The 288,358-nt window shown below is 42.9% G+C and overlaps 3 protein-coding genes and 1 pseudogene across 3 annotated transcripts; all 4 read left to right on the forward strand.

The window, feature by feature from the left end:
• Window positions 1-47,117: 47,117 nt before the first annotated feature.
• LOC138361044 (uncharacterized) lies at window positions 47,118-47,804 on the forward strand. Its single transcript, XM_069320520.1, has one exon. It carries the CDS (start codon window positions 47,118-47,120, stop codon window positions 47,802-47,804), a length of 687 nt encoding a protein of 228 aa, XP_069176621.1.
• A 29,251-nt stretch (window positions 47,805-77,055) lies between these two features.
• Window positions 77,056-220,763, forward strand: LOC138361047 (uncharacterized). The gene is made up of 6 exons (XM_069320523.1): window positions 77,056-77,277; window positions 128,724-128,790; window positions 191,608-192,309; window positions 205,180-205,326; window positions 218,370-218,549; window positions 218,666-220,763. The coding sequence occupies exons 2-6, from the start codon at window positions 128,785-128,787 to the stop codon at window positions 219,176-219,178; spliced, it is 1,548 nt and encodes a 515-aa protein (XP_069176624.1). The 5' UTR covers window positions 77,056-77,277; window positions 128,724-128,784; the 3' UTR covers window positions 219,179-220,763.
• LOC138361045 (uncharacterized) lies at window positions 220,381-229,915 on the forward strand. The gene is made up of 4 exons (XM_069320521.1): window positions 220,381-220,397; window positions 226,245-226,773; window positions 226,897-227,418; window positions 229,703-229,915. Exons 1-4 carry the CDS (start codon window positions 220,381-220,383, stop codon window positions 229,913-229,915), a joined length of 1,281 nt encoding a protein of 426 aa, XP_069176622.1.
• A 29,006-nt stretch (window positions 229,916-258,921) lies between these two features.
• On the forward strand, window positions 258,922-259,037 carry LOC138361051 (5S ribosomal RNA; annotated as a pseudogene).
• Window positions 259,038-288,358: the final 29,321 nt, after the last annotated feature.

The raw sequence follows: 288,358 nt of genomic DNA on the forward strand, positions 1-288,358 counted from the left end.
AAGGATGATCAAGTACTATAGGTTGTGTCCTTGTCTATGTCCGATATGAGGATGAGAAAAAGTATTGGAGCAAGCACAGTACCCTTGGGGACTGAGCTCTTTACGGTTGATGGTCCAGATTTTATTTTGTTGACTACTACACATTGGGTTCTATTAGTCAGGAAGTTGTATATCCATCTGCCTATTTTTCCGGTTATTCCTTTTGAACGCATTTTATGTGCAATAACACAATGGTCACATTTGTCAAAGGCTTTTTTTGTCAAAGCGTTTTGTTTGTCTTCCATGGCATCTAGTGCCATGTCAGAGTGGTCCAGCAACTGTGATAGGCAAGAGCGCCCTGTTCTGAAACCATGTTGTCTGGGGTTATGGAGATGCTGTGATTCCATGTATTTTGTGATCTTACTTCTTAGCATTCTCTCAAAGATTTTTATGATGTGCGATGTTAGTGCTATCGGTCTGTAGTTTTTTGCCTCTGCCTTATTTCCTCCTTTATGGGGCGGTGCTATCTCTGCTGTTTTTAGTATGTCAGGGATAATGCCAGTATCTTGGCTTTGTCTCCAAAGAATGTGAAGGGCCTGCGATAACGTTTTTTACAGTTCTTGATGAATATAGAGTTCCAAGAGTCAGGGCCTGGTGCAGAGTGCATAGGCATACTGTCTATGGCTTCTTCAAAATCCAGTGGGGATAGGATCACATCTGATTTATGATTTGATGTTGGTATCATATCCATGAAAAATTCATTTGGGTTATCAATCAGATGGATGGAGAGCTACACTCGTGGTGTCCCATTTTCCCAGCACTCTTTGTCATATAATGCTTTGAAACTTTTGACGGTTTTGGCCTCCACCACCTTCTCACCTAACTTGTTCCAACCGTTTACCATTCTGTTTGCAAAAGTGAATTGTCTTACATTTCTTCGGCATCTTTGTTTAGTTCGTTTAAATCTATAACCTCTTGTTCTTGAAATTCCAGGTCTCGGGAAATCTTCCCTATCAAGTTTATCAATTCCTGTTACTGTTTTGTACGTAGTGATCATATCTCCTCTTTTCCTTCTGTCTTCTAGTTTTGGAATATTTAATGCCTCTAATGTCTCCTCATAAATCCTGTCCTTCAGTTTTGGTATGAATGTTTGTGTGCCTTCATCGTATATTTTGCAAAATATGGAATACATCTCATTTACTTTACTTTAAGAATATGGTTCGATCAATTAAAAACCCTCTTGTTCAAATTGCAAAGAGATTGAAAGGGATGCAGCATGCTCAATGGATTATATATTAGTGATTATTATTAGGATTATATATTAGTGAATCATATTAGTGATTCAATTATTATGGTCATAAAACAATAAACAAATAGTTTTGGTGTTATTACACTCTATTCACAGGTTATATATAAGTATTTGCATGTTTTGTTCACCATTACAAACCACTAAGTTGGTTTGATTTTTGTTGAGATTGTTATTTATGATAAGATTCCTTACGTTATCTGAGAATGAAGCTATGTTGGTATTGGGAAATCTATAGATGGCACTTATAGTCAAGGAGGATTTAAGGGATTTACTGGAGAACTTGGCAAAGGTATATTCACAATAGTCGTCTCTATTACTAATGAGACTATTGCAGATGAAGGTATCTTTGTAAGATATTGCTATGCCACCTCCTTTTTTTATTAGGCCTGCAGTTGTGAATGGCTTTATTATCAGCCAAGTTGTAGCATACAACATAATAAATAAATAAATATATATATATATATATATATATATATATATATATATATATATATATATATATATATATATATATATATATATATATATATATATATATATGCATATGCATATGCATATGCAGGCGATGAGTCACAATAACGTGGCTGAAGTATGTTGACCAGACCACACACTAGAAATTGAAGGGACGACGACGTTTCGGTCTGTCCTGGACCGAAATATATATATATATATATATATATATATATATATATATATATATATATATATATATATATATATATATATTCAAAATTCGTCAGTGTACTACATTTTTGTTGTTGCTTTTAGGTGATGCTTTTAACCAGTGTACGTGGGTCTGATTGTGCAACCATGGTTCGAAGAATAATGAAGATATGAACAAACGACCTGTGGTCACTATAAAGTCTGGAAGGGCAAAAGAAGAAATTGGCATTTCTACAAAAACAAGAACTATATAATGTTATTTTAAGTAAGTAACCAAAAAATTAAATAATTTTTTTAAAGTTTAAAATTCACTTAAAAATTAAAATTTTAACCAAAAAACTTAATATTTTTCATATTTGGAACCATTCCATAATATTTTCCCAAGCATAAATGATTATATTTCTATCACTTGCTCTTAAGATTGTTTCATTTAATAGAGGTTGGGCATAATTGTTCTCTGCTGCTAATAGAACTGACTGGACTTAGCTATAGGAAAATGTAAACTTAATTGGTTTATCCATTACAGTATTTTGCAGTTTATTTCATGATCCTGTGCTTAATACTTGCATAAATAGTAGATTACAAAATGCATTTTTATATCATTAGTATTGAATAATAATAATGCAAATAATTGACTTATAAATGATGTACAATTAATTGGTAGGTGATATTATATTATTAATATTTTTTCATTCTTGCAAAGCCTTAACAAAGCCATTAACATGTTAATATAAACTTGATCACCTTCCACTTATTTTCTCATGTGCTACCTACATGTACAAAACCTTATTCCTAAATGCATATTTTGTTCTGAAGCTTGTCCTTTATATGTTGTGTATCACCATCTCTGGAGAGTTTTATCTGATTGATGTATAAATTACTTTTAATTTTACAGAATATTATTGTTATACTAATATTATACTATACTAATATTAATATTATAATGTACGAAAGATTGAGAAAATTCGTGTTAGAATTATTAATCTTACTTTTTCGGTCATATTTAATAAAATATGTCTACAGGAAAGACTGCTACCAAAATATACTAATATATATATATATATATATTTATATATATATATATATATATATATATATTTATATATATATATATATATATATAATATATATATATATTATATATATATATATATATATATATATATATATATATATATATATATATATATATATATATATATATATATATATATATATATATATATATATATATATATAGTGTGTGTGTGTAAATACCTAAGTGTAGTTACAGGATGAGACCGTCTTCCCAGCACTCTTTGTCATATAACGCTTTGAAACTACTGACAGCCTTGGCCTCCACCACCTTCTCACCTAACTTGTTCCAACCGTCTACCACGCTATTTGCGAAAGTGAATTTTCTTATATTTCTTTAGCATCTGTGTTAAGCTAGTTTCAATCTATGACCTCCTGTTCTTGAAGTTCCAGGTCTCAGAAAATCTTCGCTGTCGATTTTATCAATTCCTGATACTATTTTGTATGTAGTGATCATATCACCTCTTTCTTCTGTCTTTTAGTTTTGGCATATTTAATGCCTCTAACCTCTCCTCGTAGCTCTTGCCCTTCAGTTCTGGGAGCCACTTAGTAGCATGTCTTTGCACCTTTTCCAGTTTGTTGATGTGCTTCTTAAGATATGGGCCAACTTCTGTTGTTGGGCACCACACAACAGCTGCATATTCTAGCTATGGCGTAACAAAAGTCATGAACAATTTCTTTAGTATATCACCATCCATGTATTTAAACGCAAATCTAAAGTTAGAAAGCGTAGCATAGGCTCCTCGCACAATATTCTTTATGTGGTTCTCAGGTGATAGTTTTCCATCTAGAACCACCCCTAGATCTCTTTCTTTATCAGAATTCTTTAAAGATTTCTCACATAATGTATAGGTTGTGTGGGGTCTATGTTCTCCTGTTCCACATTCCATAACATGGCATTTATTAACATTAAATTCCATTTGCCAAGTGGTGCTCCATATACTTATTTTATCCAGGTTTTCTTGAAGGGCATGACAATCATCTAAATTTCTTATCCTTCCTATTATCTTAGCATCATCAGCAAACATGTTCATGTAATTCTGTATACCAACTGGTAGATCATTTATGTAGACAATAAACATCACTGGTGCAAGAACTGAACCCTGTGGTACTCCACTTGTGACATTTCTCCAGTCCGATACATTGCCTCTGATTACTGCCCTCATTTTTCTATCAGTCAGAAAATTTTTCATCCATGTTAGAAGCTTACCTGTCACCCCTCCAATATTTTCCAGTTTCCGGAACAACCTCTTATGTGGAACTCTGTCGAAAGCCTTTTTTAGGTCCAGATAGATGCAGTCAACCCAACCATCTCTTTCCTGTAATATCTTTGTGGCTCGATCATAGAAACTGAGTAAATTCGATACACAGGATCTTCCAAATCGAAAACCATACTGTCTGTCTGAAATTATATCATTTCTCTCCAGGTGTTCTACCCATTTAGTTTTAATTATTTTTTCCAATATTCCAATTCCAATTTTTTCCAATAATGTGTGTGTGTGTATGTATATTTGTGTTGTTGAATATGACCGAAAGTCATAGTCTCTCTGCCCCTCTCCTTACTGCTATTGTTGTTTCTCGCATCTTTGTATTGCTTGTATGTTTGGGCAATTTTTCCCTTTTTCCTAGTTCTGCATCTCTGCTTTAGTATAAATTTTGTTGTGCCATTATCATATATTTCACAAAACTTGACATACATCTCATTTACTTCATGTCCTAACAGCAAGTGTTTGTCAAATTCCTTAAGGAAATATCTGAGTTCCCCATAATGACCTCTCCACAAGTCAGGTTTTTCAACTGCTTCAAGCTCATTTTCTTCCAGATTATAATGCATTGCATACTTTATTCCCAAAAAGACATGGTCACTTTTACCCAAGTGACAATGTCACTTGGGTAAAAGGAGGGAGGTACTGAAAGGAGGAAAAGGGAGGTACCAAAGGAGGGAGGTACTGAATGATAAATATATCTTTCTCTTTCCTGGTAAATATAATATCCAGCATGGAGGGAACATCCCCTTTTCTCATCCTCGTAGCTTGTTTAACATGTAGAAACATGAATGTTTACAGGGTGAGGTTTACGAAATTATATATATATATATAATATATATATATATATATATATATATATATATATATATATATATATATATATATATATATATATATATATATATATATATATATATAATATTTAAAGTTTGTGTGTGTGTAATTTATATAAATAAATAATTAAATATTAATTTTGTTAATATCTTTTCAGGGAAAGCTTGCAAGTACAATTCGTATACAAGAGGGGCAACAAGAGCCAGAGGATGTCTACTAAGAAAATATATAAGTCTTTATCCTCACACTCTTGATATATGGTCTTCTCTGGTCTCTTTATTTTCTCTCCTCACAAATGTCCCTTTTTTTTATTTCTTTTACGTTTCTCTCCTGTTTTTCTTAACTTTTAATCTCTCCTTTCCTCCTCTCTTCTAACACCTCTCGTTTCCTGTCTCTTCTAGCTTCTCTCTTCCTTTACTTTTTATATTTGTGGTATTCATTTATGTCATTTTTATTTTGTATATTTTTCTTGTATCTTTTTCTTATCTTGTGTTTCTCTTCCCCTTCTCTTCAATGATTTCTCATTTCTCTCCTCTCTCTGTTGTTTCTGTTCTGTCTTCTCTCTCCTTGCCTTAATTTTGTTCTGTCTCCTCTTTTGTTGTGCGTGTGTCTTTCTGTCTCTGTCTGTCTGTCTGTCTGTCTCTCTCTCTCTCGCTCTCTCGCTCTCGCTCTCTCGCTCTCTCGCTCTCTCTCTCTGGCTCTCTTGCTCTCTCTCTCTTTCTCTCTCTCTCTCTCTCTCTCTCTCTCTCTCTCTCTCTCTCTCTCTTTCTTTCTCTTTCTTGCTCTCTCTCTGGCTCTCTTGCTCTCTCTCTCTGGCTCTCTCTCTCTCTCTCGCTCTCTCTCGCTCTCTCTGGCTCTCTTGCTCTGGCTCTCTTGCTCTCTCTCTCTCTGGCTCTCTCTCTCTCTCTCTCTTGCTCTCTTGCTCTCTCTGGCTCTCTTGCTCTCTCTCTCTCTCTCTGGCTCTCTTGCTCTCTCTCTGGCTCTCTTGCTCTCTCTCTGGCTCTCTTGCTCTCTCTCTGGCTCTCTTGCTCTCTCTCTCTGGCTCTCTTGCTCTCTCTCTCTCTCTTTCTCTCTGGCTCTCTCTCTCTCTGGCTCTGGCTCTCTCTCTCTGGCTCTGGCCCTCTCTCTCTCTCTCTCCCCCTCTCTTTCTCTCTTTCTCTGGCTCTCTCGCTCTCTCTGGCTCTCGCTCTCTCTGGCTCTCGCTCTCTGGCTCTCTCTCTCTGGCTCTCTCTCTGGCTCTCTCTGGCTCTCTCTCTCTGGCTCTGACTCTCTCTCTAGCTCTGACTCACTCTCTCTCTGGCTCTGGCTCACGCTCTCTCTCTCTGGCTCTCTCTCTGGCTCTCTCTCTCTCTCTGTCTCTCTCTCTCTCTCTGGCTCTCTCTCTGCCTCTGGCTCTCTCTCTCTCTCTGGCTCTCTCTCTCTCTCTGGCTCTGGCTCTCTCTTTCTCTCTGGCTCTCTCTCTCTCTCTCTGGCTCTCTCTCTCTCTCTGGCTCTGGCTCTCTCTCTCTGGCTCTGGCCCTCTCTCTCTCTCTCTCCCCCTCTCTTTCTCTCTTTCTCTGGCTCTCTCGCTCTCTCTGGCTCTCGCTCTCTCTGGCTCTCGCTCTCTGGCTCTCTCTCTCTCTGGCTCTCTCTCTCTGGCTCTCTCTCTCTGGCTCTCTCTGGCTCTGGCTCTCTCTCTCTGGCTCTGACTCTCTCTCTCTAGCTCTGACTCACTCTCTCTCTCTCTCTGGCTCTCTCTCTCTCTGGCTCTGGCTCTCTCTCTCTCTCTCTGGCTCTCTCTTTCTCTCTGGCTCTCTCTTTCTCTCTGGCTCTCTCTCTCTGGCTCTCTCTCTCTGGCTCTCTCTCTCTCTCTGGCTCTGACTCTCTCTCTCTCTGGCTCTGGCTCACGCTCTCTCTCTGGCTCTCGCTCTCTCTCTGGCTCTCATATTTCATTTGATTTAAAAATGTCTGAGATTTTTACTTAATCTAAGTTATATTGCATGGTGCTAATATGAATATTATACATGACTTTTTTCTTTTCTTTCTCTCTCTTTCTCCCTTTCTTTCTTTCTCTTTCTTTCCTTCTCTCTCTCTTTTTCTTTCTCTTTCTACATGAATATTATACTTGACTGTTTACATTCACTTGTAGATTTTTATTTTTAGTTAATTAGTCCTAAACTTTTGATTAATAGATTTTTATTATTAGTCATAGAAAAACTATAGTGTTATATGTATACTCGGAAAATTTTACTTGTTTTAGTTTTAAGTAACAATAACTGCTTGTAACGTCAGACTGATCTCAGCATTACATGAATCACAAGCTGCTTGATCACAAAATCTATTGTGTTCACATATTGCATATATAGATTTTTATAGATTTTTAAATTTTTACTTTTATATTCTGTTATAGATATAGTCTATATATTTCGAGCTATTACATATATTTTGTTGTATTACTCATTCTTAATTAAATAAATATAATATTTTAATTCTCTTTTTGTACCCTATTTATTTGTAATTTACACATACATATATAGGATGTCCATTTCTTTCTCAGATATGTCTTCTTTCTTTCTCTCCCTTTCTATTTCAGATATGAATTAAAAAATTATTATACCCTAATTTACCCTAAACGTTTTAATGTAGGTAATTAAAAGATTATAAAAAAGTTTTTAGAAATGTTAATTATTTACGTTCTAAGGTTGTATATAAAAGTTCTCAAAAAACCTTTTCTAAACGTAATTATAAACGTGCTGAAAACAATGAAATGTCGTTTTTAGGACGTTTTAAAAACATGAAAATGTTTGCTGGGGTCCATCTTTTTTTTTTTTTTTTTTTTTTTTTTTTTTGAGATATATACAAGAGTTGTTACATTCTTGTACAGCCACTAGTACGCGTAGCGTTTCGGGCAAGTCCTTAATCCTATGGTCCCTGGAATACGATCCCCTGCCGCGAAGAATCGTTTTTTCATCCAAGTACACATTTTACTGTTGCGTTAAACAGCGGCTACAGTTAAGGAATTGCGCCCAGTAAATCCTCCCCGGCCAGGATACGAACCCATGACATAACGCTCGCGGAACGCCAGGCGAGTGTCTTACCACTATACCACGGAGACTGCAACCTTTGGCTAACTGCCAACAAACTCACCCTTAACATTGACAAAACTTTCTATATTCTGTTTGGCAATAAATCCTCTAGTCTTATAAATCTCAAAATAAACAATACCCAAATTTGTAACAAATTAGATGGCAAATTCCTTGGCATTCTCATTGACCAGAAGCTGAATTTCCAGGGACACATTCTAAATATATCAAAAAAAGTTTCAAAAACTGTGGGCATTCTTTCTAAGATCAGATATTATGTACCACGCCCTGCCCTGGTGACTCTCTATTACTCCCTTATCTATCCTTATCTCAACTATGGTATTTGTGCTTGGGGCTCTACTACCCAAAATCACTTACGTCCTCTAATTACCCAACACAAAGCCGCTATTAGAACAATATCCAACTCTGGCCCCAGACATCACTCGGTACCCCTACTCAAATCTCTGAATATGTTAGATATTAAGTCACTGCACATTCTCTCATGTGTTTTATACATATATAAAACGCTAAACTATAATGCCAATCCTGATCTTAAAAGCTTCATAGAAGGTTGTAACAGAACCCATGAGCACCACACCAGAAATAAATACAGTTTTGATATTCCTAGAGTACGTCTTAATCAAACTAGAAATGCTCTGCAAATCAAGGGGCCCAGAATGTGGAATGACCTTCCCAACCATGTTAAAGACTGTACCTCTCTCAACCAGTTTAAGATAAAAACTAAACACTACCTAATAAATTCCCTGTAATCTACCTCACTCCTCTATTGTCAACCCATGTCTGTTATTTTCTTTTTTTTTTTTTTAATCAACACTGTTTGTCAACCTATTGTATTTGTGCTGCTTTTTCAGTCATGTTCCCCCTTTTTTTTATCTTTATTTGTATTTGTTCTCAACACTTTTTATTCTTTATGCTCAATTAGTATTAAGTTCTAGATATTAATGTTTTTCTTGCCCGAAACGCATTGCGTAATAGTGGCTTTAGGCATTGTATGTACTAGCTCTATCTATATATCAATCCATTAATGTAACATCACTTGTATGTATATACCTTACCTGAATAAACATCTGAATCTGAATCTGAATCTGAAATGGGTAGCTTTATCATTTCAAAAGAAAAAAATTAGAGAAAATATATTATTTCAGGAAAACTTGGCTTATTAGGCAAATCGGGCCTTGCATAGTAGACTGAGAAGTGTGTTCTGGCTACTAGGTAAGACATATATATATATATATATATATATATATATATATATATATATATATATATATATATATATATATATATATATATATATATGTCGTACCTAGTAGCCAGAACGCACTTCTCAGCCTACTATGCAAGGCCCGATTTGCCTAATAAGTCAAGTTTTCATGAATTAATTGTTTTTCGACTACCTAACCTAACCTAACCTAACTTTTTCGGCTACCTAACTAAACCTAACCTATAAAGATAGGTTAGGTTAGGTTAGGTAGGGTTGGTTAGGTTCGGCCATATATCTACGTTAATTTTAACTCCAATAAAAAAAAATTGACCTCATACATAATGAAATGGGTAGCTTTAACATTTCATAAGAAAAAAATTAGAGAAAATATATTAATTCAGGAAAACTTGGCTTATTAGGCAAATCGGGCCTTGCATAGTAGGCCGAGAAGTGCATTCTGGCTACTAGGTACGACATATATATATATATATATATATATATATATATATATATATATATATATATATATATATGTCGTACCTAGTAGCCAGAACTCACTTCTCAGCCTACTATTCAAGGCCCGATTTGCCTAATAAGCCAAGTTTTCCTGAATTAATATATTTACTATAATTTTTTTCTTATGAAATGATAAAGCTACCCTTTTCACTATGTATGAGGTCATTTTTTTTTATTGGAGTTAAAATTAACGTAGATATATGACTGAACCTAACCAACCCTACCTAACCTAACCTAACCTATATATATAGGTAAGGTTAGGTTAGGTAGCCAAAAAAAGCTTGGTTAGGTTAGGTTAGGTAGACGAAAAAACATTAATTCATGAAAACTTGGCTTATTAGGCAAATCGGGCCTTGCATAGTAGGCTGAGAAGTGAGTTCTGGCTACTAGGTACGACATATATATATATATATATATATATATATATATATATATATATATATGTCGTACCTAATAGCCAGAACGCACTTCTCAGCCTACTATTCAAGGCCCGATTTGCCTAATAAGCCAAGTTTTCATGAATTAATGTTTTTTCGTCTACCTAACCTACCTAACCTAACCTAACCTAGCTTTTTTTGGCTACCTAACCTAACCTTACCTATAAATATAGGTTAGGTTAGGTTAGGTAGGGTTGGTTAGGTTCGGTCATATATCTACGTTAATTTTAACTTCAATAAAAAAAAATTGACCTCATACATAGAGAAAAGGGTTGCTTTATCATTTCATAAGAAAAAAATTATAGTAAATATATTAATTCAGGAAAACTTGGCTTATTAGGCAAATCGGGCCTTGAATAGTAGGCTGAGAAGTGAGTTCTGGCTACTAGGTACGACATATATATATATATATATATATATATATATATATATATATATATATGTCGTACCTAATAGTCAGAACGAACTTCTCAGCCTACTATGCAAGGCCCGATTTGCCTAATAAGCCAAGTTTTCATGAATTAATTGTTTTTCGACTACCTAACCTACCTAACCTAACCTAACTTTTTCGACTACCTAACCTAACCTAACCTATAAAGAAAGGTTAGGTTAGGTTAGGTAGGGTTGGTTAGGTTCGGTCATATATCTACGTTAATTTTAACTCCAATAACAAACAATTGACCACATACATAATGAAATGGGTAGCTTTATCATTTCATAAGAAAAAAATTAGAGAAAATATATTAATTCAGGAAAACTTAGCTTATTAGGCAAATCGGGCCTTGCATAGTAAGCTGAGAAGTGCGTTCTGGCTACTAGGTACGACATAAATAAATAAAAGTGAATATGAAACTCCTGGTGGTCAACTCTGCGCATGTAGTGCATCCACTGTGGGAGAGCTATTCCCTTCAAAAAGTATAATCGTGTGGCTTTATGTTTAAAGAAACAATTTCAATTACATTCTTTGATTGAAAATCATGAATATAAATACAAGTGTTAATTGTAAATGACCAGTTATAAACAAAAATAAGAAGTAGGAAAAATGATATGTGGAACCAGACAAAAACATTGGAACGCTTAGGTGATGAGAGGGTAAACAACCGCCGCCATTTTAGCGAGTCCCACCCGCCGGTGATGTCCAGCACGAGCATTAAGGGAAAACCTTGACACAAACTGCACCTATCATAAAGAAGAAGCACCACCACTGACCGCCAAGTGCTCACATCAAGTCTAACTCTAAGAAACAACACTCAAGCCTTGACGCTTCTCCCAACATCCGAGGGAGAAAACCTTCACACAAACTGCACCTGTCATAAAGAAGATGGAGACTCACCAGTGTCCACAGTGTCCGAAGGTATTCACCTGTCCTTCACTTGTGAAGACTCACATGTTAGTGCATTCAGGTGATAAACCTCACGAGTGTCCAGAGTGTGGGAAGAGATTCAGTCGTCTTGAAAATATGAAGACTCACATGTTAGTGCATTCAGGTGACAAACCTCATGAGTGTCCAGAGTGTGGGAAGAAATTCAGTCATCGTGGAAGTATGAAGCGTCACATGATGGTGCATGCAGATGAGAGACCTTTTCAATGTGCCGAGTGTGGCAAAAAATTTAGAGAACGTGGAAATATAATAAGGCACATGTTAGTGCATTCAGGTGACAAACTTCATGAATGTCCAGAGTGTGGGAAGAGATTCAGTCGGCGTGGACATATGAAGCGTCACATGATGGTGCATGCGGATGAGAGACCTTTTCAATGTGCCGAGTGTGGCAAAAAATTTAGAGTACGTGGAAATATAATAAGGCACATGTTAGTGCATTTAGGTGACAAACTTCATGAGTGTCCAGAGTGTGGGAAGAGATTCAGTCAGCATAGACATATGAAGACTCACATGTTAGTGCATTCAGGTGACAAGCCTCACGAGCGTCCAGAGTGTGGGAAGAGATTCAGTGAGCGTGGACATATGAAGAATCACAGGATGGTGCATGCGGATGAGAGACCTTTTCAATGTGCCGAGTGTGGCAAAAAATTTAGAGAACGTGGAAATATAATAAGCCACATGTTAGTGCATTCAGGTGACAAACTTCATGAATGTCCAGAGTGTGGGAAGAGATTCAGTCGTCGTGGACATATGAAGCGTCACATGATGGTGCATGCGGATGAGAGACCTTTTCAATGTGCCGAGTGTGGCAAAAAATTTAGAGTACGTGGAAATATAATAAGGCACATGTTAGTGCATTCAGGTGACAAACTTCATGAGTGTCCAGAGTGTGGGAAGAGATTCAGTCAGCATGGACATATGAAGACTCACATGTTAGTGCATTCAGGTGATAAACTTCATGAGTGTCCAGAGTGTGGGAAGAGATTCAGTCAGCATGGACATATGAAGACTCACATGTTAGTGCATTCAGGTGACAAGCCTCACGAGTGTCCAGAGTGTGGGAAGAGATTCAGTAAGCGTGGGCATATGAAGAATCACAGGATGGTGCATGCGGATCAGAGACCTTTTCAATGTGCCGAGTGTGGCAAAAAATTTAGAGTACGTGGAAATATAATAAGGCACATGTTAGTGCATTCAGGTGACAAACCTCATGAATGTCCAGAGTGTGGGAAGAGATTCAGTTGTCTTGGAAGTATGAAGACTCACATGTTAGTGCATTCAGGTGATAAACTTCATGAGTGTCCAGAGTGTGGGAAGAGATTCCGTCAGCTTGGACATATGAAGAGGCACAAGATGATACATGCAGATAATAGGCTAAACACTTTGAGTGTGGAAGATAATTAAGAAAATATTGAAGGATAATAAGGCACATAATGGTATATTAACTTACCTTTAATCACAATATCAGTTGGATGTTCTTCAGAGGTAATTATATTTCGTTTGTGAAAAACACTTCACCATGAAAGGTAAAAATCTGAAGATATTTTAATATATTGTTCTTTTATGAAAGTTAGATGACCAAGCAAGAACTACAGAAGCTGTCACTGTAGGAAAACTCGAAATTGCTTATAAGTATATAAATATCTATTTAGTTTAGCAAAGATAAAACAAAGCTTTAAATGTTTTTCTTCATATATATGTAAATAATAATGTGCTATGTTTTTGCTCTCTGTGCAAATTGATATAAAATTCAATATACTCTGTTGCTAAATCATGGACATTTTTGTTGTAATATTATTTAGCATTGGAGTTGGTGAAGAAGACAGTCTGAGATGTTTAGTATTCAACTATAGTGTACTTATAATAGTATAGTAAGCAAGCTTTTCATTTTATAGATTTCATAATTGATATTTTACTTTTTTGGTCATCTATTGTTATCAATTATTGTAGTTAATTTTTTACATTCCTAGTTCCCATTAAGTTTTTTTTTCTTTTTGCTTAAAATTACCATTAAGTTTATATTACTTTAGAATTTTTATTCTACTTTTTTCTTTGTTTTCTATTTTGTAATTTGCCATTCTTGCCTTGTTTTCCTGCAAACAGCCTTTTTATGCAGACAAGTATAGACCCAGAACTAAACCTCTTATCCACTATCTATGACAATCATCACTTCAATGATCAAAATTGCAGATATTTTACAGCACATGATGTAAACAATGTATTAACAGATAATCACAATATCTCTGTAATCAACTTGAACGTTAGATCCCTAGGTAAACACTTCGATGATGTTAGTGCCTTGATTGAAACTATTGACAACAAATTCTCTTTTATTATACTTACTGAAACGTGGTTGAAAGAGGATACTACTCAACTCTTTAACATGCCTAACTACTCGGCAATTCACAACTGTCATCAAATGCAGAGAGGTGGTAGTACTGCTCTTTACTACCACCAAGAACAAACATGCTTAAAAATAATTAGAACTAGAGACTGCTGTGGGGAGTACATCTTCGCCAGTTTCAGAGTCAAGGGTGCCGAGTCTGTCCTGTCTGTGGGTGCAGTCTATAGAATTCCTAACACTGATGTGTCTGAATTCAATTCAAACCTTAGAAATCTAATACTAGATAACAGACTGAACAAAAATCATCTTATTATTGCAGGGTACTTTAATATTGACCTCTGCGAGCCTGAACACCCTACTGCTGTTAGCTTCCTCAACTGTATGAATTCCTGCTTCCTCATACCCTTAATCACTAGACCAACTAGAATCACTGATAGTACTGCTACGACTCTAGATCACATCTGGACCAACATAACCTCTCCGCTTACTTCAGGTATAATCACCGATAGCACTACAGACCATTACCCCACATTTCTCTTAACTAACATTATCAAACCACCCCTTGAGTCAAGTGAGTTAAGCTTTAGGCTGCACAATGAAACTGCTTTAAACAATTTTATAACTGCTGCTGATAATGTCAACTGGGAGTCCGAGTTAGGTAACATAGGGGACATCAACCTAGCAGTGCAATCTTTTCTACAAACAACTCTTAGACTTTATAACACCCACTGTCCTATGCTTACAAAACAAGTCACACACAAAAGGCTTAACAATCCCTGGCTTACAAAGGGAATACTTAAATCCATTAACAAAAAACACGACCTTGAGAAGAAGTATAGGTTAGGAACCGTCTCCAAAGAATTCTCAAAGAATTACTCGTCATTGCTATCTAAAATAATTAGACGAGCCAAAACTAAATACTATGAAGATAAATTTACCCAAATAAAGAGCAACATTAAAAAAACTTGGAGCACAATTTCACAAATATTGGGATCAAAGAAGATTTTAAATAACAAACCAACACTCCTGTCCAATAACGTTGGTCAGCTTTCAGCCTCTGATTCTGCATTGAGTTCAATAGGTTCTTCTCTTCCATTGGGTCATCCCTTGCAAATGATATTCCATCTTCCAGTACTGATGTTAAGGACTATCTTACAGGTAACTATCCACAGTCTCTGTACCTAAAGCCTACTAATTCCACTGATGTCAATGTGATAATCCTTTCCCTTAAAACCAAGTCTAGTGCCCTCGAGGAGATACCAACTTTAATTTACAAAAAAGCCTCCAGATCTTTAGCCCCTGCTATTGCATTGCTCTTCAACAAGTCACTTGAACTCCAAACCTTTCCAGACATTCTAAAAAAAAGCAAGAGTAACCCTGTCTACAAATGTGGTGATCACACAGATGTTAACAACTACAGACCTATATCAATCCTGCCTAACTTGTCAAAAATATTCGAAAAACTAATCTACAAGCAGCTTTACTCTTTTCTAGCCAAACACAATATACTTAGCTCTTGTCAATATTGCTTCAGACCCAAAAAAAAGCACTAACGATGCACTTATTAGTATGATTAACTTGATTCACGCAGCTCTTGATAAAAAGGAGTTCCCGGTTGGGTTATATGTGGACCTGCGTAAGGCTTTTGACACTGTCAACCGCCAAAACTTTCTTCTTAAATTACATCATTATGGAGTCAGAGGACACTCCCAGCAATACCTCAAATCTTATCTTACTGACAGGCTCCAGTATGTTTCTGTGAATAATACAATTTCTCCCACCCTACCCATCAACATTGGTGTTCCTCAGGGCAGCATACTTGGCCCTCTCCTCTTTCTCATCTACATTAATGACCTTCCAAATGCCTCCCAACACCTCAAACCAATTCTATTTGCTGATGACACAACCTTCATTTACTCCAGTCCTGACCCCCTGGCTCTAAATGCCACAGTAAATACTGAGCTAGAGAAAGTACATCTTTGGCTAACTGCCAACAAACTCACCCTTAACATTGACAAAACGTTTTACATTCTGTTTGGCAATAAATCCTCTAATCATATAAATCTCAAAATAAACAATACCCAAATTTGTAACAAATTAGATGGCAAATTCCTTGGCGTTCTCATCGACCACAAGCTGAATTTCCAGGGACACATTCTAAATATATCAAAAAAAGTTTCAAAAACTGTTGGCATTCTTTCTAAGATCAGATATTATGTACCACGCCTTGCCCTGGTGACTCTCTATTACTCCCTCATCTATCCATATCTCAACTATGGTATTTGTGCTTGGGGTTCTACTACCCAAAATCATTTACGTCCTCTAATTACTCAACACAAAGCTGCTATTAGGACAATATCCAACTCTAGCCCCAGACATCACTCGGTACCCCTACTCAAATCTCTGAATATGTTAGATATGAAGTCATTGCACATTCTCTCGTGTGTATTATACATATATAAAACGCTGAACTGTAATGCCAATCCTGACCTCAAAAGATTCATTGAAGGTTGTAACAGAACCCATGAGCACCACACCAGAAATAAATAGTTTTGACATTCCTAGAGTAAGACTTAATCATACTAGAAATGCTCTTCAAATCAAGGGACCCAGAATGTGGAATGATCTTCCCAACCATGTTAAAGACAGTACCTCTCTCAACCAGTTTAAGATAAAAACGAAACACTACCTAATAAATTCCCTGTAACCTCTCTGTTGTCAACCCATGTATGTTTTTTGTTTTTTTTCAAAACAACGCTGTTGGAATGTAATTTTCTGTAATAATTTGTAATTGTATTTGTGCTGCTTTTTCAACCATGTTCCCCCCTCTTTTACCTCTATTTTTATTTGTTCTCAACACATTTTATTCTTTTTACCCATTAGTTTTAAGCTCTAGTCATTAATGTTTTTCCTGCCCGAAACGCTTTGCGTAATAGTGGCTTTAGGCATTGTATGTACAAGCTCTATCTATTAACCCAACAAACTTTGTAAAATCTCTTTATGTATGTACCTTACCTAAATAAACATTTTATTTTTTTTTTTTTTTTATGTACTTAAGATGAGATCATTTGATTGGTAGGGAAATGTATATTAATGAAGGAATTTTCTCATCAGATTCAAATGCAAATTGATGTCCATTCTTTATTTTTTGTTTAGGGCTATTTATGAGTTCTACTCCTGATTATAAATATTTCACCAAAAAGTTTATTGACGGCAGACTGGTATTTATAACTGTCAGTGAAGTGACTATGAAATTTAAATTTATATTACTCTAGAAATTTATATCACACTAAATTTACCAGAAATTTATATTACTCTAGCCTAACTTTATCAGATATGCTGTAATTGTCTAGGAATATTAATTTACCTGATTTACCCGAGGGCCACAAACCCTAGTGGCCTTGATGAGAATAGGAAGTCAGCGGCTTGTTGAATTTCCCCCTTCCCGGTTCCTCCATTTACTTTCAAATTCAGCACAGTTTTGGCAGCTATGTTTTTGGCGGTTGGGCAGTTCCATGGATCAATAACCCTGTGGGGTGAAAAAAGCCTGATTCGAAGTTATATTAGCCTGATTACCAATTATATTAGCCTGACTGGCATAATCCTATCTGACAATTATATTATCCAAACTGGCAATTATATTAGGATGATTGTGAATTACATAAGCCTGACTGGCAATTATATTAGGATGACTGTCAATTTATATCAAAGGGATATTTATTTATGTTGTGGTGCTCGTGGGTTCCATTACATCTGTCAATAAAGAAGTTTCAGATTAGGATTAGCATTTAGGAACAAGGTTCTGTACATGTAAATATCACAAGAGAATGTGCAAAGTGTCTGTATATTTAACATGTTGAAGGATTTAAAGAGAGATTCTGTGTGTTGTTTCAAGACAGTTTTATAGTTCTCATAGCAGATTTTTGTTGGTTGATGATGGGCTTGAGGTAATGTGCAGTGCATGAATGAACGCCATGCATAGATACTATATGTTGAGATACCAACCCTAATTTACAAAAAAAGCATCTAGATCTTTAGCTCCAGCCATTGCATTGCTCCTAAACAAATCACTTGAACTCCAAATCTTTCCTGATATTCTAAAAAAACAGACATACTAAACTTAGTCCATAAAAGTGGCAATCTCACTTTAGTCAACAAGTTTAGACGTATATCAATTCTGCCAGTGATGTCTAAAATATTTTAAAGACTTAATCTACAAACAGCCTTACTCCTATTTAGCAAAACAAAATATACTTATTTCTTGCCATAATTGCTACAGGCCCCAAAAAAGACCAATCATGCACCGATTAGTATGATTAACTTGACATATGCAGCTCTGGGCAAAAATGGGTACCCTGTTCATTTATTTGTTGAACTACATAAGACTTTTTGACACTGTTAACACATTAACCTTCTTAAATTACAACATTATGGAGTAAGAGGTCACTCACTCCAATACCTACAATCTTGTCTCATTGACAGGCTCCGCTATGTCTCTTTGAATGATTGCAATTCTCCCACTCTAGCCATTAACACCGGAGTTCCACCGGGCAGTATTCTTCGCCCTCTCGTCTTTCTCATCTCCCCCTCCCTTTCCAGCCCATTGCCATTGTGATGGGCCTTGGTTGGCAGATGCTACCTTACTTTGAGGTTACCTTGAGGTGTTTTCGGGACTTAGCGACCCCACGGTCCGGTCGTCGACCAGGCCTCCTCGTTGCTGGACTGGTCAACCAGGCTGTTGGATGCGGCTGCTCGCAGACTGAAGTATGAGTCACAGCCTGGTTGATCAGGTATTCTTTGGAGGTGCTTATCCAGTAATCTCTTGAGCACTGTGAGGGGCCGGCCAGTTATGCCCCTCATGTGTAGTGGAAGCGTGTTGAACAGTCTCGGGCCTCTGATGTTGATAGAGTACCTGTTACCTAATACCTGGTACCTTATTAACTCCATGTAACCTTCCCTACCCCTAAATGTCAACCCATGTCTTATTTTTTTAAACAATGCTGTTTGTTGACCAACTTATATATTGGCTATTTTCTACCATGTTCCCCCTTTTTTTTTATCTTTTATTTTTTCTTTCAACACAATTTTTACTTTAAGCTCAATTACTATTAAGTTTTAGTCTAAGTGTTTTTTCCCAACCTCACCTTGCCCAAAACTCTCTGCATACTAGTGGCTTTAGGTATTGTATGTACTAGCTCTATCTATAAATCCAACATTATGTTTGTAACTAATCTTCTATGTATGTACTTTTACCTGAATAAAAATTTGATTATATTTGATTTGTTGCACCTCTGCTTTTCATTGGGGGAATTCTCTACATCCTGCCATGCCTTCTGGTCTCATGTGATGTTATTTCTGTGTGCAGGTTTGGAACCAGCCCCTCTACTATTTTCCATGTGTAAATTATAATGTATCTCTATTACATTTTACATTAGTAAAAGTGCTACCTTGGGTAAAATGACAATGTAATACTGTAACATTCTATGCGGTTAACATTTAATTGCCGGGAAGGGGGGGGTGCCAGACGCCCCCCCCCCCCCTGTTAGATTAAGGACTTGCCCAAAACTATGTGGCTTTGCAATAATTGTAAGAACACCACTGTTATGTACTCTGACAAATCCAATGTACCTTCTTGTATATAACACAAACAAATATGTAAATAAATAAATATTGAACTGATAAATTCAATGAACTTTGGATGAGAAGGGATAGATAGTAATTTCTTTGGAAGAACAATATTGGATGAGAAGGAAGGATAGTAATTTACAGGATCCCCGGGATCCTCATGAAATGAATTGTTTGTGTATTTCAGATTCAGATTCAGATTCAGATTCAGATTCAGATGTTTATTCAGGTAAGGTATATACATACAAGTGATGTTACATTAATGGATTGGTATATAGATAGAGCTAGTACATACAATGCCTAAAGCCACTATTACGCAATGCGTTTCGGGCAAGAAAACATTAATATCTAGAACTTAATACTAATTGAGCATAAAGAATAAAAGATGTTGAGAACAAATACAAATAAAGATAAAAAAAAGGGGGAAACATGACTGAAAAAGCAGCACAAATACAATAGGTAGACAGTGTTGATTAAAAAAAAAAAAAAAAAAAGAAAATAACAGACATGGGTTGACAATAGAGGAGTGAGGTAGATTACAGGGAATTTATTAGGTAGTGTTTAGTTTTTATCTTAAACTGGTTGAGAGAGGTACAGTCTTTAACATGGTTGGGAAGGTCATTCCACATTCTGGGCCCCTTGATTTGCAGAGCATTTCTAGTTTTTGCTATTTGCTATTTGTACCCATAGGCTAAAGCTATTAGCTCTTGGATTCCGCCATTCTAACCATCTGCTGTCTAATATACTGACTCCCGACCTAATTTTCTCTCTTGTCTAGTATTACACACACACATTCCCAGGATAAAGATTCAGAGAATCTGATTCCTTTCACATCACTAATCTGATATCTTTCTGCTCACTTAGAAAGTCCTGTCATATATGGTGCAATAAACCCATCTGGCCTTGTTGCTTTCTATTGATAATAACTTTAGTCTCCACAAACATGTGTGCTTGGGTAACATTTAAGTGACATTCTTAATGGTTCAACTATAGACGAATGTGATAGAAATGCTACTGAATTTTTGTGGTCTCAATTCTTACCTGATCTGAAATGTTAATTAATATGGTTACTGGTACAGTAGTAGTTCTGCTTAGAGCTAGCTATACGCTACTAATTCCATTTGAATACTATAATTCTAAAACATATTTGCATGCACTCAAAAGATCTTGAATTTATCAAGCGAGGATTGAATGTAAATAATCTTCAAGGAATGAGTATGGGGTGTAAAATAAATTACTAATCACAGATTATGACACTATGATATTCGTGCTCTACTTTGGGGTAAATAAAATACATGATTATTTTCAGAACATATACTTTAATGACAAATATTTGAAAAGATATTTAAAGTTGAAATATTTATCTTTAAAAAAGATAAAACCTCCTTGCATTACACAAGTATTGATGAAATATGACATATTTACCAACTATAATGATGGCATTGAATGTAGTGTTTATGTGTCCGGATACCGGCGATAATGTAGAATTATTTATTTAAAAATATAATGCCTCACGTAAATTATATATATTACTTGAAATGTAGCTACAGTAATGTTTACATCTCTGCCTTTCTTCTGACATATAAATCTTGAAGGTTAATTAGCATATATATGCATGTTAATTAGACAATTTATTTGCTCGTGTGTAGCTCTCCACACACCCAGAGCGGGTCCATGTATTTTCCCAAAGCTATATCCATAGTTACCTAGTGCTACTCCGGCCTTCTAGCATTACACAAGTAATGAAGATATATGACATATTTACCCCCTATAATGATGTTATTGAATGTATTATTAATATGAATGCATGTTAATTACACAATTTATTGGCTAATGTGTACGGTTCTACATACACACCCAGAGCGAGTCCATGTATTTACCCAAAAGCCACCCATAGCTACCTAATCATACCCCAAAATTTCCTTGCATTATATAAGTAATGAAGAAATACGTCATATTTATCTATTATAATGATGGTATGTAATGTAGAATTTGGAAAAACATGGTTTTACTCTGAACTAATCTCTGGATACGTAAGTGCATAGTAGTTCAAGTAGCGAACGCATACCAGCGAATCATCATTAGCATCTATATAACAAAACTATTGTCCCAAGGAGTTAATTTCACTTCCAGATACCTATTTTTCAATACAATTTCAATATTTTCTGGCTATTTATGCTAAATATTATTGTAACTATGCATTATTAGAGTTTATACCATTATTTCAATTTGTGACAATTTGAGCAGAGAAGTGCGACGTGTGTACAAGAGGCTGATATGCCAGCAAACACTCTCCAGACAACAATCTGTCTTGGATAAGTCGCTCCACAACATTGACGCTTGGATCGTCGACTTGATTTGGCGTCACCAGCTTTTTATTTTCGTCTAATTTCTTTATAAAAAGATACTTTTTCAGATTAAAATTATGTTTTTTCGTGTTGTACGTTCAGCACCAACATTATAATGAGTAAATTCAACATTAAACAAACTTGGAGAACAATTTCTCATATATTGGCATCAAAGAAGTCTTTAAATAACAAACCGACTCTCCTGTCTAATAACGATGGTCAGCTTTCAGCCTCTGATTCTGCTACTGAGTTCAATAGGTTCTTCTCTTCCATTGGTTCATCCCTTGCAAATGATATTCCATCTTCCAGTACAGACATTAATGACTATCTTTCAGGTAACTATCCACAGTCTCTGTACCTAAAGCCTTTTAATTCCACTGACGTCAATGAGATAATCCTTTCCCTTAAAACCAAGTCTGGTGCCCTTGAGGAGATACCAACTTTAATTTACAAAAAAGCCTCCAGATCTTTAGCCCCTGCTATTGTTTTGCTCTTCAACAAGTCACTTGAACTCCAAACCTTCCCAGATATTCTAAAAAAAGCGAGAGTAACGCCTGTCCACAAATGTGGTAATCTCACAGATGTTAACAACTACAGACCTATATCTATCCTGCCAAACTTGTCAAAAATTTTTGAAAAACTAATCTATAAGCAGCTTTACTCATATCTAGCCAAACTCAATATACTTAGCCCTTGCCAATATGGGTTCAGACCCAAAAAAAGCACTAACGATGCACTTATTAGTATGCTTAACTCGATTCATACAGCTCTTGATAAAAATGAGTTCTCTGTTGGGTTGTTTGTGGACCTGCGTAAAGCTTTTGACACTGTCAACCACCAAAACCTTCTTCTTAAATTACATCATTATGGAGTCAGAGGACACTCCCTACAATACCTCAAATCCTACCTTACTGACAGGCTCCAATATGTTTCTGTGAATAACACAATTTCTCCCACCCTACCCATCAACATTGGTGTTCCCCAGGGCAGCATACTTGGCCCTCTCCTCTTTCTCATCTACATTAATGACCTTCCAAATGCCTCCCAACACCTCAAACCAATTCTATTTGCTGACGACACAACCTTCATTTACTCAAGTCCTGATCCCCTTGCTCTAAATGCCACAGTAAATACTGAGCTAAATAAAGTCCATCTGTCACTAACTGCCAATAAACTCACCCTTAACATTGACAAAACCTTTTATATTCTGTTTGGCAATAAATCCTCTAATCAAATAAATCTCAAAATAAACAATACCCAAATTTGTAACAAATTAGATGGCAAATTCCTTGGCATTCTCATTGACCACAAGCTTAATTTCCAGGGACACATTCTAAACATATCAAAAAAAGTTTCAAAAACTGTGGGCATTCTTTCTAAGATCAGATATTATGTACCACGCCCTGCCCTGGTGACTCTCTATTACTCCCTTATCTATCCATATCTCAACTATGGTATTTGTGCTTGGGGCTCTACTACCCAAAATCACTTACGTCCTCTAATTACTCAACACAAAGCTGCTATTAGGACAATATCCAATTCTGGCCCCAGACATCACTCGGTACCCCTACTTAAATCTCTGAATATGTTAGACATTAAGTCACTGCACATTCTCTCATGTGTATTATACATATATAAAACGCTAAACTATAATGCCAATCCTGATCTCAAAAGCTTCATAGAAGGTTGTATCAGAACCCATGAGCATCACACCAGAAATAAATACAGTTTTGATATTCCTAGAGTACGACTTAATCAAACTAGAAATGCTCTACAAATCAAGGGGCCCAGAATGTGGAATGACCTTCCCAACCATGTTAAAGACTGTACCTCTCTCAACCAGTTTAAGTTAAAAGCGAAGCTATACCTAATAAATTCCCTGTAACCTACCTTACCCTTCTATTGTCAACCAATGTCTGTTTTTTTCTTTAAAGAGCGCTGTTTGTCGACATAATTGTATTTGTGCTGCTTTTTCATCTATGTTTTCATTTCTTGTTTTCATTCTACTCATTATGTTCAATTAGTATTAAGCTTGTCATTTAAGTTTATCATGCCCGAAACGCTTTGCGTAATAGTGGCTTTAGGCATTGTATGTACTAGCTATACCTATAAGTTAAACAATCCTTGTAAATATTTATTGTATGTATGTACCTTACCTAAATAAAATTGTATTGTATTGTATTGTAAATATATCATATTTATTCATTACTAACGTATTGCCAGGAAGCTTTCTGATGCTTGTATAGCTTGTGTTAGCTTGTGGTAATTAGACGGACCGAGCTGAACAGGATACGGTTTAAAATGGCGGCGACTACCACAACATGCAACGAGCCTAAAGAATGTCCAGCTCTAGCATTATCTAAGCGCTATTATATATTATCAAGCAATACGAAAATCTAAAATAAAAAAAATGTTACAAATAATTGTATTAAATATTTATTTGCAATTACAATACCTCGGGAATATATTTTTGCGTTAGCAAAATTTATTAAGTTCGTATTTAGTTTAACTCATTTAAATTCTTTACAAATAATAACCTGATTTTACCTGATGGCCACTAACATTAATGTTTCATGTTGATACATTTCATACCCCTATTATTTCAATTTCTTTCTTTATTATGCACCCGATACCCATCCCGTGGGCGGTGGTGTAAAGGATTACAGAGGCACATAATGGGTTCAGGAACTGAACTCTCTAGTTTGTTTAGCTAAGCAAATAACAATTTTTGACGCTAGTTACAAAATTATTAATGTTATATATACATGTACACACTCTTATACATACATGTACATATATATATATATATATATATATATATATATATATATATATATATATATATATATATATATATATATACATATATATATATATATATATATATATATATATATATATATATATATATATATATATATATATATATATATATATATACGTATACATATATACATACACATACATATTTGTAATCACTCACACAAATACACACATCAATAATCTCTATGTCACTTATTTTATACATATGTTCTTGTAGAACATTCTATTGCGAACACATTGGGCGCTGCCCAATAAACTCGCCCCTCGAGGCAAAATAAAAAAAAAAAATTCAATCTTGGTGGAACATAAAATGGCCGCCTGTGTTTATGCTGTCGTCAGATGGCGCTGTGACGTCACAGATGAGGGAAGCACGTACTGCGCATTAATGCCTCGATCCTCGTTATTTATTTATTTTATTTATTTATATATATACAAGAACGTACATTGGGGGTTAAGAGACAACATAGAGCTTAAGTTGGAAATACAATCTTGTAAAACCACTAGCTTGCATATAGCGTTTCGGGCAAGTCCTTAAACTAATCTTTGATCAAATTCTTAAACAAACAAAGTTTTAGAGAAATAATTAGGTGTAAAATTGATAAAAAGTGTTTAACAGGTACATTACAGCTTTACTTTACAAGTACAGATGATTTTAAGTAGGATAATTACAGTAAAATTGTCAAAAAATTGTTTACAGGTACGATGCAAGAATTTTCGACACAAAAGCAGATCAGAACAATACACAATAATGAACAAGGAATCCTAAGTACAATTAGGAAAACATCTCAGGGTAACTCATGAAGAAGTAACTCATAACACATTGGATTACTGAAGCACAATATGAGGATCATTACAAATAGTAATGCAGTAGAATATGCACTCATATTCTATTATTAAGTTAATATTAAGTTCCTTCCTCATGTTAAGTATCTTTGTGGTACTAGGGGCATCCAAGGATTATCTTCAAGGCTTCGTTCTGCAAGTTTTCAAGCCCTTTAAGCTTTCTTTCAGTCATCAAGGCAAGCAGAGGTGCAGCATAATCCACTAAAGATCTGATGTATGCAAGGTACATCATTTTGACAATTGTGACATTGGCACCATAGCCTGAGTGATAACCTGCAACATCTCCAAGAGGGCTTATGGAGCCTCTCATTATACTGACGACAGAGTCTGAATACAACAGGACAATACAAGGCCAAGGTATTTGAATCTGTTAACATAGTCAAGCTGGGAGCCATCATACAGTTACATCTTGGGAACAGCTCCTCCCTGCCTGGGTGGACACCCGTTTAGTATCTTTGTTTCCTCTGCTGAGATATGACTAAACCTAAGTCCTGACATAAGACTAATACAGAGTTAAGAGTGTTCTGCATGTTAGCATAACAAGTAGTGTGTATCATTATATCATCAGCATATACCCAGTAGTGTGTATCATTATATCATCATGTATGATGATTCATGATACAAGGGGGTCTAAATTCATCTATCGAACGATCTAAATTGGGTACTGAAATATGGTCAAAAGATTGGCAGAGCCGTTTAATTCTGACAAATGTAAGGTTTAGAGGATAGGTAATGACAATAGAGTTAGAAGCAAAAGGCAACATGAAAAGCAAATGGAATACCATGACATATCTATTATCCTAGGAAATAAACAACACTCCCACAACCAGATAACACTCTCTAAGGATGGCTTTACACCGTCAACTGACTTAGAAATGGCAAATGAATTTAATAGCTTCTTTTCATCGGTTGGTGCTAACCTTGCCAGTAAAATCCCAAAGACTCAGACATATATCAACACATATATCTCTCAGGCAGCTATCCAAACTCTCTTCTCCTTTCACCAGTCAGTCCGACAGATGTTGTGTCCATCATACACACACTACAAACCAAAGCTGGGAACATCAGTGAAATCCCATCCATTGTATACAAGAGCGCCTCCCATGCCCTTGCGCCACCTATAGCTCTGCTGTTCAACAAATCCCTTGAGTGTCATACCTTCCCTGATATCCTTAAAAACGCAAGAGTAACGTCAGTTCATAAAGGAGGTAATCCGTCAGACATAAACAACTACAGACCAATATCGAACCTACCCATACTATCAAAAATATTTGAAAAAATTATCTACAAACAGCTCTACTCCTATCTCGTAAAATTCGACATTCTTAGCCCCTGTCAGCTTGGCTTCCGCTCCCAAAAGAGTACCAACGATGCAATTATTAGTCTCCTTGATATAATTTACTCAGCCCTTGACAAAAATTAGTTTCCGATTGGACTTTTCATTGACCTGAGAAAGGCCTTTGATACTGTTAATCACAACTACCTCTTACGTAAACTTCATCATTATGGAATCCGAGGCCATGCACTGGACTATATCCATTAATCCTATCATAGTGATAGACACCAATGTGTAACCATCAATAATATATATCCTCTCCCACTCTACCAATAACCGTTGGAGTGCCACAGGGCAGCATCTTGGGACCTCTCCTATTTCTTATATACATCAATGATCTGCCTAATGTCTCTAACATTCTGAAACCTGTTTTGTTTACTGATGATACTACCCTCATCTACTCTAACCCCAACCCACATACACTAAATGATGTTGTTAATAATGAACTAAAAAAAGTCCACTTATGGATGTCAACCAACAAACTAACACTTAACATAGAAAAGACCTACTATACATCTTATTTGGAAGCAAATCTACAAATGCAATTCAGCTTCAGATAGATAATGTAAACATTAGCAATAAAAATGATGGAAAGTTTCTTGGCCTATTCCTAGACAAGAGACTCAATTTTAGTACCAACATACAACACATAACTAAGAAAGTCTCTACAACAGTTGGTATACTCTCCAAAATCAGATATTATGTACCTAACTCTACTCTCATCTCTCTATATTATGCACTAATCTATCCCTATCTCAACTATGGTATCTGTGCATGGGGTTCAACCACTGCAAACCACCTCAAGTCCATCATCACCCAGCAAAAATCTGCTATCAGAATAATATCAAATTCTGCTTTCAGACAACACACAGCCCCCTTGTTTAACTCCCTAAACATGCTAAACATAATCTCACTCCATAAATTCTCTTGTGTCAACTACATTTACAAAACCCTGTTCTTAAATGCAAATCCTTGTCTGAAACTCTTCCTGGACAGATGTAATAGGACCCATTATCACCGCACCAGAAATAAATATCTCTGATATCCCCAGAGTTAAACTTAATCTGTGTAAACACTCTATGCAAATAAAGGGACCCAGTTTATGGAACTCACTCCCTACTGAATTGAAAAGCTGTCCAACTTTTACATCATTCAAAATCAATACTAAAAAGTACCTAATTTCATCCTCATAGTTTTCACTTTTTGCCTTAAAATTGCACTGTATCTATTGCTACCCAATCTCCCAACCTTTATGTTCCCAATTTGAACATCTTTACCATTGTGATCATTGCTGTCTTCTTATATGTGCTGCCAATCTGCTGAATGGTGTTTATAAATCTTGTTTATCTGTATCTTTTGCTACCCTGCAGTCTCCCAATCTTTATGTACTCAATCTGAACATCTTCACCATTGTGATCATTGCTGTCTTATATGTGCTGTCAATCTGCTGTATGGTGTCTATTAATCTTGTTTAAATTACTAATCAAGCTGTCAATGTAATCAATCAGAGCTTTAATATAACAATGTGCTTTAATATACTTACTAAGCTCTCTCATCTAATTTTTCTCTTGCAATGTATCTTTATCATTTATCAGTTCTGATAGAAATTACCTACTTAAAATTATCTGCTAGATTAAGGACCTGCCCGAAACGCTGTGCGTACTAGTGGCTTTACAAGAATGTAAATACTGTACTATCCAATGTATTCTCACAAACCCAATGTACCTTCTTGTATATATGTAAATAAATAAATAAATAAAAGTGAATATGAAAAACTTGTTGGTCAACTCTGCGCATGTAGTGCATCCACTGTGGGAGAGCTATTTCCTTCAAAAAGTATAATCGTGTGGCTTTATGTTTAAAGATACAATTTCAAGTACATTCTTTGATTGAAAAACAAAAATAAAAATACAAGTGTTAATTGTAAATGATCACTTATAAACAAAAATAAGAAGTAGGAAAAATGTTATGTGGAACCAGACAAAAACATTGGAACGCTTAGGTGATGAGAGGGTAAACAACCGCCGCCATTTTAGCAGCACCCGCATGTGAGGTCCAGCACGAGCATTAAGGGAAAACCTTGACACAAACTGCACCTATCATAAAGAAGAAGCACCACCATTGACCGCCTTGTGCTCACATCAAGTCTAACTCTAAGAAACAACACTCAAGCCTTGACGCTTCTCCCAACATCCGGGGGAGAAAACCTTCACACAAACTGCACCTGTCATAAAGAAGATGAAGACTCACCAGTGTCCGAAGGGGGGGACGTTACACAAGCCGTCATGACGTCACCGTTAACAGTGACGTTACACAAGCCGTCATGACGTCATCGTTAACAGTGACGTTACACATGACGTTACCGTTAACAGTGACGTTACACAAGCGGCCATGACGTCACCGTTAACAGTGCCGTTACACAAGCCGTCATCGTTAACAGTGACGCTACACAAGCGGCCATGACGTCACCGTTAACAGTGACGTTACACAAGCCGCCATGACGTCACTGTTAACAGTGACGCTACACAAGCCGTCATGACGTCACCGTTAACAGTGACGTTACACAAGCGGCCATGACATCACCGTTAACAGTGACGCTACACAAGCGGCCATGACGTCACCGTTAACAGTGACGCTACACAAGCGGCCATGACGTCACCGTTAACAGTGACGCTACACAAGCCGCCATGACGTCACCGTTAACAGTGACGTTACACAAGCCGCCATGACGTCACCGTTAACAGTGACGTTACACAAGCCGCCATGACGTCACTGTTAACAGTGACGTTACACAAGCCGCCATGACGTCACCGTTAACAGTGACTTTACACGAGCCGTCACCGTTAACAGTGACGTTACACATAATTATGAGAAGGATTAAGACAGAAGAGGACAGCTTGAGGCTTCAAGAAGACCCGGACAAGCTGCAGGAATGGTCGAACAAATGGCTGTTAGATTTTAACCCAAGCAAATAAATAAATAATAAATAAATAAATAAATGTTTTTTTAGGTAAGGTACATACATACAAGAGATTTTACAAAATTTGTTGGATTAATAGATAGAGCTAGTACATACAATGCCTAAAGCCACTATTACGCAAAGCGTTTCGGGCAGGAAAAACATTAATGACTACAGCTTAATACTAATGGGTATAAAGAATAAAATGTGTCGAGAACAAATAAAAATTGAGGTAAAAGAGGGGGGGAACATGGCTGAAAAAGCAGCACAAATACAATTACAAATTATTACAGACAATTACATTCAAACAGCGTTGTTTTGAAAAAAAAAACATGGGTCGACAACAGAGGGGTAAGGTAGGTTACAGGGAATTTATTAGGAAGTGCTTCGTTTTTATCTTAAACTGGTTGAGAGAGGTACAGTCTTTAACATGGTTGGGAAGGTCATTCCACATTCTGGGTCCCTTGATTTGAAGAGCATTTCTAGTTTGATTAAGTCGTACTCTAGGAATATCAAAACTGTATTTATTTCTGGTGTGGTGTTCATGGGTTCTGTTACAACCTTCAATGAAGCTTTTGAGGTCAGGATTGGCATTACAGTTCAGCGTTTTATATATGTATAATACACATGAGAGAATGTGCAGTGACTTAATATCTAACATATTCAGAGATTTGAGTAGGGGTACCGAGTGATGTCTGGGGCTAGAGTTGGATATTGTCCTAATAGCAGCTTTGTGTTGAGTAATTAGAGGACGTAAACGATTTTGGGTAGTAGAACCCCAAGCACATATACCATAGTTGAGATATGGATAGATGAGGGAGTAATAGAGAGTCACCAGGGCAGGGCGGGGTACATAATATCTGATCTTAAAAAGAATGCCAACAGTTTTTGAAACTTTTTTTGATATATTTAGAATGTGTCCCTGGAAATTCAGCTTGTGGTCAATGAGAACGCCAAAGAATTTTCCATCTAATTTATTACAAATTTGGGTATTGTTTATTTTGAGATTTATTTGATTAGAGGATTTATTGCCAAACAGAATATAGAACGTTTTGTCAATGTTAAGGGTGAGTTTGTTGGCAGTTAGCCAAAGATGGACTTTCTTTAGCTCAGTATTTACTGTGGCATTTAAAGCAAGGGGGTCAGGGCTGGAGTAAATGAAGGTTGTGTCGTCAGCAAATAGAATTGGTTTGAGGTGTTGGGAGGCATTTGGAAGGTCATTAATGTAGATGAGAAAGAGGAGAGGGCCAAGTATGCTGCCCTGAGGAACACCAATGTTGATGGGTAGGGTGGGAGAAATTGAATTATTCACAGAATAATACTGTGAATAATACAATTATTATTCACAGAATAAAAATTATTCACAGAATAATAATACATACTGGAGCCTGTCAGTAAGATAAGATTTGAGGTATTGCAGGGAGTGTCCTCTGACTCCATAATGATGTAATTTAAGAAGAAGGTTTTGGTGGTTGACAGTGTCAAAAGCCTTACGCGGATCCACAAATAACCCAACAGGGAACTCCTTTTTATCAAGAGCTGCGTGAATCAAGTTAATCATACTAATAAGTGCATCGTTAGTGCTTTTTTGGGTCTGAAGCCATACTGACAAGAGCTAAGTACATTGTGTTTTGCTAGAAAAGAGTAAAGCTGCTTGTAGATTAGTTTTTCAAATATTTTTGACAAGTTAGGCAGGATTGATATAGGTCTGTAGTTGTTAACATCTGTGAGATCACCACATTTGTGGACAGGGGTTACTCTTGCTTTTTTTAGAATGTCTGGAAAGGTTTGGAGTTCAAGTGACTTGTTGAAGAGCAATGCAATAGCAGGGGCTAAAGATCTGGAGGCTTTTTTGTGAACTAAAGTTGGTATCTCCTTGAGGGCACTAGACTTGGTTTTAAGGGAAAGGATTATCTCATTGACATCAGTGGAATTAGTAGGCTTTTGGTACAGAGACTGGATAGTTACCTGTAAGATAGTCCTTAACATCAGTACTGGAAGATGGAATATCATTTACAAGGGATGACCCAATGGAAGAGAAGAACCTATTGAACTCAATAGCAGAATCAGAGGCTGAAAGCTGACCAATGTTATTGGACAGGAGTGTTGGTTTGTTATTTAAAATCTTCTTTGATCCCAATATTTGTGAAATTGTGCTCCAAGTTATTTTAATGTTGCTCTTTATTTGGGTAAATTTATCTTCATAGTATTTAGTTTGGGCTCGTCTAATTATTTTAGATAGCAATAACGAGTAATTCTTTGAGAATTCTTTGGAGACGGTTCCTAACCTATACTTTTTCTCAAGATCGTGTTTTTTGTTAATGGATTTAAGTATTCCCTTTGCAAGCCAAGGATTGTTAAGCCTTTTGTTTGTGACTTGTTTTGTAAGCATAGGACAGTGGGTGTTATAAAGGCTAAGAGTTGTTTGAAGAAAAGATGTTACATTACATTATTTATTTATTTATTTATTTATTTATTTATTTATTTATTTATTTATTTATTTATTTATTTATTTATTTATTTATTTATATATATACAAGAAGGTACATTGGGTTTGTGAGAATACATTGGATAGTACAGTATTTACATTCTTGTAAAGCCACTAGTACGCACAGCGTTTCGGGCAGGTCCTTAATCTAGCAGATAATTTTAAGTAGGTAATTTCTATCAGAATTGATAAATGATAAAGATACATTACAAGAGAAAATGAGATGAGAGAGATAAGTAGGTATATTAAAGCACATTGTAATATTAAAGCTCTGATTGATTACATTGACAGCTTGATTAGCAATTTAAACAAGATTAATAGACACCATACAGCAGATTGACAGCACATATATGACAGCAATGATCACAATGGTAAAGATGTTCAGATTGGGTACGTAAAGATTGGGAGACTGGGTAGCAAAAGATACAGATAAACAAAACTTATAAACACCATACACATATAAGCACATATAAGAAAAATTGGCAGCACATATAAGAAAACAGCAATGATCACAATGGTAAAGATGTTCAAATTGGGAACATAAAGGTTGGGAGATTGGGTAGCAATTGATACAGTGCAATTTTAAGGCAAAAAGTTAAAGACTATGAAGATGAAATTAGGTACTTTTTAGTATTGATTTTGAATGATGTAAAAGTTGAACAGCTTTTCAAATCAGTAGGGAGAGAGTTCCATAAACTGGGTCCCTTTATTTGCATAGAATGTTTACACAGATTAAGTTTAACTCTGGGGATATCAAAGAGATATTTATTTCTGGTGTGGTGATAATGGGTCCTATTACATCTGTCCAAGAAGAGTTTCAGACAAGGATTTGCATTTAAGAACAGAGTTTTGTAAATGTAGTTGACACAAGAGAATTTGTGGAGTGAGATTATGTTTAGCATGTTTAGGGAGTTAAACAAGGGGGCTGTGTGTTGTCTGAAAGCAGAATTTGATATTATTCTGATAGCAGATTTTTGCTGGGTGATGATGGACTTGGGGTGGTTTGCAGTGGTTGAACCCCATGCACAGATACCATAGTTGAGATAGGGATAGATTAGTGCATAATATAGAGAGATGAGAGCAGAGTTAGGAACATAATATCTGATTTTGGAGAGTATACCAACTGTTTTAGAGACTTTCTTTGTTATGTGTTGCATGTGGGTACTGAAGTTGAGTCTCTTGTCTAGGAATATGCCAAGAAACTTTCCATCATTTTTATTGCTAATGTTTACATTGTCAATCTGAAGCTGAATTGCATTTGTAGATTTGCTTCCGAATAGGATGTAGTAGGTCTTTTCTATGTTAAGTGTTAGTTTGTTGGTTGACATCCATAAGTGGATTTTTTTTAGTTCATTATTAACAACACCATTTAGTGTATGTGGGTTGGGGTTGAAGTAGATGAGGGTAGTATCATCAGCAAACAAAATAGGTTTCAGAATGTTAGAGACATTAGGCAGATCATTAATGCATATAAGAAAAAGAAGAGGTCCCAAGATGCTGCCGTGTGGCACTCCAACAGTTATTGGTAGAATGGGAGAGATTATATTATTGATGGCTACACATTGGTGTCTATCACTAAGATAGGATTGGATATAGTCCAGTGCATGGCCTCGGATTCCATAATGATGGAGTTTACTTAAGAGGTAATCGTGATTAACAGTATCAAAGGCCTTTCTCAGGTCAATGAAGAGTCCAATTGGAAACTCATTTTTGTCAAGAGCTAAGTAAATTATATCAAAGAGACTAATAATTGCATCGTTGGTACTCTTTTGAGAGCGGAATCCAAACTGACAGGGGCTAAGAATGTCGAATTTTACGAGATAGGAGTAGAGCTGTTTGTAGATAATTTTTTCAAATATTTTTGATAGTATGGGTAGGTTCGATATTGGTCTATAGTTGTTTATGTCTGACGGATTACCTCCTTTATGAACTGGCGTTACTCTTGCTTTTTTAAGGATATCAGGGAAGGTATGACACTCAAGGGATTTGTTGAACAGCAGAGCTATAGGTGGCGCAAGGGCATGGGAGGCGCTCTTGTATACAATGGATGGGATTTCACTGATGTTCCCAGCTTTGGTTTTTAGTGAGTGTATGATGGACACAACATCTGACGGGCTGACTGGTGAGAGGAGAAGAGAGTTTGGATAGCTGCCTGAGAGATATGTGTTGATATGTGTCTGAGTCTGTGGGATTTTACTTGCAAGGTTAGCACCAATCGATGAAAAGAAGCTTTTAAATTCATTCGCCATTTCTAAGTCAGATGACAGTGTAAGGCCATCCTTAGAGAGTGTTATCTGGTTGTCAGATTCAGATTCAGATTCAGATGTTTATTCAGGTAAGGTATATACATACAAGTGATGTTACATTAATGGATTGATATATAGATAGAGCTAGTACATACAATGCCTAAAGCCACTATTACGCAATGCGTTTCGGGCAAGAAAACATTAATATCTAGAACTTAATACTAATTGAGCATAAAGAATAAAAGATGTTGAGAACAAATACAAAAAAAGATAAAAAAAAAAAGGGGGAACATGACTGAAAAAGCAGCACAAATACAATAGGTTGACAAACAGTGTTGATTACAAAAAAGAAAAAAAAAAAGAAAATAAAAAGAAAATAACAGACATGGGTTGACAATAGAGGAGTGAGGTAGATTACAGGGAATTTATTAGGTAGTGTTTAGTTTTTATCTTAAACTGGTTGAGAGAGGTACAGTCTTTAACATGGTTGGGAAGGTCATTCCACATTCTGGGCCCCTTGATTTGCAGAGCATTTCTAGTTTGATTAAGACGTACTCTAGGAATATCAAAACTGTACTTATTTCTGGTGTGGTGCTCATGGGTTCTGTTACAACCTTCTATGAAGCTTTTAAGATCAGGATTGGCATTATAGTTTAGCGTTTTATATATGTATAATACACATGAGAGAATGTGCAGTGACTTAATATCTAACATATTAAGAGATTTGAGTAGGGGTACCGAGTGATGTCTGGGGCCAGAGTTGGATATTGTTCTAATAGCGGCTTTGTGTTGGGTAATTAGAGGACGTAAGTGATTTTGGGTAGTAGAACCCCAAGCACAAATACCATAGTTGAGATAAGGATAGATAAGGGAGTAATAGAGAGTCACCAGAGCAGGGCGTGGTACATAATATCTGATCTTAGAAAGAATGCCCACAGTTTTTGAAACTTTTTTTGTTATATTTAGAATGTGTCCCTGGAAATTCAGCTTGTGGTCAATGAGAATGCCAAGGAATTTGCCATCTAATTTGTTACAAATTTGGGTATTGTTTATTTTGAGATTTATAAGACTAGAGGATTTATTGCCAAACAGAATATAGAAGGTTTTGTCAATGTTAAGGGTGAGTTTGTTGGCAGTTAGCCAAAGATGGACTTTATTTAGCTCAGTATTTAATGTGGCATTTAGAGCAAGAGGGTCAGGACTGGAGTAAATGAAGGTTGTGTCGTCAGCAAATAGAATTGGTTTGAGGTGTTGGGAGGCATTTGGAAGGTCATTAATGTAGATGAGAAAGAGGAGAGGGCCAAGTATGCTGCCCTGAGGAACACCAATGTTGATGGGTAGGGTGGGAGAAATTGTATTATTCACAGAAACATATTGGAGCCTGTCAGTAAGGTAGGATTTGAGGTATTGTAGGGAGTGTCCTCTGACACCATAATGATGTAATTTAAGAAGAAGGTTTTGGTGGTTGACAGTATCAAAAGCTTTACGCAGGTCCACAAATAACCCAACAGGGAACTCATTTTTATCAAGGGCTGTATGAATCGAGTTAAGCATACTAATAAGTGCATCGTTAGTGCTTTTTTTGGGTCTGAAGCCATATTGGCAAGGGCTAAGTATATTGAGTTTGGCTAGATATGAGTAAAGCTGCTTGTATATAAGTTTTTCAAAAATTTTTGACAAGTTTGGCAGGATTGATATAGGTCTGTAGTTGTTAACATCTGTGGGGTCACCACATTTGTGGACAGGCGTTACTCTCGCTTTTTTTAGAATATCTGGAAAGGTTTGGAGTTCAAGTGACTTGTTGAAGAGCAAAGCAATAGCAGGGGCTAAAGATCTGGAGGCTTTTTTGTAAATTAAAGTTGGTATCTCCTCAAGGGAAAGGATTATCTCATTGACGTCAGTGGAGTTAATAGGCTTTAGGTACAGAGACTGTGGATAGTTACCTGTAAGATAGTCCTTAATGTCAGTACTGGAAGATGGAATATCATTTGCAAGGGATAAACCAATGGAAGAGAAGAACCTATTGAACTCAATAGCAGAATCAGAGGGGAGAATTGTGGGAGTGTTGTTTAGTTCCCAGGATGTTAGAGATGGTATTCCATGTGCTTTTCATGTTGCCTTTTGTTTCTTTGAATCTAGTCTCATAATATGGAAGTTTTGCTTCTCTTATGATACTGGTAAGCACTGACGAGTACCTTTTAACTACTTCCATTGAAACTAGGCCACTCCTAAATTTCTTTTCGTATTCATGTTTTTTGTTGATTGATTTAATTATGCCACTTGTGAGCCACGGGTTATTTTTTCTTTTATCAGTTACTTGTTTGGTAAGGAGGGGACAGTGAGTGTTGTAGAGGCTTAGAGTTTTGGAGAGAAAGAGGTTAGTTGATGAGTTTATATCCTGTGAATTATTAAATTCAGATTCCCAGTTAATATTGTGGAGTGCATTAGAGAGATTGCCTAAAGCTTATTCACTATGTAGCCTGAATGAAAGTGTTTTGGTTTCTGGTGGTGATGTGTCAATGTTTGCTATGAGGAAAGTAGGATAGTGGTCAGTTGTTCTGTCATAAATTACCCCAGATGTAAGGGGAGCTGTTATATTAGTCCATAGGTGATCCAGGGTAGTGGCAGATGTTTGAGTGACTCGGGTGGGCTTGGTGATTGTGGGGATTAGCATACAGGAGTGCATGCTGTTACGGAAATAGTCAACTTGAGGGTTGTTTTGAAGACCCAGGTCAATATTGAAATCACCTCCCAGAATGATGTGATTTTTGTTGAGATTTTTGTTGATTAGTTTTTGTTGATTATTAGTTGATTTGTTTTTGTTGATTACAAATGTAATGTAATGAAGATAGGGGTAGGAAGCAGGACACCAGATACAAGGTATCATTTGGGAGATGAAATACTTCAAGAGTCAGAGAGAGAGAAAGACCTGGGGGTTAATATCACGCCAGACCTGTCCCCTGAAGCTCATATCAAGAGGATAACAACAGCAGCATATGCCAGGTTGGCTAACATAAGAACGGCCTTTAGAAACTTGTGTAAGGAATCTTTTAGAACATTATATACCACATATGTCAGACCAATTCTGGAGTATGCGGTTCCAGCTTGGAGTCGATATCTAGTCAAGCATAAGACTAAACTGGAAAAGGTTCAAAGGTTTGCCACCAGACTAGTACCCGAGCTGAGAGGTATGAGCTACGAGGAGAGACTACGGGAATTAAACCTTACTTCGTTGGAAGACAGAAGAGTTAGGGGGGACATGATCACCACATTCAAGATTCTCAAGGGAATCGACAGGGTTGATAAAGACAGGCTATTTAACACTTGGGGCACACGCACTAGGGGACACAGGTGGAAACTGAGTGCCCAAATGAGCCACAGAGATATTAGAAAGAATTTTTTTAGTGTCAGAGTGGTTGAAAAATGGAATGCATTAGGAAGTATTGTGGTGGAGGCTGACTCCATACACAGTTTCAGGTGTAAATATGATAAGAGCCCAATAGGCTCAGGAACCTGTACACCTGTTGATTGACGGTTGAGAGGCGGGACCAAAGAGCCAGAGCTCAACCCCCGCAAGCACAACTAGGTGAGTACAAGCCGTCACCGTTAACAGTGACGTTACACGAGCCGTCATGACGTCACCGTTAACAGTGACGTTACAGAATTAAGCGGCCAGTCTGGTGTTGACAAATATATATATATATATATATATATATATATATATATATATATATATATATATATATATATATATATATATATATATATATATATATATTCTGTAACGTCACTGTTAACGGTGACGTCATGGCCGCTTCTGTAACGTCACTGTTAACGGTGACGTCATGGCCGCTTGTGTAGTGTCCCTGTTAACGGTGATATATATATATATATATATATATATATATATATATATATATATATATATATATATATATATATATATATATATACATATATATATATGCATATATATATATGCATATATATATATATATATATATATATATATATATATATATATATATATATATATATATATACATATATATATATGCATATATATATATGCATATATATATATATATATATATATATATATATATATATATATATATATATATATATACATATATATATATATATATATTTATATATATATATATATACATATATATATATATATATATATATATATATATATATATATATATATATACATATATATATATATATATATATATATATATATATATATATATATATATATATATATATATATATATGCATTCTCATCAAAAGAATAAGGTGATTTGATAAAATGCTATGCCCAAGATTACCATCCGAGTGCCAGCGGGGAAGTGGTTCATATAGCTTCGGCTATCACTTCCTTATGTCCGGTCGTGATGGTCAAGCAGATTAAGGCGTCCTGTAGTTACCAGTTGTGTTGCCTCTGGGAGTATGGGTTCGAGTCACTTCTGGGGTGTGAGACCCTTCTTGAGCCCGGATGGGCACATGTATAAGCCAGTAAGTAAGTAATTATCAAAAGAAGGCACCAAACCGGGAAGGCTATGTAGCACCATCAAATACGCAAAATAATCAGAGGGCGCTAAATATCACCAAGGATGCCAATACGAGAACAAAAACGCATAAGGCGAACGATATCAAAAGTATCCGAGTCACCAAGAATTCTATCGAGGGACAGGTGACCGTGAGGGGCGGTCGGAAAGCAAGACACACGCTCGTCCTGGAAGTCAGGACATTCAAGAAGGACATGCACGACCGTAAGAGGGACAATGCAACTAGGACAATAAGGAGCAGGGTGGCGCTCCATCAAGTGACCATGGGTTAAGCGAGTATGGCCAATACGCAACCTCGCCAGAGCTGTTTCCCACCGCCGGTTACGGTGGAAGGAGGACGGCCACGAGGAAACACAACATTTAAGAGTACGTAGCTTGTTACCAGTAACAGACAACCAAGAAGCCTGCCAACGGGTAAGGACTGAGGAATGGATAACCGGGTAAAAGTCGGAATACGGAATGCCTTTACGAGAGATGGGACAAGAGCGGACAGCTTCCTTAGCGGCAGCATCCGCACGCTCATTTAAAGACACACCAATATGGCTGGGAACCCAACAAAACTCAACCGACTTAAATTTACTGTGAACGAGAAACAGCCAATGCTGGATCTCGACAACTACTGGATGAACCGGATTAAAGGACCCGAGAGCCATGAGGGCACTACGAGAGTCAACAACAACCACAAAGGAAGACTGACAACGAGAAAGCAGGAGACGAAGAGCATAGAGAATAGCATAAAGTTCCGCTGTAAAGATGCTAGTCTCCGGAGGCAAGCGACACATATAAGTGCGATCAGGAAAAACAACAGAGTAGCCAATACCGTCCGCTGACTTAGACCCATCGGTAAAGACAGAAACGGAGCGGGAGTGAGAAGAAAAGTGCTTGAGGAAAAGGCGTTTTAGAACCGTAGGAGGGGTAAAAGCTTTAGTGACACGGGTCAAGGAAGTACAAAACCGCGGAAGAGGGACCCTCCACGGGGGCAAAGAAGGAACAACACGAGGAGAAACATCAGAAATACGAACGGAGAGAGAATCCTGTAGGCGAGATAACCGGACAGAAAGAGGGAGGTGGTGAAGAGGAACAGGAACCGCAGGAGGGGTAAAAGTTAAAGCACGACAGAGGCGAGAGGAAGGATGTTGCAAGGACCGCGCAAGATAGCGAAGACAGTAGCGATCACGGCGGTCCTGGAGAGACAGGAAGCCAGTGTCAACATACAAGCTAAGGATGGGAGTCGAACGAAAGGCACCAGAACTGAGGCGCAACCCAGTATGGTGCAAAGCATCAAGACGGCGAAGAGTAGAAGGAGAAGCAGACGAGTAAGCAGGGCAACCATAATCGAGCTTAGACAGGACGAGAGAGGAATGTAAAGCAAGGAGAGTGCGCCTATCTGCCCCCCAAGAAGTATGGGACAAGACCCGAAGGAGGGTAAGGGCCTTAGAGCACTCAACACGGAGGTAAGAGATATGGGGAGACCAAGACAAACGAGTGTCAAGGAATAACCCCAAAAGCATCGCGGAATCTTTGTATTCAAGGGGATGACCATAAAGTGACAAAGAGGGACGAAGAACAACCCGTTTCCACGTAAAAGTCACGGCACAAGTCTTAGAAGTAGAGAACTTGAAGCCATGACCTGTGGCCCAAGACGACACGGCATCAATCGCAAGTTGAAGCCGGCGTTGAAGGAGAGGCGAATCATCACCCTGACAACAAAGGGTAAGATCATCGACATAGAGAGCGGAGAAGACACCAGAAGGAAGAGAGGAAAGAAGACCATTGAGGGCAACCAGAAAAAGAGTAGTGCTCAGAACACTACCCTGGGGCACACCTTCGTATTGCTGAAAAGAGGGAGAGAGAGCGGTACCAAGGCGCACCCGAAAGGAACGACGAGAGAGGAAGCTGCGGAGAAAGAGAGGGAGATGACCACGAAGGCCAAAAGAATGAAGTTGAGATAGGATATGATAACGCCAAGTGGTGTCGTAAGCCTTTTCTAGGTCAAAAAAGACGGCAACAACGGAGGTCTTCGCAGCAAAAGTAGTACGAATATAGACCTCCAAGTTCACCAGGACATCTGTCGTGCTGCGGCACTTGCGGAAACCAAATTGAGAAGGGGAGAGGAGGTGATGGTGTTCCAGGAACCACATCAGACGAACGTTAACCATACGTTCAAAGAGTTTGCAGACACAACTTGTGAGAGTAATAGGGCGAAAGTCCTTAGGGGAAGTACCCAGAGACCCCGGTTTGCGAACAGGGAGGACAACGGCTTCGAGCCAGTCCTCAGGGACTGACGACGACTCCCAGATCCGATTATACAGACTCAGTAAATACTGAGACGTGCTCGGAGGGAGATGGCGAAGCATCTCATAATGAATACCATCGGAGCCCGCCGCCGTAGAACCGCAGAGGGCCAGGGCAGAACGAAGTTCAGAGAGAGAGAAGGGATCATTATAGGGAAGCTGAAGATGAGTGCAGAAATCTAAAGGACGAGACTCAAGGACAGGTTTACGAAGAAGGAAAGATTGGGGAAGATGAAGACCAGAGCTAACAGAAGAAAAGTGGGAACCCAGTTCGGAAGCGACCTGCAACGGGTCCGCCACAAGAGTATCATGGAGGTGAAGGACCGGTGAAACATCGGGAACGAACTTACCCGCTATCTTGCGGATACGCTTCCAGGTCTGGGCCAGAGGGGTCTCGGACGTAATTGTTGAGACATAAGATGCCCAACATTCACGTTTAGCCGTACGGATGGTCCTTCGGGCCACCGCACTCGCTTTCCGAAAGAAAAGAAAAGAATCGGTCGTCTGCCTACGGCGGTGCCTCTTCCAGGCTGCACGCTTACAGCGGACAGCCCGAGCACAGTCCGCATTCCACCAGGGAACGCACTTCCGTGGACCCCGAGAGGAAGAGCGAGGAATAGAGCGGAGGGCAGCGTTGAAGACAGTGTCATGAAAAAGGAGGAGAGCGCGAGAGAGAGGCAGAAGGGAGAGGTCAGAGAGAGCAGCACTGAGGGTAAATAGGGTCCAGTCTGCCTTAGCAAACTGCCACCTAGGGAAAGAGAGGGAAGGGCGAAAAGAGAAAAAGGAAACAAGGATGGGGAAGTGATCACTTCCATGGAGGTCATCAAGAACCTGCCACGTGAAATCTAAGTAAAGAGAAGAAGAGCAGAGAGAAAGATCAAGACAAGAAAGGGTGCGAGTCCGAGAGTCCAAATGAGTGGGCTCACCAGAATTCAGAAGAGACAGGGAAGAAGAGAGGAGAAACGGCTCAAGGAGGCGACCCCGGGTATTCGTCAGAACCGTCACCCCAAACAGAATGACGACAATTGAAGTCACCCAGCAGGAGCACAGGCTCCGGCAAGGAGTCTAGGAGGTGTTTCAAATCAGGAAGAGAGAGCGGGACACTCGGGGGGAGATAAATGGAACAAACTGTGTACCATTTCCCCACAAAGATACGAGCAGCAGAACAATGGAGAGGCGAAGGAAAAAGTAAAGGAACAAAGGGAACATCAGCCCGAATCAAGAGAGCAGAAGAATTAGAAGCCCCAGCAATGGCTGGGGGGGGGGGAGAGAAAGGAATAGCCACGAAAACGACCAGGACGAGCACCAAGCATTGGCTCCTGGAGACAGACACAAAGGGGCGAAAACCGCGAAATCAGAAGTTGGAGTTCGAGGAAATTGGCGTAATAACCTCGAACGTTCCATTGAAGAATGGACAACGACGAGAAGAGAAAGGACAAAAACAGAGAACAAGGAAGAAACAAAGGCGAAAGAGCAACAGAGCACGTTAAAGAATATCAGGGTCGGGATCAGGGTCAGCAAAGTCAGGGTTAGGGGGCATGGGTAAACTGAGCAAAGACGGAGGGAAGGAAACGGGAGAACAGATCAGAGGTGGGCGGGCAGGGTCCGGAGGAGGAGGAGGAGGAGGAAGAGGAGACAACGGAGAGGAGCAGGCAAGGACAGCAGCAGGAGGAGGGGGAGTAGAAAGAGGGGAGCGCACCCCAGCAAGAGCAGCAACCGAAAGGGAAGCAGGGGCCAAAGAAACCTCCATAGCAGGAACAGGGGGTGCAAGCACTGAAACGGGAGGGGAAGAAGAAACAGAGCCAGAAGGAGGAGCTGAGGAAGAAAGCGAAGCCTTCTTACCCGCCGGGGAAGAGGAAGGAGAGGAGCCAGGCTTACGCTTCTGACTTAAAGAGACCGGTGTCCCAGCAACTACGTACCGGGCAACGGATTCCAGTGTCTCCACAGGAGAAGCCGAACGAGAGCACACACGACGGCCGTTAGGAGAGCGATGGACATCCGCCCACACCGACAGGCGGCGGGGAGAGCCGATAGATGGAGGAAGAGGATGGGAAGGAGGATCGGAGGGGGACGAGGAAGAAGACATAGAAGACACGACAGACCGGGTAGAAGGAAGGGGAACCCCAGACAGAGGACCAGGAGGAGGATCCTTCGGGAGAGAACCCAAAGGAACAGAGGAGGGGGCAGTGGGCGCATCAGGGTCCAAGGCCCGGAAACGGTTGTGAGTCTGAGGAAGGCGGGAAGGACGAGGAGAGGAAGAGCGCAACACGCGAGCATAAGAGATAGTAGCATAAGGCGGGAGCTGGCGAACCTGGCGCCTCGCCTCAGGAAAAGATAAACGCTCCCGGTGCTTCAGGTTGAGGACGGCTGCCTCAAGCTTGTAATGGACACACGCACGGGAGAAGGTAGGATGGGCCTCACCGCAGTTGAGGCAACGAGCCTGGGGAGAAGTGCACTCCGACTTAGAGTGACCTTCGCCACCACACAAAGGACAGAGAGAGACAGTCCCGGAGCAGCGGAGGGCACCATGCCCAAACCTCCAGCACTTGTTGCAGAGCCGAGGAGAAGGAATGTACTCCTGGACAGCGCACCTGGCACCAGCAAGAATGACAGAGGGTGGAAGGGTCCTACCATCAAAGGTAATCTTCACAACCCGGAGGGGTTGACGGCGACTACCACGAGGGGGACGAGTAAACGTGTCCACCTGGAGAATAGAATGGCCCTGGGCAGCGAGGATATGTCGAATATCGTCGTGGCAGTCGCGCAGGTCCCGAACACCGGTCGCAACATGGGGCGGGAGCAAAATAGTGCCAACACTGGCATTCAACTGAGCGTTCTTCGAGACCCGAACGGGGGTCTCGCCAAGGCAGGATAAGGCAGCCAAGCGGGAAGCAGCATCCTGAGAAGGAGCAGCAACGACACGTGTACCGAGACGAGTGGGGTTGAAAGTAATGGAGGCATCCACGGAATCAATGAGATGTCGATGGAGGGAGAAATCGTCAGGAGGCGCCGAATCAAGAGGGAGGAGATAAAAATATTTGGCCCACGAAGCGGGACCAAACAAGGCTTGATAGGTAGCAGAACTGGAAGGAATCGAGCGAGGGCGGCCGTGACGAGGACGGCGGTGAGAACCCCCAGAGAAAGAGGGGTTAAAAGGCGCAGTAGTTACAACTAGAGAAGGAGCCGCGCCAGGGGACGAGGTAGTCACCACTGGGGGCTTGGGGCTCGACCCAACCACAGAGGAGGGAGGGGAGCCAGGGGAAGGAGTCAGAGAGGCCAAAGGAGGAGCAAGGTCGGGGCCCAATGCAGTGGAGGCTACAGAGCCCGGTCTTCCAATATGGACCGACTCGGGGGCTTGGTCGCCCACCCCACGAGCCTGAAAAGGTAAGCCAGAAGCAGCCGAAACAGGGGTTATCATCTTGACGAAAAGAAGAATTCATTCACGAATGTGCCCCCACACCCACCATGGAGCCACAATTAGAGGCAGGACACCCAACAAGATGCAATCGCCGATCTTGTCGGGGCCTCCTAGGGGTGCGTCGTGAGTATACGCCCCACAAACGCCACCTTAAGAAACCGACAGTCCGTCGAGATCGGGTTCAGTGACGAAGTTGGGATTGACAATAAAAGGTTCCCCTCGCTCTCGACGTCGGGTACTGCAGTTCTACGGGTGCATGAGTATGCCTCCTCAAGCACCCGGGCGTCAAAATAGAAGAAGTCCAAGGGAAGAACCAGAGCGAGCAAAAGGTCGGCAGGAAACGGCAAGCAGATAGGAGAAGAGGGGGGAGAAAAACGAAACAGAAGGAAAAGGAAAAGGTGCCCAGCAGAATTGGAGAGGACGGCAGCAGGAGCACAAGGCTAGAAAAGGACAGAGGACTGCCCCAAGGAGCATCACACTCCGGCAGCCGCCCACGAAGCCCCCACACGGCGACAACGAGCTGAGCGGGGAGGGGGCATGTATAAGCAAGTAGATGGGGTCGCCATGGGTTCTCCCCTAGGTGTCCTGTTTGCGAACTTCTACATGGGTACCATCGAACAAATGGTCTTAGTCGACGTGAACTTGAAACCGGCCATATACTGCAGGTATGTTGACGACATTTTTACACAGGTACCGGATGTCAGACATCTGCAGGAGCTGAAGGAGGCATTTGAGCAGAATAATGTGTTGCGTCACAAAAGTGAGAGAGAGAGAGAGAGAGAGAGAGAGAGAGAGAGAGAGAGAGAGAGAGAGAGAGAGAGAGAGAGAGAGAGAGAGAGAGAGAGAGAGAGAAGAGAGAGCAAGGGAGAGAAATAGAAAAGAGAGAGAGAGAGAGAGAGAGAGAGAGAGAGAGAGAGAGAGAGAGAGAGAGAGAGAGAGAGAGAGAGAGAGAGAGAGAGAGAGAGAGAGAGAGAGAGAGAGAGAGAGAGAAGAGAGAGCAAGGGAGAGAAATAGAAAAGAGAGAGAGAGAGAGAGAGAGAGAGAGAGAGAGAGAGAGAGAGAGAGAGAGAGAGAGAAGAGAGAGCAAGGGAGAGAAATAGAGAAAAGAGAGAGAGAGAGAGAGAGAGAGAGAGAGAGAGAGAGAGAGAGAGAGAGAGAGAGAGAGAGAGAGAGAAGAGAGAGCAAGGGAGAGAAATAGAGAAGAGAGAGAGAGAGAGAGAGAGAGAGAGAGAGAGAGAGAGAGAGAGAGAGAGAGAGAGAGAGAGAGAGAGAGAGGGGGGGGGGGGAGAGGTAGGTAAAAGTGAATGGATACAAGACACTCCGTACATTGACAACATCGCACACTAATATTTTTACCACTTCGGACACCAGCTTTCGACGTTTCGCATATGTGTACGTGTTCCATATTAAAACGACAATATAATGCTATTAACAATTAAAATCTTCTGGAAGGAGAGGAAAGGAAGAGAGGAAAGAGAGGAAAGAGGGGGGAGAGGAAAGTCCCTCAGGGACGCGCTCAGCGCTATCCTCTCCCCCCGGTACGGATGGGGGGGTCGGCCTATATAAAGGCTTCGGATGAGGACAACACATTCAGTTGCCTTTCTGTCGGCATACGGGTAAGACCGAGTGAAATGTTTTACGAGTTATTGGATGAAAATGTAGTACAGTGGAGAACAGACGTATATACTCTAGAACAATTGATCAGAAAATCTCAACATTTAGCTGAAGAGGAAAAAAGTGACGAAGTTGAAGATATAGCAAAGACAATATTTTGGATATATCCAGATTATAGGCCTCCATATAGAATCCCGAGAGAAAATTACTAGGATGAACGTGCACAAATTCTCAGTAGTGAGACACCACCCATACACCTCGACCCAAGAAACTACATTTACTACTGGTTCAGATACTGGAGAGAAGTAAGTATATTGGTCGGTACTAGTATAAGTTAAACTTGAAACATTGGTCGGATGAATACATCCGAATATCCGAAACTTCCACACACTAAAAACCATACTAAACATCCAATCCTATTTCATTCTAGAACAACATCAAGCCAGAAAAAATGGATCGAGAGGCCCAAAAGAAGCTCTGTGGGAGACATGAGAGTGGACTACAGGGAACCGTGGGGGGAGAGTCGGGAAATGATACTGGAACCAGAAGCGAGAGCCCCGACAGAACTATCGATGCAACATCACCACCACCAGAATTATTACGACACGGAATACACAAATCAAACAGAGGCGAGACAAGCGAGAGAAGATCTGATGGAAGATCTACAGAGTCTGAGAAACCGCAAAGTATTACTGAACAAAAGACTAAGATGGTTGGAAGATACAGTAAACAACGAATATATAGAAGACAGAGGAGCGAAGATGGGACAATTATCGCAAGATATACTACAGATCCAAACAAATATAGAAGATTTACAAAAAGTAAAACAACGTCTGACAGAGCTGATTCAGACTCTTCCGAAATTGAAGAAACAAAAGACAAATCTGATAGGAAAAGTAGCAGCGACAGGAGCCGGAATAGCATCAGCGATGATAACACGCAACAGAGGAAGAATATTAGCTCAGGGGGGTCAGCAGCATCAGACAGGAGGCGCGGCGGGAGCCGGACCAAATCAACCGCAGCCAGGACCAAGTTCGACAAACGAAAACACTCCAGTAGCTCAGAGACAACAGCTAGCACCACGTCAATCAATAGAGTCTCGATCCATTTTTTCTGGCTTGATGTTGTTCTAGAATGAAATAGGATTGGATGTTTAGTATGGTTTTTAGTGTGTGGAAGTTTCGGATATTCGGATGTATTCATCCGACCAATGTTTCAAGTTTAACTTATACTAGTACCGACCAATATACTTATTTCTCTCCAGTATCTGAACCAGTAGTAAATGTAGTTTCTTGGGTCGAGGTGTATGGGTGGTGTCTCACTACTGAGAATTTGTGCACGTTCATCCCAGTAATTTTCTCTCGGGATTCTATATGGAGGCCTATAATCTGGATATATCCAAAATATTGTCTTTGCTATATCTTCAACTTCGTCACTTTTTTCCTCTTCAGCTAAATGTTGAGATTTTCTGATCAATTGTTCTAGAGTATATACGTCTGTTCTCCACTGTACTACATTTTCATCCAATAACTCGTAAAACATTTCACTCGGTCTTACCCGTATGCCGACAGAAAGGCAACTGAATGTGTTGTCCTCATCCGAAGCCTTTATATAGGCCGACCCCCCCATCCGTACCGGGGGGAGAGGATAGCGCTGAGCGCGTCCCTGAGGGACTTTCCTCTCCCCCCGGTACGGATGGGGGGTCGGCCTATTTAAAAAATACTGGAAATATTGAAAGATGTTAATCCAGATATTAATCCCCTTGTGCAACGCACACAAGAGGCAACAGCTTCTAGCTCTACAAGCGGCAATATAAAATAGAGAATAGGCGATTGTTTTCACTCATAGTGTAATAAACCCACGGACCCGCCCACCCGCTGAAGCCGTAAATGCCAAGACATTACTTCCGTTTAAAATTAAGCTGGAATAATCCTCAGGTATGTGGAGGATGGGGGAGGCCTTTGATCAACCGCCGACTTCCTGCCCCGTCGACGGGGCCATCAGCCCTCAGTGTGCCCTCAGCCAAATTCATGTGAAATATGTATGTGTGTGTATTAAATATTTTAATTTATATTTCCAAGATTTAGCTGTTAGCTCTTGGACCCCGCCTTTCTAAGCGTCGGTTGTCTAATGTACCGACTCTCGGCCTCTTTTCCTCCATCATATCTAAACAACATATATTTTTATCTAACACACACACACATTCCCAAGATGCAGCCTTTAGCAGCTTCCTGACTTTCAGGTTCCTATTTACTGCAAGGTGAATAGAGGCATTAGTGTGTGTATGTTTGTGTCTGTGTGTGTGTGTGTATGTGTGTACGTGTACGTGTGTGTGTTTGTGTGTATACTCACCTAGTTGTGGTTGCGGGGGTTGAGCTCTGGCTCTTTGGTCCCACCTCTCAACTGGCAATCAACTGATGTACAGATTCCTGAGCCTACTGGGCTCTATCATATCTGCATTTGAAACTGTGTATGGAGTCAGCCTCCACCACATCATTGCCTAATGCATTCCATCTATTAACTACTCTGACACTGAAAAAGTTCTTTCTAACATCCCAGTGGCTCATTTGGGTACTAAGTTTCCACCTGTGTCCCCTTGTTCGCCTACCACCCGTGTTAAACAGTTTATCTTTATGTACCCTATCAATTGCTCTGAGAATTTTGTAGGTAGTGATCATGTCTCCCCTTACTCTTCTGTCTTCCAGTGTCATGAGGTGCATTTCTCGCAGTCTGTCCTTGTAACTCATGCCTCTTAGTCCTGGGACTAGCCTATTGGCATACCACTAAACTTTTTCAAGCTTCGTCTTGTGTTTGACAAGGTGTGTGTGTGTGTGTGTACGTGTGTAACACACACGTACTTATGTGGTACGTATATGCACTACATAATTGTAAGGCGTTTGCTGAATTAGAAAAGTCGGCTAGCAGTCCACCCTTAACGACACAATTAACTCATTACATAAAAAAATACGTGGCTGTGCAACAGTGTGTGGGAATTGGGGAACTGGTGTGCATTCAGGCGACTGGTGAGGACCAACAATGACGTAGAAGGATGGCACCAGCGTCTGAATCAAAGGGCAGTGATTGATTGATGAAGATTAAGCCACCCAAGAGGTGGCACGGGCATGAATAGCCCGTAAGTGGTGGCCCTTTTGAGCCATTACCAGTATCAAAAGATGATACTGGAGATCTGTGGAGGCGCAACTGCACCCTGCGTGACGGGAGATGTCTCCCGGACCAAATGGTGACCAAATGGACGAAAGGGCAGTGAGGGACAACTTGGCTTTATATATTTTAATCCCCTTATTGTACCGTGAGGTGTCCCTGGTAACTTTGCAATACCAACTGGTTTCTGATCAAAAGCTAAAGTCCAGTCGCCGCAAGGGGCAATAAAGAGAAACAGGAACATTTGTGGAAGCTTAGGGACCGTTACGAGGAAAAACAGATAAGCACCTCACAGTTCCTCAAGGAATGTTCGCGTTTTATCCCAGGAAGTGCCTGAACTAGAATTAGAAAACTGCAGTCTGTTTACTGGTTGTTATTTAACTTAAGTTAGTTGTAAATGATAATGTAAAAATAGCCACTGAGAACTGATGAGTTGCCCAAGACTTTTGCTCGTAAAGAGGGAATTGATTACAAACTTGGACTGCCTTTGAGCAGTCTGAGGGCAGCAATATCCCAGGAACATCAACTAAATTTCGGAGATTTGAGGCAAAGTGAAATTCACACCAGTTACTCCATCTATCATCATTCTATTATGCAGGAAGAACCGCACGTCTATGGGTCATCCAATAATGTTAGCAGACTTCTAGATGTTACCACTGCTAGGCTTAGGCTCGGCTACAAGTACCTCTGGGAGTTTGTAACATCTGCTGATGTAGATTTGACTAAATGTAAACTCTGTCAGCAGAACTATTCGCATACTTTGCATCATTATATAATGGAATGTGAAAAAATCGCGGAATTTAAGCATATTATCTGCATGTATCATCTTGTGCTTCTTCATTTGTCCAAGACGACTGAATCTCTTCCTACACTCTGGACACTCATGTGCTTTGTCCCTTGAATGCACTAACATATGAGTCTTCATAGTTCCACGCTCTCTGAATCTCTTCCCACACTCTGGACACTCGTGAGGTTTATCACCTAAATGCACTAACATGTGCTTTATTATAGTTCCACGTTCTCTAAATTTTTTGCCACACTCGTCACATCGAAAAGGTCTCTCATCTGCATGCACCATCCTGTGAGTATTCATATGTCCACGCTGAGTGAATCTCTTCCCACATTCTGGACACTCATGAGGTTTATCACCTGAATGTACTAACATGTGAGTTTTCATACCTCCATGCTGACTGAATCTCTTCCCACACTCTGGACACTCGTGACGTTTGTCACCTGTATGCACTAACATGTGAGCCTTCATACTTCCATGCTGACTGAATCTCTTCCCACACTCTAGACATTCATGCGGTTTGTCACCTGAATGCAAAAACATGTGCTTTATTATAGTTCCACGTTCTCTAAATTTTTTGCCACACTCTGCACATTGAAAAGGTCTCTCATCCGCATGCACCATCCTGTGAGTCTTCAAATGTACAAGCTGATTGAATCTCTTTCCACACTCTGGACATTCATGAGGTTTGTCACCTGAATGCACTAACATGTGATGCTTCACATGTCCAGGACTGGTGAATACCTTCGGACACTGTGGACACTGGTGAGTCTTCATCTTCTTTATGACAGGTGCAGTTTAAATAAATAAATAAATAAATAAATTTTTATTTAGGTAAGGTACATACATACAAAAGATTTTACAAAGAATGATGGGTTTATAGATAGGGCTAGTACATACAATGCCTAAAGCTACTATTACGCAAAGCGTTTCGGGCATAAAAAACTTAAATGACTAAAGCTTAATACTAATTGAGCATAAAGAATAATAAGTGTTGAGAACAAATAAAAAAAGTTGATAAAAAAGGTGGGGAGGAACATAGCTGAAAAAGCAGCACAAATACAATTAGGTCGACAAACAGCATTGTTATAAAAAAAAGCAGACATGGGTGTACAATAGAGGAGTAAGGTAGGTTACCGGGAATTTATTAGGTAGTGCTTCGTTTTTATCCTAAACTGGTTGAGAGAGGTACAGTCTTTAACATGGTTGGGAAGGTCATTCCACATTCTGGGTCCCTTGATTTGTAGAGCATTTCTAGATTGATTCAATCGTACTCTTGGAATATCAAAACTGTATTTATTTCTGGTGTGGTGCTCATGGGTTCTGCTACAACCTTCTATGAAGCTTTTGAGGTCAGGATTGGCATTACAGTTCAGCGTTTTATATATGTATAATACACACGAGAGAATGTGCAGTGACTTCATATCTAACATATTCAGAGATTTGAGTAGGGGTACCGAGTGATGTCTGGGGCCAGAGTTGGATATTGTCCTAATAGCAGCTTTGTGTTGAGTAATTGGAGGACGTAAATGATTTTGGGTAGTAGAACCCCAAGCACAAATACCATAGTTGAGATATGGATAGATGAGGGAGTAATAGAGAGTCACCAGAGCAGGGCGGGGTACATAATATCTGATCTTAGAAAGAATGCCAACAGTTTTTGAAACTATTTTGATATATTTAGAATGTGTCCCTGGAAATTCAGCTTGTGGTCAATGAGAACGCCAAGGAATATTCCATCTAATTTGTTACAAATTTGGGTATTGTTTATTTTGAGATTTATTTGATTAGAGGATTTATTGCCAAACAGAATATAGAAGGTTTTGTCAATGTTAAGGGTGAGTTTGTTGGCAGTTAGCCAAAGATGCTCTACAAATCAAGGGGCCCAGGATGTGGAATGACCTTCCCAACCATGTTAAAGACAGTACCTCTCTCAACCAGTTTAAGTTAAAAACGAAGCTATACCTAATAAATTCCATGTAACCTACCTTACCCTTCTATTGTCAACCCATGTATGTTTTTTGTTTTTTTTTTGTTTTACAAATCAACGCTGTTTTAATGTAATTTTCTGTAATAATTTATAATTGTATTTGTGCTGTTTTTTCAACAATGTTCCCCCCCTCTTTTACCTCTATTTTTATTTGTACTCAACGCATTTTTTTCTTTTTACCCATTAGTTTTAAGCTTTAGTCAGTAGTGTTTTTTCCTGCCCGAAACGCTTTGCGTAATAGTGGCTTTAGGCATTGTATGTACTAGCTCTATCTATAAAGCCAACAAACTTTGTAAAATCTCTTTATGTATGTACCTTTGCCTAAATAAAAATTATTATTATTATTATTATTAAGATGGACTTTATTTAGCTCAGTATTTACTGTGGCATTTAGAGCATGGGGGTCAGGACTGGAGTAAATGAAGGTTGTATCGTCAGCAAATAGAATTGGTTTGAAGTGTTGGGAGGCATTTGGAAAGTCATTAATGTAGATGAGAAAGAGGAGGGGGCCAAATATGCTGCCCAGAGGAACACCAATGTTGACGAGTAGGGTGGGAGAAATTGAATTCTTCACAGAAACATACTGGAGCCTGTCAGTAAGGTAAGATTTGAGGTATTGCAGGGAGTGTCCTCTGACTCCATAATGATGCAATTTAAGAAGAAGGTTTTGGTGGTTGACAGTGTCAAAAGCCTTACACAGGTCCACAAATAACCCAACAGGGAACTCATTTTTATCAAGAGCTGCATGAATCAAGTTAATCATACTAATAAGTGTATCGTTAGTGCTTTTTTGGGTCTGAAGCCACATTGGCAAGAGCTAAGTATATTGTGTTTGGCTAGATAAGAGTAAAGCTGCTTGTAGATTAGTTTTTCAAAAAATTTTGACAAGTTAGGCAGGATTGATATAGGTCTGTAGTTGTTAACATCTGAGAGATCACCACATTCGTGTACAGGGGTTACTCTCGTTTTTTTTAGAATATCTGGAAAGGTTTGGAGTTCAAGTGACTTGTTGAAGAGCAATGCAATAGCAGGGGCTAAAGATCTGGAGGCTTTTTTGTAAATTAAAGTTGGTATCTCCTCAAGGGCACTAGACTTGATTTTAAGGGAAAGGATTATCTCATTAACGTCAGTGGAATTAATAGGCTTTAGGTACAGAGACTGTGGATAGTTACCTGTAAAACAGTCCTTAACATCAGTACTGGAAGATGGAATATCATTTGCAAGGGATGACCCAATGGAAGGGAAGAACCTATTGAACTCAATAGCAGAATAAGAGGCTGAAAGCTGACCATCGTTATTGGACAGGAGTGTTAGTTTGTTATTTAAAATCTTCTTTGATCCCAATATTGAGAAATTGTGCTCCAAGTTTTTTTAATGTTGCTCTTTATTTGGGTAAATTTATCTTCGTAGTATTTAGTTTTGGCTTGTCTAATTATCTTGGAAAGCAATAACGAGTAATTCTTTGAGAATTCTTTGGAGACAATTCCTAACCTATACTTCTTCTCAAGGTCATGTTTTTTATTAATGGATTTAAGTATTCCCTTTGTAAGCCAGGGATTGTTAAGTCTTTTGCTTGTGACTTGTTTTGTAAGCATAGGACAGTGGGTGTTATACAGGCTAAGAGTTTTTTGAAGAAAAGATTGCACTGCTAGGTTGATGTCCCCTATGTTACCTAACTCGGACTCCCAGTTGACATTGTCAGCAGCAGTTATAAAATTGTCTATAGCAGTTTCATTGTGCAGCCTAAAACTTAACTCCCTTGACTTTAGAGGAGGTTTGCTAATATTAGTTAAGAGAAATGTGGGATAATGGTCTGTTGTGCTATCGGTGATTATACCTGAAGTAAGCGGAGAGGTTATGTTGGTCCAGATGTGATCTAGAGTCGTGGCAGTACTGTCAGTGATTCTAGTAGGTCTAGTGATTAAGGGTATGAGGAAGCAGGAATTCATACAGTTGAGGAAGCTGACAGCAGTAGGGTGTTCAGGCTCGCAGAGGTCAATATTAAAGTCACCTGCGATAATTAGATGGTTTTTGTTCAGTCTGTATTAGATTTCTAAGGTTTGAGTTGAATTCGGACACATCAGTGTTGGGAATTCTATAGACTGTACCCACAGACAGGACAGACTCGGCATCCTTGACTCTGAAGCTGGCGAAGATATACTCCCCACAGCAGTCTCTAGTTCTAATTATTTTTAGGCATGTTAGTTCTTGGTGGTAGTAAAGAGCAGTACCACCACCTCTCTGAATTTGACGACAGTTGTGAATTGCCGAGTAGTTAGGCATGTTAAAGAGTTGAGTAGTATCCTCTTTCAACCACGTTTCAGTAAGTATAATAAAAGTGAATTTGTTAATAGTTTCAATCAAGGCACTAACATCATCGAAGTGTTTACCTAGGGATCTAACGTTCAAGTTGATTACAGAGATATTGTGATTATGTGTTAATACATTGTTTACATCATGTGCTGTAAAATATCTGCAATTTAGATCATTAAAGTGATGATTGTCATAGATAGTGGATAAGAGGTTTAGTTCTGGGTCTATACTTGTCTGCATAAAAAGGCTGTTTGCAGGAAAACAAGGCAAGAATGGCAAATTACAAAATAGAAAACAAAGAAAAAAGTAGAATAAAAATTCTAAAGTAATATAAACTTAATGGTAATTTAAATAAAAAAAACTTAATGGGAACTAAGAATGTAAAAAATGAACTAGAGTAATTAGTAACAATAGATGACCAAAAAAGTCAAAAAGCAATTATAACTATAAAATGAAAAGCTTGCTTACTAAACTAAGTACACTATAGTTGAATACTAAAGTTACACTAAAAACAAACTGAGGTAGTTTAAATAGTGATACACTCAGGAACACTGGATAATGAAGTTACTGTAATACTAGAGGACACAGGCAAAGCCAGTGTACTATGGAACATGGGAGTAAAATGAAAAAAGAAAATAATAAAGATGACTTTTTTTTTTTTTTTAACTAAAGTTAAAACCTTTTGAAAGGAAAGGCAGAGCTAAAGTACACAAAGGTAGTTAAATGTGATTATAATTTGAATTCAGGCTATACAGCAGCTATCCCACAGTCACTGAGGAAAGAATTAAGGTGAGCTTCAGTGGTTATTGAATAGGTTTTTCCAGTGTCAGTCCTCCTAGCTATAATTTTACCATCTCGCACAAAACAGTGTTTAATTGCAGGGGAATTTTTGCAGAAACCATGCAGTTTAAAAAAGAGATTTTGCCTGAACCTGGTCAGACATTCATTCACATAAACAGTGGATTTACTAGTGACTGCAGATGAGATAAGATCAGACTTGCGGAAGGTTATCTTGTTATCTTGAGTTAATTTCGGGGCATTTTTTTGTGTCCCTGCGGCCCGGTCCTCGACCAGGCCTCCACCCCCAGGAAGCAGCCTGTGACAGCTGACTAACACCCAGGTACCTATTTACTGCTAGGTAACAGGGGCATAGGGTGAAAGAAACTCTGCCCATTGTTTCTCGCCGGCGCCCGGGATCGAACCCGAGACCACAGGATCACAAGTCCAGTGTGCTGTCCGCTCGGCCGACCGGCAACTATCTATTAATTAGTAAAATGTACAGTTTGTGAAACTTACAGAACTTGGAGAAAATTTAGACAAAACCTCTGGAATGTTCATCAAATAATTAAAATAACATAGGGATAGTATCTTGATGTATGCATTATCATAAATTTTTGAATGGTGTCACGTTTTTCTTACTTTTTCAATATCTACCTCCCTTTCATTTGCATTAAAGGCTGTGGAATACATTGGAAATCTGCTGTAATTATACTACATTAACTACTCTAATTACCTAATAAAAATATACTGTACTTACCTCCTGAAATTTATACTGTACTTGCCTCCTGAAATTATACTGTGTTGGTGCATATACAAATAGGTTTTTGTGATTATACTGTGTTGGTGCATATACAAATAGTCTCCATGGTGTAGTGGTAAGACACTCGCCTGGCGTTCCGCGAGCGCTATGTCATGGGTTCGTATCCTGGCCGGGGAGAATTTACTGGGCGCAATTCCTTAACTGTAGCCTCTGTTTAACGCAACAGTAAAATGTGTACTTGGATGAAAAAACGATTCTTCGCGGCAGGGGATCGTATTCCAGGGACCATAGGATTAAGGACTTGCCCGAAACGCTACGCGTACTAGTGGCTGTACAAGAATGTAACAACTCTTGTATATATCTCAAAAAAAAAAAAAAAAAAAAAAAAATGATCACTGATGCTAATGGAGCACAAGTGAATTTTTTGTAAATATATGCTCATTAAGTCCCTCTTTCCCACTATGCTATCCTCACACAAATTGGCAGGGAAAATTGTCCAGGATATGGAATGGACATAGGGTAGTCGGAGTTGGCTTAAGTTAAATGATTTAAAAACTATTAGCAATTAGCGACATCCCCCCAGGCAATTTCTCTGGAGTCAGGTGTGAAATATATGGTGTGATTCCATGGAGCCCTAAGTGACAGTACTAATACTCTTATCTAAGAGATCTACACAGTTGTTTCGGTGCTTCTTAATAATAAATTTTCCGAGAAAAGGGAAAAGCCAAGGGTGGGGGTGACGATGAGGGTAGGTAGGAAGAAGAGGGAAAGAGGGTGGGGAAGGGTTAGAGACTCGAGTGCAGTCAGGTACCCTTCAATATAAAGGGAAATATCTATCTGTTTGAGGTTGGGTGAGATGGGGAGAACAAGGAAAATGAGGAGCAGGAAACAAGGAAAATGGAGCAGCTATCTAGTTTTATACGTATCCTGTTATTAGTACCAGATGATTTGGTACCCACTCTATAAGCTGATTTGATGTCATTTTTTTGGATTGAATACCTTAACTTATCCTGCAATACCTTGATCACGATGGCAGCACAGTCTTCACCATCAGTTTCTTGGGGAAAATCACGTGAAGAGATAATTACGGACTCAAGTAGTTTATGTTGGTCTGTCTCGTCTTGGGTAACAGTGTGTTGCTGTTGTGGGTTGTTCAGATGGTTCTCAAACTGTTGCAATATTTCTTCCTGTTTTTTAGTGGTTTCATCTGGATTAAAGTTAGTAACCGAGTTCTTGAGAAGGTTTAATTCTTGTTCGAGGTGGACGACTTTGGTAGATAGATCTTGATTGTTCTTGAGTAAGGCTCCAGCTTTATTCTGCAAAGATAATAATGAGCCTTGCAGGTTCATTATTAAGGCCGACTGCTCTTTGAATACTTTCATTTGATCTTCATGTACTTGAGTTAATAACTTGAGCCAAGGGTTATCAGCAAGACGCTTGAAGTCAGAACAAGGGGCAGCAGCTCGTTTAAGTTGGTCCATATGGCTACATAATACTTGCATGGCCCGAGTCGGAGACGGCGCTGCGCCCAGCTGGGATTGTTTGTTATCCTTGACGGGGACTGGTCAAGTCGTATACTGCAATTTCGGATACCGGGCTAGAAACAACTTCGTTCACTGAGAAGTTTGTACATACAAACCATTCCGTTCGTATATGCGCTGGTTTGTGTTCGCTGTTGTTCTCATCTGAATAAATACATGACACTTGTTCATATAATTAGCGCTTCTATTATTAGAATTATTTATCCATTATTAGAATAACAAGGTGCAAACCATACCCCCTTACAGTTGAAATCTATTTATTTATATACAAGAAGGTACATTGGGTTGCGAGAGTACATAACATATATTAAGAGGTACATTGTAGCAAGATTTGAGATTAGAGGATTTAAGACTAACACGTTTAGAAACAAGGCGCACACGAAGGAGGCTATTATTTGTTATGCACCCCATACTCAACCAGTAAGTAGTGGAGCAAAACATAGATTACATGGTCATAAAGTCTTAATCAGACCAATTCAATTTCTTTCTTTATTATGCACCCCATACCCATCCCGTGGGCGGTGGTGTAAAGGATTACAGAGGCACATAATCGGTTCAGGAACTGAACCCTCTAGTTCGTTTAGCTAAGCAAATAACAATTTTTGACGCTAGTTACAAAATTATTAATATTATATATACATGTACACACTCTCATACATACATGTACATATATATATACGTATACACATATACATACACATGCATATCTAATCACCTACACAAATACACACATCAATAATCTTTGTGTCACAAGTGATCAACAAGAGGCTCACAAGTCACTATACAAGGCACTTTACATCCATGGTGAGTCACACAGTTACTAGTCTTGCTGCACACCCACCCAACTGGGCGGCAGCTTTACAGTCATGTGCTCCACACCCACCCAACTGGGCTGCAGCTTTACAGTCATGTGTTCCACACCCACCCAACTGGGCGGCAGGTTTACAGTCATGTGCTGCACACCCACCCAACTGGGCGGCAGCTTTACAGTCATGTGCTTGCATTACCTACAGTAAGCAAATTTTGGATACTTTGCTAAGATTTCGGGCAGCACATCATTATGAATTAAATACTTACACATTTCTTGGACACTATTGATGGTGTTATCTCTAAATTCCGCGATTTTTTCACATTCCATTATATAATGATGCAAAGTATGCGAATAGTTCTGCTGACAGAGTTTACATTTAGTCAAATCTACATCAGCAGATGTTACAAACTCCCAGAGGTACTTGTAGCCGAGCCTAAGCCTAGCAGTGGTAACATCTAGAAGTCTGCTAACATTATTGGATGACCCATAGACGTGCGGTTCTTCCTGCATAATAGAATGATGATAGATGGAGTAACTGGTGTGAATTTCACTTTGCCTCAAATCTCCGAAATTTAGTTGATGTTCCTGGGATATTGCTGCCCTCAGACTGCTCAAAGGCAGTCCAAGTTTGTAATCAATTCCCTCTTTACGAGCAAAAGTCTTGGGCAACTCATCAGTTCTCAGTGGCTATTTTTACATTATCATTTACAACTAACTTAAGTTAAATAACAACCAGTAAACAGACTGCAGTTTTCTAATTCTAGTTCAGGCACTTCCTGGGATAAAACGCGAACATTCCTTGAGGAACTGTGAGGTGCTTATCTGTTTTTCCTCGTAACGGTCCCTAAGCTTCCACAAATGTTCCTGTTTCTCTTTATTGCCCCTTGCGGCGACTGGACTTTAGCTTTTGATCAGAAACCAGTTGGTATTGCAAAGTTACCAGGGACACCTCACGGTACAATAAGGGGATTAAAATATATAAAGCCAAGTTGTCCCTCACTGCCCTTTCGTCCATTTGGTCACCATTTGGTCCGGGAGACATCTCCCGTCACGCAGGGTGCAGTTGCGCCTCCACAGATCTCCAGTATCATCTTTTGATACTGGTAATGGCTCAAAAGGGCCACCACTTACGGGCTATTCATGCCCGTGCCACCTCTTGGGTGGCTTAATCTTCATCAATCAATCACTGCCCTTTGATTCAGACGCTGGTGCCATCCTTCTACGTCATTGTTGGTCCTCACCAGTCGCCTGAATGCACACCAGTTCCCCAATTCCCACACACTGTTGCACAGCCACGTATTTTTTTATGTAATGAGTTAATTGTGTCGTTAAGGGTGGACTGCTAGCCGACTTTTCTAATTCAGCAAACGCCTTACAATTATGTAGTGCATATACGTACCACATAAGTACGTGTGTGTTACACACGTACACACACACACACACACCTTGTCAAACACAAGACGAAGCTTGAAAAAGTTTAGTGGTATGCCAATAGGCTAGTCCCAGGACTAAGAGGCATGAGTTACAAGGACAGACTGCGAGAAATGCACCTCATGACACTGGAAGACAGAAGAGTAAGGGGAGACATGATCACTACCTACAAAATTCTCAGAGCAATTGATAGGGTACATAAAGATAAACTGTTTAACACGGGTGGTAGGCGAACAAGGGGACACAGGTGGAAACTTAGTACCCAAATGAGCCACTGGGATGTTAGAAAGAACTTTTTCAGTGTCAGAGTAGTTAATAGATGGAATGCATTAGGCAATGATGTGGTGGAGGCTGACTCCATACACAGTTTCAAATGCAGATATGATAGAGCCCAGTAGGCTCAGGAATCTGTACATCAGTTGATTGCCAGTTCAGAGGTGGGACCAAAGAGCCAGAGCTCAACCCCCGCAACCACAACTAGGTGAGTATACACACGCGCACACACACGTACACACACACACACAGACACAAACATACACATACTAATGCCTCTATTCACCTTGCAGTAAATAGGAACCTGAAAGTCAGGAAGCTGCTATAGGCTGCATCTTGGGGATGTGTGTGTGTGTTAGATAAAAATATATGTTGTTTAGATATGTAACGGTTCTATTGTTACGTAAAGTATGGTGACAAATAAACACAGACACTAAGATACTATATATATATTTGGTCGAATATACAGAAGTACACAGGTGATACGTTGGTGTGAGTTGAGCGCACTGAGCGTTGGTACAGTATCTCGCAAGTGTCTGCTCTAGACCACACTTGAAAGTAGACTAGTTAATGTTTGCTATTCTTGCTGCTTATATTGCTCGGGCAACACCTCACCGTGTTGCCCGGGCAACGCCTCACCTCATTCATCTCCAAAGGTTGACAGGAATATTAACACTATATTTGGAGCGAGTATATTATTGGGATAATCTACTCGCTACAGATATGATGGAGGAAAAGAGGCCGAGAGTCGGTACATTAGACAACCGACGCTTAGAAAGGCGGGGTCCAAGAGCTAACAGCTAAATCTTGGAAATAATAAATTAAAATATTTAATACACACACATACGTGTTTCACAAGAATTTGGCTGAGGGCTGGTGGCCCCGTCGACGGGGCAGGAAGTCGGCGGTTGATCAAAGGCCTCCCTCATCCTCCACATACCTGAGGATTATTCCGGCTTAATTTTAAACGGAAGTAATGTCTTGGTATTTACGGCTTCAGCGGGTGGGTGGGTCCGTGGGTTTATTACACTATGAGTGAAAACAATCGCCTATTCTCTATTTTATATTGCCGCTTGTAGAGCTAGAAGCTGTTGCCTCTTGTGTGCAACAGCTATTGGACACCAAAAGTTCCTTTTGCTAAGCAAGCTACAGTCTTGATAACGTCAGATATATTGTTTGTTAACACATTTCTCAACAATGAACAGTCAGTTTTATCAAGCTAACATATCCTAACAGAACGAGTGAGAGTATTAACTGGTCTAATTATTTTATTGGACCAGTATATATTATTAGATTATACTGGTATAATTATATATATATAAATATATATATATATATATATATATATTGTTACGGTGCCCTCTCCTATTTCTTTCGTTTGCCGGCTTAAAGAGTCATATCAGCTCTCCCTACTGATTCTCTGAGGTTCAGGGAGTCTAATGATATATGTGGCGACCAGACTGGCTGCCATTTTATGGAAGGAGGTTATATTATAAGTTGTAAATAAAGGAAAATTGGCGCCCTGTTATAAAATGAAACAGTATCCCCTACGGCAGATATGACCTTGTGGAAGGGACACTATGCCGATCGCGGATTGGCCGACGTAGGTCGCGGGCGACAAATCAGGGCCCGCCATGACGTCACCGAGTGCCCCGGGCGGCGCCAACGTCAGAGTTGTACTGACCGTGGAAGCGACAGGACGCGCCTCGGTCTGCTCTCAAGAATTGGAGGCTCTGCAAGCCTTGTCCAGTGGATTGAGCTGACCATCGCCGCCAACATAGTTATTGGAGACCCTGCGCTTCTGGGAAGCCAAAGAGGAACCAAGTTCAGTGAGCAGAGAAGTGCCCAAACTTGGAAAATAGTCGGCGACGACGCTGGGCGGCGCCGCTGGCTGGACGTTGAGGTCTGGAAGGTGGGCGAGCAAGCTAGCTGTGACTGGGGTCACATCCACTGAGAATCTTGGAAGGACGACACAGTGCCTAGGACAAGGAGCGACGCCCTGTGGGAGAGGCGAGTGTGGGGAAAAATAGTGATTAGCTCAGCGCCCATCGATGAACCAGGATTGGGGCAGCTGAACCTCAGGGATTGGAACGGCGACGACGCGAAGGCTTCACGACACCTGAGGACCTGTGGAACGCCCTGGATCGTCGAGGATCGACCCAAGGAAGCGTGGGACCATCACACCATCGAGGGACAGGCGTCGTGAGCCAGGAGTGTAAGGTAGATCATTTTTCCCTCCCATTACCCCTTGTATGAGTAGGCTAGTTAGGCCACAATATTTACTTGTGTATGTGGCAGCAAGACTTTATTGCTTTAATGGTAGAATAGGCTGCAATGCAGCTTGTGTCCAGGACTGTCAGAGAGGACAGTGTGTATGGATGGCAGGACAGTGAAGAAGAGGTGCCGACGTGGTGAAGAGGCCCTCCTGTGAGAGTGTGAGACTCCTGTCTTCCTGCCCATTTGAAGGAGTGTTGGAGGTCGTGGAAGAAGAGGCTGACGATCTCCAGACTCATCATCCATATTCCATATCCATGTATTACTTGTGATTGTGTGTGTGTGTTCATGTAATTTGCGTCAGTAAATCCACACATTTTATTACTGTGTTTGAGTGTGCCTCCATTTGTGATATTTCTCTATGAGCATACATTTCTGGCTACAAACGATATATGATACACCCACTGAACTGCATTGCTGGGGTGCAGATATAATAACCCAGCTGGCGACCTTGCTAAGAGGAAGATAGAGAAGACAGGCGGGAAAGGAGTTCCTGCAACCTTTTTTTTGTCTGGCGGGCAAGACTCAGGGAGGTTATGGTTATAGGTAAGCCTGAGTCTTCCTTCACTCCCCCACGGGTCTAGGCCGGAACTGTTAACAGCAGTTTCCCCGTGGTTGACTGAAGGGCTTCCAGGGTGAATCAGTGGCACCCCTTTGTGGTGGAAGCAAAGACCTGCGGAGGTGGGCATTGTTGGTCCTATCTTGTGTGACCAAGGAGACTCCGGTGAATCCAGGGAGTCGGAGGGGCTGAGTATTTGGGCCTTTTGAGCCCCTAGCAGCCGAGTGTTAGCAGAGCCCCGGACCGCCCACCCCCACGTGACAAGAGAACTGGCGACCTCGCCAGGATTCGAACCCCAGTAGCCAAGAACTGGGAACTTCGCCAGGAAGCGCGGATCAAGCTACAGTGTGGACCAAATTTCAAGACAAGTGTTGCCAGGGTACTAATACAGTGTGGCCAGTGAATTTGGTGGTACTGTTACTCAACCAGCTAAGGGACTGAAACGGTGAAATTAGTGCCTACTAACTTGTCTGTGCTGTCGTGTATGCTTGTTGATATAGAGATGGAGGAAGACAAAGTAAAGAAATTTATTGACACAAGGGACGAGAGAATTTTGGAGGAGTGTACCAAGGCCCAGCTCCAACAAGTGGCAAACCACTTTGGGATCAGGTTGAGGACGACTAAGGTAGCGGAGCGAAGGATAGAGATCATGGCACAGCTCACAGCTCGAGAGGAAGCGACGGGAGAGGAGCCATCTCAAGAGGAGCCGTCCCGAGGAGAGCCGTCGCAAGGTGAACCGTCCCGACTAGGGCCCCCCCAAGCGCCTACCAGTGTGGAGAGAATTCACAGTGAACATGGGATCAGTGGAAGGTCCAGCTGTAGTAAGAGGAGCCTGCAACTGGAAATAATGAAGATGCAACTGGAAGCCCAGCTGCAGCGAGAGGAGCGAGAAGCACGGCTGCAGCTGCAGCGAGAGGAGCGAGAAGCTCGGCTGCAGCGAGAAGAAGGAGAGAGACGACTGCGACTGGAGGAGATAAAGGCAAAGAAAGAAGTCGAATTGCGTCGCGTTGAACGTGGTCTGCCCTCACTACCTGCACGGCGGGATGACCCCAAGGTAAGGGAACGTGACTTACCTACGTTCGAACCACAAGAAGCTGAGGCGTTCTTCGAACACTTTGAACGGATAGCGACTCTGAAGGAGTGGCCGGAAGATGATTGGGCTGCTCTGGTCCAGGGCAGGTTGACTGGAGAGGCCCGGGAAGCCTATAACATGCTGGACCTAGAGGAGTGTACTAGTTATGACGCGATTAAGAATGCGGTTCTCCACTCATTCCGGCTGACTCCGGAGATGTACCGGAAGCGGTTCAGAGAGTGTACAAGAGCGTCGGGAAAGACTTACGCCGAGACCGCCAGGGAGATGGAACGGAAATTCCTACGATGGTTGAAGGCGGAGGAAGCGGAGTCGGTGGATGATGTTAAACGACTGATAGTGATGGAGAAGTTCATGTCGGTGCTCCATCCTGAGTTGCGAGTAAGGGTGAGAGAAGCAGGTATTAAGGACCTGAAGGCTGCAGCGGATCGAGCCGACATGCTGGAGGAGGCACTACATATCAGGAGGGAGGGGCCGCCCAGACACTCGCCTTACCCCAGGTCGGGAGGGAACCTTAGGAGTTCAGGAGGAGCGAGGATGGATGGGGACTCTCCCAAAAGTAGTGTACCCAATGAGGTAACCCAGTCCAAGTGCTCAAGGGACGCGGGGAGGAAGCCCCAACCTGTGAGCAGTGGACGTAGCTCGGGAGCGAGTGCTGCTGCCCGGGAACCGACGACAGAGAGTCCTAGGTGGACTCAGGGAACCTCTACCATTGGCGCTACCAGGAGGACTGGTAGAGGATCGCCTAGGAGAGGCGGTCGGTGTTACAACTGTGGGGGACGAGGACACCTTGCAAGGGAGTGCGGTCGCCCCAGGCACGGTGGAAACGTGGCTTTCGCTAGGATGGAAAGCGGAGAAGCCAACGATTATTCAGGTGATATGCCGGTGATGAGGGAGAAGAGGATCCACCCCTTTGTGTGTGAGGGGACGGTGAAGATAAGGGGAGCTGATCCTGTGCCAGCGAGGATGCTGAGGGACACTGGGTCCGACTTCACCCTTGTTAGTGAATCCCTCTTCCCCGAGGACTATAGAAGTTCCAGTACAGGGGAGGCCCTGATAAGGACGTTGGGGGGACAAGTGCGGATGCCCCTCCATAGGGTGACTCTTAATTCAGACTATGGTTGTCAGACTCTCTTGGCAGGGGTCTGTGCTTTGCTGCCGAGGATGGACGCTCAGGTGATCCTAGGAAATGATTCCTGTGGGGGATGTGTTCTCCCGAATTTGATTAAGGGTGAGGAGTGTGTAGAGTCCTATCGACAGTGCAGCAAGACGGGCGCCAGTAGTGGCGAAATGGAAATTGCGAGAGTGGCATTTCCGGTATGCGCAGTGACGTCAGGACGAGACGTCAATGAAGGTGATGTGAGCGGATCCAGTCACGCCGAAGAGAACATGCCGGGGTACCTGGGGCTCGATCATTTGTTCCGAGAAGAGGCCAGAGGACAAGCGACAGGTGAGGAAGCGCCGGATACGAGTGTCCAGGTTACTCTCACCAGTCCTCTAGGAATTGACCGCACCCGTCTAGGTGAGCTGCAAAAGGAAGAGTTTCCTGAGTTGGTACGGGATGCGGAAGGAGGTCTCGCTGGACCCAAGTCACCGACTCATTTCTTCGTGGAGAAGGGAGTGCTAATGAGGCATTGGAGGCCGGTTAGGGCCAAAGCGGGCGATGATATGCTGAGAGTGAGGCATCAGGTGGTGGTGCCAGCTCAGTACAGATGCGCGGTGCTAAAGCTTGCACACACAGTGGATCCCGCGGGTCACTTGGGAGTTACCAAGACTTTAGGCAGGCTTCGGGAACATTTTTATTGGCCGGGCATGGACGCGGATGTAAGAAGAATTTGCAAGACGTGTTTCCCGTGCCAGAGAGCGGGGAAGAACGTCCCTGCCATCCCGAAAGCACCTTTAGTTCCAGTTCCAGCATTTGGCCAGGCGTTTGAGCGCCTAATAATCGACGTCGTGGGACCACTACCTAAGACAAGAAAAGGGAACAATTACTTATTGACTATCATGTGTGCTTCGACGAGATTTCCGGAGGCGATCCCAGTGCGGAAGGTGACATCGAAATGCGTCATGGGACACCTTCAGCGGTTCTTTGCTTGGGTAGGTGTGCCCAAGGAGATCCAGTCCGACTGTGGAAGTGTTTTCCAATCGAGGTGGTTTAGGCAGGCTATTGCGAGCTGGGGAATAGCCCAACTACGATCGTCTCCTTATAGACCTCAATCACAGGGAGCGATTGAGAGGTTCCATTCAACTCTGAAGACCATCTTAAGAGTGTATTGTGCTGAACAGGGAGCGGAATGGGATGAGGCTGTCTGTCCAGCCCTGTTCGCGATCCGAGATGCTATAGTTGAGTCTCTGGGATTCTCTCCATTCCAGCTAGTGTTTGGGCACGAAGTAAGGAGCCCGTTGTTGATGCTGAAGGAGCGGATGACGGCGGAGAAGACATTAGTGACAGTGGAAGAGTATGTGCGAAGATTCCATGAACGATTGAAAACGGCGAAGGAGCTGGCTGCTGATCACTTGAAGACAGCGCAAGAGAAGATGTCGATCTGGTACGACAAGAAGGCTGTCCCAAGGGAGTTCGAGGCAGGAGCCAGAGTGATGATGTTGCTACCTGGGAGGGGTAGAGTGACGGAATCACGCTTTGGTGGTCCATACTCGGTTATTCGGCGTGTGGGTCCTGTAAGTTATGAGATCAGCAAGCCGAATCGCCCTAACAAGACACAGGTGTGTCATATCAATCGTTTAAAGCCATACTTCCCAGAGGAACAAGAGAGTGCAGGAGTGAATGGAGCAACACAGTCGCGAGAAGGGAAATTGGTTCTGTGTATGGAGATGGACCAGGTGTTGCCAGCGGAGGAGAGAAAGTGGGCCCGTGCCGATGGTACGCGCCTGTCGAATACAGAGAGTTTGACACACCTAGAAGACAGGCTGCGTCATCTGGATAAAGAGAAAAGGAAAGAACTAGTGACCCTGATAAGAAGGAACAAGTCGCTTTTCACGGATGTGCCCCGACGGCACAAGAGTGTGGTGCACGAGGTGGACGTGTGCGGAGGAAAGCCAATCAAGCAGAGTGCTTATCGGGTGAGTCCCGAGAAGAGGAAGATCATGCGACAGGAGGTGGAATATCTGCTAGCGAATGATCTCGCTGAGCCCAGCAACGGTGAGTGGAGCTCGCCCTGTGTGCTGGTCAAGAAGAGTGACGGATCATATCGTTTTTGCACTGACTATCGTAAAGTGAATGCCATAACCGTGTCAGATTCTCACCCGATGCCCCGAGTAAGTGATTGCGTCGACCAAGTAGGAAATGCAAGGTTCGTCACCAAGGTCGACCTGCTGAAAGGGTATTATCAAATCCCTTTGTCGCCGAGTGCGAGAAAGATCTCAGCGTTTGCTACTCCAGACGGATTGTACCAGTACAAAGTGCTTCCCTTTGGTATGAAGAACAGCGGAAGTTGTTTTCAGAGGATGATGAACGAAGTGCTAAGAGGGATGGAAGGCTGCGCCGTGTATATAGATGATATAGTGGTGTACGCCGATAGCTGGAAACGACACATGAATCGACTGACGGAGTTATTCCAACGGTTGGAAGAAGCGAACCTGACCGTTAATCTGGCCAAAAGCGAATTCGGGAAGGCCCGATTAGAATACTTAGGTTTCGTCGTGGGTCAAGGGGAAGTGACTCCAGTAGACAAGAAAGTGATGGCAATCAAAGAATATCCGAATCCCAGAACGAGAAAGGAATTGTTACGATATTTAGGGATGGTTGGATACTATAGAGGATTTTGCAATAACTTCTCGACAGTGGCACACCCTCTGACTGAATTGCTATCTAAGAACGTTAGATGGAAGTGGGGGGAAGCATGCCAGGAGTCCTTCGAGAAGACTAAGAAGTTGTTGACTGAAGCGCCAGTGCTGATTTCGCCCGACTTTGAGTCAGACTTTATCTTATACGTTGACGCTAGCGACGTGGGAATTGGAGCCATGTTAGCTCAAGAGAAGGACGGAGTCCACCGTCCAGTGGCATTCTACTCGAAGAAATTCGAAAAGTACCAGAGGGCTTATAGTACAGTGGAAAAGGAAGCCTTGGCCCTGATCCTGGCGCTGAAACATTTTGACATCTATGTGGGTGGAGGTACTAGACCGGTGCAAGTGTTCACCGATCATAACCCCTTGACGTTCGTGCATAGGATGAAGAACACGAACCAAAGGCTGACAAGATGGGCCCTACTGTTCCAAGAGTACTGGCTAGAAATCAGGCACATTAAAGGAAGGGAGAATGTGGTGGCAGATGCCCTCTCCCGGATTTACTAACCGATATGACTCTTATTTTAAGGGGAGGGGTATGTTACGGTGCCCTCTCCTATTTCTTTCGTTTGCCGGCTTAAAGAGTCATATCAGCTCTCCCTACTGATTCTCTGAGGTTCAGGGAGTCTAATGATATATGTGGCGACCAGACTGGCTGCCATTTTATGGAAGGAGGTTATATTATAAGTTGTAAATAAAGGAAAATTGGCGCCCTGTTATAAAATGAAACAGTATCCCCTACGGCAGATATGACCTTGTGGAAGGGACACTATGCCGATCGCGGATTGGCCGACGTAGGTCGCGGGCGACAAATCAGGGCCCGCCATGACGTCACCGAGTGCCCCGGGCGGCGCCAACGTCAGAGTTGTACTGACCGTGGAAGCGACAGGACGCGCCTCGGTCTGCTCTCAAGAATTGGAGGCTCTGCAAGCCTTGTCCAGTGGATTGAGCTGACCATCGCCGCCAACATAGTTATTGGAGACCCTGCGCTTCTGGGAAGCCAAAGAGGAACCAAGTTCAGTGAGCAGAGAAGTGCCCAAACTTGGAAAATAGTCGGCGACGACGCTGGGCGGCGCCGCTGGCTGGACGTTGAGGTCTGGAAGGTGGGCGAGCAAGCTAGCTGTGACTGGGGTCACATCCACTGAGAATCTTGGAAGGACGACACAGTGCCTAGGACAAGGAGCGACGCCCTGTGGGAGAGGCGAGTGTGGGGAAAAATAGTGATTAGCTCAGCGCCCATCGATGAACCAGGATTGGGGCAGCTGAACCTCAGGGATTGGAACGGCGACGACGCGAAGGCTTCACGACACCTGAGGACCTGTGGAACGCCCTGGATCGTCGAGGATCGACCCAAGGAAGCGTGGGACCATCACACCATCGAGGGACAGGCGTCGTGAGCCAGGAGTGTAAGGTAGATCATTTTTCCCTCCCATTACCCCTTGTATGAGTAGGCTAGTTAGGCCACAATATTTACTTGTGTATGTGGCAGCAAGACTTTATTGCTTTAATGGTAGAATAGGCTGCAATGCAGCTTGTGTCCAGGACTGTCAGAGAGGACAGTGTGTATGGATGGCAGGACAGTGAAGAAGAGGTGCCGACGTGGTGAAGAGGCCCTCCTGTGAGAGTGTGAGACTCCTGTCTTCCTGCCCATTTGAAGGAGTGTTGGAGGTCGTGGAAGAAGAGGCTGACGATCTCCAGACTCATCATCCATATTCCATATCCATGTATTACTTGTGATTGTGTGTGTGTGTTCATGTAATTTGCGTCAGTAAATCCACACATTTTATTACTGTGTTTGAGTGTGCCTCCATTTGTGATATTTCTCTATGAGCATACATTTCTGGCTACAAACGATATATGATACACCCACTGAACTGCATTGCTGGGGTGCAGATATAATAACCCAGCTGGCGACCTTGCTAAGAGGAAGATAGAGAAGACAGGCGGGAAAGGAGTTCCTGCAACCTTTTTTTTGTCTGGCGGGCAAGACTCAGGGAGGTTATGGTTATAGGTAAGCCTGAGTCTTCCTTCACTCCCCCACGGGTCTAGGCCGGAACTGTTAACAGCAGTTTCCTCGTGGTTGACTGAAGGGCTTCCAGGGTGAATCAGTGGCACCCCTTTGTGGTGGAAGCAAAGACCTGCGGAGGTGGGCATTGTTGGTCCTATCTTGTGTGACCAAGGAGACTCCGGTGAATCCAGGGAGTCGGAGGGGCTGAGTATTTGGGCCTTTTGAGCCCCTAGCAGCCGAGTGTTAGCAGAGCCCCGGACCGCCCACCCCCACGTGACAATATATATATATATATATATATATATATATATATATATATATATATATATATATATATATATTACAACTATTTAACACTGGGAAGGGATCAGGATAAGGATTTGGGATGGGATGGGGAGGAATGGTGCCAAACCACTTGGACGGCGATCGGGGATTGAACGCCTAGGACTGCTACTGTGCATTTAAATTACTAACTTACCTGAGAGTCTCTATCCCTACATGTCAATGTTTGTGTATACTGGTAATGTGAGGAACATACAGAAGATAAGGGTAGCTGAACACTACAAAAGGCTGAAGGACAACTTTATTAAAGTTTCATAATGAAATGTGTAAGTACTTCATTCATAATGATATGCTGCCCGAAATCTTAGCGAAGAATCCAAAATTTGCTTACTGTAGGTAATGCATGCACATGACTGTAAAACTGCCGCCCAGTTGGGTGGGTGTGGGTGGGTGTGGAGCACATGACTGTAAAGCTGCCGCCCAGTTGGGTGGGTTTGCAGCAAGACTAGTAACTGTGTGACTCACTATAGATGCAAAGTGCCTTTTATAGTGACTGTTGTGAGCCTCTTGTTGATCACCTGTGACACAAAAATTATTGATGTGTGTATTTGTGTAGGTGATTAAATATGTATGTGTATGTATATATGTATACGTATATATATATATATATATATATATATATATATATATATATATATATGTATGAGTGTGTGTACATGTGTATACAACATTAATAATTTTGTAACTAGCGTCAAACATTGTTATTTGCTTAGCTAAACGAACTAGAGGGTTCAGTTCCTGAACTGATTATGTGCCTCTGTAATCCTTTACACCACCGCCCACGGGATGGGTATGGGGTGCATAATAAAGAAAGAAATAGAAGAAATTGAAATTGCATAATACGGTTATTGACATTCAATAATAGTAAGATAAAGCAATGAGGACCAAATGGGAGACCATTGATCAGATGAATATTACAGACTCAAGGGTAGCCTTCTCTTCTTGTATATAAATGAAAAAATAAATGTTTGTTTAATTCTAATGCTTGTAGGCGAGAACAGTTGTGAACGCCAGCTAGCGCACAAGTACATGAGCGCCCAAAATACTTTTACACAAAAGACATGTACAGACAGGCGTGTGGCTTCTGACTTCTTTTTTATTGATTAATATTAAATATTAGGCGCTTACCTATAATAGTTATCATTTTATACAAGTATAACTCTCACATAATAAATATAAAAGGAGTTTATCCAAAAACTGACAGAAGTGTTGTGTTTTGTGCGTTGTATCGTGTTTGTGGGCATTCGGGTGTGTTGTGTTTACGCTGGCGGGCGGCGTCCTTACCAACTCCGGATTATGTCTATTACATCACTAAACTTCATTTAATAACTATATGCCTGTTAAATAGAAGATTTTAATTGTTAATAGCATTATATTGTCGTTTTAATATGGAACACGTACACATATGCGAAACGTCTAAAGCTGGTGTCCGAAGTGGTAAAAATATTAGTGTGCGATGTTGTCAATGTACGGAGTGTCTTGTATCCGCTGTGTTTACCAACATCGGCGAGGGTTGCGGCGTTGCCAGTGTTTCATTCAGATCTCTAGGAGTAATGGAACCAGAGCGAGAGGCACCCCTACCTTGCTTGTTGTTATGTTTGGGCATGTTTTCGACGAATAGATTCTTGGTAGCGTTTCTAGAGGTAGATACTTGGTGAATTATAGTAGGGATTATAGTATAGGGAACACTTGGCAGAAGGGTCGTAGAAAGGCAGGCGAAAATTGGTTAATTTTGGTTGATTACTGTTGAGGTTCACTGTGAGTTATGGCATATTAAGTCTCCATGCACTTAACTCGTGCTAGGCAGCAGTTAGGCCATGCAACGTTGAGTGGAGACGAAATTAACACGAATTTTCAGCAGCAGTGTCGGAGCCGGTACCACCGCCAGCGTTTCCCGCCAGCCATATAAGCCAGCTTTACACAAATTAAGTTTAACTCTGGGGATATCGAAGAGATATTTATTTCTGGTGTGGTGATAATGGGTCCTATTACATCTGTCCAGGAAGAGTTTCAGACAAGGATTTGCATTTAAGAACAGGGTTTTGTAAATGTAGTTGACACAAGAGAATTTGTGGAGTGAGATTATGTTTAGCATGTTTAGGGAGTTAAACAAGGGGGCTGTGTGTTGTCTGAAAGCAGAATTTTATATTATTCTGATAGCAGATTTTTGCTGGGTGATGATGGACTTGAGGTGGTTTGCAATGGTTGAACCCCATGCACAGATACCATAGTTGAGATAGGGATAGATTAGTGCATAATATAGAGAGATGAGAGCAGAGTTAGGAACATAATATCTGATTTTGGAGAGTATACCAACTGTTTTAGAGACTTTCTTAGTTATGTGTTGTATGTGGGTACTGAAGTTGAGTCTCTTGTCTAGGAATATGCCAAGAAACTTTCCATCATTTTTATTGCTAATGTTTACATTGTCAATCTGAAGCTGAATTGCATTTGTAGATTTGCTTCCAAATAGGATGTAGTAGGTCTTTTCTATGTTAAGTGTTAGTTTGTTGGTTGACATCCATAAGTGGACTTTTTTTAGTTCATTATTAACATCATTTAGTGTATGTGGGTTGGGGTTGGAGTAAATGAGGGTAGTATCATCAGCAAACAAAATAGGTTTCAGAATGTTAGAGACATTAGGCAGATCATTAATGTATATAAGAAATAGTAGTGGTCCCAAGATGCTGCCCTGAGGCACTCCAACGGTTATTGGTAGAATGGGAGAGATTATATTATTGATGGCTACACATTGGTGTCTATCACTAAGATAGGATTGGATATAGTCCAGTGCATGGCCACGGATTCCATAATGATGGAGTTTACATAAGAGGTAATCGTGATTAACAGTATCAAAGGCCTTTCTCAGGTCAATGAAGAGTCCAATTGGAAACTCATTTTTGTCAAGGGCAGAGTAAATTATATCAAGGAGACTAATAACTGCATCGTTGGTACTCTTTTGAGAGTGGAAGCCAAACTGACAGGGGCTAAGAATGTCGAATTTTACGAGATAGGAGTAGAGCTGTTTGTAGATAATTTTTTCAAATATTTTTGATAGTATGGGTAGGTTCGATATTGGTCTGTAGTTGTTTATGTCTGACGGATTACCTCCTTTATGAACTGGCGTTACTCTTGCGTTTTTAAGGATATCAGGGAAGGTATGACACTCAAGGGATTTGTTGAACAGCAGAGCTATAGGTGGTGCAAGGGCATGGGAGGCGCTCTTGTATACAATGGATGGGATTTTACTGATGTTTCCAGCTTTGGTTTTTAGTGAGTGTATGATGGACACAACATCTGACGGGCTGACTGGTGAGAGGAGAAGAGAGTTTGGATAGCTGCCTGAGAGATATGTGTTGATATGTGTCTGAGTCTGTGGGATTTTACTTGCAAGGTTAGCACCAATCGATGAAAAGAAGCTATTAAATTCATTCGCCATTTCTAAGTCAGATGACAGTGTAAGGCCATCCTTAGAGAGTGTTATCTGGTTGTGGGAGTGTTGTTTAGTTCCCAGGATGTTAGAGATGGTATTCCATGTGCTTTTCATGTTGCCTTTTGCTTCTTTGAATCTAGTCTCATAATATGAAAGTTTTGCTTTTCTTATGATACTGGTAAGCACTGATGAGTACCTTTTAACTACTTCCATTGAAATTAGGCCACTCCTAAATTTCTTTTCGTATTCATGTTTTTTGTTGATTGATTTAATTATGCCACTTGTGAGCCACGGGTTATTTTTTCTTTTATCAGTTACTTGTTTGGTAAGGAGGGGACAGTGAGTGTTGTAGAGGCTTAGAGTTTTGGAGAGAAAGAGGTTAGTTGATGAGTTTATATCCTGTGAATGATTAAATTCAGATTCCCAGTTAATATTGTGAAGTGCATTAGAGAGATTGCCTAACGCTGATTCACTATGTAGCCTGAATGAAAGTTTTTTGGTTTCTGGTTGTGATGTGTCAATGTTTGCTATGAGGAAAGTAGGATAGTGGTCAGTTGTTCTGTCATAAATTACCCAAGATGTAAGGGGAGCTGTTATATTAGTCCACAGGTGATCCAGGGTAGTGGCAGATGTTTGAGTGACTCGGGTGGGCTTGGTGATTGTGGGGATTAGCAAACATGAGTGCATGCTGTTACGGAAATAGTCAACTTGAGGGTTGTTTTGAAGACCCAGGTCAATATTGAAATCACCTCCCAGAATAATGTGATTTTTGTTGAGATTGTTATTTATGATAAGATTCCTTACATTGTCAGAGAATAAAGCTATATGTTGGTATTAGGAAATCTATAGATGGCACCGATTATCAGGGAGGATTTAAGGGATTTACTGGTGAACTTGGCAAAGGTATATTCACAATAGTCGTCTCTATCACCAATGACACTATTGCAAATGAAGGTATCTTTGTAATATATTGCTGTACCGCCACCTTTTTTGTTAGGCCTGCAGTTATGAATGGCTTTATAACCAGCTAAATTGTAGAGTTGGGTATAGTCATTACTCAGCCAAGTTTCTGTTAAAATGATGAAAGATAATTTAGTACCTAGTGCTGTAAGAAGTGCATTTATATCATCAAAATGTTTACCAAGTGACCTAACATTTTGGTTGTAAACTGATAAGCAGGTGCTATTTAGGAGTTTGTTTTTTGCAAGATTTGCTGTGTAATACCTGCAATAATGATGATCAATGTGCTGATTTGTGTGGATATGGGACAGAAGATTTCGATCTGGATCAATATCAGTAAGCATATAGACAAGATAATGTCACGATACAATAAGATAAGCAATTTCAGGAACAGATGAAAACTAAATCTGCTGTAAAATAGGAAGTAATTATAGCAAAACACAATATAATAATATAACAATACAATAAGAGCTTACAAAGTATTGAGTCTGCTAAATTAGAGAATAATTATGGCAAAACACAACAATAAATGCAAGTAAACAAAAGAATTGAAACAATTAGAGGTAGAATTAAGGTCACTAGATAGCCATGGAGGATACGCAAGTTTGGTGGAGAGAACAAAAAAATCAGTAGAGACTGTCAAGATGAATATATAAAAAAAAATTTGACAAATGATAATTGTAAAGTAAAATAATCTTAAAGATAATAAATTTTATTTAGCTTAGTTTTAACCTATAATTAGAATGAACTTAATTAAAAGAACAAAATGAGATCAATAATTGATTTCAATAAATGACAGATCAATACAATTAAATTTACAATTTAAATGGAATAGGGTAAGATTAGATTTAAGAGTAAAATTTTACAATGAAACTGAGGTAGATGCTTGCATAAGTGCATGGAGACTTGATGGATTATTTAGGAAATTATATGAATGAGAGAACATTAGGTAAATGGTAAGGCAGAGACAGCACCTTAGACAAAGTTAGATTAAGTTAGGTTAGGCTCAGGCACTGAAAGAGTTATTTTAAGTACTGGCATTGGTCGGGTTCAGGTTTTCAGATATACCACAGTCACTAAAGAAGGCCAGTAGTTGTTGGTCACATTTTATTTCATATCTTTTTCCTGTACTTTCCTTCTTCGCAAAAATCGTTCCATTCCTAGTGTAGCACTGCTTGATAAGACCAGGATTTTGTTTGCGAATTTGACGCAGCCTGAAGAGGAGGGATCCACGCTGCTTTGTAAGACACTCATTTATATAGAGGTTGGTTTTATGCTTAGCAGCTGATTGTATGAGGTCAAACTTAACAGAGGGATTTGCAAGTTTGATGAGCATTCTCCTACTGCTACGGGGACTGTTTTTATCTATCCTGATAGCTGATTTGATTTCAACATTGACTCTGATCTTTGAATTAATTAGGGTGTGGGCTATGTTACAACAATTCTCACCTTGTTGTTCTAGCTCTATTGTACTAGCTCTGTTGTATTAGCTCTATCTATAAATCGATCCATTAATGTAACATCCCTTGTATGTATGTACCTTACCTGAATAAACATATTTATATTTATTTAACATATTTATATTTATATTTATTTATTTATATAACACTGCAAACCAGTATTACAGGGTGGAGCTTATCGAAACGTTTCAAATACTAAACAATTTGGACGATGTCGATCTGGACACTTTCTTCAAAAGGTCAGATTCTCGGGTTCGAGCTCAACAAGCCACAATGTAGGACAGAAAACAAGAGATACTTCTTTACCTGTATGTTGTAAACCTATGGAACCGTCTACTCGCCGAAGAGTAGGTAAGGTAACCGGCAAAACTCTATTGGGTTTTAAAATACAGATAGAAAAGATTATCTGGGAAAATGGATGGAACCTTTGACAAGCCGTCAGCTTCCTGTCCTCGTCGAGGTCACTAGTATTAGTGGCTCTCGGGTAATATGAAGTACACTTAACGTCGGCAAAGATCAGTAACCAAAGAAAATGGGAAGAGCAACGTGGCGGGTAAGCGAGCGAGCGAGTGACGTCATCACAACACAGGTTGCTATGCGACGTGTCCATGACTCGTGAAGTTCGCCTGTCTTAAAGACCTGTGTCCACAATACCCGCCAAATTGTCCCTCCCACAGTACTCTCAGGACACTTATGGCAGTGTAAGTGTGTGGTGAGGCCACACCACTGAAGACATTGAGGATATACCACGAGGGAGAGACAAAACTGTTGAAGGAAGGAGTCACTGGCTCCACCTGACCACCTTGTTCCTCGCACTCTCATCATCCTCCGTAAGTACTGGAGTACTTTCTGCTCCACCATTGTCTTACACCTCAACATGCAATTGTTGGGGTGTGGAAATAGGCCTAGGGAATTGTTGGGGGTGTAGACGTAGTTTAGTTCATTTATTATGCACCCCATACCCATCTTGTGGGCGGTAGTGGAAAGGGTTACAGAGGCACATAATGGGCTCAGGGACTGAACCCCACAATTCATTTAGCTAAGCAAGTTACAATCTTGATGAGCTAGTTACAAAATTCAATATAAGTCGTCACATCAACAATGGGTTCGAGATCGACCTCAAGTACAGGTTCTAAATTAAGCAACTGACATATGTGGAGAGCTAGTGTCAAAATTTATATGTTTGTCCTGCACACCGCCCTCCGTAGGCCAATGACATTGTTGGGGTGTGGTTATTGGCCTATCGAATGATTATTTTTATAATAATAATAATAATAATAATAATAATGAGAAAATCCACTGGGACTGTGTGGTGTTGCAAACCCATGACCAAGGCATTGCCAGCCACATACTCTACCACTGACTTCCTTAAAGTCTTGCAATCAGATTTCTACTGATATCACAGGAAGTCTGTGATATCCTTATATCACAGGAAGTCTTGAAGCCAGTCCAAGTTTTACGTAAGACCCCCCTAGCATTCAGTTGAAGGAGTAAAGTATTGTAGTTGAACACCTTATGCCCAACTTCAGATACACTGAAAATCATACGAAGGTGATATACATCAATGAACAATCCACTGAGGCTGTGAGGTGATGCAAACATTGCAGGTTCGCATCGCCTCACAACCCGAGTGAATTTTCTCATTGATGTATATCACGTTAGTGTGATGTTCTGTGTAAATAATAATAATAATAATAATAATAATAATAATAATAATAATAATAATAATAATAATAACAATAATAATAATAATATTATTATTATTTATTCAAAAGATTGTATATACAAAGAACATAAGAATATTGTTCAATTGAAGGGACAGAAGTTACACATACTAATGAAGCCACTATTACGCAAAGCGTTTCGGGCAAAATTAATAATAATATAGAAATTTTGTAATTAATGTTGTGACGGGATAAAAAACTTAATACTATTAGAGAAGTAAGCTAACAAAATGAGAATGTTCAAGGAAAATAAAAAATGAATACAAAGAAGGTGATACTTAAGGGTGACAAGCACAGACTATTACATTATGGAGTCAGTAGTTCTAGCAACAGTACAGTAGTTTATTTACATTAATTACTGAATAGAAATACAAGGTGTAATTTAGAAAAGCAAGTGAACTGCTCCTCATAACATTTTCTTGGAACATATCAGAACATAGAGTAACATACTATAATTTAAGGTTAATGGGGCCAACACTTACAAATAACCAAGATCATAAAGGACACGAGTAAACACTTTATCAAAGAAATGCATGAAATTAGGTGACATTAAATGTAGACAGTAAATGTAGAAATTTAAAGTGTGTCCTCGCTTGAACGAACTATATGGGATGTAGCCAATTTCTTCCAGTGTGGAATTCGTTCCATCCGTCCGGCCCCAGCAACCCCCTTCTCCCCCCCCCCCCCCAAAATACACTCACATTAATACATATGCCCGTACACATTTGCCTTATGAAAAATTTAAATAACAAAGAATTTGTATTGCAATGAGTGCTGGTAAGGTGCATCCTTACCAGTTGAGTTGTGTAGTGCAAACTTTGTTAGTCTCAATATCCTGAGAGTGCCACACATATGATACGAATATAAAATTGTTTAAAGAACAGTAACTTTCCTAACAAATGTACATTATACACTACAGTCTGTACATAAAGTACAGACCACAAGAATCACACTACTGCAGTACACGTATATCACTTAGACTACACTTTGTGCATTTAATGTCATTAGAACTGTGCTGTTCAGCTCAATTGGCACTCCCAGGTAAGTTATGGCTAGTGCTGGGTGCTGGTCTAGTGGCCTGGGCATCCTCAGAAGGTGAGTCCTTGCTAGTGCTGGGTGCTGGTCTAGTGGCCTGGGCATCCTCAGAAGGTGAATCCTTGCTAGTGCTGGGTGCTGGTCCTGTAGGCCTACTGTGAAACCGTACCAAAAACTTTTGAATCTTAGTTTGTTTCTTTGTTATGAGCTTCATTATAATATCTTTCATGTCCTTTAGGTGCAGGTAATAATCTGTCAGCTCTTCATTATCAGTTACAGCAACCAAATCAAGCAGATCATTAACCTTTTACAATGATGCAGCATATGGAATAGATAACACACTATCATCTTCCTCTTCTACATCCTCATCATTATTACCAGTAACACACTGGATAATCTCATTATCAGTTAATTCACTATATCCTGGATCATCAGTATCATTATCTAACCACTCATTCTCATCAGAAAGTTGTAAATCTTCCTCACTTGCTTCTATGAATGCCTCAAAAATTGCATTATCAAAGCCCTCAAAAGCACAGTCATCTTAATTCTAACTAGGTACCTGACTCAGAATATTATTCCATGCATTCTTTAACCCCTATGCTGCTCTTGGCTATTTGGCTTACAACACCCACAGGCGCAACAAAAAAAAAATAACAAAATTATTTTGTCTTAAAAAAGTGTTCATTTGTGTTACCTGAGCACAGGAAAAATAATAAAAAAAATTGTAAGTGGCATATTTTTGCCGCAATAGGGCGGGGGGAAAGTCTGGCAAAAAAGGTGTTGACAGAGCAAGTGTCGGAGGAGGTCTGCTTCGCCCCAGCTGTCAGGTGGGAGTTGCCACAAAGATATTATTACCTAATTATTTCAATGTCTCTGATTTTTTCTTAGTTTTTTTGCAGTAATATTATTCAATAGTGTGTAGTGTGATATATTTATATAATAAAATGTGTGAATCATTGCTGCATTCAAAATTATGGTGTGCATATTATTGATTCAATTATTATGTTCATAAAACAATGAACAAATACTTTTGCAGTTATTACACTATATACACACAGGTTATATGTAAGTATCTGCATGTTTTGTTCACCGTAATGAACCACAAAGTTGATATGGTGAGTCAAAAAGCAACGAGAAGTGGCCACCACACACCAGCCACTCGTCACTCACTCTCAAAAACTCCTCACGTGTTCATCTAAGCTGGCATAGTGCACAAAGAGCATAGTGGCCACCCTTACACAGCATGACAAGTCAGGAAGATGATGCCACCTCCCTCACCAAAATGGCTTCTCCCAACACTCCTTTTGCTGTTATTACACAATATATATATGTTATATATAAGTATCTACATTTGTAATTACCTAAGTATAATTGCCTTAGTGTAGTTAAAGGATAAGAGCTATGCTCGTGGTGTCCCCTCTTCCCAGCACTCTTTGTCATATAACGCTTTGAAACTACTGACGGTCTTGGCCTCCACCACCTTCTCGCCTAACTTGTTCCAACCATCTACCACTAAGTTTGCAAAAGTGAATTTTCTTATATTTCTTCGGCATCTGTGTTCAGTTAGTTTAAATCTATGACCTCTTGTTATTGAGGTTCCAGGTCTTGGGAAATCTTCCCTATCAATTTTATCAATTCCTGTTATTATTTTGTATGTAGTGATCATATCACCTCTTCTCCTTCTGTCCTCTAGTTTTGGCATATTTAATGCCTCTAACCTCTCCTCGTAGCTCTTGTCCTTCAGTTTTGGGAGCCACTTAGTGCCATGTCTTTGCACGTTTTCCAGTTTGTTGATGTGCTTCTTAAGATATGGGCACCATACAATCGCTGTATATTCCAGCTTTGGTCTAACAAGTTGTGAACAATTTCTTTAATATTTCACCATCTATGTATAAAAGCAATTCTGAAGTTAGAAAGTGTAGCATAGGCCCCTCGCACAATATTCTTAATGTGATTATCAGGTGATTTCTTTTCTTTATCAGACTTCTTTAAAGATTTCTCACATTATTTATAGGTTGTGTGTGGGGGGGGGGGGTCTATGTTCTCCTATTCCACATTCCATAACATGTCATTTATTTACATTAAATTCCATTTGCCAAGCGGTGCTCCATATACTTATTCTGTCCAGGTCTTCATGAAGGATATGACACTCGTCTAAGTTACTTATCTTCCCTATTATCTTAGCATCATCAGCAAACATGTTCATATAATTCTGTATTCCATCTAGTAGAGCGTTAATGTAGACAATGGACATTACCGGTGCAAGAACTGAACCCTGTGGTACTCCGCTTGTGACATTTCTCCAGTCCGATGCACTTCCTCTTATTACTGCCCTCATTTTTCTATCAAAATTTTTTTCATCCATGTTAGCAGCTTACCTGTCACCCCTCCAATGTGTTCCAGTTTCCAGAACAACTTCTTATGTGGAACTCTGCCGAAAGCCTTTTTTTAGGTCCAGATAGATGCAGTCAACCCAACCATCTCTTTCCTGTAAAATCTCTGTGGCTCGATCATAGAAACTGAGTAAATTTGTTACACAGGATCTTCCAGACTGAAAACCATACTGACGGTCTGATTTTATATCGTTTGTCTCCAGGTGTTTTGACTATTACACTTGTCAACGATACGGGTCTATAATTGAGGGGATGTTCCCTGCTGCCACTTCTGTAGATTGGAACTATGTTGGGCTTTTTCCACGCATCTGCTACAACTCCTGTACACAGGGATGCCTGAAAAATCAGGTGAAGTGGAATGTTGAGCTCAGATGCACATTCTCTCAGAACCCATGGTGAAACTCCATCTGGGCCAACTGCCTTGTTCTTACTTAGCTCCTTGAGCATATTTTCCACTTGGTCTCTAGACAACTCTATATGCTCTATGTTGTTCTCTGGAAGTCTTATTATGTCTGGTTCTCTGAAGATTTCATTTTGTATAAACACACTTTGGAACTTTTCGTTTAATGTTTCACACATTTCCTTATCATTTTCCGTGAATCTGTTTCCCATTTTCAACCTCTGGATATTATCCTTTACCTGCAATTTGTTGTTTATGAATTTGTAGAATAGGCCTAATTCTGTTTTTCATTTGTCCGCTATCCCTTTTTCAAAATTTCTTTCTGCTTCTCTCCTTGTAGTTGCTGTGTAATTGTTTCTCGTATCTTTGTGTCACTGGTATATTTGAAGGTTAGGCCTCTTCCTATATTGATTCCATTTTTGTGCCTTTTGGTCTTTGGCCCTCTCACAATTTCTGTTGAACCAATCCTGTTTTCTGGCCCCTGCATCTGTGTTTAGGTATGAATGTTTGTGTGCCTTCGTCCTATATTTTGCAAAATTTGGCATACATATCATTTACTTAACCTGGCTAGCAACAAGTCTGTCCAATTACACTCATTAACATTTTTTTGAAGTTCTCCATAGTGTCCTCTCTTGAAATCAAGTTTATCGACTGTTTCAATGTCCCCATTTTCTTCTAGGTGATATCTTAAGGCATATTTAATGTCTAACATGACATGATCACTCTTTCCCAAGGGTGTTACCATAGCGAGCCACTAAGCTTGTTTGGTGATGGCAGACAGTAACAAGTGGCGCCACACAACTGATGTTCCTCTCCCTCTCTCAGTGGTTCAAGGCCAGACACACTAACATTTCTCCTTCAAGTACAGTATACTGTTTGTGGTGTTTTTACACTATATACACATACCTATATAAATAAAAATGGAAATGTTCGTTTGATCAAAATCGCTAATCTCCAAGAGTTCTTCACCGATTGCCTTGAAATTATCACACAACGTTCCCTTCGCATCCGAACGAGTTTTTATATACATACTATATAGATGTCACATCTGTGACAGGAAAAAAACATGCTTTTCTGGGGGGAGCCCCGTCGGCTCCCCGGAGCTATCCCAGGCTGATATGCTAATGTCAGACTTTGGCATCAGTCATGTGTATGGAGTTCTTAGGCCTACCGGGGACCACGGCCAGAACCGGGCCCCCTCAGAGAGGCAAGGGGAGCAATGGCCTATAGAAGCCCCCGTGTAGTTGGAAGCATTCTATGTCTGCCATCGACCGGAACAGGCACCCAGAAAGGTAAGCGCCCCAAAACAAACCCCTATTCTGGTTAAAATTGCTACCTAAAACCGAACTAGTGGATAGAACTCCCCAACCGAAAACAAGCAAACTAGTGTGACGTCACACACTGCCGCGCCGCTGTCTGCGCAGCTCCCCCCTCCCCGGGAGGGGGAAGGGGGAGCCCCAGACCCCCCGCGCCGGCTACCCACACCTCAGTTCTTGAGGCTGATGCTATAGGCGATGGTCGTGTGCTCTGGCTCCGGTGTCGCTACTGCACTGTGCTTTGCGTGTGGTGTTAGTTTTGTGGGTGCGAGAGCCAGGAGTTATCTTCAGTACTCGGGCTGCATGCGCCTAGGGCTGCCTTCCCTAGGTGCCCTGTAAGTACTGCCCTTGGGGCTTGGGGCCACCTTCCACAGGCTCCTCGGGGTCTGCCTCTGCTGGTCCGTTTTACCTTTCGGTTTTTCGGCCGCCTGTTGGGCTCTTGGGTGTTCTGTTCTCCCTTGTTACCGGCAGGTAAGAGGCAGTTTGCACTGGTAGGGGCGCAGGGTGCTGCTCAGCTTGTATTTCCCGACATCGCGGCCGGCTCTGTTCCTTGGGGTTCGCTGTCCTCTTGCGGGGTTTTGTTTTTCTTTTTGTTTTTGCCTGGTGGGGGGTTCTGTCATTTTATTCAGTTTGTTTTTGCCCTTCCACTGTTCTCCTCGGTGGTACCCCCTGCTAGGTCCCCGTGAGTGTACACGTCCCTGGGGTTCAGCTTTAGAAGTTTGCTTGGTAGTTTTGGGCGCCGGTTTGCAGCACCCTGCCTGGGACTACCTGAGCGCGAGTCCTCTTAAAGTAAACGCTCAGGACCCTGGGAATCCCCTAGGGGGCGCGTGGGTCCGATGGATGTGACCCCGGAGTCCCCACTCGCTGTGTGCGAGTTTGAGGGTTGCTCGGTCCCCTTGTCTCAGGGTGACCCTCATTGTTTTTGCCTCTGCCACGCTGCCTGTTGGGTCGGTGATACTTTCGACCCTGAGTCCTGTGAGTGTTGCTGCTTGCTTGTGACTCAATTTACCCAATCCTCTGATGATTCTATTCGGGTACGGGCGGCACGTGCGTTGCAGTCTAGGTTTCGTCTGTTGCAACGCGCTCGGTTGGTTGCTTCCCCGGATGCCCCGGGGCTGCCCCGCTTTGCTTTTCGAGACCCGGACTTGGGGGTGGGGGTCGCTTCGATCCTGGTTCAGTCCGCACCTCCTCGTCCTTCCCCTTCTGTTCGTTCTGGTCCCCCGCCCCTGCTTCCGGCCCCGAAGCGTCTGAGGGTTTCGGGGTCGGAGCAGGGGTTACTTGATCTCGAGACTCGGGCAGCTTCGGGGGTTGCCCCTTCCGGGGGGGCGGCAGAGGCATTCGAGTCTTGTCTCCCGGCCGAAGCTTCAGGGTCTGACCAGTGGGCCCACCTTCCTCCAGCTTTTCCGGCTGCTCCGTCCTTGTCTTGTGGGGTCGGGGCTTGGGGAGAGGACTCGGCCTCGGGTCCTGTGGTGACGAACCTCGAGGCTGGGGAGGGGCTGACTTGGGGGCCTTGGGCCCCGCTGGACCCCGCCGGGGTTTTTCTTCCCACTGAGCGGGGCTTATTGTTACAAGGAGTGGGGTTTTCTTTTCCCCCCTCTGCGTTAGAGTTGGATTTGGTGTCGGCCCCCTCCCCGGGTTCGGTTCCGTGTTCCCCCGGGTACGTCGGTTCCGTCCTTCCGGAGGTTTTCGGCTTATCGCATCCAACCTGGTGTGGTGCGAGCGGCCTTTGCAGCTTACCTCCTGCGTGACCCGGATTATGCCTCGGAAATGGATCCGTCCACGTTCAGGTTTGGGACTTCGTTCCCTTTCTGGCTTCGTTACGAGGTTCCGGAGTCGTCCTGGCTAGCAGACTGCCCCTTGTTTGGTCTGGATTCCTGGCATTCCTTCTGTCGTTCCCGCACGCTGGTGTGGCGGGAAGCTTAATGTGGGCGTTATTCAGCTCCATGTGCAGGTTCCCTCCCTTTCGGCGGCGCTCGTGGCGGAGGACTTGCGCGCCCGGGGCCTTTTGTGTTCGGCCTTGCGGTTCTTTTCCCTCCTGGAGCTGTCTTCGGATTGGCTCGTGGAGGATGTGGGGACGCTTGGGTCCGTCCCGGGGTCCGGCACCTTGTCCTCGGCTGCGCGTTCGTCGGCTGCCTTGTTGAAGCTGTTCACGCCGATTTTGCGGGATGCGGTTTCCCTGTTCTATGCTTCCCGTCTCGCGTGTCGGCAGGCGGTGCTGGGTTCCTCCGTGGAATCTGCTTGGGCTCTGGCTCTTAGGCGTTCTTCACCTTTTTGTCCTCTCCTGTTTGGGGAGTCGGCCGTGGCGCAGTTTATTCAGGCTGCGTCGGCGGCTTGTCGTCCGATGTCGGACTTGTTGGTTTTCCGGGGGTCCCGGGGTGGGTCTTCCCGGAAAGGTCGTGCCAGGGCTCGGGGTTCCTCTCGTCGTGGTAGGCCTCTGGTGTCAGGTTTGGGGTTGGCTCCTCCTGCGGACCCTCCCTCGTCTGGTCGGCGCGGTGTTCGCGCTGTGCGGGGTTCTGGGTCTCGTAAGGGTCGCCGGCCCTTTCGCGGTTTGCCCCCTTGACGGGGCGATGGGGGGGCGGCTTGCGCCGTTCGCCCGCGCCTGGTCCCACGATTCGTGGGCCTTTCGGGTCGTGTCTCGCGGCCTGCGGTGGCGTTGGGTGGCCCCTCCCCCCTTTGGGGGGTCGGGGCTGGCAGGGCAGGCTTCTTCCCCTGCGCTCTGTCGAGTCGTCTTGGAGTGGGTACGCTTGGGCGTCGTCGAAACGACGTCGTCCCTCAGATGGGTTTCCCGTCTGTTTCCGGTTCCGAAACGGGACTGCGCGGACCTGCGGTTCATTCTGGACTTGTCCCGTCTGAACCCCTGGGTTCATTGCCCCTCCTTTCGGATGACTACGCTGTCTCAGGTTCGGCTCCTCTTGGAGCCGGGAGCTTGGATGGTGTCCCTGGACCTCCGGGACCCTTATTGGCATGTCCCGATTCATCCGCGGTTCAGGGACTGGCTCGGTTTTGTTGTGGGGCGTCTGAGTTACCGCTTTCGTTGTCTCCCGTTCGGGTTGAACCTGGCACCTCGCGTGTTCACACGCCTTACACGGGTTGTGGTGGCTCGTTTGCGTCTCTTAGGTGTTCGGGTGTTGGCCTACCTCGACGACTGGCTGGTTTGGGCTCCCAGCCAGTCAGCTTGCTTGCTAGCCAGGGATTTGGTTCTTTCCCAGCTCGCCGGGTTCGGGTTCTTGGTGAACTGGAGGAAGTCCCATCTGGTTCCCTCTCAGGTTCGGACTTGGCTGGGTCTCGTGTGGGACTCTCGAACCGCCTCCTTGTCTCTCCCTCCGGAGTCTCTCCTGCGGCTGCGGTCCCGCCTTCGTCTGTTTCTGGAGGGCCCTCGGGTCACCCGGCGGTTGCTCGAGGGGCTGTGCGGGAGCCTGAACTTCGCAATGGTGGTCTACCCGCCGGGTCGGGTTTGGCTTGGACGGCTGTTCTGGTTCCTTCGGGGTTCCCCCTTTCGCCTCTCTCGCGATCGCAGAGTACGACCCCCGGGGGACTTGCGTCGGTTGCTGCGTCACCGGTTTCCTCTTCAGGTTTTTCGGGGTTCAGTGCCTTGGCGCCTACCCGAGCCCTCGCTCGATGTGTACACGGATGCGTCGTCTCTCGGCTGGGGTTTTGTGACTAGTGCTCACCAGGCCGGCCAGGGGCGTTGGGATCCGTCCTTCCGTCAAGCTCACAGTACGGTGCGGGAGTTCGCGGCGGTGTGGTTTGCTCTGGGGAGGATTCGGGTGGCCCGCGGATCGACGATTCGGCTCCATTCGGACTGCTCTCCGGTGGTTCATTGCCTGAACCGCGGGGGTTCGATGCGGTCCTTGTCTCTTTGGGGTTGGTCGCTTCGGTCGATCCGGTTTCCCTTCTTCCCTGTTCGCGGGTTCGGGTCTCTCAGGTCGTCCGCAGGGTTATTAGGTCCAGCCAGCCTGCGGTCTATCCCCGTGCCCATGACGTTCGTAAGTTCGCGGCTCTTGCTGCCGTCTTTGGGAATATGTCTTGGTCTGATATTCGGGCGCGGGGATTTTGCCGGTCGAACAGGGTCCTGGCTGCTCGTTACCTTGTGAATGTCCCTGGGCCTCGTCGGGCCTGTGTTGCTTTGGGTCGGCGGTTCCAGCCAGTTGTCTCGGCTTCGAGTTGAGGGGTGAGCGACGACCGCCTCCCGGGTAAGTCCCTCTTTTTCTGTCTGTGGGTAGTTAGCTCCGGGGAGCCGACGGGGCTCCCCCCAGAAAACCAGCTTTGAATGTAATGAAACGCCATTTTCTGGGTGAGTCCCGGAGGCTCCCCGGCATCCCTCCCTCCCTCCGGTCGGCGGTTTTTCGCGTTTTTGACATCCAGCCTCAAGAACTGAGGTGTGGGTAGCCGGCGCGGGGGGTCTGGGGCTCCCCCTTCCCCCTCCCGGGGAGGGGGGAGCTGCGCAGACAGCGGCGCGGCAGTGTGTGACGTCACACTAGTTTGCTTGTTTTCGGTTGGGGAGTTCTATCCACTAGTTCGGTTTTAGGTAGCAATTTTAACCAGAATAGGGGTTTGTTTTGGGGCGCTTACCTTTCTGGGTGCCTGTTCCGGTCGATGGCAGACATAGAATGCTTCCAACTACACGGGGGCTTCTATAGGCCATTGCTCCCCTTGCCTCTCTGAGGGGGCCCGGTTCTGGCCGTGGTCCCCGGTAGGCCTAAGAACTCCATACACATGACTGATGCCAAAGTCTGACATTAGCATATCAGCCTGGGATAGCTCCGGGGAGCCTCCGGGACTCACCCAGAAAATGGCGTTTCATTACATTCAACGCTGGTTTTTTTGAAAAGCAGTGTTTTTTGGGTGTTTTTCATTTGAGGGAAATCTTCGAACCTCTTTACTGATTGCTTTGAAATTTTGACACAACATTGCATTCGAATAGGCGATTGTTTTTACATACCTTCTATATACATGCCTCACCTGTGACAGGGAAAAAACATGCTTTTTTTTTAAAAAAACAGCGCCATCTATAGGACGTAAGAGCAACACAAGCTGTAATCTCTGGAAGTTCTTCACTAATTGCTTTGAAATTTTAACACAACGTTCCATTCGAATACATGCGTGTTTTTATGTACCTACTGTTTAGGTGCCACACCTGTGACAGGTAAAAACATGCGTTTTTTGAAAAGCAGCGCCATCAGTTGCACGCAAGAGCAACACACGATATACAAAATATGTTACGATGACATTTCAATGTTTCCGATTGCATTGATAAATTGAATTTTCATAGATTTTTATTTATTTTCATTTTGATTTAATTATTTTGTGTGACTTTGCATTGTAATTGAGCTGTGTTGTTTACCATACCATTCATTTCATGGGTATACTGTAGCTTATTTGTTTCTTTTTTCATGTCATATTTTTAACTGTTCTTATTTTTCAGTGCAATTGGTGAAATTGAGCTGTGTCGATTGATCTGTGTTTGAATTGAAGTATTTCGTTAGTTTTTTTTGTTTTTGTTTTGAAAACAAGAAAATGGACAACACATTTATTTCAAAGCTGCAAATGTACAACAAATAGCTATGAATCCATCGGCTACAAAGTTAACTGCTTTCTTCACGTTATATCAAAATGACGAGTTTGCGAAAACATTGCTGTATTCAGAAGTGCATACGTATTACACATGGAATGCCAGTAGAAAATCATTTGAACGACGCAAACGAGGAGACCGAGTTGACGGACAACCTGGCATATTCAAATAAACTACAATAGGCAGACTATACACCATGCATCCCAATCAAGATGAAGGCTTCTTTCTTCACATGCTGTTGGTAAATGTGCCCGGTCCAACGTCTTTTCAGCCACTGAGATTTGTCAACGGCATAACACAAGCCACATTCCGTAGTGCATGTCAAGCTGGAAGTTTATTGGAGAACGACCGACACTGGGATGTATGCATTAATGACGCGTCCAACACGTCACATCCAAATAAAATTTATGCAGTTTGCAATCATATTGACCGCCTGCTCTCCTTCATCTCCAACAGAGTTATGGGAGAAATATAAATCGCACATGGTTGAAGATATTATCTGTTGAATATGAAGGAAAATTCAAACATGAACTTGGATTTCACATTAGAAATCTACAACAAAGCATTGATAATGATTGAAGATTTGTGCTTAGAATTCGCGAACAAAGTTCTAAATCAATTGGAAATGCCATCACCGAATTGATCTGCTGCTGCTTCGTTCGATGTAGAATTGCGTCGTGAACAAAATTACAACATGAGTGATCTGTTGTCGTATGTGCAATCAAATATTCCTAAGCTAAACGCTTGAGCGAAAAGGCATTTACAATCGAATACTGTAACCCTGCAATTATCCGGGATTCGAACATCCAGAAAATGCCCTTATACGGCCAAAATCGTGACCGGATAAAGTTCTCAATATCCGGCCAAAATGGCTACAGGAACCGGATAAAAGTTGGTTTGGCCGGATGAAAATTCGGTCGTACCGTATTAATCCCGTCTGCCTGTGGCTCTAGACGCATGGTGGAGGAGGGGGTGGGGTGGGTGGGTGGTGTTGGGAGGGTGAGAAGGGAGCGTCGGGAGGGACCACCTGGATACAGGAATTACCATTAATTTTAGAACAATTAATCATAGCCAAAAACAAATGAAATAAGTACTTGTAATTATGTAATAACAAAATAAATAAATTTCCTAAAAGCAATGTGCACAGGCTGAAGTTTCCTTCAAAAATATTGTGAGTTTTTTTCCTTCTGGCGGCCTACGTAACGTACTATAACTGCCCCAAGTGGACCCATCCAACACTGGTCAACCCATGTGGTCCTGTCCATCGTGTTACACCACAGTGCTGCGCCATTAGTGAAATATTTTTTTAAATAACGTTTCTATTTTCATAGTAACTTTAAACATTTTTGGCCAAGACTATGTCTGGTAGCAGCATCAATCGTTCTGGAGGTGTTAAGAGGAAGAAAGTTGTCCTGACAATTAAAGACAAGTTACTGTTATACACCTCAACCAGTGCGGCGTCACAGTGCTGCGCCATTAGTGAAACATTTTTTTAAATAACTTTTCTATTTTCATAGTAACTTTAAACATTTTTGGGTAAGACTATGTCTGGTAGCAGCATCAATCGTTCTGGAGGTGTTAAGAGGAAGGTTGTCCTAGCAATTAAAGACAAGTTACTGTTATACACCTCAACCAGTGCGGCGTCACAGTGCTGCGCCATTAGTGAAACATTTTTTTAAATAACTTTTCTATTTTCATAGTAACTTTAAACATTTTTGGGTAAGACTATGTCTGGTAGCAGCATCAATCGTTCTGGAGGTGTTAAGAGGAAGAAGGTTGTCCTAGCAATTAAAGACAAGTTACAGGTTCAACCAGTGAGGCATCACAGGCAGCCAAATGCCTTCAACAAGTGAGGCACCACAGGCAAGCCAAGCGCCTTCAACACGTGAGGCGCCACAGGCGAGCCAAGCGCCTTCAACAAGAGAGGCGCCACAGGCAAGCCAAGCGCCTTCAACAAGTGAGGCGCCACAGGCAAGCCAAATGTCTTCAACAAGTGAGGCTTCACAGGCAAGCCAAGCGCCTTCAACAAGAGAGGCGCATGCAAGCGCCTTCAACAAGTGAGGGCATGCAAGCGCCTTCAACAAGTGAGGCCTCACAGGCAACCCAAATGCCTTCAACCAGTGAGGCTTCAGCAGCTGGCAGTCAAAACTAACTTTGCTTAATGAACTGTACAGTAATTTTAAGTGTTAATTTTAGTGTTGTGTTAGTATAGGTTACGTAAATTGTTAGGAATTCTTAACTTCAAGATGTGTGGCATCAATCAAGAAGACGAACACCAACAAGGTAAGTTGAGGTTTCTAGTTGAATATTTAATAATTATATGTGGCAAGGCAATTCAAATTATGTTGTTTGTAGTATAAAAATAGTTGGAAATGGTCACTTTTGGACTCGTAGGTGAAAAAGTACCATTATCTGAAAAATGAAAAATGTGATACTCCAGCTGGGGGTCCTTCCCATATAGTTCGGATGATCGAGTAGAGACAGTAATTCAAACTGTCAATAACGGGTTTGGAGAAATCTTCTTAGATGTGCCAGGAGTAACTGTAAATCCTTCTTAATTAGATTGTTTCTGGCAGCATTTCGATCCCAAAATGGCATAACCTTAGCTCTTGCATCGTCCGGAATAGCTGCAACATTGTTACCAGGTGGAAGAACTGCTACTTCGGCTTTGAAATTGCCACTGAACATGCAATTCATTGAAACTCCCACGTGCAACATTTCCAAAGCAACCTGCATGGGAAAAGTATTGCAGAAATGTAAACTTATTGTTTGGGTTGAATGCACAATGGCCCACAAAAAATCGCTCAAGGCTCTTGATCGATCATTGCAAGATTTGCGTGGAAACATCAGACCATTTGGGAACGCATTAATATTGCTTGCAGGAGATTTCAGGTGAACATTACCTGTAATTCCTCGATACAAGTCCGTCGACACTGTTGAGAAAGCAGATGAAGCGGTTAGTTATCCAACAGAATTTTTTAATTCTCTTGCTCTGCCAGGGATACCATCACACGTACGGCAATTGAAAATCTGCGTGCCAAGTATCATGTTGCGAAATATCAATCAGCTAAAGCTTTGCAACGCCATGCGCCTTGCAGTTAAAAAATTAATCAGCAACGTCGTAGAAGCAACAATCTTGACAGGACCTTTCAGTGGTGAAGATGTCCTCATTCCTCGCATTCTTATGATTCCAACAGATATGCCATTTCAATTTAAGATTTTGTAATTTCCAATTTGATTGGCGTTTGCAATCACCATTAACCCTCAAACCGTGCATATCATATATAAATGATATCAGTGACAAAACCGAAACCGCGCACATCATTTATATATGATTTCGTGTCTAGCACTATAATTTAAACGCCCCGCCTGGGATAGGGGCAGCTATAGTACAGCCACGACCGATAGTTGCCAGATGCCACCTAGAAAAAAAATCCAGGCCAACATTCTTGGGTGTGAGAGCGTCAGTATTGAGCAAGCCACCAAGGCTGGCGCACGCAGCACGAGCTCACAGCACCGCTGTTCAGCTTGTGACCACAGCATCGCCTACAAATACCATAATATAAATGATATTGCTATTATTTAGCAGTGATAGTATTACTGAAGCCCCCTGACTGTGATAAAACTGACCAGGATTCTGATAATAGCAGGATTGTGGTGATATTTAGCGCTGTGCTCCATGGAGGGAGGAGTAATGCTGTGGGAGGGAGGGTTGTGGCGTCGTTTTCTGACTGTGTGTGGCCACCATTTATTGACTGCACTCACCATGCCAGCTTAGTGGTTCGATATGGTGAACACAAATGTAGATACTTATATATAACGTGTGTATAGTGTGAGATAACAGCGAGAGGAGTAGGTTGGGAGCCGCCATTTTGGTGAGGGAGGAGCGTCGTCTGCACGACTTGGCATGTTGTTTACTGATGGCTACTATGATCTTTGGGCACCATACCAGCTTATTTGTTCAGGTATGGTGAATAAAACAGGTAGATACTTATATATAATGTGTGTATATAGCGTAATAACACCACAAGCAATATTGTTGGATGACAAATATTAGTGCGTCTGGCCTTGAGGGCGGCCACCGATCAGCTGACTGTGTGAGTAGCTACATCTTATGGCCTTTACTCACCATACAAGCTTAGATGTACAGTTATGGTGAACAAAACATGTAAATACGTATATATAACGTCTGTGTATAGTGAATAAATACAGAAAGAGTATTGTGGGAGGTAAATGAGGGTGAGTGAGGTGGTGTTGAGGGAGGGAGTGGCAGTGAGTGGCTCGCTGGTGTTTGGCGGTCACTCCTCGTTGCTTTTTGACTCACAAGACCAACTTAGTAGTTCGTTATGGTGTACAAAACATGCAAATACTTATATATAACCTGTGTATATAGTGTAACAACAGCAAAACTATTTGTTTATTGTTTTATGAACATAATAATTGAATCACTAATATGCACACCATAATTTTGAGTACAGCAATGGTTCACACATTTTATAATATAAATATACCACAATTCACTGTATGGAATAATATTACTGCAAAAAAACTAAGAAAAAATCAATCGGAGACATTGAAATAATTGGGTAATAATATATTTGTGGCAACTGCCGTCTGACAGCTCGGGCGGAGTAGACCTCGTCTGGCGAAGGCTCTGCCAACGCCCCTTTTTTGCCACACTTCCCTACCCTATTGCGGCTAAAATATGCCACCTACGATTTTTTTGTTATTTTTTCCATGATCAGGGAACAAAAATGAACACTTCTATAAGACGAAAGAATTTTTTTTATTTTTTTTTTTGTTGCGCCTGTGGGTGTGAATTCCATTTGGGCCCCTAGCGGTTTGAGGGTTAACAAAGCTCAGGGCCAATCTTTAGAATTGTGCAGTTTATATCTAGACACGGAATACTTATCATAGGGACAATTATATGCTGCGTATTCTAGAGTCGGCAAACCAGACAATCTCTATATCTCCACAGACAATAGAACAACAAAACATATTGTATACCCACAAGCATTGTGAAATTAAACGTATTTGAAACGTGCTCTTTCTCTTTTCTTTCTTTTCCATTTAACCAGACTGAGCCACAGCAATGCATGGCGGTTACAGCTAGTTATATATCTGTATCTACATGTTTTATTCACCATAACTGTTCAACTAAGCTGGTATAGTGCTCAAAGAGCATAGTGGCCACCCTTACAGAGCATGACAAGTCATGCAGATGTTGCCACGTCCCTCACCAAAATCTCTTCTCCTAACACTCCTTTTGCTGTTATTACACTTTATACACACGTTATATATAAATATCTACATTTGTCTTCACCATAACGAACCACTAAGTTGGTATGCTAAGTCAAAAAGGAGCAAGGAGTGGCCAGCACACCAGCCAGCCCGTCACTTGCCGCCACTCCCTCCCTCACCTCACACGCCAACATTCTCCTCCCACCATACTGTTTTTGCTTTTATTCACGATAAACAAACGTTATATATAAGTACAGTAACATCTCAGCCTATGAATGCCCCTCTTTACGAACTTTTCAGGTTACGAGCCCAGTTTCTTTGGAAAATTTGAATCGGATTACAAACTTTGTCTCGGGGAATCGAGTTGATACGCGTATGGGCCAACCTAGCGCGTGGTGGCATGGCGATCCTGCCTCAGTTACCAGTGCCTCCTGCCTAGTGACTATCGCGCCTGAATTCTTTGCAAAGATTTACAGTTTTTTTTATTTTTGGCTATTTGAATATAAAATTTGTTATTACCTGAGTATATCTCGCCATGGGTCCCAAGAAAGCCAGTGGTAAGGTTCAAGCCAAGAAAACACATGTGAGAATGACCATAGAGGAAATACAAGAGATCATTTTTGTTAACATGAAAATGGTACGTGTGTTTGTTCAACTAGCTAGGCAGTACAACAAATCTATTTCAACAATATGCACTGTAATTGCTAAGAAAAAGGACATTTTGAGTGCTAAATTGACAAAAGGCGTATTAACAATTATGAAACAAAGAACACAAACACTTGAGGATGTTGAAAAGTTGTTATTAATTTGGATACACAACAAGGAGTTAGCAGGTGATAGCATTTCAGAGGCCTTCATTTGTGAGAAAGCAAGGGCTTTGCATGAAGACCTTGTAAAGAAAACCCTTGGAATGAGTGATACGAAAGAGTTTTAGGCAAGCAGGGAATGGTTTGAGAAATTTAGAAAAAGAAGTGGTATTCATAGTGTTGTGAGGCATGGGAAGGCTGCCAGCTCAGACAAACCAGCAGCTGAAAGATATATTGATGAATTTATAGATTTTGTAGAGAGTGAGGGATACCTTCCACAACAAGTGTTTAATTGTGATGAGACAGGACTATTCTGGAAAAAAGATTGCCTAAGAGGACATGCATTACCCAGGAGGAGAAGTCATTGCCTGGACACAAGCCTGTGAAAGATAGGTTTACTCTTGTGCTGTGTGGTAATGCAAGTGAAGATTTGAAAATTAAACCCTTGCTTGTGTATCATTCTGAAAATCCAAGGGTTTTCAAAAATTATAATTGCAGAAAAAACAAATGTATATGATGTGGAGGGCTTATAGTAAGGCATGGGGTGACTAGGCTATTTATTATGGAGTGGGTAAATGAGGTGGTTTGCCCTTCCATACAAAAATATCTGCAGAAGAAAAGTTTGCTACTCAAGGCACTGCTTCTCCTCGACAATGCTCCTCCAGGTTTGGAAGATGCATTGTTAGACAAATTTAATTTTGCTACAATAAAGTTTCTTCCTCCTAACACCTCTTCTAATTCAGCCTATGGACCAGAAAATCATTGTCTATTTTTAGAAACTCTATGAAATGGCACTTTTACGGAAATGTTTCGAAGTGACTGATGTCACAAACCTCACCCTCAAAGAATTCTGGAAAAACCATTTTAACAGTTGTAGTGCTGTAAAACTCGTTGACAAAGCCTGGCAAGAAATGACTCAAAGAACCCTGACATCTAACCCGAGAAAATTGTGGCCTGAAAGTGTTTCAGAACTAGACTCTGAGAGGTTTGAGCCTGGAACTGAGGTGCCTATTGTTGAGGAAATTGTTATTCTGGGCTGGAAAATGGGCTTGGAGTTGAATGATGCGCATGTGTAGGATTTGGTGGAGGAACACGGCGAAGAACTGACCACTGAAGAACTCCTAGCCCTTCAAAAGGAGCAACAACAAGAGGCAGTTGAGGAAATGTCTTCAGGGGAGGAGGAGGCAGTAAAGAATGTCCTGTCCTCAACAATTAGGAAGTGGTGTAGGCTGTGGGAAGAAATGCAAACTTTTGTGGAAACAACTCACCCAGAGAAGGCTGTAGTAGGCCCTTGCATTAACCTTTTCAATGACAATGCAATGTCTCACTACAGACAAGTGTTACAAAGAAGAGAAAAACAATCTTCAATGGAACGATTTCTAGTGAGAAAATCAATCAGTGAGCCGCAAGCAGGTCGCAAGTGGTATGCAGGTAAAATGCCCAAGAGAAGTCATCACTGTCTGATGTTATAATGGAAGGGGGACTCCCCATCCAAAGAGTAACACCTCTCCTCCTCCCCCCCCCCTCTGCCTCACTATTTTCCATACTCCTACAGGAGTCATCAGTAAAGGTAAGTAATAACTTGTACATTCTTTTGAACTTATGATTTGGGTGAATTAGGTATAATATTTACTTTCAAGTTAATTTTTTGGGGAGTCGTGTTACTGCTCATTCACACAGCTCATAGAGTTAAGGTACAGTGATAAGCATTGTCTAGGGTTATTCACTGTCTCTAAGTATGCTTTACCAGAGTGCCTCGTGAGGAGTCAGTACAAAACAAAAGAAATGCAATACTAGGATATAGAAACATGCACATAAAATATATGTAATATAATATAAACTCAAGAATATTCTTAAATGTATCACAATATAATCAGATGGCAAATCAACACAATAATATCTATCAGTTGTCTCCAGATAAAGTAATCTACTACAACGAAACTAGATTAATCCCTTAACTGCGTTGCCTCCAAATATGACACCCCCCACAGTGCGCAGGAAATAAATTCTCTAGAAAAAATTATTTTGATTTTTTAACTCGTGAATTGCGCATCGCATCATATGATGCTTTGACCGACTTGCAGTAAATTGCGCATCGCATCATATGATGCTTTGGAGTACTACGCAAGGTTTAAACGGCCCACGGATACACGGGGTTCACCACACCTTCATCAGGGCTCTTATAAACAGACGCCATTTAAAAAAAAAAATCGTGGGCCAAATTCCTGGGTGTTAGGGGCTTCAGTATTGAGTGAGCTACCAAGCCTGATGCACGCAGCATGAGCTCACAGCACTGCTGTTCAGCTTGTGACCACAGCATCGCCTGAAAATGCCATAATATACTTGTTCATGCTATGTAGCGATGCTACTATGTAGTGATGATATTATTACAGAAGACCCCTGACTGATAAAACTGACCAGGGTTCTGATAATAGCAGGATTGTGGTGATATTTAGCGCTGTGCTCCATGGAGGGAGGAGTAATGCTGTGGGAGGGAGGGTGGTGGCGTTGTCTTCTGACTGTGTGTGGCCACCTTTTATTGACTGCACTCACCATACCAGCTTAGTGGTTCGCTATGGTGAACACAAATGTAGATACTTACATATAACATGTGTATAGATGGTATAAACAGCAAGAGGAGTAGGTTGGGAGCCGCCATTTTGGTGAGGGCAGTGGCGTCGTCTGCACGATTTATCTTGTTGTTTACTGGTGATCACTATGGTCTTTGGGTACCATACCAGTTTACTCGTACAAGTATGGTGAATAAAACAGGTAGATATTTATATATAATGTGTGTATATAGCATAATAACACCACAAACAGTATTGTTGGAGGAGAAATATTAGTGCGTCTGGCCTTGAGGGAGGCAGCCAGCTGACTGTGTGAGGTCCTACATCTTTGTGCCTTTACTCACCATACAAGCTTAGATGTACAGTTATGGTGAACAAAACATGTAAATACTTATATCTGTATATAAAAGCAAAAACAGTATGGTGGGTGGAGAATGGTGGCGAGTCAGGTGAGGTGAGGGAGGGAGGGAGTGGCAGCTAGTGGTGGGCTGCCACTGGCTGCAACTGCCACTCAGCATATCAACTTAGTGGTTCGTTATGGTGAACACAAATGTAGATACTTATATATAGCATCCGTATATAGTGAATAAAAGCAAAAACAGTATGGTGGGAGGAGAATTTGGGCGAGTGAGGTGTTGAGGGAGGGAGTGAGTCGCTGGCTGGTGTGTGGCGGTCACTCCGCATTACTTTTTGACTCATAGTAGCAACTTAGTGGTTCGTTATGGTGAACAAAACATGCAGATACTTATATATAACCTGTGTATTTAGTGTAATAACCGACAAAGTATTTGTTCACTGTTTGATGAACATAACTCAATGAACAATATGCACACCATATTTTTGAGTACAGCGATAGTTCACTCATTTTATTGTTAGTATATTTTGGTAGCAGTCTTTCCTGTAGACATATATTATTAAATATGACCGAAAAAGTAAGATTAATAATTCTAACACGAATTTTCTCAATCTTTCGTACATTACGCTTCACTGTTGGAGGTAAATCAAAAATCACTTCTCCAAAATTCATTTTTATTTCTAGTCTGACGCGACATGGGCGCGTTTCGTAAAACTTATTACATTTTCAAAGACTTCACAAATACACCACTGATTAGAACTTACGTCTCTCTGATATTATATCTACATTTGAGTGAGGTGGGAAGGGTGATGTGGCATTAACACAAGACAGAACAGGAGGGGATATTAATAGGGTATTAAAAGTATCAACACAAGACAGAACAGAAACAATGGGTATTGAATAGAAGTGTTTGTAGAAAGCCTATTGGTCCATATTTCTTGATGCTTCTATATTGGAGCGGAGTCTTGAGGTGGGTAGAATATAGTTGTGCAATAATTGGCTGTTGATTGCTGGTGTTGACTTCTTGATGTGTAGTGCCTCGCAAACGTCAAGCCGCCTGCTATCGCTGTATCTATCGATTTCTGTGTTGTTTACTAGGATTTCTCTGGCGATGGTTTGGTTATGGGAAGAGATTATATGTTCCTTAATGGAGCCCTGTTGCTTATGCATCGTTAAACGCCTAGAAAGAGATGTTGTTGTCTTGCCTATATACTGGGTTTTTTGGAGCTTACAGTCCCCAAGTGGGCATTTGAAGGCATAGACGACGTTAGTCTCTTTTAAAGCGTTCTGTTTTGTGCCTGGAGAGTTTCTCATGAGTAGGCTGGCCGTTTTTCTGGTTTTATAGTAAATCGTCAGTTGTATCCTCTGATTTTTGTCTGTAGGGATAACGTTTCTATTAACAATATCTTTCAGGACCCTTTCCTCCGTTTTATGAGCTGTGGAAAAGAAGTTCCTGTAAAATAGTCTAATAGGGGGTATAGGTGTTGTGTTAGTTGTCTCTTCAGAGGTTGCATGGCTTTTCACTTTCCTTCTTATGATGTCTTCGATGAAACCATTGGAGAAGCCGTTATTGACTAGGACCTGCCTTACCCTACAGAGTTCTTCACTCTGAAGAACTCTGTAGGGTAAGGCAGGTCCTAGTCAATAACGGCTTCTCCAATGGTTTCATCGAAGACATCATAAGAAGGAAAGTGAAAAGCCATGCAACCTCTGAAGAGACAACTAACACAACACCTATACCCCCTATTAGACTATTTTACAGGAACTTCTTTTCCACAGCTCATAAAACGGAGGAAAGGGTCCTGAAAGATATTGTTAATAGAAACGTTATCCCTACAGACAAAAATCAGAGGATACAACTGACGATTTACTATAAAACCAGAAAAACGGCCAGCCTACTCATGAGAAACTCTCCAGACACAAAACAGAACGCTTTAAAAGAGACTAACGTCGTCTATGCCTTCAAATGCCCACTTGGGGACTGTAAGCTCCAAAAAACCCAGTATATAGGCAAGACAACAACATCTCTTTCTAGGCGTTTAACGATGCATAAGCAACAGGGCTCCATTAAGGAACATATAATCTCTTCCCATAACCAAACCATCGCCAGAGAAATCCTAGTAAACAACACAGAAATCATCGATAGATACAGCGATAGCAGGCGGCTTGACGTTTGCGAGGCACTACACATCAAGAAGTCAACACCAGCAATCAACAGCCAATTATTGCACAACTATATTCTACCCACCTCAAGACTCCGCTCCAATATAGAAGCATCAAGAAATATGGACCAATAGGCTTTCTACAAACACTTCTATTCAATACCCATTGTTTCTGTTCTGTCTTGTGTTGATACTTTTAATACCCTATTAATATCCCCTCCTGTTCTGTCTTGTGTTAATGCCACATCACCCTTCCCACCTCACTCAAATGTAGATATAATATCAGAGAGACGTAAGTTCTAATCAGTGGTGTATTTGTGAAGTCTTTGAAAATGTAATAAGTTTTACGAAACGCGCCCGTGTCGCGTCAGACTAGAAATAAAAATGAATTTTGGAGAAGTGATTTTTTATTTACCTCCAACAGTGAAGCGTAATGTACGAAAGATTGAGAAAATTCGTGTTAGAATTATTAATCTTACTTTTTCGGTCATATTTAATAATATATGTCATTTTATTGTATAAATAAATCACACTACACACTATTGAATAATATTACAGCAAAAAAACTACGAAAAATCAATCAGTGACATTGAAATAATTAGGTAATTATCTCTTTGTGGCAACTCCGGCCTGACAGCTGGCAAGCAACAGACCGCCTGGCACACACGCTGAGTCAGCGCCTGTTTTTTGCCAGATTTCCCCGCCCTATAGCGGGCAATGTATGCCACTTACGATTTTTTTATTATTTTTCCCATGATCAGTGAACACAAATTAACAGGTTAGGAAGAAAAAATGTTTTTTTGTATGCGCCTGTAGGTGTCAAATGGTATACAGCCATGCACCATTTAAGGGTTAAAATGTCAAAAACCCTTCCCTCAGTATGGGTATGTAAAAAACAAAATTGAAATTGTACTTACTTTGGCTGCTATGGGGTCTATAAGTTGGCGCGTGATGTCATCATTTCCCATTCGCCCGTGACGTACGCTCCCAGGGTCAGTAGGGTGCCTGGGGCAGGGTGTGCGAGTTGCCACAAATATATTTTTGCTAATTTTTTGCGCACAGTTCCAAATACATTTTATTTGTTTTTACGAGCTAATCCTATGTATAATGAACACGTACACTATATTATGGAAGTAAAACATCCGTACTGTCCGAAGACACTGTGTTACGTGCATGACACTTGTGTACACATATGCTGCACATATTTACTATGTATCATGCTAATTTATGTATATATATACAATCTATGTACACACTATACACTGTCACACACTATATACATTCACCATCAACACACTCAGAACACTTCGAGTGAGAGCAGCCATACCCAGCCAGTCTCCCTCACTCCAACATCTTACTCGCCAAAATTGCTCTTCCCACCATTCTGTTATTGTTCTTATTACACATGTTATATATACCTATCTACATGTTTTATTTACCAAAACTATGCAAGTAAGCCGGTATTGTGTCCAAACAGTACAGTTGCCATCATACACTGCATGAAAAATCACACAGCAGACAGCAGACGACGCTACGATTACTACTTAACCTCCCTCACCAAAATAGCTCGTCTCAACATTCTCCTGTTGCTGTTATTACACTATATACACACTGTATATATACACATGTACATATGTGTTGCCCATAGCGAACCACTAAGCTAGTATGGTGAGCAAAACAAGAGTGGCTGCCACACACACACAGAGGCTACCTCAATTCTCTCCCTCCCTCCCTCCCCAAAATTCCTCCGTCCACAATACTACGCACAACGCTAATTATAACCACAATCCTGGTCACTAATTCCTGTAAATGAATAATTGACCACATGTTTATTTTGAAAAGGAACCTAAGAAATCATTTGAAGATTCCTAGATGGACGAAATAATGCTGTGGTGCTGTGGCTACCGCTGTGGACATCGTGAACAGCATTGATTCACTGATATTTGAACATTGTACCCAGTCATTATCACACTCAGGCTCTTCTATAACACTATCATGGCTAAATAATACAAGTTATATATATATTTTGACATTATTAGGCGATGCTGTGGTCACACGCTGAACAGCAGTGCTGTGCGCTCATGCTGCGAGCGCCAGCCTTGGTTGCTCACACACTACTGAGGCCCCCACACCCGGGAATGTGGACCACGATTTTTTTTAAAGATAGCGTCTGTTTACAAGAGCCCTGTGGAAGCTGACGTGAACCCCAAGTAGCCGCAAGAGTTTTGAATGGAACGTGAAAAATATAAATACCCGGAGGCACGTTGTGCAAACCAGACGTGAGCCTGCAGGCGCATTGCGCAGGTTAAGGGTTAAGCGTTAACAGACTTATCAGACATGATGTTTCCCGACTGAGTAACTCCAGCAAACTGAGGTCTTCCCCGACTCTCTACCCACAATTCCCTGCTTCCGCCTCCATCCAGGATAAGGGATGATAAACAAGTAATTTTATTTTAAATCAAATGAAAAAAGCAATCGTTCTCACCTGGATATGAATACAAACTAAAATGTAACTGCAATATGTAAATAATATAAGTTACAATGCCACATGCTTAATAAAAGGAAAATAATAATAATATGAATATTAAATGTGACATCTAGTAACTGCCACAAATGTATATGTACAATTATTTGGTCCAAACTGACTAGATTAATACAGGTATAATACCTGTGGACATATAGCAAGCCTGCACCATGCTCCACTATGCTGCCAAGCTATACTACACATTTAAAAAATATACACGTATACATATAAAAAAATAATTTCAAATAATTTTAGTTCATATTAAATAATGTGAGTATCCATAAATAGGGATACATAACATCTGGAATGGATTAATTAAATGTTAATATTTCAGATGGGGAAATTCGCTTCAGTTTATGAATTTTCGGGTAACGAGCCATCTCTGGGAACGGATTAAATTCGTAAGCTGAGGTACCCCGGTATCTGCATGTTTTGTTCACCATAGCGAACCACTAAGTTGGTATAATAAGTGCAGACGCCAACAGGTGGCCACACAGATTCAGGAGACGATGCTACATCCCTCCCACCCTCAACATTACTCCTCCCACAGCACAGTGCAAATTATCACAACAATCCTTCTATTATCAGAATCCTGGTCATTTATATCACAATCAGGGGTCTTCTGTAATACTGTACTTTCATCACTAAATAATACCAGTTACATATATTTTTGACATTTTGAGGCGATGCTGTGGTCACAAGCTGAACAGCAGTGCTGTGAGCTCATGCTGCATACGCAAAGTCCACTACAGGTTTACCATAGCCCATGCTATTTGGAACTTTTTATTCCAGGTAGCGAATCTTAAACAACAACAACAACAGCTGCATGCGCCAGCTTTGATGGCTCACTCAGTACTGAGGCCTTCACATCCGGGAATGTTGCCCACGATTCTTTTTTTTAAATGGCATCTATTTACAAGAGCCCTGAGGAAGGTGATGTGAATCCTCTGTATCTGCGGCCCATTTAAATCTTGCGTAGTTCTCCAAAACTTCATATGCAGTGATGTGCACTTTTGCGTCAGTTACTCAAAACTTCATATGCAGTGTTGCGTAGTTTAAGGGTTAACCACTAGCGCAAAACTTCATATGAAGTGTGACATTGAGTTCAGTTTTTGAAATTTTCAGAAACTTTCAAATGTTTTGTGCATATTCTACTAGGCAAATCTTCTAACTTTGTCTAAATGATACCAATGTAACATGAAAAATAAAATAAAAAATAATTATAAAATTGAAGATTAAAAACTTCAGATTTTGAAATCGGCTGCAAAAATATAAAATATCACCAATTGCTCATTTGGTGGTGTTATGCTCTCAGGTGAGAGCATATGATCTTCATTTTCATATATTTAGAATATAGGTTTTTAGTATAGTTTACTGTAAAAAAAATGTCAATATGGCATTTGAAATATGCGCAAATTTAGACAACAAAAATTAATAACGCCCAACATTTAGAGTTTATGTAAAATCAATTCTATAGGGATTGTAGAACAGACAGCTGTGCATACCATATGTAAAAATGGTGAGAATCGGTCAGAAACTAGATTTTTGGACACTGAAGTAAATTGAAATTCTATTTATAGATATACTGTAATTGAAGTTGAAGTTATCGACAATGAATAAGGCAGTTCTAAATCATGAATTTACTTGTATGTTTTAATAAACATTGTTTGGCATTTGTACTCGAATATGTGAAAGTTGTAGGTCAATATGTGTTGAAATGAAGTCAAGAAAAAAAATATAAGGATAATTATAATGATTTAGGGGATATATTTAGGGTATACTTTATATAAGTAAAAAAAAAACTAATCTTATTTATTTTATTTTATTTTATTTATATATATACAAGAAGGTACATTGGGATGATGATAGCATAGTAATTACATTCTTGTAAAGCCACTAGTACGCGCAGCGTTTCGGGCAGGTCCTTAATCTAAGAAACTTATAAGTAGGTAAATACTTGCAAAATTTATAAAAATGATAAGTTACATAGCATGAAAAAAATAAAAGATGAGAGAAAAATTGTAGGTATATTAAAGCACATAGGTAGCTCAGAATGATTGCAATGACAGCTTGAATGGTAGTTTAACAAAACTTAGCAGGCACAATACAGCATATGGCTAGCACATAAAAGAAGACAGCAATGAACACAATGATAAAGTTGTTTGGATTAAGTACATAAAGATTGGGAGATTGGGTAACACTAAATACAGAGCAAGTTTAAAGCTCTGTGTAGGAAACTACGAAGATGAAATTAGGTACTTTTTGTTTTTGTTTTTAAATGAGGCAAAAGTTTGACAGCTTTTCAATTCACTAGGGAGTGAGTTCCATAGACTAGGTCCCATAATTTGTATAGTGTGTTTACACAGATTAAGTTTGACCCTGGGGATATCAAAGAGATATTTATTTCTGGTGTCATGATAATGGGTACTATTACATCTGTCCAGGGAGAGTTTCAGAGCATGGTTTGCATTTAACCCTTAAACTGCGCATGGCGTATATATACGCCCTGAGTAACATGTCCCATGGTGCGCATGGCGTATATATACGCCATAGGGTGCCAGGCCTGATTCAAATGGCCCGCGGCTACACGGGGTTCACAGTAGCTTCCTCAGGGCTCTTGTAAACAGATGCCATTTTAAAAAAAAATCGTGGGCAATATTCTCAGGTGTGAGAGGCACAGTACTGTTGGAGCAACCAAGGCCGGCGCACGCAGCATGAGCGAACAGCATTGATATTCAGCTTGTGACCACAGCATCGCCGAAAAATGTCAAAATAAATATATAATTGTTATTATTTAGCGATGACAATATTACAGATGACCAATGACTGTGATATAAATAACCAGGGTTGTGATAATAGCAGGATTGTTGTAATAATTAGCGCTGTGGGAGGAGTGATGCTGAGAGATGGAGGGAGACAGCATCGTTTACTGACTGTGTGGCTAGCTGTTATTGTTTGCATTCACCATACCAGGTCAGTGGTTCTCTATGGTGAACACAAATGTAGATACTTATATATAATGTGTGTATTAGTGTAATAACAGCAAAAGGATTATGCTGGGAGGAGCCATATGGGTGACGGAGGTGACGTCGTCTGCACGATTTGTCTAGCTGTTTAGAGGGTGGCCACTATGCTCTTTGGGCGCACTACAAGCTTAGGTTTACAGTTACGGTGCATAAAACATGTAGATATTTATATATAATATGTGTATATAGGGTAATAACACTGCAAAAGGTATTGTTGGGGGAGAAAGTTTAGTGCGTGTGACCTTGAAAGAGTGAGGGAGCCGCCAGCCGCCATCTGTGTATAGCGACGACTCTTAGTGCCTGAACTAACTATATCAGCTTAGCTGTACAGTTGTGGTGAACAAAATATATACATACTTATATATAACGTCTGTATATAGTGTAATAACACCACAAATGGTATTGTTGGGGGAGAAAGTTTAGTGCGTGTGTTGAGGGAGTGGCTGGCTGGTGTGTGGCGGTAACTCCTCGTTGCTTTTCGACTCTCAATACCAACTTAGTGGTTCGTTATGGTGACCAAAACATGCCAATACTTATATATAACCTGTGTATAGAGTGTAATAGCAGCAAAACTATTTGTTTATTCTTTTATAAACATAATAATTGAATCACTAATATGCACATCATACTTTTGAGTATAGCGATTATTAACCACTTTTATTATATAAATATATTACAATACACACTATTGAATAATATTACTGCAAAAAAACTAAGAAAAAATCAATCGGAGACATTTAAACAATTAGGTAATAATATCTTTGTGGCAACTCCCATCTGTCAACGCGGGTGACGCTGACCGGGTCTGACGACCGCTCTGTTAACGCCCACTTTTTGCCAGACTTCCTCGGTCAATTGCGCCCAAAATATGTCACCTACGATTTTTTTTTATTTTTTCCGTGCTCAGGGGACACAAATTAACATGTTTAGAAGACAAAAAAAATTTTTTGAATTTTTTTTTTTCTTGCGCACAGGGGTGTAAATGTCCCAAGGACCCCTGAGCAGTGTAAGGGTTAAGAACAGGGTTTTGTAAATGTAGTTGACACATGAGAATGTGTGGAGGGAGTTAATATTTAGCAAGTTAAGGGAGCCGAGTGTTTGAAAGCAGAGTTTGTTATTATTCTGATAGTAGATTTTTGCTGGGTGATGATGGGCTTAAGGTGGTTTGCAGTGGTAGACCCCCATGCACAGATACCATAATTAAGATAGGGATAGATTAGTGTATAATATAGTGAGAGGAGAGCAGAGATAGGAACATAATATTTTATTTTGGAGAGTATTCCAACTGTTTTAGAGACTTTCTTAGTTATGTGTTGAATGTGGGTGCTGAAGTTGAGTCTCTTGTCTAGGAATAGGCCAAAAAACTTTGCATCATTTTTATTACTGATGTTAATGTTGTCTATCTGTAGCTGAATTGCATTCCATGATTTGCTTCCAAATAAGATAGTAGGTCTTTTCTATGTTTAGTGTTAGTTTGTTAGTTGACATATTAGTGGACTTTTTTTAATTCATTATTCACAACATTATTTAGTGTATGTAGGTTGGGGTCTGAATAGATGAGGGTAGTATCATCAGCAAACAATATAGTTTTCAGAATATTAGAGACATTAGGCAGATCATTGGTATATATAAGAAATAGAAGAGGTCCTAAGATGCTGCCCTGTGGCTCTCCAATGGTTATTGGTAGAGTGGAAGAGTTGTATCATTGATGGTTACACATTGGTGTCTGTCACTAAGATAGGATCGGATATAGTCCAGGGCAAGGCCTCGGGTTCCATAATGCTGGAGTTTAAGTAAAAGGTAGTTGTGATTAACAGTATCAAAGGCTTTTCTTAGGTCAATGAAGAGTCCAATCGTAAACTCATTTTTGTCAAGGGCTGAGTAGATTACGTCAAGGAGACTAATGATTGCATCATTGGTGCTCTTTTGGGACCGGAAGCCAAACTGGCAGGGGCTGAGTATGTCGAATTTTACGAGGTAGGAATAGAGCTGTTTGTAGATAATTTTTTCAAATATTTTTGATAGAATGGGTAGATTTGATATTGGTCTATAATTGTTTATGTCTGCCGGATTGCCTCCTTTATGGACTGGCGTAACTCTTGCTTTTTTAAGGATATCAGGGAAGGTGTGACACTATAGATTTGTTGAACAGTAGATCTATGGGTGGCGCAAGGGCATGGGAGGCGCTCTTGTATACAATGGACGGAATTTCACTGGTGTTCCCTGGCTTGGTTTTTAGAGAGTGTATGATGGACACAACATCTGCCGAGCTGACTGGTGAAAGGAGAAGAGAGTTTGGATAGCTGCCTGAGAGATATGTGTTAATATGTGTCTGAGTCTGTGGGATTTTTCTGGCAAGATTAGTACCAACTGATGAAAAGAAGCTACAGTATTAAATTCATTTGCCATTTCTAAATCAGTTGACGGTGTATACCCATCCTTGTAGAGTTTTATTTGGTTATGTGAGTGCTGTTTAGTTCCTAGAATACTAGAAATGGTTTTCCATGTGCTTTTCATGTTGTCTTTTGCTTCATTGAATCTATTCACATAATATGAAAGTTTTCCCTTTCTAATGATACTGGTAAGCATTGATGAGTACCTTTTAACTACTTCCTTTGTAACTAGGCCAATCCTGAGTTTCTTTTCATATTCATGTTTCTTGTTGATTGAGTTGAGAATGCCACTTGTGAGCCATGGATTGTTTAATCTTTTGTCAGTTACTTGCTTGGTAAGAAGGGTACAATGAAGGTTGTAGAGGCTTAGAGATGTGGAAAGGAAGAGGTTAGCTAATGAATTTATATCCTGAGAATTATTGGATTCAGAATCCCAGTTAATATTGTGAAGTGCATCAGAGAGATTGCCTAAAGCTGATTCACTGTGTAACCTGAATGTAAGTTTTTTACAATACAATACAATACAATTTTATTTAGGTAAGGTACATACATACAATAAATATTTACAAGGATTGTTTGACTTATAGGTAGAGCTAGTACATACAATGCCTAAAGCCACTATTACGCAAAGCGTTTCGGGCATGCTTTTTTGCTTTTTGGTGGTGTTATGTCCATGTTCGCTATGAGAAAAGTAGGTCAGTTGTTCTGTCGTAGATTATACCAGATACAAGGGGAGCTGTTTTGTTAGTCCATATGTGATCCAAGGTAGTGGCTGTTGTTTGAGTGACTCCGGTATTTTTAGTGATTGTGGGGATTAGCATGCAGGAGTTCATGCTATTAAGGAAATAGTCAGCTTGAAAGCAATTTTGTTGACCCAGGTCAATATTGAAGTCTCCTCCCAGAATGATGTGGTTTTTGTTGAGATTGTTGTTTATAATGAGATTCCTTAGGTTATCTGAGAATGAACCTATGTTAGTATAAGTTGAAATCTATAGATGGTTTCAATAGTCAAGGAGGATTAAAGGGATTTAATTGTAAACTGAGCAAAAGTATATTCACAGTAGTCATCTCTATCACTAATGACACTGTTACAGATAAATGTATCTCGGTAATATAAAGCTGTGCCGCCACCTTTTTTATTAGGCTTACAGTTGTGAATGGCTTTATAACCAGCTAAGTTGTAGAGTTGGGTATAGTCTTTATTTAGCCAAGTTTCTGTTAAAATATTGAACGATAAGTTAGTACCTAGTGCTGTGAGTAATGCATTTATATCGTCAAAATGTTTACCAAGTGATCTAACATTTTGGTTGTAAACTGATAAGCAGGTGCTATTTTGGAGTTTGTTTTTTGCCTGGTGTGCTGTGTAATACTTGCAATAATGATGATCAATGTGCTGGTTGGTGTAGATATGAGACAAGATTTAGGTCAGGATCAATATCAGTGTGCATGGAAATGCAGAGGGATCACGATACAATAAGACAAGCAATTACAGAAACAGATAAATGCTAAATCTGCTGTAAAAACAAAGTAATTATAGAAAAACACAAGAATATTAGCAAATGCACATAAAATAGTAACAAATTAGAAGTAAAATAAAGATCCAATAGATAGCCAGGAAGGACACACAAGTTAGATAAAAGAAGAAAAACAAAAAATCCGTGAAGACTGACAATATAAATGTAAAATATAAAATAATAATCATAAAGTAAAATAATCTTAACCCTCAAACCGCTAGGGGCCCAAATGGAATTCACACCCACAGGCGCAACAAAAAAAAAAAAATTCCAAAAAATTATTTCGTCTTATAGAAGTGTTCATTTTTGTTCCCTGATCACGGAAAAAATAATAAAAAAATCGTAGGTGGCATATTTTAGCCGCAATAGGGTAGGGAAGTGTGGCAAAAAAGGGGCGTTGGCAGAGCCTTCGCCAGATGAGGTCTACTCCGCCTGAGCTGTCAGACGGCAGTTGCCACAAATATATTATTACCTAATTATTTCAATGTCTCTGATTTTTTCTTAGTTTTTTTGCAGTAATATTATTCCATACAGTGAATTGTGGTATATTTATATTATAAAATGTGTGAACCATCGCTGTACTCAAAATTATGGTGTGCATATTAGTGATTCAATTATTATGTTCATAAAACAATAAACAAATAGTTTTGCTGTTGTTACACTATATACACAGGTTATATATAAGTATTTGCATGTTTTGTACACCATAACGAACTACTAAGTTGGTCTTGTGAGTCAAAAAGCAACGAGGAGTGACCGCCAAACACCAGCGAGCCAATCACTCCCTCAACACCACCTCACTCACCCTCATTCACCTCCTACAATACTATTTCTGTATTTATTCACTATACACAGATGTTATATATACGTATTTACATGTTTTGTTCACCATAACTGTACATCTAAGCTTGTATGGTGAGTAAAGGCCACAAAGACGTAGCTACTGACACAGTCAGCTGATCGGCGGCCGCCCTCAAGGCCAGACGCACTAATATTTGTCATCCAACAATACTGTTTGTGGTGTTATTACGCTATATACACATATTATATATAAGTATCTACCTGTTTTATTCACCATACCTGAACAAATAAGCTGGTATGGTGCCCAAAGACTATTGTGGTCACCAGTAAACAACATGATAAGTCGTGCAGACGACGCCACCGCCCTCACCAAAATGGCGGCTCCCAACCTACTCCTCTTGCTGTTTATACCCTATATACACACGTTATATATAAGTATCTACATTTGTGTTCACCATATCGAACCACTAAGCTGGTATGTTGAGTGCTGTCAATAAATGGTGGCCACACACAGTCAGAAGACGACGCCACAACCCTCCCTCGCACAGCCTTACGCCTCTCTCCATGGAGCACAGCGCTAAATATCACCACAATCCTGCTATTATCAGAATCCTGGTCAGTTTTATCACAGTCAGGGGGCTTCAGTAATACTCTCACTGCTAAATAATAGCAGTATCATATATATTATGGTATTTGTAGGCGATGCTGTGGTCACAAGCTGAACAGCGGTGCTGTGAGCTCGTGCTGCGTGCGCCAGCCTTGGTGGCTTGCTCAATACTGACGCTCTCACACCCAAGAATGTTGGCCTGGATTTTTTTTCTAGGTGGCATCTGGCAACTATCGGTCGTGGCTGTACTATAGCTGCCCCTATCCCAGGCGGGGAGTTTAAATTATAGCGCTAGACACGAAATCATATATAAATGATGTGCGCGGTTTCGGTTTTGTCACTGATATCATTTATATATGATATGCGCGGTTTGAGGGTTAAAGATAATTAGCTTAGTAATGGTTAGTTAAAATCCTATAATTAGTATGAACCTATAAAACAAAGTGAGTCTGGTCTGTAATGACTGTCATTACAGACTGTAACTGTAACTGTAATGACTGTAGTGAGTCAAAGTAATCTGGTCTCTAATAATCAAAACAACTTAAAGAAACAAGGAAAATAGAGCTTGAAATCTGTAAAAAAATCAGCCCCCAAAAATTAAAAGTCCCAAGTTGTGAGAGTTGTGACTGATTTATTTATCAGTTTATTTCAGTCTTCACATAGTTAGGGACAGGGTATGCATTCTCCAGGATGTAAAGGTTACAACAAATTTGAACATAAAACAAAGGAGGAAAAAACTTAAACACCTAAAACCTAAAAAAAAAAACTTAAAAACCTAAAACCTAAAAAAAAACTAAAAAAAATATTTTTTACACATTGTTGAACGTAGCTGATAATAACTTTGGGCAATGTATTTATATGATATATAACAAAATAGAGCATAATAACATACTTACTCATTATTATTTGTGTTATTATGTATTACTCATTAATGCTATAGAGGCACTAGCTGCATATCCACTTTGTGGACACTTCTTACTTTATGAAAGGGCACTTTCCGGAAATGTTCTGAAATGACTGAAGCCACACAACTCGCCCTCAAAGAGTTCTGGAAAGACCCTTTTAACATTTGTAGTGCTTTAAAACTCGTTGATAAAGCCTGGCAAGAAGTGACTCAAGAACCATGATCTCTGGCTGGAGAAAATTGTGGCCTGAATGTGTGACAGAACTAGACTTTGAGGGGTTTGAGCCTGTAAATGATGTGCCTATTGTTGAGGAAATTATTACTCTGGGCCGGCAAATGGACTTGGAATTGGATGATGATGATGTGGAGGAGTTGGTGGAAGAACACAACGAAGAACTGGCCACCGAAGAACTCCAAGCCCTTCAAAAGGAACAGCAAGAAGACAGCTGAGGATGTTTCTCCAGTGGAGGAGGATGAGGCAGCAGTGAATGTCCTTTCCGCAACCATTAAGAAGTGGTGTCAGATGTGGGAAGAAATGCAAACTTTTATTGAAACAACTCACCCAGAGAAAGCTATAGTAGGCCGTTGCATTAATCTTTTCAGTGATAATGTGATGCCTCACTACAGACACATCTTGCGAAGAAGGGAAAAACAATTATCAATGGACCACTTTGTTGTGAGAAAATCGAGCAGTGAGCCACTACCAGGACCTAGTGATATGCAGGCAATGCACTCAATGCAATGCATGCCAGACAATGCACTCCAGAGATGTCCCTCACAGCCTGATGTTATAATGGAAGGGAACTCCCTTTCCAAACAGTAACACCTCAACTCCTCCACCCTCCTCACCATCTTACATACGCCAACAGCTGTCATCAGCAAGGGTAAGTAATAACTTGAACATCCTTTTGTAGTGTAGATTTTGATAAATTAGGTATAAAATTTAGTTTGAAGGGAGGTTTTTGGGTAGTCAGGAACGAATTAATTCATTTCCCATTATTTCTTATGGGAAAATTAGGTTTGGTTTACGAGTTTTAGGGTTATGAGCCGTCTCCAGGAACGGATTAAACTCTTAAACCGAGGTACCCCTGTATGTGACATATATATTATATTTTACGATCAGTCAAACAGTGTTTTTGCTGTTATTACACTATATACACACATTGTATGTACAGTATCCACTCAATTTAATGGCCTATATGGGGCTGAGCCCTAGTCGTTATTTCCGGATCTCCGTTATTTCCGAAGTTAAGTCGGGTCGGGTAATTTTTCAAGTAACATTCAGGTAGGATATATTTTATACTGTATAACTAAAATTAAATAAAGTTCATTGTGTACAGTAATTGCATGCCAATTTAGTGCCACACCGACGATTAAGCCAGTTGTTGGCTGCTGCATGGATGATGTGTGAACACGGTCTGATCAAGCCCAGATGGGTGGGAAAAAATTTATTCATTCCTTTGTATTGCAAAATATTTCATGTATTAATCAGCAAGTTAATATTTTCTCAATAATATTTTAGAGATGTGTTTTGATTTACCCTGAACAGTGCAGGTAATGTATTTTTAATGTTACAACACAGGCTGTGGCGGCCATGCCATAACAATGGCGGTCGAGCCTTGTCACTGAGAGCTAGCCAAGACGAAATATTTTGAGCTCACCTGTTCTCTGCTGACGATAGAATATACATTTGCAGAGACTAATATATAGCTTTTGTTAAAAAAAACAATTAATATCTTGTAATACTATAATAAAATTGGTAAATTGACTTACTTTTAATGTTACAACACAGGCTGTGGCGGCCATGCCATAACAATGGCGATCGAGCCTTGTCACTGAGAGCTAGCCAAGACGAAATATTTTGAGCTCACCTATTCTCTGCTGACGATAGAATATACATTTGCAGAGACTAATATGTAGCTTTTGTTGAAAAAAACAATTAATATCTTGTAATACTATAATAAAATTGGTAAATTGACTTACTTTTAATGAAGCTGAAGATTACGAAGCTGTGAAGATTACGTCATCCTATGCAGCGCTTGTTTTATATTGTTTATATTGTATACAGGTTACATACTGTATGTACACTTATTTTCAGGCATATTTTAATAGAGTATCCTTCTGTTTCTTGATGTCACTTACTGTACTTTTCCCGATGTTAAACTCTGCTGCTGCTCGTGCATGAGAATATCCTTTATCAAGTTTCTTAATTAACTCCAGCTTCTGTGCAACCGTCAGGCACTTCCTTTGGGTAACTTTTGGCATTTTTGTAAATTAAAAAGAAGATCACAATTACAGTACAGTAATATCCTTCACAATTGAAGCTAGCCGCGCGAGTTCAGAGTAAACAATGGAAACACATGGCCCGGCGGAGTACATTCTAGGTCCGTGGGAAAAAAAATACCTAGTGCCTATGCTATAAAAGGCATTTAATAAGAAAACAAAGACTTTTGCTTAATAAAAACTGTTTCAAAATATTTTATTAATAATAATTTACAATTTTCTTCATTAAAGTGAATCATTTTAAAAGAAAATTAAGATGTAATATATGACTCTGGACGATCCAGGTCGGTGGCCTGGTCGCCATGTGAGGGGACGCTGATGCCACAACAAACCCAATACCGACAGACCGTCGGTAATATCGACCGCAGACCAGTATAGCAGGCTCCAGATACCGGTCTCCCAAACCGGTCGTTAATACCGGCAGATCGGTATAAAAGAGGCCGTTAAATTGAGTGGATACTTACCCATCTACATATGTGTTCACCATAACGAACCATTAAATTGGTATGGTGAGCCCAAAAACAAGATTGAGCTGCCACACCCAGCCAGCCCTCCCTCACTCCTCCAACACCTTGCTCGGCAACATTCCTCCTTCCACCATACTGTTATTGTTTTTATTGCACTATTTACACAGGTTATGTATAAATATCTACATGTTTTATTCACCATAACTATACAACTACAGTATCCACTCCATTTAACGGCCTCTTTTATACCGATCTGCTGGTAATAACGACCGGTTTGGGAGCCTCATATAACGGTCTGGGGGTCGATATTACCGAAGGTCGGTATTGGGTTTGTTTTGGCATCAGGGAGTCTTCACATGGCAAGCAGGCTGCCTACCTCTATCATCCCCTCCCTCACCCTCACTGAACCTCTCCCCCACTCCCTCACTCCTGCTCTCCCCCACAGCCTCACTTCCTGCCTCATCTCCCCCCCCCCCCCCAAGACCGTTCTGGGAAATGGCTCAGTAGACTGCCAGCCAGCCACAAACAGCCTGGAGAATCTCCATCTAATACAATAAAGCATTCATGAAACAAGTATTATATAACTTTTAATTATCCTAATAATATTACTAAACAAAATCTGCAACCAAAAATATAAATGATGATGTATATCCAGAATTTATTTAAGGAACATCTGGTTAACTGGGTCAAGTGTTAGGCTTAGCAGTGAGCCGGTCTCTTCCCCACCACCGACACACCTCCCCCCCCCCCTGCCCCCCCTACACCCATACACTCACTCTCTGCTCAACTCAACACCCATCTCTCCCTCCCTCCCTCCCTCTCTCCTTCCATCTCTCCCTCCCACCATCTCTCCCTCCCCCCTTCCATTCCTCCCTCCTTCCATCCCTCCCTCCTTCCATTCCTTCCTCCCTCCTTCCATCCCTCCCTCCCTCCCTCCTTCCATCCCTCCCTCCTTCCATCCCTCCCTCCTTCCATTCCTTCCTCCCTCTTTCCATCCCTCCCTCCTTCCATCCCTCCCTCCCTCCCTCCCACCATCTCTCCCTCCCTCCCCCCTTCCATCCCTCCATCTCTCCCTCCCTCCTTCCATTCCTTCCTTCCTCCTTCCATCCCTCTCTCCTTATATCCCTCCCTCCCTTCATCCCTCCCTCCATCCTTCCATCCCTCCATCCCTCCATCAGTCCATCCTTCCATCTCTCCATCTATCTCCATTCTCTCCCTCCCTGCCTCTGCCTTCGTCCCTCCCTCTCTCTCCCTGCCTGCCTCCCTCCCAAGCTCTGCCTGCCTGCCTGCCTCCCTCCCAAGCTCTGCCTGCCTGCCTGCCTCCCTCCCAAGCTCTGCCTGCCTGCCTGCCTCCCTCCCAAGCTCTGCCTGCCTGCCTGCCTCTCTCTCCCTGCCTACCTCCCAGCCTCTTCCTGCCTGCCTACATTTCAGCCTCTCCATCCCCGCCTGCCTGCCCATCCACCAACCAGTCATCCATCACTGACACAATGAGTGCATTTGGAGCCAACATGGTGCACGGATGTTTCTTGATTGTGCAGATATGTCCAACAAAGTCACGGAAAGAACACTCCAGCCTCTTGACAAATCAGAACATTGTGCCATGAATTTGTGACATCACAAGGTAGAAGATACTAGAGTGTGGACCAAGTGGCAGTCTGTACAAAATATATCTTATCTGAATGTTACTTGAAAAAAAACAACACTTCGGAAATACCGGAGCTCCAGAAATAACGACCAGGGTACAGCCCTATATAGGCCGTTAAATCTAGTGGATACTGTAAGCTGGTATTATATCCAAACAGCACAGTGGCCACCAAATACTGCATGACAAGTCACACAGCATACGACGATGCTACGAGTACGACGCCACCTCCCTCACCGAAATGGCTCCTCCCAACATACTGCTGTTATTACACTATATACATATGTTATATATAAGTATCTACATTTATGTTCACCGTAGTGAACCACTAAGCTAGTATGGTGAGCAAAACAAAACAAGAGTGGCTGCCACACACACACAGTGACGCTACCTCGATTCCCTCCCTCCCTCGCTCACCAAAATTCCTCCTCCTACAATACAACTCACAGCGCTAATATCACCACAATCCTGCTATTATCACAATCCTGGTCACTAAATCCTGTAAATGAATAATTGCAAGTTTATTTTGTAAAGGAACATAAGAAGTCGTTTGAAGATTCATAGATGGACGAAATAATGCTGTGGCTAGTGCTGTGAACATCTTTAACAGCATTGATTCACTGACATTTGAACATTGTTCAAAGTCATTATCACACTCGGGCTCTTCTGTAATACTATTATGGCTAAATAATACCAGTTACATATATATTTTGACATTATTCGGGGATGCTGTGGTCACAAGCTGAACAGCAGTGCTGTGAGCTCATGCTGCGTGTGCCAGCCTTGGTTGCTCACTCCATGCTGAGGCTCTCACACCTGGGAATGTTGCCCACGATTTTTTTTTTTTTATATAGCGTCTGTTTAGATGCCATTTTAGGCATCTAAAGATGCCAGACGAGTGGATAGAACTCCCCGAAAACAAACGAGCAAACAATCGTGATGTCACACGTCACCGCGCCACTGTCTACGCAGCTCCCCCCTCCCCGGGAGGGGGAAGGGGAAGCCCCAGACCCCTCTCGCTGGCTTTTCACCCGTCAATTCTAAGGCTGATGCTAGAGGCTGAGGTCGTGTGCTCTGGCTCTGGTGGTTGTTTCAGCACTGTACCTAGTGTGTGGTGACTGTCTTCTAGGTGGTGCGTGAGCCGGGAGTGATTCTCCAGTACTCGGGCTGCATGCGCCTAGGGTTTCCTTCCCTAGGTGCCCTGTAAGTACTGCCCTTGGGGCTTAGGGCCACCTTCCACAAATTCCTTGGGTTTCTGCCCCTGCTAGGCCGTTTACTGCTTGGTTTTTGGCCGCCCTTTGTGTGCTAGGGTGTTCTGTCTCCCTTGTTCGCCTTTGGGTAGGGGGCAGTTTGCACTGGTAGGGGCGCAGGGTACTGTGCAGCTTATTTTCACCAATCATAGTGGCCGGCTCTGTTCTTCCTGGGTACATTGTCCTCTTGCGGGGTTTTCTTTTTCTTTTTGTTTGTCTGCCTGGTGCGGGGATCTGCCTTGGTTCTTGCCCCCTGTGTACTTCCTTCTTCCGATGGTTCCCCCTACTAGGTCCCCGTGAGTGTACACGTCTCGGGGGTTCAGTTCTTAGAAGGTTGTTTGGTATTTGTTGGTGCCGGTTAGCAGTACCCTGCCTGGTATTACCTGGTTTTGAGTCCCTGTTGGTAAATGCTCAGGACCCTGGGAATCCCCATGGGGGCGCGAGGGTTCGGTGAATGTGAGCCGAGTCTCCCCCTCGCTTTGTGCTAGTTCGAGGGTTGCTCTGTCCACCCTGTCAAAACAGTAAGTCAGGGTGACTCTTACTGTTTTGCCTCTGTCTGCTGCCTGTGGTGGCACCTTCGGCCTGGAGCCCTGCGAGTTTTGTTGCTTGTTTCTTGCTCGATTACCCAGTCTTATGCTGACTATGCGGGTGCAGGCAGCACTGGCGTTGCAAATTTTGGTGATGCAACGTGCTACGTCCCCGGGGCTGCCCCGTTTTGGTTGGTGTGATGGGACTTGGGGGTGTGGGATGCTTCGGTTTTGTTCCTTCTGCGCCCCTTGTGTTTTCCCTGTTATGGTCCCTATGGCCAGGTTCTGGCTCGTGGTCCCCGGTAGGCCCACAGAACTCCATACACATGACTGATGGCAAAGTCTGACATTAGCATATCAGCCTAGTAAGCTCCAGGGAGCCTCTGGGTCTCGCCCAGAAAATGGCATTTCAATACATTCAACGCTGGTTTTTTACTTCTTTACAAAAGTGATATTGGAACCAATCCTCAAAAATAATCTGTGTGAACCAGGCATTTTCTGGGGGGAGCCCCGTCGGCTCCCCGGAGCTATCCCAGGCTGATATGCTAATGTCAGACTTTGGCATCAGTCATGTGTATGGAGTTCTTAGGCCTACCGGGGACCACGAGCCAGAACCTGGCCATAGGGACCATAACAGGGAAAACACAAGGGGCGCAGAAGGAACAAAACCGAAGCATCCCACACCCCCAAGTCCCATCACACCAACCAAAACGGGGCAGCCCCGGGGACGTAGCACGTTGCATCACCAAAATTTGCAACGCCAGTGCTGCCTGCACCCGCACGGCCAGAACCGGGCCCCCTCAGAGAGGCAAGGGGAGCAATGGCCTATAGAAGCCCCCGTGTAGTTGGAAGCATTCTATGTCTGCCATCGACCGGAACAGGCACCCAGAAAGGTAAGCGCCCCAAAACAAACCCCTATTCTGGTTAAAATTGCTACCAAAAACCGAACTAGTGGATAGAACTCCCCAACCGAAAACAAGCAAACTAGTGTGACGTCACACACTGCCGCGCCGCTGTCTGCGCAGCTCCCCCCTCCCCGGGAGGGGGAAGGGGGAGCCCCAGACCCCCCGCGCCGGCTACCCACACCTCAGTTCTTGAGGCTGATGCTATAGGTGATGGTCGTGTGCTCTGGCTCCGGTGTCGCTACTGCACTGTGCTTTGCGTGTGGTGTTAGTTTTGTGGGTGCGAGAGCCAGGAGTTATCTTCAGTACTCGGGCTGCATGCGCCTAGGGCTGCATGCGCCTAGGGCTGCCTTCCCTAGGTGCCCTGTAAGTACTGCCCTTGGGGCTTGGGGCCACCTTCCACAGGCTCCTCGGGGTCTGCCTCTGCTGGTCCGTTTTACCTTTCGGTTTTTCGGCCGCCTGTTGGGCTCTTGGGTGTTCTGTTCTCCCTTGTTACCGGCAGGTAAGAGGCAGTTTGCACTGGTAGGGGCGCAGGGTGCTGCTCAGCTTGTATTTCCCGAATTCGCGGCCGGCTCTGTTCCTTGGGGTTCGCTGTCCTCTTGCGGGGTTTTGTTTTTCTTTTTGTTTTTGCCTGGTGGGGGGTTCTGTCATTTTATTCAGTTTGTTTTTGCCCTTCCACTGTTCTCCTCGGTGGCGCCCCCTGCTAGGTCCCCGTGAGTGTACACGTCCCTGGGGTTCAGCTTTAGAAGTTTGCTTGGTAGTTTTGGGCGCCGGTTTGCAGCACCCTGCCTGGGACTACCTGAGCGCGAGTCCTCTTAAAGTAAACGCTCAGGACCCTGGGAATCCCCTAGGGGGCGCGTGGGTCCGATGGATGTGACCCCGGAGTCCCCACTCGCTGTGTGCGAGTTTGAGGGTTGCTCGGTCCCCTTGTCTCAGGGTGACCCTCATTGTTTTTGCCTCTGCCACGCTGCCTGTTGGGTCGGTGATACTTTCGACCCTGAGTCCTGTGAGTGTTGCTGCTTGCTTGTGACTCAATTTACCCAATCCTCTGATGATTCTATTCGGGTACAGGCGGCACGTGCGTTGCAGTCTAGGTTTCGTCTGTTGCAACGCGCTTAGTTGGTTGCTTCCCCGGATGCCCCGGGGCTGCCCCGCTTTGCTTTTCGAGACCCGGACTTGGGGATGGGGTCGCTTCGATCCTGGTTCAGTCCGCACCTCCTCGTCCTTCCCCTTCTGTTCGCTCTGGTCCCCCGCCCCTGCTTCCGGCCCCAAAGCGTCTGAGGGTTTCGGGGTCGGAGCAGGGGTTACTTGATCTCGAGACTCGGGCAGCTTCGGGGGTTGCCCCTTCCGGGGGGGCGGCAGAGGCATTCGAGTCTTGTCTCCCGGCCGAAGCTTCAGGGTCTGACCAGTGGGCCCCCCTTCCTCCAGCTTTTCCGCCTGCTCCGTCCTAGTCTTGTGGGGTCGGGGCTTGGGGAGAGGACTCGGCCTCGGGTCCTGTGGTGACGGACCTCGAGGCTGGGGAGGGGCGGACTTGGGGGCCTTGGGCCCCGCTGGACCCCGCCTGGGTTTTTCTTCCCACTGAGCGGGGCTTATTGTTACAAGGAGTGGGGTTTTCTTTTCCCCCCTCTGCGTACGAGTTGGATTTGGTGTCGGCCCCTCCCCGGGTTCGGTTCCGTGTTCCCCGGGTACGTCGGTTCCGTCCTTCCGGAGGTTTTCGGCTTATCGCATCCAACCTGGTGTGGTGCGAGCGGCCTTTGCAGCTTACCTCCTGCGTGACCCAGATCATGCCTCGGAAATGGATCCGTCCACGTTCAGGTTTGGGACTTCGTTCCCTCTCTGGCTCCGTTACGAGGTTCCGGAGTCGTCCTGGCTAGCAGACTGCCCCTTGTTTGGCCTGGATTCCTGGCATTCCTTCTGTCGTTCCCGCACGCTGGAGTGGCGGGAAGCTTCCACGGTGCTTCAGGTTTTCCTGGGGGGTGAACTTGAGTACCTGAATGAGTGCTTGTTTGCCTGCCCTTCCCCGCGATGTGGGCGTTATTCAGCTCCATGTGCAGGTTCCCTCTCTTTCGGCGGCGCTCGTTGCGGAGGACTTGCGCGCCCGGGGCCTTTTGTGTTCGGCCTTGCGGTTCTTTTCCCTCCTGGAGCTGTCTTCGGATTGGCTCATGGAGGATGTGGGGACCCTTGGGTCCGTCCCGGGATCCGGCACCTTGTCCTCAGCTGCGCGTTCGTTGGCTGCCTTGTTGAAGCTGTTCACGCCGATTTTGCGGGATGCGGTTTCCCTGTTCTATGCTTCCCGTCTCGCGTGTCGGCAGGCGGTGCTGGGTTCCTCCGTGGATTCTGCTTGGGCTCTGGCTCTTAGGCGTTCTTCACCTTTTTGTCCTCTCCTGTTTGGGGAGTCGGCCGTGGCGCAGTTTATTCAGGCTGCGTCGGCGGCTTGTCGTCCGATGTCGGACTTGTTGGTTTTCCGGGGGTCCCGGGGTGGGTCTTCCCGGAAAGGTCATGCCAGGGCTCGGGTTCCTCTCGTCGTGGTAGGCCTCTGGTGTCAGGTTTGGGGTTGGCTCCTCCTGCGGACCCTCCCTCGTCTGGTCGGCGCGGTTTTCGCGCTGTGCGGGGTTCTGGGTCTCGTAAGGGTCGCCGGCCCTTTCGCGGTTTGCCCCCTTGACGGGGCGATGGGGGGGCGGCTTGCACTGTTCGCCCGCGCCTGGTCCCACGATTCGTGGGCCTTTCGGGTCGTGTCTCGCGGCCTGCGGTGGCGTTGGGTGGCCCCTCCCCCCTTTGGGGGGTCGGGGCTGGCAGGGCAGGTTTCTTCCCCTGCGCTCTGTCGAGTCGTCTTGGAGTGGGTACGCTTGGGCGTCGTCGAAACAATGTCGTCCCTCAGATGGGTTTCCCGTCTGTTTCCGGTTCCGAAACGGGACTGCGCGGACCTGCGGTTCATTCTGGACTTGTCCCGTCTGAACCCCTGGGTTCATTGCCCCTCCTTTCGGATGACTACGTTGTCTCAGGTTCGGCTCCTCTTGGAGCCGGGAGCTTGGATGGTGTCCCTGGACCTCCGGGACGCTTATTGGCATGTCCCGATTCATCCGCGGTTCAGGGACTGGCTCGGTTTTGTTGTGGGGCTTCTGAGTTACCGCTTTCGTTGTCTCCCGTTCGGGTTGAACCTGGCACCTCGCGTGTTCACGCGCTTTACACGAGTTGTGGTGGCTCGTTTGCGTCTCCTAGGTGTTCGGGTGTTGGCCTACCTCGACGACTGGCTGGTTTGGGCTCCCAGCCAGTCAGCTTGCTTGCTAGCCAGGGATTTGGTTCTTTCCCAGCTCGCCGAGTTCGGGTCCTTGGTGAACTGGAGGAAGTCCCATCTGGTTCCCTCTCAGGTTCGGACTTGGCTGGGTCTCGTGTGGGACTCTCGAACCGCCTCCTTGTCTCTCCCTCCGGAGTCTCTCCTGCGGCTGCGGTCCCGCCTTCGTCTGTTTCTGGAGGGCCCTCGGGTCACCCGGCGGTTGCTCGAGGGGCTGTGCGGGAGCCTGAACTTCGCGATGGTGGTCTACCCGCCGGGTCGGGTTTGGCTTCGACGGCTGTTCTGGTTCCTTCGGGGTTCCCCCTTCCGCCTCTCTCGCGATCGCAGAGTTCGACCCCCTGGGGCCTTGCGTCGGTTGCTGCGTCACCGGCTTCCTCTTCGGGTTTTTCGGGGTTCAGTGCCTTGGCGCCTACCCGAGCCCTCGCTCGATGTGTACACGGATGCGTCGTCTCTCGGCTGGGGTTTTTGTGACCAGTGCTCACCAGGCCGGCCAGGGGCGTTGGGATCCGTCCTTCCGTCGAGCTCACAGTACGGTGCGGGAGTTCGCGGCGGTGTGGTTTGCTCTGGGGAGGATTCGGGTGGCCCGCGGATCGACGATTCGGCTCCATTCGGACTGCTCTCCGGTGGTTCATTGCCTGAACCGCGGGGGTTCGATGCGGTCCTTGTCTCTTTGGGGTTGGTCGCTTCGGGTGACTCGTCTGCTGAGTTCTCGGGGTTTGGCTCTCCTAGCGGTTCACGTACGGGGCGTGTCCAACGTCTTGGCCGACGCCCTGTCTCGCTTTGTTCCCCTCTCCACGGAGTGGACGGTCGACGACGAGTCCTTCCGTTGGCTTTGCCAGACGTTCGGGCGCCCCGAAGTGGACCTCTTCGCGTCGGCGTGGTCGCGGCGTCTTCCCGTTTATGCGGCGCCCTTCCCCGATTGCGAGGCCGTCGGGGTCGATGCCTTTCGGCTAGACTGGTCGAGGTGGGGGTTCCTGTACCTCTTCCCCCGGTTCGGCTGTTGCTCCAGGTCCTGACTCGCTTAGAGACTTACCGGGGGAGAGTTGTCCTTCTGGCCCCTTGGTGGCGGGCCCAGCCTTGGTTTCAGGCGCTGGTTGCTCGGTGTCCGAACCCGAGGGTTTTCCCGCGGCTCCGCCTCTTTCAGCAGATCGGGCCGGTACGTCACGTAGCTGGTTCGATCTTCTCCTCGAGTCTTCGCGTATGGTTTTTTTGACTCGAGTCTATCATCATCTCTATGGTGATCAGGTGGCCTCCTTGTTGGTGTCCCACCTGAGGGCTTCTTCTCGGCGGCAGTATGAAGTTTCCTGGCGGTCCTTCCGTTTCTTTTTGCGTCTTCGTCGTGTTAGCTCCTTGTCTGTTTGGGTGGTCTTGTCCTTCCTCTCGTGGTTGTTTCAGGACCGTCATCTTATGCCTAACACTGTCGCTTCGTATCGTGCGGCGCTGGCGGAGCCGCTTCAGCTTGCTTTCGGTATCGATGTTACGTCTGCGCCGTTTCGCAAGCTGTCTCGTGCATTGTTGCACCTCCGGCCTGCTCATGCGTCGCCTGAGCCGTCCTGGTCTTTGGACAGAGTGCTCGCTTTCCTTTCATCTCCTCGTTTCGTTGTGGCCCCTTCGGTCCAGGATTGTTTTTCCAAGGCACTTTTCTTGTTGGCTTTGGCCTCTCGGGGTCGGGTAGGGGAGCTTCATGCTCTCCTCCGGCGCAGGGGTTTCTGCTCTTTTGGTCGTGGTGATAGTTTTGTTCGTTTGCAGCCGTCTCCTTTTCTGGCGAAGAATGAGACTGCTGCGTTCCGGAGGGGTCCATGGGTGGTTGATGCTTGGTTGGTCAGGCCGGGGGTGCATCATGTTTTGTGTCCGGTTGCGGCGCTTCGCCGTTATTTGCGCGCCACAGCTTCTGTGTCCGGGGACGCGCTGTGGGTTGATCCGGTTTCCCTTCTTCCCTGTTCGCGGGTTCGGGTCTCTCAGGTCGTCCGCAGGGTTATTAGGTCCAGCCAGCCTGCGGTCTATCCCCGTGCCCATGACGTTCGTAAGTTCGCGGCTCTTGCTGCCGTCTTTGGGAATATGTCTTGGTCTGATATTCGGGCGCGGGGATTTTGCCGGTCGAACAGGGTCCTGGCTGCTCGTTACCTTGTGAATGTCCCTGGGCCTCGTCGGGCCTGTGTTGCTTTGGGTCGGCGGTTGCAGCCAGTTGTCTCGGCTTCGAGTTGAGGGGTGAGCGACGACCGCCTCCCGGGTAAGTCCCTCTTTTTCTGTCTGTGGGTAGTTAGCTCCGGGGAGCCGACGGGGCTCCCCCCAGAAAACCAGCTTTGAATGTAATGAAACGCCATTTTCTGGGTGAGTCCCGGAGGCTCCCCGGCATCCCTCCCTCCCTCCGGTCGGCGGTTTTTCGCGTTTTTGACATCCAGCCTCAAGAACTGAGGTGTGGGTAGCCGGCGCGGGGGGTCTGGGGCTCCCCCTCCCGGGGAGGGGGGAGCTGCGCAGACAGCGGCGCGGCAGTGTGTGACGTCACACTAGTTTGCTTGTTTTTGGTTGGGGAGTTCTATCCACTAGATCGGTTTTTGGTAGCAATTTTAACCAGAATAGGGGTTTGTTTTGGGGCGCTTACCTTTCTGGGTGCCTGTTCCGGTCGATGGCAGACATAGAATGCTTCCAACTACATGGGGGCTTCTATAGGCCATTGCTCCCCTTGCCTCTCTGAGGGGGCCCAGTTCTGGCCGTGGTCCCCAGTAGGCCTAAGAACTCCATACACATGACTGATGCCAAAGTCTGACATTAGCATATCAGCCTGGGATAGCTCCGGGGAGCCTCCGGGGGTCACCCAGAAAATGGCGTTTCATTACATTCAACGCTGGTTTTTTGTGTTGTAGTAGATTACAGGTAGTATGATCATGCAGTTTTTCAATGCTCTGGGGTTGGCAGATTTCCCAACAATTGCGTACTTTGTTCAGTGACTGCCATCTGCATTACAGCACAATAATGCTGAAATTCTTTCCTTCTTTACCTTGCAACCAGGAATACTCTTCTCAAGCCTGAAGGTCAAAGTGTTTCTTTGAAGGCATTTCCAGTTAAAGCCCATTTCATCTACATTGTACACTTGAAACCAGCTTAGATTATTAGATACCATGTGCTGAGAAAGTTTATGCTTATATGCATTAGCACTTCCAACACCTGCACTTAATGCCTCGCCACAAATTTTCTTGTTAATGATGCCGTACCTCTCTTTAAATCGACATACCCATTCAGTGCTAGCCTTGAAATTGTCTATGTTTAACTTTACAGCAAGTCTTTCAGCTGCATTTCTAATAGAATCAACTGAAACAGCAATTCATTTCGCACGATGTTGTGTAAATCATTTAAATACATAAGAGTCCAAATCCGTATAATCAACAGGCTTCAATGTTTTCCTGTTGCCTATTGTATGAGTTTGAGCAAAGAATTTCTTAATATTATCCTTTTTTTTTATATCACAAACTGTACCTTTACCGATGTTGAATTCTTGGGCGAGTCGAGTGACAGAGTATCCACACTCTGCATTCTCTATCAAGTCAACTTTCTGATAAATTGACAAATGTTTTCTCTTGTTTTATACCTTCAATACCATGAATGCTGCTCTGAGACATCTTGACAAATTAAATGAGTTCAAACAGTAAAAAATTTTCAAATTTATCACGAAAATCCTTCGCGTGCGAGCCCGACATTTTTACCCCAGGAAGAGGAGAAGCACATGGTGCCAGCCATCTCATCCAGGCCCAATGCGTTGACATGACCTGTGCTTATTTTATAGGCATACTCAAAATTTGATGTACATATTGACTGTTGACCAGACCACACACTAGAAATTGAAGGGACGACGACGTTTCGGTCCGTCCTGGACCATTCTCAAGTCAATCGACTTGAGAATGGTCCAGGACGGACCGAAACGTCGTCGTCCCTTCAATTTCTAGTGTGTGGTCTGGTCAACATACTTCAGCCACGTTATTGTGACTCATCGCCTGCATACATATTGACTGTTACAAATTGTTTTATTTAAAATATTATTGTTATATTTAGTGAAATATTGTTAGTTTTGAAGTTTTATGCATTTTATACAGTATAGTTCTGTATTAACCCTTAAGCTGTGCATGGCATACATATACGACAGGACCTGATGGCAAAGTTCAATTTCTCAAAATTGCTCTAATGCTTTCCAATTTTTTGTGCATACTAGCAAATCCTGCAACTTTGTCTAAATGATCACAAACGTAACTCAAAAAATAAGAAAATAAAAAATAATTACTGTATAAAATTGAATATTGAATACTTCAGATTTCGAGGTCAGCTGCAAAAATATATACTATCACCAATTGTTCATTTGGTGTTATTATGCTCTCAGAATAGTATATGATTTTCATTTTCATAGATTTAGAATATATGTTTTCAGTTTAGTTTACTGTAAAAAAAATCGTCAATGTGGCATTTGAATTATGCGTCAAATTTAGAAAAAAATTGATAACTACAAACGTTTAGGGTCTGTGAAAAATCCATTCTAATAGGATTGTAGAACAGACAACTGTGCACATTATTTGTAACAATGGTGAGAATCAGTCCGGGCGGTGGTGGATGATGACAAGACCACACACTAGAATGTGAAGGGACGACAACGTTTCGGTCCATCCTGGACCATTCTCAAGTTGATTGTGATGAGGAAGTAGAGACAGGCAATAAATAGGCACGAGAGATGAGGAGCAAAGTAAGGTGTAGTAGAGGGGCTAGTTGTAGGAACTGCAGAGGGCCTATTGGCCCATACGAGGCAGTTACTATTATAACCACCGAAAGAGAAGGAGAAAATAATGAGAAGAGGAAAGCAAGGGAACGTAGGAGAAGACAATGAACAGAAAAAAAAGAGAGAAAAAAGAAAGAAAGGAAAGAGAAAGAAAGGTAAATGGAAAGGGTAAGCTTATGTAAGGTCACGTTTGTTAGAAAGATTAGAGCATTTGAGAATATACTGTGAAAGGGAAGAGTCCACAGCAACAAAGCCAGAACTCAAGTTCATGTTGGGTACATTGTGTATTAGAGCCGATTCAACAAGACGGCGTTTGTGTAGAGTAGAGGCAGGAAAAATTATTTTGGAGGAAGACCAATCAATGGGATGATTAGAATCCCTCACATGGTAGAAGAGAGCATTGTTAGTGTCTGCAGACTTAACACTTCACTGGATATGTGGGCCTGCGGGCCGCTACAAGCAACAGCCTGGTGGGTCAAATGTTCACAAGTCAAGCCTGGCCTCAGGCCGGACTTGGGGGAGTAGAAGAACTCCCAGAACCCCATCAACCAGGTATCAGTCAGAAACTGAATTTTTTGAAGCTGACTCAAAGTTTGAGATAATTGAAGTTGAAGTTATCAACAATGAATAACGTAGTTCTAATTCATTAATTTACTTATATGTTTTAATAAACGTTGTTTGGCACTCGTACTTGAATATGTGAAAGTTGTAGATCAATATGTGTTGGAATGATGTTAAGAAAAAATAACCCCCAAAAAAACTAAATATAGGGAAAATTATAATGATTTAGAGGATAAAAATGTATACTTTATAGAAGTGATAAAGCCCTAATCTGGTCCCTAATCATCAAAACCGACTAAAGAGAAAAAGAAAATAGAATTTGAAATCTGTGAAAATCTCAGTCAAAAAAATTCAAAGTCCCAAGTTCTGCCAGTTGTGACTGATTTATTTGGTGACTAATTTCATTCTATCTTGACATAGTTAGGGATGGGTATGCACTCTCTAGGATGTAGAGGTTGTAACAAAAGGAGATAATAAACAAAGGAGACAAAAAAAAAATGAACATTGGTGAAAGTAACAGATATTAACATTAGGCAATGCATTTTTATAATATTTAACAAAATTGAGCATGATAACATACTCATTATTATTGGTATTATGATGTATTACTCAGCAAAGCTATACAGACACCAGCTGCATATCTACTTTGTGGACACTTCTTCCTACTTTTCTTCTTCTTTGTACATGGGACAAGTGCTTGCATCTCTTTATTACTGCATTATCCCTCAGTTGCAGTTAATAGGAGCTGTTCTCCTTATCAACAAAATATTCTCCTTTTAAAAAATAATTGTCTAAAATACATTTCTGAAAATATTGAATGAAACTTTCTTGATGCTTAAGCCAATAAGTTGGAGATTTGTTTAACATTTAATATTAATTTTCACATAATTCAAATATTTTTTGTCCAGCCACAGCTTTTACAGCCCAGGCTGTAGCAGCTTTAGGGTTAATGCACGTGGTTTGTATTATGTAGGCTGTCAAAGAGAGGGGAGGGGGGAGGCAGCCGAGAACCTGCCCATACCCCCTTCCCCTTTGTTGCCTACCCTCCTTATTCCTGCCCACCCTCCTTATTCCTGCCCACCCTCCTTACTCCTGCCCACCCTCCTTACTCCTGCCCACCCTCCTTACTTTTGCTCAAAGCATAATACCTAAAAAAAATTATTTAATGTATTCTAAACATTTACTATGTTTTGGTGGGAAAAATTTAGTCATAGAAACCTTAAATTTGTTTTATTTTGCCTTAATAGGTAATACTGCTTCCAGTCTGCTCGGCTACCCAGGACGATAGCAAACAACTTCTGCCCATTAATGATGGTAAGGACAATTTTATTCTTACTGTAGTGTGTGTGTTTATCATGTTGATGTCAATAACCAGTGATTGTGAGTGTATTAACAAAGCTCAGGGCCAATCTTTAGAATTGTGCAGTTTATATCTAGACACGGAATACTTATCATAGGGACAATTATATGCTGCGTGTTCTAGAGTCGGCAAACCAGACAATCTCTATATCTCCACAGACAATGGAACAACAAAACATATTGTATACCCACAAGCATTGTGAAATTAAACGTATTTGAAACGTGCTCTTTCTCTTTTCTTTCTTTTCCATTTAACCAGACTGAGCCACAGCAATGCATGGCGGTTACAGCTAGTTATATATCTGTATCTACATGTTTTATTCACCATAACTGTTCAACTAAGCTGGTATAGTGCTCAAAGAGCATAGTGGCCACCCTTACAGAGCATGACAAGTCATGCAGATGTTGCCACGTCCCTCACCAAAATCTCTTCTCCTAACACTCCTTTTGCTGTTATTACACTTTATACACACGTTATATATAAATATCTACATTTGTCTTCACCATAACGAACCACTAAGTTGGTATGCTAAGTCAAAAAGGAGCAAGGAGTGGCCAGCACACCAGCCAGCCCGTCACTTGCCGCCACTCCCTCCCTCACCTCACACGCCAACATTCTCCTCCCACCATACTGTTTTTGCTTTTATTCACGATAAACAAACGTTATATATAAGTACAGTAACATCTCAGCCTATGAATGCCCCTCTTTACGAACTTTTCAGGTTACGAGCCCAGTTTCTTTGGAAAATTTGAATCGGATTACAAACTTTGTCTCGGGGAATCGAGTTGATACGCGTATGGGCCAACCTAGCGCGTGGTGGCATGGCGATCCTGCCTCAGTTACCAGTGCCTCCTGCCTAGTGACTATCGCGCCTGAATTCTTTGCAAAGATTTACAGTTTTTTTTATTTTTGGCTATTTGAATATAAAATTTGTTATTACCTGAGTATATCTCGCCATGGGTCCCAAGAAAGCCAGTGGTAAGGTTCAAGCCAAGAAAACACATGTGAGAATGACCATAGAGGAAATACAAGAGATCATTTTTGTTAACATGAAAATGGTACGTGTGTTTGTTCAACTAGCTAGGCAGTACAACAAATCTATTTCAACAATATGCACTGTAATTGCTAAGAAAAAGGACATTTTGAGTGCTAAATTGACAAAAGGCGTATTAACAATTATGAAACAAAGAACACAAACACTTGAGGATGTTGAAAAGTTGTTATTAATTTGGATACACAACAAGGAGTTAGCAGGTGATAGCATTTCAGAGGCCTTCATTTGTGAGAAAGCAAGGGCTTTGCATGAAGACCTTGTAAAGAAAACCCTTGGAATGAGTGATACGAAAGAGTTTTAGGCAAGCAGGGAATGGTTTGAGAAATTTAGAAAAAGAAGTGGTATTCATAGTGTTGTGAGGCATGGGAAGGCTGCCAGCTCAGACAAACCAGCAGCTGAAAGATATATTGATGAATTTATAGATTTTGTAGAGAGTGAGGGATACCTTCCACAACAAGTGTTTAATTGTGATGAGACAGGACTATTCTGGAAAAAAGATTGCCTAAGAGGACATGCATTACCCAGGAGGAGAAGTCATTGCCTGGACACAAGCCTGTGAAAGATAGGTTTACTCTTGTGCTGTGTGGTAATGCAAGTGAAGATTTGAAAATTAAACCCTTGCTTGTGTATCATTCTGAAAATCCAAGGGTTTTCAAAAAATATAATTGCAGAAAAAACAAATGTATATGATGTGGAGGGCTTATAGTAAGGCATGGGGTGACTAGGCTATTTATTATGGAGTGGGTAAATGAGGTGGTTTGCCCTTCCATACAAAAATATCTGCAGAAGAAAAGTTTGCTACTCAAGGCACTGCTTCTCCTCGACAATGCTCCTCCAGGTTTGGAAGATGCATTGTTAGACAAATTTAATTTTGCTACAATAAAGTTTCTTCCTCCTAACACCTCTTCTAATTCAGCCTATGGACCAGAAAATCATTGCCTATTTTTAGAAACTCTATGAAATGGCACTTTTACGGAAATGTTTCGAAGTGACTGATGTCACAAACCTCACCCTCAAAGAATTCTGGAAAAACCATTTTAACAGTTGTAGTGCTGTAAAACTCGTTGACAAAGCCTGGCAAGAAATGACTCAAAGAACCCTGACATCTAACCCGAGAAAATTGTGGCCTGAAAGTGTTTCAGAACTAGACTCTGAGAGGTTTGAGCCTGGAACTGAGGTGCCTATTGTTGAGGAAATTGTTATTCTGGGCTGGAAAATGGGCTTGGAGTTGAATGATGCGCATGTGTAGGATTTGGTGGAGGAACACGGCGAAGAACTGACCACTGAAGAACTCCTAGCCCTTCAAAAGGAGCAACAACAAGAGGCAGTTGAGGAAATGTCTTCAGGGGAGGAGGAGGCAGTAAAGAATGTCCCGTCCTCAACAATTAGGAAGTGGTGTAGGCTGTGGGAAGAAATGCAAACTTTTGTGGAAACAACTCGCCCAGAGAAGGCTGTAGTAGGCCCTTGCATTAACCTTTTCAATGACAATGCAATGTCTCACTACAGACAAGTGTTACAAAGAAGAGAAAAACAATCTTCAATGGAACGATTTCTAGTGAGAAAATCAATCAGTGAGCCGCAAGCAGGTCGCAAGTGGTATGCAGGTAAAATGCCCAAGAGAAGTCATCACTGTCTGATGTTATAATGGAAGGGGGACTTCCCATCCAAAGAGTAACACCTCTCCTCCTCCCGCCCCCTCTGCCTCACTATTTTCCATACTCCTACAGGAGTCATCAGTAAAGGTAAGTAATAACTTGTACATTCTTTTGAACTTATGATTTGGGTGAATTAGGTATAATATTTACTTTCAAGTTAATTTTTTGGGGAGTCGTGTTACTGCTCATTCACACAGCTCATAGAGTTAAGGTACAGTGATAAGCATTGTCTAGGGTTATTCACTGTCTCTAGGTATGCTTTACCAGAGTGCCTCGTGAGGAGTCAGTACAAAACAAAAGAAATGCAATACTAGGATATAGAAACATGCACATAAAATATATGTAATATAATATAAACTCAAGAATATTCTTAAATGTATCACAATATAATCAGATGGCAAATCAACACAATAATATGTATCAGTTGTCTCCAGATAAAGTAATCTACTACAACGAAACTAGATTAATCCCTTAACTGCGTTGCCTCCAAATATGACACCCCCCACAGTGCGCAGGAAATAAATTCTCTAGAAAAAATTATTTTGATTTTTTAACTCGTGAATTTCGCATCGCATCATATGATGCTTTGACCGACTTGCAGTAAATTGCGCATCGCATCATATGATGCTTTGGAGTACTACGCAAGATTTAAACGGCCCACGGATACACGGGGTTCACCACACCTTCATCAGGGCTCTTATAAACAGACGCCATTTAAAAAAAAAAATCTTGGGCCAAATTCCTGGGTGTTAGGGGCTTCAGTATTGAGTGAGCTACCAAGCCTGATGCACGCAGCATGAGCTCACAGCACTGCTGTTCAGCTTGTGACCACAGCATCGCCTGAAAATGCCATAATATACTTGTTCATGCTATGTAGCGATGCTACTATGTAGTGATGATATTATTACAGAAGACCCCTGACTGATAAAACTGACCAGGGTTCTGATAATAGCAGGATTGTGGTGATATTTAGCGCTGTGCTCCATGGAGGGAGGAGTAATGCTGTGGGAGGGAGGGTGGTGGCGTTGTCTTCTGACTGTGTGTGGCCACCTTTTATTGACTGCACTCACCATACCAGCTTAGTGGTTCGCTATGGTGAACACAAATGTAGATACTTATATATAACATGTGTATAGATGGTATAAACAGCAAGAGGAGTAGGTTGCGAGCCGCCATTTTGGTGAGGGCAGTGGCGTCGTCTGCACGATTTATCTTGTTGTTTACTGGTGATCACTATGGTCTTTGGGTACCATACCAGTTTACTCGTACAAGTATGGTGAATAAAACAGGTAGATATTTATATATAATGTGTGTATATAGCATAATAACACCACAAACAGTATTGTTGGAGGAGAAATATTAGTGCGTCTGCCTTGAGGGAGGCAGCCAGCTGACTGTGTGAGGTCCTACATCTTTGTGCCTTTACTCACCATACAAGCTTAGATGTACAGTTATGGTGAACAAAACATGTAAATACTTATATCTGTATATAAAAGCAAAAACAGTATGGTGGGTGGAGAATGGTGGCGAGTCAGGTGAGGTGAGGGAGGGAGGGAGTGGCAGCTAGTGGTGGGCTGCCACTGGCTGCAACTGCCACTCAGCATATCAACTTAGTGGTTCGTTATGGTGAACACAAATGTAAATACTTATATATAGCATCCGTATATAGTGAATAAAAGCAAAAACAGTATGGTGGGAGGAGAATTTGGGCGAGTGAGGTGTTGAGGGAGGGAGTGAGTCGCTGGCTGGTGTGTGGCGGTCACTCCGCATTACTTTTTGACTCATAGTAGCAACTTAGTGGTTCGTTATGGTGAACAAAACATGCAGATACTTATATATAACCTGTGTATTTAGTGTAATAACCGACAAAGTATTTGTTCACTGTTTGATGAACATAACTCAATGAACAATATGCACACCATATTTTTGAGTACAGCGATAGTTCACTCATTTTATTGTATAAATAAATCACACTACACACTATTGAATAATATTACAGCAAAAAAACTACGAAAAATCAATCAGTGACATTGAAATAATTAGGTAATTATCTCTTTGTGACAACTCCGGCCTGACAGCTGGCAAGCAACAGACCGCCTGGCACACACGTTGAGTCAGCGCCTGTTTTTTGCCAGATTTCCCCGCCCTATAGCGGGCAATGTATGCCACTTACGATTTTTTTATTATTTTTCCCATGATCAGTGAACACAAATTAACAGGTTAGGAAGAAAAAATGTTTTTTTTTTTTGTATGCGCCTGTAGGTGTCAAATGGTATACAGCCATGCACCATTTAAGGGTTAAAATGTCAAAAACCCTTCCCTCAGTATGGGTATGTAAAAAACAAAATTGAAATTGTACTTACTTTGGCTGCTATGGGGTCTATAAGTTGGCGCGTGATGTCATCATTTCCCATTCGCCCGTGACGTACGCTCCCAGGGTCAGTAGGGTGCCTGGGGCGGGGTGTGCGAGTTGCCACAAATATATTTTTGCTAATTTTTTGCGCACAGTTCCAAATACATTTTATTTGTTTTTACGTGCTAATCCTATGTATAATGAACACGTACACAATATTATGGAAGTAAAACATCCGTACTGTCCGAAGACACTGTGTTACGTGCATGACACTTGTGTACACATATGCTGCACATATTTACTATGTATCATGCTAATTTATGTATATATATACAATCTATTTACACACTATACACTGTCACACACTATATACATTCACCATCAACACACTCAGAACACTTCGAGTGAGAGCAGCCATACCCAGCCAGTCTCCCTCACTCCAACATCTTACTCGCCAAAATTGCTCTTCCCACCATTCTGTTATTGTTCTTATTACACATGTTATATATATACCTATCTACATGTTTTATTTACCAAAACTATGCAAGTAAACCGGTATTGTGTCCAAACAGTACAGTTGCCACCATACACTGCATGAAAAATCACACAGCAGACAGCAGACGACGCTACGATTACTACTTAACCTCCCTCACCAAAATAGCTCGTCTCAACATTCTCCTGTTGCTGTTATTACACTATATACACACTGTATATATACACATGTACATATGTGTTGCCCATAGCGAACCACTAAGCTAGTATGGTGAGCAAAACAAGAGTGGCTGCCACACATACACACAGAGGCTACCTCAATTCTCTCCCTCCCTCCCCAAAATTCCTCCGTCCACAATACTACGCACAACGCTAATTATAACCACAATCCTGGTCACTAATTCCTGTAAATGAATAATTGACCACATGTTTATTTTGAAAAGGAACCTAAGAAATCATTTGAAGATTCCTAGATGGACGAAATAATGCTGTGGTGCTGTGGTTACCGCTGTGGACATCGTGAACAGCATTGATTCACTGATATTTGAACATTGTACCCAGTCATTATCACACTCAGGCTCTTCTATAACACTATCATGGCTAAATAATACAAGTTATATATATATTTTGACATTATTAGGCGATGCTGTGGTCACACGCTGAACAGCAGTGCTGTGCGCTCATGCTGCGAGCGCCAGCCTTGGTTGCTCACACACTACTGAGGCCCCCACACCCGGGAATGTGGACCACGATTTTTTTTAAAGATGGCGTCTGTTTACAAGAGCCCTGTGGAAGCTGACGTGAACCCCAAGTAGCCGCAAGAGTTTTGAATGGAACGTGAAAAATATAAATACCCGGAGGCACGTTGTGCAAACCAGACGTGAGCCTGCAGGCGCATTGCGCAGGTTAAGGGTTAAGCGTTAACAGACTTATCAGACATGATGTTTCCCGACTGAGTAACTCCAGCAAACTGAGGTCTTCCCCGACTCTCTACCCACAATTCCCTGCTTCCGCCTCCATCCAGGATAAGGGATGATAAACAAGTAATTTTATTTTAAATCAAATGAAAAAAGCAATCGTTCTCACCTGGATATGAATACAAACTAAAATGTAACTGCAATATGTAAATAATATAAGTTACAATGCCACATGCTTAATAAAAGGAAAATAATAATAATATGAATATTAAATGTGACATCTAGTAACTGCCACAAATGTATATGTACAATTATTTGGTCCAAACTGACTAGATTAATACAGGTATAATACCTGTGGACATATAGCAAGCCTGCACCATGCTCCACTATGCTGCCAAGCTATACTACACATTTAAAAAATATACACGTATACATATAAAAAAATAATTTCAAATAATTTTAGTTCATATTAAATAATGTGAGTATCCATAAATAGGGATACATAACATCTGGAATGGATTAATTAAATGTTAATATTTCAGATGGGGAAATTCGCTTCAGTTTATGAATTTTCGGGTAACGAGCCATCTCTGGGAACGGATTAAATTCGTAAGCTGAGGTACCCCGGTATCTGCATGTTTTGTTCACCATAGCGAACCACTAAGTTGGTATAATAAGTGCAGACGCCAACAGGTGGCCACACAGATTCAGGAGACGATGCTACATCCCTCCCACCCTCAACATTACTCCTCCCACAGCACAGTGCAAATTATCACAACAATCCTTCTATTATCAGAATCCTGGTCATTTATATCACAATCAGGGGTCTTCTGTAATACTGTACTTTCATCACTAAATAATACCAGTTACATATATTTTTGACATTTTGAGGCGATGCTGTGGTCACAAGCTGAACAGCAGTGCTGTGAGCTCATGCTGCATACGCAAAGTCCACTACAGGTTTACCATAGCCCATGCTATTTGGAACTTTTTATTTCAGGTAGCGAATCTTAAACAACAACAACAACAGCTGCATGCGCCAGCTTTGATGGCTCACTCAGTACTGAGGCCTTCACATCCGGGAATGTTGCCCACGATTCTTTTTTTTAAATGGCATCTATTTACAAGAGCCCTGAGGAAGGTGATGTGAATCCTCTGTATCTGCGGCCCATTTAAATCTTGCGTAGTTCTCCAAAACTTCATATGCAGTGATGTGCACTTTTGCGTCAGTTACTCAAAACTTCATATGCAGTGTTGCGTAGTTTAAGGGTTAACCACTAGCGCAAAACTTCATATGAAGTGTGACATTGAGTTCAGTTTTTGAAATTTTCAGAAACTTTCAAATGTTTTGTGCATATTCTACTAGGCAAATCTTCTAACTTTGTCTAAATGATACCAATGTAACATGAAAAATAAAATAAAAAATAATTATAAAATTGAAGATTAAAAACTTCAGATTTTGAAATCGGCTGCAAAAATATAAAATATCACCAATTGCTCATTTGGTGGTGTTATGCTCTCAGGTGAGAGCATATGATCTTCATTTTCATATATTTAGAATATAGGTTTTTAGTATAGTTTACTGTAAAAAAAATGTCAATATGGCATTTGAAATATGCGCAAATTTAGACAACAAAAATTAATAACGCCCAACATTTAGAGTTTATGTAAAATCAATTCTATAGGGATTGAAGAACAGACAGCTGTGCATACCATATGTAAAAATGGTGAGAATCGGTCAGAAACTAGATTTTTGGACACTGAAGTAAATTGAAATTCTATTTATAGATATACTGTAATTGAAGTTGAAGTTATCGACAATGAATAAGGCAGTTTTAAATCATGAATTTACTTGTATGTTTTAATAAACATTGTTTGGCATTTGTACTCGAATATGTGAAAGTTGTAGGTCAATATGTGTTGAAATGAAGTCAAGAAAAAAAAATATAAGGATAATTATAATGATTTAGGGGATATATTTAGGGTATACTTTATATAAATAAAAAAAAACTAATCTTATTTATTTTATTTTATTTTATTTATATATATACAAGAAGGTACATTGGGATGATGATAGCATAGTAATTACATTCTTGTAAAGCCACTAGTACGCACAGCGTTTCGGGCAGGTCCTTAATCAAGATATATTCATTAGTGTATTAATGTTGGTGTTGTCATTTACCAGTGATGGCGAGTGTATTAATTATATTGTCATTACCCTGTGATGGTGAGTGTATTAACCCTTGTGTTGCTAAGGGCTATTTGTCCCTTGTCACCCACAGGCGTGTAACAAAAAAAAAAAAAAAAAATTTTCCTAACCTGTTAATTTGTGTTCCCTGACCACGAGAGAGAAAAAAATTAATCGTACTTACAAATGACATAAATGAGCTGACAATATGAGCGATGACGTCACACCCTGCAAGCTTGCTCATGCAAGGTGCGTCCCAGAGGCATTGCGCGCAGTCCTCAAGCAGTCAGAATTGCCACAAATTTATTTTTGCTGCATTATTTACAGTGTCTAGGCGTATTTTATCACAAATATTATTCACTAATTGTGTTGCATATAATGTTACTTCATGTTCAATGGTAATAAATGTTGCATACATTGAGTATACACATGCACACAAAAATATTTTCCCATTATGCAAATATGATATGTATTCACATTGTTCATTATTATATTTACACACATGCACACACTATTTACAGGTTTTTGCACTATTATTGCACATTTAGAATTCTTGGAGAGAGTGATAGTTGTTGCAGCAGTTGACAGCACACAATGGGACTGCACACGCTTCACACCATGTTTGCACAAGTTTACGTTTCTGATCTCTTTTATTGTTCTACAAACTAAGCAATCACGTTGGCCTATTGCACGCTTTCCAGCTGGTGGCAAATGTTTTAGTCTGTGTGCTTGAAAGCCCTCAATGTGAGTGAGCCTGGGTGTAGCAGCATGCTGCAACACTGGGTTCATGATGGGTCTTAGTATGCCAGGAACATCTTTGCCAAACTTTGCTAATAACTGTGTCCGAAGTGTAAAAGCAAACGAACGGAAACTTGGTTTACGTCCAGTTTTCACCAGATACATATAGCTGTTCAGCATGCTTATGTCAACACATCGAAAAACACTTTTCTGGGGGGAGCCCCTACAGCTCCTCGGAGCTATCCATGGCTGATATGGATACCCTAACTATTTTGCATCAGTCGATGTGGGTGGAGTTCTAGGCCTAACGGGGACCACGAGCCAGAACCTGGCCCCGTCAGAGAGGCACGGGGAGCAATGGCCCATAGAAATGCACATGTGATTTGGAGCATTCTATATCTGCCATCGACCGGGACAGGCACCCAGAAAGGTAAGCGCCACAAAACAAACCCCTATTCTGGTTAAACAACAAAAATCGACAAACGAGTGGACAGAACTCCCCCAGGAAAACGAACTAACAAGCATGACGTCATGTAAATTTAAAGTAAAGAGCCGCGCCGCATGTCTGCGCAGCTAGTGGAGGAAGAGGGAGCTCCAGACCCCCGCGCCGGCGATCCCCACCCCCAACCCGTTCTCGCAAATTCGTAAAGTCAATATTGACTTATTAACTACGTGCATAGGTGATATACTAAACATAATAGATACCCTTAAAAAGCTTCATAGAAAACACCGACCTTACCTAACCTTGTTACCCGCCAAACACACACCGAAACTACGACGTTGATACAACGTTCGAACAAGTTTTAACACCTCCTAACCAGTTATAATAACCAATATAGCAAGTTGTAACAACGTTCTAATCTGTCATAAACACGTTAAGCCAAGATGTAACAACTTTATTACAAGTGGTAACAAGCGGAAAATAGAGACAGTTATGGTTTGTGTTTCCAGGGTAGTATCTTAAGATAAGCATCTTATTGCTTCGTAATTACAATTATTACTTAACCTATACCTATAATAGGTTAAGTAACAATTGTAATTACGAAGCTATAAGATGCTTATCTTAAGATACTAACAAGGTTAGGTAAGGTCGGTGTTTTCTATGAAGCTTTTTAAGGGTATCTATTATGTTTAGTATGTCACCTATGCACTTATTTAATAAGTCAATATTGACTTTACGAATTTGCGAGAACGGGTTGCCGCCCCAGTTCCTCGGCTGATGGGATCATGCACGGTCGTGTGGCTCCAGCTCCGGTCTTGTCTCAGTGCTGACATACTAAACATAATAGATACCCTTAAAAAGCTTCATAGAAAACACCGACCTTACCTAAACGTTTAGGGTCTGTGAAAAATCCATTCTAATAGGATTGTAGAACAGACAACTGTGCACATTATTTGTAACAATGGTGAGAATCAGTCCGGGCGGTGGTGGATGATGACAAGACCACACACTAGAATGTGAAGGGACGACAACGTTTCGGTCCGTCCTGGACCATTCTCAAGTTGATTGTGATGAGGAAGTAGAGACAGGCAATAAATAGGCACGAGAGATGAGGAGCAAAGTAAGGTGTAGTAGAGGGGCTAGTTGTAGGAACTGCAGAGGGCCTATTGGCCCATACGAGGCAGTTCCTATTATAACCACCGAAAGAGAAGGAGAAAATAATGAGAAGAGGAAAGCAAGGGAACGTAGGAGAAGACAATGAACAGAAAAAAAGAGAGAAAAAAGAAAGAAAGGAAAGAGAAAGAAAGGTAAATGGAAAGGGTAAGCTTATGTAAGGTCACGTTTGTTAGAAAGATTAGAGCATTTGAGTATATACTGTGAAAGGGAAGAGTCCACAGCAACAAAGCCAGAACTCAAGTTCATGTTGGGTACATTGTGTATTAGAGCCGATTCAACAAGACGGCGTTTGTGTAGAGTAGAGGCAGGAAAAATTATTTTGGAGGAAGACCAATCAATGGGATGATTAGAATCCCTCACATGGTAGAAGAGAGCATTGTTAGTGTCTGCAGACTTAACACTTCACTGGATATGTGGGCCTGCGGGCCGCTACAAGCAACAGCCTGGTGGATGAAACGTTCACAAGTCAAGCCTGGCCTCAGGCCGGACTTGGGGGAGTAGAAGAACTCCCAGAACCCCATCAACCAGGTATCAGTCAGAAACTGAATTTTTTGAAGCTGACTCAAAGTTTGAGATAATTGAAGTTGAAGTTATCAACAATGAATAAGGTAGTTCTAATTCATTAATTTACTTATATGTTTTAATAAACGTTGTTTGGCACTCGTACTTGAATATGTGAAAGTTGTAGGTCAATATGTGTTGAAATGATGTTAAGAAAAAATAACCCCCCAAAAAACTAAATATAGGGAAAATTATAATGATTTAGAGGATAAAAATGTATACTTTATAAAAGTGATAAAGCCCTAATCTGGTCCCTAATCATCAAAACCGCCTAAAGAGAAAAAGAAAATAGAATTTGAAATCTGTGAAAAACTCAGTCAAAAAAAATTCAAAGTCCCAAGTTCTGCCAGTTGTGACTGATTTATTTGGTGACCAATTTCATTCTATCTTGACATAGTTAGGGATGGGTATGCACTCTCTAGGATGTAGAGGTTGTAACAAAAGGAGATAATAAACAAAGGAGACAAAAAAAAAAAATGAACATTGGTGAAAGTAACAGATATTAACATTAGGCAATGCATTTTTATAATATTTAACAAAATTGAGCATGATAACATACTCATTATTATTGGTATTATGATGTATTACTCAGCAAAGCTATACAGACACCAGCTGCATATCTACTTTGTGGACACTTCTTCCTACTTTTCTTCTTCTTTGTACATGGGACAAGTGCTTGCATCTCTTTATTACTGCATTATCCCTCAGTTGCAGTTAATAGGAGCTGTTCTCCTTATCAACAAAATATTCTCCTTTTAAAAAATAATTGTCTAAAATACATTTCTGAAAATATTGAATGAAACTTTCTTGATGCTTAAGCCAATAAGTTGGAGATTTGTTTAACATTTAATATTAATTTTCACATAATTCAAATATTTTTTGTCCAGCCACAGCTTTTACAGCCCAGGCTGTAGCAGCTTTAGGGTTAATGCACGTGGTTTGTATTATGTAGGCTGTCAAAGAGAGGGGAGGGGGGAGGCAGCCGAGAACCTGCCCATACCCCCTTCCCCTTTGTTGCCTACCCTCCTTATTCCTGCCCACCCTCCTTATTCCTGCCCACCCTCCTTACTCCTGGCCACCCTCCTTACTCCTGCCCACCCTCCTTACTCCTGCCCACCCTCCTTACTTTTGCTCAAAGCATAATACCTAAAAAAAATTATTTAATGTATTCTAAACATTTACTATGTTTTGGTGGGAAAAATTTAGTCATAGAAACCTTAAATTTGTTTTATTTTGCCTTAATAGGTAATACTGCTTCCAGTCTGCTCGGCTACCCAGGACGATAGCAAACAACTTCTGCTCATTAATGATGGTAAGGACAATTTTATTCTTACTGTACTACCAGTGTGTGTGTTTATCATGTTGATGTCAATAACCAGTGATTGTGAGTGTATTAATCAAGATATTTTCATTAGTGTATTAATGTTGGTGTTGTCATTTACCAGTGATGGCGAGTGTATTAATTATATTGTCATTACCCTGTGATGGTGAGTGTATTAACCCTTGTGTTGCTAAGGGCTATTTGTCCCTTGTCACCCACAGGCGTGTAACAAAAAAGAAAAAAAAATTTTTCCTAACCTATTAATTTGTGTTCCCTGACCACGAGAGAGAAAAAAATTAATCGTACTTACAAATGACATAAATGAGCCGACAATATGAGCGATGACGTCACACCCTGCAAGCTTGCTCATGCAAGGTGCGTCCCAGAGGCATTGCGCGCAGTCCTCAAGCAGTCAGAATTGCCACAAATTTATTTTTGCTGCATTATTTACAGTGTCTAGGCGTATTTTATCACAAATATTATTCACTAATTGTGTTGCATATAATGTTACTTCATGTTCAATGGTAATAAATGTTGCATACATTGAGTATACACATGCACACAAAAATATTTTCCCATTATGCAAATATAATATGTATTCACATTGTTCATTATTATATTTACACACATGCACACACTATTTACAGGTTTTTGCACTATTATTGCACATTTAGAATTCTTGGAGAGAGTGATAGTTGTTGCAGCAGTTGACAGCACACAATGGGACTGCACATGCTTCACACCATGTTTGCACAAGTTTACGTTTCTGATCTCTTTTATTGTTCTACAAACTAAGCAATCACGTTGGCCTATTGCACGCTTTCCAGCTGGTGGCAAATGTTTTAGTCTGTGTGCTTGAAAGCCCTCAATGTGAGTGAGCCTGGGTGTAGCAGCATGCTGCAACACTGGGTTCATGATGGGTCTTTGTATGCCAGGAACATCTTTGCCAAACTTTGCTAATAACTGTGTCCGAAGTGTAAAAGCAAACGAACGGAAACTTGGTTTACGTCCAGTTTTCACCAGATACATATAGCTGTTCAGCATGCTTATGTCAACACATCGAAAAACACTTTTCTGGGGGGAGCCCCTACAGCTCCTCGGAGCTATCCATGGCTGATATGGATACCCTAACTATTTTGCATCAGTCGATGTGGGTGGAGTTCTAGGCCTACCGGGGACCACGAGCCAGAACCTGGCCCCCTCAGAGAGGCACGGGGAGCAATGGCCCATAGAAATGCACATGTGATTTGGAGCATTCTATATCTGCCATCGACCGGGACAGGCACCCAGAAAGGTAAGCGCCACAAAACAAACCCCTATTCTGGTTAAACAACAAAAATCGACAAACGAGTGGACAGAACTCCCCCAGGAAAACGAACTAACAAGCATGACGTCATGTAAATTTAAAGTAAAGAGCCGCGCCGCATGTCTGCGCAGCTAGTGGAGGAAGGGGGAGCTCCAGACCCCCGCGCCGGCGATCCCCACCCCCAACCCGTTCTCGCAAATTCGTAAAGTCAATATTGACTTATTAACTACGTGCATAGGTGATATACTAAACATAATAGATACCCTTAAAAAGCTTCATAGAAAACACCGACCTTACCTAACCTTGTTAGTATCTTAAGATAAGCATCTTATTGCTTCGTAATTACAATTATTACTTAACCTATACCTATAATAGGTTAAGTAACAATTGTAATTACGAAGCTATAAGATGCTTATCTTAAGATACTAACAAGGTTAGGTAAGGTCGGTGTTTTCTATGAAGCTTTTTAAGGGTATCTATTATGTTTAGTATGTCACCTATGCACTTATTTAATAAGTCAATATTGACTTTACGAATTTGCGAGAACGGGTTGCCGCCCCAGTTCCTCGGCTGATGGGATCATGCACGGTCGTGTGGCTCCAGCTCCGGTCTTGTCTCAGTGCTGTGACTTGTTTGCAGTGCTTCTCTTACGGTGGTCATGTGAGCTGGGAGTAGTATTCTCAGGTACTCGGGCTGCATGTGCTTAGGGTCACCTTCCCTGAGTGCCCTGTAAGTACCGCCCTTGGGGCTTGGGGTTGCCTTCCACAAGTCACCTTGGGTCTACCTCTGTTGGCTTTTCGCTGCTTGGCGTTTGGCCGCCCCGAGGGTTTGGGGGTTTCACTCCCTTGTTTACCTTGGGGTAAGTGGTAGTTATCGCACTGGTGGGGCGCAGGGTACTGCGTAGCTAGTTTTCACCTATGACAGCGGCCGGCTCTGTTCCCTCTGGGTACGTTGTCCACTTGTGTGGTTTTTTCTTTTATTTTTGTTTTTGCCTGGTAGGGGGGTCTTCCTTGTGTTCCCCCCCCCTTATATTAGGTTCGTTTGTGTGGTGGCACCCCCTGCTTTGCTCTCGCGAGTGGACATGTCCCGTGGGTTCAGCTTTAGCAGTTTGCTTGGTAGTTTGGGGCGCCGGTTAGCAGTACCCTGCCTGGGATAACCCTTAGCAGACCCAGTCTAGGGGCCCTGGGAAACCCCCCGGGGGCTCTCGGGTCCGATAGTGGAGACCCTTGCGTCCCCTCTCGCTTTGTGCGAGTTGAGGGTTGCTCTGTCCCTTTGTCTCAGGGTGACTCCTTGTTTTTGCCTCCGTCATGCTGCCTGTTGGGTCGGTGACACATTCGACCCATGAGTCCTGCGAGCTTTGTTGCCTGTTCGTGACTCCATTCACCCAGTCTGCTGATGAATTCCCGTGGGTGCAGGCAGCTCCCGCGTTGCAGGGTAGGATGTTGCAACGCGCTCTGGTCTGTCACTTCCCCGGACGCCCCGATGCTGCCCCGCTTGTATAGGGACCCAGACTTGGGTGGTTTTGGTCGCTTCGGCCTTGGTTCCTTCCACGCCTCCCTTGTTTTTCCCCCTCCTGCTTCCGGCCCCTACCCATCTGCAGGCTTCGGGGTCGGGGCGGGGTTAGAGGTTCTGAGATTTGGGCAGTTTCAGGGGTTGCCCCGTCCGGGGAAGCTGCGGAGGCATTCGAGTCTGTTCCTCCGGCCGATGCTCCGGGGTTTTGACCAGTGGGCCCCATTCTCTTTCAGCTCTCTCGGCTGCCCCGGCTTTTTCTTGTGAGGCCGGGACTTTGGAGGTCGACTCGGCCCCGGGGCCTGGTGCAGAGGCTCCTGGGGTTGGGGAGGAGCGGCCTTGGGGGCCTTGGGCTCCATTGCGCCCCGCCTGGATTTCCATCCTTCTGAGCGGGGCTTCCTGTTACGAGGAGTCGGGTTTTCTTTCCCCCCTCTGCATACGATTTGGGCTTGGGTTCTGCTCCTCCCCGGGTTCGGTTCCGTGTCCCTGTGGTTTCTTCGGTTCTGTCTTCAGGAGGTTTTCGGCTAACCGCATCTCTTCGCCTGCGGTGCGGTTGGCCTTTGCGGCTTCCTCCTGCGTGTCCCGGAGTTTGCCTCCATACTGGTTCCTTCTGTTCTGGACAGGTTGGGCTCCTTGTAGCTGTTTGGGCTCCTTGTAGCAGTTTGGGCTCCTTGTCGCCGTTTGGGCTCCTTTGTGGCCGTTTGGGCTCCTTTGTGGCCGTTTGGGCTCCTTTGTGGCCATTTGGGCTCCTTGTAGCCGGTTGGGCTACTTCTCGCCTTGTTGGGCTCCTTCTCGCCTTGTTGGGCTCCTTCTCGCTTTATTGGGCTACTTCTCGCTTTATTGGGCTATTTCGCGCCTGGTTGGGCTACTTCTCGCCTGGTTGGGCTACTTCTCGCCTGGTTGGGCTACTTCTTGCCTGGTTGGGCTACTTTCTTTCGCGTCCTGCGCATGCGCTGTGGGAGTTTGTTTTGGTTCCGGGTGGTGTGCACACGTGTTCTGCTCCAATTCTCTCGGGGGGCTTCGCCTTTCGTTCTTTTCTTATTCCCATCCGTGCCCCGTTGCTTTGGGGCTGTTCTGGGTTGCCGCTGTGTGGAATTCATGAGGTTTTCCCTGCGTTCTAGGGTGGGGAGCCTCCTTCACTGCTCCCCTCCTCTCCAGCATGGGCGCACTGGCCGCCTCCGGCGGATGCGGACTCGAACGCTTGCGTCATGGCCCTTCAGGGCCTATGTTCTGCAGGTGAGTTGGTGCGGTTTTGGCGTCTCCTTCGTCCTGACGCTGTTTTTGTTTTTGGGAGTAGGAATGGGTGTACATACGTACTTGAGAACGTGGACCGTATCACCCGAGGTGCCTACTGTAGGGCTATTAGCCCATACTGGGCAGCTCTTGTTCTCTCCACCTGGTTCCTTCCTTGGTTCACGGGTGTCTGCAGGTGGCCTCTTGTCCCTTCAGAGGTGGTTCCTGCCTGTACTCCTCCTGCCCCCTCCTATGCTTGTCTAACCTTGCTTGAGTTCGGGGCCCCGCCTCCACCTTGTTCCGCAGTGCAACGGTGGGGGTGCCTGTTTGGTAGTAAGTTTTCCTGTGTCGGAGGTTTTGTGTTCGCCTCCTTGACCTAGATTCAGGAAGCTCTGTGTATTTCTTCGTAAGTGGGTTTGCTACGAAGGTTCCTAAGTGCGCCCTAAGAAGATGCTTAGGTGCGATTCAATAAGGTATACTTAGGAAGAAAATTGTTGGTTCACCTGCGTGCCGATAGAGGTCACTACTGTGTTTCGTTTGGCCAATCAGAGAGCAGCAACATTCTTCATATTGAAGATTTAGTGCTGGCTTATCGGAGCTCTACTGCCTCCTATTTACGTTGAATTTTCTTATAAAATTAGTATATTTCGAAGTAAAACAATGTTTTTTCAACTTCTACAGCCAGCACCGACATTGTAGTAAACAAATATGTTACATTTGTTGTTTACCTACGTAATTCTAAGAGATACTGTGTAGCTGTCCTTGTTGCTCGGAAGATGCGCTGACAATTATTGTATATATTTACTGAATTTACCCAAGGGCCACTAACTATCTAGTGACCTCGAAGAGGACAGAAAGCCGGCAGCTTGTTAAAGGGCCCGCCAATTGTCTTAATGATATTTTTTAGCTGGAATTTGGCATTTACGGCTTCAGCGGGTAGGCGGTTCCATGGGTTTATAGCCCTCTTGGTGGAAAAAAAACATCTGTTTTTAGTCCTACTTGAGAGAACATACTCTCCAACACTATATCTGTGATTGTCCTGTTATCAGTGACTTCATACCAAATGGTATGAGGTATTTTGAGCTCTGTAATTACTTCATACACTCAGGAATATTGGAAGATATTCTTGTGCTGCACCCAGATTTTGCCAGTGGAGGCTAATAGATCAGCATTAAGTATTTTGTTCTCTCCTAATTCCATGTATGACTGGCCATCCTGTGAGGTGAGGATGTTGGGTGAGCTTGTAGCTGGTTTTTGATCTACACTGTGTGGTCCTTTATACAGAATAGGGAAGCAGCACATTGCTGTGTATACCTAAACATGTTTAAAAATACATTGTTTGAGAGGAGTTTTGTAGAAACTGGTAAGAGTAATTATAATATAATGTTTCCATGATTCAGTGCTTACCTCTTGTGAAAATTGCTTAGAGTTGTTTAGTCAGAGTTGATTTGTTTTTTGTATTGAGGCTGGTATTTTCTAAATTGATTCCATGTACAGTATGTCTAACCATCCTGTGAAATGGGAGTATTAGATAAACTTATAGCTAGTTTTTTATCTACACTGTGTAATATTCCATATAGAATAGGGTAGCAGCACATTGCTGTGTATACCTAAATCTTCTTAATAAAAAAAATCAGTAATAAAGATTTTAAATTATAGTTGGTATTATTACAAATACAGTACTGTATTATCCTTATTAAATCATGTTGACCATGGATCATTAAGATCTCATGTTGATATGTAATACAAGTCATATTTCTTTTGAACTGCTAATCCATGCTAATCATTCATTAAATTGTGCATTATGTCTCAATTTTTCACTTCCTTGGATATACTGTACAGTACAAAAAGATAGGATAAAAATAAACCAGTAATATTTCTTTCATTATATTTTTCATTTAAATAATTGCATCAATATTTTTACAGCTGACAGGATTTGTTTTCCCATACAGGTGCATTATTTGTTAAAAAAAAATTGGTTTATTGTTACACACAATGGTGCTACATAGCCTTCCCATCTTGGTGCCTTTTTTTAATACTTACTGATTAAAAAATAAATAATAAATACATTTTATTCAGGAAAAGTACATACAGTTGATTTACAAACATAATGTTGGATTTATAGACAGAGCTAGTACATACAATACCTAAAGCCACTAATACTCATAGCATTTCGGGCAAGGTGTGGGGGAAAAACACTTAGACTAAAACTTAATAGTAATCGGGATTAGGTATAATTTGTGTTGAAAGAAGGAATAAAAAATACAAAAAGGGAGTTAACATAGCATAAATCAGCAATTGCACATGTTGGTGAACAGCGTTGTTTAAAAAATAGCAAGACATGGGTTGACATTTAGGAGGTAAGTTAGGTTACATGGAGTTAATTAGGCAGTACTTGGTTTAACTCTTAAACTGGTTGAGAGAGGTACAGCCTTTGACATGATTCGGGAGGTCATTCCACATTCTGGGTCCCTTGATTTGTAGAGCACTTCTAGTTTGGTTACACACAGCCAAATTGAGTAACAGGAAGAGGTCTTGGACACAAATTTGTTCCATGCTAAATGTAGAGGAATCAGCTGAGTATTCCTCAAATAAAATAAGTTGCCTCAGCTTATAAGGTAAATAAAATAAGCATTTCTCAAATAAGTAGCTGCCTCACCTCACTGCCTTACTGCTACATAGCCTTCCGAGCATGGTGCCTTCTTTTTATAATTACTTGTTCCACACCCAAATTGTATAACAGGAAGAGGTCTTGGATCCTTACTTCCCTCTCTCTTTTTTAATAATCTATATAGTCATAATTATAGCTTTAAGTATTCAATGAATAAAGTTTTTGACATTTTTACCCTTTTCCTTACCTAACATCATTTGTGCAGCATATTTTTATTTTATGTCTCACCCATATTTAATTTCAAAATAAAACCAAACTAAATAAATTAGAAATGGGTATGTATAGCTAAGGTATACCCTTACTACTAGGTGAACAGGGGCATTTGGTGATAGCAAATGATCCCATCAGGCAGGGCTCATCACCTCTCATATTTCATGTTCACCAGTGTTTATTTACTTAATAACTACTGGTATAATATCTTGCTATTATAAAACTAATTCTACTATCATCAAACACATATTTACTTCAAGTTTCAAGCAGAGAATGCATATATAACTAACATGAAGGATTCCTCTTCACTAGATTCACCAGCTGTAATATTTTGGTCATGTTCCAATATCATAAATCGATCCCAGTGTTATGTAGTAGAGAAAAAATGACTTATATCCAGTTTACGTAAAGCTACGAGTGATCGAAACCACACTTAAATCCCGGAATGAACTTACGAAGGTTTTTCCACTTAGGGTAGTTAATTGAATACGGACGTAGCCGCCACGAAGGCGCTAAGACGGAAAACGCTCTTAGCTAAGAGGAAAAACCTTCGTAAGTACCTTCCTGAATCCGGCCCCTTGTGTTTGCAGGTTGGGTTCTGGCTCTTTGTTTCCGCCTCTTCCCTGTCGTTTGCCTGTCGGGTGGATTCTGTGCTTCTTGGGCACTCTCATCTCTGCTCTTGGGGATGTGTATGGGGTCAGCCCATGTTGGGCTGCCTAATGTGTGTTCCTTTGATTGCCTGTTACACTGCACACGTTTCTTCTACCGTCCCTGTGGCTCAGTTGGGTGCTCGGTTTCTGCCTATTTTCCCTATGTGTGCCACTCGTGTACGATTTATTTATCTTCTCTGTCGCTTCCTCTGGGAGTGTGGTGACGTTTTGCTGCGGTTTTGGTACTGCAGCTGTGTGTCAGGGTTGGTTGTGGCGTTATGTTCGGCCCTTCCATGCTCTCTCTGGGGCTCTCCTTCCTTGCCGGTCTTGCCGTGCAGGGCCTGGTTTTTCCATGTTCCTTGGTTTCATTGTCTTGTCCTCGCCTCATTGTGCTGGCTGGGGATGAGCTTGGGGTCTTCATCTCGCCCCTCGCCTATCCTTCGGTTTCGGTTCAAGTTCCAGAGCCTAGTGGGCTCCCTTCCTTCGTGTTTTTCATGGCTGCCCTGGGGTTTTCTTGACGCTGGGGCTTTGAGGGGACAGCTCGGCCCCGGGGCCTGCAGGGTGGGTTCCCGGGGCTGGGGTGGGGCTCACGTGAGAGGCCTCAGGCCCCGTTGGTCCCCGCCGGGGTGTTTCTAACCCTCTGGGGGGGACTTGCAGTAGTATGGTGTGGGGTTTTCCGTTCCCCCTATCTGCACGTGCTTTGTCGGCCCCTCCCTGGGCTTGGTTTCCTTGTCCGTTGTACCCGTTGTTTCCGTCCTGTCGGTGGGTGCTTTTCTACGATCTTCGCCCCTTTTTCCGGGACGGGCCTTCTTCCGTCATGTCCCTTTCTTCTTGGGGTTTCTGCATGACTTTTGGTCTCGGGTGCGACGGGGTTTTGGGGCCTTCGTCCTTTGTGTTTGCTTCTTTTTGTTCTCGATGGTTCGGGACTGTTTTGCTCCTTCCCGTTTTCTGGTGCGTCTGTCGTCATTCGGTTGAGCTTCCCTCCGGTCCTTTCTAGGGCTTGTGGGTCCTCTTCCCAGCAGCTTCTGGGTGTTGGCCTTTTTGTTCTTTTGTGAATATCTCTTCTCTTCACACTGTCTCGGCGCTCCTAGTTTTCCTGGGAGAGATTTTGCTCCTAATGAGTCTTTTCACTCCTGCCCTTCTGCGGGATGTTGGTGCGGGGCAGCTCCTTATGCGAGTTCCTTCCCTGTCAGCTGCACTTGTGGAGGTGGTCTTGCACACTTGTGGCATTTTCGTTTTGGTCCTGCGTTTTCTTTTCCCTCCTGGGGCTGTCATAGGATTGGCTTGCGGAGGATGTAGAGGCGCTTGGGGCCGTTCCTGGGTCTGGCACCTTGGTTTCTGCTGCTAGCTTTCGGTATCGATATTCCTTCTGCGCCGTTTCGCAGGTTGTATCGTGCGTTGTTACACCTCCGGCCTGCTTATGCACTGTCTGTGTCGTCCTGGTCTTTGGACAGGGTGCTCTCCTGTTTTTCTTCTCCTTGGTGGTTGTGGCTCCTTGGGGTCAGGTTTGCTTTGCCTCGGTTTTCTTTTTGTGTTGGCATTCGCCTCTGGGGGCCGTGTGGCAGAGCTTCTTGCTCTTCTCAGGCGCAGTGGTTTTTGGCTCCTATTGTCGTGATCATAGGTTTTCTTCGTCTGCGGCCGTTCTCCCTTTTTTCTGGCGAATGCTATACCTTGGATTGTTGTCTCGACTTCGTGTTGTGGAGTGATTCTCCGACCGCCTCCCGGGTATGTCCCCTTGTTTTTTAGGTAGACTTTGGTGAGGTAGCTCCGGGGAGCCGTAGGGGCTCCGCCCAGAAAACCAGCGTTAAATGTAATAAAACGCCATTTTCTGGGCGAGTCCCGGAGGCTCCCCGGCACCCTCCTGCCCTCCGGTCGGCGGGTTTTTCACGGTTTTGATATCCAGCCTCAGAACTGGGGCGGGGATCGCCGGCGCGGGGTTCTGGGGCTCCCCTTCCCCCTCCCGGGGAGGGGGGAGCTGCGCAGACATGCGGCGCGGCTCGCGTGACGTCATGCTTGTTAGTTCGTTTTCCTGGGGGAGTTCTGTCCACTCGTTTGTCGATTTTTGTTGTTTAACCAAAATAGGGGTTTGTTTTGTGGCGCTTACCTTTCTGGGTGCCTGTCCCGGTCGATGGCAGACATAGAATGCTTCCAACCACACGAGGGTTTCTATAGGCCATTGCTCCCCTTGCCTCTCTGAGGGGGCCAGGTTCTGGCTCGTGGTCCCCGGTAGGCCTAGAACTCCACCCACATCAACTGATGCAAAATAGTTAGGGTATCCATATCAGCCATGGATAGCTCCGGGGAGCCTCCGGGACTCGCCCAGAAAATGGCGTTTCATTACATTCAACGCTGGTTTTTTCGTCCACTTCAATGTTTTCCGCACTCACTCGACACTGCCCACCATCATGTCAGATTTATCAACCAAATGCATGTTGATATTATAGTCAAGAACACAATTTGGCTTATTGGTTCTTGCGTTGCTCTGTTCACCTTGCCACTGTTCACCATTGTACTATCATGAATGGTTGTCAGCAAGTTCACTTCTCTCTTGTCTTTCCACCTAACTGAGCGTATTTGATCACTTTTTCTTAGTTGGCAGTCACCAACTTCAAGTTTATTGTCAAACACTGGCATTTCCCTTCTTGGCTTTACTGTGCCAAACAATCCAGTTCTATTTTAAATCAAGAACCTAGATTGCAAGGGACTTGTATAGCAGTTATCCGTGTATAAAATGTGGCCCTTGTTCATCCATGGTACCATCAGTGACTTTACCACACTACCTGAGAAACCATGTTGGTCGTTACCGGGAATGTTTACATCACTAGCCGAATACAAAATCGTGTGTAACACGTATCCTGTTTCACAGTCACAAAGAACAAAGAATTTCAATCCAAATCTGTTGCGTTTGGAGGGAATATACTGCTTGAATGCAACACGTCCTCTGAAAAGCACAAGGGAATCGTCAATCACCAGCGTCTGTGCTGGTACGTAGAAATCTCTGAACTTTCCAATCACTTCATTCATATAGTGCCTGACTCTCCAAAGTCTATCATCCTCTGTTCGGTCCTCATTACTTGCAAAATGAAGACACCTGAGGAGTATCTGAAACCTGTCTCGGGACATATATTTCCCGAAGAAAGGTGTTGGAATAGTCAGGTTTTTGCTCCAATAATCTGTAATAGCGTGTTTGACACAATGTTTCATCAACATACATATTGCCAAAAATTCATATATTTCACCTATAATAGTGTTTTTCCAACGCTGCAATCGTGAATATTCTGTTATCTCTTTTCCAATGAGATGAGTCGCATGAAGGTTCATTTGGTGTACAATATATTCCATGAGCGGCTCATCATAAAATGTTGTAAAGTAATCCATTTCACACATGTCCTCACCATTATCAGGGAAAAGGTCTGTAATCCCAACGTCTTTATTGTCAAAGGCAGGAATTAGAGGAATAAAATCGTCACTATCACTCCACACAAGTACACCTGGTGTCCTGCGAGACGCAACAGCGGCATGACAGCGAGGAAGCATTGCACACCGTGGACCAGGAGCTAAAGTCCGTCTACACAAAGTACGGGCGCTATGTAAACGTGAGGTGAAATCACGTGAACATGAGGGTCTTGGTTCCTCATGTGGTGCCATGCGGCGGCGCTTGGCTGGGCGAGACGCTGCTGACGTGACAAGTTCTCGCCCGGTATCACCACTGGTACTAGCAACAGGCATGATAACACTATGCTCTGAATCCACTTCACGAAAACCAGAAAATGAGTCACCTTCCTCTGACTCGTCGCCCAAAATATCCTCATACTCTAAATAAGTACAAGAACTGTGGTCGTGGGTGAATTGGAGTAGACACTGGGCGAGAAGGCATGGGTGAGCATGTAGGCCTCGCCATGGGAGGAGACTGTATCTCATATTCACTGTCTGTGCTACTATCATCGGTCAATTGTCTGTAGTCCTTATCAATGTCAGGGTCATCAAAAATCATTTTCCTCACCATCAGAAAATAATTCACTAGTTATTTTCTCTTGAGTAAGTGATTGCGTGGTGCGTGCTCAGGAGGCATTTGGCTGTGCGTTCGCCATGGTGACCGCTGGGTAATTGGTGCCTCCCACGCATTGGTAGTGTGAGCTGGATATTTTTTACAAAATGGCAGCTGGTTTACTATAGCCCCTGGGCAGCGTATGGGGGCCCCCCTACTCCGCTGGCCATTCAAATCTTGTGTGGTATTCCATCACGTCATATGACATGATGCACAATTTATAGCAAGTTACTCAACACATCATATGACGTGTTGCGCAGTTTAAGGGTTAATCATGGTGTTATTACCCAGTTAAGTTGAGTGTATTAACCCTCTGAAATGCAATTAGCGTATAATATTGCTCAATCAGGGGTGTGCATAACACCTTAACCCTTAAAGTGCGCATCACTTCATATGAAGTGTAAATCGTTTTACCAGTCAACTGCGCTTCACTTCATATGAAGATTATGGGTACCACGCACGATTTGAATGGCCCGCGGTGTAGCTGGGGGTCCCATACGCTGCCCAGGGGCTCTAGTAAACAGCGGCCATTTTGAAAAAAAATCCCGCTCACGATCCGAAGGCATGGGAGGCCTCAGTTTAGCGAGAGTCACCATGGCGAGCGCACGGTCAAACGCCTCACGGGCACGCACCACTCAGTCCCTCACCCCAGAGCAAATAGCCCACGAATTATTCTCTGAAGGTGAAGAAAGTGTGTTTGACGATTCAGACAACGATGAGGATTATACACAGTTGTCGGGTGATAGTAGCAGCAGCAGTGAAAGTGAGAATGACCGCCATGCCATGGCGAGGCCTATACGTTCACCCATGCCTCCTCGGCCATTTTCTACCCCAATTCTACCACGACCTCACAGTTCCTGTGGATATTTTCTGTTTGAGGGTGACGAGTCAGAGGGAGGTGACTCCTTTTCTGGGTTTAGTGACTCAGATCAAAGTTTTATTGAGCCTGTGGCAGGTACCAGTGGTGTAACTGGGCGAGAAATTGTCGCGTCAGCAGCATCTCGCCCGGCCAAGCGCCACCGCATGGCACCACATGAGGGACCAAGACCCTTGTGTTCACGTGCATCCACCTCACATGCATCCACCTCACGTGCATCCACCTCACGTGCATCCACCTCACGTGCATCCACCTCACGTGCATCCACCTCAAGTGCATCCACCTCAAGTGCATCCACCTCACGTGCACCCACCTCACGTGCACCCACCTCACGTGCACGTAGCCGCCGTGCTTCTCGCAGACGGTATTCAGCTCCTGGTCGCCGGTATGCATCGCTTCCTCCCCGTCCTTCCTCTGCATCTCGCAGGACGCCTGGTGTACTTGAGTGGAGTGATGGTGACGATTTTATTCCTAATATTCCTCACTTTGACGATAAAGATGTAGGGATTACAAACCTTTTCCCTAATCAAGGTGAGGACATGGCTGAGATGGAATATTTTACAGCATTCTATGATGAACCACTCATGGAATACATTGTACACCAAACGAACCTGCATGCTGCTTACCTGATTGAGAGGGAAATCACAGAATTTTCACGACTGCAGCGTTGGAAAAATACCACAGTGGCGGAAATGTATGTGTTTTTGGCACTCTGTTTGTTGATGAAGCACTGTCACAAACATGCAATAAATGACTATTGGAGCAAGGACAAGACAATACCAACACCTTTATTCGGGAAATATATGTCACGAGACAGGTTTCAGATACTCCTTAGGTGTCTACATTTTGGAAGTGTTCAGGACCGAACACCTGATGATAGACTGTGGCGAGTGAGGCACTACATGAACGATGTTATTGGAAAATTCAGAGATTTTTACGTACCAGCACAGAAGCTGGTGGTTGATGAATCTCTCATACTTTTCAAGGGACGTGTTCCATTCAAACAGTACATTCCCTCAAAACGAAACCGATTTGGCCTGAAATTTTTTGATCTTTGTGATTGTGAGACAGGATACGTGTTACACATGATTCTGTACTCGGCTAGTGATGTAGACATTCCCGGTAACGACGAACATGGATTCTCGGGGAGTGTAGTGAAGACCATCATGGCTCCGTGGATGAACAAGGGACACATTTTATACACAGATAATTAGTATACAAGTCCCTTGCTAGCTCGGTTCTTGCTAGAAAATAGAACCGGATTGGTTGGTACAGTAAAGCCACAACGAAGGGAAATGCCTGTGTTTGACAACGACATTGCAGTTGGTGAGTGTCAGAGAAGGAAAAGTGATAACATTCTGTCAGTTCGGTGGAAAGACAAAAGAGAGGTGAACTTGTTGACAACAATTCATGATGGAACAATGGTGAACAGTGGGAAAGTGAGCCATAAAACAAACGCACCACTATATAAGCCAGACTGTGTTTTAGACTATAATATCAACATGCGGTTGATTGATAAATCAGACATGATGATTGCCACTGCAGAGTCTGTGCGGAAGACATGTAGGTGGACGAAAAAAGTGTTCTTCCATCTTGTGGACATGAGCATGCTGAACTGTTTCAACATGTACCTTGTGAGAACTGGACGTAAGCCCACTTTCCGTGACTTTGTATTTGATGCTGCAATACAGTTATTAGGAACGTTTGCAAAAGATGTCCCAGGTATTCAGCGGCCCATCATAAACCCACTGTTGCAGCATGCTGGTACTCCACGCCTCGCTCACACTGAAGGCTTCCTAGCACACAAACTTAAGTATTTGCCACCTGGTGTGAAGCGTGCAATAGCCCAACGTGATTGCTTGGTGTGTAAAACAACGACACGTAGAGACAAGAAACGGAAGCTTGTGCAAACATGGTGTGAAACGTGTGGTATCTCATTATGTGCTGTCGACTGCTTCAATGACTACCACAGTCTAGAAATCCTCTAAGTGTGCTTCAAAGTGTGTATAGCGTGTGCGAGTGTGTAAATATGTAAACATATAAGCAGATAGCGTGTGCGTGTGTGTAAATATATACAAATATAAGCAGAACATACAATATAATAGACTGTAATGACATATTATATTGCCGTAATTGAAAACATTTGTGTGCACCTGTGTATACTCAAATATGCAACAATTATTGATACAAAATATGTTCAAACAGTATTTGAAACACAATTAGTGAAAAAAAATTAGATAAAATGCGCTTAGACATTGTAAATAAATAGCGCGAAAATATATTTGTGGCAACTCTGGCTGTTTGAGGACCGCGCGCAACACCTCCCGGGCGTGTACTGCATGAGCGAACATGCAGATTGTGACGTCATCACCGAGCTTTTCGGCTCTATTGCAACAAAAGTAAGTACAATAGAATTTTTTTTTTATTTTTCCCGTGATCAGTGAACAGAACTTAACAGATTAGCAAAAAAAAAAAAATTTTTTTTTTTTTCAAAATGACATGCGCCTGTGCGGATGGCAGGATATTAGACCCCGAGCATGTTAAGGGTTAACCACTGCACTGTGCCAAACGACAAATGCCATTCGCCAATTACTGTGCCAACTGACAAAAGTATTTTTCATTTCTTCGTACACAGTCGAAGCGCGCTTGCGGTAGGTTGAGTACAAAATGGACTCTTAGGACCTCCAGTGAGAGGCAGCCATCTTGGAAAAAATTCCCAGAATGTCCTAGGGCTGCTGGCTGGGTTAGTACTGAGTGAGCAACAATGGGTGGCACATGCGCCTTTGGCTCCCAAACACCTGTCCAACGCAGTGTTGACTTGGGTACAAGATGGATTCCTGAGGTGTTTGCCAGATTGAAAAAATTCCCAGCATTCCCCATAGTCATGGGCAGGCTCATATTCAAGGTAGAAACCATGTCGTATTCATCCATTTCGTGCTCCCAGCCCTAGTCGGCCATTTTTTAAGAAAACATCATTTGATGTTGGAATACAAGGCATATTGCTTGAAGATGAGCATGCCAATGATTTTGATAACCCAAATCTGGAAAAAAACCTAACACAGGTGTCTGCTACTAGTGATATGCATAGTGAAGTGAACAATGTGGAGAGTGTGTACAGTACACAGCTCTCACAGCCCTGCCATGCCGGACTAGGTCATCACCACCAGTGGAACAACACAAATGAAATTTTGTATGTTCCACTGAACATTTAGTGCCAAATGCAATTCATTTGGACCATCCGGGAATTCGTTAGAGTGGGGTCTGTTAGAGTGATGATGCACTGTATTTGGAAAGAAAACAAATGCAAGAATAGAGAAGTGATTGCAAATATTATTCAGCAGATATGTAAGTAATAAAATTTAGCAGATACTGATATAAGTAATAAAATTTACCAGATATAAAAGTAAAAATAATAAAGAACAGAAGAGTGGAAAATTAGATAATTAATCAAATTTAGATTCCTAGAGTAAACAAATTAAGATTCAAATAATTAATCAAATGGAATACAAATAATTAGCTAATTTAAGAATTAGATTAATATTGTAATACATGAATATTATATGGTAATAATACAAGATGGGCAAGGATATGCAATATAAACGGGCAATACACAGGCCAAAAAAAAAAAAGAGAACAAAGTGAGAATTAGACAATTAGATTAAGATTGTGAATAAACAAATGGATTCAGATTCAAAATAATTAATAAAAAAAGAAACATAATTAATCTAATTAAAAATTCAGTAATCTCTTAAGATTGTAATACAGTAATATCATATGGTAATAAGACAAGTTGGACAAGGGTATGCAATAGAAACAAACACATATTGCCTGGAAGCACTGATGTACTTAAAGCTTAAGAATCCATTAACAATACTGGAATATTAGACAACAAACAAGACTAGTAGCTAATATTAATGGGCAGATATATAAGTGAGAAATTAAATTATTAATTTTTAATTCACAAAGTAATGAATTAAAGATTCAGATAATTTGGCAAATTAAGAGTTCAAGGTTTATTACATTTTGGGAAATTGAAGTGTTAGTATCAACAGATAAATGGGTAAGTTGCAAATATTGTAAGCTAAGAATCTGATAACTAGACAAATTAAGTATTCAAAATATTATTACATTTTATAAAATTGAAGTCAATGTAGTAATAGTTATAAGAGGATGTATTTGAAGCCAATTATATAAAAAAGAAGCATATATTAATTGATATAAAAATATAAAAAAAACAAAATTTTAATATGGTAAGGCTTGGTCACTTATGTGTTAGTTTCAGCAATGACATTGGAAGTTTGCTGGCTTCCAGTTATGTCACAATCAATAAAGAAAGACAATAATTGTTGGGCACTTTTTATGTCACGTCTTTTGCCTGTTCTTTCTTGCCAATGATTGTTCCATTCCTGGTGTAGCACTGCTTGATAAGATTTAGGTTTTGTTTGTGAACATGATGCAGTCTGTAGAGGAGGATCAACGCTGCTTGGTAAGGCACTCATTAATATAAAGGTTAGTTTTATATTTATAGCAGATTGAATGAGATCGTACTTATCATTGGGATAAGCTAGTTTAGTGAGCTTACCTGTCTGGTGCTTTAGTGATTGTTTTTATCTATTCTGATAGATTTAATAGTATCATTAAAGTTTATCTCTGATCTAATCAGTTGATGAGCTACACCTGAGTAGTTCTCACATTCTTGTTCTTCAGGCAGTTCAGTCGAGCTGATGATGAGCAAATCATGGAGTTTTTGTTGATCCCTGTTGTTTGGAGAACCTGAAACACTTATAAATCCATTACAATAGAACCTCGAGTGACGACCGCCTCAAATGGCGAGCAATTTGGTTAACGAACACCTCGATTGCCGACAATTCGTCTTGTTTGGCGAGCACTCGTTTGAATATTGTCAACACCACATGGTGGGGTCGCGCTGCTTCTCACAGATTCTCGAACGCCTCCGACGATGCAAATAAATTATTTTTCTTTGTTTAACATTATACATTAATAGCTGTTTTAGTGTTTAGTGCCTTAATTTAAACACCCCGCATAGGATAGGGGGCAGCTATAGTGCAGCCATGACCGATAGTTGACAGACACCACCTAGAAAAAAAATCCTGGCCAACATTCCTGGGTGTGAGAGCTTCAGTACTGAGTGAGCCACCAAGGCTGACGCATGCGGCATGAGCTCACAGAACCACTGTTCAGCTTGTGACCACAGCATCGCCTAAAAATGCCATAATATATATGTTCATGCTATTATTTAGCGATGATAGTATTACAGAAGACCCCCTGACTGTGATCAAACTGACCAGGATTCTGATAATAGCAGGATTGTGGTGACATTTAGCGCTGTGCTCCATGGTGGGAGGAGTAATATTGAGGGAGGGAGGGTTGTGGCATCGTCTTCTGACTGTGTGTGGCCACCTTTTATTGACTGGACTTACCATACCAGCTTAGTGGTTCACTATGGTGAACACAAATGTAGATACTTATATGTAATGTGTGTATAGAGTGTAATAACAGCAATAGAAGTATGTTGGGGCCGCCATTTTGGTGAGGGAGGTGCGTCGTCTGCAAGACATGTCTTGTTGTTTACTGATGGCCACTATGGTCTTTGGGCACCATACCAGCTTAATTGTACAGGTATGGTGAATAAAACATGTAGATACTTATATATAATGTGTGTATATAGTGTAATAACACCACAAACAGTATTGTTGGAGGAGAAATATTAGTGCATCTGGCCTCAAACCAGTGAAGGTGGCCGCCACTAGCTGACTGTGTGAGTAGCTACGTCTTATTGTCTTTACTCACCATACATGCTTAGATGTACAGTTGTGGTGAACAAAACATGTAAATACTTATATATAAAGTCTGTGTATAGTGAATAAATGCAAAAACAGTAGTGTTGGAGGAGAATGTGGGCAAGTGAGGTGTTGTTGAGGGAGGGAGTGGCAGCAAGTGGCTGGCTGGTGTGTGGCGGTCACTCCTCGTTGCATTTTGACTCACAATACCAACTTAGTGGTTCGTTATGGTGAGCAAAACATGCAGATACCTTTATATAACCTGTGTATATTGTATAATAACAGCAAAACTATTTGTTTATTGTTTTATGAACATAATAATTGAATCACTAATATGCACACCATAATTTTGAGTATAGCGATGGTTAACACATTTTATTATATAAATATATCACAATACACACTATTGAATAATATTACTGCAAAACAACAAAGAAAAAATCATCAATCAGAGACATTGAAATAATTAGGTAATATATCTTTGTGGCAACACCCCGCCTGACAGCTCGGGCAGAGCAGACCTCGTCTGGCGACTGCTCTGTCAACGCTTCTTTTTTGCCAGACTTCCTCACACGATTGTGGCCAAAATATGCCACCTATGATTTTTTTGTTATTTTTTCCGTGACCATGGAACACAAATGAACACTTCTATAAGACGAAAGAATTTTTTGGATTTATTTTTTTGTTGCGCCTGTGGGTGTCGAAGCCATTATGACCCTTAGCGGCTCAAGGGTTAATGATGCTATTGATGCTGGGATGTTGTAAAGCATTGACTTTTTTGTAGAAAAAACAAAATTATTTAAAAAAAGAACAAATGTCAAAAAGGTTCATTTGTTGTTTGTCAGGTAGGCTGCTCCATGTTTCTTAAATAAAAAAAAAAAAAAGTTGAAACACTTTGAAAAAGGACAAATGCCATATAAGTTTGTTCAGCATTTGTTGGGTAGGCTGCTCCATTATTGAGAAATAAATGAAAAATACAAAACAAATGGTACTCATTTGAAACACAGAAAGAGTGTCATAATGGAGCAGCCTAACTGATAAACACTGAACGAACCTTTATGGCATTTGTCCGTTTTTCAAAGTGTTTCAACTGTTTTATTTTTCTATTTTTATTTTTTTATTTTATTTTAGAAACATGGAGCAGCCTACCTGCCGAACACCGAATGAATCTTTTTTGACATTTGTTTTGTTTTTCAAAATTTTTCATTTTTTCATTTTTTTTTTTTAAGAAACATGGAGCAGCCTACCTGACAAACAACAAATGAACCTTTTGCTATACAAAAAAAAAAAAAAAAAAAAAAAAATGAACAAATTTTAAGAAAGAAAAATGTCATAAAGGTTTGTTCAGTGTATGTGAGGTAGGCTACTCCATTATTTATAACATCGAATATCATACTGATGATTTTCAGTAGTAGAACGGAATATTTTTAGTTACATTATTTTCAATGGGGATCTTCGTTTTGAATGACATCAGTTTCACATGACGACCATGGTGCCAGAATGGATTAAATTCGTTATTCGAGGTTCCACTGTACTACCTACCTATCTACACATACTGTATTGCATATTAATGGGTTATAAACCACCAACGTGTGTTGGTGAGTGTATTAATATACCTGAGTCTTGCCTCTCCTTACTCGTAACCTTTGTGTACCTGAGTTTTGTCTCCCCTTATTCATAACCTTTATGTACCTGAGTCTTGTCACCCCTTACTTGTAACCTTTGTGTACCCGAGTCTTCTGTCTCCCCTTACTCGTAACCTTTGTGTTCCTGAGTCTTGTCTCCCCTTACTTGTAACATATGTGTTCCTGAGTCTTGTCTCTCTTTATTCTTAACATTTGTATTCCTGTGTCTTGTCACTCCAGTAATGTGAGAGTATGTTAAACTGAACATTAGTAAATGTGTATGATTGTGTGTGTTAAGTTTTCCCACAAGTTTTCGTGAGAGTACCGTCCCAGCACTCTACGAGGACAGAGAGGGAGGAGCGAGACTTCACACGCTGCGGGTGTGTGGTGTGTGCTGGTGAGGAGTCCACCTCACTGTGTGGGGTTATTTACCTCCATTATATCTCTGTGACTGGAATACTGTCATTAATGGTGAGCGAGATGTTATTCCTTGGTAGTGTATTGTCCCATTTCCTGGGTTTTAATAAATGTAATGCATGTACAGTGGTACCTCGCATAACGAATTTAATCCGTTCCATATTCGTCATGCGAAACGGACGTCATACAAAACGAGTGTCCCCCATGTAACCAGTGTGATGCACTGTGTTTATTGTGAAATTCCCCCAGTGTGCATGACATCAAATGTTCCCCAAAATATAATTTTTCATTGTAAAATGATAAATTACCGTCCCTGAACATGTCTATGTAAAGATAATTACCAAATTCCACTTACTTTGGCTGTGAGGGCGTGGACAAGGTGCGCTGTGACGTCATCAGGGGCTGGTCGCCCGTGTGTGAAGCTCCCAGACACGGTCGCGCAGGCCATTCAAGCACCGCGTGTTGCCACAAATATATTTTCAAATATTTTTCCTATGCATTTCCAATGCGGTTTTATTTGTTTCTTTTATCGTATATGATGCATATTTGTGACCTTTACAATATGTATACAGTAGAATGTTCATAATTTTCCATGAAACTGTGATACATGTGTCAGTAATGTGTCCACAATAAATGTTTATTGTCACAATATTACGTGGTAAAAATTCACTAATATTACAATATGTACAGTTTCACATACTATTTACACAGTAACACACTGTATTACACAGTACTTTGGAGGTGCATAATAGTCAACGAAGTAGTCCATGGTACACAGCGCGACTTTGCTCTCCTTGCACCAGCTACAGATAGATTTTCGTTTCCTGTTTCATCGTTCTGTGTGTTTGCAACTAATGCACTCGCGTGCACCCTTGGCTTTAGTACTTGTAGGTGGTATGTAGCCAAGCTTGTAAGGCATAAAGTAGTATTGAAACGATTATAGGAAAAGCTCAATTTGTAAGGTAGTCTTGAAAAGATCGCTTTGTAAGGTCCCACACAGGAAGAGATTCAGCTAGCCTCAAAGAGTGTCCATCAGTCAGGAAGAGATTCAGCTAGCCTCAAAGAGTGTCCATCAGTCAGGAAAAGATTCAGGTATTCTTAAAAATATCAATGAACACCACCACCATGGAAGCCGCTAACACTGTTCATCTATGCTACTTGTATCAGATGCATCATCACTGAACGCAGAAAACGATTCATCTATGTATCATCTATATACATTAGAGATGGCAAGGGTGGGGCTCAGAGCTACACCTGGATACGCTCGCTGTATCATCCTCATAGGTGTTGTATCACAGGCATCCGACCGTTGTGTTAAGCCCTTATTGCGCCTAGCTTCACCAATGTTATGACCCTTATGTTCTTCAAACAATAGGGTCTAAATTGCACTGACTGAGTACAGTCTTTCAACACCGTGTGGGACAGGTGTTTGAGAGCCAGAGGCACGTGTGCTACAAATGGTTGCTCACGCACTACTAACCCAGCCAGCAGCCCTTGTCTTTCATATTCGTTATAGCAAAAGGTTCGTTCAGTGTTTGTTGGGTAGGCTGCTCCATTATGACAATCTTTCTTTGTTTCAAATGTGTTCCATTTGTTTTGTATTTATCACTTACGTCTCAATAATGGAGCAGCCTACCCGACAAACACTGAACGAACCTTTATGACATTTGTCCATTTTCCAAATTGTTTCAACAGTTCTTTTATTTTTCGTTTTTTTTTTTTTTTTTTTAAGAAACATGGAGCAGTCGACCTGTAGACCACCAAACGAACCTTTTTGTCATTTGTACTGGTTTTCAAAAGTCTTCATTTTTTTTATTATTTACGTTTTTTGTATGTAAGAAACATGGAGCAGCCTACCTGCCGACCACCGAACGAACCTTTTGCTATAAGACAAATGAAAAATAAATATTGAACACATTTGAAGAAAGGAAAATGTCATAATGGTTTATTCAGTGTATGTAAGGTAGGCTTCTCCATTATTGAGACGTAAATGACAAATAAAAAACAAATGGAACACATTTGAAACAAAGAAAGATTGTTATAATGGAGCAGCCTACCTGCCGAACACCGAACGAACTATTTTGACATTTGTTGTATATCAGATATTTCATTTCTTTTTTCCTACAAAAACGTCAATGCTTTGCAACATCTCAGCAGTCACCCTTTTATATCCCAGCATCATTAGCATCTTTAAACAAGAACAACATAATTTATGTGCATCGTCGGAGGCGTCTAAGAATGTGCAAGCAGCAGCGCGACCCCACCATGTGGTGTTGACGTTACTCAAACCAGCGTTCGTCATACGGGACGATTTGATGCCGATCGGGCCGTTCGTTACCCAAAATATTCGTCTTTTGGGGCAATCGTTATGCGAGGTACCACTGTACTGTACTTTGATTGTCGAGTTCTGCCAGTTCAAAAAATATGGTACCGGTCCCACGTTGTTACTCCTGTGTTTGAAGGTTTGAAGTGTTTATAAATGCACATTGGTTCTACATCCCTGTTTTAAAGTAACATATCTACACTATAAGTAAGGAAGTAAAGGATTGGTTTTGAGTTCGTACTCTAGGGTACGGCTTACAAGTTCATGCCCTTATACTCTTTATTTTTAAACTTTGTATACCCGAGTCTTCTCTCCTACTTGTTCTTAACCTTTGTAAAGAATGTAAAGAAAGTTTTTAATCTCTTCATCAGGGACGTTCCTAATTCCATGGATTGTGTTTGTCATCCTTCTCTGTACATGTTCATCAGGGAGGTTCCTAATTCCCAGGATTGTGTTTGGCATCTCTGTTCATGTTCAAAAGTTTGTTTGCTCAATACTGTACTGAAGTTCTGTCCTCTGCGATGTTTGTCAGCAAATTAACCCATATCTCAGATGTTTCTCAGAATGTTAATCTAGCTGTGGGATGTTATTCAGAATATTAACCCAGCTCTGGGATGTTTGTCAGAATATTAACCCAGCTCTGGGATGTTTGTCAGAATATTAACCCAGCTCTGGGATGTTTCTCAGAATATTAACCCAGCTCTGGGATGTTTGTCAGAATATTAACCCAGCTCTAGGATGTTTCTCAGAATATTAACCCAGCTCTGGGATGTTTGTCAGAATATTAACCCAGCTCTGGGATGTTTGTCAGAATATTAACCCAGCTCTGGGATGTTTCTCAGAATATTTACCCAGCTCTGCGATGTTTCTCAGAATATTAACCCAGCTCTGGGATGTTTCTCAGAATATTTACCCAGCTCTGGGATGTTTCTCAGAATATTAACCCAGCTCTGGGATGTTTCTCAGAATATTAACCCAGCTCTGGGATGTTTCTCAGAATATTAACCCAGCTCTGGGATGTTTCTCAGAATATTTACCCAGCTCTGGGATGTTTCTCAGAATATTAACCCAGCTCTGGGATGTTACACTCCCCAACCTAACTGCTGGACCTCAATCTTTCGTTTATTCCATCTATTCGTTTACTGTCCGGCCCCAAGCGGCGCCTCAACTCACGAGAGACTTATGTAGTTTCACATCCGACCACTGCGTTGTAGCGGCGCAACCTCTGCACCTGCTCGACGACCCTGTATTGCTTTTGTGGCTGACCGCGGTGTGCAAAGACTTTTCCCTTCTTACCATTTTATATCTGGGCATATTTTTGGGGGTAGACCCTTCGGCTTCTCGGAGCTATCCAGGCTGATATGGATATATATTTGACTTTGGCATCAGTCAAAATGCTACTCGAAAAGTATGTCAAAAAGTACTCGGAATGGAGTACTTAGGCCTACCAGCGACCACAAGCCAGAACTTGGCCCCCTCAGAGAGGCACAAGGAGCAATGGGCTATAGAAATGCACATGTGGTTTAGAGCATTCTATGTCTGCCATCGACCGGATCAGGTACCCAAAAGGTAAGCGCCCCAAAACAAACCCCTATTCTGGTTAAAACTACAGTACTCTGAAAGTCAAATGAGTGGACAGAACTCCCTAAATGAAAACGAGTAAACGAGCATGACGTCACCATGTGCCACGCCACTGTCTATGCTGCTCCACCCCTCCCAAGAAGGGGGAAAGGGGAGCCCCAGACCTCAGTTTGTAAGCTGATATGATAGGCAACGGTCGTGCGACTCTGGCTCCAGATTTGTCCTCTAGCTCTGTGCCTTATGGTGTGGTGCTGTTCTTTGGTGGTGTGTGAGCCAGGAGTAAGTACTACCCTTGGGACTTAGGGCCACCTTCCACAAGTCACCTTGGGATCTACCTCTGCTTGGTCCTTTGCTGCTCAGTGATCAGCCACCCTTAGTGTGCTGGGGTGTTTTCTGCATCCTTGGTTGCCTTTGGGAAGGGGTAGTTTGCACTGGAACTGCACAGCTAATTATCACCTCTCATAGCTGCCGGCTCTGTTCCGCCCTGGTACGTTGTCCTCTTGCGGGGTTTTTCTTTTGTTTCCCAGCCTGGCGGGGGTTGCCCCTTGTGTTCGGTTATTACCATTGAGTCTTAGTGGTACCTCCACTAGTTCCCCGTGAGTGGACATGTCCCGAGGGTGCAGCATTTAGTGGTTTTCTTGGTAGACTTGGGTGCCGGTTCGCAGTACCCTGCCTGGGCTTTCGTTAGTGATGTGATACCAGTTTATAGGCAATGAGAATTCCCGTGGGGCACTTGGGTCTAATAGATGCGACCCCTAGGTCCCCTCTCACTTTGTGCGAGTTTGAGGGGGTTGCTCTGTCTCCTTGCCTCTGGGTGACTCTCACTGTGTTTTCCTCCGTCGTGCTGCCTGTTGGGTTGGTGACACCTTGGACCCAGATTTCTGAAAGTTTTGTAACTTGTTTGTGACTCAGTTCACCCAGTCCACTGATGAATCTATTTGGGTGCAGGCAGCTCAGGCATTGCATGCACAGTTTAGGTTGCTGCAATGCGCTCTTTTGATGGCTGCCCCGTTTTGGTTATAGAGGCCCGTACAGTGGTACCTTGGCTTACAAGCCCTCCTGGTTACGAGTTTTTTTTAGTTACGAGCAGGATTTGCTCGGAAAATTTGTATCGGGATACGAGGGTTGCCTTAGGATACGAGGGTGTTGATACGCGTACGGGCCGACTAGCACGTGGTGGCATGGCAATCGCCGCTCAGTTTACCAGTGCCTCGCGCCTAGTGACTATCTCGCCTCAATTCTTCACCAGGATTTACAGTGTTTTGTTGGATATTTGGCCATTTGAACATAAATGTTGTTATTATATATCTCGCAATGGGTCCCAAGAAAGCCATTGGTAAGGTTCAACCTAAGAAAATAGTTGGAAGTAGAGGATGTTCCTTTCTCATTAAGAAAATGTGTGAAGTATGGGAAGAACTGCAAAGTTTTGTTGAAAAAACTCACTCAGATAAAGCTGTAGCAGGCCGTTGCATTGATCTTTTAAATGACAATGTGATGTCTTACTACAGACAATTGTTAAAATGTAGGGAAAAACAAGTGTCTTTAGACAGATTCTTAGTAAGACAAGCAAGCAGTGAGCCACAAGCAGGTCCAGGTAGTATGCAGGCAAAATGTGCCAGAGAGTGCACACCAGAGAAGTCCTCACTCCTGATGGTGTTATAATGGAAGAAGACTTCCCTTCCAAACAGTAACACCTCTCCTCCTCCCTCCTCCTCACCATCTTCCATACTCCAACAGTAGTCATCAGCAAGGGTAAGTAATAACTTGAACACAGTTTTGTAGTGTAGATTTCGATGAATTAGGTATAAAATTTGGTTTGAAGTGAGTTTTTTGGGTAGTCAGAAACATATTAATTCATTTCCCATTATTTCTTTTGGGGAAATTAGCTTCGGTTTACGAGTTTTCGGGTTACGAGCTGTCTCCAGGACCGGATTAAGCTTTTAAACTGAGGTACCCCTGTACTTGGGGGTGGTAGTCACCTTGACTCTGGTTCAGTCTGCACCTCCTCGTCCTTTCCCTGCTGTGGTTCATTCTGGTCCCCCCCCCCCTCCGCCCTGCTTCTGGCTCTGAAGTGTCTAAGGACTTCAGGGTCGGAGCAGGGTTTAGCTGGTTTTGTGACTTGGGCAGTCTCGGAGGATGCCCCTTCCGGGCTGGCGATGGAGGCATTTGAGTTGGTTCTTCCTGCTGTGGCATCTGGGTCTGACCAGTGGTTCGCATTCCTTCCTGCCTTTCCGGCTGCTCCGGTTTTTCTTTTCAGGCTGGGACTTTGGAGGACGACTCAGCCCCGGGTCCTGATGTGGAGGGGTTGACTTGGGGGCTTTGGGGCCCTATTGGACCCCGCTTGGTTTTTTTTATCCTTGGAGCGGGGCTTGTTGTTACTAGGAGTTTTTTTTTTTCCACCCCTCCTCTGCGTACGAGTTGGTTTTGTGTCAATCCCTCTTCGGGTTTGGTGTCCCTTCGGGTCCATTGGTCCCATACTTCCAGAGGTTATCGGCTTCCCACATCCCGCCTCATGAGGTGCAGGAGGCCATTGCAGCTTACCTCCTCCACGACCCGGATTCTGCCTCCATCATGAATCCGTCTTCATTCAGGTTTGGGTCTTCATCTCTTTACCGGGTTCGTTATGAGGTTCCGGAGTCGTCCTGGCTAGCGAACTGCCCCTTGTTTTTGTTGGAGGCTTGCCATACTTTCTGTCATTCCTGCACGCTTGAATGGCGCGAGGCGCTAATAGTAGTCCAAGTTTACCTCGGGGGGGGGGGGGGGGGGGGGGAGGGGGGAGACGAGTTTGAGCACCTCAATGCATCCATTTTCACCCCTGCCCTTCCTCAGAATATTGGTGTAGTGTAGCTCCACATGCAGGTTCCCTCCCTTTCAGCTGCACTGGTTGCTGAGGACTTGCATGCTCGTGGCCTGTTGTCTACAGTCTTGCAGTTCTTTTTCCTCTTGGAGCTATCCTCAGATTGGCTTGAGGATGTGGAAGTGCTTGGGGCTGTTCCTCGGTCTTGTGCCTGGATCTCGGCGACGCATTTTTTTATGTTGTTTGTGACGATCCTGCGGAATGCGGTGTGTCTGTTTTTCGCTTCGCGTCTCGTGTGTCAGCAGGTGGTTCTCGCTTCCCCCTTCGAATCTGCTTGGGCCTTGGCTCATTGGTTTTCTTCACCTTTTTGTCCTTTGCTGTCTGCAGAGTCTGCGGTTGAACAGTACTGCATAAACCCGCTAATCCGGACTATATGGGAAGCATCTCCAGCCGGATTAGCACGTTTTCTTGATTAACGTACTTTGTGACAGTACAGGAATTGGGGCGGTAAAGGCAGGCAGGGTGGGAGGGAGGAAGAGACTTGGAGGTAGGCAGGCAGGCAGGCAGGCAAGGGGGAGGGAGGGGGGCAGGGAGTGAGGGAGGGGAAAGGCATGCAGGCAGAGGGGAGGGAAAGGCAGGCAGGCAGTGTGGAAGGGAGGGAGGCAGGCAGGGGGAGGGAGGGAGGCAGGCAGGGAGGAAGGCAGCCAGGCATGGAGGGAGGAAGTAGGCAGGGAGGGAGGGAGGGAAGCAGGCAGGCAGGCATGGAGGGAGGAAGCAGGCAGGGAGGGAGGCAGGCAGGGAGACAGGCAGGCAGGGAGACAGGCAGGCAGGGAGGCAGGCAGGCAGGGAGGGAGAGAGGGAGGGAGGGAGGTAGGCAGGAAGGGAGGGAGGTAGGTAGGCAGGGAGGGAGGGAGAGACTGGGAGGTAGGCAGGCAGGCAGAGAGAGAGGTAGGCAGGCAGGCAGGCTATGTGACCAGTGGAGCAAAGAGAGTGTATGGGATGTGGGGGGTGAGGAAGTGTGGGAGGAAGAACAGCAGTGAGGATGACTCCCTCTCTCCCCTTCATGACTCCCTCCCTTCATGACTCCCTCTCTTCCTGGTGGTGGTGTACAAAGAGTGTTAGGCCGGGCTTATCTCTCAGTGGTAAAGGTTCACATTTTATATTCGGTGGCAAGTAGACCCTTGGTTTTGGAGAGATTTTTAGGTATCAAACTCTCTCATCATTATACGCTGATCCGCCCAAATATCCGCCAGTCTGGCTTCTATAAACAGTTTGGCCGGATATGGAGATAACTTTATCTGGCCACGATTTTTGCCAGATTAGGGCGTTTTCCGAATTGACAGATCCCGCATTAGTGAGTTTCTACAGTACCTGCAGGCAGCCTCTTCTAGTTGCTGTCCGATGTTGGACTTGTTGGTTCTCCAGGTTGCCCGAGGTGGTGGGGGGTTCTTCCCGGAGAGGTTATGCCAAGGCTCGGGGTTCCTCTCATCATGTTCGGACGGTGGTGCCAGTTTTTGAGTTGGCACCCCCTTCGGACCTGTCTTCATCTGATCGGTGTGGTGATCGCTCTGTGTTTAAGTCGGGTTCTCGCAAGGGATGTCGGCCCTTTCGCTGTTCGCCCCATTGACGTGGCAATTGGGGGGGGGGGTGGCCCCTTCTCCATCAGGGAGTCCAGGGCTAGTGGGGCAGGCCTCCTTTTCTCCGTTCTGTCGAGTTATCTTGGAGTGGCTGCACTTGGGCATGGTCGAAACGATGACATCCATCGGATGGGTTTCCTGTCTGTTCCCAGTCCCGTGTGTGGACCTGTGGTTCATTCTGGACTTGTCACGTCTGAACCCCTGGGTTTCTTGCCCCTCCTGTCGGATGACTAGTCTGTCCCAGGTCCAGCTGCTTTTGGAGCCAGGCGCTTGCATGGTGCCCCTGAACCTCCGGGTCGCATATTGGCACATTCCAATTTATCCGGGGTTCAGGGACTGGCTCGATTTTCTTGTGGGGCATCTCAGTTACCGCTTTTGTTGCCTCCCATCCGGGTGGGATCTGGCTCTTCTCGTGTTTACACGCCATACCTTTGTCGTGGTGGCCCGTGTGCGTATGTTAGGGGTTTGGGTGCTTGCCTACCTCGACGACTGGCTGGTGTAGGCTCCCAGCCAATCTGCGTGTCTGTTTGCAAGGGATTTGGTGCTTTCCCAGCTCGCCAGGTTTGGATTCCTAGTGAACTGGAGGAAGTCCCATCTGGTTCCCTCTCATGTTCGGACTTGGTTGAGTCTTGTGTTGGACTCTCAGACCGCTTCCTTGTCTCTCCCTCCGGAGTCTCTGCTTCAGCTTCAGTCCTGCCTTCAACTGTTTCTGGGGTGCTCTCAGGTCACTCGACGGTTTGTCAACGATTTGTGCGGGAGTCTGAACTTTACTGTGTTGGTCTACCTGCCGGGTCGAGTTTGGCTATGTTGTCTGTTCTGGCTCCTTCAGGGACGTCTCTTTCGCCTCTCTCACGATCGCTGGGTTCTGCCTTCAGGGGGCCTTGTGTTGGTTGTTGCGTCGTTGGCTTCCTCTTCGTGTTTTCAGGGTTCAGTGCCTTGGTGCCTACCCGAGCCTTCGCTCAATGTTTTTACGGACGCGTTGTTTCTTGGCTGGGTCTTTGTGACCAGTGCTTGCTTAGCGAGCACTCGCCAGGAAAATGTTCCTGGCCCTAGCAGGGCGTGTGTCACATTTGGTCAGCGGTTGCGGCCTGTTGCTTCGTTTTCGGGTTGGTATGCAAGTGGCGACTGCCTCCCGGGTTAGTCCCTCATTTTTTCTTTGGGTAAGTAGCTCAGGCGAAACGAAGGGGGTCTCTCCCTCCCCCAGAAAATCAGCCTTGAATGTAATGAAACGTCAGTTTCTGGGTGAGACCCAGAGACTCCCTGGCAACCCTCCATCTCAAGCTAAACGAAATTTCTTTCATCCTAAACCTGCTTCCAACACTAGTAGCACTGTATTATGCCTTCCCTTCATATCTGAACTCAAAACTTTTACCAATACCTTTCGTCCTCTAGACATAAAGCTCACTTTTCGACAAACTAACACACTTCATAGCATTCTAGTTCATACTGCTCCTCCTGCTTCTAATGCTGCTGGTGTCTACTCTGTTTCCTGTTCGTCTTGTCCTCTCCAATACTTTGGCGAAACTGGCTGTACTCTTAATGACAGACTTAAAGAACACAAGAGAAATGTTAAGTCTGCAGACACTAACAATGCTTTCTTCTGTCATATGAGGGATTCTAATCATACTATTGATTGGTCTTCCTCCAAAATAATCTTTCCTGCCTACACAGACGCCATCTTGTTGAATTGGTTCTAATACACAACGTACCCAACATGAACTTTAGTCCTGGCTTTGTTGCTGTGGATTCTTCCCTTTCACAGTATATACTCAAATGCTCTAATCTTTCTAACAAATGTGACCTAACATAAGCTTACCCTTCCATTTATCTTTCTTTCTCTTTCCTTTTCTTTCTCTCTTCTCTCTGTTTTTCTGTTCATTGTTTTCTCTTACGTTCCCTTGCTATCCTCTTCTTATTTCTATTACTCATTCCCCTTCTCATTCGGTGGTTATAATAGGAGCTGCCTCGTATGGGCCAATGGGCCTTCTGCAGTTCTTATTCCTACTATTATCCCCTCTACTACACCTTACCTTGCTCCTCACCTCTCTCTTGCCTATTTATTGCCTGCATCAACTTCCTCATCATAATCGACTTGAGAATGGTCCAGGACGGACCGAAACGTCGTCGTCCCTTCACCTTCTAGTGTGTGGTCTGGTCAACATTCTTCAGCCACGTTATTGTGACTCATCGCCTGCAACCCTCCAGTAGGCATTTTTTTTTTGCATGTTTTAACATCCAGCCTCAGAACTGTGGTGTAGATAGCCGGCACAAGGAGTCTGGGGGCTCCCCCTACCCCCTTCCCAGTGAGAAGGGAGCTGGGCAGATAGCGGAGCGGCACGTGGTGACGTCATGCTCGTTTGCTTGTTTTCATTTGGGGATTTCTGTTCACTCGTTTGACTTTCAGTAGCAGTTTTAACCAGAATAGGGTTTGTTTTGGGGCACTTACCTTTTTGGGTGCCTGACCCGGTCGATGGCAGAAATAGAATGTTCCAAACCACATGTGCATTTCTATAGGTCATTGCTCCTTGTGCCTCTCTGAAGGGGCCAGGTTCTGGCTCATTGTCCCTGGTAGGCCTAAGAACTTGACTGATGCCAAAGTCTAATACAGTATATCCATATCAGTCTGGATAGCTCCAGGAGCCTCCGGGTCTCGCCCAAAAACTGGCGTTCATTACATTCAATGCCTTTTTTTTTTTTTGCATCCTGGTAATATGACATCAGGAAATGCAGGAAATCTGTTGTTCATGGCTTCAACAAGTGGTAGAGCCAAGAGAAAACAGGTTGTGATGACTTTTGAACAAAAAGTTCAGCTTATAAAGGAAGTTGAAAGTGGATTTCCTAGAAGTGTTGTGTGCACCAAGTACCGTGGCACCTGGACTTACAACTGCCACTGCTTACGAATTTTTTGAGTTACAACGTAAATTTCGTCGGAAAATGCAACTCGACTTACGTCCTTTCCCTCGACAAGCGACTTTGTTGAAACGCATATGGGTCGACCAATCCCGTGATTCCTGGAGGCACGGCCGACCCGGCCTCAGTTTATCAGACCTGCCTGCTTAGTGACGATCGTGCTTGTAAAGAATTTAATTATTTTTTGTTTTTTGAACATAAAAGTAATTATTATGTATCACGTAATGGGTCTCAAGAAAGTCGGTGGTAAGGTTCAACCTAAGAAAGCACATGTGAGGATGACCATAGAGGAAAAACAAGAGATCATTCATAAACACGAAAATGGTATGAGGGTTGTTGATATAGAGTAGAGGATGTCCCTTCCTCATTTATTAAGAAAATGAATGCAGCATGGGAAGAATTGCAAAGTTTTGCTGAAAAACGTCACCCAAATCAAGCTGTAGCAGGCTGTTGTGTTAACTTTTTATCCCTTAAACTGCACAAAGCATCATATGATGCGTTGAGTAACTGTCAACAAATTGGGCACAGTATCATATGATGTTTAGGAGTACCATGCAAGATTTAAAAGTCCCACGGCTACTCGTGGTTCACATCAGCTTCCTCAGGGCTTTTGTAAACAGATGCCATTTAAAAAATCTTGGGCAACATTCCCGGGTGTGAGAACCTCAGTACTGAATGAACCACAAGGCTGGCACATGCAGCATAAGCTCACAGCACTGCTGTTCAGCTTGTGATTACAGCATCGCCTAAAAATGTAAAAAATATATGTACTGTAACTAGTATTATTTAGCGATGCTAGTATTACAGAAGACCTCTGACTGTGATAAAAATGACCGAGATTCTAATAATAGCAGGATTGTTGTGATATAAATAAATAAATAAATAAATAAATAAATAAATAATAATTTGTGCTGTGCGTTGTATTGGGGGAGGAGTAATGTTGAAGGAGGGAGGGCTATAGTGTCATCTGTCGAATCAGTATGGTCACCTGTTATCATCTGCACTCACCATACCAACTTAGTGCCCTGGAAACACAAACCGAAACTGTCTCTATTTTCCGCTTGTTACAGCTTGTAATAAAGTTGTTACATCTTGGCTTAACGTGTTTATGAAGTATTAGAACATTGTTACAACTTGCTATATTGGTTGTTATCACTGGTTAGGTGGTGTTAAAGCATGTTCGAACGTTGTACCAACGTCGTAGTTTCGTTGTGTGTGTTTGGCGGGTGGTTCCCTATGGTGAACACAAATGTATATACTTACATATAATGTACTAGTATTTTCTGTTGCCCAGTCGAAAACTTTATTAATATCTGCTTGAAGTTTTTCAATGTTTTCAGCAGAGGTAATTTTCCTACTGATTTTTGTGTCATCTGCAAAGGATGATACGAAGCTGTGACTTGTATTTTTGTCTATATCTGATATGAGAATAAGGAAAAACAGTGGGGCACAGACTGTACCTTGAGGTACAGAGCTTTTAACTGTGCTTTGACTCGATTTTTTATGGTTGACTGTTGCTCTTTGTGTCCTGTTCAACCGAAAACTGAGTATCCAGTGTCCTACTTTACCGGTTATTCCCATTGACCTCATATTGTGTGCAATTACTCCATGGTCACATATATTGAATGCCCGTGCGAAGTCCATGTATACCACATCCACATTCTGTTTTTCTTCTAAAGCCTCAGTGACTTTGTCATAGTGATCAAGTAGCTGTGAGTTGCACGATTTTCTCGCTTGAAATCCATGTTGGCCTGGGTTGTGAAGGTCATTGGTCTCCATAAAACTGGTGACCTGACTCCTAGTCACACCCTCAAATACTTTTATTATGTGGGACGTTAGTGCAACTGGTCTATAATTCTTTCCCAATGCTTTGCTCCCTCTCGTGTGTTGAGAGGCAATGTCTGCTACTTTAAGTGCATCTGGTATCTCCCCCATGTCCAAGCTCTTCCTCTACACTATACTGAGTGCCTGTGCTACTGGCCCCTTGCATTTCTTTATGAATATTGAATTCCGTGAATCTGGACCCGGGGCTGAGTGCATGGGCATGTTTTCAATTTCTTTTAAAATCTAGTACGCTCGTGTTGATATCAGTTATATTTACTGGGCTTTGGATATCACGCATAAAGAATTTCTCTGGATCTTCCACTGTCATGTTATTTATTGGAGAGCTAAACATGTCCTCATACTGCTGTTTAGGATATTACTAATTTCTTTGTCATTGTCTGTGTATGAACCTTCACTCGTACGAATGGGTCCAATACATGCAGTGGTTTTTGCTTTTGGTTTCGCATATGTGAAGAAGTATTTTGGATTTTTCTTTATTTCCTGAATTGCTTGCTGTTCTAACTGCCTTTCTTCAGTCTGATATGAGTGTTTCAATTTCCGCTCAATTTCTTCAATCTTCCTATTAAAATTATTCTTTCTTTGTAAGGAAAGTTGTGTCTGCTTATGCATTTCCGTTATTTTTTTCCTTTTTTTATAGTGTCATCTGCATTCTCTTTCTACGCTGGACCTCTTTCTGGCTTTCCTCAAGGAACATGTTTCAGCCAGACTTGATATGCTTTCGAAGTCAGTTTTTCTATTCTTTCTGTAGGACTTGTATTACGTACAACAGTTTCCCATGGAATGTTTGTAAGTTCCTTGTTTATTGTCTCCCAGTCTACCGTTTTATTATTATAATTTAATTTACTGAATAACCCATCTCTTGCTTGATCATTGTTTTAGGTCTATTCTGGGTATTGATGGTAGTTTACACTTCAATGAGCTTGTGATCTGAGTATGTGGTATCTGATATCGTAATGTCCCTGATTATGTCTTCATTGTTTGTAAAGACCCGATCTAGAATATTTTCATTTCTCGTTGGCTCTGATATCTATATTGATATATTGGCTCTGGTTGAATGAAAATTAATCACAGAATCTAAGCAGTTCTCTAATCTGTGGTTGGTTATGTCCTGATAGATTTCCTGGTATAATATTATTGTTTGCTATTCTCTATCTTAGATTTGGCAAGTTGAAGTTACCTAGGAAGATAATATGAGGTATCGGGTTCGCCAAATTATCAAGGCTATTCTCTATTTTGTTTATCTGTTTTGCGAATTCCTCAGCCATTGTATCTCGCAGTTTGTATATTAGAATAAAAACTAAGTTTATTTTCTCTATTTTTACTCCCAGTACCTCTACCACCTCATTTGTAGAGTCAAGGAGTTCTGATCATACAAGGTCTTCCCTAATATACAGACCCAGTCCTTCATGTGACCTAAATTACCCTATCACACCTTTATAGATTATATCCTGGAATCCAGATCTCACTGTCGAAGAATTCCCCTGCATGGGTTTCTGTGAAAGCTCCAAATACTGCATTTGATTCAGTGAGGAAGCCATTTATGAATTGTACTTTGTTTTTTTTTCTTGATTTTAGTCCTTGCATGTTGACAAAGATGAATGAGTTTACTCAATTTGGGATAGTTTGACTGGGAGACTTTTTTGGCAGGTACATTATGTGAGGACATGTTTAGTTTGTTTGGACCAGTGCTGATTGTTGTAGGGCAGTTGGCTGTTGTAGTTGTAGTTCCTTTTTGGTGTACTCACCTAGTTGTGCTTGCGGGGGTTGAGCTTTGGCTCTTTGGTCCCGCCTCTCAACCGTCAATCAACTGATGTACAGATTCCTAAGCCTACTGGGCTCTAGCATATCTACATTTGAAACATTGTATTGAGTCAGCCTCCACCACATTACTTTCTATAGTGCATTCAATTTACTAACTACTCTGACACTGAAAAAGTTCTTTCTATTATCTCTATGGCTCATTTGGGTACTCAGCTTCCACCTATGTCCCTTTGTGCATGTACCACCTGTGTTAAAAAATCCATCCTTGTCTACCCTGTCAAATTGTAATTTGTATCTGTAATGTATCTGTATTTGTATCGGTTGTGTAATTGTATCTGTGATTCTGGTATGCAAGTGGGTCTGGCATCCAGTTCCATACATTCTCTATGTTCCCCCTTTTGAAATCTCTTTTGGCTTGGTATAAAAAATTAATTGAGTTTCCTCAAAATTCATTATCTTGTTTGCCACTGTTTATGTAACGTTCCGTGCCTTTCACGTGAAAGTATTGGCAGCTGAGGTCATAGCATTTTCTGTCCTCGAGTGAGGTTTGGCACATGTCAGGATAAAAAACCTACATGTTGATCCAAATTGACATTGTCCTTTTTCTAAGTACATTTAAACATTTTTTGGGATGGTGGTAACTGCATTCTAATCCTTTCTTATTACCAGCATATCTATGTCTGCATATGTCCTTTACATAAAATTTATATGTCTGTCCTTCTGGTCTGACTCGCTCTATCTGGGACTGTTGTAGTGTTTGTACCTATCATGCTGTCTATTACACTTTCTAGTCTATGGTCGTCTGCATCCGGGCATACTGAATCAGAGTTTAGAACTTCCAGAGTTTCTGCTTCAGTTTCCTCCCTGACTATAGTCTTTGCACCTGGTCTATTAGAATTATTGTTGTTCATTTCAAACTCTCTCTGGATGGCTGGTACGCTTTCAATGAATTATGTTTTGCGGTCATGCGTCATGTTATCTAGAAGGTTTTTTAGGATATTCCAAGATGGCAGGTAAAATTTACACACCCAGAGCAAATGGCCAGCTCTCAGTCCCATGGTGTTACTCTTGTACAAGCTGAATGTAATCTATTCTTACATATATATAACATTCAATTCCCGTTGCCTTTGACTTTAAGGTTTATTAGTGGCAGCAAATTAATTTGTTTACTGCCATTTTGTCCTGTTTTGCTGTGCACTTGGAATGGGGTTGCCAGTGTTCTATATTTGCACGAATGCCAACCTCTTGTACTTATCTAATCTTGAAAGTGTGTATCACAACATTCAATATGCAAGACCAGTTTGTCTGTTCCCTTTATCTCAAACCCTACCCAGCTGCATGTTCCAGGGTATACTGTAGATGGCAACCTGGAGTTTAGTGAGTGGCTCCACTCCCTGGCTGTTCCGCGGGTCACCATCACCACCAGTGTGGAGGTGCCAGTTTTCTATTTGGTGTCCTTAGTATTTCAGTATTTAGTAAACTGTCCTCAGTATTTTACTATTTCTAATATTACAGTATATGTATATTAAAATTTATATGCTTAACCCTTATGTACAGGTACTTATCGTATGTAGAGGAGTACAAGTCACTGTTGTTGACCGTAACCTTCCCCTCAGGTCTCTGGGTTGATGTGTCCTGTTGCCACTTCTTTGTTCTTAGACCATTAATGACTGGTTGGCTGTATCCATTATCATAAGGAATTTTATGCTTACTTTCTGGCTTCCTCTGTTGACTTACTCTATTATATATTTCTAGATTCCCATTCCCATATTTCAATATAAATTCACAGTATATTCTCACTGAGGATGGCTCTAACCCTGGTCACCTCGTGGCTAGTGTATACAGTATATTCTCACTGAGGACGGCTCTAGCCCTGGTCACCTCGTGGCTAGTGTATACAGTATATTCTCACTGAGGACGGCTCTAGCTCTGGTCACCTCGTGGCTAGTGTATACAGTATATTCTCACTGAGGACGGCTCTAGCCCTGGTCACCTCGTGGCTAGTGTATACAGTATATTCTCACTGAGGACGGCTCTAGCCCTGGTCACCTCGTGGCTAGTGTATACAGTATATTCTCACTGAGGACGGCTCTAGCCCTGGTCACCTCGTGGCTAGTGTATACACATTCAAGGGTGTTGCCTTATTTTAGCACTCTTATACATCTCCACTTTTTCACATGGCAATATTCCTACATTTCAACTTTTATGTGTCGTGTTACACTTCACTGTAACTTCACTGAATCACTGTTTTAGAATAGCTAATACAGTGGAACCTCAGTATTCGGATTTAATTGGTTCCTGAAGGAGAGACGAATGCCAAAAAGTGTGAATGCCGAATAATTTGTTCTCATATGAAATAATGTAAATTGGATTAATCAGTTTCAGACCACAAAAATAAATATAGTTATACAATAATTAAATGAAATAAATGCTAACACACTTTACCAACACTTAGACTTAGACTTAGATGTTGATGGCATATGTGGAAAGTGGTGAGGAGGCATCAGTTTAACGAGAGTCACCATGGCGAGCGCACGGTCAAACGCCTCTCGGGCACGCACCACTCAATCCCTCACCCCAGAGCAAATAGCCCACGAATTATTCTCCGAAGGTGAAGAAAGTGTGTTTGATGATTCAGACAACGATGAGGATTATACACAGTTGTCGGGTGATAGTAGCAGCAGCAGTGAGAGTGAGAATGACCGCCATGCCATGGCGAGGCCTCTACCCTCACCCATGCCTCCTCGGCCAGTTTTTACCCCAATTCTACCACGACCTCACAGTTCCTGTGGATATTTACTGTTTGAGGGTGACGAGTCAGAGGGAGGTGACTCCTTTTCTGGGTTTAGTGACTCAGATCATAGTTTTATTGAGCCTGTGGCTGGTACCAGTGGTGTAACTGGGCGAGAAATTGTCGCGTCAGCAGCATCTCGTCCAGCCAAGCGCCACCGCATGGCACCACATGAGGGACCAAGACCCTCGTGTTCACGTGCATCCACCTCACGTGCATCCACCTCACGTGCACCCACCTCACGTGCATCCACCTCACGTGCATCCACCTCACATGCATCCACCTCACGTGCATCCACCTCAAGTGCATCCACCTCACGTGCATCCACCTCAAGTGCATCCACCTCACGTGCACCCACCTCACGTGCATCCACCTCAAGTGCACCCACCTCACGTGCATCCACCTCACGTGCATCCACCTCAAGTGCATCCACCTCACATGCATCCACCTCAAGTGCATCCACCTCACGTGCACCCACCTCACGTGCATCCACCTCACGTGCACCCACCTCACGTGCATCCACCTCAAGTGCATCCACCTCACGTGCACCCACCTCACGTGCACCCACCTCAAGTGCATCCACCTCACGTGCACCCACCTCACGTGCACCCACCTCAAGTGCACCCACCTCACGTGCATCCACCTCAAGTACATCCACCTCAAGTGCATCCACCTCACGTGCATCCACCTCACGTGCATCCACCTCACGTGCATCCACCTCACGTGCATCCACCTCACGTGCACCCACCTCACGTGCACCCACCTCACGTGCATCCACCTCAAGTGCATCCACCTCAAGTGCATCCACCTCAAGTGCATCCACCTCACGTGCACCCACCTCACGTGCACCCACCTCACGTGCACCCACCTCACGTGCATCCACCTCAAGTGCACCCACCTCACGTGCATCCACCTCAAGTGCATCCACCTCAAGTGCACCCACCTCACGTGCATCCACCTCAAGTGCATCCACCTCAAGTGCATCCACCTCACGTGCACCCACCTCACGTGCACCCACCTCACGTGCACGTAGCCGCCGTGCTTCTCGCAGACGGTATTCAGCTCCTGGTCGCCGGTATGCATCGCTTCCTCGCCGTCTTTCCTCTGCATCTCGCAGGACGCCTGGTGTACTTGAGTGGAGTGATGGTGACGATTTTATTCGTAATATTCCTCACTTTGACGATAAAAATGTAGGGATTACAAACCTTTTCCCTAATCAAGGTGAGGACATGGCTGAAATGGAATATTTTACAGCATTCTATGATGAACCACTCATGGAATACATTGTACACCAAACGAACCTGCATGCTGCTTACCTGATTGAGAGGGAAATCACAGAATCTTCACGACTGCAGCGTTGGAAAAATACCACAGTTGCGGAAATGTATGTGTTTTTGGCACTCTGTTGATGAAGCACTGTCACAAACATGCAATAAGTGACTATTGGAGCAAGGACCATACAGTGCCAACACCTTTATTCGGGAAATATATGTCACGAGACAGGTTTCAGACACTCAGGCGTCTACATTTTGTAAGTGTTCAGGACCAAACAGATGATGATAGACTGTGGCGAGTGAGGCACTACATGAACGATGTTATTGGAAAATTCAGAGATTTTTATGTACCAGCACAGAAGCCGGTGGTTGATGAATTTCTCGTACTTTTCAAGGGACGTGTTCCATTCAAGCAGTACATTCCCTCAAAACGAAACCAATTTGGCCTGAAATTTTTTGTTCTTTGTGATTGTGAGACAGGATACGTGTTACACATGATTCTGTACTCGGCTAGTGATGTAGACATTCCCGGTGACAACGAACATGGATTCTCAGGGAGTGTAGTGAAGTCCATAATGGCTCCGTGGATGAACAAGGGACACATTTTATACACGGATAATTACTATACAAGTCCCTTGCTAGCTCGGTTCTTGCTAGAAAATAGAACCGGATTGGTTGGTACAGTAAAGCCACAATGAAGGGAAATGCCTGTGTTTGACAACGACATTGCAGTTGGTGAGTGTCAGAGAAGGAAAAGTGATAACATTCTGTCAGTTCGGTGGAAAGACAAAAGAGAGGTGAACTTGTTGACAACAATTCATGATGGAACAATGGTGAACAGTAGGAAAGTGAACCATAAGACAAACGCACCACTGTATAAGCCAGACTGTGTTTTAGACTATAAAGTTAACATGCGGTTGATTGATAAATCAGACATGATGATTGGCATTGCAGAGTGTGTGCGGAAAACATGTAGATGGACAAAAAAAGTGTTCTTCCATCTTGTGGACATGAGCATGCTGAACTGTTTCAACATGTACCTTGTGAGAACTGGACATAAGCCCACTTTCCGTGCCTTTGTATTTGATGCCGCAATACAGTTATTAGGAAAGTTTGCAAAAGAAGTTCCAGGGATTCAGCGGCCCATCATAAACCCACTGTTGCAGCATGCTGGTACTCCACGGCTCGCTCACACTGAAGGCTTCCTAGCACACAGACTCAAGTATTTGCCACCAGCTGGGAAGCGTGCAATAGCCCAACGTGATTGCTTGGTGTGTAAAACAACGACACGTAGAGATAAGAAACGGAAGCTTGTGCAAACATGATGTGAAACGTGTGGTATCCCATTATGTGCTGTCAACTGCTTCAATGACTACCACAGTCTAGAAAACTTCTAAGTGTGCTTCAAAGTGTGAATAGCGTGTGTGTAAATATCTAAAATTATAAGCAGAACATACAATATAATAGACTGTAATGACATATTATATTGCCGTAATTGAAAACATTTGTGTGCACCTGTGTATACTCAAATATGCAACAATTATTGATATAAAATATGTTCAAACATTATATGGAACACAATTAGTGAAAAAAATTGGATAAAATGCGCCTAGACATTGTAAATAAATAGCGCGAAAATATATTTGTGACAACTCTGGCTGCTTGAGGACCGCGAGCAACGCCTCGGGGGCGTGTACTGCATGAGCGAACATGCTGATTGTGACGTCATCGCTTATCTTCTTGGCTCTATTGCAACAAAAGTAAGTACAATAGAATTTTTATTTTATTTTTCCCGTGATCAGTGAACACAACAGATTAGCAAAAAAAAAAAAAAAAAAAAAATTTTTCAAAATGACATGCGCCTGTGGGGAACAAAGGATATTATACCCCTAGCATGTTAAGGGTTAAGTATAGTGCAAATTGTTGATGTGGCTTTGTTGTACTGCCTACAAAGATCAACAACACGTGTACCGTTCTCATGCTTCCGAATGATCTCTTGTTTCTCCTCTATTGTCATCCTCACATGGGCTTTCTGGCCTTTATCCTTACCACTGTCTTTCTTGGGACCCATGGTGAGATATATAATAACAAATTGTATAGTCAAATCACCAAAAATCCAACAAAACACTGAAAATCCGTGAGAAGAATTGATGTGGGGTAGTCACTGGGCGCGAGACAATGGTAAACTGAGAGGAGGGGCAGAGGGGTGACGATCGCCAAACCACCACGCGCTAGGTCGGCCTGTACGCGTATCAACAAACTCGCGTCCCGAGGTAACCCTCGCATTCCGAGACATATTTTCCGAGGAAATCCTGCTCGTATTCCGAAAAACTCGCATACAGGGACACCCGCATTCCAAGGTACCACTGTACTACGCAAGATTTAAATGGCCCGCGGATACATGGGGTTCACCACACCTTCATCAAGGCTCTTGTAAACAGACGCCATTTAAAAAAAAATTAGCTCATGCACGCAGCATGAGCTAACAGCACTGCTGTTCAGCTTGTGACCACAGCATCGCCTAAAGATGCCATAATATACTTGTTCATGCTATTATGTAGTGATGATATTATTACAGAAGACCCCTGACTGTGATAAAACTGACCAGGGTTCTGATAATAGCTGGATTGTGGTGATATTTAGCGCTGTCCTCCATGGAGGGAGGAGTAATGCTGTGGGAAGGAGGGTGGTGGCGTTGTCTTCTGACTGTTGACTGTGTGTGGCCACCTTTTAATGACTGCACTCACCATAGCAGCTTAGTGGTTCGCTATGGTGAACACAAATGTAGATACTTCTATATAACGTGTGTATAGAGGGTATAAACAGCATTAGGAGAAGGTTGGGAGCCGCCATTTTGGTGAGGGAGGTGGCATCGTCTGCCCGACTTATCATGTTGTTTACTGGTGACCACTATGGCCTTTGGGCACCATACCAGTTTACTTATACAAGTATGGTGAATAAAACAGGTTGATACTTATATATAATGTGTGTATATAGTGTAATAACACCACAAACAGTATTGTTGGAGGAGAAATATTAGTGCGTCTGGCCTTGAGGGCGGCCGCCACCACCTGACTGTGTGAGTAGCTACCTCTTTGTGCCTTTACTCACCATACAAGCTTAGATGTACAGTTATGGTGAACAAAACATATAAATACTTATATATAACGTCTGTATATAAAAGCAAAAATAGTATGGTGGGAGGAGAATGGTGGCAAGTCAGTTAAAGTGAGGGAGGGAGGGAGTGGCAGCCAGTGGCGGGCTGCCACTGGCTACCATTGCCACTGCCACTCAGCATACCAACTTAGTGGTTCGTTATGGTGAACACGAATGTAGATGCTTTTATATAACGTCTGTATATAGTGAATAAAAGCAAAAACAGTATTGTGGGAGGAGAATGTGGGTGAGTCAGTTGACTTGAGGGAGGGAGGAAGTAGCAGCCAGTAGCGGGCTGCCACTGGCACTGCCACTCAGCATGCCAACTTAGTGGTTCGTTATGGTGAACACGAATGTAGATACTTATATATAACGTCTGTATATAGTGAATAAAAGCAAAAACAGTATGGTGGGAGGAGAATGTGGGCGAGTGAGGTGTTGAGGGAGTGAGTGGCTGGCTGGTGTGTGGCGGTCACTCCTCGATACTTTTTGACTCATAATAGCAGCTTAGTGGTTCGTTATGGTGAACAAAACATGCAGATACTTATATATAACCTGTGTATATAGTGTAATAACCAACAAAGTATTTGTTCACTGATGAACATAATTGAATCAACAATATGCACACCATATTTTTGAGTACAGCGATGATTCACTCATTTTATTATATAAATATATCACACTACACACTATTGAATAATATTACAGCAAGAAAACTACGAAAAATCAATCAGAGACATTGAAATAATTAGGTAATTATCTCATTGTGGCAACTCCGGCCTGACAGCTGGCAAGCAACAAACTATCTGGGATGCACACTGAGTCAGCGCATGTTTTTTGCCAGACTTCCCCGCCCTATAGCGGGCAATATATGCCATTTACAATTTTTTTATTATTTTTCCCATGATCAGTGAACACAAATTAACAGGTTTAGAAGAAAATATAATTTTTTGTTTGTTTTTTGGTATGCGCCTGTGAGTGACACATGCTAAATAGCCAGGCACCATACAAGGGTTAACCCCTCAACTGCACAACACGCCTGCAGGCCCACGACGGGGGGGGTGCGCAACGCGCCTCCGGGGATTTTATATTTTTAGCGTATAATTCAAGACTCCCGCGGCTACATGGGGTTCACATCAGCTTCCTCAGGGCTCTTATAAACAGATGCCATCTTTAAAAGAAATCGAGGGCAACATTCCCGGGTGTAAGAGCCTCAGTACTGAGTGAGCAACCAAGGCTGGCACACGCATCATGAGCTCACAGCACTGCTGTTCAGCTTGTGACCACAGCATCACCTAATAATGTCAAAATATATATATAACTTGTATTATTTAGCCATGATAGTATTACAGAAGAGCCTGAGTGTGATAATGACTGTGTACATTGTTAAAATATCAGTGAATCATGGCTGTTCACAATGTTCACAGCGCTAGTCACAGCATTATTTCATCCATCTAGGAACATTCAAACGATTTCTTATGTTACATTACAAAAAAAAGCTGTAGTCAGTTATTCATTTACAGGATTTAGTGGCCAGGATTGTGAGAATAGCTGGATTTTGGTGATAATTAGCGCTGTGCGTAGTATTGTGAAAGGAAGTTTGGTGAGGGAGGGAGAGAATCCAGATAGCATCACTGTGTGGGGCAGCCACTCGTTTTGCTCACTATACTAGCTTAGTGGTTCGCTATGGTGAACACATATGTACATGGATATATAGAATGTGTGTTTGTAGTGTAATAACAGCAACAGGAGTAAGTTGGGAGGAGCTATTTTGGCGAGGGAGGTGATGTCATAATAGTAGCATCGTCTGCTGGCTGCTGTGTGATTTCTCATGCAGTGTATGGTGGCCACTGTGCTGTTTGGACACAATACCGGCTTACTTGCATAGTTCTGGTGAATAAAACATGTAGATACGTATACATAACATGTGTAAATAGTGTAATAAAAACAATAACAGTATGGTGGGAGGAGGAGTGATGATGAGTACGATGCTGGAGGAGTGAGGGAGGACTAGCTGGATGTGGCAGCTGACACTCGCTGAGTTCTGAGTGTGTTTATGGTGTGTGTGTATAGTGTGTGATAGTGTATAGTGTGTAAATAGATTGTATATACAGTATACATAAATTAGCATGATACATTAGAAGTATGTGCAAGATATGTGTACACGTGTGTCATGCACGTAACACAGTGTCTTCGGGCAGTACGGATGTTCTACTGCCATAAAATAGTGTACGTGTTCTTTATACATAGGATTGGCACGAAAAAAACAAATGAAATGTATTTGTAACTTTTTTTTTTTTTTTTGAGATATATACAGGAGTTGTTACATTCTTGTACAGCCACTAGTATGCACAGCATTTCTGGCAGGTCCCTGGAATATGATCCCCGCCTCGAAGAATTGTTTTTACAACCAAGTACCCATTTTACTGTTGAGTTAAACAGAGGCTACAGTTAAGGATTTGCGCCCAGTAAATCCTCCCTGGCCAGGATACGAACCCATGACAAAGTGCTCGTGGAACACCAGGCGAGTGTCTTACCACTACACCACGGAGACTGGGAGCTGAGCGCAAAAAGTGAATAAAAATATATTCGTGGCAACTCGCGCATCTTGAGCCGGGCACCCTACTGGCCCTGGGAGCATATGCCACAGGCGACCGGGGATTGATGACATCACGTGCGAACTGACGGACCCCATAATAGCCAAAGTAAGTAGTGGTACTTCGGAGTATGAGCGTCCCTGTTTACGCATTTGTCGGATTACGAGCAGGATTTGCTCGGAAAATTTACATCGGAATACGAGGGTGTTGATACTCGTAAAGGCCAACCTAGCGCATGGTGGCACGGCGATCGCCATTCAGTTTACCAGTGCCTTGTGCCCAGTGACTATCCCGCCTCAATTCTTCACAAGGATTTACGGTGTTTTGTCGAATATTTGGCCATTTGAGCATAAAAGTTATTATATATCTCGCAATGGGTCCCAAGAAAGCCAGTGGTAAGGTTCAACCTAAGAAAATAGTTGTGAGTAGAAGCAGTAGAGGATGTCCCTTCCTCATTAAGAAAATGTGTGAAGTATGGGAAGAACTGCTAAGTTTTGTTGAAAAAAACTCAACCAGAAAAGCTGTAGCAGGCCGTTGCATTGACCTTTTAAATAATAATGTGATGTCTTACTACAGTCAAGTGTTAAAATTTAGGGAAAAAGAAACAGATTCTTAGTAAGACAAGCAAGCAGTGAGCCACAAGCAGGTCCTAGTGGTATGCAGGCAAAGCGTGCCAGAGAGTGCACACACCACCAGAAGCTGAAACTGAACCTCGCCGAGGCAAAACGTTTAAATGAGAGCAGGAATGAAGAAGAAATCAATTCTTTTTTCTACAAAGTGATAGGGGTAGGCAGACCAGTAAAGTGGTACATAAAGGCAAACCAACAAAATCATTAGAGAGAGGGGGAGTGAAAAATAAGAACAGGGGGAACAAGTTCCTGAAGATTGCATACACCAACATAGATAGAGTAAGATCGAAGATACTGGAGTTAAGTGATGTAATACAGCTGCAGTCACCAGACATTGTTGCACTCACGGAGACAAAACTTGAAGATGTTATTTTAAATGAAGTCATATTCCCAAGGGGCTACTCAATTTGGAGACTGGACAGAAAAATTAGGAAAGGTGGTGGCGTTGCTGTGCTGGTGAAAGAACACCTAAAGGTGAACGAAATAATGACTGCCAATCCACAAGAAGTTGACATAGCACTAGAGATCTGCCATGAGGATGATAAACTAATGATCATAAATGCATACAGTCCACCGCTAAGCAGCACATGGTCAAAGGAGGAGCTAGATAGTAAAAGAGAAGGTCTTATAACACTAATGAGAGAGATCATAGTGAGAGCGGATAACGATAGTTCACGACTGCTGATAGTCGGCGACTTCAACTTGAAAGCCATAGACTGGGAAGCATATGAAGCTAAAACAGAAGATTTCTGGACCTGTAAATTTGTAGACCTCATCCTGGAAACATTCCTGTATCAACATGTTAAACAAGCTACGAGGATGAGGGAAGGGGACGTTCCCTCCATGCTAGATTTGATATTTACCAGGAAGGAGGAAGAAATATTTGACATTCAGTACCTTCCTCTCTTGGGTAAAAGTGGCCATGTCTTTTTGGGAATAAAGTATGCAATGCGTTATAATCTGGAAGAAAATATGAAGGTTGATGCAATTGAAAAACCTGACTTTAGTAGAGGACATTATGGCAACCTTAAAAAAATTTTCAGTGGGTATAATTGGACAGACTTGTTGCTAGGCAAGGAAGTGAATGAGATGTATGTCAAGTTTTGTGAAATATATGATAAAGGCACAAAAAAAAATTATACCAAAACAGAGAAGCAGAACTAGGAAACAGGATTGGTTCAACAGTAAGTGCGAGAGGGCCAGAGACCAAAAGACACAAAAATGGAATCAATACAGGAAGAGGCCAAACCCCTAAACATACCAGCGATACAAAGATGCGAGGAACAACTACACGGCAGTGAGGAGAGAGGCAGAAAGAAATTTTGAAAAAGGGATTGCAGACAAATGTAAAACAGAACCAGGTCTATTCTATAAATTCATAAACAACAAATTGCAGATAAAGGATGATATACAGAGGTTGAAAATGGGAAATAGATTCACGGTAAATGAAAAGGAAATGTGTGAAACATTAAACGAAAAGTTCCAAAGTGTGTTTGTACAAAATGAAATCTTCAGGGAACCTGATACAATAAGAATTCCAGAGAACAACATAGAGCACATAGAGGTGTCTAGAGACGAAGTGGAAAAAATGCTTAAGGAGCTAAATATGAACAAAGCAGTTGGTCCAGATGGAGTTTCACCATGGGTTCTGAGAGAATGTGCACCTGAGCTCAGTATTCCTCTTCAACTGATTTTTCAGGCATCCCTGTTTACAGGAGTTGTAGCTGATGTGTGGAAAAAGGCTAACATAGTTCCAATCTACAAAAGTGGAAGCAGGGAAGACCCCCTTAATTATAGACCGGTATTATTGACAAGTGTTATAGTCAAAATATTGGAAAAAAATAATTAAAACTAAATGGGTAGAACACCTGGAGAGAAATGATATAATATCTGACAGACAGTATGGTTTTCGATCTGGAAGATCCTGTGTATCAAATTTACTCAGTTTCTATGATCTGGCAACAGAGATATTACAGGAAAGAGATGGTTGGGTTGACTGCATCTATTTAGACCTAAAAAAGGCTTTCGACAGAGTTCCACATAAGAGGTTGTTCTGGAAACGGGAAGATATTGGAGGGGTGACAGGTAAGCTTCTAACATGGATGAAAAATTTTCTGACTGATAGAAAAATGAGGGCAGTCATCAGAGGCAATGTATTGGACTGGAGAAATGTCACAAGTGGAGTACCACAGGGTTCAGTTCTTGCACCAGTGATGTTTATTGTCTACATAAATGATCTACCAGTTGGTATACAGAATTATATAATCATGTTTGCTGATGATGCTAAGATAATAGGAAGGATAAGAAACTTAGATGATTGTCATGCCCTTCAAGAAGACCTGGACAAAATAAGTTTATGGAGCACCACTTGGCAAATGGAATTTAATGTTAATAAATGCCATGTTATGGAATGTGGAATAGGAGAACATAGACCCCACACAACCTATATATTATGTGAGAAATCTTTAAAGAATTCTGATAAAGAAAGAGATCTAGGGGTGGTTCTAGATAGAAAACTATCACCTGAGGACCACATAAAGAATATTGTGCGAGGAGCCTATGCCACGCTTTCTAACTTCAGAATTGCTTTTAAATACATGGATGGCGATATACTAAAGAAATTGTTCACGACTTTTGTTAGGCCAAAGCTAGAATATGCAGCGTTTGTGTGGTGCCCATATCTTAAGAAGCACATCAACAAACTGGAAAAGGTGCAAAGACATGCTACTAAGTGGCTCCCAGAACTGAAGGGCAAGAGCTACAAGGAGAGGTTAGAGTCATTAAATATGCCAAAACTGGAAGACAGAAGAAAAAGAGGTGATATGATCACTACATACAAAATAGTAACAGGAATTGATAAAATTGATAGGGAAGATTTCCTGAGACCTGGAACTTTAAGAACAAGAGGTCATAGATATAAATTAGCTAAACGCAGATGCCGAAGAAATATAAGAAAATTCACTTTCGCAAACAGAGTGGTAGACGGTTGGAACAAGTTAGGTGAGAAGGTGGTGGAGGCCAAGACCGTCAGTAGTTTCAAAGCGTTATATGACAAAGAGTGCTGGGAAGACGGGACACCACCAGCGTAGCTCTCATCCTGTAACTACACTTAGGTAATTACACTTAGGTAATTACACCAGAGAAGTCCTCACTGCCAAATGTTATAATGGAAGGGGACTCCCCTTCCAAACAGTAACACCTCTCCTCCTCCCCCTCCTCACCATCTTCCATACACCAACAGTAGTCATCAGCAAGGGTAAGTGGGTAAGTAATAACTTGAACATACTTTTGTAGTAAAGATTTATATGAATTAGGTATAAAATTTAGTTTGAAGTGAGGTTTTTGGGTAGTCAGGAACCGGTTGATTCATTTCCCATTATTTCTTATGGGGAAATTAGCTTCGGTTTACGAGTTTTCAGATTACGAGCTGTCTCCAGGAACGGATTAAACTCTTAAACCGAGGTACCCCTGTACAATTTCGACTTTTTGTTAACATATCCATACTCAGGGAAAGGTTTTTGACACTTTAAAAAAAAAAAAAAAAAAAAAATCCAGAGAATTTATTTCCTATGCACGGGGGGTGGGTGGGGTGCCGTATTCGAAAGCCGAGCAGCCCAGTGGTTAAGATGTTTCTAAAGTGAGACATGGCATTGCCATTCAACAGGTTTATAACACGGTTTGTCAGGGGTGATAATTTTCATAAAAATGTTTGCCATTTTGCACACATTCCTTTTATTAGAGAACTATATTTAGGAATACCAAACTCTGTATCGAGAGCAGACACAAGGGCACCACTTTCATATTCAGCTACGAGTTCTTTCTTCATCTGTATCATGATGAAAAATATAACTTTTTTTTTTTTTTGCTTGGCCCTTATCACTAACCCTCATAGGTGACATGGCGACTTATTTACACTAAGAATATCAAACATATCCAAAATATCCAAGAGAAAAGTGTAGTGGGTTGTGTAGTGAACAACAGCTATGGTGAAACTGAAGCATCAGGGATGCATGTTTACTTCTGAATGCCGTGCAAACGGATGAATACCGAACATGAACACTGAATACTGTAACGTGTGAATTGGAAGCAATGCAAATATCGAGGTTCCTCTGTACAAGGAAATTATGTAAATATTATATAATTTGTATTGATAAATACAGTACAGTACTGTAATATTACTTTTTGTTGCAAATACATCTAGCTTAACGAAATATTCTTTTCCACAGGATAACAAGCCAGAGGAATGTTCAGTGTGTTTTAACGATTATGACGACAATCAGCTACGGCCTCGCACATTGCCGTGCGGCCACACATTCTGCTCCCAGTGTATTGACCATGCTATCAAGAATGGTCAGGTGACCTGCCCCAGCTGCCGTGCCGAGCATGCTGCCACAGCTGCTACTCTGTTCCCAATTAATTATGGTATGGAGGCCCTTATCAGAAAACTAAAAGGTATCGAGGTTGTACCAGGGGTAACAGTACCAGCAAAACCCATTAAAACTCCTGCAAGAGGAATCAGCAAGAAGTTACGTTCCCTGGTGCAGGAGCAGAAGAGCATCATCAGCAGCCTCATTACTAGCTGTGAAGAGGTACTGTCCCAGCTGGGGGAGTACCGGGGGCAGCTGGGGGACTGGAAGACTCACCACCTCCAGCTCCAGGACAGACTCTATGCTCTGGTAGAGCAGAACAAGTCAGCAATGAAGCTCTTGGAACTGGAGGATACCAGTGTGGTGGATATGACAACACAAGGAGAGGAAGGGAAGACTCAGCTGCAGGCCATGTTGGGGAGCCTCGACACAGTCAACACCCCACAGGAGGTTGGCACAACCATAGACACAGCTGATGAGTGCAGCATAAAGATAGAAGATTGGCTCCAGAAGTGCCAGAAACTCTTCCCAGATGTCAAGACTGTCCACACCTCAGTGAAGGTACGCTGCTGAAGGTCACATTGTTCTCACCCAACTGTGTGTAGTATTGCCTCTATATAAACACTTTTGACATGGAGACACATCAAGATGGGAGTTGACTTTATATATAGGAAACTTTCTGGGGGAAGCCCCTTCTGCTTCACAAAGCTATCTGGACTGATATGAACGTATTAGACCCTGGTATCAGTCAAGCAAATGGAGTTCTAGGCCTAACGGGGACCACGAGCCAGAACCTGGCCTCCCCTCAGAAAGGCACGATGAGCAATGACCTATAGAAACCCCCGTGTGGTTGAAAGCATTCTATGTCTGCCATTGACCGGGTAAGGCACCCAGAAAAGTAGGCGTCCCAAAACAAACCTCTATTCTGGTTAAAAGATTGCTACTGGAAGCCGAACTATTGGACAGAACTCCCCAAATGAAAAATGAGCAAACGAACATGGTGTCACAACCGTCACCGTGCCGCCGTCTGCGCAGCAACCCCCCCTCCCCGGGAGGGAGTAGGGGAGCCCCAGACCCCCGTGCCGGCTATCCACACACCAGTTCTGTGGCTGATGTGCTTCCTGGATGGTTGTGCGACTCTGGCTCTGAATTTTCCAGTGCTGTACCTTGTGATGTGGTCCTGTCCTGTAGTGGTGTGCGAGCCAGGAGTACTTTTACCAGTACTCGGTCTGCTTGCGCCTAGGGTTACCTTCCCTAGCGAGGTAGCCCTAGAGTACTGCCTGTAAGTACTGCCCATGGAGCTTGGGGCTACCTTCCACAAATCACCTTTGGGGTATACCGCTGCTGTGGGCTTTTGCTGCTTGGTGATTACCCTCCATTGGAGTCAGCTGGGGTGCTTCATGCACCCCTCTTTGCCTCTGGGAAGGAGGTAGTTTTCGTCACTGGTTGGGATGCAAGGTACTTTGCAGCTAGTTGTCATCTACTCATAGTGGCCGGCTCTGTTCCGCCTGGGCACGTTGTGCTCCTGCGAGATTTTTTGTTTTTTTATTGTTTTTGTTTTCCTGCCTGGTGGGGGGTCTGCCCCTTGGTTTTGGTCCTCACCCCAATTATATCTTGGTGGTCCTCTACTAGGTACCTGTGAGTGTACATGTCCCGTGAGTTCAGCAATTTGGAGTTTGTTTTGGGAATTTTTGGCGCTGGTTAGCAGTTCCTAGTCTAGGCTTCCCCTAGTGAGAATACGCGACAAAGGGCCCTGGAAAACCCTATGTGGCTCAGTGGTCTGATGGAGGCGTCCCTCGAGTCCCATCTTGCTTCGTACGAGTTTTAAAGGTTGCTCTGTCTCCTTATCTCAGGGTGACACTCGCTGTTTGTGCCTCAGTCATGCTGCCTGTTGGGTCGGTGACACCTTCAACCTGGAGTCCTGCGAGTTTTGTTCCTTGTTTGTACTCCAATACACCCAGTCCACTGATAATGATCTACGGGTGCAGGCAGCTACGGCATTGCATGCGCGTTTTAGGTTGCTGCAATGACCTAGGTTGGATGCTCACCCAGAAGCCCTGAGACTGCCCCATGTTTGGTTATAGGGACCCAGATTTGGGGATGTTAGTCGTTTCGACTTTGGTTTTGTCAGTGCCCCCTTGTCCTTCCCCTGCTGTTGTTCGTCTTGTTCCTTCCCCCTCCCCCTTGCTTCTGGCTCTGATGCATCTGAGAGTTTCAGAGTCGGGGTAGGGTTTAGTTGGTGTTGAGACTCTGACAGTTTCAGGGGATGCCCCTTCCTGTGCGACGATGGAGGCATTCAAGCCTGTTCCTTTAGCTGGTGCTTCTGGGTTTGACCAGTGGGCCCTCTTTATTCCAGCTTTTCCGGCGGCTTCTGCCTTTTCTTTTGAGGCAGGGGGCTTGGAGGACGGCTCAGCCCCGGGGCCTGATGTGGAGGTTCCCGGGGCAGGGGGGAGGGGATGACTTGGGAGGCTTGGGCCCATTACACCCCGCTTGGTTTTTGGTACTCTCGGAGCAGGGCTTGTTACAGTGGGTAGGGTTTTCTTATCTTCCCTCCCTGTACGAGTTTGATATGGCGTCGACCCCTCCCCGTATTCGGTTCTGTGTTTTCTTGTGTGCTTCAGTCCAGTCCTTCCGGAAGTTTTTGGCCTCTCGCATCCCACCTCATGAGGTGCAGGAGGCTCTTAAGGTGGTTCAGGTTTACCTGGGGGACAACTATGTGCACCTCAATGCGTGCTTGTTCACCCCTGCCCTTCCTCGGGATGTCGGCATTGTGCAGCTTCACATGCAGGTTCCCACCCTTTTAGCTGCCCTGGTTGCTGAGAATTTTTGAGCCCGTGGCCTTTTGGTGTTGGTCTTGCGGTTCTTTTCCCTTCTCGAGCGGTCTTTGAATTGACTTGAAGAGGACATGGAGGCACTTGGGACCGATCCTGGGTCTAATGCGTTGGTTTTGACAGTGCGGGCATCGTCTGCCCTGTTGAAGCTGTTCGTGTTGCGGACATCCCGCATCCCTGCAGGATGCTGCAGGATGCAGTGTCTGTTTTTGTTTCTTATCTCGCATGTCGGCAGGCGATGATCTTTCAATCCGTGGAATCCGATTGGGCTCTGGTTCTTAGGTTTCTTTGCCTGTTTGTCCTTTGCTGTTTGCAGAGTCTGTGGTGGTGCAGTATCTTCAGGTAGCTTTTTCCGGTTGCCGTCCCATGTCGAACTTGTTTGTTCTCCAGGGGGCCTGTGGGGAGGTCTTCCTAGAAGGGTTGTGCCAGGGCTTGGGGTTCCTCTTGTCGTGGTAGGCCAGTGGTGCCAGTTTTGGGGATGACACAGCCTTCAGAACTGACGACGGCTGGTTAGCGTGGTGATCGCTCTGCTCATAATGGGCTTTTCATATCGTTTCTGATGGCCTGCGGTAGTGTTGGGTGGCCCCTCCTCCTTTAGGGGGTTCGGGGCTGGTGGGTGGGTCCCTCAGGTGAGTCCCGCATGTTTCCAGTTCTGAAACGGGACTGTGCAGACCTGCAGTTCATTCTGGACTTGCTCTGTCTGAGCCCTTGGGTCTCCTGCCCCTTCTTTCGGATGTCTACTCTGTCCCAGGTCTGTCTTTTCTTGGAGCCGGGCACTTGGATGGTGTCCCTTGACTCCGGGATGCATATTGGCATGTCCCAATTCATCTGGGGTTCAGGGACTGGCTTGGTTTTGTTGTGGGGCATCAGGCTTACCATTTTCATTGCCTTCCATTCGGCTCGAATCTGGCACCTTGCGTGTTCACACGCCTTACCCAGGTTATGGTGGCCCATCTGCTTCTCTTAAGGGTTCGGGTTTTGGCCTACCTCGATGACTGGATGGTGTGGGCTCCCAGCCAGTCCGCACGTCTGCTCGCCAGGGATTTGTTTTTTTCCCAGCTCACCTGATTCGGGTTCCTGGTGAGCTGGAGAAGTACCATCTGGTTCCCTCTCAGGTTCGGTCTTGGCTGGGTCTTGTGTGGGACTCTCGGAGTGCTTCCTTGTCTCTTCCTCCGGAGGCCCTTTGGCAGCAGTCCCGCCTTCGCCTGTTTCTGGGGGGATCCCGGGTCACGCGGTGGTTGCTCGAGGGTTTGTGTGGGAGTCTGAGCTTAGCAGTGATGGTCTACCCACCGGGTCGGGTTTGGTTTCGTTGGTTGTTCTGATTCCTTTGGGGTCATCCCTTCGGCCTCTCTCGCGATCGCTGGGTTTGGCCTCTGGGGGCCTTGCATCAGTTGCTGAGTCGCCGACTTCCTCTTTGGGTTTTTCGGGGGTTCACTGCCTTGCTGCCTACCCGAGCCCTCGCTCAATGTGTTCATGGACGCATTGTCTCTAGTCTGGGGCTTTGTGACCAGTGCTCAGAGTACCGGCCAGGAGTGGTGAGGTCTTTCCTTCCTGACCCACAGCTTGGTGTGGGAGTTTGCGGTGGTGTGGCTGTCACTTCGTAGGGTTCAGGTTGCTCGCGGATCGATGGTCAGGCTCCATTTGGACTGCTCCCCAGTGGTTCATTGCCGGGGTTCGATGCGGTCCTTGGCTCATTGGGGCTGGTAGCTTCGGGTGACTCGTCTTCTGAGTTCTCAGTGTTTGGCTCTCCTGGCAGTTCACGTTCGGGGGGGAGGGGGTCCAACGTCCTGGCGGACGGCCTGTCTTGGTTCATTCCACTGTCCACGGAATGGACGGTCGACGCTGACTCGTTCAATTGGCTCTGCCGGACATACGGGCTTCTGGAAGTGGACCTCTTCGCATCTGCATGGTTGGGGCGCCTCCCATTATATGTGGCACCCTTCCCCAACTGCAAGGCTGTCAGGGTCGACGCCTTCAGGCAGGACTGGTCAAGGTGGGGTTTCCTGTACCACTTCACCATTGTTCAGCTGTTACTCCAGGTCCTAACTCGCTTGGAGACTACCAAGGGAGAGTAGTCCTCTTAGCTCCTTGGTGGCCGGCCCAGCCTTGGTTTCAGGTGCTGTTTGCTCGATGTCTGAACCCCACGGGTCTTCCCGTGGCTCTGCCTCTTTCAGTAGATCGGACCAGTCCGTTACGTAGCTGGTTCTACTTCTCCTTGAGTCTTCATGTCCAGTCTTTTTGATGTGGGTCTATCTCCGTTTGTATGGTGATCAGGTGGCTTTGTTAATGGTGTCCCACCTGCATGCTTCATCTCTGTTTCAGTATGAAGTTTCCTGGCGGTCTTTCCGTTATTTCTTATCCCTTCGTAGGTCTCTGTTACGGTTGTCCTCTCCTTCCTTTCGTTGTTGTTTTGGGACTGTCATCTTATGCAGATTACTGTATAAACCCGCTAATCTGGACTATATGGGTAGGACCCCATGCCAGATAAGCCGGTTTTCTGGATTTACATACTTTTTCACCGCGTGAGTCCAAAAGTGACCATTTCCAAAAATGTTTGTACAGACAACCACTTGGTTTGCAAACTTAAGTTATCCAAAGGCAGGCATGGAGGGAGCTGTCAAGTCAGTCAGTCAGTCCAGTTCAGTCAGTGGAGGAGAGGTAGTGAGGGATGTGTAATTACCTAAGTGTAGTTACAGGATGAGAGCTACACTCGTGGTGTCCCGTGTTCCCAGCACTCTTTGTCATATAACGCTTTGAAATTACTGACGGTTTTGGCCTCCACCACCTTCTCACCTAACTTGTTCCAACCGTCTGCCACTCTGTTTACAAAAGTGAATTTTCTTATATATCTCCGGCAGCTTTGTTTCGTTAGTTTAAATCTATGACCTCTTGTTCTTGAAGTTCCAGGTCTCAGAATTCTTCCCTATCAATTTTATTGATTCTTGTTACTATAATGAACGTAGTGATCATATTGCCTCTTTTTCTTCTATCCTCTAGTTTTTGCATATTTAATGCCTCTAACCTCTCCTCGTAGCTCTTCTCCTTCAGTTCTGGGAGCCACTTAGTGGCATGTCGTTTGCACCTTTTCCAGTTTGTTGATGTGCTTCTTATGATATGGGCACCATACAACCGCTGCATATTCAAGCTTTCGTCTAACAAAAGTCGTGAACAATTTCTTTAGTATATCTCCATCCATGTATTTAAAAGCAATTCTGAAGTTAGAAAGTGTAGCATAGGCTCCTCGCACAATGTTCTTAATGTGGTCCTCAGGTGACAGTTTCTATCTAGAACCACCCTTAGATCCCTTTTTTTTTTTAGAATTCTTTAAAGATTTCTCACATAATTTATAGGTTGTGTGGGGTCTATGTTCTCCAGTTCCACATTCCATAACATGGCATTAAATTCTATATGCCGAGTGTTGCTCCATGTACTTATTTTGTCCAGGTCTTCTTGAAGAGCATGACAATCATCTAGGTTTCTTATCTTCCCTATTATCTTAGCATCATCAGCAAACATGTTCATGTAATTCTGTATTCCCACAGGCAGATCGTTTATGTAGACAATGAACATTACCGGTGCGATAACTGAACCCTGTGGTACTCCACTCGTGACATTCCTCCAATCTGATACCTTGCCTCAGTTTACGGCCCTCATTTTTCTGTCAGGAAATTTTTCATCCATGTTAGAAGTTTACCTGTCACCCTCCAATATGTTCCAGTTTCCAGAACATCCTCTTATGGGGAACTCTGTTGAAAGCCTTTTTTAGGTCCAGATAGATGCAGTCAACCCAACCATCTCTTTCCTGTAATATCTCTGTGGCTCGATCATAAAAACTGAGTAAGTTCGTTACACAGGATCTTCCAGATCGAAAACCATACTGTCTGTCTGATATTATATCGTTTTTCTCCAGGTATTCTACCCATTTAGTTTTAATTATTTTTTTTTTTCCAATATTTTGACTATTACACTTGTCAATGATACAGGTCTATAATTAAGGGGGTCTTCCCTGCTTCCACATTTGTAGATTGGAACTATGTTAGCCTTTTTCCACACATCAGCTGCAACTCCTGTAAACAGGGATGCCTGAAAAATCAGTTGAAGTGGAATGCTGAGCTCAGGTGCACGTTCTCTTAGAACCCATGGTGAAACTCCATCTGGACCAACTGCTTTGTTCCTACTTAGCTCCTTGAGCATTTTTTCCACTTTGTTTCTAGACACCTCTATGTGCTCTATGTTGTTCTCTGGAATTCTTATTGTATCTGGTTCCCTGAAGACTTCATTTTCTACAACACACTTTGGAATTTTTCATTTAATGTTTCACATATTTCCTTTTATTTTCCGTGAATCTATTTCCCATTTTCAACCTCTGAATATTATCCTTTGCCTGCAATTTGTTGTTTATGAATTTATAGAATAGACCTGGTTCTGTTTTACATTTGTCTGCAATCCCTTTTTCAAAACTTCTTTCTGCCTCTCTCCTCACTGCCGTGTAGTTGTTTCTCGCATCTTTGTATCGCTGGTATGTTTGGGGGTTTGGCCTCTTCCCTGTATTGATTCCATTTTTATGTCTTTTGGTCTCTGGCCTTCTTGCACTTTCTGTTGAACCAATCCTGTTTCCTAGTTCTGCATCTCTGTTTTGGTAAAAAAAAATTTGTGCCTTTATCATATATTTCACAAAACTTGACATACATCTCATTCACTTCCTTGCCTAGCAACAAGTCTGTCCAATTATACTCACTAAAAATTTTTCTAAGGTGACCATAATGTCCTCTCCTGAAGTCAGGTTTTTCAATTGCATCAACCTTCATATTTTCTTCCAGATTATAAAGCATTGCATATTTTATTCCCAAAAAGACATGGTCACTTTTACCCAAGAGAGGAAGGTTCTGAATGTCAAATATTTCTTCCTCCTTCCTGGTAAATATCAAATCTAGCATGGAGAGAACGTCCCCTTCCCTCGTCCTCGTAGCTTGTTTAACATGTTGATACAAGAATGTTTCCAGGATGAGGTCTACAAATCTACAGGTCCAAAAATCTTCTGTTTTAGCTTCATATGCTTCCCAGTCTATGGATTTCAAGTTGATGTCGCTGACTATCAACAGTCGTGATCTATCGTTATTCGTTCTCGCTATAATCTCTCTCATTATTGTTATAAAACCTTCTCGTTTACTATTTAGCTCCTCCTTTGACCATATGCTGCTTGGCGGTGGACTATATGCATTTATGATCATTAGTTTATCATCCTCATGGCAGATCTCTAGTGCTATTATGTCAACTTCTTGTGGATTGGCAGTCATTATTCATTCACCTTTAAGTGTTCTTTTACCAGCACAGCAACGCCACCGCCTTTCCTAATTTTTCTGTCCCGTCTCCAAATTGAGTAACCCCTTGGGAATATGACCTCATTTAAAATAACATCTTCAAGTTTTGTCTCCGTGAGTGCAACAATGTCTGGTGTCTGCAGCTGTATTACATCACTTAACTCCAGTATCTTCGATCTCACTCCATCTATGTTGGTGTATGTAATCTTCAGGAACTTGTTTTCCCTCTCCTTATTCTTCACTCCACCTCTCTCTAATGCTTTTGTTGGTTTGCCTTTATGTACCACTTTACTGGTCTGCCTATCCCTATCACTTTGTAGAAAAAAGAATTGATTTCTTCTTCATTCCTGCTCTCATTTAAACTTTTTGCCTCGGCGAGGTTCAGTTTCAGCTTCTCTCTGTCTTCTTTTGAAAGATCTCGTCTTAACGACCACACTTTCCCATCCTCATCACTTTGTAATTTTCTAGCATTCCTTAGTACTTCTTCCATCTGTTTGGCACCATTTAGGGTGATCCTCAAAGGTCGATCTTTCCATTTTACATATCTGCCTATTCTCCTGTAGTCGCACACATTCTCTATGGTTGTAAGACCTTCCACGAGGCCAACAATTTTATCTACTACTTTCACTTCTTCTACAGCTCTTTCTGACCTAGATGTTATCTCCTTTTCTTTGCAACCAAAAATTATCAGGGACTTACTCCGATCAACTGTGTTTTGCACCAACTTCGGGTTAGATCTATCTCAAGATAGATGCCAATTTCTTTCTAACTTCCAGCTTAATGTTTGTTTTATCTTGGTTGCTGCAGTGTTTGGCTTCCTTTACTGCTTCTTCAATTTTTTCCTTCTCCTTGGCCACTTGTGCATAGGTGAGTTGCATATCCTTCTTGCACTGTTCTATTCCCTGTGTAACTTCCTCCATCTGTGCTGACAAAAGCTGTTTCTCCTGTTGAATTTCCTTACCTAACCTATTGTAGTCATTTATGTTTAAATTTACTTTAACTTCTTCCAAAATTATTTTTAAGAGTTTATTTTCTTCTTCCATGGCTTTGCAATTTGTTTCCAATTGATTTTTATCTGTGCACAAGTCTTTCACTAAACCCTCAAGACATAAAACTTTGCTATTTAAATGGTCATTACTTTCTTTCAATTTACTAATTATTTCTACATGAATGTTCACTATAGTATCTAATTTTACCAACTTGTTGTATAGACTGGTTATATCAATGCTTTCTTCATTGAATCCAGCAAAATCAAGCTCTGTTTTGTATTTCCTCTTGCCGGCGGCCATCTTGAATGTTCTTCTCTGCACTGGAAACACTAGGGCAACTTTTTCTCATCTAATTTTTCACTTCCCTTGGCACATTCCTATTATCTCACCTATTTTTCAAAAGCACTATACCTTTATGTTCTCTGGGACACCACTCACTACCATCATCCTGTACTACAATACTTAGGATTGTTGAAATATGCTGGAGCTCCTCTGATGCAAGTGTTGACCCTGGGGGTGTCACCTTTTTGAAAAGGTGTGTTATGAAGTCAGCGTGTTATTTCGCTGACAAAGCATCGAACAAAGTCTCCCACCCATATTAAAATTTATATCTTAGCTGTATGCTATTAAATGTTGATTTTTGTGTTTAGTGTACAGTCTTATGATAAATTAATAATCATTAACATGTTTTATTGCTTCCTGTTTATTAATTAAACAAATACATTTTTACTTATGTATTATGGACAGTTGAACTATGTGACCAGTATAGTAGAGTGTGTATACGGCATGTGGGGGGTAGGGGTGGAGGAGGTGTGTCGGTGGTGGGGGTGGGCTGGCTCACTCCAATAACCCTAACACACTCGACCCAGTTAGCCAGATTTGTTTCTTAAATTCTGGATGTACATGCTCATATATATTTTTGGATACAGAGTTTGTCTAGTAATATTATTAGGATAATAAAAAGTTATAAAAGTACTTGTTTTATGAATGGTTTATTATATTTAATGGAAATTCTCCAGGCTATTTCTGGCTGGCAATCTACTGCCACCTACAGAAGGATCTCTTGGGGAGGGAGGGAGGGAAGCAGTGAATGTGAGTGGGACAGAGGAAGTGAGCAGCAGTGAGGGTGACTCCCTCCCTCCCTTCATGACCCCCTCCCTTCATGACCCCCTCCCTTCCTGGTGGTGGTGTAAGAGTGTTAGGCCATTGATCCGGCTAAATATCCGCTAGTCCGGCTTCCATGGGCATTTTGACCAGATTAGGAGATAACTTTATCCGACCACGATTTTTGCCGGATTAGGGCATTTTCCGGATTAGTGGGTTTCTACAGTACTGTCGCCTCATATCGTGTGGGGCTGGCAGAGTCACTGCAGCTTGCGTTCGGCATTGATGTTACTTCTGCACTGTTCTGCAAGCTGTCTTGTGTGTTGTTTCACCTCCGGCCTGCTCATATGCCGCCTGAACCGTCCTGGTTGTTTTACCGGGTGCTCACTTTTCTATCTTCTCCTCGGTTTGTGGTGGCCGCTTCGGTTCAGGACTGTTTCTCCAAGGCTCTTTTCTTGTTGGCATTGGCCTCTGGGGGGGGTTGGGTTGGGGAGCTTCATACTCTCCTCCTGCGCAGGGGTTTTCTGCTCTCTTGGTCCCGGTGGTAGGTTTTTTTTCGGTTGCAGCCGTCTCCTTCTTTTCTGGCAAAGAATGAGACTGCTACTTTCTATAGTGGTCCTTAGGTTGTTGATGCTTAGTTGGTTTGGCCAGGGGTGCATCATGTGTTGTGTCCGGTTGCGGCTTTCCGCTGTTACATGCGTGCCACGGCCTCGGTGGCCGGGGACATGCTTTGGGTTGACCTGGTTTCCCAACTTCCCTTTTCCAGGGTTCGGGTCTCCCAGGTCATCCACAGCGTTATTTGGTCCAGCCAACCTGCGGTCTATCCTCATGCTCACGACGGTTGTAAGTTTGCTGTGTAGGCTGCCGTCTTCGGTAACATGTCTTGGCCTGACATTCGGTCATTCCCTAGTCTGGCATGTGTCGCATTGGGTCGGCAGTTGCAGCCAGTTGTCTCGACTTCAAGTTGAGGAGCGAGTGGCGACCACCTCCCGGGTAAGTCCCTCCTGTTGTTGTCTTTGGGTAAGTAGCTCCAGGGAGCCAAAGGGGCTCACCAGAAAACCAGCATTTAATGTAATAAAATGCCAGAGGCTCCCTCGGCAACCTCCCTCCCTCCATCTAGTTGACAGCTTTTTGCGTGTTTTGACATCCAGTCTCAGAACTGGGGTATCAATAGTAAGCGCGGGGGGTCTGGGGCTCCCTCTTCCCTCTCCCAGGGAGGGGAGAGCTGCGCAGAAAATAAAAGGGTGACTGTTGTGACGTCATGCTCGATTTTCAGTTGGGGAGTTCTGTCCAATAGTTTGGCTTTTAGTAGCAATCTATTAACCAGAATAGGGGGTTTGTTTTTGGGCATTTACCTTTCTGGGTGCCTGACCCCTGTCGATGGCAGACATAGAATGCTTCCATGGGAGTTTCTATAGGTCATTGCTCCTTGTGCTTATCTGAGTGGGCTAGGTTCTGGCTCGTGGTCTCTGGTAGGGCTAAGAACTCCATTCACATGACTGATGCCAAAGTCTAATATATCCATATCAGCCTGAATAGCTCTAGGGAGCCTCTGGGTGTCCCCCAGCAAATGGGGTTTCATTACATTCAACGCCGTTTTTTTGCTCTAACACCTGAAACATTGTTAATAACAAAGTCAGCTGTCATCTTGGTGTTTCTCTACACTGTGGTCAATACAGTACTCAGTGTTCACTACACTCATCTTATTTTGTCAAATTACTTCACTCAGTCTGATGCTTCATTGTAGTGCAATTACTTTACTAAGAGCATGATACTTCATTGTAGTGCAGTTACTTTACTTAAAGCCTGATGTTTCATTAGAGTCCAGGTTCCACCATTGTAACACTGTAAGGTGTTTGGTTTAGTTGTATTTCAAATACATAGAGAAACATGAGTCACAGACAGGAATTTGAATTTGAGAAGGCGCCAGGTTGTCGGCCTGAGATCTCACACCTCAAAGCGTTAATGACCTCAAGTGACCTGAGGTCAGATCATGCGAATTTCACCTTGCTTCTGCTAATCTTATAATTGGAGCCTGGTAGCCTTCAAACATGCCGACGTTTAAGGAGTGGCTTGGTAGAGTGCCTGAGGCTATCTACTTGTGGGCGGAGTTAGTTACTAGGTTCCCTAATATATACTCGGAGAGCTATCGGTTCGAGAGCATTAACAGAGGAGCCAGCAAAGCAGAGAAGACGGCCTAGCCCGGGGAGGCTGTCGGCCGGCAGGGCGGGACAGTCTCTGTCAATTATAGACCCCCCCCCCTCTCAATCCAGCTATAGGCAGACACTTGGTGAGTTGAGCATTAAGGTGACTTGGTCGTGTTTTACAAGTGTTGTGTGATGATCAGGGGCAGTCAGTTGTAGTGTTCTCAGATTCTTGGAGGATGACTCACTTTACATATATATATATCTTGAACATTGCTTAAATTATGATACTTAGTATGTGAAATATAATTGAATTTATTATTTAAATTGCCTTTAACTGTGTCCCCTAGAGTTTGAGTTGAGGTGAGAAAGCCTCTGCAATTACTGGTTTCGTGATTTAATGAGTACATGATAAAGATGGGACATACTAATAATGATCTCTTGATAACATCTTTTGTGAATATTGTGATACAGACAACTTCCATTCCTGGTCTTGTATGTAATGATCATGAATGGATGGTGGCAGCATTTCTTCTTCTTCTACTATCTACTCTTCTTCTACTTCTACTATCTACTCTTCTACTTCTACCTATCTACACCTCTCCCTCCACCCCTCTCTAAACTCTCACTTTCAACTAATGACCCTCCTCGCACCTCCCACCTCTCTACCTCTCACCCCAGACCCTCACTAATTACTTCACTATTCATTTCTTTCCTTTCGTTTTCTCTTATACGTTTGTGGCACTGAAATGTATTCTAGAGTTCTCTCTAGAGTTCGGGTAGCTGATCCAGTTATGACGCCTTGTAGTCGCCGCACCTAGGTAGTCGAATACCTAGGTTACAAGGTGTTGAACGAGCGAGGCTGCCTTCGGAACTCTGGAGGTGCTCTAGAATAGGTAGCTAATTGAGGACGGGATAATGGACTAGAGAGAGCTGTTTCCCCCGGCCTCGTTAGTTAACTGGGGGGTGGAATAATGGACAAGATAAGAGCTATTTCCCCCACCCCCCGTTACACCATTAATGTTTGTGTTGGTAATGACAGGTGCAGGAGACCATCAGGGAGGCCCTGGAGATGATGACCACAGAGACAGGTGCCACAGCTGACCCCGTACACCAGGGAGACTCAGCCTCCAGCATCATGAATAAAGTTCAGGAAATCACTGGACAGATCCCCCAGAAGCAATTAACAGTAAGTTTTTTCTTATATCACAAGATATTGAGTTGCATTTTGAGAAGAGGAAGCTGTTCTTAGGTTTATCGAGGTTCCCCAAGGTCAACTACTGACTTAATATACAATACACAATAGTTGCCTTACTCCTGGAAAAACATTTACTGCTAGGTGAACAGAGGAATCTAGTGAAAGGAAACATGGGAATCATTTCTGTCCTGCGCGATGATTGAAGTTGCGATTCTCTATTGAACCCAGGATCCTGGCCCCCCTCACAGAGGCACAGAGACCGGGTGACACTCGACCAACCTACCGGGAAAGCATCCAGGAAGACAGTGAACCAAAACAGACCACTGATGGGTTCGAAGAGACTGAAGCCTTGAAACTGCCAACTAACTCCCAAACAATGCCAGCACCAACCCCCATGCCAGTAGAGGGGGGCTGGAGCTACAGGTCCGGCACCAACCCCCTGCCAGTAGAGGGAGGGCTGGAGCTACAGGTCCAACACCAACCACCTGCCAGTAGAGGGGGGCTGGAGCTACAGGTCCAGTACCAACCCCCTGCCAGTAGAGGGGTGCTGGAGCTACAGGTACAGCACCAACCCCTCCTGCCAGTAGAGGGGCTGGAGCTACAGGTCCAGCACCAACCCCCTGCAAGGAGAACGAGGCTGGAGCTACAGTTCCAGCACTAACCCCCCCCTGCCAGTAGAGGGGGGCTGGAGCTACAGGTCCGGCACCAACCCCCTGCCAGGAGAAGGGGGCTGGAGCTACAGGTCCAGCACCAACCCCCTGCTAGTAGAAGGGGGCTGGAGCTACAGGTCCAGAAGCAACCCGCTGCCAGTGGAGGAGGGAAGGCTGGAGCTACAAGTCCAGCACCAACGCTCTGCCTGTAGGGGGGCGGGAGCTACAGGTCCGGCACCAACCCCCTGCCAGTAGAGGGGGGCTGGAGCTACAGGTCCAGCACCAACCCCCTGCCAGAAGAGGGGGGGGGGGTTGGAGCTACAGGTCCAGCACCAATCTTCTGCCAGTAGAGGGGGGGGGGGCTGGAGCTCCAGGTCTAGCACCATTCCCCTGCCAGTAGAGGGGGGCTGGAGCTACAGGTCCAGCACCAACCCCCTGCCAGAAGAGGGGGGGGGGGGGGTTGGAGCTACAGGTCCAGCACCAATCTTCTGCCAGTAGAGGGGGGGGGGCTGGAGCTCCAGGTCTAGCACCATTCCCCTGCCAGTAGAGGGGGGCTGGAGCTACAGGTCCAGCACCAACCCCCGTTCAGTAAAGCGGGGCTGAAGCTACAGGTCCAGCACCAACCCCCTGCCAATAGAGGGAGGCTGGAGCTTTAGGTCCAGCACCAACCCCCCACTTCTTTCAGAGGGGGGCAGGGGGCTGGAGCTACAGGTCCAGCACCCCCCCCCCCCTTCCTTTACAGGGGGGCGGGGGGCTGGAGCTACAGGTCCAGCACCAACCCACTGCCAGTAGAGGGGGGCTGGAGCTACAGATCCAGCACGATCCCCCCTGCCAGTAGAGGGGAGGGGCTGGAGCTACAGGTCCAGCACCAACCCCCTGCCAGTAGAGTGGGGCTGGAGCTACAGGTCCAGCACGATCCCCCTGCCAGTAGAGGGTAGGGGCAGGTCCAGCACCAACCCCCTGCCAGTAGATTGGCGATGGTTATCTTGAGGTTATCTTGAGATGATTTCGGGGCTTTAGTGTCCCCGCGGCCCGGTCCTCGACCAGGCCTCCACCCCCAGGAAGCAGCCCGTGACAGCTGACTAACACCCAGGTACCTATTTTACTGGTAGGTAACAGGGGCATAGGGTGAAAGAAACTCTGCCCATTGTTTCACGCCGGTGCCTGGGATCGAACCCAGGACCACAGGATCACAAGTTCAGCGTGCTGTCCGCTCTGCCGACCGGCTCCCTACAGGTCCAGCACCAACTCCCTGCCAGTAGAGGGGGGCTGGAGCTACATTCCAGCACGATCCCCCTGCCAGTAGAGGGTAGGGGCTGGAGCTACAGGTCCAGCACCAACCCCCTGCCAGTAGAGAGGGGCTGGAGCTTTAGGTCCAGCACCAACCCCCCACTTCTTTCAGAGGGGGGCAGGGGGCTGGAGCTACAGGTCCAGCACCAACCCCCCCCCCCCCTTCCTTTACAGGGGGGCGGGGGGCTGGAGCTACAGGTCCAGCACCAACTTCCTGCCAGTAGAGGGGGGCTGGAGCTACATTCCAGCACGATCCCCCTGCCAGTAGAGGGGGGCTGGAGCTTCAGGTCCAGCACCAACCCCTTGCCAGTAGAGGGGGGCTGGAGCTTCAGGTCCAGCACCAACCCCTTGCCAGTAGAGGGGGGCTTTAGCTACAGGTCCAGCACCAACCCCCTGCAAGGAGAACGAGGCTGGAGCTACAGTTCCAGCACTAACCCCCCCCCCCCACTGCCAGTAGAGGGGGGCTGGAGCTACAGGTCCGGCACCAACCCCCTGCCAGAAGAAGCGGGCTGGAGCTACAGGTCCAGCACCAACCCCCTGCTAGTAGAAGGGGGCTGGAGCTACAGGTCCAGCACCAACCCCCTGCTAGTAGAGGGGGGCTGGAGCTACAGGTCCAGAAGCAACCCGCTGCCAGTGGAGGAGGGAAGGCTGGAGCTACAAGTCCAGCACCAACGCTCTGCCTGTAGGGGGGCGGGAGCTACAGGTCCGGCACCAACCCCCTGCCAGTAGAGGGGGGCTGGAGCTACAGGTCCAGCACCAACCCACCGTCCAGTTAAGGGGGGCTGAAGTTCCAGGTCCAGCACCAACCCCCTGCTAGTAGAGGGGGCTGAAGCTACAGGTCCAGCACCAACGCCCTTCCAGTAGAGAGGGGCAGGAGCTACAGGTCCAGCAGCAACCCCCCTGCCATAAGAGGGGGGCTAGAGCTACAGGTCCAGCACCAACCCCCTGCCAGTAGAGGGGGGCGGGAGCTACAGGTCCAGCAAAAACCCCGTGCCAGAAGGAGGGGGCTGGAGCTACAGGTCCACCACCAACCCCCTGCCAGTAGAGTGGGGCTGGAGCTACAGGTCCTGCACCAACCCCCTGCCAGTAGAGGGGAGCTGGAGCTACAGGTCCAGCACCAACCCCCTGTCAGTAGAGTGGGGCTGGAGCTACAGGTCCAGCACCAACCCCCTGCAAGTAGAAGGGGGCTGGAGCTACAGGACCAGCACCAACCCCCTGCAAGTAGAGCGAGGGTGGGAGCTAGCGGTCCAGCACCAACCCCTTGCCAGGATAATGGGGCTGGAGCTACAGGTCCAGCACCAACCCCCTTCCCCCCCCTTGGCAGTAGAGGGGGGCGGGAGCTACAGGTTCAGCACCAACCCCCTGACAGTAGAGGGGGGCTGGAGCTACAGGTCCAGCACCAACCCCTGCTAGGAGAAGGGGGCTGGAGCTACAGGTCCAGCACCAACCCCCTGCTAGTAGAGAGGGGGGGCTGGAGCTACAGGTCCAGCACCATCCTGCAGCCAGTAGAGGGGGGGCTGGAGCTACAGGTCCAGCACCAATTCCCCTGCCAGTAGAGAGGGGTGGGAGCTACAGGTCTAGCACCAATCCCCTGCCTGTAAAGGAGGGATGGAGCTACAGGTCCAGCACCAACCTCCTGCCATTAGAGGAGGGTTGAAGCTTCAGGTCAAGCACCAACGCCTTGCCAATAGAGGTAGGCTGGAGCTACAGGTCCAGCACCAACCCCCTGCTAATAGAGAGGAGCTGGAGCTACAGGTCCAGTACCAACCCCCTGCCAGTAGAGGGGTGCTGGAGCTACAGGTACAGCACCAACCCCCCCTGCCAGCAGAGGGGCTGGAGCTACAGGTCCAGCACCAACCCCCTGCAAGGAGAACGAGGCTGGAGCTACAGTTCCAGCACTAACCCCCCCCCCCTGCCAGTAGAGGGGGGCTGGAGCTACAGGTCCGGCACCAACCCCCTGCCAGGAGAAGGGGTGATGGCGCTACAGGTCCAGCACCAACCCCCTGCTAGTAGAGGGGGGCTGGAGCTACAGGTCCAGCACCAACCCCCTGCTAGTAGAGGGGGGCTGGAGCTACAGGTCCGGGACCAACCCCCTGCCAGGAGAAGGGGTGATGGCGCTACAGGTCCAGCACCAACCCCCTGCTAGTAGAGGGGGGCTGGAGCTACAGGTCCAGCACCAACCCCCTGCTAGTAGAGGGGGGCTGGAGCTACAGGTCCAGCACCAACTCCCTGCCAGTAGAAGGGTGCTGGAGCTACAAGTCCAGCACCAACGCTCTGCCTGTAGGGGGGCGGGAGCTACAGGTCCGGCACCAACCCCCTTCCCCCCCCCCCTTGCCAGTAGAGGGGGCGGGAGCTACAGGTTCAGCACCAACCCCCTGAAAGGAGAACGAGGCTGGAGCTACAGTTCCAGCACTAACCCCCCCCCCCCCTGCCAGTAGAGGGGGGCTGGAGCTACAGGTCCGGCACCAACCCCCTGCCAGGAGAAGGGGTGATGGCGCTACAGGTCCAGCACCAACCCCCTGCTAGTAGAGGGGGGCTGGAGCTACAGGTCCAGCACCAACCCCCTGCTAGTAGAGGGGGGCTGGAGCTACAGGTCCGGCACCAACCCCCTGCCAGGAGAAGGGGTGATGGCGCTACAGGTCCAGCACCAACCCCCTGCTAGTAGAGGGGGGCTGGAGCTACAGGTCCAGCACCAACCCCCTGCTAGTAGAGGGGGGCTGGAGCTACAGGTCCAGCACCAACTCCCTGCCAGTAGAGGGGTGCTGGAGCTACAAGTCCAGCACCAACGCTCTGCCTGTAAGGGGGCGGGAGCTACAGGTCCGGCACCAACCCCCTTCCCCCCCCCCCCCCTTGCCAGTAGAGGGGGCGGGAGCTACAGGTTCAGCACCAACCCCCTGGCAGTAGAGGGGGGCTGGAGCTACAGGACCAGCACCAACCCCTGCTAGGTGAAGGGTGCTGGAGCTACAGGTCCAGCACCAACCCCTGCCAGGAGAATGGGGCTGGAGCTACAGGTCCAGCACCAACCCCCCCCCCCCCCCTTGCCAGTAGAGGGGGGCTGGAGCTACAGGTCCAGCACCAACCCACTGACAGTAGAGAGGGGCTGGAGCTACAGGTCCAGCACCAACCCCCTGCTAGGAGAAGGGGGCTGGAGCTACAGGTCCAGCACCAACCCCCTGCCAGTAGAGGGTGTTGGGATCGAACTGTCGACACCCAACACATTTAATTTAGGTGTATTCTGATGCTTCGTTGTACTACAACGGGGTACATGAATCTGAACAGGTGTCAGCCTCAGCCGGACCTGTTGTCAGGTGCGACACACTTTGTGCCGAGGTCTGACAAAGGACAAGAAAATAAGATGGTATAAAACTTCATCATGGATATATTGTGATATATCTCTAATCACCTTATATACAATATTTTACATATATATATATATATATATATATATATATATATATATATATATATACATACATGTGCATTGTACACAAGTACAGTTAAATATATATATATAGAGAGAAAGATACTACGACCATGCTACGGTTGCCTCTTGTCCGATTGATCTTCCCACTTCATCTACTTTCCTGCAATTTGTACCGCTATCAGGAAAATCGTTACCTCCATGCCGACCTCTAAATCTCACAGCTGTTATCTTCCATAACTTTCAAGAGCGTCGACCATGCCTCGAGGTCCTCTTCCTTCATGAGGGTGGAGCACACTAACAGTTGGGTCCGTTGGTCACACATCCAAACGCGACGACAGCCTGTTGACTCAATGGAGGGAAGTAGATGTCTGTATCTCCACATGCTCCTGCCAGCTCACGTTACCTCGCCCGGTGGTTCTGATTGGCTAACAGACATTCCCGCCACCGGACGAGCCACACCGTGCTGACAGTTAACGACCTCCATGGTTGTTAACCTCGTTCTTCCTGTAATAATGAACGTATGACTTAAATAATCGTGCCTTTATGCGATGAAATAACACGAATACGATATACCGTAACAAGGGGCGCTGGAACTACAGGTCCAGCACTAACCCCCTGCCAGTAGAGGGGGGGGGGGTTGGAGCTACAGGTCCAGCACCAACCCCCCTGCCAATAGAGGGAGCTGGAGCTGCAGGTCCAGCACCAACCCCCCCCCCCTTCCTTTAGAGGGGGGGGGCGGGGGGCTGGAGCTACTGGTCCTGCACCAACCCACTGCCAGTAGAGGGGGCTGGAGCTACAGGTCCAACACCAACCCCCTGCCAGTAGAGGGGGCTTTAGCTACAGGTCCAGCACCAACCCCTCTGCCAGTAGAGGGAGGCTGGAGCTACAGGTTCAGCACCAAGCCCCTGCCAGTAGAGGGAGGCTGGAGCTACAGGTCCAGCACCAACCCCCCTGCCAGTAGAGGGGGCTGGAGCCACAGGTCCAGCACCAACCCTCCTGCCAGTAGAGGGGGCTGGAGCTACAGGTCCACCACCAACCCCCAGCCAGTAGAGGGGGGCTGAAGCTATAGGTCCAGCACCAACCCACTGCCAGTAGAGGGGGGCTTGAGCTACAGGTCCAGCACCAACCCACTGCCTGTAAAGGAGGGATGGAGCTACAGGTCCAGCACCAACCTCCTGCCATTAGAGGAGGGTTGAAGCTACAGGTTTGAAGGGTTGGAGGGTTGAAGCTACACGAACGCCTTGCCAATAGAGGTAGGCTGGAGCTACAGGTACAGCACCAACCCCCCTGCCAGTAGAGGGGGGTTGGAGCTACAGGTCCAGCACCAACCCCCTGCCAGTAGAGGGGTGCTGGAGCTACAGGTCCAGCACCAACCCCCTGCCAGTAGAGGGGTGCTGGAGCTAAAGATACAGCACCAACCCCCCCTGCCAGTAGAGGGATGGGGGGGGGGGCTGGAGCTACAAGTCCAGCACCAACTCCCTGCCAGTAGAGGGGTGCTGGAGCTACAAGTCCAGCACCAACGCTCTGCCTGTAGAGGGGTGCTGGAGCTACAAGTCCAGCACCAACTCCCTGCCAGTAGAGGGGTGCTGGAGCTACAAGTCCAGCACCAACGCTCTGCCTGTAGGGGGGCGGGAGCTACAGGTCCGGCACCAACCCCCTACCAGTAGAGGGGGGCTGGAGCTACAGGTTAAGCACCAACCCCGTGCCAGAAGAGGGGGGGAGGTTGGAGCTACAGGTCCAGCACCAATCTTCTGCCAGTAGAGGGGGGCTGGAGCTACAGGTCCAGCACTATCCCCCGTTCAGTAAAGCGGGGCTGAAGCTACAGGTCCAGCACCAACCCCCTTTCATTAGAGGGGGGCTAGAGCTACAAGTCCAGCACCAACCCCCTGCCAGTAGAGGGGGGCGGGAGCTACAGATCCAGCACCAACCCCCTGCCAGGAGAAGGGGGCTGGAGCTACAGGTCCAGCACCAATCTTCTGCCAGTAGAGGGGGGCTGAAGTTCCAGGTCCAGCACCAACCCCCGTTCAGTAAAGCGGGGCTGAAGCTACAGGTCCAGCACCGACCCCCTTTCATTAGAGGGGGGCTAGAGCTACAAGTCCAGCACCAACCCCCTGCCAGTAGAGGGGGGCGGGAGCTACAGGTCCAGCACCAACCCCCTGCCAGGAGAAGGGGGCTGGAGCTACAGGTCCAGCACCAACCCCCTGCCAGTAGAGGGGAGCTGGAGCTACAGGTCCAGCACCAACCCCCTGCCAGTAGAGTGGGGCTGGAGCTACAAGTCCAGCACCAACCCCCTTCCCCCCCCCCCCTTGCCAGTAGAGGGGGCGGGAGCTACGGGTTCAGCACCAACCCCCTGGCAGTAGACAGGGGCTGGAGCTACAGGTCTAGCAATAATTCCCCTGCCAGTAGAGGGGGCGGGAGCTACAGGTCTAGCACCAATCCCCTGCCTGTAAAGGAGGGATGGAGCTACAGGTCCAGCACCAATCTCCTGCCATTAGAGGTAGGCTGGAGCTACAGGTCCAGCACCAACCCTCTGCTAGTAGAGGGGTGCTGGAGCTACAGGTCCAGTACCAACCCACTGCCAGTAGAGGGGTGCTGGAGCTACAAGTACAGCATTAACCTCCCCCCCCCCCCTGCCAGTAGAGGGGGGCTGGAGCTACAGGTCCGGCACCAACCCCCTGCCAGGAGAAGGGGGCTGGAGCTACAGGTCCAGCACCAACCCCCTGCTAGTAGAGGGGGCTGGAGCTACAGGTCCAGCACCAACCCCTGTTAGGAGAAGGGGGCTGGAAATACAGGTCCAGCACCAACCCCACATTGCCAGTAGAGGGAGGCTGGAACTACAGGTCCAGAACCAACCCTCTTGCCAGTAGAGAGGGTGGGGCTGGAGCTACAGGTCCAGTACCAACTCCTTGCCAGTAGAGGGGGGCTGGAGCTACAGGTCCAGCACCAATCCCCCTGCCAGTAGAGGGGGGCTGGAGCTACAAATCCAGCACCAACCCCCCTGCCAGTAGAGAGGGGTGGGAGCTACAGGTCTAGCACCTATCCCCTGCCTGTAAAGGAGGGATGGAGCTACAGGTCCAGCACCAACCTCCTGCCATTAGAGGAGGGTTGAAGCTACAGGTCAAGCACCAACGCCTTGCCAATAGAGGTAGGCTGCAGCTACAGGTCCAGCACCAACCCCCTGCTAGTAGAGAGGAGCTGGAGCTATAGGTCCAGTACCAACCCCCTGCCAGTAGAGGGGCTGGAGCTACAGGTATAGCACCAACCCCCCCTGCCAGTAGAGTGGCTGGAGCTACAGGTCCAGCACCAACCCCCTTCCCCCCCCCCTTGCCAGTAGAGGGGGCGGGAGCTACAGGTTCAGCACCAACCCACTGGCAGCAGAGGGGGGGGCTGGAGCTACAGGACCAGCACCATCCTGCAGCCAGTAGAGGGGGGGCTGGAGCTACAGGTCCAGCACCAATTCCCCTGCCAATAGAGAGGGGTGGGAGCTACAGGTCTAGCACCAATCCCCTGCCTGTAAAGGAGGGATGGAGCTACAGGTCCAGCACCAACCTCCTGCCATTAGAGGAGGGTTGAAGCTACAGGTCCAGCACCACCGCCTTGCCAATAGAGGTAGGCTGGAGCTACAGGTCCAGCACCAACCCTCTGCTAGTAGAGGGGTGCTGGAGCTACAGGTCCAGTACCAACCCCCTGCCAGTAGAGGGGTGCTGGAGCTACAAGTACAGCACCAACCCCCCCTGCCAGTAGAGAGGGGTTGGAGCTACAGGTCCAGCACCAATCCCCTACTAGTAGAGGGTGGCTGGAGCTACAGGTCCAGCATTAACCTCCCCCCCCCCCCCGCCAGTAGAGGGGGGCTGGAGCTACAGGTTCAGCAGCAACCCCCTGCCAGGAGAAGCGGGCTGGACCTACAGGTCCAGCACCAACCCCCTGCTAGTAGAGGGGGGCTGGAAATACAGGTCCAGCACCAACTCCGTGCCAGTAGAGGGGGCTGGAGCTACAGCTACAGATCCACCACCAACCCCCTGCCAGTATAAGGGGGGCTGGAGCTACAGGTCCACCACCAACCCCCTGCCAGTAGAGGGGAGGCGGTTGGAGCTACAGGTCCAGCACCAACCCCTGCCAGTAGAGGAAGGGGGGGGTCTGGAGCTACAGGTCCAACACCAACCCCCTGCCAGTAGAGGGGGGCTGGAGCTACAGGTCCAGCACCAACCCCCTGCCAGGAGAAGGGGGCTGGTTATCTTGAGGTTATCTTGAGATGATTTCGGGGCTTTAGTGTCCCCGCGGCCCGGTCCTCGACCAGGCCTCCACCCCCAGGAAGCAGCCCGTGACAGCTGACTAACACCCAGGTACCTATTTTACTGCTAGGTAACAGGGGCATAGGGTGAAAGAAACTTTGCCCATTGTTTCTCGCCGGCACCTGGAATCGAACCCAGGACCACAGGATCACAAGTCCAGTGTGCTGTCCGCTTGGCCGACCGGCTCCTGACCGGTTCCCTGGAGCTACAGGTCCAGCACCAACCCCCTGCCAGTAAAGAAGGGATGGACTTATAGGTCCAGCACCAACCCCCTGCCAGTAGAGGGGGGGGGGAGCTGGAGCTACAGGTACATCACCAACCCCTTGCTAGTAGAGGGGGGCTAGAGCTACAGGTTCTGCGCCAACCCCGCGCCAGTAGAGTGGGGCTGGAGTTACAGGTCCAGCACCAACACCCTGCCAGTAGAGGGGGGCTGGAGCTACAGCTCCAGCACCAACCCCCCACCCTGCCAGTAGAGAAGGAATGGAGCTACAGGTCCAACACAAACCCCCTGCTAGTAGAGGGGGCTGGAGCTACAGGTCCAGCACTAACCCCCTGTCAGTAGGGGGGCAGGAGCTACAGGTCCAGCACCAACCCCCTGCCAGTAGAGGGGGGGCTGGAGCTTCAGGTCCAGCACCATCCCCCCTGCCAGTAGAGGGGGGCTGGAACTACAGGCCCATCAGCACCCCCTGCCAGGAGAGGGGGGCTGGAGCTACAGGTTCAGCACCGACCCCCTGCTAGTAGAGGGGGCTGGAGCTACAGGTCGAGAACCAACCCCCTGCCAGTAGAGGGGGGGGGGCTGGAGCTAAAGGTCCATCACCACTCCCTGCCAGTAGAGGGGGCTGGAGCTACAGGTCCAATACCATTCCCCCCCTGCCAGTAGAGGGGAGCTGGAGCTACAGGTCCAGCACTAACCCCCTGCCAGTAAAAGGTGGGCTGGAGATACAGGTCCAGCATCAACCCCTTGCCAGTAGAGGGGGGCTGGAGCTACAGGTCCAGCACCATTTTCCCTGCCAGTAGAGAGGGGGCTGGAGCTACAGGTCCATCAACACCCCCCTACCAGTAAAGGGGGGGGGGTGCTGAAACTACAGGTCCAGCACCAACCTCCTGCCAGTAAAGGGGGGCTTTAGCTACAGGTCCAGCACCAACCCCCTGCCAGTAGAGGGGGGCTGGAACTACAGGTCCAGAACCAACCCTCTTGCCAGTAGAGGGGGGGGGGCTGGAGCTTCAGGTCCAGTACCAACTCCTTGCCAATAGAGGGGGGCTGGAGCTACAGGTCCAGCACCAACTCCTGGCCACTAGAGGGTGCCTGGAGCTACAGGTCCAGCACTATCCCCCCTGCCAGTAGAGGGGGGCTGGAACTACAGGTCCAGCAAAAACCTCTGCCAGTAGAGGGGGGCTGAAGCTACAGGTCCATCAGCACCCCCTGCCAGGAGAGGGGGGCTGGAGTTACAGGTTCAGCACCGACCCCCTGCTAGTAGAGGGGGCTGGAGCTACAGGGCGAGAACCAACCCCCTGCCAGTAGAGGGGGGAGCTGGAGCTACAGGTCCATCACCAACCCCTTTCCAGTAGAGCGGGCCTGGAACTACAGGTTCACCATCAACCCCCTTGCCAGTAGAGGGGGGCTGGAGCTACAGGTCCAGCACCAACTCCCTGCCAGTAGAGGGGGCCTGGAGCTACAGGCCAGCACTAAACCCCTGCCAGTAGAGGGGGGCTGGAGCTACAGGTCCAGGACCAACCCCCCTTCCAGTAGAAAGGAGCTAGAGCTACAGGTCCAGCACCAACCCCCTGCCAGTAGAGGGGGGCTGGAGCTACAGGTCCAGAATCAACCCCTTGCCAGTAGAGGGCGGCTTGAGCTTCAGGTCCAGCACCAATCCCCCCTGCCAGTTGAGGGGGGCTTGAGCTACAGGTCCAGGAGCAATCCCTCTTCCAGTAGAAAGGGGCTGGAGCTACATGTCCAGCACCAACTCCCTGCTAGTAGAGGGGGGCTGGAGCTACAGGTCCAGCACCAACCCCCTGCCTGTAGCGGTATGCTGGAGTTACAGGTCCAGCACCAACCTCCTGCCAGGAGAGATGGGCTGGAGCTACAAGTCCAGCACCAACCCCCTGCCAGTAAAGGGGGGCTGGAACTACAGGTCCAGCACCAACCCCCTGCCAGGAGAGATGGGCTGGAGCTACAAGTCCAGCACCAACCCCCTGCCAGTAGAGGGGGCTGAAACTACAGGTCCAGCACCATCCCCCTGCTAGTAGAGGGGGGCTGGAGCTACTGGTCCAGCACCAACCCCCTGCCAGTAGAAAGGGGCTGTAGCTACAGGTCCAGTACCAACCCCCTGCCAGTCGAGGGGGGTTGGAGCTACAGGTCCATGACCAACCCCAATTCTAGTAGAGAGGGGGTGGAGCTACAGGTCCAGCACCAACCCCCTGCCAGTAGATGGGGGCTGGAGCTACAGGTCCAGCACCAACCCCCTGCCAGTAGAGGGGGGCCGGAGCTTCAGGTTCAGCACCAACCCCCTGCTAGTAGAGGCGGCCTGGAGCTACAGGTCCAGCACCAACCCCCTTCCAGTAGAGGGGGGATTGGAGCTACAGGTCCAGCACCAACCCCCTGCCAGTAGACGTGGGCTGGAGCTACAGGTCCAGCACCAACCCCGTTCCAGTAGAGGGGGGGGGTTGGAGCTACAGGTTCAGCAACATCCCCCTGCCAGTAGAGGGGGGCTGGAGCTACAGGTTCAGCAACAACCCCATGCCAGTAGAGGGGGGCTGGAGCTACAGGTCTAGCACCAACCCCCTGCCAGTAGAGGGGGGCTGGAGCTACAGGTCTAGCACCAACCCCCTGCCAGTAGAGGGGGGGCTGGATAATGAGGCTGACACTGACCACAGGTGATAATGGGGCTGACACTGACCACAGGTGATAATGGGGCTGACACTGACCACAGGTGATAATGGGGCTGACACTGACCACAGGTGATAATGGGGCTGACACTGACCACAGGTGATAATGGGGCTGACACTGACCACAGGTGATAATGGGGCTGACACTGACCACAGGTGATAATGGGGCTGACACTGATCACAGGTGATAATGGGGCTGACACTTACCACAGGTGATATTGGGGCTGGCACTGACCACAGGTGATAATGAGGCTGACACTGACCACAGGTGATAATGGTGCTGACACTGTCCACAGGTGATAATGGGGCTGACACTGCCCACAGGTGGTAATGGGGCTGACACTGACCACAGGTGATAATGGGGCTGACACTGACCACAGGTGATAATGGGGCTGACACTGACCACAGGTGATAATGGGGCTGACATTGACCACAGGTGATAATGGGGCTGGCACTGACCACAGGTGATAATGGGGCTGACACTGTCCACAGGTTGAAGACCTCCGCAGGATGAGGGAGCCCGTCAAGAGACTGGTGGAGGCTGGCCGGGTGTTGGCCGTCCAGGAAGACCAAGATGGCCGCCGCTCCGCCAGGATAACTCTACAAGACGGACAGCTGTACCTCCACCCACTCCTGCGTCAGCCCACGCCCGCCCACGCCCACACCCTCCAGGTTACTTTATTACACCCACTTCACTTATTAACATTACTGACTTATTGAGTTTTTATAATTTCTATGATGACATTTTGTTATACAGTCATCAGCATGATTTATTTCATTTTCTGCAGGGGAGTGAGGTTGTGGGCGTGCTGGAGCCCTCCTGCACCCTGGCGTTCCTTGACCTCGGGTGGGCGGGGTCAACAAGAGGGCGGGTCACCATCCAGCTGACCCCTGACACTCCGCTGGCCAGACAGTTTGTGTTGTTGTGTACGGGCCAGCGGGGCCACACCTACCGCAACACTAAACTGTTGGAGGTGTTGCACAAGGGTCAGCCGAGGGAGTATGTGGTGGGCGGAGACTACGAGAGTAATGATGGTGAGGGAGGAGCCCCACTGCTGCCTGACCTCCAGGGACAGTACCGGAGGTCAGGCCAGGCAGGAACTGTGTTGTGCTTTGATGAGCCGGGGGGTCCCACGAGTGCCCAGTTCACCATCACCACCAGGGACCGCCAGGGTAGTGATCAGTGGTTTTATGTCTTTGGTGATGTGGTGAGCGGCCTGGATGTGGTGAGGGCAGCAGTCAACCACAGTAACATTAAGGAGGTGACTGTGGTGGACTGTGGTGTTGTGTTGCCACTCTAGTTCACTGTACCATCACTACTGTGGTGTTGTGCTGCCACTCTAGTTCACTGTACCACCACCATCACTACTGTGCTGTTGTGCTGCCTCTAGTTCACTGTACCACCATCACTACTGTGGTGTTGTGCTGCCGCTCTAGTTCACTGTACCATCACCCTCACTACTGTGGTGTTGTGCTGTCACTCTAGTTCATTGTACCATCACCATCACAACTGTGGTGTTGTGCTGTCACTCTAGTTCATTGTACCATCACCATCACTACTGTGGTGTTGTGCTTCCACTCTAGTTCACTGTACCATCACTACTGTGGTGTTGTGCTGTCACTCTAGTTCACTGTACCACCACCATCAGTACTGTGGTGTTGTGCTGCCACTCTAGTTCATTGTACCATCACCATCACTACTGTGGTGTTGTGCTGTCACTCTAGTTCATTGTACCATCACCATCACTACTGTGGTGTTGTGCTGTCACTCTAGTTCATTGTACCATCACCATCACTACTGTGGTGTTGTGCGGCCACTCTAGTTCACTGTACCACCACCATCACTACTGTGGTGTTGTGCTGCCACTCAAGTTCACTGTACCATCACCATCACTACTGTGGTGTTGTGCAGCCACTCTAGTTCACTGTACTACCACCATCACTACTGTAGTGTTGTGCGGCCACTCTAGTTCACTGTACTACCACCATCACTACTGTGGTGTTGTGCTGTCACTCTAGTTCACTGTACCACCACCATCACTACTGTGGTGTTGTGCTGCCTCTAGTTCACTGTGCCATCACTACTGTGGTGTTGTGCTGCCACTCATGTTCACTGTACCATCATCATCACTACTGTGGTGTTGTGCTGCCATTCTAGTTCACTGTACCATCACCATCACTACTGTGGTGTTGTGCTGTCACTCTAGTTCACTGTACCATCACCATCACTTCTGCATCACCATGGACTGCGTGTTTTGATGACAATGTAACTTAAGGACAGCAGACATTTATTACTATATCATCATAACTTCACTATTTTTTGGTATTTAACACTTTGGTATTTATACTTTGGTATCATATACCTGACAATCACGGTTGTATCACCATCAATGCTATATCTTCTCAGTACTGTAACCTATCATTGCTGTATCACTATAGCTTCACTATCACCTCTATATATCACTATCACCTCAGGACCCACACTTGGGGTCATATACTGACCATGTTGAGTAACAAATTGTTAGTGTCACCATATGACAGCTGTTGTCACTGTTATATCACCAACAGCTCATTATCACATAACACTGTCACTGTAACACCAACATCATTTCTCTTTCACCGCATTATCACCTCACACTGATAGATTTCCTCCTTACATTCACTGTTATATCACTATCATTGCTACAGTACCACTACCGCACCATCACTACTATATCACCATCACTGTCATATCACCATCACCTCACTACCACTACTATACTACCATCACTTCACTATCACTCGGGTGTGTTGTGATATTACCATACTGGACCATGGTGTGTTGTGATATTACCATACTGGTCCATGGTGTGTTGTGATATTACCATACTGGTCCATGGTGTGTTGTGATATTACCATACTGGACCATGGTGTGTTGTGATATTACCATACTGGTCCATGGTGTGTTGTGATATTACCATACTGGACCATGGTGTGTTGTGATATTACCATACTGGTCCATGGTGTGTTGTGATATTACCATACTGGACCCTGGTGTGTTGTGATATTACCATACTGGACCATGGTGTGTTGTGATATTACCATACTGGTCCATGGTGTGTTGTGATATTACCATACTGGTCCATGGTGTGTTGTGATATTACCATACTGGACCATGGTGTGTTGATATTACCATATGGGTGTGAGGTGGTGTTATGACCACACATACACCAGTATGATCATACTGTAGCTGGTGTATGATGTGCTCAAACTGTATAGTGATGTCTTGGCTGATTAGCCTAGTATCATAAATATTAATTTATGTAGTTATTATTTTTTCGTCAACACACTAGTATTAAATGTGTATTGCCAATGTATTCCATATATATCTATGTATATTATATATCTGTACCATAAGTCCTTGTCATGTATTTGTGGATATATATTAGGAGTCTAGTGAATAGCAGTAGCCTAATGTCATGTAGCTTGAAAAACATCCGTATATGCTTATATTATGGAATGCTACATAATGCTGTATAGGAAATATTATGTGAACTATGATGGAGAATGTATAAATTTAGGTCTCGGATGTATTACTGTCATGTATACTGTGTAATTTCCCTTTCATTATTGTTCATTACATTGTCCTCTAACATTAAATTAGATTTTGGCACTGTGAGATGTATACCACATAAACATGGTTTTGATACACATGTTTTATATATATATACTTTATATTGTATTCATGTATACTTATGCATAATGGCTGGCGGACAGACGTCTTGAAATCCTCCCTTAACCCCTCCTCCCCTCTCCCGCCAGTGTTACCATGTCTTGCCAATATGAATTCTTTGTTCACATATTTTTATATCATGATATAATCTTTAATGTACTGAATTATTGATATGTATTATTATGTAAGGTTGTGTATTATAGTATTTATTTTGTTGATATATGAATTAGAAGTTCTTGATGGAGATATGTCTGTATATGAGCTTGAGATATTTGAAAGAGAGGAGTCAGCTGACTCATAGAGGTGGATACAGTGTCGCTCCCGGCCAGCATGGCTCTGGGCGGTCACTCTTTGATTTTCTCAGTTGATTATTATTATTAACATCTTTATTGACAAAAATAATTACAATTTTGCCTAATCTGAGGATTTTGATAGTCTTATTAAAGTGAGGATAATGCTGGTATTCACTGTCATGCAGGACAGAGGGGTCATACATAAGACAATAGGTATAAACTGTAGGCTGAAGCACATTTATATAATGGTTACAATCAATGTTTGAATGTATGGATATGTGAAAACAACTTTCTATTGTGCACTGCCACACAAGAGCAGGGATGGTTCATAAGTGATGCAGCTTAGAAGTGATATAAATAAAAATTGTTCTTCATTCTTTAAAATGGACAAGCAAATTTTGGATAAATTGTTAGGATGTCGTCCAGAACACCTGAGTCAATAAAATAGTTACACAGTTGGTGGTACAAGAGGCCAGGAGGTCTAAAGTCCTTTACGGTTTCACATTCAACAATATAGTGTTCTAGTGAATGCATTAACGGTTTATCACAGAATTTACAATCTGAGTATTCTGGTAGTGGCTCAGCCTCACTAACCTGTCAGATGTGTTTATAGCCAAGGCGAATTCGCGCAATGACTACATCACATTGCCTGGTTCGGTTACTGTGCTGACCATACAAATACCTATTATTACAAAACTTGTCATAACTTTTAATACTGCAGCTTTCAGGCCTCTGGGCATTTCTTAGTTCTTCTAAATCTGAAGTAATTTCTTTAATTTGTATGTTATTAATAATTGCATTAGATAGTCCAAAGTCATAATCAATGTTTTCTTTCCTACAAGCCTCATTGGCCAATTGATCTACAAAGTCATGTTTTCCAACTCCAACATGGGATGGGATCCACACAAATTTTATACAAGAGTTATTATCATTGGCAAAAATTACATTCCATTTAATATTACAAGCTACTTCCAACATACATTGTGATGGGTTATTTAAGGACTGCAGAGCACTTTTAGAGTCACAGAAAATAACTCCACTACCATTGAGCTTAAGGTATTCAGTGGCTAGATAAATACCCAATAGCTCGGTCTGTGTCGTGCTTGCCCAGTTGTTCAATCTCTGTGTACTAGTCATGATCATTTCATTCCCTTTATACACTGCACATGCACAACCTGTTCTACCAGTGCCTAACTGCACAGAGCCATCAGTAAAGGCATAGGATTCAGTCAGTTTGAGAATTTGAAGATGACTGTCAATAGCTTCTAATGTTATACATCTCAAAATGTCAGTGTTATACATTTGTTCTACACTGATGGGAGTATAATGCAGAGAGACCTCCACATCTTTCCAAGGGGGAATATAGTGAACAGTTTTATCAGGGTTAAGAGATACATTCAGTTTCTGAAGATTATAGGCACAACAACTGAGCCACACACTGTAGGGAGCTTTTTGCGGCGGATTGAGGGAACAGTCAGAATTGTTTAGAATGGATCTTAATTTAATTTGAATAGAGCTGGGGGGATCATTATTTTTCAAAGTTTTGGCTCAAAACATAGTACTAAGTAGAACTATTCTTTCGTAAATGGAAGGTAAGTTTAGTTCCTTTCTCATGTTAACAATTCTGACAGTTCTAGGACAACCCAGGATGATGCGCATGGCATCATTCTGTACTACATCTAGGCCTTGTAATTGTTTAGGAGAAAAATGAAGAAGATGCAAGGCATAATAATCAACAACAGATCGTGTAAAGGCAATATGAAAACTACGAGCATATTTTATGTTAATGCCAAATCCTTTGCCAACAAGAGTTTTGAGAGGTTTAAGACGCTCAACTAGTTTTTTGCGCAGGTTGCTGACGAGATTTGTATCATTAACCTCGACTCCAAGATATTTATAAGACTCGCAAGTCTCCACGGGCACTCCATTAATAGTATAGTTAACATGAAGAGAATGGGGAATAAGAACCCTTGTTTTATGTACAGAGATTATGAGGCCACATTCTACTACTTTCTTGGAGAATGGATCAAGTAACACTTGTAGCCTTGGTTTACTGTGTGCCATAATACAAATATCATCAGCATAACATATAACAGTTTCAGTAGGTTGTACAGGTATGTCATGGATAAGTTTGTGCATAAGTATATTGAAGAGCATAGGGCTTAGGACACCACCTTGAGGTGTGCCTAGTTCGAATGCATCTGTTCTTGTACTTTTAACTCCTTTAAATAGGATACTAGCACGCCTGTTGGATAGGTAACTCTTTATCCAACTCAACGATTACCTTTGATTCCAAATTCAGCAAGTTGCTCTAATATTATTTCGCCATTCGCTACATCGAAAGCTGACTTTAGGTCCATAAAGGTTGCCTGTGTCCCATCCTGGGAGTGTACAAAATATTCAGCAAAGCATGTTTGTGTGCTACACTTGGGCATGAACCCATATAGGTTTGGGGCCAGTTTTCTTTGACCTGAAACATGACACGACTGAGAACAATTCTCTCCAAGACTTTACACATGCAAGATGTAAGGGAAATGGGTCTGAATTTTTGAGAGTTAGGTTTAGGAATTGGTATTATGAGACTTTGTGTCCATTTCTTTGGCAAGGTACCTTGTGAGAGACTCATTTGATAGAGGTCAAGCAGAGGGTGGCTAGGGACATCATTCAGTAAGCTCAAGATGTTATAAGTTATACCATCCTCACCAGGGGCAGTTTGCTTAGGTTTTCCTAATGCTGATGTTAATTCAAAGGGGGTTATAGGAAACTGATCTGTTAAATCTGGTGAGGCGCGTGCTATTTCAATATTAAAGTTTCTGTTAATGTTGGTATGTCTTAAATGCTGCTGTATATCTGGGGGTAAGGAAGAAATTTGTGAGACACTAGACCATTGAGCTAGGAGCATGTCAGCATATTCTGCAAGAGTATGATGAAGCTGAACTGGGGCTGAAGGTTTGGTATTGTTTTTAATTTTGTTCCACATTTCTGATAATGTTGTAGTTCTATTGATACCTTGTAGGAATTGTTCCCAATATGTGTCCTTAACTTGACCCTTAAGCTCGCGAAAATCTCTGTTGGCATTAAGGAATGCAAGTAAATTGTCAGCTGTTTTGTATCGTTTATAAGAGTCAGCAGCTGAAGCACTTTAGCTCTGCAATAATAATAGGATCCTCTGTCCATGAGGAAGAACGAGTGTTCTTTTTTTTCCTTGATTTAACCCAGGTATCATAATAACTGGTAATGATACTGACAAGATCATTGTAAAAGTGGTCCACTGATACAGGTGTATACCCAGTGTACCACTTATGTACATAAGCCTTAAAGTGCTGTTTAAGATTGTCTGGAATGTTAATTTTAACTCTAGGATGAGGATTGGACCTAATATCCGCCGCCACATTGTATTCACAATATATTGCAAAATGATCACTTACTAGTTCTGGGGTGAGCTTAACGTTAACATTGCTATCTACTAGGCTGTATCCAATCACATAATCCAGTCTACCCCCCAATAAATGGGTCTGTATCAGTATCATACACAGTAATATTATGATCATTAAGGTATTTCAAGAAGACCCTTCCATTATTGTTACACTGAACGTCACCAAGAGCAGTGTGACGAGCATTAAAGTCACCCATACATAACATAGCTGTGTTACCTGTAGGTGTCGGTAGCAGGTCTGCTTTAAGTACACTACATCGTCCATATATGTTATACTGTAGGAAATGGTTATTTGCAGTTTGTAATTTGAATTTTTGATAATGTATACTATCACTCCTGTGATTTTTAATTAGTTTACAGATTAATCCACTCTTAATATACGTGAGTAGACCAGTTCCAATATCGTTGTTGTATGCTATATACCCAGGTATCCTGGGTGGGACCTTCTTGATAGTTGTGGACGTATATGGTTCCTGTAAACACATCACATCCACGTCTCTCATTTTAGCATACAAGATTACGTCATTTATCCGAAGATTAACACTTCGAATATTCCAAGAAAGAAACTTAATTGTTTTTGTTTGATGAGCCATGGTTAAGTGTCAAGGGAATTAAGGTAACATTTAAGCTCGTTAAACACTTGGATAACATAAGCAACTTTGTTCCGTGTGTCCTGAGTACTTTTGTCTAGGAGGCGTTTAACCTGAGTATGAGTTGGTGTTCTCTTAAACTCTCTACCTGCAACCAAACCAAGGGTGTCTTGACGATCCTTTGAGTTTGCTAGAAAACCTAGTATGACGTCACGTGGCTATAGAAGCTTAGCCGGTCAAACAGCTAAGACCAAGTGGCGTGGGACTCGGCTATAGAGTATACTCTGGGGTCCTTTGGAATTCGGTTTAAGTTTCAGTAAGCATAGTCACGGACAGGGTAAAGGACAGAGTAAAGCCAATACCGTCCCGTGTTACAACTGCCATATCCACCTTCGGTAAGAGGCAGAACAAGTCAGCAGATTGGTTCGAGGCCATTGCAGAGGAACTCTTACCCCTTGTAGAGGAAAAGAGAGGAGCTCTCTCATCCTACAAAAACCTGGCCTCAGAAAGGAACCTACAGGCCCTCCGTACTGCCCGCAGTAGAGTTCAACAAACTGTGAGGTGCTGTGCTAACGATTACTGGCTCCGACTCTGTTCCAGCATCCAGACTGCGGCCACTGTTGGCAACATAGGAGGCATGTACGAAGGGATCAAACAGGCAACAGGCCCTACACAAAACAGGACGGCTCCTCTTAAGTCAGCCACTGGAGAGATCATTAAAGACCGTGATCAACAGATGAATCGCTGGGTAGAGCATTACTTCGAACTCTACTCCAGAAAGAACTTGGTCAGCGTAGAAGCCTTGCATGCACTCAAGTTCCTGCCCATCATGGAAGAACTTGTCCTTGAACCAACTGTGGAAGAAGTTGAGAAAGCATTGGATTCACTTTCCTTAGGGAAGGCCCCAGGAGACGACGGTATTCCGCCTGAAGTTCTCAAGCGCGCTCGTGGAACACTTAAAACTGAGCTTCATGAACTTTTGTGCCAGTGCTGGAGGGAGGGCTCGGTGGCACAAGACATGAAAAATGCAAACATCATCACTCTCTACAAAAATAAAGGTGACAGAAGCGATGTCAACAACTATCGTAGCATCTCCCTCCTCAGCGTCGTCAGCAAACTCTTCGCCAAGGTCGTCTTGGTCAGGCTTCAGATTCTTGCTGAAGAGTGTACCCTGAGTCACAGTGTGGTTTCCGAGCAGAGGTCGACCACTGACATGGTGTTCACCCTGAGACAGCTTCAAGAAAAGTGCAGGAAGCAGAGAAAAGCCTTGTACATCGCCTTCATTGGCCTTACAATGGCCTTCGACCTCGTGAGCAGGGACGGACTCTTCAAGATCTTGGCCAAAATTGGCTGTCCACCCACCCTACTCAGCATGATACAATCGTTCCACAAGGGCATGAAGGGCACGGTCGTGTACGACGGCTCAACTTCTGAACCATTCAACATCATCATTCATCATTCATCCCTGAATGCCACCATTCATCCCTTGCTAATGATATTCCATCTTCCAGTACTGACATTAAGGACTATCTTACAGGGAACTATCCCCAGTCTCTGTACCTAAAGCCTATTAATTCCATTGACGTCAACGAGATAATCCTTTCCCTTAAAACCAAGTCTGGTGCCCTTGAGGAGATACCAACTTTAATCTACAAAAAAGCCTCCAGATCTTTAGCCCCTGCTATTGCTTTGCTCTTCAACAAGTCACTTGAACTCCAAACCTTTCCAGATATTCTAAAAAAAGCGAGAGTAACGCCTGTCCACAAATGTGGTGATCTCACAGATGTTAACAACTACAGACCTATATCAATCCTGCCAAACTTGTCAAAAATTTTTGAAAAACTAATCTATAAGCAGCTTTACTCATATCTAGCCAAACTCAATATACTTAGCCCTTGCCAATATGGCTTCAGGCCCAAAAAAAGCACTAACGATGCACTTATTAGTATGCTTAACTCGATTCATACAGCTCTTGATAAAAATGAGTTCCCTGTTGGGTTATTTGTGGACCTGCGTAAAGCTTTCGATACTGTCAACCACCAAAACCTTCTTCTTAAATTACATCATTATGGTGTCAGAGGACACTCCCTACAATACCTCAAATCCTACCTTACTGACAGGCTCCAATGTGTTTCTGTGAATAATACAATTTCGCCCACCCTACCCATCAACATTGGTGTTCCCCAGGGCAGCATACTTGGCCCTCTCCTCTTTCTCATCTACATTAATGACCTTCCAAATGCCTCCCAACACCTCAAACCAATCCTATTTGCTGACGACACAACCTTCATTTACTCCAGTCCTGATCCCCTTGCTCTAAATGCCACAGTAAATACTGAGCTAAATAAAGTCCATCTGTGGCTAACTGCCAACAAACTCACCCTTAACATTGACAAAACTTTCTATATTCTGTTTGGCAATAAATCCTCTAATCAAATAAATCTCAAAATAAACAATACCCAAATTTGTAACAAATTAGATGGCAAATTCCTTGGCATTCTCATTGACCACAAGCTGAATTTCCAGGGACACATTCTAAACATATCAAAAAAAGTTTCAAAAACTGTGGGCATTCTTTCTAAGATCAGATATTATGTACCACGCCCTGCCCTGGTGACTCTCTATTACTCCCTTATCTATCCATATCTCAACTATGGTATTTGTGCTTGGGGCTCTACTACCCAAAATCACTTACGTCCTCTAATTACTCAACACAAAGCTGCTATTAGGACAATATCCAACTCTGGCCCCAGACATCACTCGGTACCCCTACTCAAATCTCTGAATATGTTAGACATTAAGTCACTGCACATTCACTCATGTGTATTATACATATACAAAACGCTAAATTGTAATGCCAATCCTGATCTCAAAAGCTTCATAGAAGGTTGTAACAGAACCCATGAGCACCACACCAGAAATAAATACAGTTTTGATATTCCTAGAGTACGACTTAATCAAACCAGAAATGCTCTACAAATCAAGGGGCCCAGGATGTGGAATGACCTTCCCAACCATGTTAAAGACAGTACCTCTCTCAACCAGTTTAAGTTAAAAACGAAGCTATACCTAATAAATTCCATGTAACCTACCTTACCCTTCTATTGTCAACCCATGTATGTTTTTTGTTTTTGTTTTTTGTTTTACAAATCAACGCTGTTTTAATGTAATTTTCTGTAATAATTTATAATTGTATTTGTGCTGTTTTTTCAACAATGTTCCCCCCCTCTTTTACCTCTATTTTTATTTGTACTCAACGCATTTTTTTCTTTTTACCCATTAGTTTTAAGCTTTAGTCAGTAGTGTTTTTTCCTGCCCGAAACGCTTTGCGTAATAGTGGCTTTAGGCATTGTATGTACTAGCTCTATCTATAAAGCCAACAAACTTTGTAAAATCTCTTTATGTATGTACCTTTGCCTAAATAAAAATTATTATTATTATTATTATTATTATTATTATGTCTGTTATTTTCTTTTTTTTTTTTTTTTTAATCAACACTGTTTGTCAACCTATTGTATTTGTGCTGCTTTTTCAGTCATGTTTCCCCCTTTTTTTTTATCTTTATTTGTATTTGTTCTCAACATCTTTTATTCTTTATGCTCAATTAGTATTAAGTTCTAGATATTAATGTTTTCTTGCCCGAAACGCATTGCGTAATAGTGGCTTTAGGCATTGTATGTACTAGCTCTATCTATATATCAATCCATTACTGTAACATCACTTGTATGTATATACCTTACCTGAATAAACATCTGAATCTGAATCTGAATCTGATCAAGAGTGGTGTTAAACAGTGGTGCGTTCTTGCTCCAACACTGTTTGGCATCTTCGCGATCCTCGTCAAGCATGCCTTTGGAACAACCACAGAGGGCATCTATCTCCGTACAAGATCTGATGGAAAGCTCTATAATCTATCCAGACTCCGAGCAAAGATAAAAGTACAGATGCGAATCCTCAGGGAGTTCGTCTTCGCCGACGATGCAGCGATCACCACAAACACAGCATAAGGCCTGCAGCAGCTACTCAACCGCTTTGCCGTAGCCTGTTCCGCTTTCGGCTTGACAATGAGCCTGAACAAGACACAGGTGATGGGACAAGACGTCAATGAGCTACCCTATATAAACATAGCAGACTATGTGATGGAGGCAGTTCACGAGTTTGTGTACCTGGGCTCCACAATCTCAGACACCCTTTCCCTGGACACTGAACTCAACAGGCGTATCGGGAAGGCCGCAACAACACTGGCCAGGCTCACAAAGCGCGTTTGGGAAAATGCCAAACTGACAGTGCACACCAAGGCACAAGTCTTCATGGCATGTGTGGTGAGTATACTTCTCTACGGCTTGGAATCCTGGACCCAGCGCTCTCGCCAGGAGAGACGGCTTAATACCTTTCACATGCGGAACCTGAGACGCATCCTTGACATCACGTGGAAAGACCACGTCACCAAGAATACAAGACTCGAGGGAACAAGAGTCCCTTCAATGTTCACTCTCCTGAAACAGAGACACTTGCGATGACTGGCACATGTCACACATATGGAAGATGGCCGCAAACCAAAGGACCTCTTGTATGGAGAACTGGCATCAGGAAGGAGACCCACCGGAAGACCTCAGCTGCGTTTCAAAGACGGCTGCAAACGCGACCTCAAGCAGGTGAGCATCGACATCAACAGAGGTCTCGACCACTGTCAGACGCACCCGCTTCGGCGTTTACCTGCACTCGCTGTAGTTGGGACTGTCATTCTCGGGTTGGCCTTCACAGCCACAGCAGGCGCAGCATCCAACTACACTATAACAACTAGACACCCAGGACACAACTCCATAACCCGCACGGGGTTGACCTTCACAGCCACAGCAGGCGCAGCATCCAACTACACTATAACAACTAGACACCCAGGACACAACTCCATAACCCGCACGGGGTTGGCCTTCACAGCCACAGCAGGCGCAGCATCCAACTACACTATAACAACTAGACACCCAGGGCACAACTCCATAACCCGCACGGGGTTGACCTTCACAGCCACAGCAGGCGCAGCATCCAACTACACTATAACAACTAGACACCCAGGGCACAACTCCATAACCCGCACGGGGTTGACCTTCACAGCCACAGCAGGCGCAGCATCCAACTACACTATAACAACTAGACACCCAGGACACAACTCCATAACCCGCACGGGGTTGACCTTCACAGCCACAGCAGGCGCAGCATCCAACTACACTATAACAACTAGACACCCAGGGCACAACTCCATAACCCGCACGGGGTTGGCCTTCACAGCCACAGCAGGCGCAGCATCCAACTACACTATAACAACTAGACACCCAGGGCACAACTCCATAACCCGCACGGGGTTGGCCTTCACAGCCACAGCAGGCGCAGCATCCAACTACACTATAACAACTAGACACCCAGGACACAACTCCATAACCCGCACGGGGTTGACCTTCACAGCCACAGCAGGCGCAGCATCCAACTACACTATAACAACTAGACACCCAGGACACAACTCCATAACCCGCACGGGGTTGGCCTTCACAGCCACAGCAGGCGCAGCATCCAACTACACTATAACAACTAGACACCCAGGGCACAACTCCATAACCCGCACGGGGTTGACCTTCACAGCCACAGCAGGCGCAGCATCCAACTACACTATAACAACTAGACACCCAGGGCACAACTCCATAACCCGCACGGGGTTGACCTTCACAGCCACAGCAGGCGCAGCATCCAACTACACTATAACAACTAGACACCCAGGACACAACTCCATAACCCGCACGGGGTTGACCTTCACAGCCACAGCAGGCGCAGCATCCAACTACACTATAACAACTAGACACCCAGGGCACAACTCCATAACCCGCACGGGGTTGGCCTTCACAGCCACAGCAGGCGCAGCATCCAACTACACTATAACAACTAGACACCCAGGGCACAACTCCATAACCCGCACGGGGTTGACCTTCACAGCCACAGCAGGCGCAGCATCCAACTACACTATAACAACTAGACACCCAGGGCACAACTCCATAACCCGCACGGGGTTGACCGATGCCTACTTCTAGTTAAGGTAATTATGGCAAAATTATAGTACTAATAAAGACAATCATGTTAATATTATAGTAATAATTAGGGAATTTTTGTAAAATTATAGTAATAATTAAAGAAATTATGGTAATATTATAGTAATAGTTCAGGTAATTATGGTAATATTATAGTAATAGTTCAGGTAATTATGGTAATATTATAGTAATAGTTCAGGTAATTATGGTAATATTATAGCAATAGTTCAGGTAATTATGGTAATATTATAGTAATAGTTCAGGTAATTATGGTAATATTATAGCAATAGTTCAGGTAATTATGGTAATATTATAGTAATAGTTCAGGTAATTATGGTAATATTATAGTAATAGTTCAGGTAATTATGGTAATATTATAGTAATAGTTCAGGTAATTATGGTAATATTATAGCAATAGTTCAGGTAATTATGGTAATATTATAGCAATAGTTCAGGTAATTATGGTAATATTATAGTAATAGTTCAGGTAATTATGGTAATATTATAGTAATAGTTCAGGTAATTATGGTAATATTATAGTAATAGTTCAGGTAATTATGGTAATATTATAGCAATAGTTCAGGTAATTATGGTAATATTATAGCAATAGTTCAGGTAATTATGGTAATATTATAGTAATAGTTCAGGTAATTATGGTAATATTATAGTAATAGTTCAGGTAATTATGGTAATATTATAGTAATAGTTCAGGTAATTATGGTAATATTATAGCAATAGTTCAGGTAATTATGGTAATATTATAGCAATAGTTCAGGTAATTATGGTAATATTATAGTAATAGTTCAGGTAATTATGGTAATATTATAGTATTCTTTAGGTAATTATCTTATATTCCTTGCAATATCTTATGACATTTAAAAGGTTTTTGATAACATAAGTTTATTTACTCAAGAGAGGAAAGACTCCTGAAGGAAAACCGGACTTTAGATAAAACTTGTCAAATACATATCCAAAAATACAGACTTCACACGATTGCACACACACACACACACACACACACACACACACACACACACACACACACACACACACACACACACACACACACACACACACATGCTGCACGTGTGGCAACGTACAAGAACAGCGTGTTCTGGGTGTGGCAACACATAGATAAGGTGTTGTGAGTGTTGAGAATTTGAATAAGGTGTTGTGAGTGTTGCAACACTGAAATGAAAAGTTATAAGTGTTTGAACACAAGAAGGAGTTTTGCGAGTGTTGCAAAATATAACGTGTTGTGAGTGTTGCAACAAAACAATACGTAGCCAGGATGGTCACTCATAAATAACATACTGTGAGGGTTACAACATGTTATTACTGTAATGTAACGTTTCAACACATTATGCCGGCATTGTAATACAACACATTATGTATGCATTGTAATACAACACATTATGTATGCATTGTAATACAACACATTATGTCTGCATTGTAATACAACACATTATGTATGCATTGTAATACAACACATTATGTATGCATTGTAATACAACACATTATGTCTGCATTGTAATACAACACATTATGTATGCATTGTAATACAACACATTATGTCTGCATTGTAATACAACACATTATGCCGGCATTGTAATACAACACATTATGCTGGCATTGTAATACAACACATTATGCCGGCATTGTAATACAACACATTATGCCGGCATTGTAATACAACACATTATGTCGGCATTGTAATACAACACATTATGCCGGCATTGTAATACAACACATTATGCCGGCATTGTAATACAACACATTATGCCGGCATTGTAATACAACACATTATGCCGGCATTGTAATACAACACATTATGCCGGCATTGTAATACAACACATTATGCCGGCATTGTAATACAACACATTATGCCGGCATTGTAATACAACACATTATTTCTTTGTTGCAAAACATCACAACACTTTATTTTAAATGTTGCCACACGCAATTATATTTATAAGTACTGCAACATTCAGAACACATTATTTATGTTGTAACTGTAACAAGAGGTTATTGCCTTGCAACACTCACACCGCGTCATTGTTGTGTTGCAACACTCGCACAGTTTACAGTGTTGCAATTTTGCAACTATCATCGTGTAATTATTGTGATGCAACACTCACAACTGTCATCGTGTAATTATTGTGATGCAACACTCACAACTGTCATCGTGTAATTATTGTGATGCAACACTCACAACTCAAATTGCCATCAAGTGTTTAACGTTGTATTCTTGCCAGATATTAATGTTTTATTGCTAATATGTAAATTATATAAAAGTTAGCGATTGAATAAATAACCAAAAGGTGATAGAAAAAATAACTAACAAGTGATTAAATAGATGTATATAAAATAAATTAATAAATAAAATGTGACTGAATGAACAAATTATGTTAGATTAAATAAAATGTTATTTAACATATATAATAAAGTTGCTGTAATTGACAAACATAACGAGATTGAACATTTAAAATGTGATTATATAAATGAAAATTGCGAATAAATAATTAAAACTGAATCATTATGTAACTAAATGAAAAAAGGAAATGTCAGCCACTGAGAGTTGGAACTGGTGACCGCGTGAACACCGGGTCCAACTGGTGACAGCGTGAACACCGGGTCCAACTGGTGACCGCGTGAACACCGGGTCCAACTGGTGACCGCGTGAACACCGGGTCCAACTGGTGACCGCGTGAACACCGGGTCCAACTGGTGACAGCGTGAACACCGGGTCCAACTGGTGACCGCGTGAACACCGGGTCCAACTGGTGACCGCGTGAACACCGGGTCCAACTGGTGACCGCGTGAACACCGGGTCCAACTGGTGACCGCGTGAACACCGGGTCCGACCTCCCAGTCTGGCCACGACTCTTCCTGCTTAATGAAGAACTCAACAGTCATACATTCATTCACTTCATCATATATGATAAAGCATGGATGATGGAGGAATCTGCCAGTCTGAGGTGAGACCTTAGTAAGGCTACATGTGCTCACCTAGATGTGCTCACCTAGATGTGCTCACCTAGATGTGCTCACCTAGATGTGTTCACCTAGATGTGCTCACCTATATGTGCTCACCTAGATGTGTTCACCTAGATGTGTTCACCTAGATGTGCTCACCTATATGTGCTCACCTAGATGTGCTCACCTAGATGTGTTCACCTAGATGTGTTCATCTAGATGTGCTCACCTATATGTGCTCACCTATATGTGCTCACCTAGATGTGCTCACCTAGATGTGCTCATCTAGATGTGCTCACCTATATGTGCTCACCTAGATGTGCTCACCTAGATGTGCTCACCTAGATGTGCTCACCTAGATGTGCTCACCTAGATGTGCTCACCTAGATGTGCTCACCTAGATGTGCTCACCTAGATGTGCTCACCTAGATGTGTTCACCTAGATGTGCTCACCTAGATGTGCTCACCTATATGTGTTCACCTAGATGCGCTCACCTAGATGTGCTACACTACCATGTGTTCACCTAGATGTGCTCACCTAGATGTGCTCACCTAGATGTGCTCACCTAGATGTACTCACCTAGATGTGCTCACCTAGATGTGCTCACCTAGATGTGTTCACCTAGATGTGTTCACCTAGTTGTGCTCACTTAGATGTGCTCATCTAGATGTGCTCACCTAAATGTGTTCACCTAGTTTTGCTCACTTAGATGTGCTCACCTAGATGTGCTACTCTACCATGTGCTCACCTAGATGTGCTCACCTAGATGTGTTCACCTAGATGCGCTCACTTAGATGTGCTTGTTACGGCCCTCTCGAGACGCAACGGGGTTCTTACTCTGATGTTGTTAGAGGAAGTTGTATCCGACCCCAAGCCAGTAGTGGCTATCAAGGGATGTGATCCGTGACGCAAGTAACTTAAAGGGGGAAGGGAAATACAGTTAAGAACTTAAGATTATAATTGTTCCCATCACCAAATAAATAATATATATAAAAGAGTGCACAGGGGGAGGGGTATTAACACTGTACAGGGGAAATACACAATAGTCTTCTGTTGAAGACTCTGGACACAGGCTCTCGGTGCTGAGTCCTCGGTGCTTCTTCGTGGCCTCACAACGAATTCTTCTGAGAAGTTGAGCCTACCCTGGCCACAGGTCAGCCAAAACACAGGTCCACTGGGGGCACCGCCGTGGAGGCCGTCAACCACACGTCCAGCAGGTCTGCTGGCAGGTTCCGGATCAGCAAGGCTGGTCAGGCCACTCCACGGGCGATATTAGGGTAACGCCCTAGACAGGAGTCTCGTGTGATATCACAAATCACTCTCCTGTCCTCAATACCCCAGTGGATAAACTCTCCAGCAGTCGGTCCCGGGTAATCCTTCTACTGCCACTCCACTGGCAGGGTAACACCACAGTGTTCTTCCGGGGGACGACTTCACAGCTGCTGCAGCAAAGCACAAGATATGGAGACGGCTGCCTTGGGTAGACTGACTCAACTTCCATCACAGCAGTCCCAGGTCGACTCTGTAAGCAGACACGTCATCAATAACAGGGACACTAAAACACCTCACTTACAGGCTCAGACACAAATGCCCGACATATCCATTCCATAGATGGCGTTGTAGTCTGAGCACCACCTCACCAGAGGTCAGCGGCGGCGGTGTTGAGTGCTGAACGGGACTGGAAACTGGCCCTTGTGGCCAGTATTCGCCGTCCTCACCAGGTGTCGTCGTCCGTTTGGCGGGGGTTTCGGGAGCTGACCCACAGATGGCGCGGTCGTCACTGCTCCGTGCTCGGACGTTGGATCCGGGTTCGTAACAGTGCTCACCTAGATGTGCTCACCTAGATGTTCTCACCTAGATGTGCTCACTTAGATGTGCTCACCTAGATGTGCTCACCTTGATGTGCTCACCAAGATGTGCTCACCTTGATGTGCTCACCTATGTATGCTCACCTAGATGTGCTCACCTAGATGTGCTCACCTAGATGTGCTCACCCTAGTTATCATCGTTAAGTATTACCAAGAACTAAAGCTGATTTGTTACTTTTCAATTTGTATTTCTGGAAATGATCACATGGCGGGAATTTTAAGTGTATGATTAGAATAAAATTAATAACAGTGTTTCAGAAACTTTAAACTGTTTTAAAATTAATAACAGTGTATTTAGCGTATAAATGTTTTATTTTTATTTTACTTTAGTTTGCTGCAAGTGCTGAAAGATAGAAGCAACAAATCGATGGAACTTGACTTTATTGTGTATTAAACTCACAAGATTTAAATATTTACCATAAATCTTTAACAAAAAAGTTCTTCAAGTTATTTTTCTATATTGAAGACTTCAATTAATAGAATTCTAATTATAAAGAAATTGCGTGTTTTCACTAACTTATATAAATTTATAATAATTGCTACAGTAATTATGGTAATATTATAGTAATAGTTAAGGAATTATGATAATATTTATGGTAAAGACTTGTATATTCCTTATATGTACAGAGGAAATATATGTATATTCCTATCATTATGTTACGGGATTCATTATATTATTGATTATATTTCTATATTGATGCAAGAGAGGAAAAAATCCAGAATGAAAACCTAGCTATGAACACAAATCCTCAAGTACACACACAAAATATTCACATATAACACAATCACACATGTTGTGAGCTTTACGACACAACTGAATAGCGTGTTGAGAGCGTTGCTCTACAAGAATGAGTTGTTATTGTTGCAACCCAGAAATAATGTGTTGTGAGTGTTGCATCACGTTATTTCTGTGTTGCAATGCTGCAACACCTTCCACATAATATCCCTGTGTTACAATGCTGCCACTCTCACTATATAACATCCTTGTGTTGAATCACTCAAACCTCATTATTTTATTGTTGCAACACTCGCAACACGTTATACCTGTACATTGCAACATTCAGAATACGTTATTCCTGCCCGCTGCAAAATTCACGATACGTTATTCTTGTATTACAACGTTGCAACACTCACAACACAACATTACTGTGTTGCAGCGTTCATAACACTTTATTTCTGCGTTGCATTATTCACAACACTTTTGTTCTGTGGTGCAACACTTACAACATATCATTCCTGAATTGCAACACTCACAACGGGTTATTTGTGCGGTGCAACTCTCACAACACACTTATCCTGTGTTGCAATGATGTAACACTCTATAATTTATGCGTGCAACACTTACAGAACGTCATTTCTGTGTTGCAGTACTCACAAAATGTCATTTATGTGTTGTAACACTCACAACACGTTATTCCTGTGTTGCATTGTTGCATCACTCACAACATGTTATTGCTGTGTTTCAACACTCATAAGACGTTAGCAATGTGATGCAACACTCAACTCGTTTTCCCATCAAGCGTTAAACGTTGTATTCTTGCACCATATTAATTGTTCATTGTTAATATGTGAATTACAAATGATAAGAGATTGAAAAGATAGATAAAATGTGATGGAAAAATATTGTTATAAATAGATAAATAGAAAATAATTAAAAAACGGGAAAGAATATATAAATTATATGCAAATGAATAGTTATTAAAGATGGTTAAGTGTATAAATACAATTGACTAAGTATCTAAAAATGTTATTGAACTAATAAATACATGATGATTAAAGAATTAATTTAAATGTGATAAATAGATATGTAAAAGGTGCTGGAATAGATCTATAAAAAGTGAATAAATATTAAAGGGATTAAATAGATGAAAAAATAGGACTCAATAATTCCAACTAAAGTGTTATTTGGGTAATATATGAAAAAAGGAAGTTTTGGTCTAGAGTTGGAACTGGTGACCGCGTCAACACCGGGTCCAACTGGTGACCGCGTGAACACCGGGTCCAACTGGTGACCGCGTGAACAACGGGTCCAACTGGTGACCGCGTGAACACCGGGTCCAACTGGTGACCGCGTGAACACCGGGTCCAACTGGTGACCGCGTGAACACCGGGTCCAACTGGTGACCGCGTGAACACCGGGTCCAACTGGTGACCGCGTGAACACCGGGTCCAACTCGTGACCGCGTGAACACCGGGTCCGACCTCCCAGTCTGGCCACGACTCTTCCTGCTTAATGAAGAACTCAACAGTCATACATTCATTCACTTCATCATACATCATCAACTGACAACTGAGGCGTGTGAAGGAGAAAGTCGGGAAGGAAAATTAATCTTTATGAGAAGAGGATGTAAGGTAAGGTAAGGAAATCATGAGGTGAAAGCGCCAGGCCAGTATGAATATATAACACTTGGAAGGGACATTAGGATGGGCTGGGATGTGAGGACGGAGTGAAGGAACGGTGCTCTACCACTTGCACCATCGGGGATCGAACGCCGACCCTGCAAGAAGCAAAAGTATGGAGTGGAAAAACGGTGCCCAATCACTTGGACCTTCGGGGATCGAACAGAAAACATACTTTATAGACATCATAGATCTCAATAAAGTTAAACAAAGCGAACAATTCGAAGTTATTTTCTCAAATTTATTAAGGTAAATAAATATTCAACCAGGAGATATTCTACTTAGTATTTATTTAATCAACAAATAATATGTTTACATTGGTTGTTTATGGACATACAAGTAATTATGGTAGTATTATAGTAATAGTTCAGGTAATTATGGTAATATTATAGTAATAGTTCAGGTAATTATGGTAATATTATAGTAATAGTTCAGGTAATTATGGTAATATTATAGTAATAGTTCAGGTAATTATGGTAATATTATAGTAATAGTTCAGGTAATTATGGTAATATTATAGTAATAGTTCAGGTAATTATGGTAATATTATAGTAATAGTTCAGGTAATTATGGTAATATTATAGTAATAGTTCAGGTAATTATGGTAATATTATAGTAATAGTTCAGGTAATTATGGTAATATTATAGTAATAGTTCAGGTAATTATGGTAATATTATAGTAATAGTTCAGGTAATTATGGTAATATTATAGTATTCGTGAAGGTAATTATCCTGTTGCTGTCAATATCTTACGACAGTTAAAATGTTTTTGATTACATAACTTTATTGACTCAAGAAATTAAAGAATCGTGAATGAAAACCTGACTTTAGTTAAAACTTGTCATATTCATATCCAAAATACAAAGATTTAAAACTAACGCACACAGACATGTTGTTAGTGTTGCAACGCTCAGGAACGGCATGTTTTGGGTGTTGCAACACAGGAATAAGGTGTTGAGAGTCTTGCAACACTGAAATAAGAAGTTATAAGTGTTGGAACACAAGAAGGAGGTGTTGCGAGTGTTGCAAAACAGAACTTGTTGTGAGTGTTGAGCAAAATTTATCAATTTTGTGAGTGCAAAAACAACCACTGCGCCACGGGGATTGTTATTAAAGTTATAGTTAAGGTAATTATGGTCAATTCCTTTCAATATGTTACGGCATTTAACATATTTTTCGTTATATTTCTTTACTGATGCTAGAGAGGAAGGAATCCTGAATGACAACCTTGCTGTAAATGACAGTCCAAATATAGAGAAGAAAAAATACACAGACATAACACGAGTGAATATGTGAGTGTTGCAGTGTAAAGGAATACCTTGTTATGAGTGTTACATCACAGGAATGAAGTGTTGTGAGTGTTATATCACACGAATGAAGTGTTGTGAGTGTTACAACACAGGAATGAAGTATTGAAACACAGACTAAACCGAGAGTTCGAACTCTCGGCAGTTAACACCCCGAACACCCCGGTGTTAATACCCTGAACACCCCGGTGTTAACACCCTGAACACCCCGGAGTTAACACCCCGGTGTTAACACCCTGAACACCCCGGTGTTAACACCCTGAACACCCCGGTGTTAACACCCTGAACACCCCGGTGTTAACACCCTGAACACCCCGGTGTTAACACCCTGAACACCCCGGTGTTAACACCCTGAACACCCCGGTGTTAACACCCTGAACACCCCGGTGTTAACACCCTGAACACCCCGGTGTTAACACCCTGAACACCCCGGTGTTAACACCCTGAACACCCCGGTGTTAACACCCTGAACACCCCTATGTTAACACCCTGAACACCCCGGTGTTAACACCCTGAACACCCCGAACACCCTGGTGTTAACACCCTGAACACCCCGGTGTTAACACCCTGAACACCCCGGTGTTAACACCCTGAACACCCCCGGTGTTAACACCCCGAACACCCCGGTGTTAACACCCTGAACACCCCGGTGTTAACACCCTGAACACCCCGGAGTTAACACCCCGGTGTTAACACATTGAAAACCCCGGTGTTAACACCCCGAACACCCTGAACACCCTGGTGTTAACACCCTGAAAACCCCGGTGTTAACACCATGAACACCCCGGTGTTAACACCCTGAACACCCCGGTGTTAACACCCTGAACACCCCGGTGTTAACACCCTGAACACCCCGGAGTTAACACCCCGGTGTTAACACCCTGAACACCCCGGTGTTAACACCCTGAACAACCCGGTGTTAACACCCTGAACACCCCGGTGTTAACACCCTGAACACCCCGGTGTTAACACCCTGAACACCCCAGTGTTAACACCCTGAACTCCCCGGTGTTAACACCCTGAACACCCCGGTGTTAACACCCTGAACACCCCGGTGTTAACACCCTGAACACCCCGGTGTTAACACCCCGAACACCCCGGTGTTAACACCCCGAACACCCTGGTGTTAACACCCTGAACACCCTGGTGTTAACACCCTGAACACCCCGGTGTTAACACCCTGAAAACCCCGGTGTTAACACCCCGAACACCCTGGTGTTAACACCCTGAACACCCCGGTGTTAACATCTTGAACACCCCGGTGTTAACACCCTGAACACCCCGGTGTTAACACCCTGAACACTCCAGTGTTAACACCCTGAACACCCCAGTGTTAACACCCTGAACACCCCCGGTGTTAACACCCTGAACACCCCGGTGTTAACACCCTGAACACCCCAGTGTTAACACCCTGAACACCCCAGTGTTAACACCCTGAACACCCCCGGTGTTAACACCCTGACTCCCCGGTGTTAACACCCTGACTCCCCGGTGTTAACACCCTGAACACCCCAGTGTTAACACCCTGAACACCCCGGTGTTAACACCCTGAACACCCCGGTGTTAATACCCTGAACACCCCGGTGTTAACACCCTGAACACCCCGGTGTTAACACCCTGAACACCCCGGTGTTAATACCCTGAACACCCCGGTGTTAACACCCTGAACACCCCGGTGTTAACATCCAGAACACCCCCGGTGTTAACACCCTGAACACCCCGGTGTTAACATCCAGAATACCCCGGTGTTAACATCCAGAACACCCCGGTGTTAACATCCAGAATACCCCGGTGTTAACATCCAGAATACCCCGGTGTTAACATCCAGAACACCCCGGTGTTAACACCCTGAACACCCCGGTGTTAACACCCTGAACACCCCGGTGTTAACACCCTGAACACCCCGGTGTTAACACCCTGAACACCCCGGTGTTAACACCCTGAATACCCCGGTGTTAACACCCTGAACACCCCGGTGTTAACACCCTGAATACCCCGGTGTTAACACCCTGAACACCCCGATGTTAACACCCTGAACACCCCGGTGTTAACACCCTGAACACCCCGGTGTTAACACCCTGAACACCCCGGTGTTAACACCCTGAACACCCCGGTGTTAACACCCTGAACACCCCGGTGTTAATACCCTGAACACCCCGGTGTTAACACCCTGAACACCCCGGTGTTAACATCCAGAATACCCCGGTGTTAACATCCAGAACACCCCGGTGTTAACATCCAGAATACCCCGGTGTTAACATCCAGAATACCCCGGTGTTAACATCCAGAACACCCCGGTGTTAACACCCTGAACACCCCGGTGTTAACACCCTGAACACCCCGGTGTTAACACCCTGAACACCCCGGTGTTAACACCCTGAACACCCCGGTGTTAACACCCTGAACACCCCGGTGTTCACGGGGTCGGACAGCGTGAACACCGGGTCCAACTGGTGACAGCGTGAACACCGGGTCCAACTGGTGACCGCGTGAACACCGGGTCCAACTGGTGACCGCGTGAACACCGGGTCCAACTGGTGACCGCGTGAACACCGGGTCCAACTGGTGACCGCGTGAACACCGGGTCCAACTGGTGACCGCGTGAACACCGGGTCCAACTGGTGACCGCGTGAACACCGGGTCCAACTGGTGACCGCGTGAACACCGGGTCCAACTGGTGACCGCGTCAACACCGGGTCCAACTGGTGACCGCGTCAACACCGGGTCCAACTGGTGACAGCGTCAACACCGGGTCCAACTGGTGACCGCGTGAACACCGGGTCCAACTGGTGACCGCGTCAACACCGGGTCCAACTGGTGACAGCGTGAACACCGGGTCCAACTGGTGACCGCGTCAACACCGGGTCCAACTGGTGACAGCGTGAACACCGGGTCCAACTGGTGACCGCGTGAACACCGGGTCCAACTGGTGACCGCGTGAACACCGGGTCCAACTGGTGACCGCGTGAACACCGGGTCCAACTGGTGACCGCGTCAACACCGGGTCCAACTGGTGACCGCGTCAACACCGGGTCCAACTGGTGACCGCGTGAACACCGGGTCCAACTGGTGACCGCGTCAACACCGGGTCCAACTGGTGACCGCGTCAACACCGGGTCCAACTGGTGACCGCGTCAACACCGGGTCCAACTGGTGACCGCGTGAACACCGGGTCCAACTGGTGACCGCGTGAACACCGGGTCCAACTGGTGACCGCGTCAACACCGGGTCCAACTGGTGACCGCGTCAACACCGGGTCCAACTGGTGACCGCGTGAACACCGGGTCCAACTGGTGACCGCGTGAACACCGGGTCCAACTGGTGACCGCGTGAACACCGGGTCCAACTGGTGACCGCGTCAACACCGGGTCCAACTGGTGACCGCGTCAACACCGGGTCCAACTGGTGACCGCGTCAACACCGGGTCCAACTGGTGACCGCGTGAACACCGGGTCCAACTGGTGACCGCGTGAACACCGGGTCCAACTGGTGACCGCGTCAACACCGGGTCCAACTGGTGACCGCGTCAACACCGGGTCCAACTGGTGACCGCGTGAACACCGGGTCCAACCACCCAGTCTGGCCACGAGTCTTCCTGCTTAATGAAGAACTCAACAGTCATACATTCATCCACTTCATCATACATCATCAACTGACAACTGAGGCGTGAGAAGACAAAATCAGGAAGGAAAAGTCTCTGAGGAAGCGAGGTAAGGTAAGGTAATTATGAGGTGAAAGTACTAGGCCAGTATGATTATATAGCACTTGGAAGGGATATTAAGATCATCTGGGATTTATAAGGACGAAGTGAAGGAATGGAAAGCTAACACTTGGGTCATCGGGGATCGAACGTGGATCTTGCAAGAAGCGAGAGGACGGAGTGGAGTAACGGTGCCCATGAAGCACTGGGACCATCGGGGATCGAACACAAACGTATTTTATAAGCAACACAGATCTTATAAATTTCAGCAAACTGAAGTGTACACAGTTGTTCTCACCAGTTCTTTAAGGTTTATCAGTTAGTTATTGAACTTAGTTAATGAATCAATATTAAAGTTATGTTTATCAGTTAGTTATTGAACTACGCCTGGAACCCGTAGGTGCAGGACTCTGAAGTCCTCCTCCTTGGACTCTAGCAGCCCCAGGCTCTGCTTCAGGAGGCTGGGGTCGTTCTTGCCCCTGCTGGGGTGGTTCTTCTCCGGCCCCGACCACGGCGGTCTCCGGGTTATGAGTCCCTTCACCAGCTTCCAGGTCAACTCCGGAGGTCACAGTTCCTGCGACGGCGCTGGAACTAATCGTATTGGCGTTTGCTTTTCCATTGGAGACTTTCGGCGCCGTGGAGAGGGGGGACCTGCTGCATGGTTGACAGCTTCTCCCCCGTATCAACCTACCCTGGCTTTGTGCCCTGGAGAGGCCACTCCAGACCGACAACCAGAGCACAACTCCATAGTCTCCTGAGACTGATGAATGTCTGCTACTACTACGACTAGAAGATATAGGTAATAATATATATGTAATAGTATTAGTTAACACAAAACTATATATTGGAGGAACTCTACAACCTGTAATAAGAAGTCTTGTACTTTGAATGTAACCAATGTTGTAACCCTTTTTGTGTAATGACATTTTAAATAAAATAAAACGAAAAATAAAAAAAGTACAGAGGTGGTATGAGAAGACAATATGTAAGTGTGCGCGGGTGCCCCACAAGGCTTCCCCGGATGCTGCATGTCGTCTTCTTCGAGGTCGAGGGTCCCTACAAACGCAACCAAAGATGGTACCCCCTATATATTTATATAACCTATATCTATAAAATAGAATGTTTATCCGAGGCTGGTGACCAGACACTTGGTGGGACTAGCCTCGCCCAGCTTTCCCAGATGAGTCATGTTGGGTAGGGGAGCGTCATAGCCTAGTCGGTGTCCGCCGAATTGTAATACTTTAAGAAATATCGGCATTTATATTAATAGCAAACCTAAGACAACCGTGCAGTAATAACATCTATGTAGGAGAAATCCACAAGGTCCGTGACGAGGGTTCGAACCTACGTCCGAGAGGATCCCAGATGCTGCCTTAATCGACTGAGCTACGACATGGTACAAGATTTGCAACCACAAGTTCTACTGACCTTACTTGGATCCTGCAGCCTCTCCGAGACACAAACCAGGATTTTACACAATTCCCCCCATACACCAGAGCTCTGTCAATAAGCCGTTCTACCTCTTTAAAAAACGAAGTAAGGGCGAAGAGGTAGAGCGGCTTATTGACAGAGCTCGGGTGCATGGGGGGAATTGTGTAAAACCCTGGTTTGTGTCTCAGAGAGGCTGCAGGATCCAAGTATGATCAGTAGAACTTGTGGTTGCAATTCTTTTACCATGTCGTAGCTCAGTCGATTAAGGACGCGTCTGGGATCCTCTCGGACGTAGGTTTGAACCCTCGTCACGGACCTTGTGGATTTGTTCATTTGATGCATCACGCTATTGTGATTTCTGTGTGTAATCTATGTAGGAGCTTATGATAAATTAATAGCAGTGCCTATAAGCAACACATCCATCCTCCATCGTACATATATTGATGTAATGGACAATTGGATAGTAGAATTTGGTATTATTGAATTTGGATAAACCGGCAAAGGTTCCGTCAAATCAAATCAAATGTTTATTCAGGTAAAGTACATACATACAAGGTGAGATACAAACATGTTGTTGGATTTATAGATAGAGCTTGTACATACAATGTCTAAAGCCACTATTACGCAAAGCGTTTCGGGCAAGGTTGGCCCGAACCTTTGTATTTGTTTCTCATAAAACCTAACGTAACTTACCATCCAAGGTCTAATACATGCTGAGGCCAAATATAGTACATATGTGTTATACTAGGCCTTGGAATATATCTGTTTGATTTTAGCTATACTTTTTCCGAACTATAAGGTGAATACAGGTAGTACCAAATTCTACTATGTAATTGTCCATTACGTCAATATTTAATTTATATGTTCGGTGCTCTACATAGTTACAAAATGTACGGAGAATGGATTGCATTTATTAAAGATATAAACATTTCATTTTGTTTTTGTTTTTTGAGATATATACAAGAGTTGTTACATTCTTGTACAGCCACTAGTACGCGTAGCATTTCAGGCAGGTCCCTGGAATACGATCCCCTGCCGCGAAGAATCGTTGTTACAACCAAGTACGCATTTTACTGCTGAGTTAAACAGAGGCTACAGTTAAGGATTTGCGCCCAGTAAATCCTCCCCGGCCATTTGGGGTGTTATGGTAGGAAAAATTAGACTGTAGCAGAGCGTAGTTTCGATCTATACCAGTATCATAAGAAAAGCAAAACTTTCATATTATGAGACTAGATTCAAAGAAGCAAAAGGCAACATGAAAAGCACATGGAATACCATCTCTAACATCCTAGGAACTAAACAACACTCCCACAACCAGATAACACTCTCTAAGGATGGCCTTACACTGTCATCTGACTTAGAAATGGCGAATGAATTTAATAGCTTCATTTCATCGATTGGTGCTAACCTTGCAAGTAAAATCCCACAGACTCAGACACATATCAACACATATCTCTCAGGCAGCTATCCAAACTCTCTTCTCCTCTCACCAGTCAGCCCGACAGATGTTGTGTCCATCATGCACTCACTAAAAACCAAAGCTGGGAACATCAGTGAAATCCCATCCATTGTATACAAGAGCGCCTCCCATGCCCTTGCGCCACCTATAGCTCTGCTGTTCAACAAATCCCTTGAGTGTCATACCTTCCCTGATATCCTTAAAAAAGCAAGAGTAACGTCAGTTCATAAAGGAGGTAATCCGTCAGACATAAACAACTATAGACCAATATCGAACCTACCCATACTATCAAAAATATTTGAAAAAATTATCTACAAACAGCTCTACTCCTATCTCGTAAAATTCGACATTCTTAGCCCCTGTGAGTTTGGCTTCCGCTCTCAAAAGAGTACCAACGATGCAATTATTAGTCTCTTTGATATAATTTACTCAGCAGATGACAAAAATGAGTTTCCAATTGGACTCTTCATTGACCTGAGAAAGGCCTTTGATACTGTTAATCACGAGTACCTCTTATGTAAACTCCATCATTATGGAATCCGAGGCCATGCACTGGACTATATCCAATCCTATCTTAGTGATAGACACCAATGTGTAGCCATCAATAATATAATCTCTCCCATTCTACCAATAACCGTTGGAGTGCCACAGGGCAGCATCTTGGGACCTCTTCTATTTCTTATATACATTAATGATCTGCCTAATGTCTCTAACATTCTGAAACCTATTTTGTTTGCTGATGATACTACCATCATCTACTCCAACCCCAACCCACATACACTAAATGACGTTGTTAATAATGAACTAAAAAAAGTCCACTTATGGATGTCAACCAACAAACTAACACTTAACATAGAAAAGACCTACTACATCCTATTTGGAAGCAAATCTACAAATGCAATTCAGCTTCAGATTGACAATGTAAACATTAGCAATAAAAATGATGGAAAGTTTCTTGGCATATTCCTAGACAAGAGACTCAACTTCAGTACCCACATACAACACATAACTAAGAAAGTCTCTAAAACAGTTGGTATACTCTCCAAAATCAGATATTATGTTCCTAACTCTGCTCTCATCTCTCTATATTATGCACTAATCTATCCCTATCTCAACTATGGTATCTGTGCATGGGGTTCAACCACTGCAAACCACCTCAAGTCCATCATCACCCAGCAAAAATCTGCTATCAGAATAATATCAAATTCTGCTTTCAAACAACACACAGCCCCCTTGTTTAACTCCCTAAACATGCTAAACATAATCTCACTCCACAAATTCTCTTGTGTCAACTACATTTACAAAACCCTTTTTCTAAATGCAAATCCTTGTCTGAAACTCTTCCTGGACAGATGTAATAGGACCCATTATCACCACACCAGAAATAAATATCTCTTTGATATCCCCAGAGTTAAACTTAATCTGTGTAAACACTCTATGCAAATAAAGGGACCCAGTTTATGGAACTCACTCCCTACTGAATTGAAAAGCTGTCCAACTTTTACATCATTCAAAATCAATACTAAAAAGTACCTAATTTCATCTTCATAGCTTTTCACTTTTTGCCTTAAAATTGCACTGTATCAATTGCTACCCAATCTCCCAACCTTTATGTTCCCAATTAGAACATCTTTACCATTGTGATCATTGCTGTTTTCTTATATGTGCTGCCAATCTGTTGTATGGTGTTTATAAATCTTGTTTATCTGTATCTTTTGCTACCCAGTCTCCCAATCTTTATGTACCCAATCTGAACATCTTTACCATTGTGATCATTGCTGTCTTATATGTGCTGTCAATCTGCTGTATGGTGTCTATTAATCTTGTTTAAATTACTAATCAAGCTGTCAATGTAATCAATCAGAGCTTTAATATAACAATGTGCTTTAATATACTTACTTACCTCTCTCATCTCATTTTTCTCTTGTAATGTATCTTTATCATTTATCAATTCTGATTGAAATTACCTACTTAAAATTATCTGCTAGATTAAGGACCTGCCCGAAACGCTGCGCGTACTAGTGGCTTTACAAGAATGTAAATACTGTACTATCCAATGTATTCTCACAAACCCAATGTACCTTCTTGTATATATATAAATAAATAAATAAATAATGCTTTCAATACCTCTATATCTCTAAGGGATTCCAGTTATCTCGGCAGGTATGGAACTTTTGACATAACATGAGACCCCTTCCTAGTTCCTCCATCAGCATATAAGTGAAATCCTCTATAGCCATTTAGATATGAATAAATAAATAAATAACTAAATAAATAAATAATTTAATAGTGAACACGTACACATATGCGAAACGTCCAAAGCTGGTGTCCGAAGTGGTAAAAATACTAGTGTGCGATGTTGTCAATGTACGGAGTGTCTAAACTTATTTTATTTTATTTATTATTTTATTTATGCATATACAAGAATGTACATAAGGAATGTGAGGATACAAATATGGTAATTACAGTCTTGTAAAGCCACTAGCACGCGCAGCGTTTCGGGCAGGTCCTTAATCTAAGAAAATTTTAAGGAGGTAAATACTTGCAAAATTTATAGACAAAAAAATGTTAACAGATTACATGGAATGAAAAAAAAGATGAGAGAAAATTATAGGTACAGTATATTAAAGCACATAGGTAGCTATGATTGATTGCAATGACAGCTTAAAATGGTAGTTGACAACAAATTGGTAGGCACAATACAGCAGAAACAATATAAGATTGATTGCAATGACAGCTTGAATGGTAGTTGACAAAAATTGGTAGTCACAATACAGCATATGGCTAGCACATAAAAGAAGACAGCAATGAGCACAATGATAAGGTTGTTTGATATTACATAAAAATTAGGAGATTGGGTAACACTAGGTACAGAGCAAATTTAAAGCTCAGTGTAGGAAACTAAATAGATGAAGTTAGGTACTTTTTGGTTTTGCTTTTAAATAAGGCAAAAGTTTTACAGTTTTTCAATTCACTAGGGAGTGAGTTCCATAGACTAGGTCCCTTAATTTGCATAGAGTGTTTACACAGATTAAGTTTGACCCTGGGGATATCAAAGAGATATTTATTTCTGGTGTGGTGATAATGGGTCCTATTACATCTGTCCAGGGAGAGTTTCAGAGCATGGTTTGCATTTAAGAACAGGGTCTTGTAAATGTAGTTGACACAAGAGAATGTGTGGAGGGAGTTAATATTTAGCAAGTTTAGGGATTTAAACAAGGGAGCTGAGTGTTGTCTGAAAGCAGAGTTAGTTATTATTCTGATTCTGATAAACTGATATTCTGATAAACTGCCACTTTTATACAACTACATATAACTTCGGTTTTACTTAAAAAATATTTGTCTGGTAAAGGTTTTATATAATGCTCCCATTTCTGTCTTTCTTCTGACTAATAAATAATTTAAGTTATCAAGATGTTTTCAACCATATTTTTTTCGGCCTGTTCCATTATTGGTGAAACGCGATACTTGGGTTGACCCAACTGATACTTGGGTCAGTTCCACTATGGTTCGGATCACATCCACTATGGAAGAGCTGTTTCCGTCAAAAAGCATAATCGTGTAGCATTATGTTTAAATAAATAATTCCAAGTACATTCTTTGATTCAAAAACATGATAATAAATATAAGTGTTAATTTTAAATGACTAGATATAAACAAAAATAAGAGGTTGGAAAAATGATATGTGGAACCAGACCAAAACATTGGAATGCTTAGGTGATGAGAGGGTAAACAACCGCCGCCATTTTAGCAGTGTCACAGCCGTTGATGTCCAGCACGAGCATTAAGGGAAAACCTTGACACAAACTGTACCTATCATAAAGAAAAAGCACCATCATTGACCGCCAAGTGCTCACATCAAGTCTAACTCTAAGAAACAACACTCAAGCCTTGACGCTTCTCCCAACATCCGGGGGAGAAAACCTTCACACAAACTTCACCTGTCATAAAGAAGATGAAGACTCACCAGTGTCCACAGTGTCGAAAGGTATTCCCCAGTCCTTCACATGTGAAGACTCACATGTTAGTGCATTCAGGTGACAAACCTCACGAGTGTCCAGAGTGTGGGAAGAGATTCAGTCTGCTTGGAAATATGAAGACTCACATGATGGTGCATGTGGATGAGAGACCTTTTCAATGTGCCGAGTGTGGCAAAAAATTTAGAGAACGTGGAACTATAATAAGGCACATGTTAGTGCATTCAGGTGACAAACCTCACGAGTGTTCAGAGTGTGGGAAGGGATTCCGTGAGCGTGGATATGTGAAGACTCACATGTTAGTGCATTCAAGGGACAAGCCTCATGAGTGTCCAGAGTGTGGGAAGAGATTCAGTCGTCTTAGTGATATGAAGAGGCACAAAATGATACATGCAGATAATAGGCTAAACACTTAGAGTGTGGAAGGTAATTAAGAGAATGTTGAAGGATAATGAGGCACATACAGGTATATTAACTTAACTTTAATCTAACAGTGTGCTATCACAATGTCAGTTGGATGTTCTTCAGAGGTAATTTTTTTTGAGATATATACAAGAGTTGTTACATTCTTGTACAGTCATTAGTATGCGTAGCGTTTCGGGCAGGTCCCTGGAATACGATCCCCTGCCGCGAAGAATCTTTTTTTCATCCAAGTACACATTTTACTGTTGCGTTAAACAGAGGCTACAGTTAAGGATTTGCGCCCAGTAAATCCTCCCCGGCCAGGATACGAACCCATGACATAGCGCTCGCGGAACACCAGGCGAGTGCCTTACACTACACCACGGAGACTGTAGGTTTATATTTTGTTTGACAAATACACTTCACAATGAAAGGTAAAGATATGAAGATATTTTATTATATTGTTCTTTTATGAAAGTTAGATGACCAAGCAAGAACTGGAGAAGCTGTCACTAGGAAAACTCAAAATTGCTTTTAAGTACTGTATAGAAATATCTCTTTAATTTAGCAAAGGTAAAACAAAGCTTTAAATGTTTTTCTTCATATTTATGTAAATAATGTGCTTCCTTTTTTTCCTTCCTGTGGAAATTTATTTAAAATGTTATATACTCTGTAGCTAAGTTATGGACATTTTTGTTGTAATATTATTTAGCATTGGAGTTGGTGAAGAACACAGTCTTAGATTTACTTAAGATGAGACCATTTCATTGGAAGGGAAATGTATACTAATCAAGGAATTTTCTCATCAGATTCATATGCAAACTGATGTCCATTTTTTATTTTTTGCTTAGGCTTATTTATGAGTTCCTCTCTTGATTATAAATATTTCACCAAAGAGTTTATTGAAAGCTGATTGGCATTATAGCTGTCAGTCAAGTTAATATGAAATTTAAATTTATATTACTCTAAAAATTTATCACTCTAAATTTACCAGAAATTTATTACTCTAGCCTAACTTAATCAGTTATGCTGTAATTGTCTGGGAATAATATTTTACCCGATTTACCTGAGGGCTACTAACCCGAGTGGCCTTGATGAGAACAGGAAGTCGTCGGCTTGTTGAAGGCTCCCTTCCCCCTCCCAGTTTGCCTTCATGATTTTTTCCTGGTATATTTTGAAATTTAGCCCAGTTTTGCCAGTTATTGCTTTGGTGGGTCAGCAGTTCCATTGATCAATAACCCTGTGGGTGAAAAAGCCTGAGTCAAAGTTATATTAGTCTGATTGGCAATTATTTTATCCCGACTCAATTTATATAAAAAATTATATCAAAGAGATATTTATGCTTGTGGGTTGTAGGTTCTATTACGTCTATCAATGGAGAGTTTCAGATCAGGGTTAGCATTTAGGAACAAATGTCCTAATGCATTGTAAATAGCATAAGAGAATGTGTAGAGCGAGTGTATATTTAGCATGTTCAGGGATTTAAACAGAGGTTGGGTGTTGTTAGAAGACAGTTTTATTGTTCTGATAGCAGATTTTTGTAGGGTGATGATGGGTTTGAGGTAGTTTGCAGTGGATGAATGAACCTCATGCATAGATACTGTATGTTGAGATACCACCCCTAATTTACAAAAAAAGCCTCTAGATTTTTAGCTCCAGCCATTGCATTACTCTACAACAAATTATTTGAACTCTAAACCTTTCCTGATATTTTGAGAAAAAAAGCAAGAGTAACCTTAGTCCATAAAATCAGCAATCTCACTGAAGTCAACAATTATAGACCAATATCAATTCTGCCGATTTTGTCTAAATTATTTTAAAGTTAATTTACACGCAGCCTTACTCCTATTTATACTTAGTTCTTCCCATAATGGCTTCAGGCCCAAAAAAGGACCAATCATGCCCAGTTACTATGATTAATTTCATTTATGCAGCCCTTGGAAAACTTATTCATTTATTTGTTGACCTACATAAGACATTTTGACATTGTAAACACATTAACTTTCTTAAATTGCAACATTACAGAGTAAGAGGTCACTCCCTCCAATACCTATAATCTTACCTCAGTGACAGGCTCCAGTATGTCTCTGTGAATAATTCCAATTTTCCCACTCTACCCATAAACACTGGTGTCTCACCGGGCAGTAATCTTCACCCTCTCGTCTTTTTCATCTCTCCCTCCCTTTCCAGCTCGTTGCCATAGTGTGGGGGCTTGGTTGGCGGATGCTAGAGTGTGATGCTCCATGGGACAGTGTCCTCTGTCCTTTTGAAGCCTTATGTTCCTGCTGCCTTCTTCACTAATTGTGGTGAATGCTTTTTCCTACTAAGTTTAATTTCTCCTTCCCAATTCTCCTTTTTAATTGCTATTTCCCAGCGACTTTTTGCTATTCTTGATCATTCTTTTAGATGTCATCTTCTGTTTTGACACTGGGTGTTAGGTGAGGCACAGTCTCTCATCCGTAAAACTGTGGTACCCGAAATTGTTGAGCAAAGGGACACTTTTATTGTCACTCTTTTCCTTCATTGCTGAGCCCAACCTTGACGGACTGATGGTTCTTAAAGTGGTGATTGCAGGGCATATATCTACGATGCACCCCTGGGGGGGCCCACGTCTTATCAGGTGTCCTATCCTCTAATTGTGCCGCCATGGTGGGTATGGGGGCTTGTTTGTTGATGATATGTTTACCTGTTCATTTACATGCTGATATCTGACCCTTATTTTTAACTTCTCAGATGTGGGGTGGGAGACTAGGGCCCCGAGTCGCACTGTGATGGAAAGCCGGGCTCTGTAACCCCCAGCTACTTTGGTCCCAGACCAAGCAGCTCCAGACTTTTCCTGCTTGATACCCACTTGATGGTGTTTTGGGAGTTCTTCTAGTCCCCGAGGCCAGGCTTGACTTGTGAGAGCTTGGTCTACCAGGTCCCAACTACCCCTCTCTGCTCCCCTTCTACCTCTGTGACAGGTTGAGCCCCAAGCCCCCAGTAATGACCACCTCATCACATGGAGTGGCTTCATCTCTCATTGTAAAAACTGTGCCTTTTACCCCCCTCTTACTGGGGGTGCTCGGTGCCGTCCTCTCCGCAGTCACACTCGCACAATTCCTTCCGGTTCTAATACCTTCCAAGCTTTGTTTGGTCCTGCTACATGGACTAAGTATTTTAATCTCAGTCATGTTAATTCTACTCGTCCTGATGATTTATTCATCCATAAACACCTAGTTGATGGGGTTCTGGGAGTTCTACTCCCCTAGCCCGGCCCGAGGCCAGGCTTAACTTGTGAGAGTTTGGTCCACTAGGCTGTTGCTTGCAGCAGCCCACAGGCCCACATACCCACCGCAGCCCGGTTGGTCCAGCACTCGTTGGAGGAAACTATCTAGTTTCCTCTTGAATATGTCCACGGTTGTTCCGGCAATATTTCTTATGCTCGCTGGGAGGATGTTGAACAACCATGGACCTCTGATGTTTATATAGTTCTCTCTAATTGTGCCTATGGCACCCCTGCTCTTCACTGGTTGTACAGTACTCTGCATTTCCTACCATATTGTTCACTCCAGTATGTTGTTATTTTACTGTGTAGATTTGGGACCTGGCCCTCCAGTATTTTCCCACTTGTATATTATTTGATATTTCTCCCATCGTCTTTCTAGTGAGTACATTCGGAGAGCTTTCAGACGAACCCAATAATTTAGATGCTTTATCTCGTTTATGTATCCTGTATATGTTTTCTGTACTCCCTCTATTTCAGCAATCTCTACTGCTCTAAATGGGGAAGTGAGTACTGAGCAGTACTCAAGATGGGACAGCACAAGTGATTTAAAGAGTACAACCATTGTGATGGGATCCCTGGTTTTGAAAGTTCTCGTAATCCATCCTATCATTTTCCTGGCTGCCGCAATATTTGCTTGGTTATGCTCCCTAAAATTTAGGTCATCAGACATCATTATTCCCAAATCCTTTACATGTTTCTTTCCTACTATGGGCAAATTTGATTGTGTTTTGTACCCTGTATTATGTTTAAGGTTCTAATTTTTGCCGTATCTGAGTACCTGTAATTTATCACTTTTAAACATCACGTTATTTTCTGTAGCCCAGTCGAAAACTTTATTAATATCTGCTTGTAGTTTTTCAATATCTTCAGCAGAGGTAATTTTCATGCTGATTTTTGTGTCATCTGCAAAGGATGATACAAAGCTGTGCCTTGTATTTGAGTCTATATCTGATATGAGAATAAGGAAAAGCAATGGTGCAAGGACTGTACCTTAAGATACTGCAGCTTTTAACTGCACTTGGACTCGATTTTATATGGTTAACCGTTACTCTCTGTGTTCTGTTCGACAGAAAACTGAGTATCCAGCGTCCTACATTACCAGTTATTCCCATTGACCTCATTTTGTGTGCTATCACTTCATGGTCACATTTATCGAATGCCTTTGCGAATCCATGTATACTACATCTGAACTCTGTTTTTCTTCTAATGCCTCAGTGATTTTGTCGTAATGGTCAAGTAGCTGTGAGGGGCATGATCTTCCTGCTCTAAATCCATGTTGGCCTGGATTGTGGAGGTCATTGGTCTCCATGAAACTAGTGACCTGACTCCTGATCACTCTCTCAAATACAGTAATTTTATTATGTGGGACGTTAGTGCAACTGGTCTATAATTCTTTGCCAATGCTTTGCAACCTCCCTTGCGTGGAGGGGCTATGTCTGCTGCTTTAAGCGCATCTGGTATCTTCCCCGTGTCCAAGCTCTTCCTCCACACTATACTGAGTGCCTGTGCTACTGGCACTTTGAATTTCATTACAAATATTGAATTCCATGAGTCTGAACCCGGGGCTGAGTGCATGGGCATATTGTCAATTTCTCTTTCAAAACCTGCCACGCTCTTGTTGATATCAGTTATATTTACAGGGGTTTGTATTTCACGCATAAAGAAGTTGTCCGGATCTTCCACTTTCATGCTGTGTATCGGGGTGCAAAACATGTCCTCATATTGCTTTTTTTAGGATTTCACTAATTTCTATGTCATCCTCAGTGTATGAACCTTCACTAGTACGAATAGGTCCAACACTGGCAGTGGTTTTTGCTTTTGATTTAGCATATGCGAAGAAATATTTTGGGTTTTTCTTTATTTCTTGAATTGCTTTCTGTTTTAGTTGCCTTTCTTCAATCTGATATGAATGCTTCAGTCTCTGTTCGATTTCTTCAATCTCCCTGTTTAAATTATTCCTTCTTTGTATGGAAAGTCGTGTCTGCTTCAGCACTTCTGTTAACTTTTTTCTTCTTTTATTTATTTATTTATTTATTTATGCATATACAAGAATGTACATAAAGTATGTGAGGATACAAATATGGTAATGACAGTCTTGTAAAGCCACTAGCACGCGCAGCGTTTCGGGCAGGTCCTTAATCTAAGAAAATTTTAAGGAGGTAAATACTTGCAAAATTTATAGACAAAAAAATGATAACAGATTACATGAAATGAAAAAAAAAGAAGATGAGAGAAAATTGTAGGTACAGTATATTAAAGCACATAGGTAGCTAAGATTGATTGCAATGACAGCTTAAAATGGTAGTTGACAACAAATTGGTAGGCACAATACAGCAGAAACAATATAAGATTGATTGCAATGACAGCTTGAATGGTAGTTGACAAAAGTTGGTAGTCACAATACAGCATATGGCTAGCACATAAAAGAAGACAGCAATGAACACAATGATAAGGTTGTTTGATATTACATAAAAATTAGGAGATTGGGTAACACTAGGTACAGAGCAAATTTAAAGCTCAGTGTAGGAAACTAAGAAGATGAAGTTAGGTACTTTTTGGTTTTGCTTTTAAATAAGGCAAAAGTTTTACAGTTTTTCAATTCACTAGGGAGTGAGTTCCATAGACTAGGTTCCTTAATTTGCATAGAGTGTTTACACAGATTAAGTTTGACCCTGGGGATATCAAAGAGATATTTATTTCTGGTGTGGTGATAATGGGTCCTATTACATCTGTCCAGGGAGAGTTTCAGAGCATGGTTTGCATTTAAGAACAGGGTTTTGTAAATGTAGTTGACACAAGAGAATGTGTGGAGGGAGTTAATATTTAGCAAGTTTAGGGATTTAAACAAGGGAGCTGAGTGTTGTCTGAAAGCAGAGTTAGTTATTATTCTGATAGCAGATTTTTGCTGTGTGATGATGGGCTTAAGGTGGTTTGCAGTGGTAGACCCCCATGCACAGATACCATAATTAAGATAGGGGTAGATTAGTGCATAATATAGTGAGAGGAGAGCAGAGTTAGGAACATAATATCTGATTTTGGAGAGTATACCAACTGTCTTAGAGACTTTCTTAGTTATGTGTTGAATGTGGGTGCTGAAGTTGAGTCTCTTGTCTAGGAATAGGCCAAGAAACTTGCCATCATTTTTATTACTGATGTTAATGTTGTCTATCTGTAGCTGAATTGCATTTGATGATTTGCTTCCAAATAAGATGTAGGAAGTCTTTTCGATGTCGATGTCGATTTCGATTCTTCTGTAATGTCGTCTGTGTTCTCTTTCTACGTTGGACCTTGTGTGGGATTTTTTATTACTTAAACATTTTCCCATTGAATGTTGTAAGTTCCCTGTTTATTTTCTCCGAGTCTATCCTTTTATTATTAAAATTCAATTTATTGAATAGCCCTTCTCGCTTGTTGTTTCTCTTGGGCCTACTACCGTTATTAATGTTAGTTTGCACTTCAATGAGCTTGTGGTCTGAGTACGTAGTGTCCGAGACAGTAATGTCTCTGATTAGCTCATCATTGTTCGTGAATATGAGGTCCAGCGTGTTCTCATTCCTAGTCGGTTCTGTAATCTGCTGACTGAGCGAGAATTAGTCACAGAATCTCAGTAGTTCTCTGACCTGTGATTGGTTATTTCCAGGTTGATTTCATGCTATAGTATTACTGTTTACTATTCTCCATTGTAAACTGGGTAGATTGAAGTCTCCAAGGAAGATAATATCTGGTACTGGGTTTGCTAGGTTATCAAGGCTATTTTCTATTTTGTGGATCTGCTCAGTGAATTCCTGAACTGTTGCATCTGGCGGTTTGTATATTAGAATAATAATTAGATTTATATTCTCTACCTTGATTCCAAGTACCTCTACCACCTCATTGGTCAAGTTCAGGAGCTCTGTGCATTCCAGCTCCTCTTTAATATACAGACCTACTCCTCCACTTGACCTAATTACTCTTACTCTAGTTGATTTGGTGGATACCTTTGTCACTTTTAACCCCACCCATACTGGTACGCGTGTTGTTGCAGCTCCTTCTCGGGAAGCAGCTGTCCACTTAGCCTCGATGTCCTGCATTGGGGAGACACCGGTTCGAATATCAAAATATGTCTGGTTAAATAAATGCCAGGATTGGCACAGTTATTCTACCATACATATTCTATTGCTGCACGTTGAGAACACCGCTTCTCGTCCGATCAGCGAAGTTAAGCAACGTTGGGTTCGGTTAGTACTTGGATGGGTGACTGCCTGGGAACACCAAATGCTGTTGGCAATAATGTTTTATCGGGGCATCGTAGCCTGGTGGATAGCGCGCAGGACTCGTAATTCTGTGGCGCGGGTTCGATTCCCGCACGAGGCAGAAACAAAGGGCAAAGTTTCTTCACCCTGAATGCCCCTGTTACCTAGCAGTAAATAGGTACCCGGGAGTTAGTCAGCTGTCACGGGCTGCTTCCTGGGGGTGGAGGCCTGGTCGAGGACCGGGCCGCGGGGACACTAAAGCCCCGAAATCATCTCAAGATAACCTCAAGAAGATACCATGTAGCAACTGGTGATAAGGAACTTAAAGACTACCATAATAAACATGTCCTTGAGGCCCAAGGCCATTCTATCCTCCATATTAATATGTTACTCGCCCTCCCTCGTGGTCGTCATGGCCAGTCTCTTTGTGTAATGAAAATCACTTTTGATAGGTCCTTTCCGTCTTCCGTAACTCTTAGTGCCAGATGCTGTATTCAGGAGTACATCTGTTCTTCTCGCCTCTTCCCTCTGTGGTGTCGCCTTGTCGTGGTGAGGGGCTCACGTATACCACCCTGGGACTAGTGAGGGTTGCCTTTGCCCCCTCTCCTGTCCCCTCTGTGTGTGTTGTACATGCAGATGGGCACCACGTAGGGGGCTTGTGAGCCATCGGACTGCCCGCTGGAGGGGGTAGCCCTGAGTGGATGGCTGGGTGTTCAGGCTGGGGCAATAGGGGGAGTGGGGTCTTTGCACCAGTGTGGGAGAATGAACTATGCAGTAGGACTCCTTGTTAAAAAGGGGGGGGGGGCACCGCTGGGGACGATGCAACCTTCCTTCACTGGCCCGCGCTCAGCCTCCCTCCCAGCAAACATTTTCATGTTTTTAAAACATCCTAAAAACGACATTTCATTGTTTTCAGCACGTTTATAATTACGTTTAGAAAAGGTTTTTTGAGAACTTTTATATACAACCTTAGAACGTAAATAATTAACATTTCTAAAAACTTTTTTATAATCTTTTAATTACCTACATTAAAACGTTTAGGGTAAATTAGGGTATAATAATTTTTTAATTCATATCTGAAATAGAAAGGGAGAGAAAGAAAGAAGACATATCTGAGATAGAAATGGACATCCTATATATGTATGTGTAAATTACAAATAAATAGGGTACAAAAAGAGAATTAAAATATTATATTTATTTAATTAAGAATGAGTAATACAACAAAATATATGTAATAGCTCGAAATATATAGACTATATCTATAACAGAATATAAAAGTAAAAATTTAAAAATCTATATATGCAATATGTGAACACAATAGATTTTGTGATCAAGCAGCCTGTGATTCATGTCATGCTGAGATCAGTCTGACGTTATAAGCAGTTATTGTTACTTAAAACTAAAACAAGTAAAATTTTCCGAGTATACATATAACACTATAGTTTTTCTATGACTAATAATAAAAATCTATTAATCAAAAGTTTAGGACTAATTAACTAAAAATAAAAATCTACAAGTGAATGTAAACACAGTCAAGTATAATATTCATGTAGAAAGAGAAAGAAAAAGAGAGAGAAGGAAAGAAAGAGAAAGAAAGAAAGGGAGAAAGAGAAAGAAAAGAAAAAACAGTCATGTATAATATTCATATTAGCACCATGCAATATAACTTAGATTAAGTAAAAAATCTCAGACATTTTTAAATCAAATGAAATATGAGAGCCAGAGAGAGAGACCCAGAGCCAGAGAGAGAGAGCGAGAGCCAGAGAGAGAGCGCCACAGAGCCAGAGAGAGAGAGCGTGAGCCAGAGAGAGAGAGCGTGAGCCAGAGAGAGAGAGAGAGCCAGAGAGAGAGAGAGAGCCAGAGAGAGAGAGAGAGCCAGAGAGAGAGAGAGAGCCAGAGAGAGCCAGAGAGAGAGAGCCAGAGAGAGCCAGAGAGAAAGAGAGCCAGAGAGAGCGAAAGAGCCAGAGAGAGCGAGAGAGCCAGAGAGAGAGAGAGAGAGAGAGAGAGAGAGAGAGAGACAGAGAGAGAGAGAGAGAGGGAGAGAGGGAGAGAGAGAGAGAGAGAATGAGAGAGAGAGAGAGAGCCAGAGAGAGAGAGAGAGAGAGAGAGCCAGAGAGAGAGAGAGAGCCAGAGAGAGAGAGAGAGAGCCAGAGAGAGAGAGAGAGAGCCAGAGAGAGAGAGAGAGCCAGAGAGAGAGAGAGAGAGAGAGACAGAGAGAGAGAGAGAGAGAGAGAGAGAGAGAGAGAGAGAGGGAGAGAGGGAGAGAGGGAGAGAGAGAGAGAGAGAATGAGAGAGAGAGAGAGAGAGAGAGAGAGAGAGAGAGAGAGAGAGAGAGAGAGAGCCAGAGAGAGAGAGAGAGAGAGAGAGAGAGAGAGAGAGAGAGAGAGAGAGAGCCAGAGAGAGAGAGAGAGAGAGAGAGAGAGAGAGCCAGAGAGAGAGAGAGAGAGAGAGAGAGCCAGAGAGAGAGAGAGAGCCAGAGAGAGAGAGAGAGAGAGAGAGAGAGAGAGCCAGAGAGAGAGAGAGAGAGAGCCAGAGAGAGAGAGAGCCAGAGAGAGAGAGAGAGAGCCAGAGAGAGAGAGAGAGAGCCAGAGAGAGCCAGAGAGAGAGAGCCAGAGAGAGCCAGAGAGAGCGAGAGAGAGAGAGAGAGAGCCAGAGAGAGAGAGCAAGAGAGCCAGAGAGAGCGAGAGAGAGAGAGAGAGAGCCAGAGAGAGAGAGAGCCAGAGAGAGAGAGAGAGAGCAAGAGAGCCAGAGAGAGAGAGAGAAAGAGAGAGACAGACAGAGACAGAAAGACACACACACAACAAAAGAGGAGACAGAACAAAATTAAGGCAAGGAGAGAGAAGACAGAACAGAAACAACAGAGAGAGGAGAGAAATGAGAAATCATTGAAGAGAAGGGGAAGAGAAACACAAGATAAGAAAAAGATACAAGAAAAATATACAAGATAAAAATGACATAAATGAATACCACAAATATAAAAAGTAAAGGAAGAGAGAAGCTAGAAGAGACAGGAAACGAGAGGTGTTAGAAGAGAGGAGGAAAGGAGAGATTAAAAGACAAGAAAAACAGGAGAGAAACGTAAAAGAAATAAAAAAAAGGGACATTTGTGAGGAGAGAAAATAAAGAGACCAGAGAAGACCATATATCAAGAGTGTGAGGATAAAGACTTATATATTTTCTTAGTAGACATCCTCTGGCTCTTGTTGCCCTTCTTGTATACGAATTGTACTTGCAAGTTTTCCCTGAAAAGATATTAACAAAATTAATATTTAATTATTTATTTATATAAATTACACACACACAAACTTAATATATATATATATATATATATATATATATATATATATATATATATATATATATATATATATATATATATATATATATATATATATATAATATATATAGACCAGAGACCAATTATATATATATATATATATATATAATTTCGTAAACCTCACCCTGTAAACATTCATGTTTCTACATGTTAAACAAGCTACGAGGATGAGGGAAGGGGATGTTCCCTCCATGCTGGATATTATATTTACCAGGAAAGAGAAAGATATATTTATCATTCAGTACCTCCCTCCTTTGGTACCTCCCTTTTCCTCCTTTCAGTACCTCCCTCCTTTTACCCAAGTGACATTGTCACTTGGGTAAAAGTGACCATGTCTTTTTGGGAATAAAGTATGCAATGCATTATAATCTGGAAGAAAATGAGCTTGAAGCAGTTGAAAAACCTGACTTGTGGAGAGGTCATTATGGGGAACTCAGATATTTCCTTAAGGAATTTGACAAACACTTGCTGTTAGGACATGAAGTAAATGAGATGTATGTCAAGTTTTGTGAAATATATGATAATGGCACAACAAAATTTATACTAAAGCAGAGATGCAGAACTAGGAAAAGGGGAAAAATTGCCCAAACATACAAGCAATACACAGATGCGAGAAACAACAATAGCAGTAAGGAGAGGGGCAGAAAGACTGACTTTCGGTCATATTCAACAACACAAATATACATACACACACACACATTATTGGAAAAAATTGGAATTGGAATATTGGAAAAAATAATTAAAACTAAATGGGTAGAACACCTGGAGAGAAATGATATAATTTCAGACAGACAGTATGGTTTTCGATTTGGAAGATCCTGTGTATCGAATTTACTCAGTTTCTATGATCGAGCAACAGATATATTACAGGAAAGAGATGGTTGGGTTGACTGCATCTATCTGGACCTAAAAAAGGCATTCGACAGTTCCACATAGAGAGGTTGTTCTGGAAACTGGAAAATATTGGAGGGGTGACAGGTAAGCTTCTAATATGGATGAAAAATTTTCTGACATAGAAAAATGAGGGCAGTAATCAGAGGCAATGTATCGGACTGGAGAAATGTCACAAGTGGAGTACCACAGGGTTCAGTTCTTGCACCAGTGATGTTTATTGTCTACATAAATGATCTACCAGTTGGTATACAGAATTACATGAACATGTTTGCTGATGATGCTAAGATAATAGGAAGGATAAGAAATTTAGATGATTGTCATGCCCTTCAAGAAAACCTGGATAAAATAAGTATATGGAGCACCACTTGGCAAATGGAATTTAATGTTAATAAATGCCATGTTATGGAATGTGGAACAGGAGAACATAGACCCCACACAACCTATACATTATGTGAGAAATCTTTAAAGAATTCTGATAAAGAAAGAGATCTAGGGGTGGTTCTAGATAGAAAACTATCACCTGAGGACCACATAAAGAATATTGTGCGAGGAGCCTATGCTACGCTTTCTAACTTTAGAATTGCGTTTAAATACATGGATGGTGATATACTAAAGAAATTGTTCATGACTTTTGTTACGCCAAAGCTAGAATATGCAGCTGTTGTGTGGTGCCCAACAACAGAAGTTGGCCCATATCTTAAGAAGCACATCAACAAACTGGAAAAGGTGCAAAGACATGCTACTAAGTGGCTCCCAGAACTGAAGGGCAAGAGCTACGAGGAGACGTTAGAGGCATTAAATATGCCAAAACTAAAAGACAGAAGAGGTGATATGATCACTACATACAAAATAGTAACAGGAATTGATAAAATCGACAGGGAAGATTTCCTGAGACCTGGAACTTCAAGAACAGGTCATAGATTGAAACTAGCTTAACACAGATGCTAAAGAAATATAAGAAAATTCACTTTCGCAAATAGAGTGGTAGACGGTTGGAACAAGTTAGGTGAGAAGGTGGTGGAGGCCAAGACTGTCAGTAGTTTCAAAGCGTTATATGACAAAGAGTGCTGGGAAGACGGTCTCATCCTTTAACTACACTTAGGTAATTACACACACACACACACATACATATTATATATATATATATATATATATATATATATATATATATATATATATATATATATATATATATATAAACAATCTTTGGACAACACCCACCAGTGGGACTCGAACCCAGAAAGCACAACTACCTTCCAGTAGCTGGCATAACTAGTATGCTTTAACCCACTACGCCATCAGACCTTACAAAAGAAGTAGATAGTTCGAGATATATATATCTCAAACATCTCTACCTCCCGAAGGCACCAGATGAGTGAGGGGTCAGTCTGCAATTTTCGTCAAGCCACTGTCAATGTGAGAGAACTCGTGTCCAGCTTATAAGCCTATACTTGCATAAACCACAAGTGAAGATAAACAATCTTTGGACAACACCCACCAGTGGGACTCGAACCCAGAAAGCACAACTACCTTCCAGTAGCTGGCATAACTAGTATGCTTTAACCCACTACGCCATCAGACCTTACAAAAGAAGTAGATAGTTCGAGATATATATATCTCAAACATCTCTACCTCCCGAAGGCACCAGATGAGTGAGGGGTCAGTCTGCAATTTTCGTCAAGCCACTGTCAATGTGAGAGAACTCGTGTCCAGCTTATAAGCCTATACTTGCATAAACCACAAGTGAAGATAAACAATCTTTGGACAACACCCACCAGTGGGACTCGAACCCAGAAAGCACAACTACCTTCCAGTAGCTGGCATAACTAGTATGCTTTAACCCACTACGCCATCAGACCTTACAAAAGAAGTAGATAGTTCGAGATATATATATCTCAAACATCTCTACCTCCCGAAGGCACCAGATGAGTGAGGGGTCAGTCTGCAATTTTCGTCAAGCCACTGTCAATGTGAGAGAACTCGTGTCCAGCTTATAAGCCTATACTTGCATAAACCACAAGTGAAGATAAACAATCTTTGGACAACACCCACCAGTGGGACTCGAACCCAGAAAGCACAACTACCTTCCAGTAGCTGGCATAACTAGTATGCTTTAACCCACTACGCCATCAGACCTTACAAAAGAAGTAGATAGTTCGAGATATATATATCTCAAACATCTCTACCTCCCGAAGGCACCAGATGAGTGAGGGGTCAGTCTGCAATTTTCGTCAAGCCACTGTCAATGTGAGAGAACTCGTGTCCAGCTTATAAGCCTATACTTGCATAAACCACAAGTGAAGATAAACAATCTTTGGACAACACCCACCAGTGGGACTCGAACCCAGAAAGCACAACTACCTTCCAGTAGCTGGCATAACTAGTATGCTTTAACCCACTACGCCATCAGACCTTACAAAAGAAGTAGATAGTTCGAGATATATATATCTCAAACATCTCTACCTCCCGAAGGCACCAGATGAGTGAGGGGTCAGTCTGCAATTTTCGTCAAGCCACTGTCAATGTGAGAGAACTCGTGTCCAGCTTATAAGCCTATACTTGCATAAACCACAAGTGAAGATAAACAATCTTTGGACAACACCCACCAGTGGGACTCGAACCCAGAAAGCACAACTACCTTCCAGTAGCTGGCATAACTAGTATGCTTTAACCCACTACGCCATCAGACCTTACAAAAGAAGTAGATAGTTCGAGATATATATATCTCAAACATCTCTACCTCCCGAAGGCACCAGATGAGTGAGGGGTCAGTCTGCAATTTTCGTCAAGCCACTGTCAATGTGAGAGAACTCGTGTCCAGCTTATAAGCCTATACTTGCATAAACCACAAGTGAAGATAAACAATCTTTGGACAACACCCACCAGTGGGACTCGAACCCAGAAAGCACAACTACCTTCCAGTAGCTGGCATAACTAGTATGCTTTAACCCACTACGGCATCAGACCTTACAAAAGAAGTAGATAGTTCGAGATATATATATCTCAAACATCTCTACCTCCCGAAGGCACCAGATGAGTGAGGGGTCAGTCTGCAATTTTCGTCAAGCCACTGTCAATGTGAGAGAACTCGTGTCCAGCTTATAAGCCTATACTTGCATAAACCACAAGTGAAGATAAACAATCTTTGGACAACACCCACCAGTGGGACTCGAACCCAGAAAGCACAACTACCTTCCAGTAGCTGGCATAACTAGTATGCTTTAACCCACTACGCCATCAGACCTTACAAAAGAAGTAGATAGTTCGAGATATATATATCTCAAACATCTCTACCTCCCGAAGGCACCAGATGAGTGAGGGGTCAGTCTGCAATTTTCGTCAAGCCACTGTCAATGTGAGAGAACTCGTGTCCAGCTTATAAGCCTATACTTGCATAAACCACAAGTGAAGATAAACAATCTTTGGACAACACCCACCAGTGGGACTCGAACCCAGAAAGCACAACTACCTTCCAGTAGCTGGCATAACTAGTATGCTTTAACCCACTACGCCATCAGACCTTACAAAAGAAGTAGATAGTTCGAGATATATATATCTCAAACATCTCTACCTCCCGAAGGCACCAGATGAGTGAGGGGTCAGTCTGCAATTTTCGTCAAGCCACTGTCAATGTGAGAGAACTCGTGTCCAGCTTATAAGCCTATACTTGCATAAACCACAAGTGAAGATAAACAATCTTTGGACAACACCCACCAGTGGGACTCGAACCCAGAAAGCACAACTACCTTCCAGTAGCTGGCATAACTAGTATGCTTTAACCCACTACGCCATCAGACCTTACAAAAGAAGTAGATAGTTCGAGATATATATATCTCAAACATCTCTACCTCCCGAAGGCACCAGATGAGTGAGGGGTCAGTCTGCAATTTTCGTCAAGCCACTGTCAATGTGAGAGAACTCGTGTCCAGCTTATAAGCCTATACTTGCATAAACCACAAGTGAAGATAAACAATCTTTGGACAACACCCACCAGTGGGACTCGAACCCAGAAAGCACAACTACCTTCCAGTAGCTGGCATAACTAGTATGCTTTAACCCACTACGCCATCAGACCTTACAAAAGAAGTAGATAGTTCGAGATATATATATCTCAAACATCTCTACCTCCCGAAGGCACCAGATGAGTGAGGGGTCAGTCTGCAATTTTCGTCAAGCCACTGTCAATGTGAGAGAACTCGTGTCCAGCTTATAAGCCTATACTTGCATAAACCACAAGTGAAGATAAACAATCTTTGGACAACACCCACCAGTGGGACTCGAACCCAGAAAGCACAACTACCTTCCAGTAGCTGGCATAACTAGTATGCTTTAACCCACTACGCCATCAGACCTTACAAAAGAAGTAGATAGTTCGAGATATATATATCTCAAACATCTCTACCTCCCGAAGGCACCAGATGAGTGAGGGGTCAGTCTGCAATTTTCGTCAAGCCACTGTCAATGTGAGAGAACTCGTGTCCAGCTTATAAGCCTATACTTGCATAAACCACAAGTGAAGATAAACAATCTTTGGACAACACCCACCAGTGGGACTCGAACCCAGAAAGCACAACTACCTTCCAGTAGCTGGCATAACTAGTATGCTTTAACCCACTACGCCATCAGACCTTACAAAAGAAGTAGATAGTTCGAGATATATATATCTCAAACATCTCTACCTCCCGAAGGCACCAGATGAGTGAGGGGTCAGTCTGCAATTTTCGTCAAGCCACTGTCAATGTGAGAGAACTCGTGTCCAGCTTATAAGCCTATACTTGCATAAACCACAAGTGAAGATAAACAATCTTTGGACAACACCCACCAGTGGGACTCGAACCCAGAAAGCACAACTACCTTCCAGTAGCTGGCATAACTAGTATGCTTTAACCCACTACGCCATCAGACCTTACAAAAGAAGTAGATAGTTCGAGATATATATATCTCAAACATCTCTACCTCCCGAAGGCACCAGATGAGTGAGGGGTCAGTCTGCAATTTTCGTCAAGCCACTGTCAATGTGAGAGAACTCGTGTCCAGCTTATAAGCCTATACTTGCATAAACCACAAGTGAAGATAAACAATCTTTGGACAACACCCACCAGTGGGACTCGAACCCAGAAAGCACAACTACCAGTAGCTGGCATAACTAGTATGCTTTAACCCACTACGCCATCAGACCTTACAAAAGAAGTAGATAGTTCGAGATATATATATCTCAAACATCTCTACCTCCCGAAGGCACCAGATGAGTGAGGGGTCAGTCTGCAATTTTCGTCAAGCCACTGTCAATGTGAGAGAACTCGTGTCCAGCTTATAAGCCTATACTTGCATAAACCACAAGTGAAGATAAACAATCTTTGGACAACACCCACCAGTGGGACTCGAACCCAGAAAGCACAACTACCTTCCAGTAGCTGGCATAACTAGTATGCTTTAACCCACTACGCCATCAGACCTTACAAAAGAAGTAGATAGTTCGAGATATATATATCTCAAACATCTCTACCTCCCGAAGGCACCAGATGAGTGAGGGGTCAGTCTGCAATTTTCGTCAAGCCACTGTCAATGTGAGAGAACTCGTGTCCAGCTTATAAGCCTATACTTGCATAAACCACAAGTGAAGATAAACAATCTTTGGACAACACCCACCAGTGGGACTCGAACCCAGAAAGCACAACTACCTTCCAGTAGCTGGCATAACTAGTATGCTTTAACCCACTACGCCATCAGACCTTACAAAAGAAGTAGATAGTTCGAGATATATATATCTCAAACATCTCTACCTCCCGAAGGCACCAGATGAGTGAGGGGTCAGTCTGCAATTTTCGTCAAGCCACTGTCAATGTGAGAGAACTCGTGTCCAGCTTATAAGCCTATACTTGCATAAACCACAAGTGAAGATAAACAATCTTTGGACAACACCCACCAGTGGGACTCGAACCCAGAAAGCACAACTACCTTCCAGTAGCTGGCATAACTAGTATGCTTTAACCCACTACGCCATCAGACCTTACAAAAGAAGTAGATAGTTCGAGATATATATATCTCAAACATCTCTACCTCCCGAAGGCACCAGATGAGTGAGGGGTCAGTCTGCAATTTTCGTCAAGCCACTGTCAATGTGAGAGAACTCGTGTCCAGCTTATAAGCCTATACTTGCATAAACCACAAGTGAAGATAAACAATCTTTGGACAACACCCACCAGTGGGACTCGAACCCAGAAAGCACAACTACCTTCCAGTAGCTGGCATAACTAGTATGCTTTAACCCACTACGCCATCAGACCTTACAAAAGAAGTAGATAGTTCGAGATATATATATCTCAAACATCTCTACCTCCCGAAGGCACCAGATGAGTGAGGGGTCAGTCTGCAATTTTCGTCAAGCCACTGTCAATGTGAGAGAACTCGTGTCCAGCTTATAAGCCTATACTTGCATAAACCACAAGTGAAGATAAACAATCTTTGGACAACACCCACCAGTGGGACTCGAACCCAGAAAGCACAACTACCTTCCAGTAGCTGGCATAACTAGTATGCTTTAACCCACTACGCCATCAGACCTTACAAAAGAAGTAGATAGTTCGAGATATATATATCTCAAACATCTCTACCTCCCGAAGGCACCAGATGAGTGAGGGGTCAGTCTGCAATTTTCGTCAAGCCACTGTCAATGTGAGAGAACTCGTGTCCAGCTTATAAGCCTATACTTGCATAAACCACAAGTGAAGATAAACAATCTTTGGACAACACCCACCAGTGGGACTCGAACCCAGAAAGCACAACTACCTTCCAGTAGCTGGCATAACTAGTATGCTTTAACCCACTACGCCATCAGACCTTACAAAAGAAGTAGATAGTTCGAGATATATATATCTCAAACATCTCTACCTCCCGAAGGCACCAGATGAGTGAGGGGTCAGTCTGCAATTTTCGTCAAGCCACTGTCAATGTGAGAGAACTCGTGTCCAGCTTATAAGCCTATACTTGCATAAACCACAAGTGAAGATAAACAATCTTTGGACAACACCCACCAGTGGGACTCGAACCCAGAAAGCACAACTACCTTCCAGTAGCTGGCATAACTAGTATGCTTTAACCCACTACGCCATCAGACCTTACAAAAGAAGTAGATAGTTCGAGATATATATATCTCAAACATCTCTACCTCCCGAAGGCACCAGATGTTCGTACACCAGATATGTCGTATCGGCACCAGATATGTCGTACCTAGAAGGCACCAGATATATATATATATATATATATATATATATATATATATATATGTCGTACCTAGTCGCCAGAACGCACTTTTCAGCCTACTATGCAAGGCCCGATTTGCCTAATAAGCCAAGTTTTCATGAATTAATATATTTTCTCTATTTTTTTTCTTATGAAATGATAAAGCTATCCATTTCATTATGTATGAGGTCAATTCTTTTTTTATTGGAGTTAAAATTAATAGAGATATATGACCGAACCTAACCTATCTTTATAGGTTAGGTTAGGTAGCTGAAAATGTTAGGTTAGGTAGTCGAAAAAACATTAATTCAAGAAAACTTGGCTTATTAGGCAAATCGGGCCTTGCATAGTAGGCTGAGATGTGCGTTCTGGCTACTAGGTACGACACATTATATATATATTTATATATATATATATATATATATGTCGTACCTAGTAGCCAGAACTCACTTCTCAGCCTACTATGCATGGCCCGATTTGCCTAATAAGCCTAGTTTTCATGAATTAATGTTTTTTCGACAACCTAACCTACCTAACCTAACCTAACCTAACGTTTTCGGCTACCTAACCTAACCTAACCTATAAAGATGGGTTAGGTTAGGTTAGGTAGGGTTGGTTAGGTTTGGTCATATATCTACGTTAATTTTAACTTCAATAAAAAAAAATTGACCTCATACATAATGAAATGGGTAGCTTTATCATTTCATAAGAAAAAAATTAGAAAAAATATATTAATTCAGGAAAACTTGGCTTATTAGGCAAATCGGGCCTTGAATAGTAGGCCAAAAAGGGAGTTCTGGCTACTAGGTACGACATATATATATATATGTCGTACCTAGTAGCCAGAACTCACTTCTCAGCCTACTATTCAAGGCCCGATTTGCCTAATAAGCCAAGTTTTTCTGAATTAATATATTTACTATAATTTTTTTCTTATGAAATGATAAAGCAACCCTTTTCTCTATGTATAAGGTCAATTTTTTTTTATTGGAGTTAAAATTAACGTAGATATATGACCGAACCTAACCAACCCTACCTAACCTAACCTAACCTATATTTATAGGTAAGGTTAGGTTAGGTAACCAAAAAAAGCTAGGTTAGGTTAGGTTAGGTAGGTTAGGTAGACGAAAAAACATTAATTCATGAAAACTTGGCTTATTAGGCAAATTGGGCCTTGAATAGTAGGCTGAGAAGTGCGTTCTGGCTATTAGGTACGACATATATATATATATATATATATATATATATATGTCGTACCTAGTAGCCAGAACTCACTTCTCAGCCTACTATGCAAGGCCCGATTTGCCTAATAAGCCAAGTTTTCATGAATTAATATATTTTATCTATTTTTTTTCTTATGAAATGATAAAGCTACCCATTTCATTACGAATAAGGTCAATTTCTTTTTATTGGAGTTAAAATTAACGTAGATATATGATCGAACCTAACCAACCACACAACACATATAAAACACAACATATAAAGGACAAGTTTCAGAACAAAATATGCATTTAGGAATAAGGTTTTGTACATGTAGGTAGCACATGAGAAAATAAGTGGAAGGTGATCAAGTTTATATTACATGTTAATGACTTTGTTAAGGCTTTGCAAGAATGAAAAAATATTAATAATATAATATCACCTACCAATTAATTGTACATCATTTATAAGTCAATTATTTGCATTATTATTATTCAATACTAATGATATAAAAATGCATTTTGTAATCTACTATTTATGCAAGTATTAAGCACAGGATCATGAAATAAACTGCAAAATACTGTAATGGATAAACCAATTAATTTTACATTTTCCTATAGCTAAGTCAGTCAGTTCTATTAGCAGCAGAGAACAATTATGCCCAACCTCTATTAAATGAAACAATCTTAAGAGCAAGTGATAGAAATATAATCATTTATGCTTGGGATTATGGAATGGTTCCAAATATGAAAAATATCAAGTTTTTTGGTTAAAATTTTTTAACTTAAAATTTACATTTTTAAGTGAATTTTAAACTTTAAAAAAATTATTTAATTTTTTGGTTACTTACTTAAAATAACATTATATAGTTCTTGTTTTTGTAGAAATGCCAATTTCTTCTTTTGCCCTTCCAGACTGTATAGTGACCACAGGCCGTTTGTTCATATCTTCATTATTCTTCGAACCGTGGTTGCACAATCAGACCCACGTACACTGGTTAAAAGCATCACCTAAAAGCAACAACAAAAATGTAGTACACTGACGAATTTTGAATATATATATATATATATATATATATATATATATATATATATATATATATATATATATATATATATATATATATATATATATATATATATATATATTAGTTGATTTTATACCCGCATTAGGTCAGGTGATAATACAATGAAGGTGAAAACATGGGGGGATACATAAGGGATAAACATAGGGGCTGCAGAAGGCTTATTGGCCCATACGAGGCATCTCCTATCTAAACACAAAGATTAATCCAGTGTAATTGGCCTGTTATGTTGTAACATAACATATATATATATATATATATATATATATATATATATATATATATATATATATATATATATATATATATATATATATATATGCCATATACATATATATGCTATGTTGTATGCTACAACTTGGCTGATAATAAAGCCATTCACAACTGCAGGCCTAATAAAAAAAGGAGGTGGCATAGCAATATCTTACAAAGATACCTTCATCTGCAATAGTCTCATTAGTAATAGAGACGACTATTGTGAATATACCTTTGCCAAGTTCTCCAGTAAATCCCTTAAATCCTCCTTGACTATAAGTGCCATCTATAGATTTCCCAATACCGACATAGCTTCATTCTCAGATAACGTAAGGAATCTTATCATAAATAACAATCTCAACAAAAATCAAACCAACTTAGTGGTTTGTAATGGTGAACAAAACATGCAGATACTTATATATAACCTGTGAATAGAGTGTAATAACACCAAAACTATTTGTTTATTGTTTTATGACCATAATAATTGAATCACTAATATGATTCACTAATATATAATCCTAATAATAATCACTAATATATAATCCATTGAGCATGCTGCATCTCTTTCAGTCTCTTTGCAATTTGAACAAGAGGGTTTTTAATTGATCGAACCATATTCTTAAAGTAAAGTAAATGAGATGTATTCCATATTTTGCAAAATATACGATGAAGGCACACAAACATTCATACCAAAACTGAAGGGCAGGATTTATGAGGAGACATTAGAGGCATTAAATATTCCAAACTAGAAGACAGAAGGAAAAGAGGAGATATGATCACTACGTACAAAACAGTAACAGGAATTGATAAACTTGATAGGGAAGATTTCCCGAGACCTGGAATTTCAAGAATAAGAGGTTATAGATTTAAACGAACTAAACAAAGATGCCGAAGAAATGTAAGACAATTCACTTTTGCAAACAGAATGGTAAACGGTTGGAACATGTTAGCTGAGAAGGTGGTGGAGGCCAAATCCGTCAAAAGTTTCAAAGCATTATATGACAAAGAGTGCTGGGAAAATGGGACACCACGAGTGTAGCTCTCCATCCATCTGATTGATAACCCAAATGAATTTTTCATGGATATGATACCAACATCAAATCATAAATCAGATGTGATCCTATCCCCACTGGATTTTGAAGAAGCCATAGACAGTATGCCTATGCACTCTGCACCAGGCCCTGACTCTTGGAACTCTATATTCATCAAGAACTGTAAAAAACGTTATCGCAGGCCCTTCACATTCTTTGGAGACAAAGCCAAGATACTGGCATTGTCCCTGACATACTAAAAACAGCAGAGATAGCACCGCCCCATAAAGGAGGAAATAAGGCAGAGGCAAAAAACTACAGACCGATAGCACTAACATCGCACATCATAAAAATCTTTGAGAGAATGCTAAGAAGTAAGATCACAAAATACATGGAATCACAGCATCTCCATAACCCCAGACAACATGGTTTCAGAACAGGGCGCTCTTGCCTATCACAGTTGCTGGACCACTCTGACATGGCACTAGATGCCATGGAAGACAAACAAAACGCTTTGACAAAAAAAAGCCTTTGACAAATGTGACCATTGTGTTATTGCACATAAAATGCGTTCAAAAGGAATTACCGGAAAAATAGGCAGATGGATATACAACTTCCTGACTAATAGAACCCAATGTGTAGTAGTCAACAAAATAAAATCTGGACCATCAACCGTAAAGAGCTCAGTCCCCAAGCGTACTGTGCTTGCTCCAATACTTTTTCTCATCCTCATATCGGACATAGACAAGGACACAACCTATAGTACTTGATCATCCTTTGCAGATGACACTAGAATCTTCACGAGAGTAGGCAACATAGAGGACACGGCAAACCTCCAATCAGATGTAAATCAGGTCTTTCTATGGGCTACAGAAAATAACATGGTGATTAACGAACATAAGTTTCAGCTCATGCGCTACGGAAAAAATAAAAAATATAAAAACGGAAACCACTTACAAAACTCAGTCAAATCATAACATTGAACGGAAAAGCAACGTAAAGGATTTGGGTGTACTGATGTCAGAAGGCCTTACATTTAAAGAACACAATAAAGTAGCCGTCACAACTGCAAGAAAAATGACAGGATAGATAACAAGAACTTTTCACACTAGAGATGCTATACCGATGATGATAGTTTTCAAGACGCTAGTGCTCTCTAGAGTGGAATACTGCTGCATAATGAAAGCCCCTTTCAAAGCTGGAGAAATTACTGACCTATACTTATGCATTTATCTTCGGTTTAACACAACAGGCACCAGACACACGCTAGGCATCATACACACTAGGATAAAACAAACATTAGGCCAGAAGTCAGAAAAGAATTCAAAGAATTTTACTGGAAAGGCTTGCTGTTAGGAAAGGAAGTAATTGAGATGAATTAATGCACAGTATGTCAATTTTGTGAAATATATGATAAAGGAACAAAAACATTTATACCAAAACAAAGATGCAGAACTAGGAAACAGGATTTGTTCAACTGAAATTTCAAGACGGACAGAGACCAAAAGACACAAAAATGGAATCAATATACGAAGAGGCCAAACCCCCAAACATACCAGTAATACAAAGAGAAACAACTACACGGCAGTGAGGAGAGAGGCAGAAAGAAATTTTGAAAAAAAGGAACAAACAAATGTAAAGTAGAACAAATCATATTCTATAAATACAGCAACAACCAATTGCAGGTAAAGGATAATATTCAGAGCTTTTAAATGCATGGATGGCGAAATACTCAAGAAATTGTTCACGACTTTTGTTAGACCAAAGTTGGAATATGCAGCGGTTGTATGGTGCCCATATCTTAAGAAGCACATAAACAAACTGGAAAAGGTGCAAAGACATGCTACTAAGTGGCTCCCAGAACTGAAGGACAAGAACTATGAGGAGAGGTTAGAGGCATTAAATATACCAAATATACTACACAAATATATATACTACACATGCACAATAAACTACCCTACACAGGCTGAGTATGGTGTGTACAATAAATTATTAGCTAAAAGATAAGACTGAGTTTGTATAAATGGGGGTTAAGTCAGAGTGGGAAAATGTAAGTGGAGTGCCTAAAAACCCTGTCCTGGGACCTCTGTAATTCATAATATATACAAATAATTTAGACTCAGGTTTGATCAGCAATATTTGAAAATTTCCAGACGATACAAAAGGGATTTTTTTCTGGATTCAGGATTATTTTTTTATGGCTGAAAACAGGTTTTCAGCAATAAAAGAAATACAGTATTGCTGGAACAACCGTCGACATCTTCAAGAGAAAACCTGAACATCTTAAAGAAGTGAAGATGACCTTGAGAAGAAGTATAGGTTGGGAGAAGTATAGGTTAGGAATTGTCTCCAAAGAATTCTCAAAGAATTACTCGTTATTGCTATCCAAGATAATTAGACGAGCCAAAGCTAAATACTACGAAGATAAATTTACCCAAATAAAGAGTACCTTACCTAAAAATATGTATGTACCTTACGTAAATAAACATTTGATTTTGAAGTGCCGGACAAACAAGGCTGTGGTGGATATGTGGGCCTGAGGGGCCTGTCCAAGCAACAGCCTGTTGGACCAAGCTCTCACATGTCAAGCCTGGCCTTGGAAGGGCTTGGTGAGTAGAATAACTACCAGAACCCTATAATGCATGTATCAAGGTGTCCAGGCAGTGAGCACCACATAATGCAGTGCAGTCCTGTAAGAATAAGCACAGTAAGTATGGGCATGGAGGGGGTGCAGCAGTGGCTTGTGAAGGGCTGGAGAGTAAATGGACATGCCCAGGGGTAAAAAGCATTAGGGTAACAGAACATAGCCCATAAAAATAGTAATGACAATGAATGAATAATTATATGAATGCAATAATACTTCATATCTCAATAGGAATACTAAGCAGGATGCAAGACAAGGTACTGGTGGTGATAGTGGTTGGTACAAGTCCTCACATCCCCACAGACACCAGTAACAGCCCTCACCTCCCAACACAGTACCCTTGTAGCGAGTTAATCTTATACTCGCTTCATTATCTTATAGCATAACTAATTAACACTAATTACAGAAGCTACACAGGTGATACTTTGGTGTGAGTTGAGCGCACTGAGCGTCGGTATCGCTACACCCTTGTTCCTTAACAACCCTTTGGACCTTTATTACAGAAAAATAGAATCAATTAATTTAATAAAATATAAAATATAAGTGCTTACTTACGATAATACTATCGGTGGAACACAAAATCTTCTTCTTCTTGATAGTAGGTGCAGTTTGCATGAAGGGTTAGTCCTCGCCATGACTGAACTGACGACAAAATGGCCGATGTGTTGATATGGCGTCAGGTGACGCTGTGACGTCACAGGTGAGGGACGCTTTGCGCATTACTCCCTCGTACTTAAAAAGTACTACAGGTACTTTTTGGTTTTATTTTTGAATATGGCAGAAGTTGGACAGCTTTTCAAATCATTATAAGGGAGTGAGTTCCATAGACTAGGTTCCTTTATTTACATAGAGTGTTTACATAGATTAAGTTTGACTCTGGGGATATCAAAGAGATATTTATGTCTGGTGGGGACGTGGCCATGTGTTCTATTACATCTGTGCAGGAAGAGTTTCAGAACAGGGTTTGCAGTTAGAAAAAGGGCTTTATAAACGTAATTTACACAGGAGAATGTATGGAGTGAATTTGTTTAGCATGTTTAAGGATTTGAACAAGGGAGCTGTGTGTTGTCTGAAGGTAGAGTTATTTATTGTCCTGATAGCAGATTTTTACTGGATGATGATGGGCTTGAGGTAGTTTGCAGAGGTTGAACCCCAAGCACAAACGCCATAAGAATGATAGGGATAGATAAGTGCATAATAGAGTGAGAGGAGAGCAGAGTAGGGTACATAATATCTGATCTTAAACAGTATACCAACTGTTTTAGAAACCTTTTTAGTTATGTGTTGTATATGGGTGCGGAAGTTGAGTCTCTTGTCTAAGTATAGGCTAAGAAACTTTCCATCATTTTTATTGCTAATGTTTACATTATCTATCTGAAGCTGAATTGCATTTGTTGATTTGTTTCCAAATAAGATATAGTAGGTCTTTTCTATGTTTTGTGTGAGGTTTGTTGGTTGACATCCACAAGTAGACTTTTTTTAATTAATTGTTTACAACATTATTTAACAGGAGTGGGTTGGGGTCAGAGTAGATGAGTAGTATCATCAGCCAACAATATAGGTTTAAGTATGTTAGAGACATTAGGGAGATCATTGATGTATATAAGAAACAGGAGGGTCCTAGGACGCTGCTCTGTGGCACCTTTACGGTAATTAAGTGGTAGAGTGGGAGAGGTTATATCATTGATGGCTTCATATTGGTGTCTGTTACTAAGATAGGATCGGATATAGTTTAGGGCAAGGCCACGGATTCCATAATGGTGGAATTTAAGTAAGAGGTAGTTATGGTTAACAGTATCAAAGGCCTTTCTCAGGCCGATGAAGAGTTCAATTGGAAACTCACTTTTGTCAAGGGCTGAGAAGATTAAGTCAAGCAGACTAACAATAGCATCATTGGTACTCTTTTGGGAGCGGAAGCCAAACTGACAGGGACTTAGTATATTGAATTTTACAAGATTGGAGTAGAGCTGTTTGTAAAAAAAAAAAAATAATTTTGATAATATAGGTAGATTCGATATGGGTCTGTAATTATTTATGTCTGCCGTGTTACCTCCTTTATGAACTGGCGTTACTCTTGCTTTTTTAAGGATATCAGGGAAGGTATGACACTCTAGGGATTTGTTGAACAGCAGTGCTATGGATGGTGCAAGGGCATGGGAGGCACGCCTGTGTACCATCGATGGTATTTCACTAATGTTCCCAGCTTTGGTTTTTAGCGAGTGAATGATGGACACAACATCTGTAGGGCTGACCGGAGAGAGGAGAAGAGAGTTTGGATAGCTGCGTGAAAGATATGTGGTAACATATGTCTGAGTCTCTGGGATTTTTCGGGCAAGGTGAGCACCAAACGATGAAAAGAAGCTATTAAATTCAGTTGCTGTTTCAAGATCTGTTGCAGGTGTATAACCATCCTTGGAGATTTTTATCTTATTATGTGAATGTTGTTTAGCTCCTAGGATGGTAGAGATGGCTCTCCATGTGCTTTTTATGTTGCCTTTTGCTTCTTTGAATCTATTCTCGTAATAGGAACGCTTTGCTCTTATTATACTGGTAAGCACTGATGAGTACCTCTTAACTACTTCTTTTCCAACTAGGCCAATCCTAAGTTTTTTTTTCATATTCATGTTTCTTGTCGATTGCTTTAAGTATGCCATTAGTGAGCCAGGGATTATTTAACCTTTTTGCCAGTTACTTGCTTGGTGAGGAGAGGACAATAAGTATTGTAAAGGCTTTAAATTTTGGAAAGAGGCTAGTTAACGAATTATTATCCTGTGTATTGATAAATTTAGATTCCCAGTTTACATTGTGGAGGGCATTTGTGAGATTGCCTATTGCCGCTTCACATTGTAACCTAAAGGTAATTTTCTTGTTACCTGGTGGTGTTATGGCCATGTTCGCTACAAGGAAGGTAGGATAGTGGTCAGTTGTTCTGTCAGTGATTATACTTGATGTAAGAGGAGCTGTTATGTTGGTCCATCAGTGATCCAGGGTAGTCGCAGATGTTTGAGTGACTCGGGTGGGCCTGGTGATTGCGGGGATGAGCATACAGGAATTCATGCTGTTGAGGAAACAGTCTACTTGAGGGTTATTTTGTAGCCCTAGGTCAATATTGAAATCACCTCTGAGAACTATGTGATTTTTGTTGAGATTATTGTTTATGATAAGGTTCCTCAAGTTGTTATTGTATTTGTGTCTAGCTTCAGACACAAGCATGTTACAGTTATGTCTTAAAGAGTTGAGAGCAATTAAGGATGATAAAGAGTCACTTACAACTAATGTATCAAGTTTGGATACTTGTACACATTTCAGTGCAAGGAGCAAGGCAAATAGTTCAGTCTGAAGGGTAGAGGCCCAGTTGTTTATACGGACTCCCCACTCAAAATATAAGTCATATCCTATTGCCAGGACAACTGCACTTCCAGCTGCACCCGTTGGGCGCTCTAGGAAACCTTCAGTGTATATGATTTGAGAGAGAGAATGCTCTGTGGACAGAGCATCAATATGGCTTAAGACGTTGAGCTTTGCCTCAAGACAAAGCTGGGACTGATCTCTAATTTGCTCCTTTGATGGAAAGGGAGGGATTAAAATTGAAAAGGGTGTAATTTCCTACAGTGCAGGAAAGTGCTATTGTTGTCTCTCTTGGTACAAATTATAAATCTGATACTTTCTGAGTTCAGTTCCAATTTTATTTATCTATTTGAAACAATGTTTACATTCAATAAAGAAATTCTGGAGGGCTTCTGTGCAAGGGTTAGGATGAGCTAGCCTAAGCATTTTTATACCAATTTGACAGTTATTTTCAGTAACACGATAAACAACGCTCGGAATATTAAGTTCCTTTCTCATATTAAGTATCTTTGTGGTACGAAGGCACCCAAGGATTATCCTCACGGCTTCGTTCTGCAATTTTTCAAGCCCTCCAAGCTTTCTTTCAGGATGCCTTAAAGTTAGTTTAGTTCATTTATTATGCACCCCATACCCATCTTGTGGGCGGTAGTGGAAAGGGTTGCAGAGGCACATAATGGGCTCAGGGACTGAACCCAACAATTCATTTAGCTAAGCAAGTTACAATCTTGATGAGCTAGTTACAAAATTCAGTATAAGTCGTCACATCAACAATAGGTTCGAGATCGATCACAAGTACAGTTTCTAAATTAAGCAACTGACATATGTGGAGAGCTAGTGTCACAATTGATATGTTTGTCCTGCACACCGCTCCCCATCCAGTGGGCAGCGGTGGATAGGTTACAATCACTTAGTTACTACTTACAGTTAGCAAACTGGGGATATTTGGCTAAAATTTCTGGTACCAGATCATTTTGAATGAAATATTGACACATCGTTGGTACATTGGTTATAGAATTGTCTCTGAATTCACTATCACATAGTGACGGAGGGTGTGCGAATAATTTTGTTGACAGTTAACATTTGGTCAGGTCTACATCGGCAGATAATGAGAATTCCCAGAAATACTTGTAACCGAGTCTAAGCCGAGCAGTAGTAACATCTAGAAGTCTGCTGATTTTATTGGATGAACCATAGATGTGTGGCTCCTTTTGCATAATAGTATTGAACGAAAGTTAATCTCCCCAAACACTTTCGCGTTTTGGGCAAGTTACCCCTCCACTCTCTCCATTTTTGTTTGGACATTCCCTGGTAGTGCGCGGAAATACTGAAAAGTGTATACTCTTTTCAACTTTGTCACCTTAATTCTCGTCCTATGTCTTTCATTTTGGTATCAATGCGTTCGCAATAGAATTCCCAACATAACTATGTGCATATAATGTCAAAGACAGCAGCGCGCTCCACCCGCCGACAAGATGAATGTAGGCCAAGGGTACCAGAAAAAGAAAGCTGAGCCACCCTCAGGCAACTCTCATTACATTAGAGAGCGTGATAATACTGAAAAGTGTATACCCTTTTCAACTTTGTTACCTCAATTCTCATCCTAGTTTTTTCAATTTGGCATCAATGTGTTCGCAATAGAATTCTCTACAGGACTAAAGGCATATAAACTCCAAAAGCCCGGCTTACCATCCGCAACAAACAGAGTAAGCGAGAGTGTGTTACCAGGGAGCGCACAAGAGCGATAAAATGTATACACTCTTTTCATTTTGGTCACCCCAATTGTCATCCTAGGTCTTTCATTTTGGTATCAATGTGTTAGCAATAGAATTATCTACAGGTTTAAATGCATATAAACTCCAAAAGCAAGGTGTACCATCCGCACAAAACAGAGAAAGTGAGAGAAAGTAACCCGGGAGCACTCTAGTGCAATGTAATGTGAACACTCTTTTCACTTTGGTTACCTCAATTCTCGTCATATGTCTTTCATTTTGGTATCAATGTGTTCGCAATTGTATCTGCTGGCATTTTACCCTTTGCTTGGATCTGAAGGGTTTTAGGCTCACCACGATGCAATCTGATAGTACCACACGTGTATATACCTATCTTCAAGCAGCAATTCACTCATTCAAACCGACTTATAATAGTTATCCATATATAAATGGTAATCTTTGTTCTACCTGTTAACCTGTCATATGAAGAAAGATTGTCAAAGCTTATATTACATTCTCTAGAAAAGCAAAGAATTAGGAGTGACATATGGTAGAGGTGCACAATGGGATGAATGGACATAACAAAGGGGACATTAATGGGGTATTAAAAGTAGCAACACAAGACAGAACTCGAAACAAAGTGTAAAAATTGGAAAAATTTAGATTTAGGAAAGAACTGCATGAGTAAATACACTGGGTTTGTACCTTAAGGTTCATGTATGCAATATTACAGTTCCAGTTAACTCCCATGCATGCAATTAATTTATGTTATGTTTATGTTTTTTATGTTAAAATGTTTTTGTTGATTTGTTTGTATATTTTCATAAGTAAAGCATGCTTACCGTCTTATTCCAAGTTTTATGATAACTTTACAAGGTTTAAAACATAAAGTTCAATATATATTCTGGTTTTCACACAGGAATTATACGTTAATATAACATCATAATAACGTAATGATGTCGTGTAAATAACGTTATACTGACGTCATATAAATGTTATATTTATGTTATAAGAACGTAAATTGGATAGCTTTACAGAAAGTAAACAAAAAAAACTAAATGTTGACTGAAAATTATTTATTCTTAAATATAAAGCATGAAAACATTATAATACCATAGCATTCACTATTATTTTTAAGTTTTTACATAAATCTTAAAAAACTGTGTCTCAAGAATATATGTTTTTAGTTATATCCTTTGGTTTTAAGAACATCAGATATACGTATTTATGTCAAAAGTTACAGTATTACCTTTGTGGAACCATTTAAAAACGTCCACAAACGTTCTGTGTTTGCTGGGATCTGCATATCAACCCAGATGTAATTCCAGTTGCCCAACCACATCGCCGACAACCATTCCATACTCGCAAGAAAGTCGATGCCGAACTGGATAGGCTGATAGAACTAGATATCATTGAACCAGTAACAGGCCCAACACCACGGGTAAGCCCAATTGTCACTCCACCAAAGCCGAAGAATCCAGATGAGATACGCATTTGTGTGGACATGCGTGTTCCCAACAAGGCAATAATGCGTGAACGCCATCCTACACCCACTGTAGATGATATGATTTACCGCTTGAATGGTGCAACTGTATTCAGCAAGTTAGATTTAAACAAGGGCTATCATCAGCTTGAACTTGATGATGAGAGTCGCTTCATCAAAACGTTTACGACACATCGAGGTCTGTATAGGTACAAGCGCCTGAGTTTTGGTATTAACAGTGCTGCCGAGGTATTCCAGCACATCATCAGCCAGGTATTGCAAGATATACCTAATGCTGACAACATGTCTGATGACATCATTGTTTATGGCCGTACCCAAGCTGAACACGACAAAGCTCTTCGTGCAACATTGCAACGCTTACGAGAAAAGAATTTGACGCTAAGCCGAGCAAAGTGTGAGTTCAATCAACATAAAATTGAATTCTTTGGACATGTACTTAGTGACAAAGGTCTGTCTCCAGATCCTAAGAAAGTTGCAGATATCAAGAATACTGCACCTCCTTCAACGTCCACTGAAGTACATAGTTTTCTGGGAATGGCAAACTACTGTTCTCGCTTCATTCCAGATTTTGCTATCATTACGAAGCCTCTACGTGAGCTCCTGAAGAAAAATGCATCATGGTACTGGAGCGATATCGAGCAAAATGCATTTGATGCTGTGAAAGATGCACTAGTAGAGAATGCGACTGCTGCGTATTTTGATCCATCAATGGACACTGAGTTAACAGTGGATGCTAGTCCTGTTGGTTTAGGTGCTGTTTTAGCCCAACACAAACCTGGTCAACCAGATTCCAGAGTAGTAATTGCCTACGCCAGCCGTTCTCTCACAGATGTTGAGCAACGATACAGTCAGACAGAGAAGGAAGCTCTTGCTCTTGTATGGGGCTGTGAACACTTCAATGTGTATCTGCTTGGTGCACCCTTCACCACGATAGTCACTGACCACAAACCGTTGGAGACCATCTTCAATAATCCAAAGTCCAAACCACCAGCTCGCATTGAGAGATGGGCTCTTCGTCTGCAACCATACAACTTTACGGTGAAATACAAGCCGGGTGCAGGCAATCCCGCTGATTACATCAGTCGACATCCTGCAAACAGTTTCACCATCACCAAGCATCAGCAAGTTGCCGAGGAATATGTACACTCTGTAACCTGTGATGCAGTCCCTAAGGCTCTTACTCTTGATGAAATCCGTACTGCAACCCTAGAGGACCCAACTCTGCAAGCAACAGTGGATGCATTGACTAAGAAAAAGTTTCCACGCATCCCACCCTCAGGAGTTGACCAAGATGCATTCAAAGCACTTGAACGCATCCAGACAGAATTAAGTGTTACGCAACAACGCGACACTGTGCTGCGAGGTACTCGTATCGTGATTCCAGCTGTTCTCCAGCAACGTGCTCTGAAGCTTGCACATCAAGGACACCAAGGTCTTGTTAGGACCAAACAGCTGCTACGAGAAAAGGTGTGGTTTCCTGGCATTGATCGTCAAGCAAAGGATATGCATGATGCCTGTGTCCCTTGCCAAGCTGCAGTGGATACTTCAAGACCAACACCTCTACAACCTTCACCACTACCTGCTGCACCATGGATGGAAGTATCAATGGACTTCTGCGGACCACTACCAACTGGAGAGTACTTGATGGTAGTCATTGATGATCACTCACGTTATCCAGAAGTAGAAATCATCAATTCCACATCTGCAAAGGCCGTCATCCCGAAACTCGACAAGATCTTTTCAAACTTTGGCATTCCCGAAATTGTCAAGACAGACAATGGACCGCCATTCAATGGACAAGACTTCGTCAACTTTGCTGAGCATATTGGATTCAAACACCGCCGTGTGATGCCACTACATCCTCAAGCAAATGGAGAAGTTGAGAGATTCATGCAACCTCTCATGAAAGCGGTACGCTGTGCTCATGCCGAAGGACGATCCTGGAAACAAGCTATGTATGCTTTTCTCAGGAACTACCGTGCAACACCGCATGGAACACTGGGCAAGTCACCTGGTGAACTTTTATTTGGACGCCCTATGAGAATCGCACTACCCGTCATGCCAGCCGAGGTAACGGATAAACGTCTCGCTCAGAAGGATGCACTAGCCAAGGGCAAAATGAAAATTGCTCATGATTAACGTGCAAAGGAACAGTTCTTAAAGGTTGGTGACACTGTTCTCGTTAAAAAGAAAAAAGACGGAAAGTTAGATATGCCGTATGATACAAAACCATATAAAGTGATTAGTGTAAAAGGAACTATGGTAACAGCTAGTAATAGAGATCATAGTATAACACGTAATATGGCTTATTTCAAAGTGATTCCAACTAGTGTAGAAAATGATGAAGTGCAAAGTCGTGCAAAAGAAAAAGAAAAAAATAGTTATAACCCGACAAACAATTCATCAAGGGATGTTATTGTATTTGGGGACTCACGTCCTAAACGTCATGTTAAACGCCCTACACGATTTGATGATTAATTGTGTTCCTATGTAATGAAAAGTATTTACTTATGCTAAACTAAATTTAATATTGTTTGAATAATGCAGATATCTCATTCAATATTTTGTAACTTTGTAGTACAGTTTCTTTCATGTTTGTTTAACATTGCATATGTATTTTTAACATTGAAATCCTTTGTGGAAAAGATTAAGTTGTTTAAATTCTTTGTGTGCTTAATTAATGTTAAATGTATGCAGTATCTCTTGATATGTTAATAACTTACTTTGTGTCAATAACTTTGCTTTGTGCTACACGCATGGTAGACATCCTGTATTCATTCTTTTTAAAGAAAAGGAGGGATGTCATGTTCACAGAAAATGGTACCATCCGTTTTCTATGTGCGGCGGCTGAGACGCCAGAGAGAAGGAAGGTAAACAAGAGCGTACAGGACGCCCGCCAAGCTTGGTAGCTACTAGTCATGTAATCATATTAAGTATTAAAGTCAGTAACCAAGTCATGACTTTACATCAACCCTACAACCAAGACTTCCTCAGTAACACACAAACACCACAGACGTCAGTGGAATTAATAGGCTTTAGGTACAGAGACTGTGGATAGTTACCTGTAAGATAGTCCTTAATGTCTGTACTGGAAGATGGAATATCATTTGCAAGGGATGAACCAATGGAAGAGAAGAACCTATTGAACTTAATAGCAGAATCAGAGGCTGAAAGCTGACCATCGTTATTAGACAGGAGAGTCGGTTTGTTATTTAAAGACTTCTTTGATCCCAATATTTGAGAAATTGTTCTCCAAGTTTGTTTAATGTTGCTCTTTATTTGGGTAAATTTATCTTCATAGTATTTAGTTTTGGCTCGTCTAATTATCTTAGACAGCAATAATGAGTAATTCTTTGAGAATTCTTTGGAGACAATTCCTAACCTATACTTCTTCTCAAGGTCATGTTTTTTATTAATAGATTTAAGTATTCCCTTTGTAAGCCAGGGATTGTTAAGCCTTTTGGTTGTGACTTGTTTTGTAAGCATAGGACAGTGAGTATTATAAAGGCTAAGAGTTTTTTGAAGAAAAGATTGCACTGCTAGGTTGATGTCCACTATGTTACCTAACTCGGACTCCCAGTTGACATTATCAGCAGCAGTTATAAAAATGTCTATAGCAGTTTCATTGTGTAGTCTAAAACGTATCACTCTTGACTCAAGAGGTGGTTTGCTAATGTTAGTTAAGAGAAATGTGGGGTAATGGTCTGTAGTGCTATCGGTGATTATACCTGAAGTAAGCGGAGAGGTTATGTTTGTCCAGATGTGATCTAGCGTCGTGGCAGTGCTATCAGTGATTCTAGTAGGTCTAGTGATTAAGGGTATGAGGAAGCAGGAATTCATACAGTTGAGGAAGCTAACAGCAGTAGGGTGTTCAGGCTCGCAGAGGTCAATATTAAAGTCCCCTGCGATAATTAGGTGGTTTTTGTTCAGTCTGTTATCAAGTATTAGATTTCTAAGGTTTGAGTTGAATTCGGACACATCAGTGTTAGGAATTCTATAAACTGCACCCACAGTCAGGACAGACTCGGCACCCTTGACTCTGAAGCTGGCGAAGATATACTCCCCATAGCAGTCTCTGGTTCTAATTTCTTTTAAGCATGTTAGTTCTTGGTGGTAGTAAAGAGCAGTGCCACCACCTCTCTGAAGTTGACGACAGTTGTGAATTGCTGAGTAGTTAGGCATGTTAAAGAGCTGAGTAGTATCCTCTTTCAACCATGTTTCAGTAAGTATAATAAAAGAGAATTTGTTGTCAATAGCTTCAATCATAGCACTAACATCATCGAAGTGTTTACCTAGGGATCTAACGTTCAAATTGATTACAGAGATATTGTGATTATGAGTTAATACATTGTTTACTTCATGTGCTGCAAAATATCTGCAATTTAGATCATTAAAGTGATAATTGTCATAGATAGTGGATAAGAGGTTAAGTTCAGGGTCTATACTTGTCTGCATAAAAAAAGCTGATTGCAGGAAAAACAAGGGAAGAAAGGCAAATTACAAGGTAGAAATAAGCTATAAAATAGGGAAAAAAATGTACACAATACTGTACAAAGCAAACACAAAAGGGGCTTACAGGGGTACAATGGAGTAAGGGAGTATGGCTAGGCTAGGCAACCTAGGTAATAAATGAGATTAACGAAAAAACATATAAACATGGACTATACAAAACACAAGATATAGAAATACAAAACAAAAATATAAACAAGACTAAGCAATACAAAAACAAATTGAGCAAAAATGAAAAATGAGGTAGATTGCTTACAAGTACCCTCAGGTACACTGTAAGTAACAATTTGCAATTTGAGATGCAGGCAAAGCCAGGGGTACAATGGAGTAAGGGAGCATGGCGAGGCTAGGCAACCTAGGTAATAAATGAAATGGCAAGTTTCTTGGCCTATTCCTAGACAAGAGACTCAACTTCAGCACCCACATTCAACACATAACTAAGAAAGTTTCTAAGACAGTTGGTATACTCTCCAAAATCAGATATTATGTTCCTAACTCTGCTCTCCTCTCACTATATTATGCACTAATCTACCCCTATCTTAATTATGGTATCTGTGCATGGGGGTCTACCACTGCAAACCACCTTAAGCCCATCATC

This window comes from Procambarus clarkii, unplaced genomic scaffold, assembly GCF_040958095.1.
Source record: "Procambarus clarkii isolate CNS0578487 unplaced genomic scaffold, FALCON_Pclarkii_2.0 HiC_scaffold_155, whole genome shotgun sequence".
NCBI classification, from domain to species: Eukaryota; Metazoa; Arthropoda; class Malacostraca; order Decapoda; family Cambaridae; genus Procambarus; species Procambarus clarkii.

Bases quoted from the DNA above. Each gene is read 5' to 3' on its own strand.
- LOC138361044 (XM_069320520.1), top strand. From the start codon at position 47,118: ATGGATCGAGAGGCCCAAAAGAAGCTCTGTGGGAGACATGAGAGTGGA.
- LOC138361047 (XM_069320523.1), top strand. The intron at 192,310-205,179 runs GTACGCTGCTGA...TGGTAATGACAG, and splicing joins CTGTCCACACCTCAGTGAAG to GTGCAGGAGACCATCAGGGA. The intron at 205,327-218,369 runs GTAAGTTTTTTC...CACTGTCCACAG, and splicing joins TCCCCCAGAAGCAATTAACA to GTTGAAGACCTCCGCAGGAT.
- LOC138361045 (XM_069320521.1), top strand. The intron at 226,774-226,896 runs GTTGAGAAAGCA...CTTTTGTGCCAG, and splicing joins TTGAACCAACTGTGGAAGAA to TGCTGGAGGGAGGGCTCGGT. The intron at 227,419-229,702 runs GTACTGACATTA...GGTGTTAAACAG, and splicing joins TAATGATATTCCATCTTCCA to TGGTGCGTTCTTGCTCCAAC.